Here is a 288,358-nt window from a genome sequence, read left to right on the forward strand (position 1 = left end):
GAGGATATGACCCAAGCCTTGAGGCTGGAAGGCTACAGAGGGAAGGGATGGAGGGATTTGTGAATGAGGATGAGAAGTAGACTAGAATGGAGGTACTGACTGAGCAGAGCATAGCATGGTATAGTTTACAGGCAAAAGAGTTCTAGATGAGTTTGAATTTGGGTTACTTGAAGCTGGGAGGTAAAATTCATCAGAGAAGTCAAACCTGGAGGTTGGTCAAGGCAAGACACAGGCTTATTATGGAGGTGAACACAGGTCTTGGTGATGGATAGGATGTAAGGTTTGAAGCTCAGCTCCAGACCATAAAGATTGCACACAGGTGGGTGTGGACTAAATCAGTAGCAGGAAAGGGAAGATGGGATTAGATGCAAAGTTTCGGGAGGGAACTGAGCATGAAGACTGGTCTTGTCAGTGTTCAACTGGAGGAAGTTCTAGCTCTGCAAGATTTGAGGTCTTGCAGACCTCATCAGAAAGCACAGTAATGGTTAAAGGATTGACAGTAGGGGTGGAGAGATAAAACCGGGTTTCATCAGCATTCGTATGGATACTGGTCCCCTGCATTACAGATAATATTGCGAAGGAGCAGAGTTTAGGCAATAAATAGGACGGGAGGGCAAGAATGGAACCTTGGAGATCATGAGAGTGACTGCAGGCATAGGGAAGATGTACTGGTTGCATGGCATAGATAGGATTGGGACCATTCAAGGGTGGTGTCATGGAGGAGAGGCAGTAGAGGAGGAGAGATAGAGAAATACAACCTGCAGCATCACATCCGGTTTTCTCCGAATTGATCTATAATGTCCACTTCAATGGCCGTCCCTCATAACGTTTCGCAATTCTATTACCCATAAGGTTCACCTGACTTTGCTTCTTATTCCCAGTGTGTCCCCTGTTTGGACTCGTCATAGTCGTGAACAATTTGCTTGGGTCAGTTTGTCAATTACATTCATTATCATAAAAACTTTAACTCAAAAAGCCTGGAATTTCCATGTGTGCTTTTTTTTTAAATAACAAACTTGTTAACTCATTTTAAAATGAAACTGAATTTTAACCCCCAAAGTTTCCTTTTTCTCCAACAAGCCCAACTTCCTTAACCTTTCCAGTATATTAAAAATCTTAAGTCTATGCACGTTTCCGGTCAACTTTTCCCATTATAAATCCCTATGTCTACATTTATAATGGAAACTGCCTGTGTAAACTTGTCACGCTGTAATTACACTCTCCCATCAGTAGAGGTGCTGCAGCAGCATCACTGGCAGGAAGTACAACCTGATTAGTTTGCATTGGAAGTTCCATTATAAATGTAGACATAGGAATTTATAATAGGAAATATTTAAAAATAAGAGCAGAATTTTTGACTTTAAAATGAGGACTGAATTCTGTCCTTTGCCCTTTAACTGCCTCACCTGAAGACAGCACAGCTTTAATTCCCCATGTACAACACCACAAAAGATTGATTGGTACAATTTAAATTTTTTGCACCCAGAATTTGGGTGAATACATTTGTTTAAATCTACAGAATTAATTGGGGAAAAACAAAACAATGGCTCTTTAGCAACCTACTAATTCATTCAGAAGACATTGTGCCATCTAGTCAGTGAATGACACAGTTACATACTGTAAGTACAATACATATACCCTGAATGTGTCAGCAATGTGATTGTTTAAAACATACTGAATTAATGATTGAATGAACAGTCTGTGGTGTGAAACCTGCAGTTATTATTCTGAGGAAAGAACATGGTTCTCAGCTGCCAGTTGAATGTGAAGAAATGTTTGGCTAAAAGCAAATTGCTTCCTGTAAAGGGCAGATCAACTGTGGCTCAAAGCTCATCTACTTCCAGGCCCCACCAGTGCACTAGTGACCGAATTCAGGCCCCACCAGTGCACTAGTGACCGAATTCAGGCCCCACCATTGCACTAGTGACCGAATTCAGGCCCCACCAGTGCACTAGTGACTGACTGAATTCAGGCCCCACCAGTGCACTAGTGACTGACCGAATTCAGGCCCCACCAGTGCACTAGTGACTGACCGAATTCAGGCCCCACCAGTGCACTAGTGACTGACCGAATTCAGGCCCCACCAGTGCACTAGTGACTGACCGAATTCAGGCCCCACCAGTGCACTAGTGACTGACCGAATTCAGGCCCCACCAGTGCACTAGTGACCGAATTCAGGCCCCACAGTGCACTAGTGACCGAATTCAGGCCCCACAAGTGCACTAGTGACTGACTGAATTCAGGCCCCACCATTGCACTAGTGACTGAATTCAGGCCCCACCAGTGCACTAGTGACTGAATTCAGGCCCCACCAGTGCACTAGTGACTGACTGAATTCAGGCCCCACAGTGCACTAGTGACTGAATTCAGGCCCCACAAGTGCACTAGTGACTGACTGAATTCAGGCCCCACAGTGCACTAGTGACCGAATTCAGGCCCCACAAGTGCACTAGTGACTGACTGAATTCAGGCCCCACCATTGCACTAGTGACTGAATTCAGGCCCCACAAGTGCACTAGTGACTGACTGAATTCAGGCCCCACCATTGCACTAGTGACTGAATTCAGGCCCCACCAGTGCACTAGTGACTGAATTCAGGCCCCACCAGTGCACTAGTGACTGAATTTAGGCCCCACCAGTGCACTAGTGACCGAATTCAGGCCCCACCATTGCACTAGTGACTGAATTCAGGCCCCACAGTGCACTAGTGACTGAATTCAGGCCCCACCAGTGCACTAGTGACTATTTCCAGGCCCCACCAGTGCACTAGTTACATTTATACATTGGCCCGGAATTTGCTGTAGTCAGTGAATGAACGGCCCCTATTGTTAGTTAAACTTGCCCTTTCCGGTTTAATCTCCATGATATTTTGCACCGCAAGTTGCTGGAAGTGGGAGATGGAAACGGTGCGGTGCCCCCTTCAGGGCATCTGGGATCTGTGTGAACAGGGCAAGTAACTGGGTATCTTCTTAAATAATCAGATTAAAGGATTGTGAAATTACCAGCGCAAGGACTGAGAAGGAAGTGTGAATTAGAGTGGGTGAATTCAATGTCAAATCAGGTACAGAAAGAGAAATAAAGAGAGGGAAAGAAAGATTGGATTAAGTGAGAGAAAAAAGAGGCAGAAAGAAAAAGCAAAAAAGAAACTTTATTTAACTTTTTAAAAAAAATCTCCCAACAACAATTAAAGCCTAAAGGAATGAGACTCCACGCATGTAATAGGTGGACTGGCAGTAATTAACACTTATGAAGTTGTTAAAAGGATACTTAGACTTGAAATGATGATTTAACTTTCTGTGGTGAGTTTAGTTTTTATCTACTGCACAAATACAGCAACTTCACACCATCATTCAGTTCATTTCAGTGGTGAGGCAGACAGCGCGATGCCGTTTTCACAAAGCTAATGGTGGCGCGGCACATCTCGGACAACAACTTCCGGATATCCGCGTTTAACTGCGCATTTAACTCTGCATTTGCCCCTCGCCTGAAGTTGCCCGTAAATAACGGCCAGTGCCATTAGCCACACCATTACTTTGACAGCAAATTCTGGGCCAATGTCTTTCACGTCAGGGCGTCCCAAAGTCCTTTACAGCCAATGATGTGTAGTCACTGTTGTAATGTAGGAAACACGGCAGCTAATTTGTGCACAGCAAGATCCCACAAACAGCAAAGTGATAATTACCAGATCATGTTTTAGTGATGTTGGTTGAGGGATAAATATTGGCCAGGAAACTGGGGAGAACTCTCCTGCTCTTCTTCGAATAGTGGCCGTGGGATCTTTTACATTCACCCGAGAGGGCAGACGGGGCCTCGGTTTAACGTCTCATCTGGAAGATTCCCTCAGTACTACACTGGGAGTGTCAGCCTAGATTATACGCTGAAGTCTCTGGAGTGCGGCTTGACTTAAAGGCGAGAGTGCTACCCACTGAGCCATGGCTGACTGACGTAAAGGGTGGAACTCCAGGGTAGACTAGTAACTCTTCCAGACATTTGCCCTTGATTCATGACAAAGGCAGAAGATCCATATATGACAAACCCCCCCCCCCCCTGGAAATTAAAAGGGGGCAGAATCCCACTGTAACTAGATCTGATCTCCCAAATGGAAATGGGGTTTTGGGGTCTGAGATCATAGTCAAGTGCAGGATAGAACCAGCTTTCACATTGCACTCTGGCACCTATGTTCTAAAGTGGTACCACACTATACTTGGAGCACTGTGCACAGTTCTGGGCTCCATATTACAAAAAGGATATCGAGGCACTGGAAAAGGTGCAAAAAAGATTTACAATGAGGATAACAGAAATGAGAGGTTATACCTATCAGGAAAGGCTGAACCGGCTAAGGCTATTTTCTCTAGAAAGGAGAAGGCTGAGGGATGACTTAATAGATATCTTTAAAATTATGAAGGGGTTTGATACGGTAAATGCAGAGAAGATGTTTCCACTTGTGGGGGAATCCAAACGTAGGGGCCATAAATATAAGATAGTCACCAATAAATCTAATAAGGAATTCAGGAGAAACTTCTTTACCCAGAGAGTGGTTAGAATGTGGAACTCGCAACCACAAGGAGTAGATGAGGCGAATAGCATAGATGCATTTAAGGGGCAGCTAGATAAACACATGAGGGAGAAAGAAATAGAAGGATATGCTGATAGGTTGAGATGAAGTAGGGAGGGAGGAGGGTCATGTGGAACATAAACACCAGCATAGACCAGTTGGGCCGAATGGCCTGTTTCTGTGCTGTAAATTCCATGTAATCCCATGTTACAGGTGCAGAGCCAGGGAAGGAAGGGAGAGCAACTTACTCATGGTCCCATATTTGAACCAATGACATAGAAGTATGTTTGAGGCCTTGCAGAGTGAATTTAAGGAGTTAAACACTAGATTGTAAAACAAGAGCTCAAAGCTGGGACACTCTGGATTGCTTCCTGTGCTGCACACTCGGACAGAAAGATTCAAAAGGTCAACACATGGCAGGAGGGATGAGTTCACATTCTTGGGCACTGGTGTGAAGTCTGGAACAAGAGATGTTCCAAATTTGGGGTTCAGCATCACTGGTCATTCCTGCAAGTGAACCCCACATTCTGTGTGATCTAGAATGTATCTTTACTGCCCAATATCTAAATCAAACTATAGCATGTCCCAGAGGCTGTAACAATGACCCCTTGTTTAAGGGATTAAGAAGCAGGACTTCAAAGGTGGTAATCTGCGGATTACTCCCGATGCCACGTGCTAGTGAGCATAGAAATAGGAGGAGAGAACAGATGAATGGTTGTCTGGAGAGATGGTGCAGGAGGGAGGGCTTTAGATTCTTGGGGCATTGGCACCGGTTCTGGGGGAAGTGGGATGTGTACAGGCCAGACGGGTTGCACCTCAATGGAGCTGGGACCAATGTCCTTGCAGGGAGGTTCGCTAGTCTGTTGGGGGGAGGGCGAGGTTTAAACTAATTTGACAGGGGGATGGGCACGAGGATGTAGCAATGGGAAGGAGAAACAAGGGGCACAAAAGATCGTGGGAGAAAGATAGCACTAGAGCAAGTAATAGTACAGTATTAGGTGGGATCAGACTAAGAGAGAATACGAGAAAGTCGAAGATAGGTTTAGAGTGCATGTGGTAAATAAGGTTGGTGAGCTGTAGGCGCAAATAGCCACGTGGGAATATGATGTCACTGCGTTAACAGAGACCTGGCTCAAAAAAGGGCAGGATTGGGGACTAAATATTCCTGGATGCAAGGTGTTCAGGAAAGATAGGGAAGGAAAGATAGGGGGCGTGGCAGTATTGATTAAGGAGAATATTGCAGTGCTGGAGAGAGAGAATGTCCTGGAGGGGTCAAGGACAGAATCTATTTGATTAGCGTTAAAAAGCAATAGAGGTGTCATTATACCACTGGGTATATTCTATAGGCCACCAATTAGTGGGAAGGATATAGAGGAGCAAATTTGCAGGGAAATTACAGAGAGGTGCGAAAGCTATAGAGTAGTGATAACGGGGGACTTCAACTATCCTAATATAGACTGGGATAGTAATAATAATATACGGGGCAAAGAGGGGGAGAAAGTTTTGAAATGTGTTCAGGATAACTTTCTTAACCAGTACGTTTCCGGCCCAACGAGGAAGGAGGCATTGCTGGACTTGGTTCTAGGGAATGAGGCGGGACAAGTGGAGCAAGTGTCAGTGGGGGAACATTTAGGGAACAGCGATCATAGTATTGGAAGGTTTAGAATAGCTATGGAAAACTCTAAAGTAAAAATACTCAATAGGAGGAGGGCCAATTTCCATGGGATGAGAAAAGATCTGACCCGGGTAAATTGGAATCAAAGATTGGCAGGCAAAACTGTAATTGAATAATGGCCGGCCTTTAAGGAGGAGATGGTTCGGGTACAGTCTAGGTACATTCCCACGAGGCAGAAAGGTAGGGCAATTAAAGCCAGAGCTCCCTGGATGACAAAAGAGATAGTGAGTAAGATGAAACGGAAAAAAGGGGGCGTATGACAGATGTCAGGTAGATAACACAAGTGAGAACCAGACAAAATATAGAAAGTTCAGAAGGGAAGTGAAAAAGGAAATAAGAGGGGCAAAGAGAGAGTATGAGAATAGACTGGCGGCCAACATAAAAGGGAATCCAAAAGTCTTCGACAGGCATGTAAACAGTAAACGGGTAGTAAGAGGAGGGGTGGGGCCGATTAGGGACTATAAAGGAGATCTACTCATGGAGGCAGAGGGGATGGCCGAGGTACTAAATGAGTACTTTGCATTTGTCTTTACCAAGGAAGAAGATGCTGGCAGAGTCTCAGAAAAGGAAAATATAGTTGAGATACTGGATGGGCTAAAAATTGGTAAAGAAGAGGCACTTGAAAGGCTAGCTGTACTTAAAGTAGATAAGTCACCCGGTCCGGATGGGATGCATCCTAAGTTGCTGAGGGAAGTAAGGGTGGAAATCGCGGAGGTACTGGCCATAATCTTCCAAACATCCTTAGATACGGGTGTGGTGCCAGAGGACTGGAGAATTGCAAATGTTACACCCTTGTTCAAAAAAGGGTGTAAGGATAAACCCAGCAACTACAGGCCAGTCAGTTTAACCTCAGTGGTGGGGAAATTTTTAGAAACGATAATCCGGGACAGAATTAACAGTCACTTGGACGAGTGTGGATTGATTAGGGAAAGCCAGCACAAATTTGTTAAAGGCAAATAGTGTTTAACTAACCTGATAGAGTTTTTTGATGAGGTAACAGAGAGGGTAGATGAGGGCAATGCGGTTGATGTGGTTTACATGGACTTTCAAAGGCATTTGATAAAGTGCCGCACGGTAGGCTTATCATCAAGGTGGAATAAAGGGGGCAGTAGCAACATGGATACAGAATTGGCTAAGGGACAGGAAACAGAGAGTAGTGGTGAACGGTTGTTTTTCGGACTGGAGGGAGGTGTACAGTGGTGTTCCCCAGGGGTCGGTGCTGGGACCACTGCTTATGTTGATATATATTAATGACTTGGGCTTGGGTGTACAGGGCACAATTTTAAAATTTGCAGATGACACAAAACTTGGAAGGATAGTAAACAGTGAGGAGGATAGTGATAGACTTCAAGAGGATATAAACAGGCTGGTGGCTTGGGCAGACACGTGGCAGATGAAATTTAACACAGGAAGATGCAAAGTGATACATTTCGGTTGGCAGAACGAGGAGAGGCAATATAAACTAGAGGGCACAACTGTAAAAGGGGTTAAGGAACAGAGAGATCTGAGGGTATATGTGCACATGCATGGACTACATGCATGCAAAACACCAGAAGCAACATGCTATAGACAGAGCTAAGCGATTCCACAACCAACGGATCAGATCAAAGCTCTGCAGTCCTGCCACATCCAGTCGTGAATGGTGGTGGACAATTAAACAACTAACGGGAGGAGGAGACTCTGTGAACATCCCCATCCTCAATGATGGTGGAGTCCAGCACGTAAGTGCAAAAGACAAGGCTGAAGCGTTTGCAACCATCTTCAGCCAGGAGTGCCGAGTGGATGATCCGTCTTAGCCTCCTCCCGATATCCCCACCATCACAGTCTTCAGCCAATTCGATTCACTCCACGTGATATCAAGAAACGGCTGAGTGCACTGGATACAGCAAAGGCTATGGGCCCCGACAACATCCCAGCTGTAGTGCTGAAGACTTGTGCTCCAGAACTAGCTGCGCCTCTAGCCAAGCTGTTCCAGTACAGCTACAACACTGGCATCCACCTGACAATGTGGAAAATTGCCCAGGTATGTCCTGTCCACAAAAAGCAGGACAAATCCAATCCGGCCAATTACCGTCCCGTCAGCCTCTCAATCATCAGCACAGACAGTGCTATCAAGCGGCACTTATTCATCAATAACCTGCTCACCGATGCTCAGTTTGGGTTCCGCCAAGATCACTCGGCTCCAGACCTCATTACAGCCTTGGACCAAACATGGACAAAAGAGCTGAATTCCAGAGGTGTGGTGAGAGTGACTGCCCTTGACATCAAGGCAGCATTTGACCGAGTGTGGCACCAAGGAGCCCTAGTAAAATTGAAGTCAATGGAAATCAGGAGCAAAACTCTCTAGTGGCTGGAGTCATACCTAGCACAAAGGAAGATGGTAGTGGTTGTTGGAGGCCAATCATCTCAGCGCCAGGACATTGCTGCAGGAGTTCCTCAGGGCAGTGTCCTAGGCCCAACCATCTTCTGTTGCTTCATCAATGACCTTCCCTCCATCATAAGGTCAGAAATGGGGATGTTCGCTGATGATTGCACAGTGTTCTGTTCCATTCGCAACCCCTCAGATAATGAAGCAGTCCGTGCCGGCATGCAGCAAGACCTGAACAACATCCAGGTCTGGGCTCATAAGTGGCAAGTAACATTCGCGCCAGATAAATGCCAGGCAATGACCATCTCCAACAAGAGAGAGTCTAACCACCTCCCCTTGACATTCAACGGTATTACCATCGCCGAATCCCCCACCATCAACATCCTGGGGGTCACCATTGACTAGAAACTTAATTGGACCAGCCAATAAATACTGTGGCTACAAGAGCAGGTCAGAGGCTGGGTATTCTGTGGCGAGTGACTCACCTCCTGACTCCCCAAAGCCTTTCCACCATCTACAAGGCACAAGTCAGGAGTGTGATGGAATACTCTCCACTTTCCTGGATGAGTGCAGCTCCAACAACACTCAAGAAGTTCAACACCATCTAGGATAAAGCAGCCCGCTTGATTGGCACCCCTTCCACCACCCTAAACATTCACTCCCTTCACCACCGGTGCACAGTGGCTGCAGTGTGTACCATCCACAGGATGCACTGCAGCAACTCGCCAAGGCTTCTTCAACAGCACCTCCCAAACCTTCAACCTCTACCACCTAGAAGGACAAGGGCAGCAGGCGCATGGGAACAACACCACCTGCACGTTCCACTCCAAGTCACACACCATCCCGACTTGGAAATATATCGCCGTTCCTTCATCGTCGCTGGGTCAAAATCTTGGAACTCCCTTTCTAACAGCACTGTGGGAGAACCTTCACCACACGGACTGCAGCGGTTCAAGAAGGCGGCTCACCACCACCTTCTCAAGGGCAATTAGGGATGGGCAATAAATGCCGGCCTTGCCAGCGACGCCCACATCCCATGGACGAATAAAAAAAAATCGTTGAAGGTGGCAGGGCAGGTTGAGAAAGCTGTTAAAAAAGCATACGGGATCCTGGGCTTTATAAATAGAGACACAGAGTACAAAAGTATGGAAGTCATGATGAACCTTTATAAAACATTGGTTTGGCCACAACTGGAGTATTGTGTCCAGTTCTGGGCACCGCACTTTAGGAAAGATGTGAAGGCCTTAGAGAGGGTGCAGAACAGATTTACTAGAATGATTGCAGGGATGAGGGAGTTTAGTTACGTGGATAGACTGGAGAAGCTGGGGTTGGAACAGAGAAGGTTGCGAGGAGATTTGATCGAGGTATTCAAAATCATGAAGGGTCTAGACAGAGTAGATAGAGAGAAACTGTTCCCATTGGCAGAAGGGTCAAGAACCAGAGGACATAGATTTAAGCTGACTGGCAAAAGAACCAAAGGAGACTTGAGGAAAAACTTTTTTATACAGCGAGTGATTAGGATCTGGAATGCACTGCCTGAGGGGGTGGTGGAGGCAGATTCAAAAAAATTTGCAGGGCTACAGGGCTAGGGCGGGGGAGTGGGACTGGATGGATTGCTCTTGCATCGAGCTGGTGCGGACTCGATGGGCCGAATGGCCTCCTTCCATGCTGTAACCTTTCTATGATTGTATGATTGTTGTGTATGTACTGGAGGCTGATCTTATGTGTTATCACGTACGTTTCTCTTATCTTTTGTAAGGTACTTTAGTGAAATTAGGCTGATCGTGAACCAACAAACTGGTTTATTTTGCATGTAATATATGAATGAACAGAATACCATTTTCTCAGTGAGATTCAGCTATTTCCTGTAGCTCATTGTAACAGTAAAGTAACAGAATCCACAAGTTTGCCCTGTGTTGTGCCTAAACTCACATTACCACTCACAATCCCTAAACTCATCTTAAAAAATGACACCTTGTTATCCCACGAGAACTGTTCCAAATTCAAACCTACAGACTGACCCTTCCAGAGAGAGAGAGAGAGAGAGAGAGAAAGAGATAGATAGAGAGATAGAGGTAGACAAGAGCTTGATCTCTAACCCCTCTATCTGAGCTGTGAATCAAACTGACCATTGAAATCTGGAACTCTCTCCCCCAAAAGACTGTCAAGGCTGGGGGTCAATTGAAAGTTTTACAAAGTTGAGATTGATGGATATTTGTTAGGTAAGGGTATTAAGAGTTCGACAACTAAGACAGGTAAATGGAGTTAAGATACAGATCAGCCCAGGATGTAATTGAATGGCAGAACAGGCTCGAGGGGCTGAATGGCCTCCTCCTGTCCCTATTTTTTAATTATTCGTTCACAGGATGTGGGCATCACTGGCGAGGCCAGCATTTATTGCCCATCCCTAATTGCCCTTGAGAAGGTGGTGGTGAGCCGCCTTCTTGAACCGCTGCAGTCCGTGTGGTGAAGGTTCTCCCACAGTGCTGTTAGGAAGGGAGTTCCAGGATTTTGACCCAGCGACGATGAAGGAACGGCGATATATTTCCAAGTCGGGATGAGAAATCTTCTCCTCTTGGTACAGGAGCTATGGTAACCACATTGTTTAATTAAGGACCAGCTGAGCTATCTTGGATGAAGCTCATTTCAATGTAAAAGGCGCGACTTTCTCTGGAAAGTGCTGTTTGACCGCCATTGTCTCAAATCGCAATCTGATTGGTGAGAATGCGCATTGTGTCCTAAACAATATGTCAGATTTGGGAGTTTGTGAACTGAATCTAACATCTTAATATAAATTAAACCAAATATCTATTCCAGGCCAAATAGGTAAAAATGAAAACATATAATTGGCTATATTAAAGGGATGGACTTTACCTGAAATGAAATGGGTTAAATAGAGCAGTGGGAGAGGATATAAACTAACAGGAAAGAAAGTTAGAACTTGCATTTATACAACAACAATAGCAACTTGCATTTATATAGCACCTTTAATATAGTAAAATGTCCCAAGGTGCTTCACAGGAGTGATTATCAAACAAAATTTGACTCTGAGCCACATAAGGAGATATTAGGACAGGTGACCAAAAGCTTGGTCAAAGTGGTAGGTTTTAGGGAGCGTCTTAAAGGAGGAGAGAGAGGCGGAGAGGCGGAGAGGTTTAGGGACGGAATTCCAGAGCTTAGAGCTTAGGCAGCCAAAGGCACGGCCGTCAATGGTGGAGCGTTGAAAATTGGGGATGCGCAAGAGGCAAGAATTGGAGATGGAAGAAAAAACATCAGAAAGTTAAATGTGAAAGTCTGGGAAAACGAATAAGGATTCCAAAAATTCAGGCAGTATAGAGTTGCATGTACATGAATGCACAAAGCAACCAAGTGAAAATTGGTGAGTTAGAGGCATTAATAACCATGGTGGGTATGATATAGCAGCTATTGCAATAGGACTAGGAAATTAATATTCCTGGTTATAAATTTTTTGGACAGATAGGGAGGGATAAAGGGCAGTGTTAGTGAAGGATTCTATCACAGCCCTGGAATGTAAGGATGCCACAGGCTTTGCATTAAGACAGATTCCATATGGATAGAGTTACGAAATATGAAGGGAAATAGTACAATTCTTGGTGTGTTTTACAGGCCACTGAACAGTGGAGATCGGCAGACAGTTCAGAGAGAGTAAAAGCAACAAGACAATAATATTGGGAAATTTTAACTATCGCAAGATAGACTGGAATAAAGGTAATGTAACGTAAGTGGGAACTCTTGTTAGAAAGAATCCAGGACTGCTTTCTGGATCAATATATTTCTAGTCCAGCCAGGAAAGAAATAAAAACAGAAAGTGCTGGAGAAACTCATCCAGTGAGGCGGCGTCTGTAGAGAAAGAAACAGAGTTAACGTTTCAGGTCAAAGACCTTTTGGAAAGAAATATTGCTCGATTTAGTTCTGGGAAATGAAGTGGAGCAAATAACTAATGTGAGAGTAGGAGAACAATTGGGAAATAGCGACCACAACAGTTAGATTCAAAGTAAAAATAGAAAAAGATAATGAAGAGTCAAAGATAAAGGCATCGGACTGGAAAAGGCAAAATTCAGTGAGATAAGATTGGATCTGGCTAAAATTAATGAATGGAAAAGAAACAGTTAGAGTGAATGACTGTTGCTGAGATTGGAACCGTTGTACCGCAGGGGTCAGTGCTGGGTCCCATTTCGTTCTCGATATATAAAGACGAATTGGACTTGGGTGTAAGGAGCACAATATTGAAATTTGAAGACAAATGCAGATGATGTGCTCGAGGGCTTGAAACCAAATCCTTTTGACCCAAACAACAACAATTTGCATTTATATAGCGCCTTTAACATAGTAAAACATCCCAAGGCGCTTCACAGGAGCGATTATCAAACAAAATTGACACCGAGCCACACAACGAGATATTAGGACAGGGGACCAAAAGCTAGGTCAAAGAGATAGGTTTTAAGGAGCGTCTTAGAGGACGAGAGAGGTAGAGAGGCAGAAAGGTTTAGCGAGGGAATTCCAGAGCTTAGGGCCCAGGCAGCTGAAAGCACGGCCGCCAATGGTGGAGCAAAGAAAATCGGGGATGCACAAGAGGCAAGAATTGGAGAAGCCGGATATCTCGGAGGGTTGTAGGGCTGGAGGAGATTACAGAGATAGGGAGGGACGAGGCCATGGAGGGATTTGAAAACAAGGATGAGAATTTTAAAATCGCGGAGTTCCAGGACCGGGAGCCAATGTAGGTCAGCGAGCACAGGGGGTAATGGGACAATGGGACTTGGTGCAAGTTAGCATACGGGCAGCAGAGTTTTGGATGAACTCAAGTTTATGGAGGGTGGAAGCTGGGAGGTTGGCCAGGAGAGCATTGGAACAGTCAGGTCTAGAGGTAACAAAGGCATGGATGAGGGTTTCAGCAGCAAATGAGCTGAGGCAGAGGTGGAGACAGGCAATGTTACGGAGGTGGAGGTAGGCGGTCTTGGTGATGGAGCAGATATGTGGTCAGAAGCTCATCTCAGGGTTAAATAGGACGCCAAGGTTGCGAACGGTTTGATTCAGCCTCAGACAGTGACCAGGGAGAGGGATGGAGTTGGTGGCTAGGGAACGGAGTTTGTGGCCGGGGCCGGAGATAATGGATTCAGATTTCCCAATATTTAGTTGGAGGAAATTTTTGCTTATCCAGCCCTGGATGTCGGACAAGCAGTGTGAGAAATCAGAGGCAGTGGAGCAGTTGAGGGAGGCGGTGGTGAGGTAGAGCAGGGTGTTGTCAGCACACATGTGGAACCTGACATTGTGTTTTCAGATGATGTCACCGAGGGGTAGCATGTAGATGAGAAATAGGAGGGGGCCAAGGATAGATCCTTGGGGGATTCCAGAGGTGCGGGAGCGGGAAGAGAAGCCATTGCAGGAGATTCTCTGGCTACGACTGGATAGATAAGAATGGAACCAGGCGAGTGCAGTCCCACCCAGCTGGACGACAGAGGAGAGGCACTGGAGGAGGATGGCGTGGTCAACCGTGTCAAAGGCTGCAGACAGGTCGCGAAGGATGAGGAGAGATAGTTTACCACAGTCACCGTCACACAGGATGTCATTTGTGACTTTGATAAGGGCCGTTTTCAGTGTGGCAGGGGCAGAAACCTAATTGGAAGGATTCAAACATGGAGTTGCGGGAAAGATGGGCACGGATTTGGGAGGCGACAACACGTTCAAGGAGAGTGTTACAAACTGAGCCAAACTATCACTCGGGCATAAGAGGAATATTCCTAATGTAATGAAAGGAGAAAGGCAGGTTTGACTTTGACTGATAATTTATTGTATCCAGTCTGTTTAAAGTTTTCCATGGGTACAAAGTTGCTATGATGGGTCTATAAAAGGGTCTGGCTGAAGTTTCATGTCTCGGCATTGGGGCTGGGTGACAGTCAGCTTATCCATACGCTCTTGTGCCAATCCTGCCTTGTCTTGTGCTGGTGCAGTCAATTAGTGTCTTTCTGTAGCCTCATTCGTCATTCACTTTCAAGTGAAGCCCCTTTTTCGTGGCATGTTAATATGGGATGCAGTAGATCACACTCTGCACAAACTGTCTGTACTGCACTGTAGGGTCTCCCTCTACCCAGAGATGTCAAATCACTGGACTGAAGTGGATAGATTTTCTTGACTTCTGCCCCCGGAGAACGCCCAGTTTCCTGAGCAGGCGGGGGGGGGGGGGAGGGGGAGGGGAGATATAGAGTGGACAGTGGCCCACACTGCCGTAGATTCAGGCCAGTCGGAGGCATATTAAAGAGATGGGAGGGGAATTGTACAGTGGAGTCAAGAGCCATAGTGTAAATCCTCAACCAACCAATTTTGCAGCTGGTCATCACATTCAAATGCTTCCAGCACAGGATGAGGATGAAGGAGTCATGTGTTGCCCCCAGTTATTGTACATTCACAGGTAAAATCCTTTGTGCACTGCAGACGATATGCTCATCGAATAGAAGCATTCATGGTTGATATTGGCCACAGCATTGACCGTAAACAGCATTTCCGCTTATAGAATCATACAGCACAGGAGGCTATTCGGCCCATCGTACCCATACCGGCTCTTTAAAAGAGCTATCCAATTAGTCCCACTCTCCACCTCTTTCCCCACAGCCCTGCAATTTTTTCCTTTTCAAGTATTTATCCAATTCCCTTCTGAAAGTTATTATTGTATCTGCTTCCACCACCCTTTCAGGCAGTGCATTCCAGATCATAACAACTCGCTGCATAAAATAAATTCTCCTTATTTCCCCTTAGTTCTTTTGCCAATTGTCTTAAATCTGTGTCCTCTGGTTACCGACTCTTCTGTCACCGGAAATAGTTTCTCCTTATTCACTCTATCAAAACCCCTCATAACTTTGAACATCTGTGTACAGCCAATGACAACAACACTGGGGAAGGCTGGCAAGGCAAGAATTGTTGCTGTCCCTCCAACTGTTTCTCTGCACTTCTATTTAGAATATAAGGGTAATCTATGAGTCCAGTGGGGAGTCACACCTACTGGCAGTGCATATTGGAAATCCAGTTCTAACCATTAATTCAAATAGTCGTAAATCATGCAACAAATTTCTGATATGTGCTCCCGCTGGGTGAGGCTCCCTATTGGGACATCCTGGTAAGGGAGACAAAGCAGCATCTTCAGTCTTGCTGTAGCAGTGACAATCAGCACAATCCTACTGGGAGCCTGTAACCTACAATTTTGAGCACCTGGCTCACAGGTTTATGATGTTATGGACAAGGTTTAGGTTAGTGTGACAAGGACTTAAGACTCTTAATTTTAAAAACAGCTCAGTTCTATTAGTCTTTTCATAACTTGTTATTGTAGAAAAGACAATTGTAAAATTGTAAAACAATGATTGATGAGGTTATTATACAAATAACTCGAGCAATGATTATAGAACTCAAGGACAAGCATAAAATTAACAAGTCTCAATAAGATTAGAGATTCCAATCAATGATTCCCCCCAACGTGCATAGTGATGGGTCTGGCAGTAGAAAGCCGTTAATTTTGTGTAGTGTAATTTCTTTAAAAACGTGGCTGAGTAAGAACGGATGCGAAGGTTATAAGAACAAAGATGATCAGATGCTGTGTGCAACATCAGTCACACGAAGAAGGTGAATGGTGTTGGTTGAACGTAAAGTAGGGGCAATGTTAAGTTGAACGTAAAATAAAATGTAAAATAGTCCATCAAGCTCATTTTGGTTGTAAAGCTGGTGAGGGGTTCTTTCCCAATTTCTATCCGTTCATTGCTTTACAGGAAATTGCGCTGGGGTGGGGGAGGGGGGCAGTTATTTTGTTCACACCCATAACCCTGCTGACAAACTCGGGCACACGGGGGATGGGGGGAGGGGACATTCCCTGGCTATCACAAGAATTCCACCCAAAGCAGCCCCACTGGGCCCAGCAGGACTTATAGCTGCTGAAAGGCTCCAGTGTAAAACCAACACAAGTCACTTCCGCACAAATTTCCTTGGAAAAACCCAACGCAAAGCCACTGTTGCACCGAAAAATGCTGAGAAAGTTCTAGCCCAAAATGTCAGGCCTGGATTATGGGCTCAAGTGAAGGTGTTGGGTTTGAACCCATGACCTTCTGACTCAAGACGAGTGTTACAGGCTGTGATTATATAGAATGTACAGCACAGAAACAGGCCATTTGGCCCAACAGGTCTATGCCAGTGGACTCCACACGAGCCTCCTCCCTCCCTACTTCATCTTACCCTATCAGCATATCTTTCTATTCCTTTCTCCCTCACATGTTTATCTAGCATCCCCTTCCCCTATGCTATTCACCTCAACCACTCCTTGTGATAGCGAGTTCCACATTCTAGCCACTCTCTGGGTAAAGAAGTTTGTCCTGAATTCCCTATTGGTTTTATTAGTGACTTTCTTATACTTATGGCCCTTAGTTCTGGTCTCCCCCACAAGTGGAAACATCTTTTCCACGTCTCCCCTATCAAACCCTTTCATAACCTTAAAGATCAGGTCACCCCTCAGTCTTCTCTTTTCTAGAGAAAAGTCCCAGCTTGTTCAGTCTTTCCTGATAGGTATAACCTCTGAGTTCTGGTATCATCCCAGTAAATCTTTTTTGCACCTTCCCTCATGGGATTGGGGATAATATATTAGTGTGGTTTGAGGATTGGTTATTAAAGGACAGAAAACAGAGAGTAGGGATAAACGGGTCATTTTCGGGTTTGGCAGGCTGTAACTAGTGGGGTGCCGCAAGGATCGGTGCTTGGGCCTCAGCAGTTTACAATCTATATTAATGACTTGGATGAAGGGACCGAGTGTAATGTATCCAAGTTTGCTGACAATACAAAGCTAGGTGGAAAAGCAAGCTGTGAGGAGGACACAATGAGACTGCAAAGGGATATAGACAGGTTAAGTGAGTGGGCGAGAAGGTGGCAGATGGAGCAAAATGTGGGGAAATGTGAAATTATCCACTTTGGTAGGAAGAATAGAAAAGCAGAATATTTTTTAAAAGATGAGAGACTAAGAAATAGTGGTAGTCCATGGGATTTGGGTGTCCTTGTACATGAATCACAGAAAGTTAACATGCAGTTACAGCAAGCAATTAGGAAGGCAAATGGTACATTAGCCTTTATTGCAAGGGGGTTGGAGTTTAAGAGTAAGGAGATCTTACTGCAATTATATAGGGGTCTGGTGAGACCACACCTGGAATACTGTGTACAGTTTTGGTCTCCTTACTCAAGGAAGGATATACTTGCCTTAGAGGGGGTGCAACGAAGGTTCACTAGATTGATTCCTGGGATGAGAGGGTTGTCCCATGAGGAGAGGGATTGAATAAAATGGGCCTATATTCTCTGGAGTTTAGAAGAATGAGCAGTGATCTCATTGAAACATGTAGGATTCTGAGAGGGCTTAACAGCGTAGATACTGAGAGGCTGTTTCCCCTGCCTGGAGGGCTTAGCCTCAAGATAAGGGGTCGGCCATTTAGGACCGAGATGAGAAAAAAAACATCTTTCCGCAGAGGGTTGTGAATCTTTGGAATTCTCTACCCGAGGGCTGTGGATGCTGAGTCGTTGAGTATATTCAAGACTGAGATCGATGGATAGTTGGACACCAGGGGAATCAAGGGATATGGGGATGGGTGGGAAAGTGGAGTTGAGGTCGATGAACAGCCATGATCTTATCGAATGGCGGAGCAGGCTCGAGGGGCCATATGACCTACTCCTGCTCCTATTTTGTATGTTCTTCGCCAGGACCTCTATATCCTTTTTATAATATGGAGACCAGAACTGTTCACAGTACTCAAGTGTGGTCTAACCAAAGTTCTATACAAGTTTAACATAACTTCTTTGGTTTTCAATTCCATCCCTCTAGAAATGAACCCCAGTGCTTGTTTTTTTTAAATGGCCTTATTAACCTGCATCGCTACTTCACTCACTTAGGTGATTTGTGTATCTATACCCCCAGCTCCCTCTGCTCCTCTACCCCCTTAAGACTCTTATTATCCAAGCAGTATGTGGCCCCTTATTCTTCCCACCAAAATGTAATACCTCACACTTATCTATATTGAAATTCATTTGCCAATTACACGCCCATTCTGCAAGTTTATTAATGTCTTCCTCAGTATTAACTACACCCCCTCAATTTGCTGTTGTCTGCAAATTTTGAAATTGTTCTTCCAATTCCAAATCGTTTATGTAAATGGTGAACAGCGGTCCCAGCACCGATCCTTGTGGAACACCACTTCCCATCTTTTGCTTGTCTGAGTAACTACCCTTAACTCCTACTCTCTGTTTCTGCTTTGTAGCCAGCTTGCTATCCATTCCGCTACTTGTCCCCCGACTCCACGTGCCCTGATCTTAGCCACGAGTCTACAATGCGGTACCTTAGCTGCAAAGGCCTTTTGAAAATCCAACTGCAAGTTTTACTTTTAAAGACAAAAAGCTTGACCATTTTGTAAAATAAAAGGGAATTTCAATCCTTCACTCTGCCCCAAAACTTCGGAATTTACTCTGAAGTTCAGAGCGTGATTGTTGGTTTGGATATAATTTAAATAAAATTAACATAAAAACCCACACAGACAATCTATAAAAATCTTTTTATTAGATTGGTCAAATCCATCTCTTCCAGTTGCAGTGATTGGTGCTGTTTTGTTGTTGAATGTTTTTTCTGCCCATCGTGCTTTGCTCGAAGAGCCTTGGTAAATCAGCACAGCAAAGGAAAATGTACTTTTTATTGTCTAACGGTTACTGCGTCTGATATCCTGCAGAAAAAGCATGACCGGCCACATTGCCCTGGTGAACCCCAAAACACTACAGACAAGATGGCAGCTCATCTCCATTCACAGTGGCGCTGGAGCGAGCTCCTTGTCACGCCGGGGGTGAGAGGAGTTTCTGCTGCCGTCCTCCTTGTATCCGACAAGGACCTACAGCACGAAAAGGGGGATAGAAAGGGAGAGGGACAGAGAGAGAGAGAAAGAGAGGCGCACCAGGAACTGACCAATGGCTCCTCCGTTTGGTCAATGTGTGGAATAGACTCCAGGGCAAAAATAAAGTTAATGCTCCATCAATTAGCAGCTGGAAAAACACCTGGACAGTAATAGGCTGAAGGTTAGATAGATTTTTGGACACTAAAGGAATCAAGGGACATGGGGATCGGGCAGGAAAATGCAGTTGAGGTAGAAGATCAGCCATGATCTTACTGAATGGCGGAGCAGGCCACTCCTGTTCCTGTTTCTCATGTTCTTAAATTCGGTGTGCAGGTTCACACAGGGCCTTGGAATGATGGGAGGGACTCACTGGCTCCAGCTGCTGACAGTATCGGGAATATCACACCAAAGACGAGGATGAATAACGAGGATGTAAGGTTACAGAAGACTTTCAGGAGTTTGCCTCCATTTACCTTTGGAGCTGCGTTAGAATTTCCACTGGGCCTTCCTTCAGTAGATTAAAGGGAGGAGTTCGAGTCCACGATTGAGAAGATTATACATGATTTGTGAGAGGTCCTGATGAGCCAAATGGCTGTTTCTTTTCCATATTTTCTCGTGTTCCTCTGGAATTTAAATTGGATGGAGGAGAAACCATAAATAGCTCGAGCCTGTGGTTCCCAGTCAGTGAGGTGGCTGGCCTCTACTGACTGGCTGCAGGGGAAAGTTACAAATTCCATAAAATCTTATTAAAACACCCACAGGAAATTTATCCAGCTCAGGAAATGTGGTCGACTATGTTCGAATTTTAGTAGGGAACGTACTATACGTGTCATTCGAAGGGACCTCCAGTTGCTATGGATGTATCTGTGTCCAGGACAATCGAAGGGACCCCCCAGTTGCTATGGATGTATCTGTGTCCAGGACAATCGAAGGGACCCCCCAGTTGCTATGGATGTATCTGTGTCCAGGACAATCGAAGGGACCCCCCAGTTGCTATGAACGTATCTGTGTCCAGGACAATCGAAGGGACCCCCCAGTTGCTATGGATGTATCTGTGTCCAGGACAATCGAAGGGACCCCCCAGTTGCTATGGATGTATCTGTGTCCAGGACAATCGAAGGGACCCCCCAGTTGCTATGAATGTATCTGTGTCCAGGACAATAGAAGGGACCCCCCAGTTGCTATGAACGTATCTGTGTCCAGGACAATCGAAGGGACCCCCCAGTTGCTATGAACGTATCTGTGTCCAGGACAATCGAAGGGACCCCCCAGTTGCTATGAACGTATCTGTGTCCAGGACGCTACAGCTCAGTTCGTCTGTGCTTGGCAAGGATCTGGTTGTAGTTCTTCTGTTTCTTTGGTTTGTATAGCAGTAGCTTGGAATATTCCACCAGCAGCAATCTCCAGTAGCAGGAAACGTCCTCCATCTGCAAGTGATCAAGGATGAACTGCCGGCCCCTGTGGGGGAGGGGTAAAGGTGCCCGTCAGGAACCGAGTTACATCTTTAAAAAGGACGAGAAATCTGACTCGGGCAACTATAGGCCCATTATCCCAGTGTTAATAACAGATAAAATAATGGAAACTATTCTACAGCGTAGGCTGGAGTATATCTTTAGTACAAAGCCTCCACAGATCCACTGTACAAGATTGGCAATATCATTTAGGTGGCTGTTGTGGAAAATAGAACGTTGTCACGGCACAGTCGGAGTTACTGTTGTGAGGTTGGGGTATGGTGCATTGTTGGGCACTGCAGAGGAAGCTTTAACTCTGCATCTCATCCAGCTTTTATCTGATGTCAGAGTACTGACACTGGATGCCTGAAATGAGAAGGTGGTCCATTCCCTCAAGTTAATGAGCACAAGATGTTATTCTAAGGTGTGACCAACAGTCACAAAACTGCAGCGGGATCACATGGCCAAAACTTAAACGAGAAACAAATACAGAATAACTACAAACACAAAGAATAATAAGCCAGAAAACTAGTAAAAAGGGAACAGATTTAAGAGAGTATGGTCTTAGTATTCGTGCCAGGTTCCACTGGTGATTTTTTTATTATACAGCTGCAGGATTTATACTCACCGCTCTGCGATCTCTTGGGCAATGCTGTCATTTTCCTTAAGGAACTGTAACAATTCCCTACAGGAACAGAGAAACAAATAAACACGTATTTCATTTCAGCCAGTAAATTTAGGAAAAGCGCCGCGGCTGCACGGTCGCCGGCCCCTGCGCACGCCGCGGCTGCACGGTCGCCGGCCCCTGCGCACACCGGGGCTGCACGATCGCCGGCCCCTGCGCACGCCGCGGCTGCACGATCGCCGGCCCCTGCACGATCGCCGGCCCCTGCGCACGCTGGCAGCTGCACGATCGCCGGCCCCTGCGCACGCCGCGGCTGCACGATCGCCGGCCCCTGCACGATCGCCGGCCCCTGCGCACGCTGGCAGCTGCACGATCGCCGGCCCCTGCGCACGCCGCGGCTGCACGGTCGCCGGCCCCTGCGCACGCCGCGGCTGCACGGTCGCCGGCCCCTGCGCACGCCGCGGCTGCACGGTCGCCGGCCCCTGCGCACGCCGCGGCTGCACGGTCGCCGGCCCCTGCGCACGCCGCGGCTGCACGGTCGCCGGCCCCTGCGCACGCCGCGGCTGCACGGTCGCCGGCCCCTGCGCACGCCGCGGCTGCACGGTCGCCGGCCCCTGCGCACGCCGCGGCTGCACGGTCGCCGGCCCCTGCGCACGCCGCGGCTGCACGGTCGCCGGCCCCTGCACGATCGCCGGCCCCTGCGCACGCTGGCAGCTGCACGATCGCCGGCCCCTGCGCGATCGCCGGCCCCTGCGCACGCTGGCAGCTGCACAATCGCCGGCCCCTGCGCACACCGGGGCTGCACGATCGCCGGCCCCTGCGCACACCGGGGCTGCACGATCGCCGGCCCCTGCGCACACTGGGGCTGCACGATCGCCGGCCCCTGCGCACGCTGGCAGCTGCACGATCGCCGGCCCCTGCGCACGCCGCGGCTGCACGGTCGCCGGCCCCTGCGCACGCCGCGGCTGCACGGTCGCCGGCCCCTGCGCACGCCGCGGCTGCACGATCGCCGGCCCCTGCACGATCGCCGGCCCCTGCGCACGCCGCGGCTGCACGATCGCCGGCCCCTGCACGATCGCCGGCCCCTGCGCACGCTGGCAGCTGCACGGTCGCCGGCCCCTGCGCACGCCGCGGCTGCACGGTCGCCGGCCCCTGCGCACGCCGCGGCTGCACGGTCGCCGGCCCCTGCGCCAAGACAAATTCCTCTCCCTTCCACAGAAGACAGAATCAGTGCTGTGAAATGCACTTGGGGAAGTCCAAACGTGACTGACAGCCAATTAAGACTCAGGCCTGCGTTTCCTGCAGGAGACGATCCAGTGATCTGCCACTGAAGCTGCTGTCCAAGCTCGAGTCTTACCGTACGTCAGAGAGGTCCTGATCGACAGGGACGTAATGCACCCATGGCTTCAGCTGCGGGTAAAAGAATTCCAGCCATTCACTTCCGACATGGAAAACCAGCGATCCGCACAGAAAGAGGTGCTTGAATCGAAAACTGGCCGCAACGCCTCGGAAATTAAATAAATACCTGGGAAAAAATAGAAATAGAAATCATAGACTCTCATTTTTTTAATTGAAAGCAGTAAGTTTAATTATTTCTCAATGTGTGAGGCAACAGGTGTAGCTAAATTAAAGATCACAGGCTGGCAGATCTCCTGGACTCAGCCAGGTCACTGAAGTTTCCCTCATTAACAAAGAGCATTTCTGTGATGTTGGTCTGGAGGTTTGCGAGGGGAGATTTGAAAGCCACAACCAAGCATTTCACAGGCAGCGCAGCAGCCCCACCACCCTCCATGTGGACTGGAGCTCGGAGCTTCAATGATGCCGGCTGCAGTAAGTCCTCGACCAGCAGATAGGGAAGGTTTCCCCTCCCAGGGGCTTGACCAGTCCTGATCGCAGAGGCACCCGGGAACGCTCCCGGATACGAGAGTCTGTTTGGAAGACGATCCTCACTTTGCAAGACTCCTTGGGCAAACATGTCATGGCTGTAGGAATCCAGGCTCTTCACTCCTCCTTGGGAAGTACAAGAGTTTTACTGCTGGAGAGGTGCCCTGTGCTTCGTCTCAGTCAGAAATACCAACTTTATATAGCATCTTTAACATAGTAAAACGTCCCAAGGCACTTCACAGGAGTGTAATCTTGACAAAAAACTTTGACAGCGAACCACAAAGAAATATTAGGACAGGTGACCAAAAGCTTGGTCAAAGAGGTAGGTTTTAAGGAGCGTCTTAAAGGAGTAGAGAGAGGCGAGAGGTGGAGAGGTTTAGGGAGGGAATCCAGAGCTTAGGGCCTGGCCGCCAACGGTGGGGCGAAGGAACGGGGGATGCGCACGAGGCCAGAATAGGAGGAGCGCAGAGATCTCGGAGGGTTGTAGGGCAGCAGGAGATTACAGAGATAGGGAGGGGTGAGGCCATGAAGAGATTTGAACATGAGGATGAGAGTTTTAAAACTGAGGCGTTCGGGAGCCAGTGTAGGTCAGCGAGCACAGGGGTGATGGGTGAACGGAACTTCACTCAACTGAACATCTGGAAAATGGGAAGAATGAAGCATTAAAAAAAAATCTATGCAATGTATCTTGTAGAAGCAGTGCATCGTGACAATCACAACTGGCCTTCACCGTGATACACTTGTTCACCGTGACACACTCCTTGTGCTAGTTCACAAGGATGGTGGGGAACTAAATCCACGAAGAACGAAGATGGTCCACAGCAAATTTGTGACAGAAGCTGAACATACGTGGGTCTGTGGTTTTAGGGTAAATACCACTGTCATGTACCCATTAGTCACTTCATCATTGCCTTTAATTCAACAGTCCAAAATCCACGCTAACAGTCGTCCTGATGATTGCATCTATTGAGCGAGGATTTCTTGCATGAAGTGCCATGTTGTATTAAACACTGAAAATGCCAGTCACTCAGCTGCATTTCAGCATGTGTGAATATAAACTACAGTGACAATAGGGAGAGTTCTGAGCTCAGGGGAGGCACCTTGATATGATATGGAACTGCTTAATGTTGCTTCAGTATCACATACGTCTTTGATTGTCTCTCCTCTTCCCTCCGCCCCACCCCCGTTGACAATCTGAGCTTGCTTCTACAGCAAAGTGGGCTGCTGAATTAAAGATAGAAACTGCTGAAAGTACGCAACAGGTCCATTACCGTCTGAAAGAGAAAAGACGGGATAATGTTTCATGCTCACTGACTTTTGATGAGTGGACCTGCCCGAAATGTTAACCTGACTTTTCTCTTTCAGGTGCTGACTGACCTGCTGCGTACTCCTGGGTTTTAATTATTATCCCAATTCTGCGGTGGGGGTCGGGGGGTCGGAGGGGGACTCTGCACGGGACGTGCTCAGCTGGCAGCGATAAGGTTTCGAACAACATACTTGTACTTGCAATGCTCCACCAACGGAATTTCTTTCGCAGGAGGTTTTCCCAGGGTATCCTGCAAATAAACCAAAGTAATACATCATCAGGCCAACAATTCATGGTCAAGATATAGGTGCAAAAACACCTTGCTTGGGCGTTCCCTTTGCGCTGGGAATTATGAATAAATCCGTCAGTAATGCTGGAGGTTGCATTTTTCTTTCCGGCGAAACTTTGATGTTTTTTCAGGTGAGGATTGTTGCTGCTGGAAAGTGCAACACTTCTTTTGTCACCCATCAAATCGGCATCAATCACTCCCGGCCGAGGAGGGTCAGATGGAAAAAAAAAGCCTCGCATTTATATAGTATTTATCATACCTCAGAAATAAAAAGAAAGGGAGACTTGCATTTATATGGCGCCTTTCGTGATGTCCCAAAGCGCTTTGCAGCCAATGAAGTACTTTTGAAGTGTAGTCACTGTTGTAATGTAGGAAACACGGCAGCCAATTTGCGCACAGCAAGATCCCACAAACAGCAACAAGAGTGTGACCAGATAATCTGTTTTAGTGACGTTGGTTGAGGGATAAATATTGGCCAGGACACCGGGGAGAACTCCCCTGCACTTCTTCGAATGGTGACATGGGATCTTTTACGTCCACCTGGGAGGGCAGACAGGGACTCAAGTTTATCGTCTCATCCATATACAGCAAAGCTTGTCACGTCCAATCAATGTGAATGCAGTGGCTGTTGTTATGAAGGCAAACATGGCACTCTTTCACACAGATCATCCCACAAACAGCAACCTAGTGAACGATCAGTTAATCTGCTTTTGGTGGCGCTGGTCAATGGAGAATTGCTGGCCCCAGGACATCGGGAGAACATCCTTCTCTCCTTCGAGCTGTGCCATGAGATCTTTAACATCCATTTGAAGTGGCAGATGAGATCTCTACAGTGAAGGTGCCGAGTAAATGTTCCATCCATCCACGCTGTCCCGTTAAGAGCTCCCCAGTCAGGGACAGCTGTACAGAAAAGGCTCCCTCTACTCTGCACCAACCATGTGACTTCATCCCATCCTCAGGAGAGTGGGCCCCTGCTGCACCACTGATTATTTCATTATCCCACACCAGCTACCCTACTTGTGGCCTCATTGCAACAACAACAACTTGCATTTATATAGCGCCTGCACCGTCATAAAATATCCCAAGGTTCTTCACAGGAACGTAATCAGACAAAAGAATTGACGGAGCCAAAGAAGGAGATATTAGAACAGGTCTCCGAAAGCTTGGTCAAAGAGGTAGGTTTTAAGGAGGAGATGGAGGCGCTGAGAGATTTAGGGAGGGAATTCCAAAGCTTAGGGCCCAGACGGCTGAAGGCACGGCTGCCAATGGTGGAGGGATAAAAATCGGGGATGCGGAAGATGCACATTAAATAAGGTTCCTCGCGTAATTCCGGTTTATACCAATAAGGAGCAGTCTTATACAGTGACTTTATGTACGCTATCAACTGGGTAGAGACTGCACTTCATGTAGGACTTCTTACACTAGACAAGAGACTATCATTCATCAACTAACTCCTGGACTTTACCTTTTCAGATTTCCAGGCTTGGTTTTTGGTGTACTCCGCATCTACCAGCAAGGGCTCCTTCCGAGACAGCAGAACAAGATGGTCTCGTTCAGAACTTGTCCTGAAATGGGAACAAACCAATTTCATCCTGTCAGCATAGCATGGCAGCAGAGTGTGTGTGTGTGTGTGTGTGTGTGTGTGTGTGTGTGCGCGTCATAGAGACACACACATGTACATACACCCGCGCACAGATCACAGTCCTCTGCGGTTATGTATGAACACGCGTGTGAGAGACTGATAGGAGGCTGTAATTACAGGGTGACAAGTTTATTTAGCTTCTATTATAAATGCGGAACTATGAATTTATAATGGGAATAGTGAACAGGAAGTGCACATATTATATATTAAATAAATATATGATTTTAAAATGGGGTGACCGATTATATCTATGCACCCTGGTCCAATTATCTCCCGCCCCTTAATCCCACTCCATCTGAACACTACACTCAGTCTAGACTCATTCTGTGCGGTGCCACTGGAGATTGACTGGTATACGAAATATTAATAATACCTAGACACACGCAGGTGAAGGTGATTAGATCTACAACAGATGGACTTCCACAATAGGACACTATCAACAGCAAAAATAGAAAAGCCACAAAAGATGGAAATCTGAAATAGAAAACAGAAAATGCTGGAAACATAACAAAATCTACCAAGACACTTTATTAGGGCCTGGGAGCCCCAGGAAGAAAGAAGGAGCGATTGAGAGGGTGGCCAGAAGCATGGCCAAAGAGGAAGCTTTTCAGGAGGCTTTCTGAAGATGGGAAGAGAGAGACGGCAAGACGAAGTGCTGGGATGTGATGGCTGAAAGGTCTGCCACCAATGGTGGATTGGAGGCAGGGAAGACGGGAATTGGAAGCGTGCAGCGTGCATGCTGGAACTTGGGGCCGGAGAGGATTGCCGGAGGAGCAAGGCCGTGGAAGAATCTGAAAATGATACTGAGGATTTTAAAGTCAATGCACTGGGGGAGGGGAAACTAACAGAGGCTGACAGAGTGGGGGCAATAAAGTTCAGGCTCAACTGAGATGGGATACAAACAGTCGAAATCTGGACACGGTGGAGCTTATGCAGATTAGAGCTCCAGAGGGCGGCAAGGACAGCGGTGGAGAAATCAAGTCAGGAAGTGACAAAGATATGCTTGATGATTTTGGTGAGCAGAGGACATGGATGGACAATGTTGTGAAAGTGAGCCGAGTCTAAAACCCCATATATAGTCCATGATTGAGCAGGACATTAAGAATGCACTGTTGGGCTCTTTTGGAGTGAGCAGTTGTGAAGTAGGATGGAATTGGAAATGGAGATGCAGTTTCTGATGGAAGCTGAACTGATGGCCTCAGTCATAGGAACATAGGAATTGCTAGATGAAAATGGACCAAGGTCCATCTAGTGCGCCTTCTCCCATCCTGGTAGTTGCATGATACAACAATAATGGAGTTGTTGACTAATCATAGCAATCAATCTCTCTACCAGTCTTGCCGAAGTTAAGGTTGGAAAAAGTTCAGGCTCATCCTTGACTATTTGTAGGACAAGCAGTTGGGCTGTATAACTTAGTCATGAGGTCAAGGATGGTGATGGAGGTCAAGGTCGGCATACATTAGGAAGTTGACCCGTGCTTCAGGATATTATCAAGGGGCATTATTTAAATGGAAGGTGATCTAAGGACTGAGCCTTGAGGCACAATGGAGATCTACTGGCTGCACTGGGACAGATAGAAGTGGAGCCATGATAGATTGGTACCACAGAGGAAAACCATAGTGGAGAAGTAATGGAAGAGTAAGGAGCAACCAAGGTCTGTGGAGAGGCAGAGGACAACGAGGAGCTACTGTGTGCCTCAGTAATTGAGGATATCATTGGTGACCGTCTCCGGTGATTCTAGTGCTGTGGGTGGGACAGAAAGATTACGGAATGGCTTAAGATGTGGATGCAGAGTTAGGAAATGATGAGAGGATCAGAGAATAAGAGATACTAATGGGTGAGATTGGTAGATCAGTAATGGAGAACTGCCGTATAACTCAATTTCTTTTTGGTTACGTGTTTTTGTGAATAATGTGCTCTTCAAGCCAAGAAACATTGGTGCTAGAGAACGGAACACTTTCCCATTTCTGTCAGTATTGCTCACTTTCGGCTCAGGTACAGCACGGATTAGATGCAGAGTTGAGCTCCCTCTGCTTTCCTCCAACAGTGTGCCTCGGCCCAAGCCTCAGAACATGCCCCCAACTGCACCAGTGCCACATCAGTCATTCTGTGGGTCTCTTGTGTTGATCTAACCTATTTTCACTGCAGTTTTTACAAAGGTAGACTATGGGATCAGCATTCATGCTGTGAATAGCAAGAGAAGCGTACACCAGTTTCAGGGAGACCAGGATTAGTAATCTAGTTTTACAGTGATTCCCAGCTACCATACGCTGTTAGGGGCTGCACTATAACTGATATAATTATTAACCTTACCGTGATCCTCTAAAGAAACCTTTTGAGACTTTCTTCTCCCAAGACCACTTTTCAGCAGATCTAGCGAAGGTGGAAAAAGGGTGATTAAGCTTTAAGTTGTAGGTGCTGTTCACTGTAAATACTTACCCCATATGTTATGTTCCACAAGATCAGGATTACATTACCACTGTACACTTCTTTTTGCTGCTTATTTGCAGTAGAACCCATTTAAAAGGGTAAAAGAAGAAGAAATGCCCATTGGGCCCACTGAGCCCGTTCTCTCTACATGCGCACTGTACGCTGACAGAGATTCTGCCTCATCCATTCAATCTGCTGAGAGAGGCAATCACAAGTACACCAGACAGAAAGACAAAGAAAGACAGACAGACAGAAAGAACTTGCATTTACACAGTGCCTTTCATGATCTCAGGATGTCCCAAAGTGCTTCACAGCCAATGGAGTACTTTTAAAGTGTGATCACTGTTGTAATGTAAGGAAACATGGCAGCCAATGTGCGCACAGCAAGACAATAAAAGACCAGATAATCTGTTTTTTTTTTAGTGATGTTGGTTGAGAGATAAATATTGGCCAGGACGCCGGGGAGAACTCCCCTGCTCTTCTTCGAAATAGTGCCATTGGATCTTTTACATCCACCTTAGGGGGCAGATGGAGCCTCGGTTTAGCACCTCATCCAAAAGACGGCACCTCCAACAGTGCAGCATTCCATCAGTACTGCACAGGGAGTGTCCGCCTAGATTATGGGGCTCAAGTGGGGCTTCTGACTCAGAGGTGAAAGTGTTACCACTGGACCCAGACTGACACCAAGAAGAAAAAGCTTCATGATCCCCAAGGTATTAATTAACAACATTTAAGAGGGGATTAAACATAGGAAAATATTAAATGGGGCAGGGAAATGGGATTAGAGCAGATAGCTCTGTTGTGGAGCTAATGTAGGCATGATGGCCAAATGGTGTCCCTGCTGAAATGGCAATAGACCAAAAGAACTCCTGGTCCTTCTATACTGTCAGTTCAGTACACATCAAAAATTTCTCAGGAACTTCTATAACATTCTTTGGGGAGGAAAATTATGGTAACTGTATTTGTAGGAGAGCAGCGGTGGAATTAGGGGAAAGAGGAACGATACTTTTGGTGGAGTAGCGTGTCTCAGGGTCATAGTGGTGGCATTATGCAGGGAAGCAGTGACTTTGGAATCAAAAGTGTCAGTGCTGGGAACCGAAGCAGCCCCAGAATAGGTGGCAGCCGGCCTACAACGGGGAAAGTGGCAATGGTTTTAGGAAGCTTGTGACGTGTGGCTTTACAGTTGCGTTTTAGGGGGAAAAAAAGCCTGAAAATACAATAGTCCAGTCTACTTAGGGTCAGTTATCTTTCAATCTGCAAATACAATAACCTGTGGAATCTGCAATATAGGAATCATCAAATTGCAATGGAATATTACATTCCTTAGAGAAGCTCCTTGCTGGATTGGAATTTAGTGGCAATATTGTCTGCACACATTACGTCCCAAAGCACTTCACAGCCAATGAAGCACTTCTGAAGTGTAGTCACTGATGTGATGTAGGAACAGTGACTACCCTTCAAAGGTACTTCATTGGCTGCAAAGCACTTTGGGACGTCCTGAGATCATGAAAGGCGCTATATAAATGCAAGTCTTTCTTTCTAGTGGAAGAGTGTGGTGTGGTTTGTAAGCATCAAGAATAAGAGGAAACTAAATCAGAGTCTACATTTCCTTTTAGTTCAGTTTGTGTGTGCTCTGTGATTATTGAAGCATCTAATCGTATCATAGACCGCCATGAGCATGTTGGGCCACAGACAGTATGACTGGCCTGCAGGGATGTGATTCAGTGAGGCTGGTCTGCCTGCCTTCCTTGGGCCCTCCATGCACCATCCCAACCACCAGATCCCACAGGCATAACCCAGATAAATGAACCAGAGTGAATGGCAGAGCCAGGGATAGAACTGAGAGTCTTTGGGCTGTGAGTCAAACACACCCACCACTTGTTCGGTCAGTCTCTATAAAGAGAGAGTTCTTTTAGCTCTGAGTCTGTACAGCAAATCTGACTCACGTTTTCAATTCCTTCCTCATTAGATCCCAACGTCCAAGGCCTGTGGGATAAATGGGCCACACTGCTGGACCTCCCTCCCAGAAGGTCCACGCGGGGTACATGATGTCATAGTATTCTGACGTCTGCAAGAGAGAAATAAGTTACAATTTTTAAACAAATGCACTGTAAAGGCAGAGTTATGGATTGTTTTGAATGTTTATCTTCCACCTACCTCACTCCGAACCTACTGCTCCACTCTAATGTAGAGAGTCTGGACTTTACGTAATCTTACTAACTTTCGCCCACAAATTCTGCTTCAATTTCGGTGTGAGCTCAAATCACTGCGTTGCTTCAGTCATAAAAAAGGAAGAAGTTCCCAACCTGAAGACTCTAAAGCTGGACACAGGCATCCAGTTTGAAAAACAACCCTCGACAACCACCCTCTGTCTTCTGTCGTCAAGCCAATTTTGTATCCAATTGGCTACCTCACCTTGGATCCCATGAGATTTAACCTTATGTAACAACCTACCATGCGGTACCTTGTCAAATGCTTTGCTGAAGTCCATGTAGACCACGTCTACTGCACAGCCCTCATCTATCTTCTTGGTTACCCCTTCAAAAAACTCAATCAAATTCGTGAGACATGATTTTCCTCTCACAAAACCATGCTGACTGTTCCTAATTAGTCCCTGCCTCTCCAAATGCCTGCTCTCCATGCCCTGGTCTCATGTTCCCCCTAGTTACCTCGTTCCCCATCCCCCTAGACTCACATTCCCTCACAGCTCCCCTTCCGCCTCTCAACTCATTTGTTGCCAGCTCTTGCCCAAAGGAAACAAAAAGACAAAATGGAATGATTCTGGTGGTGGACAGATAACATCTTCAGTTGTTAGCACCACCAAATATAACATTAGATTATGAAATAACTCTTCTATAAAATAGTTGCTATAGATACTGCAGGCCGCAAAACAGGGTGAGAATATATAAGCAAGTAAAAATGTTATATTACATAGAATTTACAGTGCCAATTAATTAGTCTTGGATGGTGTCGAGCTTCAAGTGTTGTTGTGGCTGTACACATCCAGGTGAGTGGTGAGAATTTCATCTCACTTCTAACTTGAGCCTTGTAAATGCTTGAGAGACCAGAAGGGTCAGGGTGAGCCACTTGTGGCACAGTATCTGGTCTTGTAGCCACAGTGTGATGTGGCTGATCAGGTTAAACCATATCTGGTGCTATTGAAGGTCAGGAGAGATGGCTGGGCATTCTCTGGTTCAAGGTGGTCATTGCTGGGACTTTCGTGATGCGAATGTTACCAGCCCAATCCTGGATGTTATCCTGGTCCTGCTGTAGGCTGGCAAGGGCTGCTTCATTATTGGAGGACTTGTGAATGAAGCTAACTGGAAAGTCAGCGAACAGCCCCCACTCCTGACCTTATGATGGGGGGAAGGTCAGTGATGAAGTAGCTAAAGTTGGTTGGTCCTAGGACACTTTCCTGAAGAACTCCTGCAGTGATGTCCTGGGGCTGTGACGATTGGCCACCGACATCTTCCTTTGTGTCAGGTATGACTCCTGCTACTGGAGCGTTTCCCCTTTGACTTGAGTTTTGCCGGGGCACCTGATGTCTTACTCATTCGAATGCTGCCTTGATGTCGAGGGCAGCTACTCTAACCTGTCCTCTGGCATTCAGCTCTTGCGTCCATGTCTGGATCAAGGCCATGGCAAGGTCTGAAACCAGGTGGCTCTGGCGGAACCCGAACTGAGCGTTGGTGAACAGGTTGTTGGTGATCAGGTGTCGCTTGATGGCAATATTGATGATTCCTTCCATACTTTACTGATAATTAGGAGGAAGCTGATAGGGTGCCAATTGGCCTGGTTAGATTAAATCAGGTTTTTTGTGGATAGGAAACACCTGGGTAATTTTCCACATTGTTGGGTAGATGCCAATGTCATAGCTGTAGTGAAACAGCTTGGCTAGGGGAGTGGCTAGCTCTGCCGCACAGGTCTTCAGTGCTAGTCAGGATGTTGTCAGGACTCAGCCTTTGCTGCAATCAACTATTCCAATGCTCTCCTGGCCAGCCTCCCATCTTCCATCCTCCATAAACTCGAACTCATCCAAAACTCTGCTGCCTGTATCCTAACTCGCACCAAGTCCCGTTCACTCATCACCCCCTGTGCTTGCTGACCTACATTGGCTCCCGGTCCAGCAACACCTTGATTTAAAAATTCTCATCCTTGTTTTCAAATCCCTCCATGGCCTCGCCCCTCCCTATCTCTGTAACCTCCTCCAGCCCTACAACCCTCTGCACTCCTCCAATTCTGACCTCTTGCACAACCCCAATTTTCATTGCACCATCGTTGTCGGCCGTGCCTTCAGCTACCTAGGCCCTAAATTCTGGAATTCCCTCCCTAAACCTCCTCTCTATTCTCCTTTAAGGCGCTTTTTAAAACATGTCCTTGACCAAGCTTTTGGTCACCTGTCTTACTATCTCCTTCTTTGACTCGGTGTCAAATTTTGTTTCATTATCGCTCCTGTGAAGCGCCTTGGGACGTTTTACTACATTAAAGGTGCTATATAAATGCAAGTAGTTGTTGTTGTTCTGTGTTTTCAGCCACTTCTTAATGTCACCATGGAGTGAACCATTTGGCTGGATGCTGGCATCTATGATGGTGATATTTGCAGATTGAATAACACTCAAGCCCTGCACAAAGATTAGCTCACGCCATCACTGCTTGAGCACTGTGCATGCAGAGGTGCTGTCTTTCGGATGAGATGTTAAATCGGGGCCCCATCTGCCCTCTCAGGTGGACGTAAAAGTTCCCATGGCACTGTTGGAAGAGGAGTGGGGCGGGTGGGGGGAACTCCTGGTGTTTTGGCCAACCTTTATCAATCAACATCACTAATATAGCGTGTCTAGTCATTTAGTTTATTGGTGTTTGTGGGTGTGCGCAAATTGGCTAATGCGTTTCCCTACATTACATGTGACTACACTTCAAAGAGTACTTCAATGCCTGCAGCATCCTGAAAGGTACTGTATAAATGCAAGTTCTTTTTTTTTGTGAACTCTATGAGAGGGAGAAACTCTATAGGCAGAACTTCAGTGTCACCCAGAAACTGGAGATGTGCGATTTGTATAAACTCCAGGTTTGAAAGCTGGTCGATGTTCATCGCTTCCTTCTCCACTTACCTTGCTGAAGGATAAAACAGGCCTGATGGGCTTCATCCACTTTGCAACCTGAGGGTAGTCTCTGACGTTGAGCACAAATTCCATGTCAGGGAGTTCGTTGATTAGTTCCAGTATAAAATGCTCTACCCCACTGCATCTAAACTCCAAACAGAAAGAGGTTAAAGTCAATCAGCTGACTTAGTGCCTTATCAAAGATCAACAGTGTTTGAGCTACAAATGGAGAGAGATAGAGAGAGAAAAATATATAAAAACGTAAAATGCTGTACATTAGCGCTCCAAGGCATGTCGCCAGAGCGGGGAGATAGATCAGTGTGTCTTTAGCTTCATGTTTTTATTATAGATTCTCCTGTTAGTTTTGGCTTGCTAGATTTTAGTTTTCCAGTTTTTCTTTCCCAACAGCATTTTTTTCATTTCAGTTTTCCTGAATGAAAACCACTCTGGGCAAAATGCAGATTCAAACTCGAAATGCACAGGGCCCCATCTCAAGCACTTTGCCGCAGGGAGCGGCACCAAACGACTGGTGAGCTTCTCCCAGTGATGGGGTTAAGGACAATTAGATAGACTAGCTCCACCAGATGTGCTTCTTGGATGCGAGGGCTGCATAGGGGAAACAGATAGAGGAAAAGCAAAGATTTGAAATGCCAGACACGTGCTTTAGAAAGGGAAAAGCTAAACTGGAGATGAAACAGAGAAAACTGGTTCTGCTGAAGGATCTATCTTCATTCTTACACTCACATGGCCTTGTGTTTGAAACTATAGCCTTGTTTGTACAGAAAGCTTTAAGTTTGTAAAGAGAGCTTTAATATTATCTACTAGATGCTCATACTCCTACCCAATAACTTCCACAAATTTTACTGAAAATCTAATCCAATGAATATTTTAACTGGATACAGATACTTTAAAAAAAAAGTGGAGTTAATTGCCTTTATCATGGGGTATATACCCCCATTCACTAATGTTCGTGGATAAACTCACAATGTACTTCTTCACTAACATTGGTAAACAGAGGGAAATGTACCCCAATGCTAGCAATATATACCTGCTCTTCTATCCAGAAGACTGCAGTACAAATTAATTCCCTGTTGGAAAAGTGTGCAGAGGGGAAAAGGACTTTAAAATCTAGCTGCTCCGGGGAAAAGAACAAGGTTTGAAAGTATACCCTTAACAGTAAAATTCTCAATGAAATAAAGGAACAGAGATCTAGGGGTGCAGACACACTGATCCAGGGGTGCAGTCACACAGATCTGCAAAAGCAGGATCGCAAGTGGAAAAAGCCACAGAAAAGGCAATTGGGATTTATGTAAAGGAGCATTCAATAGAAAAGTAAGGCAGTGATGATATCTGTAGAAAACTGGTTAGATCACAGTTGGAGTACTGTATGAAGTTCTGGGCACATTATTTTAGGAAGAATATTGCATTCATGAAAAAGGTACAATGTAGATTCCCTAGGATGTTACTGGGGCTTAAAGGATTACTGCAGAAGAGGCTTAAGTGGCTGAATGGCCTACTCCTGTTCCTATGATATTGTTATGATGAGACTTGGAAAGCCTAGGATTGTATTCATGGTAGAGAAAGTTAAAGGGAGATCTACTAGCAGTTTAAAGTTTGACAAGGACTTGTGAGGGTATGTAAAAAGTGCAATATTATTCCCAGTGGTCAGTGAATTGATAACAAGGGGGCACAAACTCAGTGTTAGTACTGAAAGATAAAGGGGAGGTTAGAAGAATTTTTCACACAAAGGTTCTTGGAATTATGCAATACATTACTGCAAGTGGCTGCTGGAGTTTCTCAATCACAGCATTTAACAGAAAATTGTACAAACACTTGAAGAGGAAAAATATTAAAGAGCAGGGGATAGCTCCAATGTGGAGATAATGCTGGCACAGGCACAATGGACCAAATGACCAACTTCTGTCCTGGAATTTCTGAATTTATAATTCAAATTGTTCACAATAGTAAAGGAGTCGAGTACCAGGGACACAAAAATGAGTAAGTTACATAGAATTTACAGCACAGAAACGGGCCATTCGGCCTGACTGGTCTGTGCCGGTGTTTATGCTCCACATGAGCCTCCTCCCTCCCTACTGTATCTCACCCTATCAGCAAATCCTTCTATTCCTTTCTCCTTCATGTACTTATCTATCTTCCCCTTAAAGTTAGGTGTAATTTTTTCACCCAAAGGGCATTACAGCTGTGGAATAAGTGGTGGTGTAAATGGGTTTGAGAGGCAAATAGGCCTCCTTCTGAAAAGAGAAGGGATTATGGCAAGATGGTGGGTAGGATGGGGTTGAGATCGATCAAGAAGAGAAGGGCTTGTTTGGGAAATTGGCCTTTACCTGTTTCTAAAAATTATTTTCCTTACTTGTACATTTCCTGAAAATTAGCTCCTTGAAAAGTAACCTGGTTTTGTATATTATTGAACAATACACACAACTATCAACATCCAACTAATATCATATTTTAAATGTCCAACTAATATATTTTAATATATGCTGAATGTAGGATTTCCCATTAATCAAAAACTGGCCAAAAGCATAAATAGTCCAACTAATCACACACAAAATTGAAACCGTATGCATGTACTATAAACAAGAGATATTTATATAGCGCTCATGTAAAAGGATACCTCAGAATGCTTGCACGACCTGGGAGGTGGGCAAGAGGGATTAAGAGAGACACATTCGAATAGGTGAGCTTTTCGGAGGCTTTTGAAGACAGGGAGAGGGGTAGTTAGGCAAACTGGTTTTGGAACTGAGAGAGTGCCAGAGGGCCAGGGTAAAATGACGGAAGGATTAACCTCCAGTCGTGGAGCATCGACCAAACTGTAACCCAGAGTTTGAGGATTGCAGGGTGCGGGCTTGGGACATATGACTCGAAGACAGAGTGCAGCAAAGCCATTTAAAAGGGGATGAGGATATTGAAGTCAATTCACTGGGACAAAGGGGTGAATTGTGTGGACGAGTTTGTGTCACAGAGTTCTGAATTACCCAATGTTTCGGGAGAATAGAGGCGGGGAAACCAGCAAGGAAGCCATTGGAGAAATCAATCCTTGAGATGAACACATGGATTAGCGTTACAGCAGCAGAGTGGGAGAGGTGAGGTGTCAGGGCTAATGTTCCAGAAATGGAAAGAGGCAGAACCGGCAACAGACTGGATATCAGGTTAAAAAGTTCAGCTCAAGGCCAAAGACCAGGGATTAAGTTCAGAACCATTGTCTGATCTCCAACTTCAATCTTTCCTTATCCTATTGCGCAACTCACTTCTAGTATATGCTACTGAAGGTTTTACCCATTCTTCACTGCATGTTAGGATGTCTGTCTGAACAAGCAGCATTACAGATGGTGGAGTCAGGTCTCCGGTGGTTAGCAGATGTTGGAGAATTTCATGGTCAAAAATCTCTCAAGGAAAAGACTCTACGCTGTGGTTCATTTCAGTCCTAGAATAAATGCACCAAATCCCAGCAGGCTAGGCCGCTCTCCCACCTGGCAGGGAACATGCAGTCGTCTTGGCGATACAGCTTGCCCTTTATTATCTGGTAGTGAGTCCCCACGTCTTGACTGACAGTCTCCGCCATCATGTCACTGGAGATCCCTTGCTGGAAGGGTGAAAGGTCATCCTTTAGGACACTGGGTAAAAATATGTATATTAAAAAAAAAGGGTCATTAAAAAAAAGGCTCACTGTTCAAAGATTTTCATTTATATTTTTCCAGTCTATATTACCATCTTCACAGCAAACACCAATAGTCTATTGACGCATTTGTACCCTTTGGGGTCTGAGTTAACAGTGAGGCTGTGCACCCACTTTTGAGGAGTATGACCGACATACAAATCACAAGCATCGCACATCTGACAGCATTTTTACAAGCAAAGGTGCACCGGTAACTCTGTGAACTGAGGTAAAACATTCAAACCATTGCACAGATGAAGTTAGGGTGGATGTAATTCATTCAGGGGAACAGTGAGAGAATGCAACAATACTTCAGACACGTCATAAATTTTTTTTAAGGGTAGATCCTCTGAGTCTCTCGCACGCCTCGAGCGAGCATCGGGAAATTGTGGGGGGTTCTCTGCCTGCCGTTTGCCATCTATGATTTGCTCAGGTCTTGCATGTATGAGGGCCCTGAAACTTTACCCTTAAATCTTCACTGGTGTTAAAAACTACCACCAGGAACTAAGCACTCATGTTTTCTGTGGGGAGGGTTGCAGTTCATCACCTGAGGTGGTGGTGGTGAGAATTCATCTTCTTACATTTTTTCTCAGCAATGTGGGTAACACTAGCAAGGCCGCATTTATTGCCCCTGAGAAAGTGATGGTGGTGAGCCACCTTCTTGAGAAATTGTTTTTACAACTGAGTAGTCTGTTAGGCCACTTCAGGGAACATTAATAATCAACCACATGGTGTGGTATTGGAGTCACATGCTGGCCAGACCAGGTAGGGGTGGCAGAGTCTGTTCCCTTAAGAACATCAGTGAATCAGATGGGTTTTTAATGGCATCTTTGGTACTCATTCTCCCAGTGCCAGCCCACAGGTTAACAGACTTATTGAATTTAATTTCACAACTTGGCCCGGTGGGATTTGAACTCCCAACCTCTGGCTTGCTGGCCCAGTAGCAGGTAAAAAGTTGCAGCTAGCAGCAGCAGGAGATGCGGTAGTTTGCGTGTTGCAGAGAAGGTCGTTTCCCCAGTGAGTTGGGCAAAGTGCAATCTGTCTGCCTGCTATGGGAAGGAGATCATCTGGCCCCTGTTGAGGAGTTGCAGCAATATGAGATATTGTGTTTGGCTCCTCCTGCCCCGACTCCATGGATGTGTTGGCCTCAATCTGATACCTGCCACCAGAGGCTTCATCAAGAGGACAAAGAGGAGAAGGGGTAGGGCAGAACCTCATCTGATCCCCGACTGGAGGGTGAAATGCGAGGGAGCTGAAGCCATTGGCGGCCACAGTTGGGAGGGAAGTGATAATCTTAAGACATAATTCAAAAACTATAATACACATTAAAAAGACTAGACAGACTATTCTAGAATGTGAGATGCACCGTTGGTGACAGCTGCAGTTGCGCTGGGTACAGGGTTGGTAAGATCCCACAGCTGCTGATATCCGGTCTGTGTATTTTTGCCAATTTTCATCTAAAAAAAATAAAGACGACAGTGTTGTAGTTAAGAAATGCCGAGTGAATTCAACAGCATGATTCTGGCTGAATTAAGAGCGATGCCAGTAATTCCAACCCGTCCCCTCATTGCCTTGTTACAGCATGTGGGCCTGATTCCCATGGAGTCCAATACATCAAATATGTGAACCCACCAATACAAAAAGGTTACTAGTAAATATGTTAATTTTTAAAAAAAAGCAAACTTGTGGATCTTTTGGAAATTCCATATTCCACCAGCAAAGACACTTCTGTTGCAATAAGACCTGAAAAGGATGTTCACCCGAGAACCTTATTCAGTCAGACCGTAAGGATGGCTGTTTGGGAAATGGAATTCGCACTGATGAGGTTTGGATCGGTGTAAGTGTAGAAGGAGTTTTACTCTTTACTCTGCGTTAGGTGTGCTGCACCTCACTTGGAAGCGGTTGGTGTTAACACTGGGTGGAAAAATGTTCTATTTCCTACCGACATCCCTAACTTGACGAGCACAAACATTAACAGGTGAAGCGAGGTATCGCCTACGCAAAGACTCTACGGGGAAAGGCCACCTGTGTAAGGCCATCCCACTTTGTATTGTACAGAATGTATCAGAAGATATGTATTGTGTTTTGAATTGTAATAATGGGATCAGAGTGTGTATGATCTGTATTGTATTGTTTGAATTGTAATTGTGTATTTACATTGAACTGTGTGTATCCTTAAATTTTATGAAATATTTTGAAATATATATAAAAAACACCTTGGGGTGTGTAGCAGGAAGAATTTAAAAGTTCAGATAGTTACATATTCAACACCGTCAGCAGTGAGTCACTTTCACCAGTGGTTACTGGGTAACTCTCCAGACTGATACATGTGTTTGCAGCTTTCCCAAAATTACCAGTGTAGTGCAGATTCACCAGAATAATACCGAGGCTTAAATTACAAGGACAGGTTGCATAAATTTGGCTTGTATTCCCTTGAGTATAGGAGATTGAGGGGTGATCTGATTGAGGTGTTTAAAATGTTAAAAGGATTCGATAGGGTAGATACGGAGAAACTATTTCCTCTGGTGGGGGAATCAAGGACAAGGGGGCACAATCTTAAAATTAGAGCTCGGCCAGTTAGGAGTGAAATCAGGAAGCACTTTTTCCACACAAAGGGTAGTGGAAATCTGGAACTCTCTCCCCAAAAGGAGGTGGATGCTGGGGGTTAAATGGAGCTTTCAAGACTGAGATTGATAGATTTTTGTTGGATAAGGGTATCGAGGGATGTGGAGCAAAGTCAGGTAAATGGAGTTGAGGTACAGATCAGCCATGATCTGATTGAATGGCAGAGCAGGCTTGAGGGGCTGAATGGCCTATTCCTGTTCCTAATGTTCCCACTATAGAAATTACAGCTGCATGGAATGAATGCAATGAATTAATACAGTGTTTCTCACTGCCTGTTTACTACAGCTTGCTCGCTCTGTAGTGCAGCAGTGCCACCATCAGGCAATTCCGATACTCCAGTTGTATCTGGCTCGGCCAGTTCTACTGAGAATTGAGTTTCCTCGCGTCAACCAGCCTTGTACCAGCATGTGCAGTACTGTTTAGTACGGAGGTGACACAAAGTTTGAACTCTTGGCGACCAATCAGGCACCAGTCCCCGTCTCACTTTTTAGAATTTCCTGCGAGTAATCTTTGCAATCGTACATTCTTATTCATGATTACGTTTCCAAATGCGTCCTCTATATCCCAATTCTTATTCTTCCAAAGCATTAAATGCAACACATAACTTTGTACAAAAAAAAACATGTAATTACACCAGCTGAGTAGGTTAACTTGCAATGTATCTCTTTGGTTCTGACTGTTGCTGGACAGTCGTTCATCATGTTGGGGCTGCTTCACTGTACAAGGATTAACTCTACAAATGTTTTTGTTACAGACTTACTCTGTCTTGCTAAGAATACAAATGAAAACAGAAGCACTGGTTCTCCTTACAAAGACTGCTTAGAACTAAATCTGCTTCAAACCTTTCCATGCAGGTTTCAAATATAGGGACTGATGCAGATCTTGTTAGAGACAGACACATACATGCAAGCACAACAAACCTCCGAAGAATGTTTTAAATGTTTAGGTTTGGAATGGTCTAAGTAACTGCCCACCGCTACAATCTCAATGATAGATTTATCTGTTAATAGTACAAGAGCTTTTATTTTCTATGATGTCGGGGAAATTGCTGATACCACCAACTAATATGAAAATTAACTAAAAAGCAAAAAACCATAAATCTGAAAGAAAATTAGTAAAAGCTGGGAATACACATCAGTCAGCATCTGTTCTTTCCACAGATGTTTACTGACCTGCTGTACGTTTCCAGCTTTTACTGTTTTTGTGAAAATCAACTATTTGCACTAACAGTTCCTACTATTAGATTTCCATTTTAATGCAGTTTCTAATAAGAGAATGCATCACTCTGCTGGGAATCCACAGATACAGTGTGTTAACTTAGCTAGTAAGGTTTTTGGCTTTTGCCCAAAGTATTGCAGCTTCAAACCACAGCTAAAGAAAGAACTTGCATTTATATAGTGCTTTTCACACCCTCAGGACATCTCACAGTTAATTAATTACTTATGAAGTGAAATCCCTGTTGTTTTGTAGTCAAATGCAGCATCAAGTTTGTGCATCAGATCCCACAAATATAAACGAGACAAATGAGCAGTTAATCTGGGTTTTTTAAAAATTGTGTTGGTTGAGGCATAAATGTTTGCCAGGATGCCAATAGAAATGTCAAATGGTGGCAGGACCTTTTACGTCCACCTGAACAGGCAGATAGGGCCTCGGTTTAACGTCTCATCTGAAAGATGGCACCTCTGACAATGCAGCACTCCCTCAGTAATGAAGCGTCAGCACCTCCAGGGTCAAAAGTGAATCATGCCCAGTCCCCACATTAATTTCTAGTACTGTACCTTGCATTGCCTACCTCCCTCTCCCTATGATAACTCTGCATCAGTCCCGATGATGTCCTGGGAGCCCTGTGTTCACATCTGGTTGAACGCCTTCTACCCTGCACTGGCCCCCAAGTACTCTGCCCAGTGCTATTGACTGGATCCCCCCAGCATTGTGCCGAGTGCCCACCACTGCCTCTCCCCCAGGTGTTTCCCACCCCCCACAACCATGTCTCTGAACTCTCACTAAGCCCTCCAACAATTACAGCCAAAAAACTGGTAGGTGACTAGTTCTCATAGCACTATTCAGAGAATAGGGGAGTTCTCTTGAACAGTATAGAATCATAGAAAATTTACAGCACAGAAGGTGGCTTTTCAGACCATGCCGGCCGAAAATGAGCCACCCAGCCTAATCCCACTTTCCAGCACTTGGTCCGTAGCCCTGTAGGTCACAGCACCACAGGTGCACAACCAGGTACTTTTTAAAATGAGTTTGAGGGTTTCTGCCTTTACTTGTTTACCCCTCAACTAACATCACTAAAACAGATTATTTGGTCATTCATTGCTAATTGTGGGACCTTGACTACACTTCAAAAGTACTTCATTAGTTCTGGAGCATTTGGGATGTCCTGAGGTCATGAAAGGCTGTATATAAATGCAAGTTAGTTCTTTCTTTCCTCCTGTGCCCTGCCCCATGCCCAGCACTCCCCACCCCCCACTTCGGAGCAGTGCTCCTGGTTCCTCCCCCAGGTGCTCTACCCCCAAGTTCTCCACCTCTGGTGATGCACTCCCTGGTCTCCCCCTCCACAGTGCTGTGCTATCCCGGGCACTGTATCCCCTGTTCTCCCCCCCCCGCCCCCCCAGGCACTGTATCCCCTGTTCTCCCCCCCCCGCCCCCCCAGGCGCTGTATCCCCTGTTCTCCCCCCCGCCCCCCCCCCAGGCGCTGTATCCCCTGTTCTCCCCCCCGCCCCCCCCAGGCGCTGTATCCCCTGTTCTCCCCCCCCCGCCCCCCCCAGGCGCTGTATCCCCTGTTCTCCCCCCCCCGCCCCCCCCAGGCGCTGTATCCCCTGTTCTCCCCCCCCCGCCCCCCCCAGGCGCTGTATCCCCTGTTCTCCCCCCCCCCCGCCCCCCCCAGGCGCTGTATCCCCTGTTCTCCCCCCCCCCGCCCCCCCCAGGCGCTGTATCCCCTGTTCTCCCCCCCCCCCGCCCCCCCCAGGCGCTGTATCCCCTGTTCTCCCCCCCCCCCGCCCCCCCCAGGCGCTGTATCCCCTGTTCTCCCCCCCCCCGCCCCCCCCAGGCGCTGTATCCCCTGTTCTCCCCCCCCAGGCGCTGTACCCCCTGTTCTCCCCCCCCCAGGCGCTGTACCCCCTGTTCTCCCCCCCCAGGCGCTGTACCCCCTGTTCTCCCCCCCCAGGCGCTGTACCCCCTGTTCGCCCCCCCCAGGCGCTGTACCCCTGTTCTCTCCTCCCCCACCCTGTGCTGTACCTCCTGTTCTCTTCTCCCCCCCCCCCAGTGCTGTACCTCCTGTTCTCTTCTCCCCCCCCCCCCCCCAGTGCTGTATCCCCTGTTCTCTCCTCCCCCACCCTGTGCTGTACCCCCTGTTCTCACCCCCCCTCCCCTATCCACCATTCTGCCCGGTCTCCTTTATCATTCTAGCCCGAATGCCCGAGTTCGAGGAGCCGCTACCCGGACCCATCTCCCGTCGTGGTTGGAGTGACCGGCCCGGCCGTGAGCCGCTTCACCTGCTCCATCGCTGCTGCCGGCCGCCCACAAACTCCGACACCACAGAAGCGCCGCCAGCAGTCGCCATCTTGCCGCCATCGCACATTGCGCCTGCGCACATCTATCGCTCCGTGATCCATTGATCAGGCTCGTTACCATAGAGACGAAGCAGAGGCCTAGATTTTCCAAGTTGGAAACCAGCAGATAAATGGGGATCCCACAGTACCTTACTCTACTGGAAATAAATAATCACTCATTTCTTTTACCTCTTAAAATACAAGTGTAGCAAATGCAAAGTTATAAATAAAGTACCCCGTTTTGCCAAATCCAAAACCTATGGTGTGGGGGTTGCTTCATGGTTTGAGGTCTGATAATTCCTTGGTTGCTGATGAAAATGACTGAAAACCATAACCAATAAAATAACAAGGGGCATACGTTTAGAGTCAGTATTAGACTCAAAGGAGCAGGTTAATTTTTTTTCACAATTATTAACGTAAAGAATGCATTAGCAGGAGTAGCTACCCAAGTTGAGTCAATTACAACATTGAATTGGAAATCAGGGGGTTGCCAACCCTCTGGGATTGTCCTGGAATGTCCAGGAATTAAAGATTCATCTCCTAGATAGTGATATGATAAATCATGGGCCATTTAAAAAGTGTTTTTTAAAATTTCCTTTTAACACTTTGTTAATTAGCTATAAAAATATTGGAGTTGGGGAAAAAAGCTGTTTAACTTGGCAGGACAGTTGAAGGCAGGAGACCATGTGTCAAAACTTCCAGGAATACATCCAACCAGAGTTGGCAACCCTGAGCACTAGAAGAAGAAGAAATATATTAAGGGGTATAGGGAAAAGAACAGGGAAATGGGATCCACGTAGATCTGACTCCACAATAGCAATTGTAAACAATTTTACAACACCAAGTTATAGTCCAGCAATTTTATTTTAAATTCACAAGCTTTCGGAGGCTTCCTCCTTCGTCAGGTGAACGATGTGAAAAAAAAATGCAATAGCAATGAGAGGTTGAATGTTGTCCTTCTGTATAGAAATTTCTGTAACAGTACAATACTTCTTTATGTTGAGACAAAGAAATAGCAAGGGGAAAATTGACTTGTCTTTGAGGAATTAACCTTTTGGGTCCGAAAATTACTGGGCCTGGGAGGGCAGAATAAGTGCGCAAGTTGGGCAAAGTGGCTGGAATGGGGTGGGACCCAGTTTTGCTGGGTCTCCTCTTTTTAACATTCCGAAATTGCAACAGGTGGGGGGGGGGGTGCAGGAAGGGTGTTCATCCCTCTTCCCTTGTGATATCATTCATAGAGGTAGGTCTCTATCCCCTTGGTCATGGATCCTCCTAACATCTGACTCCTACACTCACTGACCTCCTCGATAGCAATATGCACCATGGGACCATGATCCACATAGCCTCTACCAAAACTCTTAATTGCTTTAGAAACAGCTACTAATTCATCGTCAACCAACTCCTCACATTCCAGGCCACAGGAGTTGGCTAGTTTCAGCCCTGGTGAGCTCTCACTCGGACTGCCTGCCTCCTGACCACACGTTCTGGCTCAGTTTCTTTCTCCTGTCACCTTCTTCCAGCCTTTCCCTTCCTGTCCAGGCTCACCCATGCTACAAGTGTCTATTCCAAAACTGTCTCCCCAGCCTGCGTACCGAGTAATGCACAAGGGTGCTTCTCAAATTTAACAATCCACCAGTCGAGTGTAACGACTCGAATGACAATTAGTTTTTCATCATCTGCCCTGCTCAGGTATGCATAATTTTGTCTTTCATTAGTCTCACCATGGTACAAATCCTTTTTTGTATAACCTGCTCCATTCTCTTTAAAAAGATTTATCCAAACTTTTCCCTCTTTGCTTTCTACAAATTAACTGCAAGCAGTTTTTTTGTGAAAAAAAGTCACGCAGTAAAATTGACTTCAATTTGAGTAACTGTTCCACCTCCCAAGATGGTTTATTATTCAAAACACTGGTTAGGCCCCAGCTGGAGTATTGTGTTCAATTCTGGGCATCACACTTTAAGAAGGATGTTAAGGCCTTAGAGAGGGTGCAGAGGAGATTTACTAGAATGGTACTGGGGATGAAAGACTTCAGTTACATGGAGAAAGACTAGTGAAACTGGGATTGTTCTCCTTAGAGCAGAGAAGGTTAAGGGGAGATTTGATAGAGATGTTCAAAATCATGAAGGGTTTTGATAGATTAAATGTGAAAAAGTGTTTTCAGTGGTAGAAGGGTCAGTAACCAGAGGACACAAGTTTAAGCTGATTGGCAAAACAAAAAGGCAACATGAGGGAAAAAATTATGCAGCGAGTTGTTATGATCTGGAATGCGCTGCCTGAAAGGGCGGTGGAAGCAGATTCAATAATAACTTTCAAAAGGGAATTGGATAAATACTTGAGGGGGGGAAATTTGCAGAGCTATTGGGAAGTGTGTCCAGCTGCAGCTATTGTTTGACCGCTTGACGGCTCTGGAGCTGCGGATGGACTCACTTTGGAGCATCCGCGATGCTGAGAAAGTCGTGGATAGCACGTTCAGTGAGTTGGTCACACCGCAGATAAAAATTACTGAGGGAGATAGTGAATGGGTGACCAACAGACAGAGGAAGAGTAGGAAGGCAGTGCAGGGGTCCCCTGCGGTCATCTCCCTCCAAAACAGGTATACCGTTTTGGATACTGTTGGCGGAGATGGCTCACCAGGGGAAGGTGGCAGTGGCCAGGTTCATGGCACCGTGGCTGGCTCTGCTGCACAGGAGGGCAGGAAAAAGAGTGGCAGAGCTATAGTGATAGGGGACTCGATTGTAAGGGGAATAGACAGGCGTTTCTGCGGACGCAACCGAGACTCCAGGATGGTATGTTGCCTCCCTGGTGCAAGGGTCAAGGATGTCTCGGAGCGGCTGCAGGACATTCTGGAGGGGGAGGGTGAACAGCCAGTTGTCGTGGTGCATATAGGCACCAACGATATAGGTAAAAAACAGGATGAGGTCCTACAAGCTGAATTTAGGGAGTTAGGAGTTAAACTAAAGAGTAGGACCTCAAAGGTAGTAATCTCAGGATTGCTACCAGTGCCACGGGTTAGTCAGAGTAGGAATGACAGGATAGCTAAGATGAATACGTGGCTTGAGAGATGGTGCAAGCTGGAGGGATTCAAATTCCTGGGCCATTGGAACCGGTTCTGGGGGAGGTGGGACCAGTACAAATTGGACGGTCTGCATCTGGGCAGGACTGGAACCAATGTCCTAGGGGGAGTGTTTGCCAGTGCTGTTGGGGAGGGTTTAAACTAATGTGGCAGGGGGATGGGAACCGATGCAGGAAGTCAGTGGGAAATAAAGTGGTGACAGAAACAAAAGGCAGTAAGGGAGAGTGTACAGAACATGACCGGACAGATGGTCTGAGAAAGCAGGGCAAAGACCAAGGGAAGTCTAGATTAAACTGCATTTATTTCAATGCAAGAAGTCTGATGGGCAAGGCAGATGAACTCAGGGCATGGATGGGTACATGGGACTGGGATGTTATAGCTATTACTGAAACATGGCTAAGGGAGGGGCAGGACTGGCAGCTCAATGTTCCAGGGTACAGATGCTATAGGAAAGATAGAGCAGGAGGTAAGAGAGGAGGGGGAGTTGCGTTCTTGATTAGGGAGAACATCACGGCAGTAGTGAGAGGGGATATATCCGAGGGTTCGCCCACTGAGTCCATATGGGTAGAACTGAAAAATAAGAAGGGAGAGATCACTTTGATAGGATTGTACTACAGACCCCCAAATAGTCAACGGGAAATTGAGGAGCAAATATGTAAGGAGATTACAGACAGCTGCAAGAAAAATAGGGTGGTAATAGTAGGGGACTTTAACTTTCCCAACATTGACTGGGACAGCCATAGCATTAGGGGCTTGGATGGAGAGAAATTTGTTGAGTGTATTCAGGAGGAATTTCTCATTCAGTATGTGGATGGCCCGACTAGAGAGGGGGCAAAACTTGACCTCCTCTTGGGAAATAAGGAAGGGCAGGTGACAGAAGTGTTAGTGAGGGATCACTTTGGGACCAGTGATCATAATTCCATTAGTTTTAAGATAGCTATGGAGAAGGATAGGTCTGGCCCAAAAGTTAAAATTCTAAATTGGGGAAAGGCCAATTTTGATGGTATTAGACAGGAACTTTCAGAAGTTGATTGGGAGAGTCTGTTGGCAGGCAAAGGGACGTCTGGTAAGTGGGAGGCTTTCAAAAGTGTGTTAACCAGGGTTCAGGGTAAGCACATTCCTTATAAAGTGAAGGGCAAGGCTGGTAGAAGTGGGGAACCTTGGATGACTCGGGAGATTGAGGCCCTAGTCAAAAAGAAGAAGGAGGCATATGACATGCATAGGCAGCTGGGATCAAGTGGATCCCTTGAAGAGTATAGAGATTGCCGGAGTAGAGTTAAGAGAGAAATCAGGAGGGCAAAAAGGGGATATGAGATTGCTTTGGCAGATCAGGCAAAGGTGAATCCAAAGAGCTTCTACAAATACATAAAGGGCAAAAGGGTAACTAGGGAGAGAGTAGGGCCTCTTAAGGATCAACAAGGTCATCTATGTGCGGAACCACAAGAGATGGGTGAGATCCTGAATGAATATTTCACATCGGTATTTACGGTTGAGAAAGGCATGGATGTTAGGGAACTTGGGGAAATAAATAGTGATGTCTTGAGGAGTGTACATATTACAGAGAGGGAGGTGCTGGAAGTCTTAACGCGCATCAAGGTAGATAAATCTCCGGGACCTGATGAAATGTATCCCAGGACGTTATGGGAGGTTAGGGAGGAAATTGCGGGTCCCCTAGCAGAGATATTTGAATCATCCACCGCTACAGGTGAGGTGCCTGAAGATTGGAGGGTAGCAAATGTTGTGCCTTTGTTTAAGAAGGGCGGCAGGGAAAAGCCTGGGAACTACAGACCAGTGAGCCTGACATCTGTAGTGGGTAAGTTGTTAGAGGGTATTCTGAGGGACAGAATCTACAGGCATTTGGAGAGGCAGGGACTAATTAGGAACAGTCAGCATGGTTTTGAGAGGAAAATCATGTCTCACGAATTTGATTGAGTTTTTTGAAGGGGTAACCAAGAAGATAGATGAGGGCTGTGCAGTAGACGTGGTCTACATGGACTTCAGCAAAGCATTTGACAAGGTACCGCATGGTAGGTTGTTACATAAGGTTAAATCTCATGGGATCCAAGGTGAGGTAGCCAATTGGATACAAAATTGGCTTGACGACAGAAGACAGAGGGTGGTTGTCGAGGGTTGTTTTTCAAACTGGATGCCTGTGTCCAGCGGTGTGCCTCAGGGATCGGTGCTGGGTCCGCTGTTATTTGTTATTTATATTAATGATTTGGATGAGAATTTAGGAGGCATGGTTAGTAAGTTTGCAGATGACACCAAGATTGGTGGCATTGTGGACAGTGAAGAAGGTTATCTAGGATTGCAACGGGATCTTGATAAATTGGGCCAGTGGGCCGATGAATGGCAGATGGAGTTTTAATTTAGATAAATGTGAGGTGATGCATTTTGGTAGATCGAATCGGGCCAGGACCTACTCCGTTAATGGTAGGGCGTTGGGGAGAGTTATAGAACAAAGAGATCTAGGAGTACAGATTCATAGCTCCTTGAAAGTGGAGTCACAGGTGGATAGGGTGGTGAAGAAGGCATTCAGCATGCTTGGTTTCATTGGTCAGAACATTGAATGCAGGAGTTGGGATGTCTTGTTGAAGTTGTACAGGGCATTGGTGAGGCCACACTTGGAGTACTGTGTACAGTTCTGGTCACCCTATTATAGAAAGGATATTATTAAACTAGAAAGAGTGCAGAAAAGATTTACTAGGATGCTACCGGGACTTGATGGTTTGACTTACAGGGAGAGGTTAGACAGACTGGGACTTTATTCCCTGGAGAGTAGGAGGTTAAGGGGTGATCTTATAGAAGTCTATAAAATAATGAGGGGTATAGATAAGGTCGATAGCCAAAATCTTTTCCCAAAGGTAGGGGAGTCTATAACGAGGGGGCACAGATTTAAGGTGAGAGGGGAGAGATACAAAAGGATCCAGAGGGGCAATTTTTTCACTCAAAGGGTGGTGAGTGTCTGGAACGAGCTGCCAGAGGCAGTAGTAGAGGCGGGTACAATTTTGTCTTTTAAAAAGCATTTGGACAGTTACATGGGGAAGATGGGTATCGAGGGATATGGGCCAAGTGCAGGCAATTGGGACTAGCTTAGTGGTATAAACTGGGCGACATGGACATGTTGGGCCGAAGGGCCTGTTTCCATGTTGTAACTTCTATGATTCTATGATTCTATGAAAGAGCAGGGGAGTGGGACTAATTGGATGGCTCTTTCAAAGAGCTAGCACAGGCACGATGGGCCAAATGGCCTCCTTCTGTGCTGCATCATTCTGTGATTTTATGAAAACCATTTTCTAATCTGGTTTGTAGAACTTTGTTTGCTTCAATATGGTACAAATTCTCACATCTTTATTGTGATCACAAACCACATCGTCTTTTGACAGAACTCATTCAGTACAGTAAGCAGAATTTACCTTTCATTGATCTGGTTTCAAGAAACCACATTTTATCATTTCAATTTATATAGATACACTCTTTTCCAGTATAATTATAGCATTTTGTGATAAGATCAGAGTGTGTTTTCAACACCATTTTTAAAAATACATGCTTTTGTGACCCAGCCTAAATGCCTGTGGTTTTCATTTATGCTGCATGCTATTTCAGCACACTGGTTTAATGTGTTTGCACAAATTCCTCTCTAGCTATTTTTAACCCGTAATGATTGCGTTAAAATGGCGCAGGCAAGAATTCATGTCAAGACTTTAACCAGCGCAATAAAAATATCGCAAAGAAAACTAAACTCAAGTAGATAACGAAATATGGGATAAGCAGCTGGGCGGTACATGGGAGTTTCAGTGCACTGGGTTACAGAGAATCACCAGGTGAGATTCCAATCTTAGCCATGCTGCCGCGGTGAGGCCCTGAGAGACGGCCTGCTGCTTCCTCGTGGAAGGGAAAGGACAGTCACTCTCAGCTACTGTCATCCACCGAGCAACCAGTTGCGAATGAGTACTGAACAGGGTACAGCTTCCTGTCCATTTTCCGGGCCAGCGAGGCTACATGGCAACTGAGCAGAGTAGAGACAGATTAGAGGCAACTAAGGTGTGATCTTCATAGAGAGATTCACTATTTACAAAGATAATACCTTCAAAATGTCACGGTGGTAGAGATTATTGCAAACAAAGATTCCACTGCACATCTCATATGCAAATGAACCCATATATTCACAATTATGTCTGAAATTACAAGACAGAAATTCCCGCTATCATAGTCCCTTTACTTTGGCTGCACTGTCCTCCAGTAACAGGATGCTAATTATATAACTGGCTCAGACGCATTCGATATTTTCTCAAGAAATTTGGTTCAATCTGATACAAACTCCCTTTCTTCTCAATTCTCCAATTCAGTCAGATTTTCTCTTCATCCGACGACCCTGAGTTTCTGGGCTGATTCAATAGCTCTTCTAATTTCTCCAAATCATTTTCCATTGAATCTTCTCCGACAATTTCATGAACTAGACCTTCTGTCACCTGGAGTCTGGCTCTCCTGGAGAGAAGATACAGAACAAACGTCAGAACGCACAGAAAAAACAAACTTAATGCCGTTAAGAAACTGGTGAAAAACAGATTTACAAGCGAACAGTGTATGATTTGTGTGGGTTTGAAATGTATAATAAAAACTAAAATGCTGGAAACGCATACCAGTCTGGTGAGCACTTGAAAAAGAGGTTAATGATTCAGGTGGGACCTTTTTACTCAAAAGCCTAAAATACTATATGCCTATATGGGGAGAGGGGAAATACATTTTCAAAAATACATATTTTGTAAGATACATTTCAAAAATTTCTCCTCCTATTCTAATTTCTGTGATCACAAAGTTACAGCTCCATACCATTCTTCCAATTTAAGTTCATAAAGCTCTCGTCGTTCCCTACGATTCCGTTCCCGGACAGTCTCTCCGCCAGCTTTCTGCATTGCCAGGATCAGCGCCCCAGCTGGAACCCTGAAAGACAAACCAACAGTCAGATTCATATACAGCTGTCAGCACAAGTTACTCACAGCCCACAGTCCAAATCATTAACAATCTACAGTGCATGCTTGCTCTAAAAGTAGTCTTTAAATCTGTCATGGCTTGATGGCTTTCTCTTGTCCTTGGGCGGCTTGATCTTCAAGCTCTTTGGGGGGGAAAAGAAAAGGATGAATCACGCATTTGGCAAAAGCAGACCTCTACTCTCAGCAGCCTCCAAATCCTTCTCTTAGGGAGATATCTGTACAGTGACAGTAGTCCCAGACAATGGGGGAGGAGAATGGTCAGAGACAAATGGAAGGGAACAAGATTTGTAGTCAAAATAGGCAAACAAGAAAAAGCCCCTCAGGCTAGTGCCTTCAACCACTTACTATGTAGATGCTGATATTGCTCATTAATACAGAGTCCAGTCTGGAAGGCAGGAGTCGTTTTTATATTTCGGTGTTAACTTCAGGAGTGCAGTGCCGTACCACTCACAGTGCCAAGCTCACCAGCCTACACCTCTACCCAGCGGGTCTCACTGCTTCCAGAACAAGGCAAGTCAACAAAACTGCACTCGACAGCAAACCACCTGTTTGCTGGCGTTTGCAGTTTGTATATTAGAAGAAAAGACTTGCGTTCATAGAACACCTTTAACGACCCAAAGAGCTTCATAACCTATGAAGTACTTTTGAAGTGTAGCCGCTGTTGTAATGTAGGAAACACGGCAGCCAATTTGCGCACAGCGCAGTCCCACAAACAGGAATGAGACACACGACCAGATAATCTGTTTAAGTGATGTTGGTTGAGGTATAAATATTGGCCAGGACACCGGGAGAACTTTCCTACTCTTCTTCGAAATACTGCCATGGGATCTTTTACGTCCACCTGAAAGGGCAGACAGGGAACTGGTGTCTCATGTTTAACGTCTCATCCGAAAGGCGGCACCTCTGACAGTTCAGCATTCCCTCAGAACTGCGCTTGAATGTCAGCCTAGATTTTGTGCTCAAGTCTCTGGAGTAGGACTTGAACCCACAACCTTCTGACTCAGAGGCGAGAGTGCTACCCACTGAGCCCCAGCTGACACCCATGTAAAAGCCCCTTCAGCAAACAATTTTTAAAAATGTTTATTGAAACCTAAATTATGCCTTTTTCTTCAAGAGGACAGAATCTTAAAATTAGGCCGTTCAGGAGTGAAATCAGGAAGCACTTTTTCACACAAAAGGTAGTGGAAATCTGGAACTTTCTCCATGCAAAAGGCTGTGGATACTAGGTCAATTGAAATTTTCAAGACTGAGATTGACAGATTTTTATTAGTTAAGGATATTAAGAGATATTGATCAAAGGCGGGCAAATGGAGTTGAGGTACAGATCAGATCAAATGATCTAACTGAATGGCGGAACAGGCTCGAGGGGCTGAATGGCCTACTCCTGTTCCTAAACACGAGGCTTACAATGAGGGCCTATGTATGTTATGTATCTTTTAAATAACACATAAATATAACATGACATTACATAGTAATTAACCTCCATTCACCTCGATGAAACATTTATGAACTCACCCCATTACTGCACCAATGATTGTGCCTGCTATGAATCCACCTAGTCCAAGATTCATCCGGAATATTCCTCCTGTGATCGCTAAAAATGCAAGAATCTTTCACATTAGCTCACTGTGACAAAAGCAGCATGCAGATAGATTCAATAGATAAAATATAACTTAAATCTGTGATTTTAGGTGAACAAACACTGGTTTTCATGACTGTGTTTGTTCTGCTCTGCCTGCTGGATCCACTAACACTATCTGCTGTCTCTTTCCTCTCACTGTGCAAGAACCCAGGTCTCAACACCAAACAGGGCATTTCGAGTGGACTCCCTGGTGGATGAATTTATAACTGTGCCTGGAGTACTGCGCACAGTTTTGGTCTCCTTAACTAAGGAAGGATATGCTTGCCCTAGAGGGGGTGCAACAAAGGTTCACTAGATTGATTCCTGGGATGAGAAGGTTCTCCTACGAGGAGAGATTGAGTAGAATGGGCCTATATTCTCTGGAGTTTAGAAGAATTTTACAACACCAGGTTATATAGTCCAACAGACTCACCTGACGAAGGAGGTAAGCTCCGAAAGCTTGTGATTTTCAAATAAAACTGTTGGACTATAACCTGGTGTTGCAAGATTCCTTACATTTGTCCACCCCAGTCCATCACTGGCATCTCCACATCGAGTTTAGAAGAATGAGAGGTGATCTCATTGAAACATAAGATTCTGAGGGGGCTTGACAGGGTAGATGCTGAGAGGTTATTTCCCCTGGCTGGAGAGTCTAGAACCAGGGGGCATAGTCTCAGGATAAGGATTTAGGACTGAGATGAGGAATTTCTTCACTCAGAGGGTTGTGATTCTTTGGAATTCTCTAACCCAAAGGGCTGTGGATGCCGAGTCATTGAGTACATTCAAGGCTGAGATCGATAGATTTTTGGACTCTACGGGAATCAAGGGATATGGGGATCGGTCAGGAAAGTGGCGTGAGGTCGAAGATCAGCCATGATCTTATTGAATGGTGGAGCAGGCTCGAGGGGCCATATGGCCTACTCCTGTTCCTATTTCTTATGTTCTTAAGACAGCGTACAGCTGAGCCACATAGACCAAGAGGTTCTAGGTTCAATTCCCAATCTGTACAGTGAGCGAGCTGATCAGTGCCAGTGGTACGGGGATAGAAAAGTGTGCTACAACTGGCCTCCACACCCCGAGGATTTTAAAAAAACAAAACAATTTAGCCAAGATTCCTGTTCCTGGTCCCTTTTGGAAGGTGCACATATGTGGGTATCTGAGGAGGAGCAGATCAGGTTTGGCTGTGATACTCCCACGATTGAATACTCAGTTAACATTCACTGTCTAACCTCACACATGAAGAATTGCCACTTGAACCGTAGCTTCAGGGAGTGGGAAAAAAACTGATAGATCAAGAGAGCAAGAAAAATATATATGCGGTTCCAATAACACAACTTATAAGCAGGATCTCACCTCCAGCTGCAGAGTAGTATCTCAGGAGATTCTGATCACGATACACAGACAGACCTGTGCTAACTGTACTGTTTGGAAAAACAAGTGAATTAAGAATAAATAATAAATAATCACAACATCTACGCACCCTATCAAGAGCTAGAAAGCAAAGGGCTGCTCCAATCACATACTGTACTAACTGTAATAACTGTACTACGGAAGCACTAATACTATCTAGGCCTTGTTGACTTTCCAGGTTACTGTTAGTTGTATGGAAACCAACAATTTAGTTCTCAGATCCCCACACTCATCCACTCTGATGACACAGGTTACGTGAGACGACCACGTGCATTTTGGAGCTGCACCATTAACTCTATAAGAATTAGCACTTCGGACTGGCCTGGAATCACCTGACTCAAAAAAACTACTGGCTACCACTGCATTTTCCGCAATCAGTAGCTATTTTTCCCTCGACTGGTCCAGAGACCAGTCCAAAGTGCTGTTTTGCATTAAAGTCAATGGACCCCACCTGATCTGCCAGTAGCATCCACATCATTGGAAGCAGTTGAGGTGGAATGCAAAGACCAGCAATGACACCTCCCTACAAATGAAGATATTTCCTGGAAGGCTGTTAGACGGAGGCAGAGAGAGAGAGAGAGAGAGAGAGAGAGAAATGAATGAATGAATGAATGACATAGAATGTACAGCACAGAAACAGGCCATCTGTCCAGTGTTTATGCTCCTCACGAGCCTCCTCTCCTATCTACTTCCTCTAATCCTTGAGAGACAGAGACATTAGGAAGTGAGGCAATGTGGGGCAAAGCACACTTAACAGAAAGTGCGGCCCCAATTGTTTCTTCTGTTTAAAACACATTTTCACATTGAATATTACAGCCAAGCGAGGACACTGCAATTGCTCTTTTCTACACATATATAGTAACATTAAGTCTCAGCCTGGGCTCAGTATTAGCTCAATAGTAGCATTCTTGTCTGAGTCAGAGGTCGTGGGTTCAAGCCCCACTTCAAAGACTTGAGCACATAATCAAGGCTGACACTTCAGTGCAGTGGTGAGGGAGTACTGCACTGTCGGAGGTGCCGTCTTTCAGATGAGACGTTACACCAAGGCCCTGTCTGCCATCTCAGGTAGATATAAAATGGCACTACTCAAAGAAGAAGAGGGGCATTCTCCCTGGTGTCCTGGCCAATATTTATCCCTCAACCAACAACACTAAGAAAAAGCAGATTATCTGGTCACATATATCATTGCTGTTTGTGGGATCTTGCTGTGTGCAAATTGTCTGCCATGTTTTCTATATTACAACAGTGACTACACTTCAAAAAAAGTACTTCACAAAAGTAAAGAGCTTTGGAACGTCCTGAGGTCGTGAAAGGCGCGATATAAATGCAAGTCCTTTACTTTCCTTATTAGCCATGCTTTGTTTGCAGATAAGAAACACAAAAGCAGTTCTAACCCACCAAAGACTGCCCGCACTGTACCTGCATATAGATTAAACACTAATATTTTCTTAATATTTCACTTACTTAAAGATCACCACAAATGCAGTCACTCTCCAGCTCCACCGCCAGCCATAACGGACAAAGCCACGGACTGCTGCGTTTTGTGCCGACCTCTATTAGATGGAAAAACAGCACTGATGCAGGGATCAGAGAAGGTGCTCAGTCACATAGGTTACACACACCGGTCACTGACACACACAACACACACACACAACACACACACAACACACAACACACAACACACAACACACAACACACAACACACAACACACACACAACACACACACGTTCCCATAGAGGGACTGTATTCTAAATTTGTTTGCTACACACTACATGAGACCACTTGCTGTAGCTACTTTGCCCAGTGGTAATGTCAATTCTATCTGGTGTCTTTCTGAAACCCAGGGCCGTATTGGGACCAATGCCACAGATAGGACTAGCATGACGGCAAGTGTGACTAACAGTTATTCTTTTGCAAATCGATCTTAATCAAAGGAAAATCTTTGCATCCTGTTATTTAGTGTGGCATTACAAAACAGCTGCATTCCCCTCACACTCATGAAGATTGCTGGATGCCAGGTTTACCATGAGTGGCTCGATGAAAAGCAATCACAGTGCCCGCGCTGGTAGAACCCAGCGATGGGAAGGACACAAATCACAAGGGAAAAGGCCTTTCAGCCAATACACTCCTTCCAACAGACTAGGTCTGATTCAAGCTGCTGTGGGCTCTCCCAAACTGTGGGAAATAAATAACCACATGGAAAACTTCGAGATTAAACAATAATTATGTTGCTCCTTGAATTGAGTGAAAATTACAGAATCTCAGTCTAAGATTATTCTGTACATTATTACTGCTCTGTAAGTCAGCAGTATTGAACCCATGATATTCTCATGATCCCAACAAGCCTGAAATAGCAGCTTTCAGTGGTGTATTTGAGCAATATATATATATATATACACACACATTCCATAATTTTCATAAATGGATCTCCGTGCCAGGTTTGTAATCTACCAGTAGTGACTGCATCAATGTATTTAAAGGGGATATAACCGTAGATAGGGAGAGAGAGTTAGGGGAAAGAAAGCAGAGAAAGTTGATGTTTTTTTTTTGGATTGGGGAGATGCAAGTAGTGGTGTGCCATAGTGACCTGTGCTGCGACCCCTTTTGTTTTTCATTTATATAAATGATTTGATTGCAGGCAAAAAAGGATGGATATCAAAAATTGCTGGTGATACCAAATTATGGGACATGGTAAACTGTGTGGAAGAATATAGGACATCTGGCAGGTTAGCAGACTGGTCAGATAGGTAGCAGATGCAGATCAATGTGGAATCGTAAATTTTGGGGGAAAAACAATGAAAGGAAGTGTACCTTAAATGACAAGGCTCAACCGAGTGGAAGAGCAGATACTAAGATCTTAAAAGGTGAGAGTGCAGGGAGAAAAGGCTTTAAAAATGCAACTGGGTTTCTGTGTTAGGGACAATGAATATAGGATGGAGATGGGAATACATTCATCTTTAAGGTGCTTGCCCTCCCCAGGAGCGAAACAGGCAGGTTGTTCCATCTGCTTGTATGCTTGCCAGGCTGGGCAGAGGGTGTTTGGGGGGAGAAATTTCTTCTGTACAGGTCAATGAGTTTGGGGTTACAAATCCCCCTATGAATTTGAAGCCCAAGTGTGCCCCACAAAAGGGTTGAACTCACTCATGTGTGGGGACATCCTTAGTGAGAAAAATTCCCTCCGTTGGGAGTAGTTAAGCCTGCATCCCGAGAGTTGGCCTGACTCCTTGATTGTTGTTGAGGAATGATGTGGTGATTTTTTTTCCCCCCTAGAGTAGGATCTAATCTGATATTTTCTGCTCAGGGCCCCATCAGCTCCAACTCCTCGAATGACTACATTTGCACTGTGCTTCCTGCCAAGGGTTATTTCACTAAGGCAAAGAGGAAAAGAGATAAGGGGCATTCTTGCCTAGTGCCTTCATTGGAGGGGGAATGGTAGGGAATGGAGACCATTGGTGCACAGTGGATGAGGCGTTCAAGGATAGGATTTAATCCATTTCCTGAACATTACACAATATGCACAAGTACAATGAACAGGAATTCCCACTCCACCTGGTTAAATGCCTTCCAACAGCATTTGTACGTACATGATAGTTTCCGCTGCTCTGCCAGGTGGTAACTACATCCACTGTGTGTGTGCAGCACAATAATCACAAAAAAAAATTAAAGGCGAGGTTAGAAAAAAATGTAATTACAGAGGACGATTACAATGTGAAATTGTCCATTACTGAGGCAAGGTACATCAATTCTATTGAAAGGGAACTGATTGCGTAAGAAAGAGGAATATTAATGGGTATATGTCAGTGGGCAGGAGAGTGGAAAAAAACACAAGTGCAAATTTGCAGGCTGAATGCTCTGTTTCTACATTGTAACACACTGATTTTATTATGTAATAATGGTGCAGGGTAGATTTTAAACAGAGGGGTTTTAGGAGAATTCTTTTTTTTACAAAAAAAAAAGGGTTCTTAGGACATGGAATGTCCTATCCATTACAGTGGTAGATACAGAATCCATAATACCTATAAATGGGAAATAGATAAATATTTGGGGCGGGGTGGGGGGGGGGGGGCGGAGAAAGGATATGGGAAAAGGGCAAGGAAGGGACTAAGCAGACAGGTTTTTCAGCGAGCCGCCACAGGCCTAATGGACCTCATGTATGTTTCCCTGCCATTCACTATTCCTCAACTGAGAGGAGCAAGCCTGCATCTTCTTCCCAAGCCTGTGCAATTCCACTAAGTTGACTGCTCGTAATGCAGGAGTGCAGCCTGTGACTGACTGATTTCTCTACTTCCATTTACTCTGTGCCTGATCTCCACCTAATAGCATAGCAGAAAGTAAGACTCAAGTAAGGTGCATTGAAGCTATTTTCTGCTGTTATCACTATGCCTCCTCTCCTCACCAGGACAACACTCTTAAAAAAAAAGTCACTTCCCGAGTTCATACACCAAAAAAGTCACTTCCCGAGTTCATACACCACTGTGAAGTTTCAAACCCAACGAACTCACCACAGCCTCCAAGCGATTTCTGTACACCTCAGCTTGGCTCTGCTCAATGTAGCGAATTTTAGCATGTCGGGCAGCGGGAATGCCACCGTACACCATCCCAACACATGCGGCAACAAGGGCACTCTTCCAGATGTTGATTATTTCCTCGGGATACTTCTTCGTCTCACTATGTGCAGAGTACACATATTCAATTATGTAGTTATTTCAAAACATCTACCCATTGTTCTGTCAACTGCATTTCTATTTTAAAAAAGAAACTATTTGTTGTGAACTTTATGCTCATCAAAGTGAAGGACATTATTGTTGGGGAATGAAACACTTTATATTTCAGGGGAATATTTGCAGGGCTATGGGGAAAGAGCAGAGGAGTGGGACTAATTGGATAGCTCTTTCAAAGAGCCGGCACAGGCATGAGGGGCCTTCTTCTCTGCTGTATCATTCTATGATTCAGGCACTCAATCACAACATCAAGCACTAGGCCAGGTATAGCATGATTAGATACCAAATAAAACTCCCTCTAAACTGTCCAGACAATGTACTTTAGAAAAACATCCCTAATGCACCAACGTGGCACTTTCTCATTCCCCACTCCAGCCATCCTGTGATCTCTGTACAACCATTCAAAACAAGAACTAGATCGGAGTGAGAAGGGCAGTTTTTAAAAAATTCATTCATGGGATGTGGGCATTGCTGGCAAGGCCAGCATTTATTGCCCATCCCTAACTGCTGCCTTCTTGAACCGCTGCAGTCCGTGTGGTGAAGGTTCTCCCACAGTGCTGTTAGGTAGGGAGTTCCAGGATTTTGACCCAGCGATGACGAAGGAATGGCAATATATTTCAAAGTCAGGATGGTGTGTGACTTGGAGGGGAACGTGCAGGTGGTATTGTTCCCATGTGCCTGCTGCCCTTGTCCTTCTAGGTGGTAGAGGTTGCGGGTTTGGGAAGTGCTGTCGAAAAAGCCTTGGCGAGTTGCTGCAGTGCATCCTGTAGATGGTGCTCACTGCAGCCACTGTGCGCCGGTGGTGGAGGGAGTGAATGTTTAGGGTGGTGGACGGGGTGCCAATCAAGTGGGCTGCTTTGTCCTGGATGGCATCAAGCTTCTTGAGTGTTGTTGGAGCTGCACTCATCCAGGCAAGTGGAAAGTATTCCATCACACTCCTGACTTGTGCCTTGTAGATGGTGGAAAGGCTTTGGGGAGTCAGGTGGTGAGTCATTCGCCGCAGAATACCCAGCCTCTGACCTGCTCTTGTAGCCACAGTATTTATGTGGCTGGTCCAGTTTAGTTTCTGGTCAATGGTGACCCCCAGGATGTTGATGGTGGGGGATTCGGCGATGGTAATGCCGTTGAATGTCAAGGGGAGGTGGTTGAAACATTATCCTTGCAATCTTGTTCAAAGGCGTATTTTCCAGAACAAAGACTGCTGTACAATACGGCCAGAGGCAATCTACAGATGCAGAGAACAGGCAATGAAAAAGGGCACAAAAATAGTACGAGGCTTTGAGGTGTGGGGATATGGAAAAACCCTCAGAGGCTCAAGGACCGAAACAGCAGTAAAGAATGGGCGATTGGAAGGATAACAATAACTTAAAAAAAAGAACTGCAACACTGTGGACACGAGCCAGAGTGGAATGAGAGCACGTGGCAGGACACTCGTACTGGGAGAAATTAAAGACCACAGACCAAGAGGACGCGTAAGGAAATGGCAACTGCACCATACAAGGCACAGAAAATCCAATCCGACTGGCACTGTGAACAGCACGAGGCAAGCAATACTTATGCAGGACAATGCACAAGGGCATAAAACCTCAAGGACTACACTGGAAGAGAGAATGTCAAATGAGGGAACATTTTGTGCAATGCCCAAAAAAGGTTGAGACTCCCCGCCTATTTTCATACTATCCTTGTGCCACTCTCACCACCCAGTGCCTTGCTCTCTCTCTCTCTCTCTCTTCTACAATTCTCACCTCCTTGCCACATTTCTTTGCAAGGAGAATTTTTAAAAACATTTTTAAATCACACAGGTTGAATTCATACTCACTCTCGATCAAATAGCTCCCGGATTCTGTCCCAGCCTGTTTCTGGGATCTGGGGATTGCCGATATATTTAGGCAGCTTCTCAGCCTGAATTCCCTCGTCTTCTGCTGCAAATACTCGAGGAAAGTGAAACATTTTTCTGAAATAGCAGTTCTGATAGATCGGTGGAATGCTCGTCACCTGACAATTCCATAACATAGGTGCAAGTTTGAGGTATGATACATTATTAGTCCTTCCCGTTCCTCTTTCTTCACCTTTCATCCCAGTGTGCAATGGCTCACTGGAAATCAATACAGGAATTAGCAAAATGTTATTACAGAACAACCTATTAATAACCACCGCCACCCCCCTTCACTCCCACACACCACCCCACAACTAAGTTCCACAGGTGACACCACCCCTACCTTCTTTAGAGGGGACGCTGGATAAAATTACAGGAGCAGGTCACCCACTCATCCTTCAATCGACGATTGGTACATGGTGGGGAGATAATAACTACAAAAATAGATTGGGAGATATCAGAAGCAATGATCACAAATGTAAACACTCTTCGGAATGATCTGCTGCATAGGCCTGCCCCAGAAGAGCAGGGGTGCTCCAATACACTGCACCATAGACTGTAAGGTTGCTAATACACTGTTGCAGTTCCTCATCCTCAGAGATTTCAATTGGAGCCCCGCAATATCAGGATGAGCTGCCATTCTCTGCTATAATCACCTCTTTTCCTGAATGGGGCCGAGATGGGGGGGGGTTGGGGTGAAATAAGCAGTCAAGTCACTCTAGAACACTTTTGACCACTTCCAATAAATTGACAAGAGCAACAGCAGTAACAGTTAGGGAGTTGATCACCTGCTTGGGGGGGGGTCTCAGTCCATGCGTGTTGTTGTGGGACCAAAAGTAGGGAGGGGGAAAATAAGAAGGACTATATATATTGCTCATCATCCAGCCTCTAAATCCATGTCAAATTGGCAAAAGGAAAACATTTAAACCTTGGATTTAGACAACTTAGGAGGGTAACAAAAAAAGCACAGCATTGACAAATAAATTTACAAGAGTAGTCCACTACTTCAGTATTCCAGATATAGGTGTTCTATGATTGATCAGTCACATGTAGCATTCAGATCTTTTAACAGGCAAGAAACCATTACAATCATCTCTCTTTCTGTGTAGCAATCACACACCAGTATGTCAGTTATGTAAAAATCTGCTCCAGCCTGTCACTGGAGACAGTTGCTGTGGGACAGAACACAGCAGCCATGCAAAGGTAAAAAGAGATAAATTCAAAAAGTGCAGCCTATAAATTAGAGTTCATGATATTAATGATATTCCTCTTTCTGCTACTTTAAACAGACATTAACCCCTTTGCAGACTAACACCTGTTAAAATAGCAGACAAGGGAATATCACATGAACACATTAGTCTGCTAATATTAAGTTCAAAATCAAAATCAAAAATAGTTCTTCACACAGTGCCGTACAATGCCATTAGAAGATGTTTGTCCTTATCGCCTCGCCCTTGTATAATTTGCTATCGTGCGCCATGATCTGTTGTAGCGCATATATGATAATGGGCATCAGGTATGAACATAGGAAATTAAACATGATAACCACATATGGAAGGTATGTTGCACATCATTTAATCCTCAGTCATACCTTCGCCTCCAAAAATAAAAAGTAGGTACACTTGGTATACCTTTGTAAACAATTTTACAACACCAAGTTATAGTCCAGCAATTTTATTTTAAATTCACAAGCTTTCGGAGACTTCCTCCTTCCTCAGGTAAATGTTCAGGAGCTCCTTGAAGCCTACGCATTTATACATATAGAACAATACATGGTGTTTACAGACTGCCATGTATTGTTCTATATGTATAAATGCGTAGGCTTCAAGGAGCTCCTGAACATTTACCTGAGGAAGGAGGAAGTCTCCGAAAGCTTGTGAATTTAAAATAAAATTGCTGGACTATAACTTGGTGTTGTAAAATTGTTTACAATTGTCAACCCCAGTCCATCACCGGCATCTCCACATCATTGGTATACCTTCAATAAGATGCTGCCAAAAAGTGGGTGCCCTCATCCGCAGAGGTAAAAAGTGGTAACTGGGTAATAACAAGCCACAATCTGTTTGAATATCCCTATGATTTTTTTTCTCCCGGGGTGTTTGCCGGCAGCAGTGTCCTGGAGACTAATCTTTAATTCCGGGAGACTCCAGGCCAATCCCCGAGGTACAGGCGGTGCCCTCCCTCTCTCCTCTCCCCCCTCCCCTCTCTCTCCCCTCGGGCCTCTGACACCGGTGACATTGTCAGCTCAGCGCTCGCCGGTGGGTCCGGGGCTCCAGCGTTCCACACCCGACCGGCAATCACCTCAGACCCGGTTGAGGTAGGAAGAGGGGGCGGGAGGTGTTGGAGAGCAGACGAGACGGCGCCACCGTCGCCCTCTCACCGGGTCCAGGGACCGACACCGACTTACCTCAGGAGGAAGGCCCGCGGACTGACGGAGGCACTGCGCAAGCGCGGCGGAATGTGGCATCATGGGAACTGTAGTCTTTCCTGGCGGGACGGTGCGCGGCGCATGCGCACTGCTGCCGGTATTTGCACATGCCTTTTCAGCCGCGCCTCCTGAGCGGCTTGTCGCTGATTGGATGGATAAGGGGGGGGGGGGGGCGGGGCACGTGAGAGGGAGGGATAGGGAGGGGGGAGTGACAGGGAATAAGAGGGGGTAACAGGGGGGAGCGAGGGGGTAACAGGCGGGGAGCGAGGGGGCAACAGGCGGGGAGCAAGGGGGTAACGGGGGGAGCGAGGGGGCAACAGGCGGGGAGCGAGGGGGTAACGGGGGGAGCGAGGGGGTAACAGGGGGGAGCGAGGGGGTAACAGGCGGGGAGCGAGGGGGCAACAGGCGGGGAGCAAGGGGGTAACAGGGGGAGCGAGGGGGCAACAGGCGGGGAGCGAGGGGGTAACGGGGGGAGCGAGGGGGTAACGGGGGGAGCGAGGGGGTAACGGGGGGAGCGAGGGGGCAACAGGTGGGGAGCGAGGGGGTAACAGGTGGGGAGCGAGGGGGGAGCGAGGGGGCAACAGGCGGGGAGCGAGGGGGAAACGGGGAGCGAGGGGGCAACAGGTAGGGAGCGAGGGGGTAACAGGGGGGAGCGAGGGGGTAACGGGGGGAGCGAGGGGGAAACGGGGGGGAGCGAGGGGGCAACAGGCGGGGAGCGAGGGGGTAATGGGGGGGAGCGAGGGGGCAACAGGCGGGGAGCGAGGGGGCAACAGGCGGGGAGCGAGGGGGCAACAGGCGGGGAGCGACGGGGAAACAGGTGGGGAGGGGGGAAACATTGTAAGGGGAACAGGCGGACAGAGAGAATGAAGGGATAAGAGATGAGAGTCAGAAACATTGAGAGGAAAACAGGAGGGGAGTGAGTGTAGGGGGTGGTGGTGTGTGTCAGCTTCACGTCTGACTTTTGAGCGGTCCGAATCGCTCCCACTCCCTGGGTTCTAGACCTTGGACTTATTTGGGGGTTGTGACAAAGTGCAGCAGACAACTGGTTTTGGTGCAAGAAACTTTGACCTTTATTCAAGAGAGGAAATACAACACAACAATCTGAACACTCTAATAAAATGGGGAACACTACAGTACACGCGAGGGAAAATACAGTAGAAGGATACCTCACCCCTCCCAATCCCACTGTACTAGCTAGGTTGGACTCTAAAGGACCAGGGATAATGCTCACCAAACGAAACCTTGACAATAATTCACCCAGAGGTAAGTCAGAAATAGATTGTAGAGTGGAAACTTTGCGGATCTTCGGTTTTCTCCTGAGTTGGTTTTCTTTGGTCGCGGTGGCTCAATATTACCCGGTTGGTTGGTGGTAATATTCGGTTGGTTGTTTCGTAAGGCCCTTGTTGCCGCGAGGTGTCTGACGGTCACTGGGGCTGTTGCTCTGGTTTCTTCTTGTGTGTCGGCCTGCTTCTAGAGCTGCTGACCTTCCCTGTCGAACCCCTTGCCTTGTTGTTTGCTGGAAACTGCTCTTCTTTCCAGACACAGGCAGAACCAAGACAAGCAGCCCACCAGAGCCAGCAAGCCAGAGAGAGAGAGAGAGAGAGCAGTTTCAAGTTTCCCCTTGTGGATGTCTCTCTTACAAATGGTCTTCGTCACTTTAAACAAAACACTTCATGTCTGTTTAAACAGTTCTTACAAAGTCCTTAAGAATCTTTGATGGCTTTTTGATGGTCCCTCATCATGTTGCCATTGCTTCTCCCGATGGGTCATTGTTAATTCCCATTTGCTATCACCTGGTATACAGGCTTCCTTTTGTATCCAACGTCCTAGGTGTTGATTGGTTTTGCATTAAAACAAAAGCATGGCCCCACCAGGTCTGGAGCAGTTGCCTCTTTCGAATTTGTGCTGAGTTTCGACCACCTGCTGTCGGTTTTTGCATTAAAACGGAGACATGTCTGAAGCATTCATTCTCCGAAGTTCCACGGTGTGTGTGTTGTTGATTTCGTCTGGTGACCTCTCACCTATCCTTCCATTTTAGGATTATAGTCAATGGCCAAAGTTTTCCCATACTCAGGGTTTTTTTTAGGGTTTTTGAGTCAGAAACATTGAGAGGAAAACAGGAGGGGAGTGAGGGACGGTTGGGAAAGATGTAAGTGAGAAGCATTGAAAGGGGAATAGGAGGGGAGTGAGGGGGTAGGAGAGGGGCGAACAGGAGGGGAAAGGTGAGTGGGAAACAATTAGGAGAGGGACAGGAGTGAGTGAAGGGACAGGAAAGAGGGGACAAGAGGTGAGAGGGAGAAATGTTGAGGGGGAAACAGGAGGGGAATGAGGGGCAGGAAGGGAAAGGTGGGAAGGGGAGACAATGAGATGGCGCAGGAGGGGTAGAAGAGTGAAAGTGGCAGAGGAGAAAAAGCCACAACCTTGTAGTCAATAGTCTGTCATGTTTGAAATTGATCTGTTTCCTCTCTTTCACATGCACACACATATATATATAATGTATGTATGTCTGTATATATGTATATAATGTATCTGTGTTTAAAAAAAACACTCAATACAAATGTTATCTGAAAAAAGCTGTTGGATACATCCTGGGCTCATAAAATTTACCCCATAGTGTTTCACTCTTCCAATTTCCCCTCCCCTCCTCCTCCTCCTTCACCTCCTAAAGATAGTCACCCTTGCTGAGGTAGATTCCATGGTATCAATACCCCTTCACGGTCTCACCCAAGTGGGCAAGAGGGGTGAGGGGGGAAAGGAATGGGAGGGAGTAGAGCAAGATTGAGAGGAGCCAGGGGGAGGAGTGAGGATTTGGAAAGGAGGGGAGGAGGAGAAGAAGAATGGGGCAAATGGAGGATGGAGAAGAGTGGCTTTATTACAATCAAGTGTGCTGATTTTATGAGCATGAAGAACCTAGAACTGATTCCAAGCAATTCTTTGTACTATTTGACTGTGGGGGGCTCATAACTGGTCCTATCCTCACCCAAATCCAGCAGGATTCGCTAGTGAGCCAGAGTTACAGAATCATAGAATGATGCAGCACAGAAGGAGGCCATTCGGCCCATCGTGCCTGTGGCAGTCCTAGCAGATTGTCCCTTCCCTAGCCCAGGATCACCTTCCCTTCTCTACTGCCACTCTGGTGGAGAACAGCTAACTCAGTGCAGCCTAGGGATGAAGACCTTCTAGTTTTGCGTTTAAATGCTGCTTTACCAACAGAGCCATTGCTGGATCTAAATAGTATTAATGATCCGAGACCTTCTGTCTATGGCGCTGGTAGATTTCTAAATGCTCCCATGCCTGACCTCAAGCCTTCTCCCTGGTTCCCATTGCCTGCCCATGTTTTCCCAGAGATGAGTATTCTGTTTCCAGTCCCTGTGGCCAGCTTTAGGGATAGAATGTGGAGGCTGAGATGTGAATGGAGATGCTGGAATTAGGGCCTGTAGTTGTCAGCCGTGGCTCACTGGGAAGCACTCTCACCTCTGAGTCAGAAGGTTGTGGGTTCAAGCCCCACTCCAGACTTGAGCACAGAAGGGCAGTGTCCTAGGCCCAACCATCTTCAGCTGCTTCATCAATGACCTTCCCTCCATCATAAGGTCAGAAATGGGGATGTTCGCTGATGATTGCACAGAGTTCAGTTCCACTCGTAACCCCTCAAAAAACGAAGCTGTCCGTGCCCGCATGCAGCAAGACCTGGACAACATCCAGGCTTGGGCTGATAAGTGGCAAGTAACATTTGCGCCAGACAATGACCATCTCCAACAAGAGGAAGTCTAACCACCTCCCCTTGACATTCAATGACATTACCATCACCAAATCCCCCACCATCAACATCCAGAAACTTAACACACCATCCTGTCTTGGAAATATATCGCCGTTCCTTCATCCTTGATGGGTCAAAATTCTGGAACTCCCTACCTAACAGCACTGTGGGAGAACCTTCACCACGCGGACTGCAGCGGTTCAAGAAGGTGGCTCACCACCACCTTCTCAACGGCAATTAGGGATGGGCAATAAATGCTGGCCTTGCCAGCGATGCCCACGTCCCATGAATGAGTAAAAGAAAATCCAGGCTGACACTCTCAGTGCAGTACTGGGGGAGTGCTGCACTGTTGGAGGTGCTGTCTTTCGGATGAGACGTTAAACCCATGCCCCATCTGCCCTCTCAGGTGGACGTAAAAGATCTCACGGCACTATTTTGAAGAAGAGCAGGAGAGTTCTCCTTGGTGTCTCGACCAACATTTAACCATTAACCAACACCACTAAAACAGATTATCTGGTCATTATCACACTGCTGTTTGTGGGATGTTGCTGTGCGCAAATTGGCTACATTACAACAGTGAAAACTCTTCAAAAAAGATCTTCATTGGCTGTAAAGCGCTTTGGGATGTCCTGAGGTCCTGAGGTCCTGAAAGGCGCTATATAAATGCAAGTTCTTTCTTTCTGTTGGTCTACTTTCTTCTCATGGGCGACAGCATTCAGCCACCGTTCACAGTAATGGCAACGCAAGAGACCTGTGTGAAAGGTGTAATCCTATACAAAATAAGAAGTGCATCAATCTGGAGGAAAATTAATTTTAATCGACTTGTGGAAAAATAGTTTGTGATGTTTATTCCGATTAGTGGTTTTATAGGACCTGTATCGAAGTTCACTGAACTCTATTCACATGCATTGACTAGATTGTTCCTGCCTTGTGTGGGACTCGCTCCCCAATCCATGCCTATCTCGGACCCAGCAACTTCCAAATATCGCATAAGGCGACTCTTCTCCTTTCTGGTGGGAGAGGGAGGGGATGTTTTTGTACTGTTTAATATGTTTGAAGGAACTCGGAGGTCCTTAAAGCGCCTTGAGACGTTTTACTACGTTAAAGGCGCTATATAAATGCAAGTTGTTGTAAATATAGAAACATGAAATCAGGCAATGGTCACCGCGCTTGGGAGTAATTCACTTGTGAGACGCGATGGACAGTTACATCAAAACTACAGCACAGAAACAGGCCATTCGGCCCGACTGGTTTATGCTGGTGTATATGCTCCACACGAATCTCCTCCCACCCTACTTCATCTCACCCTATCAGCATATCCTTCTATTCCTTTCTCCCTCATGTGTTTATCTAGCTTCCCCTTAAATGCATCTATGCTATTCGCCTCATCTACTCCTTGTGATAGTGTGTTCCATATTCTAACCACTCTTTGGGTAAAGAAGTTTTTCCTGAATTCACTATTGGATTTATTAGTGACTATTTTATATTTATGACCCCTAGTTTTGGACTCCCCCACAAGTGGAAACATTTTCTCTACGTCTACCCTATCAAACCCTTTCATTACCTTTTCTAGAGAAAAGAGTCCCAGCCTGCTCAATCTTTCCTTATAGGAATCTTACAACACCAGGTTATAGTCCAACAGTTTTATTTTAAAATCACAAGCTTTTGGAGATTATCTCCTTCGTCAGGTGAGTGACGAAGGAGATAATCTCCAAAAGCTTGTGATTTTAAAATAAAACTGTTGGACTATAACCTGGTGTTGTAAGATTCCTTACATTTGTCCACCCCAGTCCATCACCGGCATCTCCACATCTTTCCTTATAGGCATAACCTCTCAGTTCTGGCATCATCCTAGTAAAATTTTTTGGCACCTTCTCCAGCGCCTCTATATCCTTTTTATAATATGCAGACCAAAACTGTGCACAATACTCCAAGTGTGGTCTAACCAAGGTTCTATACAAGTTTAACATAACTCCTCTGCTTTTCAATTCTATCCCTCCCAGTGCTTAATTTGGCTTTTTTATGGCCTTATTAACCTGCGTTGCTACTTTTAGCGATTTGTGAATCTATACCCTAGATCCCTCTGCTGCTCGACCCCATTTGGACTCTTATTATCCAAGCAGTATGTGGCCTCCTTATTCTTCCTACGAAAATGCACCACCTCACACTTATCTATACTGAAATTCATTTGCCAATTACACGCCCATTCTGCAAGTTTATTAATCTCCTCTTGCATTTTGACACATTCTTCCTTTGTATTAACTGCACCCCCCAATTTTGTGTCGTCCGCAAATTTTGAAATTGTAATTCTGATTCCCAATCCAAATCATTAATGTAAATTGTGAACATCAGTGGTCCCAGCACTGATCCCCGTGAAACACCACTTCCCACCTTTCGCCAGTCTGATTAACTACCCTTAACCCCTACTCTCTGCTTTCTGTTTTGTAGCCAGCTTGCTATCCATTCTGCTATGGGTCCCCTGACTCCACATGCTCTGACCTTAATCATAAGTCTACTGTGCGGTACCTTATTGAAGGCCTTTTGAAAATCCAAATATATTACACCTACTGCATTAACCTTCTCTACTCTTTCTGTTACTTCTTAAAAGAATTCAAGAAGGTTGGTCAAGCATGACCTTCCCTTTCTGAAATCCGTGCTGACTTTCTTTATCATATTTTCAGTTTCTAAATGTTTTCTATTATATCTTTGAGTAAGGATTCCATTATCTTTCCTACCAGCGATGTTAAGCTAATTGGTCTGTAGTTCCCTGGACTTGTGCTATCTCCCTTTTTAAATATAGGAATCACATTAGCTGTCTGCCAATCCTCTGGCACTATTCCCTTTTCTAATGAATTTTTATATATATGTAACAGTGCCTCTGCTATCTCATCCCTAATTTCTTTTAATATTCGTGGATGCAATCCATCCGGTCCAGGGGTTTTATCCCCTTAAGTTTGATTAGTTTATCAATTATCTCCCCCCTTTCTATCTTAAATGTCTTTATACCTTTTTTGAGCTCCTCTTCTAATGTCATGCCCACCATGTTAGTCTCTCTGATAAATACTGAGGCAAATTAATGATTTAATATTTCTGTCATTTCGCTGTCATTACCTGTGAGTTTATCCTGTGTATCCCTTAGTGGCCCTATCCCTATCCCGAGTTTTCTTTTGTTATTGATGTGTCTGTAGAATTCTTTACTATTTCTTTTTATATTCCTTGATAATTTAATTTTGTAGTTTCTCTTTGCTTTCCTAATTGTTTTTTTTTACTTCTTTCCTAACCTCTTTGTATTCAGTTTTGTCATCCTCTCTTTTATTGTCTATGTATTTAGTGTATGCTTTTTTCTTTAGTTTCAATTTTACCCATATCTCTTTATTCATCCATGGTGTTTCATTATTGGCTAATTTGTTCTTGTTTTTTTTAGAGAAATATATTTCTCCTGAACTCTACTGATTGCTGGTTTAATATTTCCCACTGCTGTTCTATCTCTTTGTTCCCCGTTTACCTCTCCTAGTTCCATTCTCATCCATATAAAATTCATTCAAATCTGTTGACACAACTCATTTTTATTTCAATCAAAACAACTGACACAGGGAATTCAGAAATGCAAACACTGAGAGAAAAAAAAAGTACAAAATAGTCTCCGTATAAGGAGCCTCAAACCAAATCAATCTAACCCAAGGGAATAAACGCTCTTTCATTTTGAAAGAAATTGAATAAGAACCAAACCATCTGCCGCATTTCATTAAAAGTGCAACACATTTGATTCTAAAACTCGGGGTCATCGTTAAGCAGTAAGAGTAATAAGGACGTCATCATGCTCTCCCTTCCATAACATTTCACCCTGGAAATCCACCAGTCTATGCTTCCTAGCCCTCATCAAAATCCCAACTACTTTATCCGAAACCGTGACATATCTGTCAAACAGTTTGCCAAATGTAACGCTGGTCTTCCCATCCCTTCCCTTTACCCCCATGCCCTCGATGATGAAGCACATCTCGTCCATTTCTTTGCGAATGTGTTGCTGAGCTCTCTCGCCTCTCTCTGCTGATTTGGTGCCCTCCTTCGGCCGCCCATAGCCCTGATCCCCCTTCTTTAAGCGGAGGCCCATGGCGTAGTCATAGTCAAAGTTGTCGCTGAAAGGGTTGACCCTCTGCTTCTCGACGTGATCATCAGCCCATCTCAGCCAGGCCTTCCTCAGGTCTCCCATCGCTCTCACCTGGACGCTTGGGACGAGCCTCTTCCTCTTCCCTCTGTCGGCCACCTCATCCTTCTCCTTGGACTCTTCCTCGTTCCCCTCTTTCCTTTTCTCTCCTCCACTGCTGCCGCCTTCGCTGGCCGTGCTACTGTTGAAAATGAAGGGATCTTCCTCTACCTTCTCCGCCAACTCCCATGATTGTGCGAGCTCTGACGCTTTGTTCTGACACAACCGCCTTCTGGTGGGCGACCTGTTGCCCAAAAATGGTTTAGGTGCCACTTCTGGAACCTTCTGATTGAACCGGTCAGTCATCAAACTCACCAGCTCGTTACCTCTTGAAGTTGTTCTGCTGTCGAGAGTTTTAGTGACCGGAATGGTCCTGATGGTCGATTCAGTTCCTCGCGATCCATTCAGCTCCTCGCTGGAAGCCACATTTCCACCGTTGAAGGTACTTTTTGATTGGCATTGGGGGCCTTCTACCGACGCCTGCTGCTTGATGGCCCCGCTTGGCTGGAGTTCAGCCTCACTTGGGTTCTGCATCTCCGCATGTTCATCTCCTAAACTGGTGGGCTGCCACCCAGAGGGCTCTGCTTTCTGTTTGAGTGAATGCTCGTTTGCCCATTTCTGCCAGTTCTTGGTCAAACTGTTCACCATGGAGACGCATCTGAACTTCCTGATGGCCTTGCTGACTGACCTTGCAGACCTGAGCTCGGTGCTCATCGTTGAAGGGGGAACCTTTGAGGAGCACGGAGAGTGAGTGACTGGAAGCTCAGCCTCATCGACCACTTGACCCTGCGCTGCCCGAGAGTGATTTTGGTCGCTTTATATAGAGCATTGGCTGGAAGGTATTTCCAAAAGCATGAGCGGTATTTCAGTTTCAAGACAAGTCCCTCGTCCAGTCTGGCTCCCACACATGGAAATGTAAGCTTCATATACACAGATGGGCTTTCACTCTCCAGCCTTGGCCGCCTTCCAGACTTTGCACAAAGTTGCCAAGCTACCGTCTTAGATTCTGTATTGAAGTGACAGGTGGAGGGGTGCCTGAATAGTGCAGACTATCCGATCTAATGAATTCAAGGCCTGCTAAAGTCTATCTCAAGATGAAAGGGCCTTTATCTGTGGTAAAACGACACCAAAACAGTGGAATAAAATGTGTGGGGCTAATACTATACGGTGGTCTAGTGGTTATGTTACCTTGACTAGTAATTCTGAGAATGTGAGTTCAAATCCCACCAGGGCAGCTTGAAGATTCAAGTTCAGCTTTTAAAAAAACAATCTGGAAATAAAAAACTGAGATCGGTAAAAGTGACCACGAAGCTGTCGGGATTGTTGTAAAAACCCGACTGGTTCACTCATGTCCTTTAACTGCCGCCCTTACCCGGTCTGGGCCTATATGTGACTCCAGTCCCACACCAACGTAGTTGGCTCTTAGCTGCCCTCTGAAGTGGCCTAGCAAACCCCTCAGTTCAGGGCAACTAGGGACGGGCAATAAATGCCGGCCTTGCCATCCCAGGAACGAATTAAAAAGAATAACGTGGCTCTTACTCGCACCCTTGGTAGTGGAGAGGTATCCAGCTTGAACCAGCCTCGGGATTTTGGGCTGTCCGGGTTAGTCACTGAATTCCTGCCCAGCCTCATCTTCCCATTCTGATCTTGCAGACACTTAAAGTGACAGCGGTGACGTTGTGACGTGCAATGATAGACTTTTGTTTTTAACTTTCTGTCTATTTTTCTTCCTCTTCTACTTGTTTCTTTTACTATCGTAACTATTCCTTCGATCTTTGCTAACACCGAGGTTGTATTTTAATCAATATTTTATCAGATGCTCACCGACACAGTTAATGGACATCTTATTGGGTCGTGTCAGCTTTCAATGTACTGCCATCTGTACGTGGAGTCGCATTTAGGTACACAGCAGGAAAGCACATGGCCCAGTGACCTCGGATGCTTAAACCATTAATTTGGAGAGGTGCTGGCGATCATCAGGTTAATCAGTCCTTGCCCGACAGACTCGGAAAGCTCACAGTTCTGGTGAAACGTTAACTCTGTTTCTCTCTCCGCAGATGCTGCCTGACCTGCTGAGTGCCTCCCAGCTTTTTCTGTTTTTGTCATGGTTCTGTGTTGTCTTAATACAGCTGCATTAGGTGAAGGTGTTAAATGAAACAGATAACACGGGAAGTAAGGGGACCATTGGCAGTGCAGGTACTAGGTGTGAAACACACCCCTGACTGTAGAAGGGAAAAGCAAGGTACTGTAGATGGCGGAAATCTGAAGCAAGGACAGAAAATGCTGGAAGCGCTCAGCAGGTCAATCAGCATCTGTGGAGAGAACAGACAAGTTAACGTTTCGAGTGCTAATCTTAAGGGGGCTCCGTTTTAATTTTATCTGCTTGAGAAGGCATTTTTGGTTTGCAAACACCAAATGCAATACCGCAATTCCGTGAGGCGTGTCTTGACTCTGCTAATGTCTAAGGTCACAGTGGCAAAAATGACACTTGACTGTTCATCTCTTCCTCCGCCCCCCCCTCCTCGCCCCCCCCCCGCCCCCCCTCGCTTCCAGCAACAGGCGACCCCTATATAAAATGCTAAAAAAAATGATAAGGATCAAACTGCACATTCAGTTTAAGAACTGGAAAAATAGACTCAGGGCATTGATGATTCCCACAGTAGGTGGGTATTATTTGAGAGGGATGAAAGTTGACTGGGGCTATGGGAATATTTCTTGCTCCTCTTCGTAAAGTGGATTGGTATCTTTAACTTGCACCTGAAGCACTGGAAAAGACAGGCAGGAGGACCCTGGATTACCGAACAAAAGTCTATCGAGCCCAGTTTTTAAAGGTCAATTGACTCCCAGCATCCACAGCCATTTGGGGGAGAGAGTTCCAGATTTCCACTCACCCTCGGTCTGTAAAAGTGGGACTCAAACCCACAGTTTTCTGAACCAGAGGCAAAAGTCGTATCGACCGAGCCAAGCTGAGGGCAACAGCTGTTTCTTGTGTCCTATTATCCTGTGTGCAAACCTGAATACTGTCCCCACCGCCTATAGTGGGAGCATTGGTGTCAGCGCAATTCGCCCGCCTGGAGAAGCAGACGGTAAAACTGTATCTTTGCTACTGGTTATTACAGTGACTGGAGTGATGCACTGAGTGCAGGGCATGTTTTGGGATACAAAAAGATTATCAGTGCCTGCTGAAACCCTCATCCATGCCTTTGCTACCTCCAAGCTTGTCTATTCCATGCTCTCCTGGCCGACCACCCATCATCCACCATCCATAAACTTGAGCAGATCCAAAACCCTGCTGCCCGTACCCTAACTCACACCAAGTCCCGCTCCCCCATCACCCCTGTGCTCGCTGACCTACATTGGCTCCTGGTCCGGAAATGCCTTGATTTTAAAATTCTCATCCTTGTTTTCAAATCCCTCCATGGCCTCGCCTCTCCCGAGCTCCGTAACCTCCTCCAGCCCTCCGAGTTCTCTGCGCTTCTCCAAATCTGGCCTCTTGTGCATCCCCGATTTTAATCGCTCCACAATTGGCGGCCGTGCCTTGAGCTGCCCAGGCCCTAAGCTCTGGAATTCCCTCCTTAAATCTCTCTTTCAGACGCTCCTTAAAACCTACCTCTTTGACCAAGCTTTTGGTCACCTGTCCTAATATTTCCTTATGTGGCTCGGTGTCAAGTTTCGTTTGATAATCGCTCCTGTGAAGAGCCTTGGCGCATTTTGCTGCGTTAAAGGCGCTATATAAATGCAAATTGTTGTTGTTGTTGTTGAGAACAGTCTCCTCCGAGGCGAAGTGTCTCGGGGGACGGTAAGGCTCGACTCAGTCGAGGGGCTCAAACGGTGTCACAAGCATTAGGGTGTCGTCCGAAGCCTTTATCGGGATGTCTATTCTCAGACTCATGGTCTATATTCTTTGGCGTACATACATAAGACGACAAGTCTGATCCGTCGCTGCCCGAAATAGTCGGCGCCATTAATGCGTCATAAGTGGTATCTTCGCAATTGGCTTCAGTGGAAGTGGCAGATGGTTAGCGCCTTTTTGCCCGATACAGGTGGCTGCCCGTGATAAGCGCAGACAGTGTAAGTGCTGGGGGGCTGCGACGACCTCAGCAATCGTACAAAATGCTCAATGGGAATACTTCTGTGATGAGCCAGTGGGGCACAATAGATAGGAAAATAACTTCAGAGTGACCTGTGTGATATTCCTGTGCGGACACAGTCTGCGTGCAGTCTCCCGTGTTATGCTGCACTAATCCATGGCAGTTGTACGTACACTGCTCTCTCATGTTAGTCAGAAGCTTCATTCAGCTCGTTCCATGTAAACAGTGTCATATTTGCTGACATCATGTCTAACCTTAAAGGGGCACCGTCTTCCTTAGATTTTGCTGCCAAAATAACGACACTCGCCGTTATTAATGAGTAAATCGTCCAGCAACCTGTGGCGAGGAAGAGATTCCCCGTGAGTTGCGAATCGCCCCAAGTTGCGGGACGATTTGCGCCGCTCCGCCATTAGCCTCGCGAAAACGGCAGCTCGCCCTCAACCTCCCCGTGAGTTTCAAGAAATTGCTGCATTAATTGCCCATTAAACTCGCTGCAGAAAGTTAGGGCCGGTACTTAACGACGTAAGTACCTTTTTAATAAGCAGATTTATGTTCCTGCAATGCCACTCAACCTCTCTGGCCCAGAAAGGGAACAATTGAAACCCTGGAGTCTCATTCCTACAGGTCGTAAATTGTTGTTACAGAGTTAACCGTTTTTAAAATTTATTCCTCTGTTTCTTTCTCAATCCTTAAATCTGATTGGTTAAGGAGATAGACTGTTGGTCCCGTCGTTCACTAAAGTCCCAGATGTCGTTATCAGCTCACACTTCCAGCAAGTTACGGGGCACAAACATTTTCAAGCTGAAGCATGAGGGAAAATGGTCTAACATTTTCACATTGCGAGATGGAAAATCTGGGCCTTTATGTGGCACAAAAAGTTGTAGGAAATAAGGGGGGAGGGGGGATTTCATTTGAAAAGACAATCAGACGGTTATTATAATGTCGCCTGACCAACAGCACCAGTTTTACACTCCAGAGGTAAGTTGAATATTACCCCCAAAGTGTGCAAGTGGGAATATCTCTTTCATATCTCACGAACCTAGCAATCTCACCACTGCGATACCATCAGCGATAATCAAAAACAACAACTATAGCACCTTTAACGTAGTAAAACGTCTCAAGGTGCTTCACAGGAGCGATTATCAAACAAAATTTGACGCCGAGAGACATAAGGAGATATTACGACAGATGACCAAAAGCTTGGTTAAAGGAGAAGAGAGAGAGGCGGAGAGGTTTAGGGAGAGAATTCCAGAGCTCAGGGCCTAGGCAGCTAAAGGCACGGCCGCCAATGGTGGAGCCAAGAAAATTGGGGACGCGCAAGAGGCCAGAATTGGAGGAGCGCGAAGATCTCGGAGAGGTCTAGGGCTGGAGGAGGTTACAGAGATAGGGAGGGGGCGAGGTCACGGAGGGATTTGAACACGAGGATGAGAATGGAATAACAGGCTACGAGTTTATTTCACATGATGTAAGTGATCGGTTTAAAATTTGTACAAACAGGTGGGAAGTGCAACACTATTAATCTCACCCATTGACTGAAAACATAGTTTCACCTTCCTTCATGGAGGCATTTGGCTACAGGCACTGTTTGTTTTAAAAATAGCAAAATAAGTCAGCTGCAGCTCCTGGTTGAAAAAGCCCTGGGCAGCTGGTTACCATTTATCACTTGTGAAAATTGCACCGGTCGATTGCGCAGGGACTCACACTGACACACGGGAAGGATATCAGGCCCTGTGTAGCGCAACTGACCCCAAATCTTCTGGGGAATAAAAAAAAAACAACAAGCAAACATTCTCGGTTTCACCCAATAAATTAGACTTCAGAGCCATACAGAGAGGAACAAACAAAATCAGCCAGAGTTCTTGCTCCTGATCGCTGTCCGGTGATTCCAGCTGGAATGTACTGGTGTGTGGACATCAGGTGAGGAGAGATCGGGTCGGGCTGTGACGCTCCTACAGTTGATTAGCCAAGGGTCATGTGTGAACAATAAGTTTTTGAGTGAGGTAGCGGAGGATAGCAAATGTTGTGCCTTTGTTTAAGAAGGGCGGCAGGGAAAAGCCTGGGAACTACAGACCGGTGAGCCTGACATCTGTAGTGGGTAAGTTGTTAGAGGGTATTCTGAGGGGCAGGATCTACAGGCATTTGGAGAGGCAGGGACTGATTAGGAACAGTCAGCATGGTTTTGTGAGAGGAAAATCATGTCTCACGAATTTGATTGAGTTTTTTGAAGGGGTAACCAAGAAGATAGATGAGGGCTGTGCAGTAGACGTGGTCTACATGGACTTCAGCAAAGCATTTGACAAGGTACCGCATGGTAGGTTGTTACATAAGGTTAAATCTCACGGGATCCAAGGTGAGGTAGCCAATTGGATACAAAATTGGCTTGACGACAGAAGACAGAGGGTGGTTGTAGAGGGTTGTTTTTCAAACTGGATGCCTGTGTCCAGCGGTGTGCCTCAGGGATCGGTGCTGGGTCCGCTGTTATTTGTTATTTATATTAATGATTTGGATGAGAATTTAGGAGGCATGGTTAGTAAGTTTGCAGATGACACCAAGATTGGTGGCATTGTGGACAGTGAAGAAGGTTATCTAGAATTGCAACGGGATCTTGATAAATTGGGCCAGTGGGCCGATGAATGGCAGATGGAGTTTAATTTAGATAAATGTGAGGTGATGCATTTTGGTAGATCAAATCGGGCCAGGACCTACTCCGTTAATGGTAGGGCGTTGGGGAGAGTTATAGAACAAAGAGATCTAGGAGTACAGATTCATAGCTCCTTGAAAGTGGAGTCACAGGTGGATAGGGTGGTGAAGAAGGCATTCGGCATGCTTGGTTTCATTGGTCAGAACATTGAATGCAGGAGTTGGGATGTCTTGTTGAAGTTGTACAAGACATTAGTAAGGCCACACTTGGAATACTGTGTACAGTTCTGGTCACCCTATTATAGAAAGGATATTATTAAACTAGAAAGAGTGCAGAAAAGATTTACTAGGATGCTACCGGGACTTGATGGTTTGACTTACAGGGAGAGGTTAGACAGACTGGGACTTTTTTCCCTGGAGAGTAGGAGGTTTAGGGGTGATCTTATCGAAGTCTATAAAATAATTTACCTGAGGAAGGAGGAATTCTCCGAAAGCTTGTGAATTTAAAATAAAATTGCTGGACTATAACTTGGTGTTGTAAAATTGTTTACAATTGTCAACCCCAGTCCATCACCGGCATCTCCACATTATAAAATAATGAGGGGCATAGATAAGGTCGATAGTCAAAATCTTTTCCCAAAGGTAGGGGAGTCTATAACGAGGGGGCATAGATTTAAGGTGAGAGGGGAGAGATACAAAAGGGTCCAGAGGGGCAATTTTTTCACTCAAAGGGTGGTGAGTGTCTGGAACGAGCTGCCAGAGGCAGTAGTAGAGGCGGGTACAATTTTGTCTTTTAAAAAGCATTTGGACAGTTACATGGGTAAGATGGGTATAGAGGGATATGGGCCAAGTGCAGGCAATTGGGACTAGCTTAGTGGTATAAACTGGGCGACATGGACATGTTGGGCCGAAGGGCCTGTTTCCATGTTGTAACTTCTATGATTCTATGATTCTAGGATGCATCTGTACTCAAGCAAGAGTCAGAGCTTTCAGGAAGGAAGATAAAATCGCAGGATTTGCAGTCCACCCTTTTCTACATTTAAAAGAAAGAAAGGCTTGCATTTATATAGAGCCTTTCATGACCTCAGGATGTCCCAAAGCGCTTCACAGACAATAAAGTACTTCTTGAAGTATAGTCACTGTTGTAATGTACACTCTCAGACAGTTGTGAATCTTTGGAATTTACTTCCAGAGTCAGTGGTTGAGGCAGAAACTATGTCAACATTCAAGATTAGATGGGAGAGGGGGAGGAAGGAAAAGGGGGTGAAGGGATAAGGGTGACAGGGCGGGGAAGTGTGATTCAGACTATTTGCTCGTGTGGAGGGTAAACGCTAGCACGGACTGGATGGGACAAATGGCCTGGTTCCATGTTATAACTTCTATGTATTTCTATATGTGTGTGTATATATATATATATATATATATATTATTCCTAATCAAGTCTTGAGGACTTTTTCTCCAAAAATGGCAGGGTTGCCAACGACAGCAGAAACCTAACGACTGCAGGGCCAAATGTCCATGCCTGTTTCCGGCACACAGCTAACGTAACTTCAGTGGGATTCCGCCACGAACGGCCGAAAACTAGGCTGGGACCTGGATACACCTGGTGTGGGGCCCAACCGTCGGTCCAGGCCGGGATTATGGCCTGGAGCCCTGGAGGTCCGACCTGGTAAAGGGGCACTCTGGGGGCAAGAGACCATCTCCCGGCTCCAGGCACATACCGTGGACTTTCCAACCTCTTCGGGGGCAGGGCCGGGCATCCCAGACGTGGCCCCAGCCTGCCCTGGTCATGCAAATTGCGCGACCTCTCCCTGACCCTGTGACCTGTTGCCAGGGTGAAACGGACATATCTCAGCACCAACTCCAGGATGTGACACCCGCTAGATTATCAGGGCCTGTAAAACTTGGCAGTGCAGTCACTAAATTGCAATCTCCAAACCCAATCAGAAACAGCTAGAGTGACCGTCACTGTCCGGCCAAGGGTATTATTGGCTCCTCTTCAAATACCAGATCGGCATCTTTAACACCTACCTGAACCACCGGAAAAGGCAGGCAGGACCCAGGTTTAAAGACTGTCAAGGATGTCTTAGAGAAGGTGCAGAGGAGATTTATTAGAATGGTACCAGGGATGAACGATTTCAGTTATGTGGAGAGACTGGAGAAGCTGGGATTGTTCTCCTTGGAGCAGAGAAGGTTAAGGGGAGATTTAAAAGAGGTGTTCAAAATTACCTGGGGTTTTGATAGAGTAGATAGGGAGAAACTGTTTCCAGTGGCAGGAGGGTCGGTAACCAGAGGACACAGATTTGAGATAATTGGTAAAAGAATCAAAGGAGAGATGAGGGGACTTTTTTTTACACAGCGAGTTGTTATGATCTGGAATGCGCTGCCTGAAAGGGCGGTGGAAGCAGACTCAATAATAACTTTCAAAAGGCAATTGCATAAACACTTGAAGGGGAAAAATTTGCAGGGCTGTGGGGAAAGAGCAGGAGAATGGGACTAATTGGATGGTGTAAAACTGGTGATATCAGATCGACCGCCTGTTATAAGCCTCACTTGATTTCCCTTTCCGTTGACTTCCATGGCTGACCCGATATCACTGGTTTCACGCTATCGCCAAAGGCTAAAATTACCCCCCCGTGCTGTTCAAACGACACCTAACTGCGTTGGCGGCTGATTACGAGGATATTTGATTCGATCATGTGGCAGATATAACCCACTTCTTTAGCCCACGTTCTGCAAACAGGAAAACCGTGCGTTAAGCTGCTTTCATTGTTTTTAAAAGAATTTATTCTTGGGATGTGGGTGTCGCTGGCAAGGCCGGCATTTATTGCCCATCCCAAATTGCCCTCGAGAAAGCAGTGGTGATGGGCCTTCTACTTGAACCGCTGCAGTCCGTGTGGTGAAGGTTCTCCCACAGTGCTGTTAGGGAGGGAGTTCCAGGATTTCGGTCTAGCGACGATGAAGGAACGGCCGATATAGGTCCAAGTTGAGATCGAAAAGCAATAGTAACTCTCAGCCAACATCTCAATATTGGGTCAACAGCAATTTCCAAGCTCATTGCTGCACTTATCTATAAATAGAAGGTTGTAAATTACTTAATACATTCTGATGAAGAAAGTACAGACAGCATGACTGTGATGTTATCTAGAAGCTTAAATTTCACATGCAGCGTGATTTCGGTGTAAATATAGATAGCCTTTTCTTTTAAACGTCACAGATTTATTTGAGCCAAGGGAAGTGGAGTTAATTCTCCTCGTACATCTGTCGTTAGCAATTAGTAAACAGCATAATCTTTGAACAAGTTATTTCCATTTGGTAATGATTGAGCATTGAGTTATGGACACTGGGTGCCTGGTTCACCCATTGCCCCCCTGTGCTCGCTGACCTATATTAACTCCCGGTCCGGCAACGCCTCGATTTTAACATTCTCATCCTTGTTTTCAAATCCCTCTGTGGCCTCGCACCCCCTCCCTATCTCTGTAACCTCCTCCAGCCCTACAATCCTCCGAGATCTCTGCACTCCTCCAATTCTGGCTTCTTGCGCATCCCTGATTTTAATCGCCCCACCATTGGCGGCCGTGCCTTCAGCTGCCTAGGCCCTAAGTTCTGGAATTCCCTCCCTAAACCTCTCCACCTCTCTCTCTCCACCTCTCCACCTCTCTCTCCTCCTTTAAGACGTTCCTTTAAAACCTATCTCTTTGATCAAACTTTTGGTCACCTGTCCTAATATCTCCTTATGTGGCTCGGTGTCAAATTTTGTTTGATAATCGCTCCTGTGAAACCCCTTGAGACGTTTTATTACGTTAAAGGCTCTATATAAATGGGAGTTGTTGATATAAAAACAGAAAATGCTGAAAATACTCAGCAAGTCAGGCAGCATCTGTGGAGAAAGAAACAGAGTTGACGTTTCAGGTCGATGACCGAAATGCTAACCAGAACGGTGTTTCTTTCTCCACAGATGCTGCCTGACTTGTTGAGTATTTCCAGCATTTTTGGTTTTTATTTCAGATTTCCAGAATCCGCAGGATTCTGCTTTTGCAATTTGTTGTTCTTTCCTCTCCTGGCAAACGTTCCCCGATGTGTTCCTCCATGGATTCGCTTTAACAAATCTGTAGACATATTGAAGGGTGGGGGTGGGATTTTAACCGGGAGCAGGTCATGAGCGGGCAGAGTTGGGGGGAGTGGTGTTGGGGCGAGCGTCTGACACCCACTTCCCTCCAAATCACCCCCTCCCCCCCATGATGTCATTAATTTGAGGTCCAGGCTATTTCAACTCCTGGGCCTCGTCCACATCCCGTCGGCCGGCTGCCTGCCTGAATCTGGCGGAGAGAGGCAGCTGGTTAAAATAGCGTGGCCCGGAGGCTGGAAGGTTTGTGGTGGGGAAGGGGGTTTTGGCAGGGTCTCCCGGGTGGGAAGTGGGGGGAGGGGAGAGGAGCGCGGAGCAGCAGAGGCCAAGATCTTGGTTGTGGGGCCCAAAGGATCACTCCTGCTCCTCCTGGCCCCAAAAAAGGAAAGTTCGACACTCACTGTTAGTGGATTTTTCCTTTATTGTTGCAACAAAAGGGTTGTTAATCCCTCAACAATAACTTTCACTTGATTCTGGCCCAGGTGGTTATTAAACAACAAGCTTTAATACATTGACTCACAATAATATTGTAGTTATAGTACAACTGTCTTCGGATTACATTAAATGACAAGCAATTAATACAACCTGGTTTGCCTGCGGACTCAGATTGATCTGATCTGAGCTCTGGGGCAGCCTGGGGCAGTGGACTTCCGACTGTCCTCTCGAGAGCTCTAACTTTTGGCGGGGAGCACACCCTATCTGTATACTATTCGACCGTGTTGTTCTGCACGTAAGCATCTCTGTCCTTATCTCCCGGTTGTAAATCGTCCCGTCCCAAGCTGACTGTGTCAAAACAGCCAGAGATGGGCCGCACCATGTTGGCGTGAGTAACTCATCCCTTATCGCTGCTGCATAAACATCTGGTAGTGGTTAGTGTGGATCCACTCACTCACGGCCGTGCATGGCTCCACCAGGTCTACTGTTTATGTAGCCTTTCACTGTTATCAGGTCTTAGGATATCTGATTTCTTAACAACTATTTCTCGTATCTGGTACGGACCGTCTCCTGACTTTGGTTCTTTTCAACATTCTAATGCCTCAGCATTCCTTCAGTGGCCTCTTGGGTTTCTGTAAGTTATCTTTCTCACAGAGATGCTGAACTGCGTCCTCCTTTTAACATCCGCCCTCTTGCTCAGATGTTTTGGCGCTCTGTGAGCCGGTATACTTGACTATTCCTAGTTTTAAACCATATTCTTACACTTACCTTTTGTGGCCTCTTCAGTCTTTGGGGCAGCACTCGGAGCGGAGGGAGGGGAGTTAAACTCCACCCCCCCCCCCACCACCACCATTGGCCCTGGTATTCCAGGTAAGAGATCATTGCACTTACACTGGGAATGCACCCGCTGGTGGTCTCCATTACGGATGGATGTCAGGGTCCCGCCTATCCTAAGCTGCTGGGAATTCCAGCAACAGGCTGAGCAAATGTCAGGCCTCTGACAGGCCGGGGCCGAGGAAACTCCTGGCCTGGGAGTCCCCGCTCCGGGGCCGAGGAAACTCCTGGCCTGGGAGTCCCCGCTCCGGGGCCGAGGAAACTCCTGGCCTGGGAGTCCCCGCTCCGGGGCCGAGGAAACTCCTGGCCTGGGAGTCCCCGCTCCGGGGCCGAGGAAACTCCTGGCCTGGGAGTCCCCGCTCCGGGGCCGAGGAAACTCCTGGCCTGGGAGTCCCCGCTCCGGGGCCGAGGAAACTCCTGGCCTGGGAGTCCCCGCTCCGGGGCCGAGGAAACTCCTGGCCTGGGAGTCCCCGCTCCGGGGCCGAGGAAACTCCTGGCCTGGGAGTCCCCGCTCTGGGGCCATGGAAACTCCTGGCCTGCAATGTAGGGAAACGCAGCAGTCAATTTGCGCACAGCAAGATCCCACAAACAGCAATGAGATAAGTGACCAGCTGATATGCGTTAATGGTGTTGGTTAAGGGGTAAATGTTGGCCAGGACACCGGGGAGAACTCCCCTGCTTCAAATAGTGCCGTGGGATCTTTTACATCCACCTTGGGCAAAACTGTGGCAAATGGATTTCAATATTGGCAAGTGTGAGGTCATCCACTTTGGACCTAAAAAGGATCGATCAGAGTACTTTCTAAATGGTGAAATGCTCAAAACAGTGGAGGTTCAAAGAGACTTAGGGGTCCAAATACATAGATCATTAAAATGTCATGCACAGGTACAGAAAATAATCAAAAAGGCTATTGGAATGCTGGCCTTTATATCTAGAGGACTAGAATATAAAGGGGGCAGAAGTTATGCTACAGCTATACAAAACCCTGGTTAGACCGCACCTGGAGTACAGTGAGCAGTTCTGGGCACCGCACCTTAGGAAGGACATATTGGCCTTGGAGGGAGTGCAGTGTAGGTTTACTGGAATGGTACCCGGACTTCAAGGGTTAAATTACGAGGCGAGATTACACAAACTAGGGTTGTATTCCCTGGAATTTAGAAGATTAAGGGATGTTTTGATTGAAGTTTTCAAGATATTAGGGGGAACTGATAGGGGAGATAGAGAGAAACTATTTCCGCTGGTTGGGGATTCTGGGACTAGGGGACACAATCTAAAAATTAGAGCCAGGACTTTCAGGAGTGAAGTTAGGAAACACTTCTACACGCAAAGGGTGGCAGAAGTTTGGAACTCTCTTCCGCAAACGGCAGTTGATGCTAGCTCAATTGTTAATTTTGAATCTGAGATTGATAGATTTTTGTTAACCAAAGATATTAAGGGATATGGGGCTAAGGCGGGTATATGGAGTTAGGTCACAGGTCAGCCATGATCTCACTGATGTGGAGATGCCGGTGATGGACTGGGGTTGACAATTGTAAACAATTTTACAACACCAAGTTATAGTCCAACAAATTTATTTTAAATTAAATTCCACAAGCTTTCGGAGGCTTCCTCCTTCGTCATTTCCACCCTCCGCCCGACGAAGGAGGAAGCCTCCGAAAGCTTGTGGAATTTAATTTAAAATAAATTTGTTGGACTATAACTTGGTGTTGTAAAATTGTTTACAATGATCTCACTGAATGGCGGAACAGGCTCGAGGGGCTAAATGGTCTCCTCCTGTTCCTATGTTGGGATGTTTTTCAACATCAAAGTTTCGATATAAATGCAAGTTGTTGTTACCTCTCTGGGTTGGTCTGTGCTTTTTTAACTGTATCGATTTCCCCTTGCCTTTTACTGTTTATATTAATAAACCCGTCCACCTCTTATGTTCCAGTTTTGATGAAGGATCCACACTCGAAACATCAACTTGCCTCTTCTCTCCACAGATGCAGACTGACCCGCTGAGTGTTTTCAGAATTTTCCATCAATGTGTCCGTGCTGGTTGTCCGTGAGGACAGAAACTATCCATGAAAAGTGAACTGTGGGTTTAGAGCTAGCCTGTCCAGATCTATCAAAGTGATCAACGCGTGGGTGAATAGGTCAGTGAATGAAACGGTAACTGTTTAAATACAGGCTGCACACTCTCGACACACACTCGCCCTGTGCTGCAAGTGTTTATCCAAATAAGGCAAATATGTGTTAACATCAGAACTAAACGAGGGGGTGAAAGGGGAGGGGTGACTGACTTCTGAGAACAGGTGGACGATTTATATTGTGAGTATACAGACCCAAGTATTTGAGTCTATGTCATAGGGACACGATCCTGGGCCAACTTGTGTCATCTGTGCGGTTTATTTATGAGACCCCCCTTACTGCCAACGATCCACTCTGTAAATCAAAAACAACATTTGGACACCTATGGATAGTTGCATCATGGTAAATCCTTCATAAATTCAGGCACCAGTGTTTACTATGTATAGTATAACTGCAGTTAAAGATATCTGACTGTGGGGACCGGGTGGTGCAGTTAGTTAGATATTGGGTGTGATTCTGTGAGGCTCCCGTCCAATCATGGAGCCTCACGAGTGCACGAGCGCAGGCTGGGAAATCAGGCTACGGTGTTGTAGACCCAACTCCTCCACCGCACTCTCCGTGAACAAGGGAGAGCTCGGCAGTGGGACCCTCTGCTTCTGATAAGAGCTGCAGCTGTCCTTTCCTCTCCAGGACCAGTGTTTGATTCTAGCTAAGCCCGATGAAGCAACGGCCTCCCCTCTCTGCCTGCTATACGCATCACATATTATATAATGAGGGGCAGCTCGTACCGTAAAATAGGCAAACGCAAAGCAACGAACCTGCTGATTATTCTATACCAACATACCCTGAAATGATAATCTCATCTCAAGATTCTACAAGCATGTGATCGGGTTAATTCTAAATTGCAAAAGAAAGAAAGACTTGCATTTATAGAGAGCCTTTCCCTACTTTAGGACGTTCCAAAGCACTTTACAGCCAATGAAGTATTTTTGGAGTGTAGTCGCTGTTGTAATGTAGCAAACATGGCAGCCAATTTGTGCACAGCAAGATCCCGCAAACAGCAATGTGATAATGAGTGATGTTAGTTGAGGGATAAATAATGGCCCCAGGACAGCGCGGAGAACTCCCCTGCTCTTCTTTGAAATAGTGCCATGGGATCTTTTACCTCCGCCTGAGAGGGGCAGACGGGGCCTCGGCTTAACGTCTTACCCGAAAGACGGCACCTCCGTCAGTGCAGCGCTCCCTCAGTACTGACCCACCGTCAGTGCAGCACTCCCCCAGGACTGACCCACCGTCAGTGCAGCACTCCCCCAGGACTGACCCACCGTCAGTGCAGCGCTCCCTCAGTACTGCACCGAAGTGTCAGTCTGGATTATGTGCTCAAGTCTCTGGGATGGGGACTAAAAGGTAAGTGGGAGCAGGGATAAGGATTGGCTGTAAGGGCTGGGTCAGTTGGGCTGGGGTGTGAAGTGGGCACAAGCCGGAAAAAGTGGTTCAAGAAGAAGGCCCATTACCACCCTCCCAGGGCAACTAGGAATGGGCAATAAATGCCGGCTTTGCCAGCAAACCCCAAGAATGAATAAAAGAAAATGCACAGCTTAGTTAGAGTTGCCAACCCTCCAGGATTGTCCTGGAGTCTCCTGCGAGCAACAACTGAGATGAAAATCATAGGGGCATGAATAGAATTATGTGTTTTTTTCATTTTCTTCAAACATTTTTGTTTATTAGTTATAAAAATATTGGAGATTGCGAGAAAAGGCTGTTTGACTGGACGGGAGGTCATGTGATGAAACCTCCAGGAATACGTTCAACCAGAGTTGGCAACCCTAAGTCCCGTGCACACGAACACACAGGGTCACCCTCCTTTAACAGTAGAAAACCCCACAGCACGAGAGAACTGGGGCTGACACACAAGCTCCAGGAAGTGTCTCCGATTGGGGAGGTTGAGGGGAAATCGATACCAAATCAAAACACAGCTGCAGTGCTGGGTGTAGCATTTCATTCCAACAAATCCCCCAGTATCAGCAAATGTCAAAACAGTGTCAGGAGCTGAAGGCCAGTTTCAGCATTCAGTTGTGGCTTTGCATCACTCTTCGTAATCGGTTTATAAACACATTGACCACCAGATGGCGACAGAGTCTCAGCCACGAGCAACATACGACCAACATACGGCTTGTACATTGTGAGGTTTTCTTCGGGGGGAAATGTTAAAAAAAATAAGGCAGCCGTAACAGCGATTGTCCTCTTCTCCGGAAGGTCCGACTCAGATCGGCCATGATCTAATTGAATGATGGAACAGGCTCGAGGGGCTGAATGGCCTACCCCTGTGCTTGGCCGGCCTACATTGGCTCCCAGTCCGGGAACGCCTTGATTTTAAAATTCACATCCTTGTGTTCAAAACCCTCCATGGCCTCGCCCCCATCTTTGTAACCTCCTTCAGCCCTACAACCCTCCGAGATCTCTGCATTCCTCCAATTATATCCTCTTGTGCATCCCCGATTTTCATCGCTCCACCATTGGCGGCTGTGCCTTCAGCTGCCTAGGCCCTAAGATCTGGAATTCCCTCCCCAAACCTCTCCGCCTCTCTACCTCTCTCTCCTCCTTTAAGATGCTCCTTAAAACCTATCTCTTTGACCAAGCCTTTGGTCACCTGTCCTAATATCTCCTTATGTGGCTCGGTGTCAAATATTGTTCAATAATTGTTCCTGTGAAGCCCTTGGGACGTTTTACTACATTAAAGGCGCTATATAAATGCAAGATGTTGTTGTTGTCATGCGTCACTAAATAATAAGGAGTTAATAGAACAAACCTGGTGGATTATTTCTCATTCAGTGCAGTTCCCATCCATTATATAACACAGACACATGAAAGGAAATTAGCCACCACAAGGGGACAAGAGGAATTTGTTATCTTAGCTGAAAGCTCTGCCTACTTCAGAATCCAAGCTGATGGCTGTTCATAAGAACATAAGAAATAGGAGCAGGAGGAGACCATCCGGCCCGTCGAGCCTGCTCCGCCATTCATTCAACAAGATCATGGCTGATCTTCTACCTCAACGCCATTTTTCTGCACTATCCCCATATCTAGAAATCTATCGATCTCTGTTTTGAATGTACTCAATGACTGAGCCTCCATTGCCCATAGTTCATTTATTTTACTTTGGTTTGTTGATGTATATCTGAAGTATTATCTCGGAGTAGGTGTTTTCAGACTCGAGGAAGAGCTGGGAGTTCTCCTGGTGTCCTGGCCAACATTCCTTCCTCAACCAAGACTTCCATCTCACCCCCTCCAAAATAAACCCCAGATTAACTGGCCATTCATTTCATTTATTGGTTGTTGGCTCTTGCTGTGCACAAATTGGCCGTAATCTTTACCGACAAAACAGTGTTTACACTTCGTATAAAGTCATTTATTGATTGTGAAGTGCTTTGGAATGTTTGGAGGGTTTGATAAGGTGTTCTATAAATGCATGGTCTTTCTTTCATTTACACTGGGACCGCAGCCCATATCCCTCCTTCAAAGATGATCTGAAACCTTATATTTAGCTGACAATGTGCCCTGTGGGACCTGCAGGTCTAACCAATGATCCTGGGGTTGCCAACCCTCCAAAGTTGTCCTGGAGTCTCCATAGGAATTAAAGATTAATCTCCCGGACACTGCTTCCAGCAAAACCCGGGAGAAAATACAAAGGGGCATTAAAAAAAAGATTTTTAAAAATTTGTTCATGGGATGTGGGCATCACTGGCAAGGCCAGCATTTATTGCCCATCCCTAATTGCCCTTGAGAAGGTGGTGGTGAGCCGCCTTCTTGAACCGCTGCAGTCCGTGTGGTGAAGGTTCTCCCACAGTGCTGTTAGGAAGGGAGTTCCAGGATTTTGACCCAGCGACAATGAAGGAACAGCGATATATTTCCAAGTCGGGATGGTGTGTGACTTGGAGGGGAACGTGCAGGTGGTGTTGTTCCCATGTACCTGCTGCCTTTGTCCTTCTAGGTGGTAGAGGTTGCGGGTTTGGGAGGTGCTGCTGAAGAAGCCTTGGCGAGTTGCTGCAGTGCATCCTGTGGATGGTACACACTGCAGCCACAGTGTGCCGGTGGTGAAGGGATTGAATGTTTAGGGTGGTGGATGGGGTGCCAATCAAGCGGGCTGCTTTGTCCTGGATGGTATCGAGCTTCTTGAGTGTTGTTGGAGCTGCACTCATCCAGGCAAGTGGAGAGTATTCCATCACACTCCTGACTTGTGCTTTGTTGATGGTGGAAAGGCTTTGGGGAGTCAGGAGGTGAGTCACTCGCCGCAGAATACCCAGCCTCTGACCTGCTCTTGTAGCCACAGTATTTATGTGACTGGTCCAGTTAAGTTTCTGGTTAATGGTGACCCCCAGGATGTTGATGGTGGGGGATTCGGCGATGGTAATGCCGTTGAATGTCAAGGGGAGGTGGTTAGACTCTCTCTTGTTGGAGATGGTCATTGCCTGACACTTGAAGATGTTTTCTTCAATCTCTTTTTGAACACTTTAGTTTATTAGTTAGAAAAATATTGGCGATGGGAAAAAAAGGCTGGTCGACCGGTGGGGCATTATGGGGCAGGAGGTCATGTGACAAAACCTCCAGGAATACGTCCAATCAGAGTTGGCAACCCTAAATGATCCCCATTTACTGTAAACCGCTGCTGGGTTATATGTCTCTTCATACTATACCGCCATGCAATTAAGGGGAAGCTAGATAAACACATGAGGGAGAAAGGAATAGGATATGCTGATAGGGTGAGATGAAGTAGGGAGGGAGGAGGCTCGTGTGGAGCATAAACACCAGCATAAACCTGTTGGGCCGAATGGCCTGTTTCTGTTCTGTACATTCCATGTAATTCTCGGAATATCAAATCCAGAGCTGAAGTTTTCACTGGCTAAAGTAACTGAAACACTTGCATGGGAAAGAATGAGGCACAAATGAGTGTGGTAAATACTGAAACTGTACAAATCTTCAGTGTAGAGGTAACGAGCAGTGTCTATCAATGATTAATGACCCATCTCACTATCTTCTCCAGGGGTAACAAGCAAGGGATTTGATAATAGCGGTCTCTAGACGGGTAAATCCTGCGGACCTCATCAACTCCTTGACGTCTCGGGGGTCGATTTTAACCCCGGGCGGGGCAAACTGCACTCACTGGCCTATGTTTCCGGGCCTGTGGTATGTTAAGTGCTGGGCCACATTTAAATGCCACTGGTCCATTTCCGGGAGCAAGGAACAGAGCGGGTGCAGGCTGGGATAGATCGAGTGGCCCTTGTCGAGTAAGTGGTGGAGAAGGGGGTTTCTGGGAGGGTCTTGCAGGAGACGAAAAGCGGGGAGGCTGCGACTTGCCTCGTGGAGCCTTCCTGCTCCTCCTGGCCCCACAAAGAAAAGTTTTTCACTTAATTGGCTCTGAATTCTGGATTGACATCCAGTCGGAGAACTCGCGTCCGGTGATGTCAATCCAGAATTCGTATGGGTTGTAGGAGCCCATAATATCTCCTATGTCCTAATATCTCCTTATGTGGCTCGGTGTCAAATTTTGTTTGATAATCGCTCTTGTGAAGCGCCTTGGGGCGTTTTACTATGTTAAAGGCGCTATATAAATGCAAGGTGTTGTTGTTGTTGTTGTTGTGCACTTACCCGCTGAGCCACCAGGGGGAGCTCCTTGGGTCAATGTTGCATGGTGACATTGAGGGTCCAATTTTCCTGACCTTTGCCCTGCCCCGTTCCCTGGGTGCAGGCCCCATGTACCCTTGTAATTGAGGTGGGGGGAGGAGGGAGAGGGTGGCCATGCTGGCCTCTCACCTTAATTTCCTGCCCGTGGACCCAGGGTCGCCCAGTTGCGGGTGAAAGTTGGCTGGCTTGGGGCTTGAACCCAGTGGCAAGCCAGAAACAGGCCCTAAAATAGGTGGGCTTATCTTTTTAATTTACAGGTCGATACCCAGGCCTGCAGGCCTACTGTTCTCCAACAGGAAGTCCCAGGCTGGTGGGCAGGCCCACTACTCTTTCTGCTGCCGTTTCCTAGTGCAAACCCCTGCCAAGGTGGGCCTACGCTGGTGGCGTAACTGAGCCGTGTTAGTGAATTGAGCCCACTGAAAACTGACACAGCCCGGCCTGGACAGGGACAACGCGCCAGGTGTGCTGCACCTGTCCAGTGCTGGGTAGTGCAGGAATGGTGGGGTGGGTGGGAGGGAGAGAGTGGGTCAGGAAAATTGGAGCATCTTTGTCTGTAAACATTGCCAAGTCACATCTTCTTGTGTTTCATTCCTAACCGTTTCCCAGCCTTGTTTTTGCACCCAGCCTTTTACCGGAGACTCTGAATCGCACTGTATTTATAAACAAACAATTGCCAGCCGCAGCCAAACAAATCGGACCGATCTTTAGTGCTGATAAATCACCGTGAACCCAGAGTAAACGCCGTAAATCAGCCCTGGATAGATCAGATCATCTCAGTAGGGAGCAGCCTCGCAAATCTCCACTGAGGGGACATGAGGGAGACTTCAGTGACATGAGTCTGTGAAACAACTTCAGCTATGTGAGGTAGTCAGGCAGTTCTTGAAACAGACGGGCTTTGTCCATCACCCACACGGACAGGCTGTTCACTTTTAAGGGTTGGGAAAAATGATTGTTGTCCGCTTGCTTTGGTAAACACGCAGTGATAGAACTGAGTCGAACCTGACTCAGCTGCACCTGTGATGAGGTGTTGGGATTTTATTTTCTATGTGAGCCGGAGACTGGGATGGAGAGAGAGAGAGAGGCTGGGAGCGGGCATGAAATTCTTAACTAAATCTAGCACTCGACCAAATCTATCTGTCGCATTCCCACAGCCGTGCCCCCTTTCAGCACCCTCCATTGATGATTCATGTGTGTTAGTGATCGCTCGAGCTCCTGTTTGAAGATGACACTTGTGAGAGATGAGTTTCCCAATCATTGGTCTTGCGTTAATAAACCCCAGACCTCTCTGCCAGACCCTGCATCGCTGCGTCCTGGTGCTCCCTTGTTCCTGTACGTCCATTATCCATCAGAAGTGAGAAGAAAGAACTTGCATCTTTGACAGTCCCAGGATGTCCCAAAGTGCTTCACAGCCACTGAAATGCTTTTGAAGTGTAGTCACTGTTATTTTGTAGCCACATCATTTCTGAAATCATTGGGTCAAGTCTTCCTGGAAAAATAACGGCATGTTAACGATGCACACCGTTATTATTCTGCAAAATCGGCCGGCAAGTTCAGGGGATGAAGAGATACGCCCTGAGTTGGGACTCTCCAGAACTTGCTGGTCGATTTACGCTGTTCCACAATTTGTTTTGCACAAATGGCATCGCGCCCTCAACCTCCCCGTTATTTATATAAAGTTGCTGGATTTGCACATTAATTGCCCATTAAACTCACAACAGAAAGTTAGGGCTCATAATCAATAGTGTAAATACCCTTTTAATGACGTGATAATTGTTAATGCAATGCCAATCAATCTCTCCAGCTCAGAAAGGGAACAAATTAAACTGTTGAGTCTCATTCCTGCATGTAGTGAATTGTTGTTAATGGCAGATGGAATATAATGTGGGAAAATGTGAAGTCATCCACTTTGGGAGGAAAAATAAAAAATCAAAATATTATTTGAATGGAGAAATACTACAGAATGCTGCAGTACAGAGGGATCTGGGTGTCCTCGTACATGAAACACAAAAAGTCAACATACAGGTACAGCAGGTAATCCGGAAGGCAAACGGAATATTGGCCTTTATTTCTAGGGGGATGGAGTATAAAAGCAGGGAAGTCATGCTGCAACTGTACAGGGTGCTGGTGAGACCACACCTGGAGTACTGCGTACAGTTCAGGTGCACTTATTTAAGGAAGGATATACTTGCATTGGAGGCAGTTCAGAGAAGGTTCACTAGGTTGATTCCGGGTATGGAAGGGTTCTCTTATGAGGAAAGATTGAACAGGTTGGGTCTATACTCATTGGAGTTTAGAAGAATGAGAGGAGATCTTATTGAAACATACAAGATTCTGAGGGGACTCGATAGGGTGGATGCTGAGAGGATGTTACCCCTCATGGGGGAATCTAAAACTAGGGGGCATGGTCTCAGAATAAGGGGTCGCCCGTTTAAGACGGGAATGAGGAGGAATTTCTTCTCCCAGAGGGTCGTGAATCTTTGGAATTCTTTACCCCAAAAAGCGGTGGAGGCTGAGTCATCGAATACACTCAAGGCTGAGTTAGACAAATTTTTGATCAACAAGGGAGTCAAAGGATATGGAGAAAGGGCGGGAAAGTGGAGTTGAGGTAAAAATCAGATCAGCCATAATCTCATTAAATGGCGGAGCAGGCTCGAGGGGCCGAATGGCCTACTCCTGCTCCTATCTCTTATGGTCTTATGGTCTTACAAATCTCACTAGTTAAGGAGATAGACTGTTGGTCCTGTCGTTCACTCAGGTCCCAGATACCCCATTGCCCTCTAACTAACGGGGCACGTCGTGAGACTCCAGAAAAATCCGGCCCGTTGTGCCCTGCAAGAACTCTCAAAGACCAGTTACTGAAAAAATAAACGTCATGAATACTCCAGGGGCAATGAACTGTTTTATGCATAATACGCTCTTAATTAATATTAACGTGTAGAGGGACTGGGTGACAGGGTACGTTAGATCAGCGTCCCTTCACCCTGGGACTCAGGTTCGAATCCTGCTCACACTGATGGGAGGATATAGTTAAATGAACTGTCTCAATCCAGGTTTTAGTGCGTCTGAGTTTACAGCATAAAACCGCTTGTAATTTAGCAAAAAGTCAGCAGTCAAATTGAAATCTCGCTCCAAGAGTGGCAACGGAGTTGGCAGTTGTGAGAAATGGATATGTCAGCCTGGCACAGCAGGGAGTGCTCTTGGGAACCATGATCATGGCTCCCGCTGGGACAGAGTAGAGGGGGCTTTTTGTAACATCTGGTTATGGAGAGGGTAGATGCTGAGTGTTAAAACATTCCATCCCCCCAGTAATAGAAGGGTCGGTAACCAGAGGACACGGATTTAAGGTAATTGGCAAAAGAGCCAGAGGTGGGACGAGGAGAAATTGTTTTACGCAGCGAGTTGTTCTGATCTGGAATGCGCTGCCTGAAAGGGCGGTGGAAGCAGATTCAATAATAACTTTCAAAAGGGAAATGGATAAATACTTGAAGGGGAAAAATTTGCAGGGGTTATGGGGAAAGAGCAGGGGGAGTGGGACTAATTAGATCGCTCTTTCAAAAAGAGCTGACACAGGCATGATGGGCTGAATGGCCTCCTTCTGTGCTGTATCATTCTATGATTCTATAATTCTACAATAGCATCTGTACTTTGAGTGCAATAATTCCCCCAAAAATATAACTTGATGCCCTACTTGAAGCATGACCCCTGCAGAAAAAACTTGAAGGATCATTATCTTTTAAAAAAAAATTGTCAGTGTGATCCAGAGATGTAATGAAGCTCACATTAGGAGGAATTTCTGGACACTGAGCATCAGGAAGGATATTTTGGCCTTGAAGAGGGTGCAGCGCAGATTCACCAGAATGATACCGGGGCTAAAAGGGTTAAATTATGAGGACAGGTTACACAGACGAGGCTAGTATTCCCTCGAGTATAGAAAATTAAGGGCTGATCTAATTGAGGTGTTTAAGATGATTAAAGGAGTTGATGAGGTAGATAGAGAGAAACTGTTCCCTCTGGTGGGGGGAGTCCAGAACAAGGGGGCATAACCTTAAAATTAGAGCTCGGCCGTTCAGGGGTGATGTCAGGAAGCACTTCCTCACACAAAGGGGAGTGGAAATCTGGAACTCTCTCCCCCAAAAAGGCTGTTGAGGCATTTAGATTAAAGGAAACTGTAGGCTCTTGTGGTTTAAATCTGCCATTTCACACAAGTTAATTTAATAAGATTTTTGGAATTGGGTGGGATTTTTGTTGGGCAAGGGTATTAAGGCATATGTAACCCCCATAAGGCAGGTAAATGGAGTTGAGGTACAGATCAGCCATGATCTAATTGAATGGCGGAACAGGCTCGAGGGGCTGAATGTTCCTGTGTTCCTGTGTAATTTCCTCAATCCCTCGCCTTACTCTGGGGTCATTCTGGAGTGCACTTCACACTGTGCATCTGTACTGTACAGGATTGTCACCTCTTGGCGAGGGCTATCGATCGGACTGAAGGACTCTGGCATCAGGTCTTGTTGGAGTGTTCCCAGGTCCTAAGATTCCTAAACAGAGCTGATGGATAATCTTTGGTGTTCAGGTGTTGTGTACACCCTTTGATCTCACTGAAATGTATAAAATTCTTAGAAGGCTTTGCAGGGTAGATACTGAGAGGCTGTTTCTCATGGCTGGAGAGTCTAGAACTGGGGGTCATAGTCTCAAGAGAAGGGGTCGGCCATTTAGGACCGAGATAAGGAAAAATTTCTTCACTCATAGGGTTGTGAATCTTTGGAATTCGCTATGCCAGTGGGCTGTGGATGCTCAGTCGTTGAGTATATTCAAGGCTGAGATCGATAGGTTTTTGGACTCTAGGGGAATCAAGGGATATGGGGTTCGGGCGGGAAAGTGGAGTTGAGGTCGATGATCAGCCATGATCTTATTGAATGGCGGAGCAGGCTCGAGGGGCCGTATGGCCGACTCCTGCTCCTATTTCTTATGTTCTTCCCCTCCCCTCTCCCCCACATCTCACCACTCCACCACTTGCAGCCATGTAATCTCCTGAGAGAGACAAAAAGACAGAGAAAAAACCCAGGACCAATAAGAGAAAAAAATACCCTGGAAAATTCCTCTCCGACCCCCCCCCCCCCCACCACCCCAGGCGATCGAAACCTGTCCAGGAGATCATGTGGACCAAGTGAAATCTATAAAGACACTTACCTTCTATATGACGCGATCTGTGCTCCAGTCAGTAACTGGTCCAGCTCCCTCTCGAAGGCAGGCAGAGTGATGCTCTGAATAGGGAATTCAATCAAAGTTGACATCATAGATTTGGCCATTCTATCGCATTGCCCTTGGATTGAAGTGTATTTTTTTTTTAAACAAAATTTTAAGTAGGCCAGTGCCCCCAAGCTTCTTGAGATGAAATTCAACAGTCAATTCCCTCGGGGGAAGCTATTGTTTTTGTGGCTTGGAATGTAAAGCCAGACCAGCGGGTTCGAAACCCCAGCGGCCCTCTGAGCTAATCCAATTATTGGCCCTTTGACGAGGAATGCAAACAGTATCCTGTAACGCCTATCGAGTGTCGGAGGGCCCAACGTCAATCCAGGTGTCAAAAGGTTTGGGTGTCCATGTTGGATCCACCATAATTGATTATCAACTTGTTTAGCTTTTATTGAGGATCTGGGAACTTTTAAAAAAAAAACTTGTTTAACGAGGAAGAGATTCTTTTGTTCTGAGATGTGAGCTGACTGCTTGGACCAGATGGATCAGCCTTCAGTCTGCTTGGAAACTGTGATGTGGAGATGCCGGTGATGGACTGGGGTTGACAATTGTAAACAATTTTACAACACCAAGTTATAGTCCAGCAATTTTATTTTAAATTCACAAGCTTTCGGAGGCTTCCTCCTTCGTCAGGTTTTCACATCGTTCACCTGACGAAGGAGGAAGCCTCCGAAAGCTTGTGAATTTAAAATAAAATTGCTGGACTATAACTTGGTGTTGTAAAATTGTTTACAATTGGAAACTGTGGTGAGCAAGAACATCATGGTTCGGTTTCAAGCACATTAAAAATCTTAAAATGATTGATTGTAAAAAAAACCCAGTTTAATAGATTGATGACAATGAAATACTGTACTTGTTATCAAAAGCAAAATACTGCAGATGCTGGAAATCTGAAATAAATACAGAAAATGCTGGAGAAGCTCAGCAAGTGAGGCAGCATCTGTGGAGAAAGAAACAGAGTTAACATTTCAGGTCAAAGGTGCTGCCTGACTTGCTAAGCTTTTCCAGCATTTTCTGTTTTTATTACTTGTTACTCTCAGCTGTTGGTTTATCTTTTTTTTTGTGCTTCTGCATAACTTTACTTCTAATACTAAATTCCGATTAATAGTTTGGACTGAGCTACATGGTCTGTCAGCATGGTGTTTTCCACAGGTCTTTCGGTTGAGACGTTAAACCGAGGTCCCGTCTGCCCTCTCAGGTGGACAGAAAAGATCCCACTGCACTATTTTGAAGAAGAGCAGGGGAGTTCTCCCTGGTGTCCTGGCCAATATCTATCCCTCAACCAACATCACTAAAACAGATTATCTGGTTATTATCACATTGCTGATTGTGGGATCTTGCTGTGCACAAATTGGCTGTCACGTTTCCCTACATTACAACGGAAACTACACTTCAAAAGTTCTTAATTGGCTGTAAAGTGCTTTGGGACGTCCTGAGGCCATGAAACGCTCTATATAAATGCAAGATCTTTCTTTTTTGGAGAGTGCAGGTGTATTTAGTGGCATTCTGAATTATTTTCAGTGCACATCCCAACAGTATAAGAGTGACCCATTAGCCCCAATATTTTAGACACCAGGTCAAATTTCATTTCATAATATTTTGGGATACAGTAAATGAGTAATTTGAGACATGACATTTGGTGAGTGTAACAATCTCGGGAGGAAGAGGTGACTTTGGACCTATGGTTCCCAAAGCGCTGGGGGTTTTCCTCGCCTCATGTCTGGGTCTGTTGGAGACTAATTGATGGAGATTGATTGCTGTGATTGGTCAACAACTCCATTATTGTCGTATCCACCAGGATGGTAGAAGGCGAACTAGATGGACCTGGGTCTTTTCTCATCTCGCAATTCCTATGTTCCTATGGGCTTGCCTTTGGAAGTTGACTCTAGTGGAGAGGGTGAATAAAGAGTATCGGGAAGTAGGCTGAATTGTAAAAGGGACTTTGTCATCAAGAAAAAGTGACAGGCAAACCTTTCATCCTTTGGGAAGGAGGAGAACCAGCAGTTCACACATATCTCATGGCACAGTGATGTCACACACCTGCCGTTGTGATAATGCTCATTTGCTGGTCAACTAATTTTTCACAAAGAGGTGCCCCTTTAATATTTGAGATGTTCCAAAGACATGATAAGGTGCTACGTAAGTGCGAGTACTCCCTTACGCTAGTTCGTTGAGTTTGTCCAACTTGTTCATATTGCTGCTGGGGAAAATAAAGTAAAATGTAAAGAGTAGCCTCCCAGCGCACTGAGCTATTGGCTTGTTCAGAATATAAACAACCGGAGGAACTAACAGCAACTTTCCTTAAAGCCTTTTGACCCAGATTCAATTCGATACTCCAGTCTCTGGTTAACCTGAAGCTGACTGGACTGTGTCTGTGAAATTTTGTCTGATTACGCACCTGTGAAGCGCCTTGGGTCGTTTTACTACGTTAAAGGCGCTATATAAATGCAAGTTGTTGTTGTTGTTGTTGCTGCATCAGCAGACTAACTGCACTGTCCCCACTGGTCCCTGCACAGTGTAGGTTCATTCTCCTCTCTTCCTCTTCCTTTTCCTCTCTCACCGTCCCTTCAGGATGCAGCTCCTTCAGCAGTTACAGTTACAAGTGTCTCTGCCTGGATCCCCTGGTGTGGGACTCCCAATGGCAGTTGCCATGTATCTCTGGTGTAACATCATCAGGTCCCGTGTATCTCTGGTGTAACATCAGGTCCCGTGTATCTCTGGTGTAACATCATCAGGTCCCGTGTATCTCTGGTGTAACATCATCAGGTCCCGTGTATCTCTGGTGTAACATCATCAGGTCCCGTGTATCTCTGGTGTAACATCATCAGGTCCCGTGTATCTCTGGTGTAACATCAGGTCCCGTGTATCTCTGGTGTAACATCAGGTCCCGTGTATCTCTGGTGTAACATCAGGTCCCGTGTATCTCTGATGTAACATCAGGTCCCGTGTATCTCTGATGTAACATCAGGTCCCGTGTATCTCTGGTGTAACATCAGGTCCCGTGTATCTCTGGTGTAACATCAGGTCCCGTGTATCTCTGATGTAACATCATCAGGTCCCGTGTATCTCTGATGTAACATCATCAGGTCCCGTGTATCTCTGGTGTAACATCAGGTCCCGTGTATCTCTGGTGTAACATCAGGTCCCGTGTATCTCTGGTGTAACATCAGGTCCCGTGTATCTCTGGTGTTGCCTTGGGTGCCATACATTTTCAGTGTAGCCTCACCAGCCTGGCCTCCCTCGGTTCCTCCTCTCTCTCAATGTGCCTCAATATGCCCTGATTGAAGGGTGGTTGGGGGAGGAGGCAGTCCCAGAGCAAAAGTCAGGAAGGCAGAGAGTAAAGCTGCTTCTCCGCTAGCGCCGAGCACCCCCAGAGGGCCGTTGTATATGGGGATCATTACTGAGGCGGCAATGACGGGAAACAGGACATCAGACCTCACCGCACCGTGCATCTATTTTAGGGCATCTGTTAGGTTGGTTCAACCAACCACGGGAAACAATGGTGGAAATTTGGGTGAGGGCTAAACAGAACGGGAATATGGCATAATGGATTCCAATCTCTGCTTGCCCGTATTCTAAAATTTGGGGGGTGGTAAGAAGAGCAAAGTCCAGGTTTCCATGTCCAGTGTCAGATGCCCAGTATCGATGGAATTGAAATCAGTTCCTTGGCTGCTTGATTCATCTTGGTAATACTCTGTTAACATGTTGATGTGAAACTCTTTTGTCCCTTACTTTAACTCGGTCATTAATCAGTTTAAGATACACAGATCAACGACTGTGATAAATTAACGCACCAAGGAGTGAGGACGCTAACTATTGTGCCACCTGAGGGAGTGAAACCCCTGAGCCTTCATCACCCTCATGACCTGAGCGTTCATTATGGGCTGCTAAGGAACATAAGAACATAAGGAACAGGAGGAAACCATTCAGCCCCTGAGCCTGTTATAGAATAATAGAATCATAGAAATTTATGGCACAGAAGGAGGCCATTCGGCCCGTCGTGTCTGTTCTGGCCGAAAAAGAGCTATCCAGCATAATCCCACTTTCCAGCTCTTGGTCCGTGGCCTTGTAGGTTATGGCACTTCAGGTGCATATCCAAGTACTTTTTAAATGCGATGGGGGTTTCTGCCTCTACCACCCTTTCAGGCAGTGAGTTCCAGACCCCCACCACCCTCTGGGTGAAAAAAATTCTTCTCAACTCCCCTCTACCCTTCTACCACTTCATTTAAATCTATGCCCCCCCTGGTCACTGTCTCCCCTGCTAAAGGAAATAGGTCCTTCCTGTCCACTCTATCTAGGCCCCTAAGAACTTTATTAGATATTATGGGGGAAAAATTTGATAGGGCCTATTATTGGGTGTAGGTAGCGTGATCCGCTATTAACCCGCACCCAATGGCCCCTGCCCAGGCAGGACGAGAACTTCGTCCGGCCTCAGTACTCACCGTCAATCTGCGTTGAAATCCAGGCCTTGCACATTCATTCAATGCAATTCACACTTTCCACTAGCAGGGGGAGCCTCAATCTCTTAAAGGGAGGATATCTCATCAAATCTCTTAAAGGTAGCTGGTACCTGTTATTTGCTGAAAGTAACAGTCTGCTGTCTGCACGGAATCTGAACGGAGATCAGACATCGCACACGTGAAACACAGATGCAGGTCCCGTCTCTATGTTTACACACTGATGAGTTATGTTAAAACATTAAATAAAGGTTGCGCACTACTAAATCCCACATCCTCGAATCTGCATGCCACACCTCACCAATCTGCTGATCTGAGTTGGTACCAGGCCTGTGAGAGTGGGTGCACCAAGGTTCTCTGTTGATGCACTAGAGGCCTTGGTGCAAGAGGTGGACAGAAGGAGGGACATCCTATATCGGTTGTTGGGCGGGGGGGGAATGAGGCCCTCCAGACATATGGCCAAAAGGCAGTTGGAGGCAGCGGGGGACGAAGTCAATGCCAGGCGCACAGCATCATGAACATGGATGCAGTGCAGGAAGAAGTTCAATGCTTTCACATGAGTGGTCATGGTGAGTGAGGTCAACTGTCAAGTGGTGTCTCCGACCAACTGCACCACGCACTACACCCCCCATCACCCATATACCAACAAACTCTTTCCATCAATACTCAACTCTTCCAATCAGATGCTTCCTCTCACCCTTACACATTACCGCTGCTGCAAGCCGCCCACCCACAACTCACAGGCCACACACTGGCAGCTATTCAACCATAACAGGCACTTCACCCAGACACACATCCCGCTTTCTTGCAGAAGAAGGTGGCGCATAACAGGAGGCAGCAAGTGGCAGTGACATTTAGTCCTTCGAGCCTGTTCTGCCATTCAATGAGATAATGGTGGACCTGTGACCTCACTCCATATACCCGCCTTAGCCCCATATCCCTTAATACCCTTGGTTCACAGAAATCGATCAATCTCAGATTTAGAATTCACAATTGAACGAGCATTAACTGCCGTTTGCATTCGAGAGCATCCCAAACATCTCCCACCCTTTGCGTGTAGAAGCTTTTCCTAACTTCACTCCTGCACGTCCTGGCTCTAAATGTTAGTCTATGTCCCCACGTCCTAGTATTCAAATCTAGGAGACCTCCAAAAACAGTTACAAATGTATCAGCAGCCAGAAGCAATAATCCAGCCACTAACCTGTAAATCCTGCATGGTCCCTTTAAATCGTGGGGCTAAGGGGTCCTCCAGGCACTCTAAGACACATTCAGATGGTCGTGGTTAAGACTGTGCATTGAGTTGAGCGTTAAGTCCCAAAATGGTGTCTATCACTTTAAATCAGCGTTGCACACTGATTGTATCCATTTTCTCCTCACTTTACACGCTGCCGGCGTTCGGTATTTGCGCCTGTGCTAGCTCCTATACCAAGATGGAAACCTGCGTGCGCAACCAAGAAGCCATCTTGGTTGTTCACGAGGCTGCGTAGCGCTGTAACAACAGGCGCTACACGGCCCAATTTAGTGCCCTATGTATCTTAACTCCATCTACCTGCCTTGGTTCCATATCCCTTAATACCCTTACCTAACAAAAATCTATCAATCTCAGTTTTGACATTTTCAATTGACCCCCAGCCTCTACAGCTTTTTGGGTGAGAGAGTTCCAGATTTCCACTCCCCTTTGTGTGAAGAAGTGCTTCCTGACATCACCTCTGAACGGCCGAGCTCTAATTTTAAGATTATGCCCCCTTGTTCTGGACTCTCCCACCAGAGGAAATAGTTTCTCTCTATCTACCCAATCAACTCCTTTAATCATCTAAAACACCTCAATTAGATCAGCCCTTAATCTCCTATACCCAAGGGAATACAAGCCTCGTCTATGCAACCTGTCCTCATAATTTAACCCTTTTAGCCCGGTCGGTAATTGTTGTTTGTCAATTACCTACAGCACATCGTTATGCACTGAGTCTCACGACTGCCAGCTTTCTGCATCTGTCCTGTGTACTTGGTCCTAGGAAGTGATTGGTAAATATCGGGGAGGAAGGTGGCAGGAAGGACGTGGACCAATACTCAGCGAGAAAAGTGGAGTTCTACATTCTACAAGAATAAATCCTGTGACGATTGCCTGACCAACTCTGTCCAGGTTAAACTAACATTCTTCCCTACACTCTCTTGCTAGTTTGTCTCAGTGGGTAGCACGCTCATCCTCCTTGAGCTATAAAGGTTGTGGGTTCAAACCCTGCACCAGAGACTTGAGTACAAAATTTAGGCTGACACTCCAGTGCAGTACTGAGGGCGTGCTGCACCGTCGGAGGGGCCCCCTTTTGGATGCGATGTTAAACCGAGGCTCCGTCTGCCTGTTTAGGTGGATGTCGAAGATCCCACGGCACTATTTCAAAGAAGAGCAGGGGAGTTCTCCCTGGTGTCCTGGCCATTTATCCCTCAAGCAACACCACTAAAACAGATTAACAGGTCATTTATCTCAGTACCTGTTTGTGGGATCTTGCTGTGCACAAATTTGGCTGCCGCGTTTCCTACATTACAACAGTGACTACACTTCAAAAGTACTTAATTGGCTGTAAAGTGCTTTGGAACATCCTAAGACTGTGCAAGGTGCTATATAAATGCAAGTCATTCTTTCTTTTATCTTTGCCAGTGTGCCTTGTCCTAGAACTTCCTGCCTGTTTTGTTCCTTTAATTAAATATCCCCCCTTCCCTCCTCGCCCTGTCCCTCTGTCTCGGCAGGTATGTGATGCTGGATTGGTCGATTATCCTCCAATCTGCACTGCTCTGTCCTGTGTTTGTGTAGGTTTGCCAGGACTGCAGGCTCCTTTATGGAGCGGGGAAGTTCCCAGATGATAGGGTTTGACTGTATCGTGTTTAGGGTCGGTCAGTACCGTGTTTAGGGTTTGACTGTACCATGTTTTAGGTTTGACTGTACCATGTTTAGGGTCAGTCAGTACCGTGTTTAGGTTTTGACTGTACCGTGTTTTAGGTTTGACTGTACCGTGTTTTAGGTTTGACTGTACCGTGTTTAGGGTTTGACTGTACCGTGTTTAGGGTCGGTCAGTACCGTGTTTAGGGTTTGACTGTATCGTGTTTAGGGTCGGTCAGTACCGTGTTTAGGGTTTGACTGTACCATGTTTTAGGTTTGACTGTACCATGTTTAGGGTCAGTCAGTACCGTGTTTAGGTTTTGACTGTACCGTGTTTTAGGTTTGACTGTACCGTGTTTTAGGTTTGACTGTACCGTGTTTAGGGTTTGACTGTACCGTGTTTTGGGTCAGTCGGTACTGTGTTTAGGGTTGTTCTGGGGTTCTGGGGCAGGTGGGACCTGTTCAAGATGGGCGGGTTGCACCTCAACAGAGCTGGGACCAATGTCCTCGCAGGGAGGTTCACCAGTGCTGGGGGTGGGGGGAGGGGATGGGGGTTAAGCTAATTTAGCAGGGGGTTGGGCAGCAAGATGTAGCATTAGAAAGGAGAAACAAGGTGCACAAAGGATTGGAAGAGACAGATAGCACTAGAGTAAGAAATAGAGTATTAAGTGGGATCAGACTAAGAGAATACGAGAAGGTTGAAGATAGGTTTAGAGTGCATGTGTGTAAATGCACAAAGCGTGATAAATAAGGTTGGTGAGCTGATGGCACAAATAGCCACATGGGAATATGATGTAGTGGCGATAACGGAGACCTGGCTCCAAAGAGGGCAGGATTGGGCACTAAATATACCTGGATACAAGGTGTTCAGGAAAGATAGGGAAGGAACAAAAGGAGGGAGGATGGCAGTATTGATTAAGGAGAATATTGCAGTGCTGGAGAGAGAGGATGTCCTTGAGGGGGTCAAGGACAGAATCTATTTGGTTAGAGTTAAGGAACACTAGAGGTGCCATCGCACTACTGGGTGTATTCTATAGATGACCAATTAGTGGAAAGGATATAGAGGAGCAAATTTCCAGGGAAAGTACAGAGGGGTGCAAGAACTATAGAGTAGTGATAATGGGGGACTTCAACTATCCTATTATAGACTGGGATAGTAATAGTGTAAAGGGCAAAGAAGGGGAGGAATTTCTGAAGTGTGTTCAGGAGAACTTTCTTGATCAGTACGTTTCTGGCCCAATGAGGAAGGAGGCATTGCTGGATCTGATTCTGGGGAATGAGGTGGGTCAAGTGGAGCAAGTGTCAGTGGGGGATCATTTAGGGAACAGCGATCATAGTGTCATAAGGTTTAGAATAGTTATGGAAAAGGACAAGGAGCAATCTAGAGTAAAAATACTTAATTGGAGGAGGGCCAATTTCAGTGGGTTGAGAACGGATCTGGCCCGGGTAAATCAGAATCAAAGATTGGCAGGCAAAACTGTAATCGAACAATGGGCAGCCTTTAAAGAGGAGATGGTTCGGGTACAGTCTAGGTACATTCCTACGAGGGAGAAAGGTAGGGCAACTAAAGCCAGAGCTCCCTGGATGACAAAAGAGAAAGAGAGTAAGATGAAGCAGGAAAAGGGGCCGTATGACAGATGTCAGGTTGATAATACAAGTGAGAACCAGGCTGAATATAGAAAGTACAGAGGAGAAGTGAAAAAGGAAATAAGAGGGGCAAAGAGAGTATGAAATAGACTGGCGGTTAACATAAAAGGGAATCCAAAAGTCTTCTATAGGCATATAAATAATAAACGGGTAGTAAGAGGAGGGGTGGGGCCGATTAGGGACCAAGAAGGAGATCTACGCATGGAGACAGAGGGGATGGCTGAGGTTTTTTTTTATTCGTTCACGGGATGTGGGTGTCACTGGCAAGCCCGGCATTTATTGCCCATCCCTAATTGCCCTTGAGAAGGTGGTGGTGAGCCGCCTTCTTGAACCGCTGCAGTCCGTGTGGTGACGGTTCTCCCACAGTGCTGTTAGGAAGGGAGTTCCAGGATTTTGACCCAGCGACAATGAAGGAACGGCGATATATTTCCAAGTCGGGATGGTGTGTGGCTTGGAGGGGAACGTGCAGGTGGTGTTGTTCCCATGCGCCTGCTGCCCTTGTCCTTCTAGGTGGTAGAGGTCACGGGTTTGGGAGGTGCTGTCGAAGAAGCCTTGGCGAGTTGCTGCAGTGCATCCTGTGGATGGTGCACACTGCAGCCACTGTGCGCCGGTGGTGAAGGGAGTGAATGTTTAGGGTGGTGGATGGGGTGCCAATCAAGCGGGCTGCTTTATCTTGGATGGTGTCGAGCTTCTTGAGTGTTGTTGGAGCTGCACTCATCCAGGCAAGTGGAGAGTATTCCATCACACTCCTGACTTGTGCCTTGTAGATGGTGGAAAGGCTTTGGGGAGTCAGGAGGTGAGTCACTCGCCGCAGAATACCCAGCCTCTGACCTGCTCTCGTAGCCACAGTATTTATATGGCTGGTCCAGTTAAGTTTCTGGTCAATGGTGACCCCCAGGATGTTGATGGTGGGGGATTCGGCGATGGTAATGCCGTTGAATGTCAAGGGGAGGTGGTTAGACTCTCTCTTGTTGGAGATGGTCATTGCCTGGCACTTATCTGGCACGAATGTTACTTGCCACTTATCAGCCCAAGCCTGGATGTTGTCCAGGTCTTGCTGCATGCGGGCTCGGACTGCTTCATTATCTGAGGGGTTGCGAATGGAACTGAACACTGTGCAGTCATCAGCGAACATTCCCATTTCTGACCTTATGATGGAGGGAAGGTCATTGATGAAGCAGCTGAAGATGGTTGGGCCTAAATGAATACTTTGCATCTGTCTTTACCAAGGAAGAAGATGCTGCTAAAGTCACAGTAAAAGAGGAAGTAGTTGAGATACTGGATGGGCTAAAAATTGATAAAGTGGAGGTACTAGAAAGGCTGGCTGTACTTAAAGTAGATAAGTCACCAGGTCCGGATGGGATGCATCCTAGGTTGCTGAGGGAAGTAAGGGTGGAAATTGCAGAGGTGCTGGCCATAATCTTCCAATATGGAGGTGGTGCCAGAGGACTGGAGAATTGCAAATGTTACACCCTTGTTCAAAAAAGGGTGTAAGGATAAACCCAGCAACTACAGGCCAGTCAGTTTAACCTTGATGGTGGGAAAGCTTTTAGAAACGATAATACGGGACAGAATTAATAGCCACTTGGACAAGTGTGGATTAAAAAAGGAAAGCCAGCCATTTATTAAAGGCAAATTGTGTTTAACTAACTTGATTGTGTTCTTTGATGAGGTAACAGAGAGGGTAGATGAGGGCAATGCAGTTGAGGTTATGTATATATGGACATTCAAAAGGCGTTTGATAAAGTGCCACATAATCGGCTTGTCAGCAAAATTGAAGCCCATGGAATAAAAGGGACAGCGGCAGCATAGATACAAAATTGGCTAAGTTACAGGAAACAGAGAGTACTGGTGAACGGTTGCTTTTCGGACTGGAGGGAGGTGTACAGTGGTGTTCCCCAGGGGTCGGTACTAGGACCGCTGCTTTTTTTGATACATATTAATGACTTGGAGTTGGGTGTACAGGGCACAATTTCAAAATCTGCAGATGAAACAAAACTTGGAAGTGTAGTAAACAGTGAGGAGGATAGTGATAGACTTCAAGACAGGCTGGTGGAATGGGTGGACACATGGCAGATGAAATTTAACACAAAGAAGTGTGAAGTGATACATGAGGAGAGGCAATATAAACTAAATGGTACAATGTTAAAGGGGGTGCAGGAACAGAGAGACCTGGGGGTATATGTGCACAAATCTTTGAAGGTGTCAGGACAGGTTGGGAAAGCGATTAAAAAAGCATATGGGATCCTGGGCTTTATAAACAGAGGCATAGAGTACAAAAGCAAGGAAGTTATGTTGAACCTTTATAAAACACTGGTTCAGCCACAACTGGAGTATTGTGTTCAATTCTGGACACCGCACTTTAGAAAGGATGTGAAGGCCTTAGAGAGAGTGCAAAAAAGATTTACTAGAATGGTACCAGGGATGAGGGACTTCAGTTATGTGGAGAGACTGGAGAAGCTGGGATTGTTCTCCTTAGAGCAGATGAGGTTAAGAGGAGATTTGATAGAAGTGTTCAAAATCATGATGGGTTTAGATAAAGTAAATAAAGAGAAACTGTTCCCATTGGCGGAAGAGTCGAGAACCAGAGGACACAGATTTAAAGTGATTGGTAAAAGAACTAAAAGCGACATGAGGAAAAACTTTTTTTCCGCAGTGAGTAGTTGTGATCTGGAATGTGCTGCCTGAAAGGGCGGTGGAAGCAGATTCAATCATGGCTTTCAAAAGGGAATGAGATAAATATTTGAAGGGAAAAAATCTGCAGGGCTATGGGGAAAGAGGGGGGGAATGGGACCTACTGGATTGCTCTTACAAAGAGCTGGCACAGGCTCAATGGGCCAAATGGCCTCCTTCTGTGCTGTAACGATTCTATGATTCTATGGTCAATACCGTGTCTAGGGTTTGACTGTAATGTGTTTAGGGTTTGACTGTAATGTGTTTAGGGTTTGACTGTAATGTGTCTCGGGTTTGACTGTAATGTGTTTAGGGTTAGACTGTAATGTGTCTAGGGTTTGACTGTAATGTGTTTAGGGTTAGACTGTACCTTATTGGTCTTCTATAAAAATTGCCATCAAATCTTCAGAATTGAGATTTGATCATTTTAAGGTTACCTGAAACAATATATTGCGTGATTAATATATGAGCTTGTCTCACTCCAGGCTTTTAATTAGTGTTGCTCTTTGTTTACAGCACATTGCAATGTCACTTTAATAGTATGCAGTTTGCCTAGTAGAGTATACAGTGTGCATGGTATAGTACACATAGTACATCATATAGTACATATGGCACATGGTATAGTATATACGGCGTACTGTGCACAGTGTGTGTACATGGCAGAGTATACAGTGTGCATGGTATAGTACATAGCGTGCAATAGTATAATACAGTGCGCATGGTATAGTATGCTGTGTGCATGGAATAATTTATAGCGTGTATGGTACAGTATACAGTGTGCACAGTATAGTATACATTGTGTATGGTACAGTATACAGTGTGCACGGTATAGTATACATCGTGCATGGTATAGTATGCTGTGTGCATGGAATAATTTATAGCGTGTATGGTACAGTATACAGTGTGCACAGTATAGTATACATTGTGTACGGTACAGTACACAGTGTGCACGGTATAGTATACATTGTGTATGGTACAGTATACAGTGTGCACGGTATAGTATACATTGTGTATGGTACAGTATACAGTGTGCACGGTATAGTATACATTGTGTATGGTACAGTATACAGTGTGCACGGTATAGTATACATTGTGTATGGTACAGTATACAGTGTGCAAGGTATGGTATACAGTGTGCACGGTACAGTGTACATTGTGCACGGTATAGTATATAGTGTGCACGGTATAGTATATAGTGTGCATGGTACAGTATACATTGTGCAAGGTTTAGGATACAGTGTGCATGGTATAGTATACATTGTGCATGGTACAGTATACATTGTGCGTGGTACAGTATAGTGTGCACAGTATAGTATACATTGTGCAGGGTATAGTATACAGTGTACATGGTACAGTATATGTTGTGCACAGTATAGGATACAGTGTGCACGGTACAGTGTGCATGGTATAGTATACATTGTGCATGGTACAGTATACAGTGTGCATGGTATAGTATACATTGTGCACGGTATATGATACAGTGTGCATGGTATAGTATACATTGTGCATGGTACAGTATACAGTGTGCATGGTATAGTATACATTGTGCACGGTATATGATACAGTGTGCATGGTATAGTATACATTATGCATGGTATAGGATATGGTGTGCATTGTATAGTATACAGTGTGCATGGTATAGTATACATTGTGCATGGTACAGGATACAGTGTGCATGGTATAGTATACATTGTGCATGGTACAGTATACAGTGTGCATGGTATAGTATACATTGTGCATGGTACAGTATAGCGTGCATGGTATAATATACATTATGCAGGGTATAGTATACAGTGTGCATGGTACAGTATACGTTGTGCACGGTATAGGATACAGTGTGCATGGTACAGTGTGCATGGTATAGTATACATTGTGCATGGTATAGTATACGTTGTGAACAGTATAGGATACAGTGTGCACGGTACAGTGTGCATGGTATAGTATACATTGTGCATGGTACAGTATAAAGTGTGTATGGTATAGTATACATTGTGCACGGTATATGATACAGTGTGCATGGTATAGTATACATTGTGCATGGTATAGGATACAGTGTGCATGGTATAGTATACAGTGTGCACGGTACAGTATACAGTGTGCATGGTGTAGTATACATTGTGCATGGTACAGTATAGTGTGCACGGTATAGTATACATTGTGCAGGGTATAGTATACAGTGTGCATGGTATAGTATACATTGTGCACGGTATAGGATACAGTGTGCACGGTACAGTGTGCATGGTATAGTATACATTGTGCATGGTACAGTATACGTTGTGCACGGTATAGTATACATTGTGCACGGTATATGATACAGTGTGCTTGGTATAGTATACATTGTGCACAGTATATGATACAGTGTGCATGGTACAGTATACATTGTGCATGGTACAGTAGTGTGCAGGGTATAGTATACATTGTGCACGGTACAGTATACAGTGTGCACGGTATAGTATACATTGTGCACGGTACAGTACAGTGTGCACAGTATAGTATACAGTGTGCATGGTATAGTATACATTGTGCACGGTACAGTACAGTGTGCACGGTATAGTATACAGTGTGCATGGTATAGGATATAGTGTGCACGGTACAGTATACAGTGTGCACGGTATAGTATACATTGTGCACGGTACAGTACAGTGTGCACGGTATAGTATACAGTGTGCATGGTATCGGATACATTGTGCACGGTACAGTATACAGTGTGCAGGGTACAGTATACAGTGTGCATGGTATCGGATACATTGTGCACGGTACAGGATACAGTGTGCACGGTACAGTATACAGTGTGCACGGTATAGTATACATTGTGCCGGTACAGTACAGTGTGCACGGTATAGTATACAGTGTGCATGGTATCGAATACATTGTGCACGGTACAGTATACAGTATGCAGGGTACAGTATACAGTGTGCAGGGTACAGTATACATTGTGTATGGTACAGTATACAGTGTGCAGGGTACAGTATACATTGTGCACGGTACAGTATACAGTGTGCATGGTATCGGATACATTGTGCACGGTACAGTATACAGTGTGCACAGTACAGGATACAGTGTGCACGATACAGTATACATTGTGCATGGTACAGTATACATTGTGCACGATACAGGATACAGTGTGCACGGTACAGTATACATTGTGCACGGTACAGTATACATTGTGCACGGTATAGTATACATTGTGCACGGTACAGTATACAGTGTGCACAGTACAGTATACATTGTGCACGGTACAGTATACAGTGTGCACGGTACAGTACGGTGTGCACGGTATAGTATACAGTGTGCATGGTATCAGATACATTGTGCACGGTACAGTATACAGTGTGCAGGGTACAGTATACAGTGTGCATGGTATCGGATACATTGTGCACGGTACAGGATACAGTGTGCACGGTACAGTATACAGTGTGCACGGTATAGTATACATTGTGCACGGTACAGTACAGTGTGCACGGTATCGGATACATTGTGCACGGTACAGTATACAGTGTGCATGGAATCGGATACATTGTGCACGGTACAGTATACAGTGTGCACGGTATCGGATACATTGTGCACGGTACAGTATACAGTGTGCACAGTACAGGATACAGTGTGCACGATACAGTATACATTGTGCATGGTACAGTATACATTGTGCACGATACAGGATACAGTGTGCACAGTACAGTATACATTGTGCACGATACAGTATACATTGTGCACGGTATAGTATACATTGTGCACGGTACAGTATACAGTGTGCACAGTACAGTATACATTGTGCACGGTACAGTATACAGTGTGCACGGTACAGTACGGTGTGCACGGTATAGTATACAGTGTGCATGGTATCAGATACATTGTGCACGGTACAGTATACAGTGTGCAGGGTACAGTATACAGTGTGCATGGTATCGGATACATTGTGCACGGTACAGGATACAGTGTGCACGGTACAGTATACAGTGTGCACGGTATAGTATACATTGTGCACGGTACAGTACAGTGTGCACGGTATCGGATACATTGTGCACGGTACAGTATACAGTGTGCATGGAATCGGATACATTGTGCACGGTACAGTATACAGTGTGCACGGTACAGTATACAGTGTGCACGGTACAGGATACAGTGTGCACGATACATTATACATTGTGCACGATACAGTATACATTGTTAACGGTACAGTATACATTGTGCACGGTACAGTATACATTGTGCACGGTACAGTATACATTGTGCACGATACAGTATACATTGTGCATGGTATCGGATACATTGTGCACGGTACAGTATACAGTGTGCACGGAACAGGATACAGTTTGCACGATACAGTATACATTGTGCACGGTACAGTATACAGTGTGCATGGTATCGGATACATTGTGCACGGTACAGTATACATTGTGCACGATACAGTATACATTGTGCACGGTACAGTATACAGTGTGCACGGTGCAGTATACAGTGTGCACGGTACAGTATACATTGTGCACGATACAGTATACAGTGTGCACGGTATAGTATGCAGTGTGCACGGTATAGTATGCAGTGTGCACGGTACAGTATACAGTGTGCACGGTACAGTATACAGTGTGCACGGTACAGTATACATTGTGCACGGTATAGTATACAGTGTGCACGGTACAGTATACATTGTGCACGATACAGTATACATTGTGCACGGTACGGTATACAGTGTGCACGATACAGTATACAGTGTGCGCGGTACAGTATACAGTGTGCACGGTACAGTATACATTGTGCACGGTACAGTATACAGTGTGCACGATACAGTATACAGTGTGCACGGTACAGTATACATTGTGCACGGTACAGTATACAGTGTGCACGATACAGTATACAGTGTGCACGGTACAGTATACAGTGTGCACGGTACAGTATACATTGTGCACGGTACAGTATACAGTGTGCACGGTACAGTATACATTGTGCACGGTACAGTATACAGTGTGCACGGTATAGTGTACATTGTGCATGGTACAGTATACAGTGTGCACGGTACAGTATACAGTGTGCACGGTACAGTATACAGTGTGCACGGTATAGTGTACATTGTGCATGGTACAGTATACAGTGTGCATGGTACAGTATACAGTGTGCACGGTACAGTATACAGTGTGCACGGTACAGTATACAGTGTGCACGGTATAGTATGCAGTGTGCACGGTATAGTATACAGTGTGCACGGTACAGTATACATTGTGCACGATACAGTATACAGTGTGCATGGTATAGTATACAGTGTGCATGGTACAGTATACAGTGTGCACGGTACAGTATACAGTGTGCACGGTACAGTATACCAGGTACACTGCGGTGGGGAGTGGGCTGAGCTTTCCCTGACCCTGACCCTGATCCCACCCTATCCCCGGGGTGTATCCGTTTCTCCGGACAGTAACCACTCGGATCCTGAACCTCAGCCGTTCCTCGCGGTCGGAACCAGGACCGGCAGATTGACCATCTGAGCGACATATTAATATACAATTTGCATACGGGGGAGAAAATTGAGGCACGAGTTGCAGCAAAGGTCAAATCTTCAATCCAATCCAGTTTAATCCTTGTGTCGGAATGAAGTTTGTAAACAACGGGGGCCCTTCGTGTTCCTTAAATCCCCTTTTTGTAATCGGCTGGAGTCCGGCTCTCACATGGTTACAGTTGAAGAATGTGGGGTTTTTTTTGTTTGATTGGAAAATACTTTTGATTTACATCCGCTTTAAATGTTGGCAGAGTGCGGGCCAGACAAAGAGCGATATTTATATCAGAACAGCATCGCAGACTGAATCAAACCCTCGCTCCACAGGAGCGCTGCTCACATCCTCCAGCAACTCCTCCCAAAGGAGCGGCAGGACGCAGCTTCCCCAGAACAACCTCTGTAAGAGAGAGAGAGAGAGGTCCTGATCCTAAGAGAGAGGTCCCAGTCCTAAGAGAGGGAGAGGGAGAGCCTGGTCCTAAGAGAGAGAGAGAGAGGTCCCGGTCCTAAGTGAGAGAGGTCCCAGTCTTAAGAGGGAGAGAGAGAGGTCCCGGACCTAAGAGAGAGAGAGAGAGGTCCTGTTCCTAAGAGAGAGGTCCCAGTCCTAAGAGAGGGAGAGGGAGAGCCTGGTCCTAAGTGAGAGAGAGAGAGGTCCCGGTCCTAAGTGAGAGAGGTCCCAGTCTTAAGAGGGAGAGAGAGAGGTCCCGGACCTAAGAGAGAGAGGTCCCAGTCCTAAGAGAGAGAGAGAGAAGTCCTGGTCCTAAGAGAGAGAGAGAGAAAGGTCCTGGTCCTAAGAGAGAGAGGTCCCAGTCCTAAGAGAGAGAGAGAGAGGTCCTGTTCCTAAGAGAGAGGCCCCAGTCCTAAGAGAGAGAGAGAGAGGTCCTGTTCCTAAGAGAGAGAGAGAGAGAGGTCCCAATCCTAAGATAGAGAGAGAGAGGTCCCGGTCCTAAGTGAGAGAGGTCCCAGTCCTAAGTGAGAGAGAGAGAGGTCCCAGTCCTAGGAGAGAGAGAAAGGTCCTGGTCCTAAGAGAGAGGCCCCAGTCCTAAGAGAGAGAGAGAGAGGTCCTGGTCCTAAGAGAGAGAGAGAGAGAGAGGTCTTGGTCCTAAGAGAGAGAGAGAGAGAGAGGTCCTGGTCCTAAGAGAGAGAGGCCCCAGTCCTAAGAGAGAGAGAGAGAGAGAGGTCTTGGTCCTAAGAGAGAGAGAGAGAGAGAGGTCTTGGTCCTAAGAGAGAGAGAGAGAGAGAGGTCCTGGTCCTAAGAGAGAGAGGCCCCAGTCCTAAGAGAGAGAGAGAGAGAGGTCCTGGTCCTAAGAGAGAGAGAGAGAGGTCCTGGTCCTAAGAGAGAGAGGCCCCAGTCCTAAGAGAGAGAGAGAGAGAGAGGTCCAAGTCCTAAGAGAGAGAGAGAGAGGTCCCGGCCCTAAGAGAGAGAGAGAGAGAGAGGTCTCCAGCCTTGAAATATGACGTTGATTGAAATGATTAAAGCAATGTGTTTTCAGACGAATGGATCATTTTTCTCTGGTCTGCGGGTAAAATTAAGCCATAAATTAAGCACAAGGAGTTGAATTTACTCACTGGGACTCTCAATGCGATGCAGTGAAATAAGAAATTAAAGACTGAGGCCATAATATGGGGCATAACATTAAGGGCGTCTGTCTGAGATCGGCCTGAGTCCGGTCACTGCAGATAGAACCCTGTTCACACCAGGCAGGGCCCAAGCAATGTGTTAAGTCCAACTGTCCTTTTTCAGACACAGGCCCAAAACACCTAGGGACAGATTTGTACACAGGTATAACACACCTAGGGACAGAGCTGTACACAGGTATAACACATCTAGGGACAGAGCTGTACACAGGTATAACACATCTAGGGACAGAGCTGTACACAGGTATAACACATCTAGGGACAGAGCTGTACACAGGTATAACACGTCTAGGGACAGAGCTGTACACAGGTATAACACATCTAGGGACAGAGCTGTACACAGGCCCAAAACACCTAGGGACAGATTTGTACACAGGTATAACACACCTAGGGACAGAGATGTACACAGGTATAACACATCTAGGGACAGAGCTGTACACAGGTATAACACATCTAGGGACAGAGCTGTACACAGGTATAACACATCTAGGGACAGAGTTGTACACAGGTATAACACGTCTAGGGACAGAGCTGTACACAGGTATAACACATCTAGGGACAGAGCTGTACACAGGTATAACACATCTAGGGACAGAGATGTACACAGGTATAACACATCTAGGGACAGAGTTGTACACAGGTATAACACATCTAGGGACAGAGTTGTACACAGGTATAACACATCTAGGGACAGAGCTGTACACAGGTATAACACATCTAGGGACAGAGCTGTACACAGGTATAACACATCTAGGGACAGAGCTGTACACAGGTATAACACATCTAGGGACAGAGCTGTACACAGGTATAACACATCTAGGGACAGAGCTGTACACAGGTATAACACATCTAGGGACAGAGCTGTACACAGGTATAACACACCTAGGGACAGTTGTACACAGGTATAACACATCTAGGGACAGAGCTGTACACAGGTATAACACATCTAGGGACAGAGCTGTACACAGGTATAACACATCTAGGGACAGAGCTGTACACAGGTATAACACATCTAGGGACAGAGCTGTACACAGGTATAACACACCTAGGGACAGAGTTGTCTCCCAAAAGTTAGAAATTGAAGGGGGTGGAATTGGTCGAGTGGTAATGAATGACACCGGGGCTAAAGGGGTTAAATTATGAGGACAGGTTGCATAAAATTGGAATGTATTCCCTTGAGTACAGGAGATTAACGGGTGATCTGATCGAGGTGTTTAAAATAACAAAAGGATCGATCAGTAGATGAGGAGAAACTAGTTCCTCCAAGGGGGAGTCTAGAACAAGGGGGCATAATCTTAAAACTAGAGCCAGGCCGTTTAGAAGTGAAATCAGGAAGCATTTCATCACACAACAACTACTTGCATTTATATAGCGCCTTTAACATAGTAAAACGTCCCAAGGCGCTTCACAGGAGTGTAATCAGACAAAAGTTGACACCAAGCCACATAAGGAGATATTGGGACAGGTGACCAAAAGCTTGGCCAAAGAGGTAGGTTTTAAGGAGCATCTTAAAGGAGGAGAGAGAGGAGGAGAGGTTTAGGGAGGGAATTCCAGAGCTCAGGGCCTAGGCAGCTGAAGGCACGGCCGCCAATGATGGAGTGAAGGAAATTGGGGATGCACAAGAGGTCAGAATTGGAGGAGCGCAGAGATCTCGGAGGGCTGTAAGGCTGGAGCAGGTTACAGAGATAGGGAGGGGCGAGGGCCATGGAGGGATTTGAACACAAGGATGAGAATTTTAAATTTGAGGCATTGCTCAACCGGGAGCCAATGTTGGTCACAAAGGGTAGTGGGAATGTGGAACACTCTCCCCCAAAAGGCTGTGGACCATTGAGAATCAGTATATCCCAGTAGATCACTCCTTTCGATGGTCAGTAGATCAGTACTTCTCGGGTTGGTAGATCATCTTTTTTGTGCTTTCGGTAGTTCAGTGCTTCTTATAGGTCAGTCGACCACCCCTTTAGTGACTCAGTAGATCATCCTATTGGTGCTTCAGTAGATCACCCCTTTGGCAGTTCAGTAGATCACCCCTTTAGTAGTTCAGTAGATCACCCTTTGGCAGTTCAGTAGATCATCCCTTTGGTGGTTCAGTAGATCCCCATTAGTGGTTTAGTACATCACCCATTTGGCAGTTCAGTAGATCACCTCTTTAGTGGTTCAGTAGATCCCCTTTGGTGGTTCAGTAGATCACCCATTTGGCAGTTCAGTGAATCACCTTTTTAGTGGTTCAGTAGATCACCTCTTTAGTGGTTCAGTAGATCACCCCTTTGGCAGTTCAGTAGATCCCCTTTGGCGGTTCAGTAGATCACCCCTTTAGTGGTTCAGTAGATCCTCTTTAGTGGTTCAGTAGATCACCCATTTGGCAGTTCAGTAGATCTCCGTCTAGTGGTTCTGTACAGCACAAGTCGGTGCAGAGTAAAGCTCCCTCTAATCTACCTTGCGATCAAGAATGTGCCTCAGCCTCTGCTTCAGAAAGATGTCCCCTACTGCACCAGCATTGACATTTTTGCCATTTCCCAGCCTGCCAAAGTGATACTGCCAATTCTGGACAGATTTATAATATCAGCTAATAACCGACAGGAACTGGCTGGAAATTACCCAAACTACCCACACTAGTTTCACCCTCACACCCAGCAGAAGGAGGAGACTTTCATCCAATCAGCCCGGGTTACATTTGAACCCAGATCCCAGAGGTGAAAGGCAGGTGTCTGACTGCTGGGACGTGGGTGATGCAGTGACTCACCTTCCTTCATTCAGGACGTTTACCCAGACTTAGCCAGCTGTTATTCGGTATTTATTTCACTGGATGTGATGTTCCACACACACTCCATAGGAGTTGCCAACTCTGGTTGGACGTATTCCTGGAGGTTTCATCACATGACCTCCTGCCTCCAACTGCCCCGCCCCCATGCTCCCGCCATTGGACGCCCAATACTCCCATCCTCCTGACACCCCCCTCCTACGATCCTGCCACTGGTCGCCCAACACCCCCATCCTCATGATACCCTGCCCACATTCTCCCACCATTGGTTGCCCAACTCGCCCATCCTCCCGATGCCCCACCCCATTCTCCCACCATTGATTGCCCAACACGCCGATCTTCATGATGCCCCACCCCACTCTCCCACCATTGATCGCTCAACACACCCACCCTCCTGATGTCCTGCCTTCCCACGGCCAGTTGAGACACAAACAGACTCTTCGTTACCCAATTGGATGATTCTTGACTCTCAGTCAAACAGCCTTTTTTCCCATCTCCATTATTTTTATAACTAATAAGCAAAAGTGTTCAGAGAAAATGAAAAACAATTTTTTTTTAATGCTCCTGTCTATGATTTTTCTCCCGGGTATTTGCTCGCAGGAGTATCCTGGAGATTAATCTTCAATTGCTGGGAGACTCCAGGACAATCCTGGAGGTTTGGCAACTCTACACATATATTAGGGTTTTATTGCTGAGTGGCTTATATTCTCATATTGTTCCCTCGTCCTCGACAAAAAAACCCAGTTAAAGGAGACGTAAAGCTTTCGGCCTGGCCAAACAATCTCCGCACCAGGATAGGACTTTATTTGTGTTTTACTGAAGCCAGATGTGGTGATGCCTGTCACGCAGCAGTGGAGTGATCCAGGGGTTGGCTTTATTTTGCTTTCTTTTTCCCAAGGTTTTGAGTCCATGAAGTTACCATCTGGTCTCGGAGAAACAATTCTGGTCTCACTTCCTTATATATCAGAAATATAAGAATGCAGATCTGACTTTCAACAATTAGGAATTAGGTTAGGGAAATGAATATCTAGGGAATGTAACTTGAGAGACATATAAATGACATCCTTTTATCACCCTGAGATACTGTTACAACAATACGATTAAAATTAAACTCACACTCGTGCAGACTTCAAAATCATAGAATCGTAGAGCACAGAAGGAGGCCATTCGGCCCATCATGCCTGTGCCGGCTCTTTGAATGAGCCATCCAATTAGTCCCACTCCCCCTACTCTTTCTCCATCGCCCTGCAATTTTTCTCCTTCAAGTATATATCAAAAAATGTGATGCATTGTTTCATACAAATCTATATATTGAAATCCTGTTACTATAATTCACTTCAAAACCAGAAAGTGTTCAGTTCTGATGATGTCTTTGTCCTGGTATTGTTTTTGGTCAGTTTGACTCAGGGGGCAATGCTTTTGGTTCTGGGTCAGAACTGCAACTCATGCGTATCTCTGCGGGTCAGTTACACGGGTTGAGCGCAGGGCGGTTCTTCCCACAGCTGTTTGTTAAACCTCAGGGTCTCCTGGGGAGCTGAAAACAAAGACATTCCTTAAATGTTTTCAAAAGGAACTTGCTTCATCACGTGAGAGCGCTGAAGATTGACATTATGCTCAAACCCAGGCACATTGTCAGTGAAGGGAAAGAATATCCCACTTAGTAACAGTATAATCCCAAATGGTGTAAAGGGAGAGCTAGGAGCTGACTGGTGTCTCGCAGCTATCTCTTGTGCAGAACCTTATGCTTCGTAAAGGCTCGGTGGGAGCAGCTTGGGAGCAGCCATTTTGTATAGAACTCTTCCCCCACCGATTTAATATGATGACATTGAATGAGGTCATGAATGGAGATCACTGCTCCTTGTGTAAACCTCACTCAGAGTGACCCGATGGAGATCACTGCTCCCTGTGTAAACCTTACTCAGAGTGACCCGATGGAGATCACTGCTCCCTGTGTAAACCTCACTCAGAGTGACCCGATGGAGATCACTGCTCCCTGTGTAAACCTCACTCAGAGTGACCCGATGGAGATCACTGCTCCCTGTGTAAACCTCACTCAGAGTGACCCGATGGAGATCACTGCTCCCTGTGTAAACCTCACTCAGAGTGACCCGATGGAGATCACTGCTCCCTGTGTAAACCTCACTCAGAGTGACCCGATGGAGATCACTGCTCCCTGTGTAAACCTCACTCAGAGTGACCCGATGGAGATCACTGCTCCCTGTGTAAACCTCACTCAGAGTGACCCGATGGAGATCACTGCTCCCTGTGTAAACCTCACTCAGAGTGACCCGATGGCGATCACTGCTCCCTGTGTAAACCTTACTCAGAGTGACCCGATGGACATCACTGCTCCCTGTGTAAACCTCACTCAGAGTGACCCGATGGAGATCACTGCTCCCTGTGTAAACCTCACTCCGAGTGACCCTATGGCGATCACTGCTCCCATTGAGATTGCTTCATAAAATGAGATTCAGTGCCCAAAACTGAATGCAGCCTCCAGATGGGGCCTGACCAAAGCTCTGTAGAACTGAAGCATCACTTCCTTCACTTTGTATTCCAGCCCCCTTGAGATATGAAGGCCAACTTTCCTTCAGTCATTTTGATTACTTTGCGTACCTGGGCACTAGGTTTTAGTGATTTGTGTACCTGGACACCCAAATCCCTTTCCTCCTCCACGGTTCCTAATCACTCACCTTTAAGAAAATATTCTGATTTATCTTTCTTGGAGCCAAAGTGGATGACCTCACATTGAACTCCATCTGCCACAGTTTTGCCCATTCATTTAATCTGTCTATATCCCTTTGTAACTTCTTGCTTCCATCTGCACAACTTACTGTGCCTCCTAACTTAGTGTCATCTGCAAAGTTGGAACTACAACTCTCTATTCCTTCATCCAAGTCATTGATAACTATGGTGAAAAGCTGAGGCCCCCGTACAGACCCCTGGGGAACACCACTTGTCACATTCTGCCAATCAGAGTACATTCCTTTTATCTCTACTCTCTGTCACCTACCTCCCAACCAATTATCAGCCCACGTCATAAAGTTACTTCCAATTCCGTGCGTTTTTGTTTTTGATAATAATCTCTTGTGTGGAATCTTATCAAATACCTTCTGGAAGTCCATGATGGATAACGTCCATAGACTCCCCCTGCTGACCATGTTAGTGATCTCCTCAAAAAATTCAATTAGATTAGCCAGACATTACCCACCCTTCAGGTTACTGTCAGATTATGTCAAATTACCGCCAGATTATTCCCAAATTACTGCCAGGTTACTCCGCGTTTACCCCCAAGTTACCTCCAGGTTACCTCCAGTTTACCCCCAGTTAACCCCCAGGTTACCTCCAGTTTACCCCCAGTTAACTCACAGGTGACCCCTAGTTTACCCCCAGGTGACCCCCAGTTTACCCCCAGTTAACCCCCAGTTTACCCCCAGTTAACCCCCAGGTGACCCCCCCAGTTTACCCCCAGCTGCAGCAGACAAAATTTATCCCATAAATTTAAATAACTGATCAGTTCATAGCATTAAAACAGAAAGAGAAAAGAGACTGGAGGCAGTGAGATTTCTGCCTGTGTGTGAAGTATGTTGAGTTTTTATAGGTGCCCACAGTTATTGTCTCTGTGGGACACCCTTGTTATTTATTAGCCCCCTGTGTCCGGTAGATTTTATTCTGGGAATATTTGAATTGCTTTTTCTCAAGGACAAGTTTTATGAACTGAAAAATTTATATTTCAATGAAAGTTTACTTTAATGACTTTTCCAAATACATTATATTGATGCAAAGCTTTACCTGCTGGACTTTTGGAGCCAACATGTACATTTTAAACCCACAGTTTCCTCTCCTAAATTAAAAGAAAAACTAAATTAAATCTAAATGTCAAACTGTCTTGTGAGGGGCTGGTCCTTTAACTGATTCTGTTCTCTTTGTGCTCCAGACTTGCTACCTCACAGTGTTTGTTTTTCGAGGGTTTATTGCTTATCATTTCCCCCATTGTTTCTCTCTCTCTCTGGTCTTGCCAGGTCCCGAGCGGGTGGGCCTTGACCAATGTTACTCTTGATCTAACCGTCCAGGGAGTGCCCAGGGGTCAATTTCCCCTCGGATTTCTGCCTCTCTCTCTCTCTCTCTCTGGGGTGAAGTTCCTGGCCACCGATCCACCCCCTAGTCAACGGAAATTTGGAGGTCAACGGAGCAGAGGTCAAACAACAACAATTTGCATTTATATAGCACCTTTAACGTAGTAAAAGGTTCCAAGGTGCTTCACAGAAGTGATTATCAGATAAAATTTGACACTGAGCCACATAAGGAGATATTAGGACAGGTTGGTCAAAGGTTTTAAGGAGTGATTTAAAAGGAGAAGAGAGAGGTAAAGAAAAACTTGCATTTATATAGCACCTCTCACGACCTCAGGACATCTCAAAGTGCTTTACAGCCAATGAAGTACTTTTGAAGTGTAGTCACTGTTGTAATGTGGGAAACGTAGAGAGGTTTAGGGAGGGAATTCCAGAGTTTAGGGCCTAGGCAGCTGAAGGCACGGCCGCCAATGGTGGAGAGATGAAAATCGGTGATGCGCAAGAGGCCAGAATTAGAAGAGCGCAGAGATCTCGGAGGGTTGTAGGGCTGGAGGAGGTTACAGAGATAGGGAGGGGCGAGGCCATCGAGAGATTTGGAAACAAGGATGAGAATTTTAAAATCAAGGTGTTGCCGGTCTGGGAGCCAATGTAGGTCAGCGAGCACAGGGGTGATGGGTGAACGGGACCTGTGAGCACTGCTCCTCATGTGGTGCCTCTCCAATATCCACATCCAACAGCATTTGTAAACAGATGGGCTTTCGGTATATCTTCAGTAAACCCGTAGAGCAGGGTTTGATGTTAAACGTCACTTAAAAAAAAATAATCACGAACTCACTGTGAACTCCGGACGTAGAAGTGTTTGTGCAGTTGGGCAGTGTCTTGAACATCTTCACATTCATTCCACCACGGAAACATATATTACCAGGGGCCCCATATTGGACTGGGGCCCTTCGGCCTGTGTGTTAATCCATCCCTGGGTGTGGAGTTGCAATCTCAGTACAGTGTAAACCTCTGCTCTTCAGAAACATCCAAACCAACTGCATTTGGCATGGGCAGTCAGCCTTCTGGGGGTTGTTTACATGTGTCCATGTTCATCGACACGGACCTGGTCCCTCCTTCACGCAAAACGGCCAAGCTCATACTTGGCGTTCTTGGAGTTCTTAATATAGCTTTTTTTTTTAACTGAAGTAACAAGGCATTGATTGAGTTCTCTTGCAGTTCTGTCCCACTCAGTTATTTATCTAAAATGGCCCTGGTCAGCGCTGTATACACAGACTCTGATGGGCTTGAGACCACTACTTATACTGGTAACTGTACATAGCCAGTCTCCAAACATATTCTTTCACTTTCTAGTTTCTACTTCATTGCACTTTTTCATTTTATTCTTTACACCTGGCTGATTATTAGCTTGGCTATTGAATTCACAATCCATACATGACAAACTAGGAACGAAGAAAGAACTTGCATTTATATAGCTCTTATCATATCCTCTGGTCGTTCCAAAGCGCTTTACAATCAATTAATTACTTTTGAAGTGTAGTCATTGTCGTTATGTAGGCAAACACGGCAGCCAATTTGCGCACAGCAAGGTCCCACAAACAGCACTGAAATGAATGACCAGATAGTCTGTTTTTTGTGGGTGTTGTTGAAGGATAAATCTTGACTAGGACATCTCCCCTGCCCTTCCTGGAATAATACCATGGGATCTTTTATATCCACCTGAGAGGGCAGACAGGATCTCAGTTTAATGTCTCATCCAAAAGGCAGCACCTCCAACAGTGCAGCACTTCCGCAGTACTGCGCTGGGAGTGTCGGCCTGGATCATGTGTTCAAGTCTTTGGAGTGGGACTTGAACCCATGACTTTCTGACTCAGAGGCAAGAGTGCTACCAATAAGCCAAGGCTGACGCTACAAACAAAATATAACAAAGGCATTTGGGTTTTCCATAGACCCAGATTTCCATCCACCCTCTCCCTCACCCCCCTCTCACCCCTGGCGAGTATGAGCGTGGCCGTTTTGCATGAAGGAGGGACCAGGTCCGTGTCGATGAACATGGACACATGTAAACAACCCCCAGAAGGCTGACTGCCCATGCCAAATGCAGATGGTTGGGATGTTTCTGAAGATCAGAGGTTTACACTGTACTGAGATTACAACTCCAAACCCAGGAGTGGATTAACGCTCAGGCCGAAGGACCCCAGCCCAATGTGGGGCCCCCGGTAATACACGTTTGTGTTTTAATGGATTGTATGGTGTGGGGGGCTGGGGGATGTTTGTGCTGAGCCTTTGAAGGGACCCTCAATGTTCTTGGTCCCCAGGAGCCCGCTAATTATTAATCTGCCTCTGGCCACATCACCTCAGATCTGGAGTCAACGAACAGAAAAGAAGGACAGAACCTCTCAAATTGTACCGGGAACGCAGCCACCGTAAATGTAAGCAAATATTGTTTATTTTTCGACAATTATTATAAACACTGTAGAAACAATTCAAATTATCATTCTATTTTCCACCAGAATCACAGTTCAATAAAAGAAATACTTGCATTTATACAACACCTTTCACAATCTCAGAATGTCCCAAAGCGCTTTACAGCCAATGAAATACTCTTCAAGTGTAGTCACTATTGTAGGGAAATGTGACAGCCAATCTACGCACAGCAAGCTCCCACAAACAGCAATGAGATAATGACCAGATAATCTGTTTTAGTGGTGTTGTTTGAGGGATAAATGTTGGCCCCAGGACACCGAGGAGAACCCCCCCTGCTCTTCTTCAAATAATTTACATTCACCTGAGAGGGCAGATGAGGCCTTGATTTAATGTCTCACCCAAAAAGGACACCATCTCTAATAGCACAGCACTGACGTGTCAGACCAGATTATGTGCTCAAGTCTCTGGAAGGGGTTTGAAGCCAAAACCGTCTGTCTTAAGCGGCAAGAGTGCTACCCACTGAGCCAAGGTTGACACCAATGAATACAAGCTAATATTTTTCTTTCCCTTTATTTTGTTTTGTGCTTATTGAGGTGAGGGATGTTAATGTGGAGGAATGGAACGCTGGGGGCCAATAACACAAGGCTAAATGGTGAAACACTTAAGGTGCTGACCCCCCCCCCCCCCCTTCCAAAATCAGGCGTGCAGGCCTGAGGCCTACTCCACTTGCAGTGTCCTGGCAACTTGGAAATGCTGGTGGGAATGGCCTAGTATGATAGGAACCTGAACAAGAACTGTGCACAAGGCCCACCAAGGCCCCACACTTCACGTCAGTTAGGGGGCCGCCCCATAATGCAGATCTGGAGCGCCTGAGCAACACTCCAGATGTTGAGCACCCATTTCCAATGGCCGTTTCTGGATAGGCTAGGGGACGCCAACTCTCGTTGGACGTATTGCTGGAGGTTTCATGCCTCCAACTGCCCCGCCCCCACACTGCTGCCATTGGTTGCCCATCATGTCCATCCTCGCAGTGTCCCCCCTTCCCATGGCCAATTGGAAAGCGAACAGACTCTTCATTACCCGATTGGATGATTCTTGACTGTCAGTCAAACAGCCATTTTCTCCCCATGTCCAATATTTTTATAACAAAAGTGTTCAAAGAAAATGTAAAAAATACACCATTTTTTAAAATGATTTTTTCTCTCGGGGTGTTGCTGGCAGCAGTGTCTTGGGGATTAGTTTTTAATTCCTGGAGACTCCAGGGTAATCCTGGAGGGTTGGCAACCCTACTCCCAGGTCAGGTACAGTATGGGGTAGCTGCGGAGTGCAGCTCCCTCCACGCCATCTCAGACAATGTGCCTTAGCCTCATCCTGCTGAACCATTGCATCTTGTTTCATTTCCCAGACCAGCCATCCAGCGTTCTCTCTGGCTGATATTGTCAAATTCAATGGCCAATTTAAACCAATATTGTGTTGCGACCCCACTGAAAATCAGGCGGCTTCTATAAAGGCCGTGCGATCTGTCCCACCATGTTACTGGCCAGGCCCTGAAGACTACCCCAGTGTCAATGGATCAAGGAGGAGGCCATTCAGCCCCTCGAGCCTATTCCACCATTCAATTAGATCATGGCTGATCTGTTTCTTAACTCCATTTACCTGCCTTTGCTTCATATCTCTTAATACCCTCACCCAACAAAAATCCATCAATCTCAGTTTAGAAATTTTCAATTGACCCCCAGCATCCACAGCCTATTTGAGGGGAGAGGGTTCCAGTGTCTCTATGAAATGTTTCATGTGAGGGGGGGGAAGTGATTGTTGAGGCAACTCTTCACAAAGTGAAAATCCAAATGTCGCTTTGTTTCTCTTTTTTTAAAAAGATTAAAAATCGACCGACCGTGAAGTACAAAAGCACTTAAAAACATAACTAGAATGCATCATCCTAAATGTAAAAAGTCCATCTGAAGGACAGGTCTCCCTAGAATTTTGTGCCTTCAATATTTGCATTTCCTCTTGCAGGTTTTCACTTTTTATATTTTTATTTTCTGCACCTCCTCCAGTTTGAGTTACAAAGCTTCTTTTCACATGTGACAGGGTTACAATCAGGGCCGTGCTGGAGTTGTCGGCTTCTAACGGTTCTCTAGGTTGGCAAGTTAGCCAGGCCCAGGGGCTATCAGCTCATCTGGGGACGTCTGCCCGCAAACAAAGGCTCAAAACAGGAACAAGCCCCTAGACTTTGGCAACGACTTTGAGACTCAGTCAGGACGCAGTGTGGGAAACAGAACCCAGACAGGATCGCACAGCAGTCGTACAGAGTATCACCAGGACGATTGATCCTCCACTCAATAAAAGAAAGAACTTGCATTTATACGGCGTCTTTCATGACCTGAGGGCGTCCCAAAGTGCTTTACAGCCAATGAAGTACTTTTTGAAGTGTAGTCACTGTTGTAACGTAGGAAAAGGAGCAGCCGATGTGCGTATAGCAAGATCCCACAAACAGCAATGAGATAATGACTTGATAATCTGTTTTGGTGATGTTGATTGAAGGATAAATATTGGCCAGGACATCGGGGAGATCTCCCCTATTCTTCTTCAAGCTAGTGCCATGGAACCTTTTACGTCCACCTGAGAGGGCAGACGGGGCCTCGGTTTTAATATCTCATCTGAATGACGGCACCTCCGACAGCACAGCGTTCCCTCAGTACTGCGCTGGGAACGTCAGCCCAGATTATGTGCTCAAGTCTCGGGAGTGGGACTTAAAGCCACGACCTTCTGACTCAGAAGCAAGAGTGCTACCGACTGAGCCACAGCTGACAACTAAAACAAAATGTCTTCACTATTTTCTATAAATGCCCTGATCCCTTTCCAATGTCAGCACACAGGATGAAAGGAGTCAGAGAGAAGACAAAATAAATTGAGAAATAACGATGTCAAAGCATATCCACATTAAGTCCCACTCATCCATCACCCTCGTGCTCGTCGACCTCTGATGGTTCTCTGTCCCACAGCAAATTAATTTTAAACTCCTTGTCCTTGTCTTCCAAACTCTCCATGGACTTGTCCCAAGCTTTTCTCTGCAACCTTCTCCAGCCTTAAATCCCATCCCTCTACGTACACTTTGGCCCTCTGACCCCGGCCCCTGGTGTGTCCCTCCTTCCCTTCGCCCCAAATACTACTGGCAGAACCTTCAGCTGTCTCACCCCTCTCTTCGATATCTCCCCCCCAACCCCCCAAACCCCCTTCTCTCTCTTCCTTTAAAAGCTTTCTCTACCTATTGAACCAGGCTGCCCCTCATCTCTGCTAATCTTTCCCTTTCTGGTTCTACGTCCATTTCCCTGTTTATTTCCATTTTTTAAAGTCCCTTGGCATTTTTTTTTACATTAAAGGCACTATAAAAATGCAAGTTAGAAGCTTACAACACAGAAGGGGCCATTCATCCCATCATGTCTGTGCTGGTTCTTTGCCAGAGCAATTCAAAATGAATCCTACTGTCCCACTCGCTCTCCCATAGCTCCGTACACAACATTTCCTCGGTTTCAAATATTTATCCAATTTTTCCTTAAAGGATGCAATGGTCTCTGCCTCACCCACTCCTTGTGGCAAAGCTTTCCATGTTCCAACAACCCACGGTGTAAAGAAATTTCTCCTAACCTCTCTCCTCACTCTCTCAGTGACAATTTTGAATTGACTCCCCAACCAGAGGAAATAATCTTTCCATATTCGCTCTATTTAAAAACCTCTAATAAATCTCCTCTTAGCATTCTCTGCTTCAGAGGAAACGGTCCCAGTATCTCAAGTCTCTCCTCATAACTATGGATTCCCATAATTCTGGTGAACCCACACTGAACACTCCCAATGGCTTTAATGTCCTTTCTATAATGGGACGCTCAAAACAGTGCTCTAACTGTGGCCTAACCATTGCCTTGTATAAATGTATCATTACCTCTTTACTCTCTGCTCCCGCTTATAAAACCTATAATGTTATTGGCCTTTTTATGGCTTTATCTACTTGCTTACACTTTCAGGGAATGATGTAACTGAACCCCTGGGTATCTCTGTTCCCCCACACCCTTCACTGTCTTTCCGCTGAATTTACATTCCCATTCCTTGTTTTCCTTTCACAATGTACTACCATACTTCTGTTCACGTTAAATCCCACCTGCCATCCGTCTGCCCATTCTGCTAACCTGCCTGTATCTTCCACGGTCCTCTCTGTTGGCCAAACTCCCTCCTTTTGCGTTCTCAGCAGATTTCAATATTCTGCTCTCTACGACAAAGTCCAAATCATCTGGATACACTGAGATCAAAAATGGACCCAGCAGTGAGTCCTGGGAAACACCGTTTCCAACCCTTCTCCAATCCGTGCAATGCCAGTTAACCCTTTGTTTCCTGTCCACCAACCAACGACCGATCCTTGCTGCTACAACTTCTTATAACACACAGCCGAATTTTGGTAACAAGACTCCCCTATGAGAGACCCTCTTCGCTCAGTGTTGGAGCAGTAAAGCTGAGGGCAGTGGAAGGACCGGATGTGTTTTATTCGATAAATAAATTGGAACATTCATAGCAATATAGAAACTTCCAGTACAGAAGGAGGCCGTTCGGCCCTGTGCTGGCTCTCTGAAAGAGGAGTTCCACCTCCCTGTTCTTTCTCTGTATCAATGTGGGACTAATTGTGATAGTTCTTTCAAAGAGCTGGCACTGGCATGATGGACCGAATGGCCTCCTTCTGTGCTGTAAGATTGTCTGATAACTAAAGCCTCCCATCCCTGGTATATCTTTGTGAATCTCTTCTGTACCCTTTCCCTGGGCCTCCACATCCTTCCTAAAGTAAGGCATCCAAAACTGGACACAATATTCTAACTTGGGTCTATCCAATGGTTCAGTGGCCTGTCTACTCCATTAGAAACAGAACTGGACTTTGTTCTCGCTCCGTTAAGAGCGTAACGGAAGCAGCAGGTTAATGGCACGTTCTTTCCTGATTCACAGCCGGCATTTAATGATTCGGCACTGACAGGTCGATCATCTCAAGCAGAACCCCATTCTGCAGTCCACACACTGGGGAGTGAGTCTGCTATTTTTACAGAAGGAATCCCGAAAGCATTCAGCGAATAAAAAAACTAAAGTAAAGACGGAACAGATGGTGAAGTGCTCCAGTAGTACAGGAGCTCGAAGGGAGATTAAGCTTTTTCCCACAACCGATGACAAGTGGACAAGTGTGAGCTGATCAATCCCAGCACCATTGGCCTCTCTCGACTGTACCTCGCACAGAGTGTTCTCCCTGGATATTGATGCATTCTTGTAGCTGATCTGAGATTTAAAATAAAATGTTCTCCTCTAATTTCCCCCCCTTTCACTCTCGGGGGTTTTGGTTTGTTCTCAGTGTCCTGATTCAGCATTCAATGAGAATTAGGCCCTGAACTTCCCCCTGGGTCCCGAACGACTGTCGGAGGTCCTGGGTCCCTGGTCAGCCTTGTAAAGGGGAAGAAGCCTCTGCCCACTCCTTACAAGGCCAATGATACAGAAGGGAGCGAAGCCCGAGACAGAACCCGGGGATGGAAGCTCCCCCACAGCCCGGAGACCCAGTTTTCCTGGCACAGAGGGGACCTGGCATCAGACTGAAAGCCAGAAAGTGGAGAGGGATGAGGTGTAACAGACTTAAGAGGGTACAAAAGGGGTTACCCCCACTCCAGGTGGGGGTTCAGGTGAGAGGAGTGGCCCCTTTACACATGGGGGTGGAGTGAGGAACACCATGGGGTCTCTGGGGGAGGGGTCCGGGCAGGTGCCTCATTTCCTGGCAGCTCGGGACAGTGGAGATGAGCCCCCCACTACCCCATTGGACTCCATCCTACTTAGTTGACCTCCCACTGACCCCACCATCTCCATGGATTTTCAGGCCTTTAAACGTTTTTTCATCCATTTCCTTTAAACGCACGCACAAGGACGCAACTCACTGCAAACAGGGCAAACAGTCAGGACTTCATACCCAGAGGTTACGACATAGGAAACAGGCCATTCGGCCCATTCAGTCCGTGCCAGCGAACAACATCCACATGAGCAAATAGACCCAATCACATTTACCCACCCTTGTTTCCATATCCCTTCATCCGCCTATCCAATCTAATTTAATCAACGGGAAATGCAACCAGGTTGAGATCCAATCAATAACTGTTCAAAATCAGCACAAGAGTGCACGGTATGTGAGGGGGGGAGGGAGAGAGAGAGAGACCTGTTTACACTCAACGCACATATAAACAGCAGCAGATCCGCACAGTTTTACATGTGACCTTTTGGGAGGGAGAAGCAAAGGGTCACAAACAGGACCATAGTGGGGGATATCAGAATGAGGGATTACAAACGATCACAAACCAGCTTCTGTCCGCTGTATGGACTTTTTGTGACACTGTGTACTTTAAGACACAATCAATGACAGGTACCGACCGAGCCAGCGGGAGGTGCTTGCCTGATTAGAGAGGGTGAGACCAGTGCTACGAGTGAACACGAGAGGAGTGTCTGTCGGCTCGTATTCCCTTGAGTATTGAAGATTGGGGGGTGATCTAATTGAGGTGTTTAAGATGATTAAAGGATTTGATAGGGTAGATAGAGAGAAACTATTTCCTCTGGTGGGAGAGTCCAGAACAAGGAGGCATAACTTTAAAATTAGAGCCAGGCTGTTCAGGGGTGATGTCAGGAAGCACTTCTTCACACAAAGGGGAGTGGGAATCTGGAACTCTCTCCCCCAAAAAGCTGTTGAGGCCGGGGGTCAATTGAAAATGTTAAAACTGAGATGGATAGGTTTCTGTTGGGTGAGGGTATTAAGGGTTACTGAACCAAAGCGGGCAGATAGAGTTAAGATACAGATCAGCCATGATCTAATTGAATGGTGGAACAGGCACGAGGGGCTGAATGGCCTCCTCCTGTTCCTAATGTTCCTGGAATCGGGGCTATCGTTTTGTAGCCCACTCTCCCTTCAGTCACGGCCTTCACTCTGGGCCCCAAGGGATCGTTGAATTTAACCCGGTGTGCTTCTGGAGAGAGAAGGGGCTGAGGGAGATGGTGAGAATCGGGTGGGTGGAGTTGAACTCGAAAGAAAGGGGCAGATTTGTTATTCAACTGGCCATCTCAAAAATTCTTATATCCCTTATTTGGCTCTCCGAATAAACCCGTTTGCAAAGATGTTTGGGCTGGGAGTCTGATTTTGCAGGAGTCCGCTATTATCTCAAACCTTTCCATGTTGCTGATACAAATCAGAGTTGACATCTTAAATTAGAAAGGGCTGCGTCTGTTGCTAATATCTCATATACATTTACACTGCTAAATGTATTTTAAAAAACATGTCCATTAGTATTCAGAACTAGTCATTAATAATCCTCGCTTTCCGGATCCTTCCAGAAGAAGTTCTGAATTAAATTAGTTCCACAGCAGGGGTTCCTCTGGAGTTAATTTTGAAAATCTTTTAAGCCCTCATATTTTTTTGGCCAACCCATGTAAATTCCTTACTGCAAAGAGTCCAACATCGTCCTTCCAGTCCTCCTCCTCGATACAACAATACCACGATCTTTGTCCGGCCGACTCTTTTGGGCCTTGTCAGTGCCGTGTTTTCCGTTGCTGCTCCCCCCGAGCTCACTGACTGGGCCTAGTCCGCTTCCGCTGGGCTCCGGTCAGAAGTCCAGGGGCCTGATCATCATGGTGGTGGCTCGCAGCGAGTAACTGGGGCCCCTGAAGTAGTGCCACTTGATGCCGTTGAGCTTCCGTATGTTGTTGCCGGCCGTGTAGTACATCCCGTTCAAGTTGGACAGCCCGCAGGCATCAAACCACCAGCCTGCAAGCAGGGAGGGAAAGGATTAGTGCCGGCCCCAGCTACCCGCGCATTTCCACGCTGTATAAAGACAACGGAGCTGATTTAACAAGAACCGAACATTTTATGAGTTAATTTCCGCACGTTTTAGGAACAACAACAACTTGCATTTATATAGCGCCTTTAACGTAGTAAAACGTCCCATGGCGCTTCACTGGAGCGATTATCAAACAAAATTTGACACCGAGACACGTAAGGAGATATTAGGAAAGCTTGGTCAAAGAAATAAATTTTAAGGAGCATTTTTAAGGAGAGGAGGGAGGTAGAGAGGCGGAGAGGTTTACTAGAATTTACAGCACAGAAACAGGCCATTCGGCCCAACTGGTCTACGCCGGTGTTTATGCTCCACGCGAGCCTCCTCCCTCCCTACTTCATCTCAGCCTATCAACATAACCTTCTATTCCTTTCTCCCTCATGTGCTTATCTAGCTTCCCCTTAAATGAATCTACACTATTCACCTCATCTACTCCTTGTGGTAGCGAGTTCCACATTCTCACCACTCTCTGGGTAAAGAAGTTTCCCTGAATTATATTTTGGATTTACTACTGACTATCTTATATTTATGGCCCGTAGTTCTGGTCTCCCCAACAAGTCTACACATGTTCTCCATATCTATCCTATTGAACCCCTTCATAATCTTAAAGACCTCTATTAGGTCACCCATCATACTTCACTTTTCTAGAGAAAGGAGCCCCAGCCTGTTCAATCTTCCCTGATAAGTATATCCTCTCACTTCTGGTAGCATCCCAGTAAATCGTGTTTTGCACCTCCTCCAGGTTTAGGGAGGGAATTCCAGAGCTTTGGGCCCAGGCAACAGAAGGCACGGCCGCCAATGGTGGAGCGACGAAGGCCAGAGTTGGAGGAGCGCAGAGATGTCGGAGGGTTGTAAGACTGGAGGAGGTTACAGAGATAGGGAGGGGCGAGGCCATGGAGGGATTTGATAAGAAGGATGAGAACTTTAAGATCGAGGCGTTGCCGGATCGGGAGCCAATGAAGGTCAGCGAGCAAATCTGTTAATTTGTGGGTTGGCACCAGAGAGATGGGAATGAAAGCTGCCCGGATTGTTGTAAAAACCCAAAGGGTTCACTAATGCCCTTTAAGGAAAGGAACCCCTCGCCCCCTACTCAATCTGGCCTACATCTGACTCCAGCCCCACACTACATGGTGGACTCTCAATTCCCTCTGAAGTGGTGTCTCAGTTATAAAAACCACTGAGGTGGCAGCATTGCTTCCAGGACAGCAGCAGTTCAAGACAAAGACCCACCACAACCCTTCTCAGGGTAATTAGGGGTCAGTCTTGCCCACGTCCTAAGAACAGAAGTGAAGAGAAGCAGGTCAGTGCTCCCTTTAAATGCATGCAGCCAGGAGTCACGACAGAGTAAACATAAACCCGCAACCTCCACCACCTAGAAGGACAAGGGCAGTACGAGCAAGGCAACACCGTCACCTCCAAGTTCCCCTCCAAGTCACACACCATCACGTCTTGGATATATATTGGCCGTCCCTTCATTGTTGCCAAGTCGAAATCCCTACCTAACAGCACTGTGGGAGCACCTTCGCAACACGGACTGCAGCGGTTCAAAACGGCGGCTCACTTGAGCACATAATCTAGGCTGACACTCCCAGTGCCAGTACTGAGGGAGTGCTGCACTGTCGGAGGTGCCGTCTTTCGGATGAGATGTTAAACCAAGGCCCCATCTGCCCTCTCAGGTGGATGTAAAAGAACGCATGGTACTATTCGAAGAAGAGCAGGGGAGTTCTCCCCGGTGTACTGACTAATATTTATCCCTCAACCAAGATCACTAAAAACAGATTATCAGGTCATTTATCACATTGCTGTTTGTGGGATCTTGCTGTGTGCAAATTGGCTGCCGCGTTTCCTACATTGCAACAGTGACTACACTTTAAAAAGTACCTCATTGACTGTAGAGCACTTTGGGACATCCTGAGGTTGTGAAAGGCGCTATATAAATGCAAATCCTTCCTTCTTTCTCAAGGGCAACTAGGGATGGGTAATAAATGGCGGCCTCGCAGGGATGCCCACGTCCCCAGAACGACTGAAACAAAAAGCAGCTCAGGGCAGGACACCAACCTGAGACACAAGGGCCCGTTTACCCTCTGCACTACGTAGGGGAAGATTTGAAGCAACATAACAGACAGATGCTAAATGATCAAGATTTCGACACAGCTGCAAGGAATTCTTTACAAGGACGAATGTTCCAAATGTTCAGCCTGTAGGTCTGGCCTGTGAAAGCTGTCAAGCTGACTAACTCTGCCGTCCGCATTCATTAAACGCTGCAAGCGCTGTGAAATATTAGCTCTCCTGTGGTGAGATTGGCCGGTTTATTCCCCTTGCGCATGACCTTTGGTCCCCACTCATCTATTTTCAGGAAATCTTTCCCGCATTTCAAATAACATTCCCTTCCCTGTGAAGTTCACAGCCTCCTACAAAGAACCTGGCGCTTTATTTATTCGGTGCGAGGAGCCGGATGGACCTCAGATTGTGAGGGAGCAGCTAAGGTCTCAGTGTAGGCATAGAAAATAAGAAAAAGGACTTGCATTTATATAGCGCCTTTCACGACCTCAGGACGCCCCAAAGCGCTTCACAACCAATTAATTATTTTTGAAGCGTAGTCACTGTTGTAATGTAGGAAACGCAGCAGCCACTTTGCGCACAGCAAGATCCCACAAACAGCAATGTGGTAATGACCAGATAATCTGTTTTAGTGATGTTAGTTCAGGGATAAATACTGGCCCCTGGACACCGGGGGGAGAACTTCCCCTGCTCTTCTTCGAATCGTGCCGTAGGATCTTTTCATAGAATGGTTACAGCACAGAAAGAGGCCATTTGGCCCATCGAGCCCGTGCTGGTTCTTTTGTAAGAGCAATCCAATTAGTCCCATTGGCCCGTTCTTTCCCTGTAGCCCTGCAAATTTTTTCCCTTCAAGTGTTTACCTAATTCCGTTTTGAAAGTTATTATTGAATCTGCTTCCATCGTCCTTTCAGGCAGAACATTCCAGATCAGAACAACTCGCCACGAAAAAATTTTTTTTTTTCCTCATGTCGCCTCTGGTTCTTTTGCCAATTATCTTAAATCTGCGTCCTCTAGTTACCGACACTCCTGCCACTGGAAATAAGGGCGCTACTAAGGAACTCATGATTTAAGGAATCTGTAGGGATCTCTGGATGTGACGAGCAATAGGGATTGGAGGATGCGAGGGAGTTATCGGGATCTCAGAGCGTGAGGAATCTGACGGGATCTGAGGATACGAGGGGGCTGTTGGGGAATTCAGCATACAAGGAACGTGCTGTGATTTCAGGAGGTGAAGGGTCTAGGGATTTCTGGGTGTGAGAAGATTTTTTTTTGATAAAGTGGGCATTATCCAGACTCTCCACCCCTCCCCGGTCACTAAAGCAGCAGAAATTCGGGCCTCGAGATCGGGACTGTTTCCTTTCCTCCGTTTCTCTGTGACGTGCGGAGACCAAACAGAAGCGATATTGTCCTCAAGGGACCTCAAAACTTTATCACCCCAGGAATTTCCTGGGGGATTCTCCCGATTGGTCGCTGCAGCTTCGGCAGAAGGTTGACGGAACGCCTGTTTACGTGCGGAGACGGGATTACACAGGAACACAGGAACAGGAGCAGGCCATTCAGCCCCTCGAGCCTGTTCCGCCATTCAATGAGATCATGGCTGATCAGTATCCTGACTCCATCCACCACCCCCACTTGGCTCCATATCCCTTAATACCCTTGGCTAGCAAAAATCTATCGATCTCAGATTTGAAATGATTAATTGAGCTAGCATCTACTGCCTTTTGTGGGAGAGAGTTCCACATTTCTACCACCCTTTGTGTGAAGAAGTATTTCCTAACTTCTCTCCTGAATGGCCTGGCTCTGATTTTAAGTGGGAAAATTTTCTCTCTATCTACAAGTTCTGCTCCCAAGTTATGACAGAGAACCCCACTCGCCCCCCCACTCAAAGAAACTTCCGGCGATAACTAAATATATAAATAAGACGGACCCCGGGTACAATCATCTTGTTAATCTCAGAGGAATACAGAGGACAGACTTTAAATAATAATATCCCGGTAGTCACATGATCTCGCTAACGAAAACATAGAACGCACGTGACGTATTCTAGGGTCAGCCAGGTGGATGAATTCAACCAGATCATGGCTGATCTGCACCTTTGCTCCCTATCCCTTTAATTCAGAGCCAAGGACTTCCATAAGAAAGGCTTAATCCAGGTGGCTCGCTGGTTCGCTTGGTGCGGGGCCGACTATTGTTGGGTTTCTCCTTGGGATGGGGGGAGGGGGGGGCAGGGGGAGGGGTTCTCCCGATCGGGCACCTTGGCTTTGGTGAGAAACCCTGTTTATGTGGTTTATCTGGAGGGGAGGGGAGGGGGGTGGGGGTTTCTCCGTAGTGACGAAGGCCAATCAGGAGAACGTTCCCCACCCCTCCCCTCCCACCCCGGACCCCCCAAGGAAATTCCCGCCATGTGTATGTAAGAAAGAAAGACTTCCCGTTCCCAAGCCCTTTCTACTCCCGACATTAAAGGCGCATCGTAACCAGGCAGAAAAGCACACCCGAGCAGAGGGTGTGAGCGGGTGTGAGCGAGTGTGACGCAGGCCCCTCCTCGTACCTCCGGTTAACATCAGCGCGCACTTGCAGTGACAGTTGTCGTTGTCCGCGTCCCTCGTGCTGAAGCTGGCTCCTTGCACAGCCAGGCTGCTCTGGTGCCCCGCAGTCCCGCTGTATCCCTTTAGGGAAAGCCTGCGGGGGGAAACAAGGGAGAAATGTAACCGGCTGTGGCCTGAGGGAGGGAACGTAGTCAAGGTGCAACGCTGCAGGAGTGAACTCTTCCGGCCCAGAATTTCCCCTCGGAGCCGCTCCCGAAGCCGCCGTAACTCCGCCGTAAATCCCGGTTTCCACGCCCACGGCAGCGGGGCGGGAGCAGCTCCGAGGGAATTCGCTGGCTTATTGTTCCCCGCTTTTTCCCCTCAGGGCCCTGATCGTTGCCGGGGTACAATTTCCACACGGCCGCTGGCACCTCGCCCGCGTGGGCGTTCTCCGTGTGCGGGGCCGGGCTGTCGCGTGTTGGTAAGCTACTCGGGCAAGGGGAGCATCACAGCTGAGCCCTCTCCCATCCTCACCCGACTCCGACGCACGTGTTTTCCAGCCGGGACCACTGGGGAACGTTCAGCAGTGCGATCCTGGCCTGGTGTTAAGAGCCAGTAGATGCAGAGGACAATTGAGGTTCTTGGTGACTTCCCCTTTAAATAATATTTTGTGACGTGACCTGAATTTGTGTCTGCAGCTTTTAAATGTCACATTTCCACCCCCTGCTCCCTTCACCGCCTCCCCCGACCCAATCCGAAAACTTGGGATCCGAGCTATTTCTTGTTTTTGAATTTTCACTCTCTTCCCGAACAGTGGGAGGATTCACGGGCTGAGTAACAGTCTGACAGGCCGTGAAGTGAACACTCCTTCCATGGCCGTAACCATCTTTACACCAGCCGATTGGGAGGGTTTTATGGGCTCCCACAACCCATAGGATGAGGGGGAAGGGGCCGCCCACACCCACCGGACACGAGAATCCCACTGGATGTCAACCCGGAATTCAGAGCCGGAGCTCCGGTCTCCGCTCCCCGGGACTGTCTGGAGCTCCGGTCTCCGCTCCCCGGGACCGTCTGGAGCTCCGGTCTCCGCTCCCCGGGACCGTCTGGAGCTCCGGTCTCCGCTCCCCGGGACCGTCTGGAGCTCCGGTCTCCGCTCCCCGGGACCGTCTGGAGCTCCGGTCTCCACTCCCCGGGACCATCTGGAGCTCCGGTCTCCACTCCCCGGGACTGTCTGGAGCTCCGGTCTCCACTCCCTGGGACTGTCTGGAGCTCCGGTCTCCACTCCCCGGGACTGTCTAGAGCTCCGGTCTCCACTCCCCAGGTCTGTCTGGAGCTCCGGTCTCCACTCCCTGGGACTGTCTGGAGCTCCGGTCTCCGCTCCCCGGGACTGTCTAGAGCTCCGGTCTCCACTCCCCGGGACTGTCTAGAGCTCCGGTCTCCACTCCCCAGGTCTGTCTGGAGCTCCGGTCTCCGCTCCCCGGGACCGTCTGGAGCTCCGGTCTCCACTCCCTGGGACTGTCTGGAGCTCCGGTCTCCGCTCCCCGGGACTGTCTGGAGCTCCGGTCTCCGCTCCCCGGGACTGTCTGGAGCTCCGGTCTCCGCTCCCCGGGACTGTCTGGAGCTCCGGTCTCCGCTCCCCGGGACTGTCTGGAGCTCCGGTCTCCGCTCCCCGGGACTGTCTGGAGCTCCGGTCTCCACTCCACGGGACTGTCTGGAGCTCCGGTCTCCACTCCCTGGGACTGTCTGGAGCTCCAGTCTCCACTCCCCGGGACCGTCTGGAGCTCCAGTCTCCACTCCCTGGGACCGTCTGGAGCTCCAGTCTCCACTCCCTGGGACTGTCTGGAGCTCCGGTCTCCACTCCCCGGGACCGTCTGGAGCTCCGGTCTCCGCTCCCCGGGACTGTCTGGAGCTCCGCTCCCCGCTCCCCGGGTCTGTCTGGAGCTCCGCTCCCCACTCCCCGGGACTGTCTGGAGCTCTGGTCTCCACTCCCTGGGACTGTCTGGAGCTCCGGTCTCCACTCCCCGGGACTGTCTAGAGCTCCGGTCTCCACTCCCCAGGTCTGTCTGGAGCTCCGGTCTCCACTCCCTGGGACTGTCTGGAGCTCCGGTCTCCGCTCCCCGGGACTGTCTAGAGCTCCGGTCTCCACTCCCCGGGACTGTCTAGAGCTCCGGTCTCCACTCCCCAGGTCTGTCTGGAGCTCCGGTCTCCGCTCCCCGGGACCGTCTGGAGCTCCGGTCTCCACTCCCTGGGACTGTCTGGAGCTCCGGTCTCCGCTCCCCGGGACTGTCTGGAGCTCCGGTCTCCGCTCCCCGGGACTGTCTGGAGCTCCGGTCTCCGCTCCCCGGGACTGTCTGGAGCTCCGGTCTCCGCTCCCCGGGACTGTCTGGAGCTCCGGTCTCCGCTCCCCGGGACTGTCTGGAGCTCCGGTCTCCACTCCCCGGGACTGTCTGGAGCTCCGGTCTCCACTCCCTGGGACTGTCTGGAGCTCCAGTCTCCACTCCCCGGGACCGTCTGGAGCTCCAGTCTCCACTCCCTGGGACCGTCTGGAGCTCCAGTCTCCACTCCCTGGGACTGTCTGGAGCTCCGGTCTCCACTCCCCGGGACCGTCTGGAGCTCCGGTCTCCGCTCCCCGGGACTGTCTGGAGCTCCGCTCCCCGCTCCCCGGGTCTGTCTGGAGCTCCGCTCCCCACTCCCCGGGACTGTCTGGAGCTCTGGTCTCCACTCCCTGGGACTGTCTGGAGCTCCAGTCTCCACTCCCCGGGACCGTCTGGAGCTCCAGTCTCCACTCCCTGGGACCGTCTGGAGCTCCAGTCTCCACTCCCTGGGACTGTCTGGAGCTCCGGTCTCCACTCCCCGGGACCGTCTGGAGCTCCGGTCTCCACTCCCTGGGACTGTCTGGAGCTCCGGTCTCCACTCCCTGGGACTGTCTGGAGCTCCGGTCTCCACTCCCTGGGACTGTCTGGAGCTCCGGTCTCCACTCCCTGGGACCGTCTGGAGCTCCGGTCTCCGCTCCCTGGGACCGTCTGGAGCTCCGGTCTCCGCTCCCCGGGACTGTCTGGAGCTCCGGTCTCCGCTCCCCGGGACTGTCTGGAGCTCCGGTCTCCGCTCCCCGGGACTGTCTGGAGCTCCGGTCTCCGCTCCCCGGGACTGTCTGGAGCTCCGGTCTCCGCTCCCCGGGACTGTCTGGAGCTCCGGTCTCCGCTCCCCGGGACTGTCTGGAGCTCCGGTCTCCGCTCCCCGGGACTGTCTGGAGCTCCGGTCTCCGCTCCCCGGGACTGTCTGGAGCTCCGGTCTCCACTCCCTGGGACTGTCTGGAGCTCCGGTCTCCGCTCCCCGGGACTGTCTGGAGCTCCGGTCTCCACTCCCTGGGACTGTCTGGAGCTCCGGTCTCCGCTCCCTGGGACCGTCTGGAGCTCCGGTCTCTGCTCCCTGGGACTGTCTGGAGCTCCGGTCTCCGCTCCCCGGGACTGTCTGGAGCTCCGGTCTCCGCTCCCCGGGACTGTCTGGAGCTCCGGTCTCCGCTCCCCGGGACTGTCTGGAGCTCCGGTCTCCGCTCCCCGGGACTGTCTGGAGCTCCGGTCTCCGCTCCCCGGGACTGTCTGGAGCTCCGGTCTCCGCTCCCCGGGACTGTCTGGAGCTCCGGTCTCCACTCCCCGGGACTGTCTGGAGTGAGGTTTGAACCCTGCACCTTCTGACTCGGTGGTGGGAACGCTACCACTGAGCTCCATGTGAGTTACCAATCACTTGGAAAACCGCACATTAAATGAACCCTCAATTCCCCGACACATTGAAAGCTCTGTTCCAGCATCGAGACACATTTGTCCCCATCCTGATAGAATGTTGGACACAATGCACTTGTTTTTATAAAAGGAGAGTCAATCTATAATTCTACAGGAGGTTTCATTCATTAACATAACAAGAAACTGCTACAAACACAATCTTTATAAACTAGCACTGATTTTACTAACGAGGACGAGCTGGGGCTCAGGTCCCTGCTCCCACTCCCTGGGTTGTGCACTTGATGCTTTGCCAGTGAGCTGAGGGGAGGGGCACTGTACCTAGGCTCGTTCTATTGCTTCTCTGGAGGATGGCGCAGGGAAAGATTCCGACAGATTTTAAGGAACGTCAAGCTGCCAGGAAGTGACCGTGGTGACGCTGTCCCTCTGGGATGCTTTAGTGAATGGAAGAGTCGGCAGCTTGTGCTGTTTTAAGCAAAGCCTTGCACTGGAGGGAGTTCGACTGCCCTGCAATGGCAGCTAAACTCCTCTCACAAAACATCACGCAACAGAAGGGAACACACACGGGCTCTCGCTATATTTATCTTTCTCCGCACCCAACCTGGTCATTGATTAAAGAAACGGTGGCCCCCCAAATCCCTCAAACCCCATTCCATCATTGGGGGGGGGGGGGAGCAGGGTGGAATGGTGTCTGGCACTGACCCCCCCTTCCAAATATCGGGGGTGGAGTCATTTGGGGAGGTGGAATATCCGAGTGGCTGCATTCCACTCCCCCGGGTGGTGGGGGGGGGGCACATTCCTAACGACAGGCAACTGCTTTGTGACTTTACCCCCTCCCTCCCCACTCCCACCCCCCCTCCCCCTCCCTCCCCACTCCCACCCCCCTCCCCACTCCCACCTCCTCCCTCCTCACTCCCCCCCCTCCCTCCCCACTCCCACCCCCCTCCCCACTCCCACCCCCTCCCCACTCCCACCTCCTCCCTCCTCACTCCCCCCCCTCCCTCCCCACTCCCACCCCCCCTCCCCACTCCCACCCCCTCCCCACTCCCACCTCCTCCCTCCTCACTCCCCCCCCTCCCTCCCCACTCCCACCCCCCTCCCCACTCCCACCCACCCTCCCTCCCCACTCCCACCCCCCTTCCCTCCCCACTCCCACCCCCACTCCCACCGACCCTCTCTCCCCACTCCCATCCCCCCACCCCCTCTCCCTCCCCACTCCCATCCATCTCCCTCCCACAATCCCACCCCCCTCCCTCCCCAATCCCATCCCCCTCCCTCCACTCCATTCCACTTTCCCCCCCCCCCCCCCCCGATTCCCACCCCTTCATGGGGGCTGGTGGCAGGAAAGATAGGATGGCTGGGATTCCTTCATCGTCACTGGGTCAGAATCCTGGAACTCCCAACCTAACAGCACTGTGGGAGAACCTTCACCACATGGACTGCAGCGGTTCAAGAAGGCGGCTCACCACCACCTTCTCAAGGGCAATTAGGGATGGGCAATAAATGCCGGCCTCGCCAGCGATGCCGAGAATGAATAAAAAAATAACTTCCGTGTTGCCGGTCCTGCCTCTTTCAATGTGGGTGCGAGAGGCCACATCTCTCCGATTGGACCATGGGCAGTAATGATCTGGTGGGGCTGGGTCACATGTTAAATTCCACCTCCCCTCTTGGCTGCTCCCCCCCCCCCCCCCCCCCAAAATTCGCATCTTCGCGCTGCTCTTCCAGGCCGAGGGATCGTGAGGCCCGTTTCTGTCTCAATTTTCCACTCTTGACGGCGCCGTCTGTCACCCGTGAGCCCAGGCAGTGACCGTCGGCGGGCTACTCAACCGCGGGAGACTTCACGCCTGAGCCTGATCCTGTCTTCACCTTCGACATCCGCACTTTCCAGCAGGAGCGGCTGGACAGTGATTGGGAATGGGAATCTTGGCTGATGGCTCCCTTCCTCCATCCTGAGGCACTGAGGAGAATTGTAGCAGCTCCCCCAACGCCAACGCCCGGAATCAGAGAACTCAGCAAAAGAGTGGCGACCAAAGCAGGGATCTGCTTGTTTGCATAGCTCGGCACCAGATCGGCCAGCGTTTTTACTTATTAAACTGCCGAGGATATTGTAAAATAGTAATCTTCTCCCTTTAACCCATGTTGCTTCTGATCCTCTGTTACTCTGCTTTAAAGGGAGTGGCCGATTCCAGTTTACGGAGCTGCTGCACTGAAGATTAGTATGGGGGGGGGGGGGGGGGTGGGGGGGCTGGAATTCTGCGGGGACTCTGGGACTCTCCGTAATTCCAGAGAGCGGCCGGCGGAACCCCAGGAAAAGGAACGGAAAAGAAAAGAACTTTCATTTCTATAGCGTCTTTCACGACCTCAGGACGTCCCAAAGTGCTTTGCAACCAATGAGGTACTTTTGAAGTGTAGTCACTGTTGTAATCTAGGAAACGCGGCAGCCAATTTGCGCACAGCAAGATCCCACAAACAGCAAAGGACCAGATTATCTGTTCGCTAGCCATGTTGGCTGAGGGATAAATACTGTATCGTAGGATCATTGTAAATACAGCACAGGAGGCGGCCATTCAGCCCATCGTGCCTGTGCCGGCTCTTTGAAAGAGCTATCCAATTAGTCCCATTCCCCTACTCTTTCCCCATAGCCCTGTAAACTTTTTCCCTCTTGACACTTACTATTGAATCTGCTTCCACCACCCTTTCAGGCAGCGCATTCCAGATCATCTTAAATCTGTGTCCTCTGGTTACCGACCCTTCTGCCAGTGGAAACAGTTTCTCCTTATTTGCTCCATCAAAACCGTTCATGATCTTGAACACCTCTATCAAATCTCCTCTTAACCTTTTCTGTTCCAACCCCAGCTTCTCCAGTCTCTCCAAGTAACTGAAGTCCCTCATCCCTGGAACCATTCTAGTAAATCTCCTCTGCACCCTCTCCAAGGCCTTGACATCCTTCCTAAAGTGCGGTGCCCAGAATTGGACACAATACTCCAGCTGAGGCCTAACCAGTGTTTTATAAAGGTTTAGCATAACTTCCTTACTTTTGTACTCTAGGCCTTAATAAAGCCCAGGATCCCATGTGCTTTTTTAACAGCCTTCTCAACTTGTCCTGCCACCTTCAAAGATTTGTGTACGTACACCCCCAGGTCTCTCTGTTCCTGCACCCCCTTTTAGAATTGTACCATTTAGTTTATATTGCCTCTCCTCGTTCTTCCTGCCAAAATGTATCACTTCACACTTCTCTGAGTTAAATTTCATCTGCCACGTGTCCGCCCATTCCACCAGTCTGTCTATGTCCTCTTGAAGTCTGTTACTATCCTCCTCACTGTTTACTATATTTCTGAGTTTCGTGTCATCTGCAAACTTTGAAATTATACGCTCTGTACCCAAGTCCAGGTCATTAATATATATCAGAAAGAGCAGTGGTCCTAATACTGACCCCTGGGGAACACCACTGTATACTTCCCTCCGGTCTGAAAAAAAACATTCACCACTACTCTCTGCTTTCTGTCCCTTGGCCAATTTTGTACCCAGGCTGCCACTGTCCCTTTAATCCCATGAGCTTTAATTTTGCTAACAAGTCTATAATGTGATACTTTATCAAATGCCTTTTGAAAGTCCATATACACAACTTCAACTGCATTACCCTCATTAACCCTCTCCGTTACTTCATCAAAGAACTCAATCAAGTTAGTCAAACACGATTTTCCTTTAACAAATCCGTGCTGACTTTCATTTATTAGCCTGTACTTTTCCAAGTGCCAATTAATTTTGTCCTGGATTATTGTCTCTGAAAGTTTCCCCATCACCGACGTTAAGCTGACTGGCCTGTAATTGCCAGGTTTATCTCTCTCCTCTTTTTTGAACAGGGGTGTAACATTTGCAATTCTACAGGTCACCAGGGAGAACTCCCCTGTTCTTCTTCGAAATAGTGCCATAGAATCTTTTACGTCCACCTGAGAAGGCAGACCGGGCCTCGGTTTAACGTCTCATCTGAAAGACTGCACCTCCGACAGTGCAGCACTCCCCTCAGAGGTGAGAGTGGTACCACTGAGCAGGAAGAAAAATGTGCAATGAGGGTCTCACAGCCCTGCTCTTGCAGGCGGGCTCTGCATCTGGGCCGTATTATGTTATATTGAACACACATGCAGTGAAGGAACTATGCTTTCCTTTCCTTGTCGCAGAGACATGCATGGTTGTTATTAGGGGTTACCAACCCTCCAGGATTGTCCTGGAGTCTCCAGGAATTAAAGATTAATCTCCAGGACACAGCTGCGAGCAAAACACCTGGGAGAAAAATCGTAGGGGCATTAAAAATAAAATGTGTTTTTCTTTCACAATTGTTTGAATGTTTTCGTTTATTAGTTATGAAAATATAGGAGATTGAGAAAAGGCGGTTTGACTGACATTCAAGAATCATCCAATCGTGTAATGAATCCAACCGTTCACCTTCCGATTGGTGGGGGAAGGCGCTAAACTGTGAGGATGGACGTGTCGGGCGACCAATGGCGGGTGAGGGGTGCGGGGCCGTGGGCGGTAGGAGGTCACGTGATGAAACCTCCAGGTGTATGTCCAACCAGGGTTGGCAACCCGCGTTTTTTGGGCTTACTGGATGGGCCTGGAAAAGAGGCTTGCTGGGGTTTGGAAAGCTGGTGGGTGGGGTTTGGAGAGCTGGTGGGTGGGGTTTGGAGAGCTGGTGGGTGGGGTTTGGAGAGCTGGTGGGTGGGGTTTGGAGAGCTAGTGGGTGGGGTTTGGAAAGCTGGTGGGTGGGGTTTGGAAAGTGGGTGGGTGGGGTTTGGAGAGCTGGTGGGTGGGGTTTGGAAAGCTGGTGGGTGGGGTTTGGAAAGTGGGTGGGTGGAGTTTGGAGAGCTGGTGGGTGGGGTTTGGAGAGCTGGTGGGTGGGGTTTGGAAAGCTGGTGGGTGGGGTTTGGAAAGTGGGTGGGTGGGGTTTGGAGAGCTGGTGGGTGGGGTTTGGAGAGCTGGTGGGTGGGGTTTGGAGAGCTGGTGGGTGGGGGTTGTAGAGCTAGTGGGTGGGGTTTGGAGAACTAGTGGGTGGGGTTTGGAAAGTGGGTGGGTGGGGTTTGGAGAGCTGGTGGGTGGGGTTTGGAAAGCTGGTGGGTGGGGTTTGGAAAGTGGGTGGGTGGGGTTTGGAGAGCTGGTGGGTGGGGTTTGGAGAGCTGGTGGGTGGGGTTTGGAGAGCTGGTGGGTGGGGGTTGTAGAGCTAGTGGGTGGGGTTTGGAGAACTAGTGGGTGGGGTTTGGAAAGTGGGTGGGTGGGGTTTGGAGAGCTGGTGGGTGGGGTTTGGAGAGCTGGTGGGTGGGGTTTGGAAAGCTGGTGGGTGGGGTTTGGAAAGTGGGTGGGTGGGGTTTGGAGAGCTGGTGGGTGGGGTTTGGAAAGTGGGTGGGTGGGGTTTGGAGAGCTGGTGGGTGGGGTTTGGAAAGCTGGTGGGTGGGGTTTGGAAAGCTGGTGGGTGGGGTTTGGAAAGTGGGTGGGTGGGGTTTGGAGAGCTGGTGGGTGGGGTTTGGAGAGCTGGTGGGTGGGGTTTGGAGAGCTGGTGGGTGGGGTTTGGAGAGCTGGTGGGTGGGGTTTGGAAAGTGGGTGGGTGGGGTTTGGAAAGTGGGTGGGTGGGGTTTGGAGAGCTGGTGGGTGGGGTTTGGAAAGCTGGTGGGTGGGGTTTGGAAAGTGGGTGGGTGGGGTGTGGAAAGTGGGTGGGTGGGGTTTGGAGAGCTGGTGGGTGGGGTTTGGAAAGTGGGTGGGTGGGGTTTGGAGAGCTGGTGGGTGGGGTTTGGAGAGCTGGTGGGTGGGGTTTGGAGAGCTGGTGGGTGGGGTTTGGAAAGCTGGTGGGTGGGGTTTGGAAAGTGGGTGGGTGGGGTTTGGAAAGCTGGTGGGTGGGGTTTGGAAAGCTGGTGGGTGGGGTTTGGAGAGCTGGTGGGTGGGGTTTGGAAAGTGGGTGGGTGGGGTTTGGAAAGCTGGTGGGTGGGGTTTGGAAAGCTGGTGGGTGGGGTTTGGAAAGCTGGTGGGTGGGGTTTTGAAAGTGGGTGGGTGGGGTTTGGAGAGCTGGTGGGTGGGGTTTGGAGAGCTGGTGGGTGGGGTTTGGAAAGCTGGTGGGTGGGGTTTGGAGAGCTGGTGGGTGGGGTTTGGAGACTGGTGGGTGGGGTTTGGAAAGTGGGTGGGTGGGGTTTGGAAAGTGGGTGGGTGGGGTTTGGAGAGCTGGTGGGTGGGGTTTGGAAAGCTGGTGGGTGGGGTTTGGAAAGCTGGTGGGTGGGGTTTGGAAAGCTGGTGGGTGGGGTTTGGAAAGTGGGTGGGTGGGGTTTGGAAAGCTGGTGGGTGGGGTTTTGAGAGCTGGTGGGTGGGGTTTGGAGAGCTGGTGGGTGGGGTTTGGAGAGCTGGTGGGTGGGGTTTGGAAAGCTGGTGGGTGGGGTTTGGAAAGTGGGTGGGTGGGGTTTGGAGAGCTGGTGGGTGGGGTTTGGAAAGTGGGTGGGTGGGGTTTGGAGAGCTGGTGGGTGGGGTTTGGAAAGTGGGTGGGTGGGGTTTGGAAAGCTTGTGGGTGGGGTTTGGAAAGTGGGTGGGTGGGGTTTGGAAAGCTGGTGGGTGGGGTTTGGATGGGGAGGGGGCGGGCGGTTTTTGATGCAGACACCCCACCCAGCAGCTTCCACAGTCTCCTCCAACACTTGTGGACATCACATTGTGATGTTTGACGTTTGGGGGAGAGACAGAGAACACCCAGAGAGAGAGAGAGTTTTGCTTTTCGAGACTTTGCCAAAACTAACTACAAAAAGGCTGTTAGGATGAATTATGAGGTGACGGAGAGAGTGACATGACTGAGGGTGAACTGGTGAAAAGCCTTTTATCTGGAGAGTTTTGACTGCGTTGGATAAACAGTCACTTTGACAAGAGTGCGATACAGTTACATTCTTGGAGGTACCACACTGAGTGAAGTGCAGAACTTGGAGCAAAGACTCGGTCCTCTTAGAAACCATCTTAGAAAAACACATCACTGTTTGCTTTGGCTGCAGGGGGCAAGATTTGTTCCATCTTACTTGAGAAATATAAATCCCTGTTTTTTGATATCTTCTGGTGTGTCTTTGTGCTTCTGTACGGGTCTCTGTTTCTCTTGTCCCTGTATCGCTCTCACTTTCACAGTCTCTGCCTTTGTATGTGTCTCTTTCTCTTGGTATCTCTCTCTCTCTCTACCTTTTTTGCCCCTCTCTGTCTCACTCTCTCTGTCTCTCGACCTCTATGTGTCTCTCTGTCTCTGGATCTCTGTGCGTGTCCCTTTCAGTCTCTGTATCTGTCTTTTCTTTTGTGCATGCCTCTATCTCCACCCCTATCTCCTACAATGAGATAACATGGACGACCCCATCTGATGTAAGCTTCCTTCGAGCTGTATAGTGGTCATGAGGTAGATTAACTCCAGGACTCCTGTGTGCAATATCTCTAACCTGTGATAGAAAGTTTATTGTGTCCTATGATCATTGTCAGAACAAGTTACAGGCTCTCTGAGACCAATGACGTTGAAGTTCAAAGCTGTTTACATAGAATTTACCGCACAGAAGCAGGCCATTCGGCCCAACTGGTCTATGCTGGTGTTTATGCTCCACACGAGCCTCCTCCCACCCTACTTCATCTCACCCTGTCAACATATCCTTCTATCCTTTCTCCCTCATGTGTTTATCCAGCTTCCCCTTCCCCATGTTGATTTAATGCCTCACGTGCACACAGGACAAGGGGCATTTTGAAACAATGAGGGGAGGGGATGGGGATTTTAATCCTTACCCCCACGGCAGAAAGCGGGCAGATGGGCATTTTTAAACTCACCCCGGGTCACTTACCTACCCTGGAGCTGACCTTCCGTGATTTTCACCTGCTCAACCGAGCAAGAGTCAAGGAGACCCAACAGAGGCCAGAACAGACCCTGCGTGATTTTCAGTCCATTACTTTCGACGGATGGAAAGATCGGGTGGGTTCCATTAAGGACGGGTCGTCCTCCAGGGTCGATTTTCCTCCATCAGCTCACGCAGAGGATCGCCAACCCTCCAGGACTGCCCTGGAATCTCTAGGAATCGAAGATTAATCCCCAGGACACTGCTGCCAGCAACAACAGGGGAGAAAAAATTACTGGGGAATTAAAAAAAATGTGTGTTTTTCTCATTTTCTTTGAATACTTTTGTTTATTGGTTGGGGGCGAAGCTGTTCGACTGGGAGGAGCAGTTGGAGGTGACAGGAGGTCATGTGATGAAACCTCCAGGATTACGTGCAAACAGACTTGATGATTCCTAACTCCACCCAGACGGTCAGACTGGAAAATCAGACCTCAAGAAGTGAGAAAGTTGGGAGATGGAACAATCTGGAAGGAATTTAATGGTTTCTCTTCTCACCGTTAAGAACGCTGGTATCCCCAGTTTCTGGACTGCAAACACATATCAACTGACCGGGCAAACAGGTCAGCCAATGAAAAAAACAGATCATCTGGTCATTTACCTCATCGCTGTCTGCGGGAGCTTGCTGTGCGCACATTGGCTGCCGCCATTCCCTGCATCACAACAGTGACTGTTCATCAGAAAACAGAATCAGAAGGAATGTATAGAAGGATAATTAAAGTAATGGGAGCAGGAACACAGGAGAGCTCTATCTGAAATGTTTCAAAGCCCATTAAACACTAGGGCAGCAGCAGAGATCAGGTAATGACGAGGATTGTGTGTGAGCTCTGTGGGGTCTCGACTGTCCTTGAACGACTCACCTGCCAATTTTCACATGCACCATGTGACATTCCAGGAGGTTATTTCAAAGTCAGTCAGTGGAGGGAAGTGCTGGCCACTTACTACCTATCCATTTTTATAGGGTTTCCTTTTCATTATTAATAAATTCATCTGCGTATTGCCTTTTCTGTTCCTGTGTTATATTGGCCACACTTGCAAAAATAATCTGGCACGCCAAGTTCGATGATATCATGAGGTGGGAACAATGGGAGCACTGGAAAGTTTGCAGTGAGCTACCTTCCTCCTGGGAATCGTTCATTTTTCCTTCTGATGACTTTTATTAGTCTCCCAGCAACCGTTTTAAAACCCCCAAAAAAAACCTCCCCAATTACCTGTAATTCTGCTTCTCGCTGCTCAAGTGGAACTTCTCGAATAAGGAGTAGACCTGGTTACCGTCCCAGTCCCTCAGCTCAATCCGTAACGAATAGGGCCTTTGGCTCGTCAGCAGGTATATGGCTTCATTCCCCAGCCAGTACTCACCCGACCCATCGCCGAAACCCTGCAAGAGAAACACGAGAGAGAGAGAGAGTGGCATTGGCTGCCGGAGGGTAACACTTTACTGGAAGCCAGAAGAAGAAAGAACCTGCATTTCTATGCAACCTCAGGACGTCCCAAATCGCTTTTCTGCCAATAAAGTACTTTTAAGGTATAGGAAAATAGTAGAAAGTCATAATTTAAATTTGTGACTTGCAAACATTTAAATAAACAAAAAAAAACCTGCCATGTAAATAGAGAGAAACAGCGCGAGGATCGAGAACCAGAGGACACAGATTTAAGGTGATCGGCAAAAGAACCAAAGGTGACATGAGGAAAAACTTTTTTTGTAGCGAGTAATGATCTGGAATGTGCTGCCTGAAGGGGTGGTCGATGCAGATTCAATCATGACTTTCAAAGAGGAATTGAATAAATATTTGAAGGGAAAAAATTTGCAGGGCTGCGGGGAAAGAACGGGGAATGGGACTAACTGGATTGCTCTTACAAAGAGCCGGCACAGGGTCGATGGGCCGGATGGCCTCCTTCTATGCTATAACCATCCTATGATTCTATGTCTTGCAAACTGAATCAAAGTTCTGTCTATGTGACATTCATTGCTAACGCAGTGATCACACCTCTTACTCTACGTTGCACAGATCTTCACCTATACAGCCCAGAAATTAATACAACTTAACAATAAAACTTTCATACCTAACTACCTCAGGACACCACTCCCCCTTCACCTGCCGAAAGTGAAACATGACTCGCTGCTAAAGAAATTGTCAAATAATCTTCCAAGGTTCAGGGTTTAGGGGCTGATTGAGGAAGAAGCGGAGCAGAGCAGTGAACAACTACAGTCCTCCTCTTGGATTCACAGAGACGTTGGCCAGAGACAGGCGGGCAGGAGGGAGAGGAAGCAATTGGGGAGGTGTGGGGGAGGCCTATAGAGGCAGCAGCAGGTGATAGATTTGAATATTAAATGAAATAACACTTCAGTAAAAGTTGCAGGTGGTGGCAGAAATAAAATTACACGAATTAAAAACAAAACAAACCCCAACTTACCTGCGACGTCACCGAAAGGAACAGAGCTGGGAGACGGAGGTTGGGAAAGCTGCAGTGCCACCTAATGTCGGGAGGACTGAAAGATCAGTATAATGGTACCACACATATCTTACAGTTACAAGCAACACCGAGGGAACCATGTGTGACACCGAGACGTGACAAAATAATGATACAGGAAGTAAATGAGACAACAGAAAGTGCATGCCAGTTACAAGTCTTTTGGTATATTTTTTATTCGTTCACGGGATGTGGGCGTCGATGGCAAGGCCAGCATTTATTGCGAATGGAACTGAACACTGTGCAATCATCAGCGAACATCCCCATTTCTGACCTTATGATGAAGGGAAGGTCATTGATGAAGCAGCTGAAGATGGTTGGGCCTAGGACACTGCCCTGAGGAACTCCTGCAGCAATGTCCTGGGGCTGAGATGATTGGCCTCCAACAACCACTACCATCTTCCTTTGTGCTAGGTATGACTCCAGCCAATGGAGAGCTTTCCCCCTGATTCCCATTGACTTCAATTTTACGAGGGCTCCTTGGTGTCACACTCGGTCAAATGCTGCCTTGATGTCAAGGGCAGTCACTCTCACCTCACCTCTGGAATTCAGCTCTTTTGTCCATGTTTGGACCAAGGCTGTAATGAGGTCTGGAGCCGAGTGGTCCTGGCGGAACCCAAACTGAGCATCAGTGAGCAGGTTATTGGTGAGTAAGTGCCGCTTGACAGCACTGTTGATGACATTATAGAGAGGGATCTACTAGCGGTTCCCCTGGTGCTCCTGCGGTAATTCTTCCGTCCCCCTCGTTAACCATCTCTGCCATTCCTTTCTTCTTTACTATTAGGTTGACTACTTCATTCCTTCATTCATGGTGCCAGCCCTTGCTCAGTGGGTAGCGCTCTCGCCTTGGAGTCAGACGGTAGTGGGTTCATGCTCCTCCCTCCCCCCCCCCCACCCCATAAGGCTTGAGCACATAATCCAGGCTGACACTCCCGGTGCAGTACTGAGGGAGGCTGCAAAGATGGAGGTGCCGACTTTCGGATGAGACCTTAAACCGGGGCCCTGTCTGCCCTCTCCGGTGGACCATAAACGATCCCATGGCCATTATTCGAAGAAGAGCGAGGAGTTCCCCCCAGCATTCTGGGCAATATTTATCCCTCAACCAACATCATTAAAACAGCTTATTTGGTCATTATCACATTGCTGTTTGTGGGAGCTTGCTGTGCACAAATTGGCTGCCGCGTTTCCTACATTACAACATTCCTTCCCCACCTTCCCTGGCAGGAAGCCCCAGCATCTGAGGTTTCAATAATCCACAACACAAAATGAACAATATAATTAGAGTGAACTAACACAGGACTATAAATATGGATCTGAGAGGGAGGGAGAAAAGGAGGATGACATAGAGTGTGGAACATAAAGAGAGGGAGATAGAAAGAATTAGAGAGTGGGTGACAGGCAGAGACACAGTTACAAGCAGACAGACAGATTTACTTTATCCGTGAGCAATGCCACGGGAGACTAACTGTGTCCTGAATCCGCGAATCCAGGTCGATGCAGATTAGGTCAGGCTCAGAGCACTTCAGAAATGGATTTACAGACGCCTGTAAGAAGACTTAGTGCTGTGTTTGGAGACTGTTTTCCCAGCTTGTTACTTGTTTTTGCTCTCCATCCAGAAGGCTTTGTGCCAAATGCATTTTTTGTTTTGGAATGTTAACAATATTGCTACAATGGGCTGTCCCATGGGAATCCCCTTGGAAGGAGGAAGATTTGGAGCACTGCGCACAGTCCTGGTCTCCATATTACAAAATGGATATCGAGGCACTGGAGAAACTGCAAAAAAGATTTAGAAGGATGATACCAGAACCGAGAGGTTATACCTATCAGGAAAGATTGAACAGACTGGGGACTCTTTTCTCCAGAAAAGAGAAGACTGAGGGGTGACCAAGTAGAGGTCTTTAAAATTATGAAAGGGTTTGATCGGGTGGATGTAGAGAAGATGTTTCCGCTTGTGGGGGACTTCAAAACTAGAGGCCATAAATATGAAAGAGTCACTAATAAATCTAATAAGGAATTCAGGAGAAACTTCTTTACTCAGAGGGAGGTTAGACTGTGGAACTGGCTACCACATGGAGTGATTGAGGCGAATAGCATAGATGCATTTAAGGGGAAGCTAGATAAGTAGATGAGGGAGAAAGGAATAAAAGGATATGCTGATAGGGTGAGATGAAGTAGGGTGGGGGGAGGCTCGTGTGGAGCATAAACACCGGCATAGACCTGTTGGGCCGAATGGCCTATTTTTTGTGCTGTAAAATTCTATGCAAAATTAAAAGCAGCAGATCGATTAATGCCAACCAAGTCAGGCTGTACCAAAGGCTGATGATGCCTTCACATCCGTGTGGACATGGATGGAGGCAGCGACAGAGACAGATAGCAGCAGCTGACATGCACCAGTGGCATCGACGGCCAGCTGTGCCCTTAGGCTGCCACCCACTACCCACCATGTGGTGATGCTATCCCTGGATTGGCAAACAGGCCAGGACTTGGATTTGGGTGTACAGGGCACAATTTCAAAATTTGTAGTTGACACAAAACTTGGAAGTGTAGCAAACAGTGAGGAGGATGGAGATAGACTTCAAGAGGACATAGACAGGCTGGTGGAATGGGCGGACACGTGGCAGATGAAATTTAATGCAGAGAAGTGCGAAGTGATATATTTCGGCAGGAAGAACGAGGGGAGGAATTATAAACTAAATGGTACAATTCTAAAGGGGGTGCAGGAACAGAGAGTCCTAGGGGTATATGTGCACAAATCTTTGAAGGCAGCTGGACAGGTTGAGAAAACGGTTAAAAAAGCATCCTGGGCTTTATAAATAGAGGCATAGAGTACAAAAGCAAGGAAGTTATGTTGAATCTTTATAAAACACTGGTTCGGCCACAACTGGAGTATTGTGTTCAATTCTGGGCACCGCACTTTAGGAAGGATGTGAAGGCCTTAGAGAGGGTGCAGAAAAGATTTACTAGAATGGTTCCAGGGATGAGGGACTTCAGTTACGTGGCTAGACTGGAGAAGCTGGGGCTGTTCTCCTTACAGCAAAGGTTGCGAGGAGATTTGGTAAAAGTGTTCAAAATCATGACGGGTTTAGATAGAGTAGATAGAGAGAAACTGTTCCCATTGGCAGAAGGGTCGAAAATCAGAGGACAAAGATTTAAGATGATTGGCAAAAGAACCAAAGGCGACATGAAGAAAAACTTTTTACGCAGCGAGTGGTTATGATCTGGAATGCGCTGCCTGAAAGGACGGTGGAAGCAGATTCAATCACGGCTTTCAAAAGGGAATTGGATGAATATATGAAGGGAAAAATTTGCAGGACTGCGGGGAAAGAGCGGGGGAATGGGACCAACTGGATTGCTCTTACAAAGAGCCGGCACAGGCTCGATGGGCCGAATGAACTCCTTCTGTGTTGTAATGATTCTTTGATTAATGAGCTGTCGCTCTTTGGTTCTGTCAGCACTCACTGCATTCAATAAAGCTCTGAGCTCATTTCTATATTTAACTCGATCTGATTTGTGTGGGCTTGAAGCTTTGTGCGTAATCTGAGATCTTTCCCACACAATCAGCATTTTTAATAATATCACGCTGGTTACTCTAGGACAGCATGACAGAGTGTTCCAGGTCTACGAAGGGAAACCTGCAATTTAAAGACACATTGAATTAAGTCATCACATCTCGCTGTGCAAGTTGTCTGGCACCAACCCTAGTTCTTGAATGGCTCAACGCCAAAGCAATCGCAGGCTTCAAACTCTGGGAAAGGCAAAAAAAACCCAAATCCTTGTCTCGTTTTATGGTTGGGGATCTACTTTCTCCCAATTTTCTCTGCTCCTCTCCTGAAGGGATCAACTTGTACAGGAATATTGTGGCATGGGAGCCAATCATTCTTCAGTACCTCAGCCCACTGGGCGTTGCTCATCAGCGGGCCTAGACAGCGAGGACTAGATTTTCCCCTGACGAAATTGGGTGGGTTGGCAGTGGGAGAGGGGGCAAATTTCTTTACACAGAGAGTGGTTGGAGCATGGAACTGAGGCAATGCTGCACTGTCGGAGGCGCCGTCTATTGGATGACACGTTAAAACCAAGGCCCCGTCTGCCCCTTCGGGTGGATGTAAAAGATCCTGTGGCACTATTCGAAGATGAGCAGGGGAGTTCTCCCCGGTGTCCTGGGCCAATATTTATCCCTCAACCAACATCACTAAAAAACAGATTATCGGGCCATTATCACATTGCTGTTTGTGGGATCTTGCTGTGTGTAAATTGGCTGCCGCGTTTCCTACATTACAACAGTGACTACACTTCAAAAAGGACTTCGTTGGCTGAAAAGCTCTTTGGAACGTCCTCAGGTCATGGAAGGTGCTATATAAATGCAAGCCCTTTCCTTTTTTTCTTTTACTCACCATTTTATATTCCCTCCAATTTCTTTGGAAGTCGGTGCTGCCATTTACTCTCTTCTGTATCACAGTCCAACCCCCACCACTGGTCTCCATGTCACAGTAAACCTGCAGACAAGAGAAGGAAACACAAAGCCTAATGGGTCCACGATGGTGCAAAGCACAATGGGATCAGAATAGCTGCCATCAAAATGGAGGCCTTGCAAAGTTGTCTACTGTTATGACCAATAAACACTCAAGTTGGTGTGATAATGTAATGGCTGCTTTCACTTCAGACTCTCTGGAATATTCTTTTTTTTTAGATATAACAAAGAGTATAAGAGGAGACCCCGGAGGGTAATTGCTGCAATAAACTTGCTTCCAACAGAGGGTCCTCTAGTGTTCAATTAACAACATGCAAGTACCAGACATATCACTTTCTTGGGCCTATTGTTGGCCAAAGTTCTATCATAGAAATTTTATGGCACAGAAGGAGGCCATTCGGCCCATCGTGTCTGTGCCGACCGAAAAAGAGCTATCCAGCCTCATCCCACTCTCCAGCTCTTGGTCCATAGCCCTGTAGGTTACGGCACTTCAAGTGCACATCCAAGTACTTTCTAAATACGATGAGGGTTTCTGCCTCTCCCACCCCTTCAGGCAGTGAGTTCTAGACTCCCACCACCCTCTGGATGAAAACATTTCTCCTCAGCTTCCCCTCTAATCCTTCTATCCTTCTGGGCAGATACATAAAATAAAACAATTACAACAGGAGGCAGACGGGTGCAGTTGATCCAGACATTAGGAGATTCATAGAGTGCTTCACTGTCAATCTTACAGAATAATTGTGTTCTACCTCTGTCAGAGGGAAACACAGAAAGTTTAATTTCTCACCTCGATTTTGTGAAGAAATTTAAAGCAGAAATTTAAAAGCCTTTTCTGATGACCCATTAGTTGTTTATGGTATTTCTTTCAAAGTCTGGTTTACAGCCCCGTGCCAGATTTTGAAAAGAACACTGGCTGCAAACTAAGAAACACAGTCAAGTATCTGAAAGAAAATAAATGTATTTTTGCCGAGTTTGACCCCAAAACGGACACATTCCAAATACACAGAGTCAATGCTGAGCTGAGCAAACCTCACATCACCTCTAGGGGAGACGGTGATATTATTTAATTATTATCAGGGGTTGTGTGCAACATAGTACCATCGTATCATAGAATGGTACAGCACAGACGGGGGCCATTCGGCCCATTGTGCCTGTGCCGGCTACTTGATAGAGCTATCCAATTAGTCCCACTCCCCTGCTCTTTCCCAATAGCCCTGCAAATGTTTCCTTTTCAAGTATTTATCCAATTCCCTTTTGAAAGTTATTATTGAATCTGCTTCCACCGCCCTTTCAGGCAGCGCATTCCAGATCATAACAACTCGCTGCGTAAAAAAATGTTCCTTCATGTCGCCTCTGACGGAGACGGTGAGCGCTCTGGTGACTGGGTCTTCAACTTGGCAGCAACCAAGAGAAAGTAAAACCGGCAAGTGATGGAAAACAGAACTAAAAACCCAGAAACTACTGGAAAGGGACAGCAGGTCAGTCTGCACTCGAAGACCAAGGACAGGTTATGGGGCTCAGGAACGCACCTTCAGGGACTCTCTTTCCTTTCCTGCTGTGAGTGTCAGTGGTAGATCTCCATCTTCACCATCTGGTGGGAGCGAATCGTTCGCCCTCTGTGGAACTCACCTAACTTTCATTCCATCAGCTTCAGCCTGTCTGCCCTGGTACACCGGCCCAATAGGGTTGCCAACTCTGGTTGGACATATTCCAGGAGGTTTCATCACATGACCTCCTGCCTTCAACTGTCCCGCCCCTCTCCCACACTCCCGCCATTGGTTGGCGGACATGTCCATCCTCGCGACACCCCACCTTCTCACGTCCAATCAGAAAGTGAATAGACTCTTCATGCCATATGCAGGTCAAGGCTGGATGCGGCCCATAGGGGTCGGTCACTCTGACTGAAGGCCTCTCTTCTGCAGCAGTCTCCGCGCCCGGGTGACCCTGGAGAGGGAGCACACGGTGTCTGCCGGTACGCTTGAGGCTTTCCGCGAACGGTGGGCACCGCAGGGACTGGAGGGCATCATCAATCAGAACAATAACATTCTTATTTGAGACTGGTTTCGTTTTTTAAAAATAAAAGTGACGCCCTATCTCCCCCCAACTTTTTTTTAAGGTGCCGCATAGAACAAGTGTTTAGAGGCTCCCAGAGGAGGGAAGAAGAAAAAATAGACTCTTCATTACCCAATTGGGTGATTCTTGACTGTCAAACAGCCTGTTTCCCCATGTCTGATATTTTTATAACTATTAGACAAAACCTTCAAAGAAATTTTTTTTAAAACACTATTTTTTTATTACTCATTTAATTTTTCACCCAAGTTGCTGGCAGCAGTATCCTGGAGATTAGCCTTTGATTCCTGGAGACTCCAGGGCAATCCTGGAGGGTTGGCAACGCTACGGCCCATGCACTTAATGACCATTGAAGTAACTAAAACATAAGAGTGAGGTTTCCATAAGAGTGATAGCTGGAAACGTTTAAAAGGTTAAAGCAAGTGTAATATGTCCTCATTGTTTGTAACTACCTACCATTACATGAATGACACCCATTGGAACGGGATAGGGAGTAATCTGTCAGTCTGCTATGGAGTGGCCTGAATTACTGGTCAATGCCGGCACGCGTAGTAATTCAGAGGGACACGTGCAGTTGGTTACCTTGCGAGGCTCTGTCATGTTCTCGACACGGATCATGTAGATTCCACTCACGTTGGCTCCAGACTGCAAGGCCTCCGCGCAATCCCTGAAGATCTTCTCTTCTTTCTTAACCACCGCTGTTTGACAAAGAAACCAACAAAGAGCTCAATCAACTGGCAAAACAAAACAAAAAAAAAGAAAAGGAAAGTTACAAGTGCTAAAAATCTGGAATTAAGGCCGGAAAAGTTTTGGAAATACACAGCCTGTCAGTAACGGGAAGGCAGGTTATTAACTAGATTGATTCCTGGGATGAGAGTTTGGTCCTTTGGTGAGAGATTTAGTAGAATGGGCCTATATTCTCTGGAGCTTAGAAGAATGAGAGGTGATCGCATTGAAACATATAAGATCCTGAGGGGGCTTGACAGGGTAGATGCTGAGAGGCTGTTTCCCCTGGCTGGAGAGTCTAGAACTAGGGGGCATAGTCTCAGGATAAGGGGTCGGCCATTTAAGACTGAGATGAGGAGGAATTTCTTCGCTCAGAGGGTTGTGAATCTTTGGAATTCTCTACCCCAGAGGGTTGTGGATGCTGAGTCGTTGAGAATATTCAATTGTAAACAATTTTACAACACCAAGTTATAGTCCAGCAATTTTATTTTAAATTCACAAGCTTTCGGAGATTTCCTCCTTCCTCAGGCAAATGTTTCAAGAGCTCCTTGAAGCCTACGCATTTATACATATAGAACAATACATGGTGTTTACAGACTGCCCCTGCAACTGCCCGTTGCCAAGGCAATCACCGTGTTCAGACAGAGAGGTGTCACCTGCAGAACCCCCGAATACACATTCAACAAAAAAACAAACAGGGAAAAAAAACAGAGAAAAAAAACAGAGAGAGGCAGAAACATCCGGAAGGCAGAGAGAGCCAGCAAATGACCCATTATATTAAAAACAGATAACATTTGTTCACTGGTGGGGTAACGTGTAGCGTGACATGAACCCAAGATCCCGGTTGAGGCCGTCCTCATGGGTGCGGAACTTGGCTATCAATTTCTGCTCGACGATTTTGCGTTGTCGTGTGTCTCGAAGGCCGCCTTGGAGTACGCTTACCCGAAGGTCGGTGGATGAATGTCCATGACTGCTGAAGTGTTCCCCGACTGGGAGGGAACCCTCCTGTTTGGCGATTGTTGCGCGGTGTCCGTTCATCCGTTGTCGCAGCGTCTGCATGGTCTCGCCAATGTACCATGCTCTGGGGCATCCTTTCCTGCAACGTATGAGGTAGACAACGTTGGCCGAGTCACAGGAGTATGAACCATGCACCTGGTGGGTGGTGTCCTCTCGTGTGATGGTGGTATCTGTGTCGATGATCGTCGACACAGATACCACCATCACACGAGAGGACACCACCCACCAGGTGCATGGTTCATACTCCTGTGACTCGGCCAACGTTGTCTACCTCATACGTTGCAGGAAAGGATGCCCCAGAGCATGGTACATTGGCGAGACCATGCAGACGCTGCGACAACGGATGAACGGACACCGCGCAACAATCGCCAAACAGGAGGGTTCCCTCCCAGTCGGGGAACACTTCAGCAGTCATGGACATTCATCCACCGACCTTCGGGTAAGCGTACTCCAAGGCGGCCTTCGAGACACACGACAACGCAAAATCGTCGAGCAGAAATTGATAGCCAAGTTCCGCACCCATGAGGACGGCCTCAACCGGGATCTTGGGTTCATGTCACGCTACACGTTACCCCACCAGCGAACAAATGTTATCTGTTTTTAATATAATGGGTCATTTGCTGGCTCTCTCTGCCTTCCGGATGTTTCTGCCTCTCTCTGTTTTTTTTCTCTGTTTTTTTTCCCTGTTTGTTTTTTTGTTGAATGTGTATTCGGGGGTTCTGCAGGTGACACCTCTCTGTCTGAACACGGTGATTGCCTTGGCAACGGGCAGTTGCAGGGGCAGTCTGTAAACACCATGTATTGTTCTATATGTATAAATGCGTAGGCTTCAAGGAGCTCTTGAAACATTTGCCTGAGGAAGGAGGAAATCTCCGAAAGCTTGTGAATTTAAAATAAAATTGCTGGACTATAACTTGGTGTTGTAAAATTGTTTACAATTGTCAACCCCAGTCCATCACCGGCATCTCCACATCGAGAATATTCAAGGCTGAGACAGATAGATTTTTGGACTCTAGGGGAATCAAGGGATATGGGGATCGGGCGGGAAAGTGGAGTTGAGGTCGAAGATCGGCCATGATCTGATTCAATGGCGGAGCAGGCTCGAGGGGCCCTTATGGCCGACTCCTGCTCCTATTTCTTATGTTCTTATGTTATTATTGATTTTCCCGGGTGTGTGACCCTCTTTATCAGATCAACTCTGGTGACGGGGACACCCCTGAAACATTGGCTGGGGATTTCCTCGGAGCTGCTCCCGCTCCAGGGCTGTTTCCACCCCAATTCTGCCAAAGGTACTGACAGAGCTGGATTAAAAATTCTTGGGGCTTTGGGCAAGATCCTGGGGTAATGCATTCAGTTCTGGGGACTGAACCTCAGGAAGGATATATTGGCCTTGGAGGGGGTGCAGTGCAGATTCACCAGAATGATACCGGGGCTTAAAGGGTTAAATTATGAGGACAGGTTGCATAAAGTTGGCTTGTATTCCCTTGAGTGTAGGAGATTGAGGAAATGATCAAGTCAAAGTGTTTAAAATGTTAAAAGGATTTGATAGGGTAGATACAGCAAAACTATTTCCTCTGATGGGGCACAATCTTAAAATTAGAGCTCGGCCATTTAGGAGTGAAATCAGGAAGCACTTTTTCACACAAAGGGGAGTGGAAATCTGGAACTCTCTCCCCCAAAAGGCTGTGGATGCTGGGGGACAATTGGAGCTTTCAAGACTGAGATTGATAGATTTTTCTTGGGTAAGGGTATCGAGGGATACGGAGCAAAGGCGGGTAAATGGAGTTGAGATGTTGATCAGCCATGATCTGATTGAATGGTGGACCAGGCTCGAGGGGCTGAATGGCCTCCTCCTGCTCCTATGTCCCTATGTAACACGGATGCATTTAAGAAACAAGCAGATGGTACAATGGGGGAACTGCAGTGTGCTTCAGCATGGATGAACTAATACGCTTTGAATACTCTTCTGTATCCGTAATTATCTTGTGATTTAACGTTACTTCAATTTTGAAAAAGAACTTTGCTCTGGATTAATGAAGGGGGCGGGGTGGGGGGAACAGATACAGTCGACCCATGATCTCCTGGTAGGTTCACCCAAGAAATAATTGGATTTCCTGTTTTGCAGAAGATTTCGGCCCCTTCAGATTTTCATCTCTCAAAAGCACAGATCTGGGGGAGAGATATTGGGGTCTTTTCAGCCATGCCTAGAAATTTGAACCATTAATAAATCTCTGAGCGTGTATCAGAAATCTCTGAACAAGCGGCTGGAAACAGAGAAATCTACAAGAGTCCTAGGACCTCTTACCCTCTACTTAACTCATGCCTTAAACCACTTTCCCAATTTAACACATGCCAAGTTGGCCCATGGGAGAGCTCAAATCCAAAATATTTTGACAGTAAAACTAAACTGGGAATCCAATTTCATTGCCGTTCACCCTACGACAGTGCTAAATATTTGGACACATTTTACATTTGATTCTTTCTTTCCTCTTTACCCCTCCCTGTTGTCTCGAACTTTTGTGTGTCAGGAATGAGCATGAAGCACGAGAGGCCATTTTATTGGTGAGCAATGAGTTCCCACAATTGTTTGAAGGTCGAGTTATAAACCTCCAGATTTTTTTTTTCGGTGATCAATACGAATAAGTGGAATGCTGAAATAATTTTTTAAGGAATTGCACTTTTGAATCAAGTTTTTTAAAAAAATAATTGGCAGATAACATTGATAACACAGAATCATAAATCGTTTAGCCAGTGATTCAATCCAGACTAAAATAGAAAACTCCTCTTATCGTACAGACAATAGATTTCTCAGGGTTGCTCTCGTCACTGGGGAATCTGATTTTACCGGTGTGGGAATTCATCTGGGCAGGCCCAATCGAGAGGCCCGAGGCCAGCCCAAAATTGGACCCTGGGCCTCATCTAAATATTCCGGGCCCTGTGCAGAAACACATTTTAGGCTGCCTGCCTCGCCCGTAGCGGCCCTCGGGTAGGTGCCGAGGAGAGGGGAGGGAGGACAGCAGGGGGCGGGGGTGCTGATGGCAGCCAGCAGAGGCCAGGAGGAGCATTCCTGCTGACAGCCGCCAACCCTCCAGCATTGTCCCGGAGGAATTAAAGGTTAATCTCTTGGACACTGCTGGGTTCAAAAACCCGGGAGGAAAACCATAGGCGCTTTAATAAAAATGGTGTTTTATTTTTCATTTTCTTTTAACACTCGTTTGTTAGTTACAAACATACTGGAGGTGGAGTGAGGGGGAGGAGGGTCGGCCATTTGACTGACAGTCAGGCCTTGTCCAATCAGGTAATGAAGAGACTGCTCACTTACCAATTGGCTGTAGGAAGGCGGGTCCACTGCGAGGATGGACATGTCGGGTGACCAATGGTGGGAGTGTGTGGGCGGGGCCTTTGGAGGCAGGAGGTCATCATAAAATCATAGAATGATACAGCACAGAAGGAGGCCATTCGGCCCATCGTGCCTGTCCTGTCATATGATAAAACCTCCAGGAATACGTCCAACCAGAGTTAGCAACTCTATTCCTGCCCCTCCTGGCCCCACATGAATTAAGATAAAAGCTAAAAACTTCACCTTTTCAGCGGGGGCTGGTTGCTAGGCTGCATCAACACCTGGAAAGCCTGAGGGGAGTTGGCCCGACACCTGCTCCCCTCAAGACAGCCCGATTTCTTAGAGGGGCTGTAAAACAGGCATCAGTCCCCTCATCAGCATATAAAATATCCGCTCCATCACCAAGACCACCTATTTCCACCTCCGTATCATCGCCCGTCTCCGCCCCTGCATCAGCTCATCTGCTGCTGAAACCCTCATCCAGGCCTTTGTTACCTCCAGACTTGACTATTCCAGTGCTCTCCTGGCCGGCCTCCCACCTTCCACCCTCCGTAACCTTGAGTTCATCCAAAATTCTGCTGCCCGTATCCTAACTCGCACCAAGTCCTGTTCACCCATCACCCCTGCGCTCCCTGACCTACATTGGCAACACCTCGATTTTAAAATTCCAATCCTTGTTTTTAAATCCCTCCATGGTCTCACCCCTCCCTATCTCTGTAACCTCCTCCAGCCCTACAACCCTTCGAGATTTCTGCGCTCCTCCAATTCTGGCCTCTTGCGCACCCCCGATTTAATCGCCCCACCATTGGCGGCCGTGCCTTCAGCTGCCAAAGCCCGAAGTTCTGGGATTCCCTCCCTAAACCTCTCCGCCTCGTTACCTCGCTCTCCTCTAAGACACTCCTTAAAACCTACCTCTTTAACCAGACTATCGGGTGCGGTAGCATGGTGGTTATGTTACTGGACTAATAATCCAGAGTCATGAGTTCAAATCCTGTCATGGCAGCTAACAAATTTAATTAAATTAAATTTATTAAATAAAAATCTGGAATTAAAATACCAGTATCAGTAATGGTGGCCAATGCCTGCTCGTAAAAACCCATCTGGTTCACTAATGTCCTTTAGGGAAGGAAACCTGCCGTCCTTACCTGGTCTGGCCAAGATGTGACTCCAGACCCACAGCAATGTGGTCGATTCTTAATTGCCCTCTGAAATGGCCCAGCAAGCCACTCAGTTGTAAAATCTCACTACGAAAAGTCAGAATAAGAATAAAACCGGACGGACCACTAGGCAACGGACACGACAATGGCAAACCAAGCCCAGTCGACCCTGCAAAGTCCTCCTCACGAACATCTGGGGGACTTGTGCCAAAATTGGGAGAGCTGTCCCACAGACTAGTCAAGCAACAGCCTGACATAGCCATACTCACAGAATCATACCTTTCAGCTAATGTCCCAGACTATTCCATCACCATCCCTGGGTATGTCCTGTCCCACCGGCAGGACAGACCCACCAGAGGTGGCGGTACAGTGATATACAATCAGGAGGGAGTGGCCCTGGGAGTCCTCAACATTGACTCTGGACCCCATGAAATCTCATGGCATCAGGTCAAACATGGGCAAGGAAACCTCCTGCTGATTACCACCTACCGTCCTCCCTCAGCTGATGAATCAGTCCTCCTCCATGTTGAACACCACTTGGAGGAAGCACTGAGAGTAGCAAGGGCACAGAATGTACTCTGGGTGGGGAACTTCATTGTCCATCACCAAGAGTGGCTCAGTAGCACCACTACTGACTGAGCTGGCCGAGTCCTGAAGGACATAGCTGCCAGACTGGGCCTGCGGCAGGTGGTGAGCGAACCAACACGAGGGAAAAACTTACTTGACCTCATCCTCACCAATCTACCTGTCGCAAATGCATCTGTCCATGACAGTATTGGTAGGAGTGACCACCGCACAGTCCTCGTGGAGACGAAGTCCTGTCTTTGCACTGAGGGCACCATCCAACGTGTTGTGTGGCACTACCACCGTGCTAAATGGGATAGATTCAGAACAGATCTAGCAGCTCAAAACTGGGCATCCATGAGGCACTGTGGGCCATCAGCAGCAGCAGAATTGTATTCCAGCACAATCTGTAACCTCATGGCCCGGCATATTCCTCACTCTACCGTTACCAACAAGCCAGGGGATCAACCCTGGTTCAATGAGGAGTGTAGAAGCGCATGCCAGGAGCAGCATCAGGCGTACCTAAAAATGAGGTGCCAACCTGGTGAAGCTACAACTCAGGACTACATGCATGCTAAACAGCTGAAGCAACATGCTATAGACAGAGCTAAGCGATTCCACAACCAACGGATCAGATCAAAGCTCTGCAGTCCTGCCACATCCAGTCGTGAATGGAGGTGGACAATTAAACAACTAACCGGAGGAGGAGGCTCTGCAAACATCCCCATCCTCAATGATGGCAGAGTCCAGCACGTGAGTGCAAAAGACAAGGCTGAAGCGTTTGCAACCATCTTCAGCCAGAAGTGCCGAGTGGATGATCCATCTTGGCCTCCTCCCGATATCCCCACCATCACAGAAGCCAGTCTTCAACCAATTCGATTCACTCCACGTGATATCAAGAAATGGCTGAGTGCACTGGATTCAGCAAAGGCTATGGGCCCCGACAACATCCCGGCTGTAGTGCTGAAGACCTGTGCTCCAGAACTAGCTGCACCTCTAGCCAAGCTGTTCCAGTACAGCTACAACACTGGCATCTATCCGACAATGTGGAAAGTTGCCCAGGTACGTCCAGTCCACAAAAGGCCGAAAAATCCAATCCGGCCAATTAATGCCCCATCAGTCTATTCTCAATCATCAGCAAAGTGATGGAAGGTGTCGTCGACAGTGCTATCAAGTGGCACTTACTCACCAATAACCTGCTCACTGATGCTCAGTTTGGGTTCCGCCAGGACCACTCGGCTCCAGACCTCATTACAGCCTTGGTCCAAACATGGACCAAAGAGCTGATTTCCAGAGGTGAGGTGAAAGTGACTGACCTTGACATCAAGGCAGCATTTGACCGAGTGTGGCACCAAGGAGCCCTAGTAAAACTGAAGTCAATGGGAATCAGGGAGAAAACTCTCCAGTGGCTGGAGACATACCTAGCACAAAGGAAGATGGTAGTGGTTGTTGGAGGCCAATCATCTCAGCCCCAGGACATTGCTGCAGGAGTTCCTCAGGGCAGTGTCCTAGGCCCAACCACCTTCAGCTGCTTCATCAGTGGTGAGTGTCACATGAAATGGCATCTTGTCTCATCCATTTCCAAATTTGCAGCCGCCAAACAGTAGCTTAGGAGATAATTGGGGTCTGGGGAAAGGTTGCGTCCTACCTGATTTTGACTCCCACATCTGTGGTTCAGTGAGTAGCATTCTTGCCTCTGACTCAGAAGGTCACGGATTCAAGTCCCCGCTCCAAAGACTTGAGTGCAAAACCCAGGCTGACGCTCCCAGTGCAGTACTGAGGGAGTGCTGCACTGTTGGAGGTGCCGTGTATCAGATGAGACTTTAAACCAAGGCCCCGTCTGCCCTCTCAGATGGACGTAAGAGATCCCAGGACACTATTTTGAAGAAGAGCAGTGGGGAGTTCCCCGCACGTGTCCTGGGCCAATATTTATCCCTCAAGCAACATCACTAAATCAGATGATCTGGTCATTGTTTAATTGCTGTTCGTGGGATCTTGCTGTGCGTAAATTTAGCTGCCACGTTTCCTACATTACAACAGCGACTACGCTTTAAAAAGTACTTCATTGGCTGTGAAGCGCTTTGGGACGTCCTGAGGTTGTGAAAGGCGCTATAGAAATGAAAGTTCTTTCTTTCTCTAAATCCACTGGTGGTGTGTTTTTTAATATCCTCCCAAAGTTTCCAATTCATCCTGTTGCCCACGAGGCCTCTCATTTCTGTCCGTTGGTAGAATACCACCACCTTAACCGTTGGTATCTCTTCGTCACCTGAAGCTCACTTTTGACGAGGAAACTCACTACCTCAGCTTTCCCCCCCGTCCCCGGTCGATCTCCAAGAGAATACTTCTGCTGTTACCAAGTTCATCATCAGCTCAGACCTGGAAAAACACGCCAGCCTACAGACCCGGGTATGGGGCCAACTTGTTTGAGGAGCCTGTACTGCAACGGCTGAACTACAAGAATGGCTTTAGCGATGACTTTGATAAGATAAAGCGTGACCTTATCCATCATGTCAGGAATCTGAGGGGTGAGGGCGAACAGTCACTTCTTGGTAATAAGTGCAAGCTGTTGAAGTGTATATGTTCTGACCCATTGCTATTTATCTTGCAATTGTGGCTTAGGAATTCTTCCTAATGAAATTTCTTTCTTGAGCCAAACCCTAAGATACACACTAACTGCATCTTGGGACTTGACCTCAGACTAGATTGAACATTCTTGCTCATAAAAAAATAACAAACATTTCAGCTCCATTTTTGGTAGGGCACAATGTTGAATTTTTTTTGCACAAAACATTTACACTCTGTGCTCTTTAAATAGAAGGTAAGAGATGGTGCCAGCCTAGAATGTCTACAGTATCACGTAGCACACCAAACATTGACCTTTGAAGGAGGTAGACCATGCAAGACTATGAGCTGTGCTAAGCAGCTAGCTATGAAGAAATCTGGATCATTTTTGCCCTCAAATTTCTGCTCTTCTCTCCTGAAGATGACTCACGATGGGATACGACTCCATGGGACCCTGGTAGCTCTCCAATATCTCATCTCCAATTGGCCATTTTTCATATGTCAACCTAGACAAATGAAAGCCAGCAGGTCACTTGGCCAAAGAAGGCATTGTATTGGAACCAGATCCTATCCATACCTCATTTTTTTAATTAATTCTTGGATTGTGGGTGTCATTGACAAGACCCGCATTTATTACCCATCTCTAGTTGCCCTAAGAAGATGGTAGTAGACCTACTGTTTGATACAACTGAATGACTTGCTAGGCCACTTCAGAGTGCAGTTAAGTGTCAACCACGTTGGTGTGGGACTGGAGTCACATGTAAGGCCAGACCGGGTAAGGACGGCAGGTTCCTTCCCTAAAGGACGTTAGTGAACCAGTTGGGTTTTTTACGACAATCTGACACCTCCAGGGTCACTTTTACTGATCCCAGCTTTATATTTCCAGATTTTTAAAACTGAATTCAAGTTCTCAACTGCCATGGTGGGGATTTGAGCTAGCGTTCTCTGAATTATTAGTCCAGGTCTCTGGGTTACTAGTCCAGTAACATCATCACTACACCACTCGTACCCCACCAATAGCCACCTAAGGGCATCATCTAGCAGAGATCGTTGGATAGTGGAACCCTGGGTGAATTTTTTTGTGGCGGGCATTATAAAGCCTGTCCTGACTAGATACCCAAAAATCTCCTCCTTCCGGCTTGGATCTCCTCCCTTGTCCAGGGGAATTCGAGCCAACTCTAATGTCCCAACAGCTGAGCGCAAACCAAGGGCCATAGTTTGGAATATACCAACTGGTAACATTTGAGGGAGATAATGGTAGAATACATTTAGCCAGTTCATAGCTGAGCCTCCATTCTATCAAACAAAGGATCGCTGGCTGAGGCTGTAGGGTCGATGCCCATCCTCGATATCTCTTAACGATAAGAGTCATGCAGGAGTTTCCCCTTGCTCGCTCTCTCACTGGGAGGCCAAAAGCAGTGAGAAGTAAGAGAGTTAAGAAGGGTTAGAAAAAGTCGAAACACAGGAACTGGCTCTAAACATTCAACAAGAGAAATTCTCCGACAAAGGATTCCATTGTTTGCTCGATTCTTGTTGGGAACAAAATCAGGCGGGCAGCTGTATCCAGGCTTCAGCCTGGGAAATCACAGAGTATTGGGACAATTCTGGGATATTGAACCAGAGTCTTGCCCAAGCCTTGTTCTATGATACTGGGTTACTGGCAATTGACTATACCCACTAGCCCATCCGACCCCTTGTTGTGCTTTTTTCCTGAATACGGCTCAATTCCACCTTTAATGTTAAACCGAGGTCCCGTCTGCCCTTTGAGGTGGATGTTAAAGATCCCACGGCCACTATTTCAAAGAAATGCAGGGGAGTTCTCCCCGGTGTCCTGGCCAATTTTTATCCCTCGACCGACATCACTGAAAAACAGATGACCTGGTCATTTATCTCATTGCTGTTTGTGGGACCTTCGCTGTGCGCAAATTGACTGCTGTGTTTCCCTACATTACAAGTGACTACACTTCAAAAAGTGCTTCATTGGCCGTAAAGTGCTTTGGGACATCCTGAGGTTGTGAAAGACGCTGTATAAATGCACGTCTTTCTTTTATTATAAATTCCAATAATGACACCATCTCATAGAAAGAAACATAGGAACAGGAGGAGACCATTCAGCCCCTCAAGCCTGTTCCGCTGATCTGTATCTTAACTCTATCTAACCACCTTAGTTCTGTAACCCTTAATACCCTCGCCTAACAAAAATCTATCAATTTCAGTTTTGAAATTTTCAATTGACCCCCAGCCTCAACAGCTTTTTGGGGGAGCGAGTTCCAGATTTCCACTCCCCTTTGTGTGAAGAAGTGCTTCCTGACATCACCCCTGAACGGCCTAGTTCTAATTTTAAGGTTATGTCCCCTTGTTCTGGACTCTCCCACCAGAGGAAATAGTTTCTCTCTATCTACCCAATCAAATCCTTTAATCATCATAAACAAATCATTAAATCATCCCATAATCTTTTATATTCAAGGGAATACAAGCCTCCTTTATGCAACCTGTCCTCATAATTTAATCCTTTTAGCCCCGGTATCATTCTGGTGAATCTGCGCCGCACCCCCTCCAAGGCCAATATATCCTTCCTGAGGTGCGGTGCCCAGAACTGAACGCAATATCTCCAGATGGGATCTGACCAGAACTTTATATAAACTGTAACATAACTTCCACCCCTATTCCAGCCCCCTTGAGATAAAAGCCAACATTCCATTCGCCTTTTAAATTATTTTTTGTACCTGTCCACTGGCTTTTAGTGATTTCTGTACTTGGACCCCTAAATCTCTCTGCCCCTCACCAATAAATCCAATAAGGAATTCAGGAGGAACATTACAAAAAGTGACTACACTTCAAAAAGTACTTCATTGGCTGTAAAGCGCTTTGGGACATCCTGAGGTGGTGAAAGGTGCTATAGAAATGCAAGTTCTTTCTTTGAAGTTAGTTAACAAAGCATCGTCATACTATTGCGAGAAAGCGCCTCCCCCACACACCCAAAAAAATCGCAACCGCACGTCATCATTTGCATCTCAGGTACACAAGGAGCGGAAGATTTGCAGTCGCACAGTGTCTCTCACATCCTGAGGTGGTGAAAGGCGCTGTAAAAATTCAAGTCCCTCCTTTTATTACAAATTCCAATAATGACACCACCTCATGTTCCGCCCTGGTCACATGCCCTTCCGCCCTTACCTTTGCCCTGTGACACCAGGTTGATGAGTCTGCGGACCGTGTCGACCAGCTGCAGCTGCTGGAGCTGCAGGCCAGTGTTGTTGCTGCTGGCCATGTGCAGCCGTTTCTCCAGCTCCCTGATGGTGTTGATCTGGTGGGTCACCAGCTGCTGGAGCAGCTCCTTCTCCTTCCTGATGGACCCCAGCTCCGCCCGGTGCTTGGCCTCGATGTCGGAGACCTTCCTCTCTAAAAGGCTGAAGCAGGCGTCGCAGTTAAATCATCCGTTTAAAACCAACCCAAGGCTTCTCAGATTCAAACCCAACCAAAGATTTTACTACTACTACTACTACTACTACAACAACAACAAACAAACAATTTGCATTTATATAGCGCCTTTAACGTAGTAAAACGACCCCAGGCTCTTCACAGGAGCGATTATCAAACAAAATTTGACACCGAGCCCAATTTGGAGATATTAGGACAGGTGACCAAAAGCTTGGTCAAAGAGGTAGGTTTTTAAGGGAGGAGAAAGAGGCGGAGAGCGGAGAGGTTTAGGGAGGGAATTCCAGAGCTTAGGGCCCAGGCAACTGAAGGCACGGCCACCAATGGTGGAGCGATGAAAATCGGGGATGCGCAAGAGGCCAGAATTGGAGGAGCGCAGAGATCTCGGAGGGTTGTAGGGCTGGAGGAGGTTATAGAGATAGGGGGAGGGGGGCGAGGCCATGGAGGGATTTGAAAACAAGGATGAGAATTTTAAAATCGAGGCGTTGCTGGACCGGGAGCCAATGTAGGTCAGCGAGCACAGGGGTGATGGGTGAACGGAACTTGGTGCAAGTTAGGATACAGGCAGCAGAGTTTTGGATGAGCTCAAGTTTACAGGCGGTGGAAGGTGGGAAACCGGGCAGGAGAACATTGGAATAATTCAGTCTGGAGGTAACGAAGACACGGATGAGGGTTTGTGCAGCAGATGAGCTGAGGCAGGGGCGGAGACTGGTGACGTTACAGATTTGGAACTAGGAGGTCTTGGTGATGGAGTGGGTATGTGGTCAGACGCTCAACTCAGAGTCAAATAGGACGCCAAGGTTGCAAACGGTTTGGTTCAGCCTGAGAATAAGCCAAATGCTGAGTTAACTTTAATGACGCGGGAAGAGGCAGTGGAATAAATAATAAAACTGCCGTTAGATTATGTTTTATTGATTAAAACTGGGGCATTCTCAGTAAGTGTTGAAACTGTTTGTGCCTCTTCATAATTTATAGCACAAGTTAGGTTCTGAGTAAAGCTCCCTCTACACTGCCCCATTAACAGGTCAGATATAGCACAGGTTAGGTGCTGAGTAAAGCTCCCTCTACACTGCCTATTAAGAGAAGCTTGAAACCATGACTTAAGAAGAACCAACATGTTTGTTAAATGTTAAAGTGCTTGGTGCCATTACAAGGCCTTGAGTGGTGTCCACATCCGTCTCAGTAAGATAGAAAAGCAGGAACTAACACAGGTGAGATGACAGCTAATTTTCAGTTCTTGTTTGATTTTCTACTGGAGTTAGAGACAAGAAAAAATATCAGAATGAACCTGTGGTCAGCAATTGGTGAGACTTTACACTTAGAATTTATGTACTTTTTTAATGCATTCTCAGAAGGTTAAAGGGAGATTTCATAGAGGCATTCAAAGTTATGGGGAGTAAATAGGGAGAAACTGTTTCCACTGGCAGGAGGGTCGGTAACCAGAGTACACAGATTTAAGATAATTGGCAAAAGAACCAGAGGCGACATGAGGAGACATTTTTTTACGCAGCGAGTTGTGATGATCTGGAATGCGCTGCCTGAAAGGGCGGTGGAAGCAGATTCAATAATAACTTTCGAAAAGGATAAAAAGGAAAAATTTGCAAGGCTATGGGGAAAGCGAGGGGGAGTGGGACTAATTGGATAGCTCTTTCGAAGAACCAGCACAGGCACAATGGGTCGAATGGCCTCCTTCAGTGCTGTAAGATTCTATGGGCCCGATGTTAGCAGGGCTGCGGGTTCTCGGCGGGGGGGCTATCGGGCGCGTGGGTAACGTGTCCGGTGAAATTAGTCAGTTTCCCGCGCGATTGTGGGATCCAATCCACTAATTGGATCCACTTACCTTCTCCTCCGGGTTCCCCGCTGCTGATCTGCGTGTCGGGCGGGCTGCGCATGCGCAGTAAGATCTGTCAGCTGGAGGCGCTCTATTTAAAGGGGCAGTCCTCCACTGACAAATGCTGCAACAAATAGCAAAAATTACAGCATGGAGCAGCCCAGGGGGAAGGCTGCTCCCAGTTTAATGATGCCTCACTCCAGGTATCAATACACGGGGTGAGGAGGAGGGGGAGGACAGAGATCTTCCTCCCGGCGTGCGGGAGGAAGCGGCCTGTCTCTGCCACCAGGAAGGCCTGGCTCGAGGTGGCAGAGGAGGTCACCAGCGCAACCAACATATCGCCCACCTCAATACAGTGCAGGAGGCGCTCCAATGACCTCAGTAGGTCAGCCAAAGTGAGTACGCGTAGTCTTTCCCCTACACTCCGTCTGCCACATCACTGCCCCCACCCCACATCTCCTTCGGCACTGCCAACACAACTCTGTCACATCACCCCTCATACCCACTCAAACCTCATCCTCATCTTACCTGCACCTACTCACCTCGCCAGTACTCATCCCGCCACTACCACTCAACCCAATCCTCATACAATCTCATGGCTCTATCTCATACCCACCCTCTCGTGCATCTCTTTCACGGTCAGCCTCACTCAACCTGCCACCACCTGTGCTGCAGCCACAGGGCATGCATCACATATGTGCAGTAGGCAGCGTAAGGCAAACGTGTCGTGCGCATGAAGGGGATGCACAAGGGTGTTTGAGGGTTTGTCATGGTGTTTACCTATATTGAATTTCTGACCAACTCACATTACATATTATATTGGCACCACTACTGCCATGTCTTCGCGAATCCTGTCTGGTTTGTGCAATAATGCCCGCTCCTGAGGATCACTATGAGGACCCACAACTGATGCCACCCATTGTGTCACTGCAGAGTGTGTGTAGGTGTATTTGCAGGGCTCTTTTGTGCAGACGACTGGGAGACGTCGGCAATGTCCCCGGTTGCACCCTGGAAGGATGCGGAGGAGAAGTTGTTGAGGGCAGTGGTGACTTTGACAGCGACAGGTAAGAAGATGGTGCTCGGGCCAGCCAGGAGCACCTCGGCATGAAGGAGGCTGCAGATGTCCACGACTACATGTCGAGTGCCTCTGAGCCTCCGTGTGCACGGATGCTCAGAGAGGTCCAGGAAGCTGAGCCTCGGTCTGTAGACCCTGTGGCGAGGGTAGTGCCCTCTGCGACGCATCTCTCTCTGCGGTAGCCCTCCCTCCTGCTGTACAGGTGGATGTGTCACAGCACTCTGTTGTGGAGCTCCACGTGTCAGAGGTGGATGGCGTGGATGGCGAGGCTGGTGAGGCTGGTGATGCTGTTCGCCCTCCGAGGAGGTCATGACTGCAGCTACGGCAGCCCCCATCCGCAAGATGTACATCTGAAGGGGTCCGCAAGGTAGGTACATGTCTCTGGACCCCGGGGTAAGTGTGCAGGTTGGTGACTTTGACTGTCAGGAGGAGGGTGGTGGAGGCCAAACTTTGTCCCAAGTGACAGAGTGGCCTCCTGCAATGGGTGAGGGTCTCCCCCCGCCACCTGTCAAATGGACCTTTGCAGCTGCCACAGGCTGACAGCTGCAACACGTCCATTTGACCTGGGAGTGTTTCCCCCAGTGTGGGAAACAGTCCCAGTTTGCTCTAAAATACCACATAATCCTTTAATCACGTCAGTTAATGACCTGAAATACCTAAATAAATACCTTTAAGTGGAACCCCGCTGGCTTTAATTGCCTGCGGGATTCCCACCAGCGGGGGCTGCGCGCGCACGCCGGCGCGTCAGCGGGGAACCCGGAAGTGCGCGGGTTCGGGGCGGGCTCCGGTACCGCGCCGGGATTCTCCGATTTTCGGAGCCCCCCCGCCAGGAACGCACCCGATAGCGGGTGCTAAAATAGAGCCCAATGATTCCATGATGTGACTTGCTTGATATTGTCTATTCTATTGTGCACACTCACCCCACCCTCACTGTGAGCCACTGGGTCTGATTTTATCTACAGATGATAACAGATTGCACTAACTGATTCAAATATTGACAAATGGAATATGTTTCAGCCTCGTTGCAGTTCAGCGATACAAATCGTGACCTTCAGGAATGTGCAACTCCCAGTGATAATTTGGCTCTGAATCTGGATAATGGGGTCTGACAGCTTGTCCGAGATCATTTACTCATGTAGCTCTCTCATTAATCAAATTCGTTCCTCCATCCACTCCTCAGATTGATCTTCACAGCTCTGGCAGCGTTTTAAGAGCATTAAAATGTTAAGAGGGTTCGTGTCTGTCAGGATGACGGATGGGGTTCTCACTTTCACTCTGTGTGCCCAGAGCTTCACTGACTGAAATGAGGAGTTTTCATAAGATCTTATCAGATGAAGAACAAATTGAATCATTTTGGCCTCTGTTTGCTATAATCCTCACTGTAGTCAGAGGTTTTTGCACCAAACAAGGCATAAAGGATTGTGTGAGTACTAAAGACAGGGACAGAAAGCTTTGCAGATGTAGAATTCAGGTCATAGTGACCAAAAATGGCCAGCTGGTCCAGACCGGGGGGGGGCAAAATGGTAAGGACAAACACACACTCACATAGACACACACACACACAACCTCCCCAACACACACTCACATACACACACGCACACACACACTCACATAGACATACACACTCATGTACACACACGCACACAACCTCCCCAACACACACTCACATAGACATAAACACTCACGTACACACACGCACACACTCTCCCCAGTTAGGATACGGGCAGGATAGGATATGGATGAGCTCAAGTTTATGGAGGGTGGAAGATGGGAGGCCGGCCAGGTAACAAAGGCACGGATGAGGGTTTCAGCAGCAGATGAGCTGAGGCAGGGGCGGAGACACATGATGTTACAGAGGTAGAAGTAGGCGATCTTGGTGACGGAGCTGATATGTGCTCGGAAGCTCATCTTAGGGTCAAATAGGTTGCCAAGGTTGCAAACGGTTTGGTTCAGCCTCAGATAGTGAGAGAGATGGAATTGGTGGCTAGGGAACGGAGTTTGTGGTGGGGACCGAAGACAATGGCTTCGGTCTTCTTAATATTTAGGTGGAGGAAATTTTTGCTCATCGAGTACTGGATGTCGGACAAGCAGTGTGAGAAATCAGAAACAATAGAGGGGTCGAGGGAGGTGGCGGTGAGGTAGAGCCGGGTGTCGTCAGCGTACGTGTGGAACCTGATGTGTTTTCGGATGATGTCGCCGAGGGGCAGCATGTAGATGAGAAATAGGAGGGGCCAAGGATAGATCCTCGAGGGACTCCAGAGGTGTGGGAGTGGGAAGAGAAGCCATTGCAGGTGATTTTCTGGCTACGACTGGATAGATAAGAATGGAACCAGGCGAGCGCAGTCCCACCCATCTGGACGACAGAGGAGAGGCGTTGGAGAAGATGGTGTGGTCAACCGTGTCAAAGGCTGCAGACAGGTGGAAGAGGATGAGGAGGGATAGTTTACCACGGTCACCATCACATAGGATGTCATTTGTGACTTGATAAGGGCCGATTCAGTACAGTGGCAGGGGTGGAAACCTATTGGAGGGATTCAAACATGGAGTTGCGGGTAAGATGGGCACAGATTTGGGAGGCGACAACACGTTCAGGGACTTGAGAGGAAAGGAAGGTTGGAGAAGGAGCGGTAGTTTGCGAGGACACACACGCAGACACACACGCACTCTGATGGAAGGTATCGTTGACAGTACCATCAAGTGGCACTTACTCACCAATAACCTGCTCACCGATGTTCAGTTTGGGTTCCGCCAGGACCACTCGGCTCCAGACCTCATTACAGCCTTGGTCCAAATATGGACAAAAGAGCTGAATTCCAGAGGTGAGGTGAGAGTGACTGCCCTTGACATCAAGGCAGCATTTGACCGAGTGTGGCACCAAGGAGCCCTAGTAAAATTGAAGTCAATGGGAATCAGGAGGAAAACTCTCCAGTGGCTGGAGTCATATCTAGCACAAAGGAAGATGGTAGTGGTTGTTGGAGGCCAATCATCTCAGCCCCAGGACATTGCTGCAGGAGTTCCTCAGGGCAGTGTCCTAGGCCCAACCATCTTCAGCTGCTTCATCAATGACCTTCCCTCCATCATAAAGTCAGAAATGGGGATGTTCACTGATGATTGCACAGTGTTCAGTTCCATTCGCAACCCCTCAGATAATGAAGCAGTCCGTGCCTGCATGCAGCAAGACCTGGACAACATCCAGGCTTGGGCTGATATGTGGCAAGTAACATTCGCGCCAGACAAGTGCCAGGCAATGACCATCTCCAACAAGTGAGAGTCCATCCACCTCCCCTTGACATTCAACGGCATTACCATCACCGAATCCCCCACCATCAACATCCTGGGGGTCATCATTGACCAGAAACTTAACTGGACCAGCCACATAAATACTGTGGCTACAAAAGCAGGTCAGAGGCTGGGTATTCTGCAGCGAGTGACTCACCTCCTGACTCCCCAAAGCCTTTCCACCATCTACAAGGCACAAGTCAGGAGTGTGATGGAATACTCTCCACTTGCCTGGATGAGTGCAGCTCCAACAACACTCAAGAAGCTCGACACCATCCAAGATAAAGCAGCCCGCTTGATTGGCACCCCATCCACCACCCTAAACATTCACTCCCTTCACCACCGGCGCACTGTGTCTGCAGTGTGTACCATCTACAGGATACACTGCAGCATCTCGCCAAGGCTTCCTCAACAGCACCTCCCAAACCTGCGACCTCTACCACCTATAAGGACAAGGGCAGCAGGCACATGGGAACAACACCACCTGCACGTTCCCCTCCAAGTCACACACCATCCCGACTTGGAAATATATCGCCGTTCCTTCATTGTCGCTGGGTCAAAATCCTGGAACTCCCTTCCTAACAGCACTGTGGGAGAACCTTCACCACACGGACTGCAGCGGTTCAAGAAGGCGGCTCACCACCACCTTCTCAAGGGTAATAGACACTGACACACACACACACACACACAGAACTCAGTGAATAGTCAAGTTGAGAAATGGCATCTTTACAGCTCCCCAACACAGGGAGAGGATGTGTCATTCTTAATACAAGGGACCTCAGAAAAACCTCAATCACACCAAGGCACAAGACTTTTTAAGATTGGAGCTACTTTGAATCTGAATATGAGAACTCCATCCTTTCAGTGGAGAACTTGCTTCCTGTTCTATTAAGTCAGAATCATAAGACATTGTGTGCGGTGCAGGTGCGGCCTAGTCCAGACTGCCTGCTGGAGGAGTCGATCATGTTTCCAGTCAAGAATTTCCTGCCTGAAGGTGTCGGCAGGAAAAGTTTCGGAAACGGAAACAAGGACAATGTTCGGCCTAAGTGCTCGCACGCAGCCTCCCTCTTTCGTTCCACTTCCCTCCCCATCTGTTCCTTTCTCTTCCCCCTGAGCACGGCCGGCCTGGGATTTTTCTTGGGAGTTCTTCCCATCTCCCGCTGCAGCTTTGGCTGAGGACTCAGGAGAAACGGCCATTTCCCTGGAGATTGTGGAAACCCTCCCTCCCTCTCTCCTGTGGAAATTCTACACTCGTGAATCTTCCATCGGAACAGGAGGAGGCCATTCAGCCCCTCGAGCCTGTTCCACCATTGAATTAGACCATGGCTGATCGGTATCTTAACTCCATCTACCTGCCTTGGTTCCATATCCCTTAATACCCTTACCCAACAAAAATCTATCAATCTACATTTTGAAATTTTGAATTGACCCCCAGCCTCATCACCCCTGAACGGCCTAGCTCTAATTTTAAGGTTATGCCCCCTTGTTCTGGACTCCCCCCACCAGAGGAAATAATTTCTCTCTATCTACCCTATCAAATCCTTTAATCATCTGAAACACATCAATTAGATCACCCCTTAATTTTCTATACTCGAGGGAATACAAGCCTAGTCTGTGCAACCTGTCCTCATAACTTAACCCTTTTAGCCCCGGTATCATTCTGGTGAATCTGGGCTGCACCCCCTCCAAGGCCAGTGTATCCTTCCTGAGGTGCGGTGCCCAGAACTGAACCCAATCTCCAGATGGGGTCTGACCAGAGCTTGATATAACTGTAACATAGCTTGCGCCGGGGTATGACGGGCAGTGTGGAAGTGGACCCCAGCGAGTCCGCAGGCTTTTCATGAAGGGGGAGGGGGGAGCAGCCCGATCCTATCCTCACCCTCTACGATGTGATCGTTCCAGCAGGGTGTCAATGGATTGCAATCAGGAATGGGAACTCAGACTTAATTTTTCCCCTCTCTGACCCAGGGGGTGCTGAGATCAATTGTACCCTCACCCCCCCAAACCACTGCCCCCTTGGCTGAGATCAGTTGACTCAGTGTAGACAGGGAATCAATCCTGAGGCCTGCAGTTAGGCTGTGGCTCAGTGGGTAGCCCTCTCACCTTGGCGTCCGAAGGCCGTGAGTTCAAGTCCCACTCCAGAGACTTGAGCACAAAATCTAGGCTGACAGTCCCAGTGTCGTCCTGAGGGAGTGCTGCACTGTTGGAGGTGCTGTCTTTTGGATGAGATGTTAAACCGAGACCCTATCGGCCCTCTCGGGTGGATGTAAACAATCTCTCGGCCGCTATTCGAAGACGAGGAGGGGAGTTCTCCCCGGTGTCCTGCTCAATATTTATCCCTCAACCAAAATCACTAAAAAAAACGATTATCTGGTCATTATCTCAGTGCTGTTTGTGGGACCTTGCTGTGCGAAAATTGAACGCAGGAAATCCAGTCCAGTGCCTTTAGTAGAGGAGAGAGAGAAAATCGGGGCAATTTATTATGAAAGATATTTGAGAGATTAGCTAGAACAAATCAAAGTAATCTCATTTTATCTGCAGTGTGTGGGGGACTTTGCTGTTTCACATCACTTAACACACAGCAGTCTTCATTCAACAAATAAAAGCTGTCACTGACTCGGTGTCTTGGTGCTGGTGCTTTGTATTCTGGTCTGGGCCCTTGCACTATATGTTTGAGCTTGTTTTTTTGTTTGTTTAACTAATGGTTATTTTCATTCAGTGAACTCCGAGTGATATTTTCACTCCCTGACTGACTGATGATTTACAGGACTGTTAGAACAAAGTAATACAGACGTGAACTATCACCTAGTTGCTGGCAGCGCGGTTGAGTATAATTTTAAAGCTGTGCTAATATTTGAAAGACGCTTTCTGCACACCGCAGTCTAAACAGGATACCTGACCGGTGACAAGGGCTTGGGTTGCCCTGTGCTTGCTAATGGACCATAGCCATCCAGTTTCCCCGGTAATGTTAACAACGCGGGGCACACATTGAATGGCCAATCTCCAGGATTGCCCCGGAGTCTCCAGGAATTAAAGATTAATCACCGGGACTCTGCTGCCAGCAAAACCTACATTACAACAGTGACTACACTTCAAAAAGTCCTTCACTGGCTGTAAAGCGCGTGGGGACGTCCTGAGGTGGTGAAAGACGCTATATAAATGCAAGTTCTTTCTTTCTAGATAGGGTAACGGATACAAAAACTCTGGCATAATTTCAAGGGGCAGTTTGATTGAACTATGGATGAGTTTTATGGGCTGAATGGACGACCTCATTTGCACATCTCTTCTGCTCTGCGCTGCAAAATACTTCGGACTTAAAGAACGCGGCTGTAAGTTTCGACATTCTTGCACACAGCTTGCCTGCCCGGGGTTGATAATTCTAACAAACCGCCCGGCTTGTAGACTTGCATCGCGGTGTAGCCGATAAACACCAATACAGTCGACACTCTGCGGGTTACAGGACATCACAAACTATGTCACGGGACCGGAGCAGTGAGCTTACCGATTCTTCTCGTGTATTTTGCTGATTTCGTTGGTTTGCAGCATCAGCTGTTTCTCCAGCTTGTTGGTGGAGAGGGAATTCTCCAACAGTTGAATTTCAATTCTTGATGTCTGGTTTAAAACCTGTTAAACAAATGAAACAGCTCGTGATTTAATTTCCTGGGGGGACAGGTTCTCACTCATTATTGCGTTGTATTGTTTCAACTAACGATTGGTTCAGCTGTTCCCCCTCCCCCCTCATGCTGCTCCCAACTTTGATTCTCTCCTGCCCAATTGGAAGGATGGTGGAGTTAAGTTCACATATGCTGCGAATGCTGTTCCTTGGAGCAGTTTCATCTGTTTGGCCAGCCTTGGCACTGTTTGGCCAGCCTTGGCACAGTTTGATTTGTTTGGCCAGCCTTGGCACAGTTTGGCCAGCCTTGGCACAGTTTGATTTGTTTGGCCAGCATGGGCACAGTTTGGCCACTCTTGGCACAGTTTGGCCACCCTTGGCACTGTTTGGCCACCCATGATGGCGCAGTTTGGCCAGCATTGGCACTACTTGGCCACCCTTGGCACAGTTTGGCCAGCCTTGGCACAGTTTGGTCACCCTTGGCACTGTTTGGCCACCCTTGGCACAGTTTGGTCACCCTTGGCACTGTTTGGCCGCCCTTGGCACTGTTTGGCCGCCCTTGGCACTGTTTGGCCAGCCTTGGCTCAGTCTGCCCCCTTAGGTGAATGTAAAAGATCCCATGGCACTATTCAAAGAAGAGCTGGGAGTTCTCCAGTGGCCTGACCAATATTCGTACCTCAGCCAACACCACTGAAAACAGATTAGCTATCTGTTTAACTCATTTTCTATTTGTGGGATCTCGCTATGGCCAAATTAGCTGCCACATTTGCCTACATAACAACAGTAACTACGCTGCAAAAGTATTTCATTGGTTGTGAAGCACTTTGGGACGTCCTGAGGCCATGGATGGCGTTATATAAATGCAAGTTTTTTATTTTCTTGGTTGACCGGCAGGAAGTGTGCTTGAGAACTTTGGGAATAAGCCTTCCTCTGCTCAATAGTCCTGATTCCTTGTTTACTAGTCCCTCCCTCAGATGATATATTTGAGATGACCCTCTCCACTCCATATTGGAAGTCTGACTGTCTCCACTGGAGGTCCAGTGATCTGGTGTTGACTGCACAGGTTTAGAAACGCAGGCCTGGGCTGACCCCTCAGGCATGGCGCTGGCGAAGGTCAGGTGGGCTGGAGATGCCCTCTTGACTTCGGCCCTGGGGTCATTACCATACAGGAGATGGGCTCCTTGATCTCCGATGGAGAGTCCTGACAGTCGGGGGATCAGAAAGAGGCAGCAAGTGTATTGGTTGTACCTTGGGACGTTTTACTACGTTAAAGGTGCTATATAAATGCAAGTTGTTGTTATGCAAAAACATTTTATTTTCTTAACGGGCCCTCTGCGATGTGCTTGCACAGATCCCTCCCCTGTGTCCGGCCTGCGACCTACCCATATCTGAATGGGGGATTCCTCAGTCCTAACAGGCAACGCCAGCATTGGAATAGATTAAATGGTGGTTAATATGGCAGAGGCCCGGGCGTGATGGGGGGAGGGGGATGGAGATTGTCCCTCTGAGGGAGGCCTTTCGGATTACACGGCTTTGATGCGAATCAGTGGTTCGACTTTCCCACACACACCCTGGCGTCCGGCCATCTGCTCTCCCTGTAGCTAATGCCAGCCTGCTCCCGCCCACCCTCTCCGCAGTCCGCTGTTCAAATCGGTTCCCAAGTGCTGCAAATTAAAGTTAACCAGCAGGACACATCCTGCTGTCCGGATATTCCCGGAGAAACTCAGGATCTGAGGAGCACTTTCCCTGTAGCTGCGGTCACCTCTTTGCAGGAGGTTTCAATCTGCGTAGGAGGGAGCCTGGGTCACAAAAGGGCTGCATGGGAAGGCAGAGTGCGGCATCGTGGGTGGAATTCATAGAATTTTGACTCGGCACTGCCGTGATAACCTTTGCTAGACATCCAACTTAGAACAAATAAGAAAAACCAGTAAAAGAGGTTAACAGATGATAATGTGCGGCGAATTTTGCTTACGATAAAAGTGGTATCTTCACTCCCTTGATGACTCAGTTGTTAAAGGCTCTTCCAGGCGTGGTATAGACCAGGAATATTCCAACTTCCATCCCCGATCGTATTGAGTTAGCTGATCTCAGCTGGGCATTGGGGACCGGAAGGAGGCCATTCAGCCCCTCGAGCCTGCCTCGCCATTCAATTAGATCATGGCTGACCTGTACCTCAACTCCATTCACCCGTCTTTGCTCCGTATCCCTTGATACCCTTACCCAACAAAAATCTATCGATCTCAGTCTTGAAAGCTCCTTTACAGTTGGTCTCATCACCTCAGGGCAATGGAATGGGATAAACTCAGCCAGGATTCCTGCTCCTGGTCATGGTCCAGTGACCCCCTCCCTCCTGGGGATATTGAGTGAGGACAGAACCTATCTCAACTCTGATTCCTTTCTCTGTTTTATAACCTGCCAACGCTCACTGTTCACACATTGAACCGTAGAGGTTTGCAGCAAAGGAGGAGGCCAATCGGCCCTTCGTCTCAGTGCCAGCTCTTTGCTACAGCAATCCAAAATTGCCTTGCTCTCTCCCCATCGTCCTGTATCATCTTCTGCTTCAAATATTTATCTACTCTCCCCATAAAAGTTTTAAATTGACAACCCTCATCACTGACCCCCCACCTAGAGGAAAGAGGCTTCCCCTATTCACACTATCACACCCGTCACCATTTGAAAAAGCTCCATGAAATCTCCTCTTAGCTTTCTCTTGTCCAGTCAAAAAAGTCCTCAAGTCTCTCCTGAAAAATATAGGGGATGAAATTCAATTTTGATGGGGATGCAAAATGGGGCGATAGCGAATTGGCCGCCCATTGTACCCCCCCTTCCCATTGAAATTAATGAGCAGGGGCGTCGAATGGGCAGCTGAAGTTTCCCATCCATGGAACCATTCTGGTGAATCAACCCTGTACACTCTCAATGGCTTTAATGTCCTTTCTGTAATCAAGTGCCCAAAATTACACACTGTGCTCTAACAGTGGCCTTAACCATTGCCTTGTGCAAACCTATCATTACATTATGCCACTATTTATAAGACCCAAGATACAGAATGAAGAACGCAGACCACTTGGGCTGGTTACATCAGCCATGCAACCATACCTCATTGCTGAGACACGCAGATTGCTGTGTTATTTGTACCCTGTACTGACTGCTACTTCCCAGTTGCTGCCTGTCACCATTATCAGCCAGGGTTTGTGCTGATTGTAATGTGATTGTTAATTCTTCGATATTGGATCATCACGCATCACCCTTGCCACATCCGCTACAAGCCAACTAGTGCTGACCCATCCCCATGAACCTCTGCCCTGCACTAGAAGCCTTGTCAGTGGAATAAAACAGATCAAAGGGATTCAGAATAGATTCAAAATAATGCACAACCTGGAACACAGTCAAGACTGCGGTCTGGTCCCTGGCAACACATTGCACTTAAAAATATTTTGAGTTCAGTTCTCGCATGGTTTACGACGAGCGATTTGGAGCACTGATGGGATTTGTCCCTTGAAATGGCTCCCAGATATCCATTACCCTCCGCATAATGAGCCTTTAAGATTCAATTTATACTCATGCGATACAAAGATATTTGGTGCCATCTAATAATTTGACTGTTGGATTTTGGTGCCATTTCTAATTGATCCCAGATCTCTCCCGTGGGATTGCAGTCAGCAGTTATTCCAATCTACTGTTGGATTTTGGTGCCATTTCTAATTGATCCCAGATCTCTCCCGTGGGATTGCAGTCAGCAGTTATTCCAATCTACTCCTGGAGTCACACTTGCTCACACCTTCCTGTATCTACAGAGGATCCTATATATCAGCCAGAGGAGGAGGGGATGGGGGAGGCATTTGTCGAGGTATTACTGTAGTTTCTATGGTGGTTCTGACTTCAAACGTCTCCGATGGGCTCTTTCGACGTACCCTCTATGATTGGGCTCCCATCTTTGTCTCAGTTTACTCCAATAGGTTTCCTTCCTGATCAGACTTTGCACGTTTATTTTAAAATGGAAACATTGCCGCTTTATAAAACATTTTCTTCCTCTCCTGAAGGCCCTGGCCTTTCATAAGAACATAAGAACATAAGAAATAGGAGCAGGAGTAGGCCAATCGGCCCCTCGAGCCTGCTCAGCCATTCAATAAGATCATGGCTGATCTGATCCTAACCTCAAATCTAAATTCATGTCCAATTTCCTGCCCGCTCCCCGTAACCCCTAATTCCCTTCACTTCTAGGAAACTGTCTATTTCTGTTTTAAATTTATTTAATGATGTAGCTTCCACAGCTTCCTGGGGCAGCAAATTCCACAGACCTACCACCCTCTGAGCGAAGAAGTTTCTCCTCATCTCAGTTTTGAAAGAGCAGCCCCTTATTCTAAGATTATGCCCCCTAGTTCTAGTTTCACCCATCCTTGGGAACATCCTCACCGCATCCACCCGATCAAGCCCCTTCACAATCTTATATGTTTCAATAAGATCGCCTCTCATTCTTCTGAACTCCAATGAGTAGAGTCCCAATCTACTCAACCTCTCCTCATATGTCCACCCCCTCATCCCCGGGATTAACCGAGTGAACCTTCTTTGTACTGCCTCGAGAGCAAGTATGTCTTTTCTTAAGTATGGAGACCAAAACTGTATGCAGTATTCCAGGTGCGGTCTCACCAATACCTTATATAACTGCAGCAATACCTCCCTGTTTTTATATTCTATCCCCCTAGCAATAAACACCAACATTCCGTTGGCCTTCTTGATCACCTGCTGCACCTGCATACTAACCTTTTGATTTTCTTGCACTAGGACCCCCAGATCCCTTTGTACTGCAGTACTTTCCAGTTTCTCGCCATTAAGATAATAACTTGCTCTCTGATTTCCTGGGATACATGTCAACAACCAGTCTCACCAAAACAGAAGACATATTTCTTCCACGCCTATCAACCAGCCATCCATGAAAGGGTGATGGATGCAGATTCAATAGTAACTTTCAAAGGGGAATTGGATAAATAACTTGAAAAGGAAAGATTTGCAGGGCTTTGGGGAAAGAGCGGGGAGAATAGTATTAATTGGTAAACTCTTCAACAGCTCTTCAACTGAATCAAGTTCAGCTGTGGAAGAGACTGAAAGAAGTCCTGGAGATTTCATCAACAATAACAACTCGCATTTATATGGACAAAAGCAAAACCAGTTCTGATGAAAGGTCATCGACCTGAAATGTTAACCCTGTTTCTCTCTCCACAGATGCTGCCTGAGTGTTTCCAGCATTTTCTGTTTTTATTTTGCATTGAAATAGCGCCTTTAACATAGCCACATAAGGAGATATTAGGACAGGTGACCAAAAGCTTGGTCAAAGAGGTAGGTTTTAAGGAGTGTCTTAAAGGAGGAGAGAGAGGCTGAGAGGTTTAGGGTGGGAATTCCAGAGCTTAGGGCCCAGGCAGCTGAAGGCACAGCCGCCAATGGTGGAGCGATTAAAATCGGGGATGCACAAGAGGCCAGAATTGGAGGAACGCAGAGATCCCAGGGAGTTGTAGGGCTGGAGGAGGTTACAGAGATAGGGAGGGGGTGAGGCCATGGAGAGATTTGAAAACAAGGATGAGAATTTTAAATTTGAGGCGTTGCTGGACAGGGAGCCAATGTAGATCAAAAGGGGAGTGGAAATCTGGAACTCGCTCACTCAAAAGGCTGAGGATGCTGGGGGTCAATTGAAATTTTCAAGACTGATTTCGATATGTTTTTGTTGGGTCAGGGTATCGAGGGAAATGGAGCAAAGGCGGGTAAATGGAGTTGAGGTACAGATCAGCCATGATCTAATTGAATGGTGGAAGATGTTCGGGTGGTTGAATGAATGGCCTACCCTTGTTCCTAATGTTTAGCTGAAGGAGGTTACAGAGGGCGAGGCCATGGAGGGATTTGAACACAAGGATGAGAATTTTAACATCGAGGCGTTCCCAGACCAGGAGCCAGTGTAGGTCAGCGAGCACAGGGGGTGATGGGTGAACGGGACTTGGTGCGAGTTAGGGTACGGGCAGCAGAGTTTTCGAATGCAGTGGTGAAAGTGCAGACTCCTCCCCCTCCCCCCTCCCCCTTCTTACCTGTGCTTCAACATCTGTGAGCTTGCGGGTCTGCTCAGCTGTCTGGCTCAGCAGGCTGGTGCCTATCTCCAGCATGGTCACCGTGTGATTCTGCACTGCGCTCTGCTGTATCTGAGCCATCTCAGATTTGATGTTATCCTGGATGTAACTTTCAAGCTGTAAAACAAAAAGAAAAGGACATCGAAGTAATCTTTAAGGAGATTTGAACTCGCTCTTGGGTCAGGCCGCACAGGGAACGACACCGAGAGTGTCAGTCGTTGTTCAGTGGGTTGCACTCTTCGCCTCAGAGTCAGAAGGTCATGGGTTCAAGCCCCATTCTATGAGACTTGAGTACATAATCTAGCCAATGCAGTACTGTCGGAGGTGCCGTCCTTCAGATGAGTCATTGAACTGAGGCCCCGTCTGCCATCTCAGGCGGATGTAAAGACCCCAAGGCGTTATTTTGAAGAAGAGCCGGGGAGTTCTCCCGGGGTCCTGTCTAATATTTATTTGTCTACCAACATCACTAAAAACAGATTACCTGGTCATTTATCACATTGCTGTTTGTGGGATCTTGCTGTGTGCAAATTGGCTGCTGCGTTTCCTACATTGCAACAGTGACTACATTTTGAAAGTATTTAACTAGCTGTGAAGCATTTTGGGACGTCCCGAGGACATAAATGTCGCCATGTTTACCTGCGAGTTGTTTCTTTAAGGCCATTTTATGGATCTGGAGGGTGTCGTCTCAATGTTTCTCCGTGCTATTGCCCTGTGAGCGTGTGTCGAAACGTGTGTCTAAGCTCACAAAAGAACTCAAGGACGACTTGTATTTTTGTTAATTGAGTCTGACCAAGCGTTAAGTGACACAGAGAGCTGCGGAGACAGGAAGCAGTAGAAACAGGGCCCATGGGGAAATTAACCAGCATTCCACAGAATGGGAATACTGGAGTTAAATAATTCAAAATGGTGCAGGCACTAAAGGAGCCCGACAGCACAATTAAAATCATGAGCTTAGATATAAATGTGGACAAAATTAAGGTCCATGAAATCCCTCGATCCATTATTTTAACAGAGACCTGATTAAAATGAACAATTCAAAAGCTGAAGCTGCTTTGTTGCAAAAAAGGGGTTAATATCTCTGCTAAAATAGCGGATGAAAGACTGTCAGCCGAATATATTAAGGCAATATCACAAACTGACATTTCTAGGCTGTATTCTGCTGACAGGTTTGCATTAAAAATGCCTTTTTTTAAATGGAAGAATTTTTCAGAACAGAAAAAAAATATTTTCCAACAAGGAGTTTCTTTTTAATAGAAAGAAATAGTTCATACAAGAAAGAAAAAAAGAACTTACATTTATACTGCACCTTTCACAACCTCAGGATGTCCCAAAACACTTTATAGACAATAAAGTACTTTTGAAGTGTAGTCACTGTTGTAATGTAGGAAACGCAGCAGCCAATTTGCGCACAGCAAGATCCCACAAACAGCAATGAGATAAATGACCAGATAATCTGTTTTTGGTGGTGTTGGTCGAAGGATAAGTGTTGGCCCCAGTGCAACTTCCCTGCTCAATAATGTCACCGGGTCTTTTACGTCCACCTGAGCAGGCAGACAGTGCCTCAGTCTAACACGGATGGCACCTCCGACAGTGCAGCACTCCCTCAGTATTACACTGATGCGCCAGCCTAGATTAGGTGCTCAAGTCCCCAGAGTGGGGCTTTGAACCCATGATCTTCCGAATTAGAGGCACGCGTGCTACCATAAAGCCAGGCAGAGAGACATTTAAACACCAACTTCACCCCTGCCTTCTCACCCCTTCTCTCTCCAGAAAAACATCTGAATGTCCACTTCAATGGCCTTACTTGGCAAATAATTCCCCAACTCTGTTCCTCTTTGGGTGGAAAAGTTCCCCTTGATGTTCCTGCTTATAGTTCTAAATTGTGTTTCTTGGGAATTGAACTGTCATCAACATAATCAGTCCCCTTCATAACATCAACAAGGTCTCTGACAACAGTCCTTGTCAAACACCTGCTGTGATCTCTACCTACAGGTGCCAGGGGTATTACATAGAAGCAAGGAGTCCAGGTGGTTTGGTAACCCTGACACACATTATCCAGTAACCAATTCAGTAACCTAGACCATTTCTAGTTGCGCCTGAGGGTATTGAGTCAACCATGTAATCTGGAGTCACCCATAGGCCAGGCTCGGTAAGAACAGCAGGTTCTCTTCCTTGAAGGAAGGACATTAGTGAACCAGTTGGGTTTTTACAACAATCCATAGTTATATCACAGTTATTTCATTTGATGCCAGCTGGATTTAGTTAATTCAATTTCCAAACTTGCCCTGTTGGGATTTGAACTCAAAACTTCTTGGATTGCCTAGTCCAGTGCCACAGCCACTAGGCTACCATACCCTTGCTTTAATGACAGGACAGGAATCCCTTGATTTTTGTACAGTTTTTATGACAATTCATACATTTAGATTTTATAATGAGTAGACTGTAAGGCTGGAATTGTTTCAGAAACTCCGTTACTGAGACTGGCAAAAGGTGGGAAGTGGTGTTCCACAAGGATCGGTGCTGGGACCACTGTTGTTCACCATTTATATAAACAAATTGGACTCGGGAATCGGAAATACAATTTCAAAATTTGCAGACGACATCAAATTGGGGGGTATAATTAATACCGAGGAGGACTGTGACAAAGTACAGTAAGATATTAATAAACTCACAGAATGGGCGTGTAATTGGCAAATGAATTTCAACTTAGATAAGTGTGAGGTATTACATTTTGGTAGGAAGAATAAGGAGGCCACATACTGCTTGGATAATAAGAGTCTAAATGGGGTAGAGGAGCAGAGGGATCAGGGGGTACAGACATACAAATCACTAAAAGTAACAACGCAGGTTAATAAGGCCAAAAAAAAGCAAACCAAGTACTGGGATTCATTTCTAGAGGGATAGAATTGAAAAGCAGAGAAGTTATGTTAAACTTGTATAGGACCTTGGTTAGACCACACTTGGAGTAGTGTGAACAATTCTGATCTCCATATTATGAAAAGGATATAGAGGCACTGGAGAAGGTGCAAAAAAGATTTACTAGGATGATACCAGAACTGAGAGGTTATACCTAACGGGAAAGATCGAACAGGCTGGGGCTCTTTTGTCTAGAAAAGGGAAGACCGAGGAGTGACCTGATAGATCTTTAAGATTATGAAAAGGGTTTGATAGGGTAGACGTAGAGAAGATGTTTCCACTTGTGGGGGAGTCCAAAACTAGGGGCCATAAATATAAGTTGGTCACCAATAAATCCAATAGGGAATTCAGGAGAAACCTCTTTACACAGAGAGTGGCACGAACGTGGAACTCACTACCACAAGGAGTAGTTGAGGCGATTTGTATAGATGGGAAGCTAGATAAACACATGAGGGAGAAAGGAATAGAAGGATCTGGTGATTGGGTTAGATGAAGTAGAGTAGGAGGAGGCTCATGTGGAACATAAATACTGGCATAGACCAGTTGGGCTGAATGGCCTGTTTCTGTACTGTACATTCTATGTAATTCTATGTAAAACTCCTATTGAAAATTCAGCAATTGTTTTCAACTTGACAATAACAAAGCCCAACGGGCAAATTCCGGTGCTCAGTGTTTAATATTCAGGTTGGGTTGGGGGAAGGGAGTCACTCGCTCCAAAACGTGACCACTCTTTTAGTGCCACAAATTCTCTTGACAAGAAAATAGAAATGCTTACACTGCTGCTCCAATTACTTGGATGTATCACATCAAGATAAAGGTGGTCTGGAATTGTGCGTTGGCCTCTCAATGTAATTATTTCAGTGTAACTCAACCTCTAAACCCCTGGTTGCAATTTAATAGCCGCAGGTGATTTGGTAAGATGCACAACACGAGGTATTCACTGACTTACTGTGTGAAACACCGTGGAACGTTTGCTATGAGTGCAAAAGTAATGACCACTCACGCTGTCTGGTCAGTCCTTGTTCTGTTAAGCCACACTAGCCTCTCCACTATGGCAGTGATGGATGGCGGCATTGCAGCCAGATAGGAACACAGGAACATTAGAAACAGGAGGAGGCCATTCAGCCCCTCGGGCCTGTTCCGCCATTCAATCAGATCATGGCTGATCTGCACCTCAACTCCACTTACACGCATTTGCTCCCTATCCCCCGATACCCTTACCCAACAAAAATCTATCAATCTCAGTCTTGAAAGGTCCAATTGTCCCCCCAGCATCCACAGCCTTTTGGGGGAGTGAGTTCCAGATTTCCACTCCCCTTTGTGTGAATAAGTTCTTCCTGATTTCACTCCTAAAGGGCCTGGCTCTAATTTGAAGATTGTGCCCCCTCGTTCTGGAATCCCCCACCAGAGGAAATAGTTTTTCTGTATCCACCCAATCGAATACCTTTATCGTTATAAACACGTCAATTAGATCACCCCTCAACCTTCCTAACCAAGGGAAAGAATTAAATATTGCTGGTAACCGGATGCAATTCCATCTTGCGTTTTGATAACCCTGAGTTCCTGCTCATATACAGCATGAAATTAAAAGAAACACAAGCAGATTCTTGCAGGAGATTGAAATCCTTATTCTAACTGGAACCAGATGGTAGGTGAGTCTCGAATCCAAATCTTATCATCATTGGTTCTCCTAAACTAATTCTAAAGACTTATTAAAAGCAGGATTTGTGTAAAAAACAGAGAGAATGGCAATTATGGAGCAATCCAGCAAATCAACAAGTGTAGGGACCTGGCAGGAAGTCCCCAAGTTGCCAAACTGATAAGCTTTCAGAATTCCTTGTGAACCTTTGGAGCCTGTGAGGGAGAGGTCATGTCACACAACACACATCATAGAATTACATAAAATTACATAGAATTTACAGCACAGAAACAGGCCATTCGGCCCAACTGGTCTATGCCGGTGTTTATGTTCCACACGAGCCTCCTCCCTCCCTACTTCATCTCACCCTATCAGCATATCCTTCTATTCCTTTCTCCCTCATTTGCTTATTTGGCTTCCTCTTAAATACATCCATAGTATTCGCCTCATCCACTCCATGTGGTAGCAAGTACCACATTCCAACCACTGTCTGAGTAAAGAAGTTTCTCTTGATTCCTTTATTGAATTTATTAGTGACTATCTTATATTTATGGCCCCTAGTTTTGGTCTCCCCCACAAGTGGAAACATTTTCTCCACGTCTACCCTATCAAAACCCTTCATAATGTTAAAGACCTCTATCAGGTCACCCCTCAGCCTTCGCTTTTCTAGAGAAAAGAGCCCCAGCCTGTTCAATCTTTCCTGGTAGGTATAACCTCTCCGTTCTGGTATCATCCTTGTAAATCTTTTTTACACCTTCTCCGGTGCCTCTATATCCTTTTTGTAATATGGAGACCAGAACTGCGCACAGTTCTCCAAGTGTGGTCTAACCTTGGTTCTATACATCAAACAGGGTGCTCAAGCTTATTGTAAAGTATTTTTCTTCCTTCTTCCAATTCTCTGCCTCTCTCCCTGGAAGGCGCTGACTAGTTCTGGTGATATATAGTTCAATTGCCCTACAGTAACTCAATATTTTGCCATTCTTCATCTGTAGGCCTAGACAGTGAGTATTGATAGGCTATTTTCTTGTGAGGGGCAACGCATCTGATATCCATAAGTGGGGGGTCGATTTTCACTGCAGTTGCCCGGCGTTAACGGGGCATTAACGGCCTCAAGATGGAGTCGGTAGCCTAACCACCCTGGTAATACCGGTGACACTGGCGATGCGGCAGGCTCTATCCAAAAGACGCCACCATCGACGGTGCAGCGCTCCCTCAGCACTGGCACTGGGCGTGTCGGCCTGGACTATGTGCTCCAGGACAGGGAAAAATTTGGTTAATTGTAAATAAGCCCAAAATTGGTCTGACTGGCATTGCTACATCTCTTGTCCTGAGCTCTGTCAGCTGTGCAGAGTCAGGACAGTGTCACAGAGACCTGGAAACAAACTGTATCCTATAATGGACAGTTTTATGTATTGGGTCTGTCAGTGTGGTACAGATTCCCCCTGTTAAGCAGAGACAGTCCAGTGCAAATTGAGATGAATGTTGACAGCTCCTAGCATGTGCATTCCTCACCCTCCTCCTCTCTGTGTGTCCCTCAGAACTGCCTCAGGTCCAATCTACCTTTCCCGCTTCCTAAAGTATCCGCACTAAAATGGATTCAATCAAGCACTAGTAAGTGACCAATATTATATTAAAGTATTAAGAATAAATCCCAAGCTTCCTAATCAAATCCATCTGCTCCATTAAGCCACCCTGTAAATATAAGATTCCTTTCATTGGCAGGGAACCAAAAAACAATATCAAATCATTGCCAATATTACGTCTGCTGTTCTTCCAGATCTATATATATGTGGAGCGGAGCCAGGTAGAACTTATTCCTTCACTAATGTTCAGGGAATTGCTCCTTTGTATAATTATACTTGACGTAACTGCTAAACCACAAGGTTAAAAGTTATTCAAACTTATTCAAATTGAGGAGTGGGGAGCGCCAAGCCCCTGAAATGGGCTTTTGAGGGCAAAGGTTAATTTAGTAATTGGAAGGTGAACAGCTGAGGTTATTGGAAAATATGCAATGATTTATGTTATCATAGAATCATACAGCGCAGAAGGAGGCCATTCGGCCCATCGTGCCTGTGCCGGCTCTCTGAAAGAGCTATCCAATTAGTCCCATACCCCTGTTATAAATTTGGAAATTTGAGGGTTTATTGTGGATTGGGTGGGGAACCTACATGGCTGCTCGAAGAAGTTGGGGGAAATGTTTTCAGAGATTTGATCGATTGCTTTTGTGGTGGATGCTAGATGTTCATTGGCTGCGTTGCAGTGAATGGGAAACTAAAGACAGGAAGAAAATAGTTATGGTTTATTTAGTGAGTGAGAGGCCTGGGCCACTCGGTGTTGGTTGAACTCTGTAGGCACGTCAAACATTTTCTCATGCTATGTTGACATTTTTTAGCCTATAGACAAGCCAGGCCTGAGGTCATGGTCAATTGGTGAATTGAAGTGTTTTTATATACAAGATGGTGACAGAGTTGGGATGTAGACTTCAGAAACTCACTCCATCTAGTGGCCAGAGCCTGCACCTACACTGTGACATTTGACATAGCAAAAGTGAATGGGAAATTTTGACAGACTCTACCCCAGGGGTCTGTGGATGCTCAGTCGTTGAGTATATTCAAGGCTGAGAGCGATAGACTTTTGGACACTGGGGGAATCAAGGGATGTGGGGATAGGGCAGGAAAGTGGAGTTGAGGTTGAAGATCAGCCATGATCTTATTGAATGGCGGAGCAGGCTCGAGGGGACGTATGGCCTACTCCTGCTCCTAGTTCTTATGTTCTTAAGTCCGAAAATTGTGACAATTTGGCCACAACTGGAGTATTGTGTCTAGTTCTGGGGACCACACTTTAGGAAAGATGTGAAGGCCTCACAGAGGGTGCAGAAGAGATTTACTGGAATGATTCAGGGATAAGAGACTTTAGATATGTGGATAGACTGGAGAAGCTGGGGTTGTTCTCCTTGGAACAGTGAAGGTTGCGAGGAGATTTGATAGAGGTATTCAAAATCATGAAGGGTCTAGACAGAGTAGATAGAGAGAAACTGTTCCCATTGGCAGAAGGGTCAAGAACCAAAGGGTATAGAATTAAGGTGATTGGCATAAGAACCAAAGGAGACTTGAGGAAAAACTTTTTACACAGCGAGTGGTTAGGATCTGGAATGCACTGCCCGAGGGGGTGGTGGAGGCAGATTCAATCATGGCCTTCAAAAGGGAACTGGATAAGGACTTGAAAATAAAAAATTTGCAGGGCTTCGGGGATAGGGCGGGGGAGTGGGACTAGCGGGATTGCTCTCGCATAGAGCCGGCACGGACTCGATGGGCCGAATGACCTCCTTCCGTACTGTAACCTTTCTATGATTCTATGATTCTAACAGGAACTAAGGTTTGTGGACAGGAAGTGTGCTTCCTATGAAAGACTTTTAATAATATTCAGCTAAACAGAAGCATTATACCCAGTCCCCAGTTTATTACAGTCCCCGCCACATAAAACGTCCACATTTAAAACAGCCGGTTGTTTATATCGGCCAAACGGCAATAGCCATTAACCATTTGCATTCACGTCAATTTCAAAGTTGTTGGTTTCAGTGTCTAAAGTGCTCCGTTTATTGCGGTTAGAAACAGCTGTTTAAGCACTAGTTTGCAGCTCGTTAAGATGCACCGAATGCAAGAACAAACACACGTAAATAGCACCTCCTTAATGTCCGATTACGTCTTGTGTACTTAAGGCCGTCTAATCCCCTCTAAGTGACGTGGGGGCTACAGTGTGTAATAAGCACCGACTGCCGTTTAAATAAAGCTGCAGGTCAGAGTGGAGCGGGAAACAACTGGGTAAAAGGTCGTTACACAGAGGGGCAGATTCTTGTTGTTCGGTAGAATACGGTAACAGTGCTACCAAGTTATACCGGCCATGGCTTATAGCGGGCAAATCTCGTTCGCATGAACACACCCGCTGGAAGCGGTGGGGACTGTGTGTATATAAGAGCACTATAGAGAGAGAGAGAGAGAGAGAGAGTGTAATTTCTAGTAATACACGATGAGTGTGATCAGTATTGCCAGCCCTCCCACTTTGGGTGGGAATTTCCCGAAACGGGCAATTGGTCTCCTGGGCACTGCTGCTGGCGACCTGAGAGAAACGGTCCTTGTACCCGCGGTTCGCACCGGCGCAGTACCCCGGCTGTCGCGGCTTACAGCCAACCCACGATGTCTGGGCCCCGCTGGTCACCTCTATCGCTGCACTTACGGTGAAGTTACGTTGGCGGTGGAGGGAGTCGCTGAGGACTGCGGAATGCACAAGGGACAAGTTACAACAGTGAAGGTTAGATCTATAAATTAGTTCCATGTGCAAAAGTCCAATGTAAATGATATTAGCTCAGAATTATACAAAGGCAAAGCAGGAAAGCAATGTCCTGATTAACTGTCCCTCATTAACAGACACAATAAAAACAAACTCTCGGCGAGAAATTCTTGAGAATTTAACAAAAAAGAAACTTTCTCGGAAGTAACTTTGTTTGTGATTTGAGTTCAAGTGAGGGAAGTGTGCTTTTACAGAGTCAGGAATTAAATTCAAAGCCATGATTGGGCCAAATGACATAAGCAGGGAATAAATATTATTAAATACAAGAATTCCTGCTCCAAATAAATTCAGGCAGTGTGTTAGTGAGGCAGCTTTTGACTCAACTTTATTCTTCTGCCAACTCTGCTGTCACCAAACTTCACAATTTGACCTTTCCGCTGGGGTCATTTTGGGCACAGCAAGATCCCACAAACAGCAATAGGTGAATGACCAGTTCATTTTTTTATGGAGCTATTAGTTGAGGGGCGGGGATGTGGGGAGGGGAAGGGGGCGTGGGGGGTTTGGGGGAATTTGGCATGGACACTGGGGGAATATCATGGGATCTTTAATAACTCTGACCAACGGAAGAATCAATCTGGAGCTTTGGTTTAAGTGTCATTCAAAGGGTGGCAGTAAATGGTTAATGCTAAGCTGTACAGCTTGTTATACTGAACCTCTGCCTCTTTGCGATGTACTGAGGTATGGGAAATGATATGCACCATTGTGTGCTGGGTTAATAAGGGTGGGAATTCTTACATCACTGACGGTCTCACTGACGGTCTCACTGACGGTCTCACTGACAGTCTCACTGATAGTCTCCCAGTATGTTATTTAGTCTCCACCTTGAATGACATCTCTCTCGTTGACAGGTCTGATCCGATCTTTCCTTCTGGTGGGATCACTGGCTCCAAAGATTACAATCTTTTATGTACAAACTCACAGAGGGTCGGGAGGGGGGGGTCATAGGTCGGGGCACAAGGGAGGGCCCAGATGGCTTGCCTCAAGCCTCACTCCAACGGATTATGATGACATCAATGACATCGTAGTTTTATTCTTCCTGGCTGACTATCGGTGATTAATGTGCACCCCTCTGCGGAACACGGCCCTACTCTGTAAACACCCTGCTCAGTCGCCACAGGGGAGAGGCACTGTTTAAAAGCAGATGGAGCCTCCCAGATAAGAACATAAGAAATAGGAGCAGGGGTTGGCCATACGGCCCCTCGAGCCTGCTCCGCCATTCAATCAGATCATGGCTGATCTTCAACCTCAACTCCACTTTCCTGCCCGATCCCCATATACGTTGATTCCCCTGGAGTCCAAAAATCAATCGATCTCAGTCTAGAATATACTCAACGACTGAGCATCCACAGCCCTCTGGGGTCGAGAATTCCAAAGATTCACAACCCTCTGAGTGAAGAGATTCCTCCTCATCTCAGTCTTAAATGGCCGACCCTTTATCCTGAGACTATGCCCCTCTCAGGATCTACCCTGTCCCAGAGTAAACATTATTCCAGGAACCATTTATACATTTAGTGGCGGTTTCCGCCCTCCTCTCCTGAAGACCCTGACCCATTCGGTTACAGTTCCACTTGGAGGTTGGATATATTCCTTGGAGGTTCCATCACAAGTCATCCTGCCTCCAACCGCTCCGTCCCCACTTTCCCGTCATTGGTCACCTGACGCTTCCATCCTCATGACGCCCCGCCCACCCCCCCCCACACTCCTGCCATTGGGTGCCCAACATGTCCATCTTCCCATGCCCTGCCTTCCCACGACCAATTGGAAAGCAAACAGATTCTCTGTTACCCGATTGGATGATACTTGACTGTCAGTCAAACAGCCTTTTTCCCATGTCCAATATTTTTATAACTAGTAAACAAAAGTGTTCAAAGACATTTTTTTTAAAAACATTTTTTTTATTGCCCCTGTGATTTTTCTCCCCTGTTGTTGCTGGCAGCAGTGTCCTGGAGATTAATCTCTAATTTCTGGAGTCTCCAGGGTAATCCTGGAGGGTTGGCAACCCTACTTGGGATGTTTTGCTATGTTAAAGGCGCTATATAAATGCAAGTAGTTGTTGTTGTTCTCACCCCACCTCTTTAGAAATGTAGGCAGCGCAGTTTTATAGGCAAAAATGCACAGCAAGATCCCACAAAGAGAAAATGGGATAAATGACCCGTTTATCTGCTTTAATGGTGCTGGTTGAGGAACACCAGGACACCGGGAAAATTCTCTGCTCTTCTTCAAATAGCACGGTGGGATTTTTTAATTCCATCTGAACAAACAGGTTTAATGTCTCATCCGAGAAAAAGCAGTACTTCAACAGTGCAGCACTGCCTCCTTACTGACCCTCCGACAGTGCAGCACTGCCTCCTTACTGACCCTCCGACAGTGCAGCACTCCCTCAGTACTGACCCTCCGACAGTGCAGCACTGCCTCCTTACTGACCCTCCGACAGTGCAGCACTCCCTCAGTACTGACCCTCCGACAGTGCAGCACTGCCTCCTTACTGACCCTCCGACAGTGCAGCACTGCCTCCTTACTGACCCTCCGACAGTGCAGCACTGCCTCCTTACTGACCCTCCGACAGTGCAGCACTCCCTCAGTACTGACCCTCCGACAGTGCAGCACTGCCTCCTTACTGACCCTCCGACAGTGCAGCACTCCCTCAGTACTGACCCTCCGACAGTGCAGCACTGCCTCCTTACTGACCCTCCGACAGTGTAGCACTCCCTCAGTACTGATCCTCTGACAGTGCAGCACTGCCTCCTTACTGACCCTCCGACAGTGCAGCACTCACCCTCTGACCAGTGCAGCGCTCCCTCGGTGCAGACCCTCTGACCAGTGCAGCGCTCCCTCAGTACTGACCCTCCGACAGTGCAGCGCTCCCTCAGTACTGACCCTCCGACAGTGCAGCGATCCCTCAGTACTGACCCTCCGACAGTGCAGCGATCCCTCAGTACTGACCCTCCGACAGTGCAGCCCTCCCTCAGTACTGACCTTCCGACAGTGCAGCACTGCCTCCTTACTGACCCTCCGACAGTGCAGCACTCCCTCAGTACTGACCCTCCGACAGTGCAGCACTGCCTCCTTACTGACCCTCCGACAGTGTAGCACTCCCTCAGTACTGATCCTCTGACAGTGCAGCACTGCCTCCTTACTGACCCTCCGACAGTGCAGCACTCACCCTCTGACCAGTGCAGCGCTCCCTCGGTGCAGACCCTCTGACCAGTGCAGCGCTCCCTCAGTACTGACCCTCCGACAGTGCAGCGCTCCCTCAGTACTGACCCTCCGACAGTGCAGCGATCCCTCAGTACTGACCCTCCGACAGTGCAGCGATCCCTCAGTACTGACCCTCCGACAGTGCAGCCCTCCCTCAGTACTGACCTTCCGACAGTGCAGCGCTCCCTCAGTACTGACCCTCCGACAGTGCAGCACTCCCTCAGTACTGACCCTCCGACAGTGCGGCGCTCCCTCAGTACTGACCCTCCGACAGTGCGGCGCTCCCTCAGTACTGACCCTCCGACAGTGCAGCGCTCCCTCAGTACTGACCCTCCGACGGTGCAGCGCTCCCTCAGTACTGACCCTCCGACAGTGCGGCGCTCCCTCAGTACTGACCCTCCGACAGTGCAGCGCTCCCTCAGTACTGACCCTCCGACAGTGCAGCACTCCCTCAGTACTGACCCTCCGACAGTGCAGCGCTCCCTCAGTACTGCACTGAGGTGTTAGCCTAGATTCGGTGTTTAAGTCCCTGGAGTGGGGATTGAACCCACAACGTTCTGACTCAGCGGCAGAAGTGCTATCCATTGAGTCAAGCTGGCAGTTGAGGAACAGTCAGAGAAGCTTAAGCTCTAAGGTCCAGTGTAAAGGTAAATAAGGGCGGTCCACTTTGAGGTACATGAGGTATTAAATAGCACACTACTTCAAAGTAAATAAGGAAGGTAGGATCAGAAGGAATAAATCTAAATTAGTGGACCATACAAGTTTACAGCATGGAGGGGGGCCATTTGGCTCCCATCTTCGTGCTGGCTCTTAACTAGAGCAATTCCAAACTAATCCCACTGCTCCACCCTCTCCCCATATTCCTGTATCTTCCTCTTTTTGATAACCTCATGGTCATCCTTGTTCCAGTTGCTTTTAGCTAATGATATTGTCCGGAGCAGATAGCCGGGGTGCACGGCCAATGGAGGAAGATCGCAAGTCAAGGATTTGGCAACGTTGACAGGTTTGGTTAATCTCACCACAAATAATTCCCAGTTTTTACATCTTGTATAACATGACCTGTTGTATGACAGGAGCAGAAACTAGTAAATTGCCAGAAACTCTTTTCAGATCCCTGAATTGATTCATTTGTTTTTTGCTGCGACACTGGCAAGGCCACATTTATTGCCCAAACTCAGCTGTCCCGAGAAGACCTTGTAGCCACTTCAGAGGGCATTAAGAGTCAGACACTTTAAAAAGACATTGTTCTTGTGTTGTGGGCGTTGCTGGCAAGGTCTCATTTTTATTGTCCATCCCTAGTTGCCTTGAAAAGTTGGTGGTGGGTCTTCTACAAGTTCCCTTCCCCGAAGAACATTAGTGAATCGGCTGGGTTTTTATGAGAAAACAGCAACTTTCACATCAACTGTTTTCCTCGTTTCTAGCCCACTAATTACCACTGTGCCATTTAAACCCTTGGCTTCCAGTTTAGTCCAGTATAACTCACCTTGAAAGCTAGCAGTGCGGATTCAATGTGGCTTCAGAACTAATGTCAGAGCTTGGCTTTAATGTTTCTGGCGCCTTGTTCAGGATAGAAATCCTAAATTTCTCCAGTATTTCAGTGTCAGTTGCCAATTGTGGCTTGTGAATTATGAACAGAAAGAAAATCTGACTCTTGTCTCATATTATCAGAGACAGGCCTGATGAATACCTGAGCCTTGAAGATATAAACCAACAACCCAGATCTCCACACATGGGTAGCACGGAGCCCAGGGCCTCATGTTTGACTAAAGTTCCATTCCAACTTTGTCCCAGATCCCTCTGTTGATAAATCCTTGCTGATTTCAGGAATGCTTGTGTTGGAAGTGATGAACCCCTTCACATCCTGTTTCTGTTTCTCTGGGGCCTTGGTATGTCAATGAGGTGATTGACCTCAGGTCATAGGTTGCCAGAGTTGCCATCGGCCAGGGATTAGGACCAGAAACCCGTGAACCGATGACCTTTATCCAAAATTAAAACAAACAAAACAAGTTGTAAACACTGTAGGAACTTTACAACAAGTCCAAAGCGGAAATCAGATGAAGCATGAAAAGATATTGGCCCAGAATTTGCTGTAGTCGGTGAATGAACGGCCCCCATTGTTAGTTAGAATTACCCTTTCCCATTTTAATCTCCGTGATATTTTGCACCGCAAGTTGCTGGAAGTGGGAGATGGAAACGGTGCGGTGCCCCCTTCAGGGCATCTGGGATCTGTGTGAACAGGGCAAGTAACTGGGTATCTCCTTAACCAATCAGATTAAAGGACTGAGCAAGGAAGTGTGAATTAGAGTGGGTGAATTCAATGTCAAATCAGTTCCGAAAGAGAAATAAAGAGAGGGAAAGAAAGATTGGATTAAGTGAGAGAGAAAAAAGAGACAGAAAGGAAAAGTAAAAAAGAAATTTAATTTTAATTTTAAAAAAAATTTCCAACTACAGTTAAAAGCTGAAGGAATGAGACTCCACACTTGTAATAATTAACTTTCAGTGCCAGAGAGGTGGACTGGCAGTAATTAACATTTATCACATCGTTAAAAGGGTAGTTAGACTGAAATGGACAAGACTTAACTTTCTGTGGCAGGTTTAGTTTGTATCTACTCTGCAAATACAGCGACTTCCCGCTGCTCGATGCATTTCAATGGTGATGCAGACAGCGAGTTGCCGTTTTTGTGAAACTAATGGCGGAGCAGCGCCTCTCGGACAACAACTTTAGGATATCCGCGTTTAACCGCTCATCTGCCCCTCGCCTGAAGTTGCTGTAGCATTTGCACATAAATAGCAGTGACTGCCAATAGTCTCACCGTTACTTTGACAGCAAAATCAAGGCCATAATAGAATACGCAAGGCACTAACCACAATCCCCCTCTCCCTGCACCCCACCCCACCCCCAAAATACAATACTGTCAAACATCACTGAAAACCTGCTGGAAACTCTGCTAGAAATGACTGCCGGTGACATTAACAACCCAATGACCGAGGTATTCAGATAGCATGTGCCTGATTGATATGCTAATGGGGGCATTAACACAAACAGGATAACAGTTCCATCGAAATAGTGGGCAGAGGGAACGTCGCATGAATAAATTAAAGTGTTTGTTCATCAACAGTAATTTCTTAGTCTTAAACTTTCCTTCCCATTCCCCCAGCAATTACAGTTTGAGTGTTGATATAATCTACTGTTATCAACAAGCAGCTGATGAAGATGATTATATTGTCTGCGCTGCACAAAATGATGGAAGTACAAAAGCTCCTTACTGTAACACACCCGACTATAACTTACACTGCCCCCATAACACCCCCCCACCGTAAAACACATTGCCCCCATAACACACCCTCACCATAACACACATTGCCCCAATAATACACACCCCTCCCATAACATGCACCCCCACCATAACACACTCCTCCCACTTTAATTACCTCTACCCACCCTGCCGTATCCCTATAAATCCATAAAATTTGTAGAAGTTTGGAACTCTCTTCCGCAAATGACAATTGATACTAGCTCAATTGCTAAATTTAAATCTGAGATAGATAGCTTTTTGGCAACCAAAGGTATTAAGGGATATGGGCCAAAGGCAGGTATATGGAGTTAGATCACAGATCAGCCATGATCTTATCAAATGGCGGAGCAGGCACGAGGGGCTGAATGGCCTACTCCTGTTCCTATGGTCCTATGTTCCTATTCCCTTCTCCTTCATGTATGCATCAAGCCTCCCCTTAAATATATCAATATATTTGCTATAGAACCTTGGTTAGACCACACTTGGAGTACTGTGTACAGTTCCAGTCTCCATATTACAAAAATAATACTGTAGCACTGGTGAAAGTGCAGAAAAGATTTACCAGGAAATTACCAGAATTGAAAGGATGAAACTATCAGGACAGATTGAACGGGCTGGGTCTCTTTTCTCTGGAAAAAAAGACTAAGAGGAGACCTGATGGAGATGTTTAAAATTAGGAATGGGTTTGATAGGGGGGATCTGCTTCCTCTATGCTCTCTGCTTCAATTACTCCATTCTCACCACTCTCTGTGTAAAGAATTTCCTCCTAAATTCTCTATTTGGTCTGTTAGTGGCTATCTTATATTTATGTTCTGGACACACCTGCAACCATCCTACCGAACCTATTCATAATTTTAAAGATCTCCATCAGGTCTCCTCTAAGTCTTTTTTTCCAGGGTAAAGAGACCCAGCCTGTTCACTCTGTCCTGATAGTTGCATCCTTTCAATTCTGGTAACATCCTGGCAAATCTCTGCATTTTTTTTCCAGTGCTTCAGTCTCTTTTTTGTCGTATGGAGACCAGAACTGCGCACAGTACTCCAAGTATGGTCTAACCAAGCCTTTATATAAATTTAACATTACCTCCCTCCTTTTGTATTCTGTTCCTTTGGAAAAGAACCCCAGTATTTTGTTTGCACTCTGAATGGTCTTACCAGCTTGCGTTGCTACTTTTAGTGATTTATGTAGCTATATTCCCAGATCTCTTTGCTCCTCAACTCCATTTAGTTTCTTACTTTCCAAGGGATAAATGTCCTCCTTATTCCTCCCACCAAAATGAACCACCTCTCACTTTGCCTTATTGAATTCTGTTTGCCAATTAATCCGCCCACTCTGAACGCCTCTTTATGTCGTCCTGTATTTTGGTGCAGACTCCACATTATTAGCTAAGCCCCCCAATTTGGAATCATCTGCAAATTTTGACACCTCCAATTTCTGTATATGGTGAACAACAGTGGTCCCAGCACAATCCCAGTGGGACACCATTCCCTGCTTTCTGCCAGTCTTAACAATCAGCATCGGATAAAGTACCAATTAGGCAGGGCACTCCAGCCATGAGATGGAAGGTGGAGTTTATCGGGGCCTAACTGCTGAATGCTGCTGTATATATTGTTTTAAAACTTAATAAAATTATTCCTATTTTGTTCAATCTTAGATTCAATTTGGATCTGTCCCTCTGGGCCCCTCCCTCTGGATCTGTCCCTCTGGGTCTGCGTCTCTGGATCTTTCCCTCTGGACCCCTCCCTCTGGATCTGTCCCTCTGAGCCCCTCCCTCTGTGTCTGTCCTTCTGGGTCTGCACCCCTGGGTCTGTCCCTCTGGGCCCCTCCCTCTGGATCTGCTTCTCTGGGTCTGTCCCTCTGAGCCCCTCCCTCTGGATCTGTCTCTCTGGGTCTGTCCCTCTGGGCCTCTCCCTCTGGATCTGTCTCTCTGGGTCTGTCCCTCTGGGCCCCTCCCTCTGGATCTGTCTCTCTGGGTCTGTCCCTCTGGGCCCCTCCCTCTGGATCTGTCTCTCTGGGTCTGTCCCTCTGAGCCCCTCCCTCTGCATCTGTCCCTCTGGATCTGTGCCTCTGGGCCCCTCCCTCTGGATCTGTCCCTCTGAGCCCCTCCCTCTGCGTCTGTCCCTCTGGGTCAGTGCCTCTGAGCCCCTCCCTCTGCGTCTGTCCCTCTGGGTCTGTGCCTCTGAGCCCCTCCCTCTGCGTCTGTCCCTCTGGGTCTGTGCCTCTGAGCCCCTCCCTCTGCGTCTGTCCATCTGGGTCTGTCCCTCTGAGCCCCTCCCTCTGGATCTGTCTCTCTGGGTCTGTCCCTCTGAGCCCCTCCCTCTGCGTCTGTCCATCTGGGTCTGTGCCTCTGAGCCCCTCCCTCTGATTACCACCTGTGATTGAATAAAGATTTTGGTGTCAAAACTCAGTCTGAGCTCAATGCTTCGAACCAATCCCATTCCAGTCTGGTGCAGTGTAAGACTCCCCACTCTTCCCAAACTCGGGCAGAAGATTGTGCATTGTTTGCTTTTTCTTAGCTGGATTATTGAAATGACTTTGGATATTATAACGAGAGTTTTGAATGAAATCATCATGTTTTTGAGGAGACAGAATTTCCACAGTTGATATTGGCTGACATCAAAGCTTAGCCCGAGTGTACAAAATGGAGCAAGAATGGAAAGAAAAGGCAGAAAAGGTTAAAGTCGGAACATTAATGATCCCATTTCAAACCAGCTGGGCGATGATTGCAGAAAGGTAAAAATCGCTAATCTTCCTGTCCCAGCGTTCCAAACTCCACAGCCCATTCTGATCAAACTGCAATAACAACGTTAATGAATTCACTATATTGATGTAATAGCTCTAGAATAGTGAGATAGGACTTGTTTGGAGCAAAAACAAAAGGAATTAAAGTTGCCTTTAATTTACGAGATTTATGATTTGCAGCTGGAAAGTTTGTAAAACCGCTGGAGCCCGGTCTGTGATTGGTTATCGATGAGATCAGTGCAGTAGAGGAGAGGAAAGTGAGAGAGAGAGAGAGAGAGAGAGTGTGAGAGAGAGAGAGTGAGAGAGAGAGAGTGTGTGTGTGTGTGTGAGAGAGAGAGTGAGAGTGAGAGAGAGAGAGAGACAGAGACAGAGAGTGTGTGTGAGAGAGAGAGAGTATGTGTGAGAGAGAGCGAGAGAGTGTGAGCACGTGAGAGAGAGTGTGTGTGTGTGAGTGGGAGAGAGGGAGAGAACACCACGCTGCCTCTGCTCAACACAACTATTATAAGGTAATGGGGCTGTTTTTCCTCTACCCCCTCACCCCTCACCCCCTCACCCCCCCTCGGCCCCACCCCAACCTCCACGCCTGGGCACAGACCAGGTGGAGTGCACCCAAAGAGCAAGCTCGGCTCATTACCGTAGGCCCAATGTTCCCCTGGCACAACCCCCACCCTTGGCAGGAGTCTTTGTACTGAAGAGGGGAGGAGACATACACTCTCTCTCTCTCTCTCATACACTCTCTCTCTTTCTCTCACACTCTCTCTCTCTCTCTCATACACTCTCTCTCTCTCTCTCAGGGAATGGTTGCTGCTTGTGGGACCTTCTACCTACTGTCAAAAGATGCTACACTACACCTGGGGAAGAAAGGACAGTCACCTACTTGGGCCCTCCATGTCCTTGCTGTCTGCCCCTCTCAGCTCCTCCGATATGAGGGGGGGGTGGGTGGGTGACAGTGGGAAGGCCTACTAACAGTGGTGCTGCTTTGCAGAGACCCAGTCACATGAGGCAGATGATACCACAAGCCCCCCTCATTTGCATGATCTTTAAATGTTTGTGTCTGTGCCAGACACGGGGTGAGGGAATGTGGAAAACTGGAGGTAGCCGATCGGCCCCATTATACAGCCCGCCCAACGGGAGCGCAAACCGAACAGGCAGCCAATCCGCCAACGATTTTCATCGCTCCACCATTGGCGGCCGTGCCTTCATCTGCCCGGGCCCTAAGCTCTGGAATTCCCTCCCTGAACCTCTCTCCCTCTCTCTCCTCCCTTAAAACCTACCTCTTTGACCAAGCTTTTGGTCACCTGTCCTAATATCTCCTTATGTGGCTCGGTGTCAATTTATGTCTGATGACACTCCTGTGAAGCTCCTTGGGACGTTTTGCTATGTTAAAGGCACTATATAAATGCAAATTGTTGTTGTTGATACCCGGCCTAACAAATCACTGCCCCTTTCTCCCTCAGTTTAGCGCCCAGGAAATTAAGCGTTTCTCCCTTCCCCCCGCCTGCCCCCCACTGTGGTGCAAAGCAGAGGAAACTTGGAATTGCTCTCGCTAAGGGCATGGACTGAAGTAACGTCTGGTGTACAGATCCACCTTATATAGTCGTTTAGTGCTGCTTGTGAGCTCTTGCTCAAACCAGAAGACATGATCTGCGGTCACTTTCTGACACATTCTCTACCACACAAGTAAAATCTCAGCAGAATGGCCCCAGGCAGAAGCATGTTTGTTGTACCATTCGGTTTGTTGAATTGCTGTCAGGAAGTGCTCTGTGGTACATGCTATTTAGTGGGAAACACATCAGTTTGGACCCAGATATTCTTCTTTTATTATATAAAGCTCTGTTTAGACTGCATCTAGAGTACTGTGTTCAGTTCTGGAGTGATACCGGGGCTAAAAGGGGTTAAATTATGAGCTCAGGTTTGCATAGACTAGACTTGTATTCCTTTGAGTCTAAAAGATTAAGGGGTGATCGAATTGAGGTGTTTAAGACGATTAAAGGATTTGATAGGGTAGATAGAGAGAAACTATTTCCTCTGTTGGGGGGAATTCAGAACAAGGGGGCAAAACCTTAAAATTAGAGCCGGGCCGTTCAGGGGTGATGTCAGGAAGCACTTCTTCACACAAAGGGGAGTGGAAATCTGGGACTCTCTCCCCCAAAAAGCTGGGGGTCAATTGAAAACTTCAAAACTGGGATTGGTTGATTTTTGTTAGGCGAGGGTATTAAGGGTTACGGAACCAAGGCGGGCAGATAGAGTTAACACACAGATCAGTCGTGATCTAATTGAATGCCGTAACAGGCTCGAGGGGCTGAATGACCCACTCCTGTTCCTATGTTCCTAAGACCAGGCTAAGTGCCTCTTTCTCATTGATATTTGTGACCCAGTAACAAATGGCGGGGGTAATGGTTTATGAAATATGTCTTAAAATGTGATTGCAACAACAGATAATTTTCTTTTATTTGCTTGTTCTTGGGCTGTGGGCCCTTCCCTAGTTGCCCTGTGAGCATTAAAGAGTCAACAACATAGTGTGTGACTGTAGACCAGACCAGGGAGAGGTGACAGGTTCACTTCCCCGAAGGACACCAATGAACCAGCTGGGCTTTTATGACAATTCATAGGATCGTGGGAATTGCTAGTTGAAAAAAGACCAAAGTCCATCTATTCGCCTGCTCCCATCTGGTAGTCGCCTGATACGACAGTAATGGAGTTGTTGACTGATGACAGCAACCGATCTTCATCGATGAGTCTCCAACAGACCCAGACATGAGGTGAGGAAAACCCCCGGTGGTGGGGAGCTTTGGGAACCATAGGTCCAAAGTCACCTGTTGCTCCCGATCCTGTTACACTCACCACACGTCATATCTCGAATTACTCAGATACTGTATCTCAAAATGTTATTGGAGTGAGTATTGACAGCACTGTGTCAGCCAATGAGTTGGAGCGTGACTTACAGCAAACAGTCTATTTTATGGCAAACAGAGACTATTTAATCAGATTCTCTACGCACCACATCGAACAGAACTTATAACTGAAACTACAGCAGGGTGATTTCTCCAGAAAAATGCAGTGAATGGAGGATAGTTACAGAATACAAATTAAATGCGTAAAATCAACCCGTCACTTACGGCAGTGCGGTCTCCAGACATGATTGACAGGGGAATTACCCAATCTTCTCCATTCTGGCCTGGACTTGTGCTGTCACTATTATGCAGCTAAATGTAATTTTCGGCAACTTTCCTGGTCAATTTCTGGTTCCACCCCACAAATTATCAGGCTTTTTGACTTCAGTTTCACCATGGTGGGATTTGAACTCATGAGCTCTAGTTAACTAGGCCACTCCCATAACCACAAGGGCTACCATTACAACTCAAGTTCAGTAATGAGCCTCTCAAGTCAGGAATGAGCCACTTAACCATCACAAGTGTAGAAAAAGCTTATTAACCCAGCTGTGGAAAGACAAACACGGCGAAGAGCCCGATTGAAGCCCTTGATGGATAAACAGGATGAGACTTTCAATGTGCTGGGATGGCCCTCAAAGCTGAGACTGAGCCAACAAGCATAGCAGCACATTAAACACCACGTAAACAAAGAGGAGCTGGCAGGATGTCCATTAGTAGTTGCATGGCATTCTCTGACTGAGTCTCCACTGACCCAGGAACGTGGCTCGACGTTCCATTGGCCTTCTTCGCTCTTACTCCACGGTGATTTAACATAAGTGTTAAACCTACAAACAGCTCTCCTTTCAACTTCACTCGTAGCTACACCACCCACAGATTGTGGAACTCGCTCCCACACGGAGTGATTGAGGCGAATAGCATAGATTCATTTAAGGGGAAGCTGGATAAACACATGAGGGAGAAAGGAATAGAAAGGATATGCTGATAGGGTGAGATGAAGTAGGGGAGGGAGGAGGCTGGTGTGGAGCATAAACACCGGCACGGACCAGTTGGGCCGAATGGCCTGTTTCTGTGCTGCAGACTCGATGTAACTGTACATATTTATGACACCCACATTTTCCTCCACCACACTGCACACAGTATCTTTCATTTGTTTGTCTCTGTTCTGCCCAGTGAATGAGGCAGTGGGATTAGTTTTGGATAGCAAAGAGCTGGCACAGTCACGATGGGCCAAATGGTCTCCTTTTGCACTATGAACCTATACGGTTCTATTCACAGATTTTTATCTAACCCTGGTTGCTTTGTCCGACTCTACTGCCCTGCGTCCCCAGGTGAGAAACATCGGTGAGTTTGACCAGTGGTGTTGGGTTTCTGAGTTCAAACTCTTGATGTTAATTGGGAAGAGTGAGTACCCCAGCGCTGATAACTGGAGCAGCCCACTCAGTACTCCCCCCACCCTCATATCACCGCCACCCCCACCCCCCCATAACAAGTACCCGCTCCTTCCCTTTCCCCTTATCTGCAGCCACAACACTCCACTGACACACTGATCTTGCACTAACACAATAACGGTGAAATTGGTTTGAGGTAAAATGGTTGATGGTGAGTCGACAGGCCGTTTTATGCCCTGACAGACTTTCTTTTCTGTTGACTTCAATTTTTTTTTGCCTCTCCCTAGCGATTACACGACTGTTGGAGGGTGCTGGGTGCTGGGAATCACAGGCATCCTGACTGTGTGGGGTGGGCTCGATGGACCAGCTGGTCTTTTCCTACCCGTCAATTTGGTATGTTCACAGGACGGGCCTCAGTGAGGGGGTGGAGGCGTCTCTGAGTACCCGATGGGGCAGGTGCCACAGCCAGTGGCAACCCCACCGGAGAAACAGAATGGCCATCCAGGAAGGGCTGATTGAAACGAGACCGCACAGTCACCAAGGAGATGTGACTTATCGGAGAGCAGGGAATGTGATCCCTTCAGCCTCTGGGCACGTCTCTAAGCAATCACGGATGTCCTTACTGTCTCTTTAACTCCTTCACCAGTTGGGAGAATAAACCAAATCTGTCAGCGTGACAGTATCCTCTGGTCACTATAACACTGCAGAATGTAATCTGCGTCTTCAGAACGACAAATAATGGGCGTCATTTTAGCACCCGCTATCGGGTGCGTTCCTGGCGGGGGGGGGCTCCGAAAATCGGAGAATCCCGGCGCGGTACCGGAGCCCGCGCACTTCCGGGTTCCCCGCTGACGCGCCGTGCGTGCGCAGCCCCCGCTGGTGGGAATCCCGCAGGCAATTAAAGCCAGCGGGGTTCCACTTGAGAGTATTTATTTAGGTATTTCAGGTCATTAACTGACCTGATTAAAGGATTATGTGGGATTTTAGAGCAAACTGGGACTGTTTCCCACACTGGGGGAAACACTCCCAGGTCAAATGGACGTGTTGCAGCTGTCAGCCTGTGGCAGCTGCAAAGGTCCATTTGACAGGTTGGGGGGCGGGGAGACCCTCACCCATTGCAGGAGGCCACTCTGTCACTTGGGACAAAGTTTGGCCTCCACCACCCTCCTCCGGACAGTCAAAGTCACCAACCTGCACACTTACCCCGGGGTCCAGAGACATGTACCTACCTTGCGGACCCCCTCAGATGTACATCTTGCGGATGGGGGCTGCCGTAGCTGCAGTCATGACCCCCTCGGAGGGCGAACAGCCTCACCAGCCTCGCCATCCACGCCGTCCACCTCTGACACGTGGAGCTCCACAACAGAGTGCTGTGACACATCCACCTGTACAGCAGGAGGGAGGGCAACTGCAGAGAGAGATGCGTCGCAGAGGGCACTACCCTCGCCACAGGGTCCACAGACCGAGGCTCAGCTTCCTGGACCTCTCTGAGGAGCAGTGCACACGGAGGCTCAGAGTCACTCAACATGTAGTCGTGGTCATCTGCAGCCTCTTTCATGCCGAGCTGCTCCCGGCTGGCCCGAGCACCATCTTCTTACCTGTCGCTGTCAAAGTCACCACTGCCCTCAACAACTTCTCCTCCACATCCTTCCAGGGTGCCACCGGGGACATCACCGAAGTCTCCCAGTCGTCTGCACAAAAGAGCCCTGCAAATACACCTACACCCACTCTGCAGTGACACAATGGGTGGCATCAGTTGTGGGTCCTCATAGTGATCCTCAGGAGAGGGCATTATTGCACAAACCAGACAGGATTCGCAAAGACGTGGCAGTAGTGGTGCCAATATAATATGTAATGTGAGTTGGTCAGAAATTCAATATAAGTAACACCATGACAAACCCTCAAACACCCTTGTGCATCCCCTTCATGCTCACGACACGTTTGCCTTACGCTTCCTACTGCACATATGTGATGCATGCCCTGTGGCTGCAGCACAGGTAGTGGCAGGTTGAGTGAGGCTGGCCGTGAAAGAGATGCACGAGAGGGTGGGTATGAGATAGAGCCATGAGATTGTATGAGGATTGGGTTGAGTGGTAGTGGCAGGAGGAGTACTGGCGAGGTGAGTAGGTGCAGGTAAGATGAGGATGAGGTTTGAGTGGGTATGAGGGGTGATGTGACAGAGTTGTGTTGGCAGTGCTGAAGGAGATGTGGGGTGGGGGCGGTGATGTGGCAGACGGAGTGTAGGGGAAAGACTACGTGTACTCACTTTGGCTGACCTACTGAGGTCATTGGAGCGCCTCCTGCACTGTATGCAGGTGGGCGATATGTTGGTTGCGCTGGTGACCTCCTCTGCCACCTCGAGCCAGGCCTTCCTGGTGGCAGAGGCAGGCCGCTTCCTCCCGCACGCCGGGAGGAAGATCTCTGTCCTCCCCCTCCTCCTCACCCCATGTATTGATACCTGGAGTGAGGCATCATTAAACTGGGAGCAGCCTTCCCCCTGGGCTGCTCCATGCTGTAATTTTTGCTATTTGTTGCAGCATCTGTCAGTGGAGGACTGCCCCTTTAAATAGAGCGCCTCCAGCTGACAGATCTTACTGCGCATGCGCAGCCCGCCCGACACGCAGATCGTCAGTGGGGAACCCGGAGGAGCAGGTAAGTGAATCCAATTAGTGGATTGGAACCTACAATCACGCGGGAAACTGACTAATTTCACCGGGCGCGTTACCCACGCGCCCGATAGCGCCCCCCGCCGAGAACCCGCAGCCCTGCTAACATCGGGCCCATTTACTCTGTAAATTTGGGGTGGAGTCAGTGTTACAATATTAAACAAGATGAGCACACGGCCAGTGAAACCCCCTGGACACCCGAAGCCCCCAGAAAGGCTGAGTGGGCAGCACTCTCGCCTCTGAGTCAGAAGGTGGTGGGTTCAAGTCCCCACTCCAGAGACTTGAGCGCAAAATCTACCGAGGGAGTGCTGCTGTGTCGGAGGTGCCGCCTTTCAGATGAGATGTTTAACCGAGGCCACGTCTGCCCTCAGGTGGAGGTAAAAGATCCCACGGCACTATTTCGAAGAAGAACAGGAGAGTTCTCCCCGGTGTCCTGGCCAATGTCTTTTTTCCAGAAAATATAACAACTTTGTGTAGAAGTTGCAAAACCAAGATTTTCAAACAGATATTTGGCCAAATTAAAAAATCCTCCCATTGGTGTATAAACATCGGGGTAGATTTGGACTCCGTGCGATCGTGTGAAACGGGTGACAGTGGGTCGGCAGCCTGTTTTACATCTCTCCCCACTGAAGTTCAGTGGAAATAACAATGGGGAGAGATGTAAAACGTGTTGCCGACTCACTGTCACCCGTTTCACACGGAGGCACAGAGTCATAGAATTCTACAGCACAGAAGGAGGCCATTCAGCCAATCGTGCCTGTGCCAGCTCTCTGAAAGGACTCTCCATTTAGTCCCATTGCCTTCCCCCGTACCCTTTTAAATTTTTCCTTTTCAAATATTTATCCACTTCCCTTTTAAAATCTGTGGATTCTGCTTCCACTGCTGTTTCTGGTAGGACATTCCAGATACTAACGATTTTCTCCTCTCCTCTCTGAGGACGCTGTTATGGGGCTCTGGTAACCTCCCAGTGCTTTGTCTCGATGGGCATTCTTCATGTGTGAACCCGGACAGAAAACGTTGGGAGCTGATCCGACTGGGTTGGGGTTGGGGTACGGAATCAGAGCTGAGGCCAACCCTGTTCTTACCCATTAATGACACCCCTGCAGTTCCCAGCAGGAGTCACTGCACAGCGATCAGGATCAGGACCCTGACTGATTGGTGCTCCCCCCTGACTGTTGCCCTGGTTGCGATCAGCCATCCTCGTTCTACTGCAGGTGGGGCTGTGCGTCCCTCCAACTCTGGCCTCTTGTCCATCCCCCACTTCCTTCACCCCACCATTGGCGGCCGTGCCTTCAACCGTCTAGGCCCTAAGCTCTGGAATTCCCTCCCTAAACCTCTCCACCACTCTCTCCTCCTTTAAGACTTCCCTTAAAATCTTCAGCTGTGGCTCAGTGGTAGCACTCTGGCCTCTGAGTCAAAAGGTTGGGTTCGAAGTCCCACTCTAGAGACTTGAGCACAAAAGCCAGGCTGACACTCCAGTGCAGTACTGAGGGAAAGCTGCACTGTCGGAGGTGCTGTTTTTCGGATGAGACATTAAACCGAGGCCCCGTTTGCCCTCTCGGGTGGATGTCAAAGATCCCATGGCGCTATTTGAAGAAGAGCAGGGGAGTTCTCCCCAATATCCTGGGGCCAATATTCATCCCTCAACCAACATCAGTAAAAAAAACCCAGCTGATCTGGTCATTATCACTGCTGCTGTGATTGCTGACACTACAGAGGTGAATTATCCTGAAGACAGTGGGAGATGTGAAGCAAACCTTTGTAACGCTGTCACACTGCACTATCGCGTGCGCTTAACAAACCCACTGGTAATGACAGATTCATGATGAATAATTCATCAGGAAGTAACCCTGTTCATGTTTAGTCTGCAGAAGTACAGCAGACCGGACTGGAGCCCGTCTCCCCACCCATCAAACTGATTTGCAAGTCTCCGGGTTTCACTCGTGAAGCAGTTGGAGATGACACAGTGCAGAAACCCGAGGAAAATGAAAAAACAAACCAGGAGGGGAATCTGTGTCCGAAACATGTTTTCCTGGAGTTCTCCTTATGAGAGGAACAGAATCCCGTGCCCCGAGCAAAAACTGAGAGAATTAAGGTTCGACTGATATCTGGGTGAGAGCCTCTGACCTGCTATTTAACTCAAGGATGTCACTTAACTCAAAAATTAGATTTAAATTACCATCCCCACCACTTAAAACACCAATGTTTAAAACAGGCAGTTGCTTATATCGGTCAAAAGGCAATAACCATTAACCATTTGCATTAATGTTGCCGGTTGTAGCGTCTTAAGTGCTCCGTTTATCATGGTATCATAATAGGATACAGCACAGAAAAAGGCCATTCGGCCCATCGTGCCTGTGCCGGCTCTTTGGTAGAGCTATCCAATTAGTCCCACTCCCCTGCTCTTTCCCCACAGCCCTGTCATTGTTTTTTCCTTCAAGTATTTATCCAATTCCCTTTTGAAAGTTACTATTGAATCTGCTTCCACCGCCCTTTCAGGCAGCGCATTCCAGATCATTACAACTCGCTGCGTAAAAAAATGTCTCCTCATCTCCCCTCTGGTTCTTTTGCCGATCACCTTGAATCTGTGTCCTCTGGTTACTGATCCCTCTGCCGCTGGAAACAGTTTTTTCTTATTTACTCTATCAAAACCCTTCATGATTTTGAACACCTCTATCAAATCTCCCCTTAACCTTCTCTGCTATAAGGAGAACAATCCCAGCTTCTCCAGTCTCTCCACATAACTGAAGTCCCTCAGTTTTGGGCAGAAACAGCTGTACTTACTGTGACATTGTATAAGTGAAGTACACATGAAAATATATATGTCAATATTCTCCATTATTTTTATGTATTTATAAATAAAACAGTCAGGGAGCTACACAGAAGGTAGACACTATACTCCCCTCGCAGAACCCTATCTGTATTATGCTAGAAAATTAAATAGTGCAAAAAACCCCCAGAGAAATATCCCTGGTTTCTAATCTGACGTCGTGCCCCGTCGATGTTGTAGTTCAGTTCCACGGCCCTGTCCCGATTCAGATTATGAGGCATCGCTGTTTGGTATCGGTCACTGTTTAGTATTGAGCCATGTGAGGCAACGAAAGGCCAGTGAAAAGGCCGCCTTGGTCCGATTTTGTTTGGGACATTACAAAGACGGGCGCTGGGGATGCTGATGAGCGATAATACAGGGCTGTCACGTTATACCGTCCATCGCGTATAATGGGCGAAGAACTTGCATTTATATAGCACCGTTCACGACCTCAGGGACCTCCCAAAGCACTTCACAGCAAAAAAAAAGTACTTTTGAAGTGTAGTCACTGTTGTGATGTAGGAAACGCAGCAAACAATTTGCGCACAGCAAGATCCCACAAACAGCAATGAGACAAATGACCAGATAATCTGTGACTATAGGTGAAAAGAGCAGGGGGGTGTGGGACTAATTGGATAGCTCTTTCAAAGAGCCGGCACGGGCATGATGGGCCAAATGGCCTCATTCTTGCTGCATGATTCAATGAGATTTCCTACATTACACTTCAAAAGTACTTAATTGGCTGTGAAGTGCTTTGGGATGTCCTGAGGTTGTGAAAGGCGCTATATAAATGCAAGTTCTTTCTTTTTAAAGATCTGCCAACATCTGACAGGAGGAGAGACTGGTTGACATTTTGGATACAGACGCTTTGTCCGCTCTGAAGAAGTGTTATCCCATCTATTTTTGCGTTCTTTTTTCAAAATTTTAAATTTCCAGCATTCACGGTTCTTTCTCTGATCTCCTCAGAAATAAGTCTGCTCGCCATGGTTTCACTGAGGGACCAGGGCCTCTTTGCAGTGCCTCACCAGCCGGGGCCTGAGTGTATTCTGTTCTTACCTGGAATTACATCGAGTCTACAGCACGGAAACTGGCCACTCGGCCCAACTGGTCCATGCCGGCTCCGCACGAGCCTCCTCCCACCCCGTTTCATCTCACCCTATCAGCATAACCTGCTATTCCTTTCTCCCTCATGTGTTTGTCTAGCTTCCCCTTAAATGAATCTGATTGCATGTTTGTTTGCTGCATGGGACATTTTTCACACTGTTACACGTGGCCGATGGCAATCGCCCGTCTCCAAAGGGGATGGTGTTAGCGCCAAAGCAGTTCGGTTACTTGCTGCAACATTGTAAATGGCTAAAGGTTTAATTCTCGAGCCACAGTCCTTGTCCCAGAGGGTTAGATCACAGGGCCAGGTGGTGAATTATTACCTCTCGAAGCCTGATGCGTCTCCTCTTTCCTCTCTCTTCAGCCTCTTCGTCTCCCCGATGCCGTGTGGCCCTCCTGTCGCTAGTCGCACCTTCCCAGCTTGCGCAGTCAATGTCGAACGTCTTCAGGACCCTCTTACAAAACCGTCTTTAAAACCTGAGCCGAAATCGGCCCATCCGTTACACGCACCATGGGGAGAATACAAAGCACGCGGCTGCGAGCTCTCGAAGCTGTTAATATTTCTGCTGCGACCCTCAGCTTCGATGTCGAGCTTGTTTTGTGTCAATAAATATTACAAAATGAAACTCGCAGGGCGTGACACATCACAGGTCAGATCACTTGGACCCTTCACTTCACATCTCATAGTTCAAACCTCTCCATTTAACTCCCCTCCCAGTCTCTTGATGTGACGTCCATCCTTCTCCACAAAGTTGCCCTGCTCCTGGCTGAACGCCCGTCTTGATCACTCAAGGAGCCCAGGATTCCTGGTAAGATCTCCGAGCGGTTTATCTGAGCTAGAAATCCGATGGTCTTTACTGTATCTTTAGATGAACCAAGTCCCCGTCTGCCCCCTCAGGTGGACATAAAAGATCCCATGGCCACTAATCGAAGAAGAGCAGGAGAGTTCTCCCCGGTGTCCTGGCCAATATTCATCCCTCAACCAATATCACTAAAAACAGATGATCTGGTCATTATCGCATTGCTGCTTGTGGGATCTTGCTGTGCGCAAATTGGGTGCCGCGTTTACCGACATTACAACAGTGACTACACTTCAAAAAGTACCTCATTGGGCGTGAAGCGCTTTGCGATGTCCTGAGGCTGTGAAAGGCGCTATATCAATGCAAGTCTTTCTTTACGTATTAATTTCCCCACACTGCCGGCCGAGGTATTATTTCTTATTTCCTTTCTGTGTTTTAAAAAAAATCTACTCTCAATGTGAGTTCGACCTCATCCTCCACTGCCCCCCCTCCCCCCCCACATTCATTTAGAATCATAGAATCTTACAGCACAGAAGGAGGCCATTCGTCCCGTCGTGCCTGTGCCGGCTCTTTGAAAGTTTAGTCCCACACCCCAGCTTTCTCCCCATGACCCTGCAAATTAGTCCCCTTCAAGTACATGTCCAATTGACTTTTGAAAGTTTCTGTGGAATCTGCTTCCGCCACCCTTTCAGGTCGTGCCTTCCAGATCTTAACAACACTCTGTGTGAGAAAAATTTCTCCTCATTTCCCCTCCAGTTCTTTTGGCAATTATTTTAAATCTGTGATCTCTGGTTACCGAGCCACTTGCCGGAGGAAACAGATTCTCTCTATTTGCTCTGTTGAAACCCCTCATAATTTTGAGCCCCTCTATTAAATCTCCCCTTAACCTTCTCTGCTCTAAGGAGAACAATCCCAGCTTCTCCATTCTCTCCACGTAACTGAATTCCCTCATCCCTGGTATCATCCCTGGTAAACCTCCTCTGCACCCTCTCCAAGGCCTTCACATCCTTCCTAAAGTGTAGTGCCCAGAATTGTACGCAATACCCCAGCTGAGGTCTAACCAGTGGTTTGTAAAGGTTTAGCATGACTTTCTTGTTTTTGTATTCAGTGCCCTTATTTTCAAAGCCAAGTATCCCATAGGCTTTCTTAACCACCTTATTAACTTGCCCTGCCACCCTCAAAGATTTGTGACTATGCACCCCCAGGTCCCTCTGCTCTTGCAGCCCCCTTAAAATAATCCCATTTAGATTACACTGCCTCCCAAAGTGCATTATTTCACACTCATCTGCATTAAATTGCCATTCTGCAGCATTGACGCAGCTGGCTGGCGTGAATGGAGGGTGGGTTATGAGAATCAGAACGCCTGACTATTGACTGGTGGAGTTCCTTTATTCATAAATCTCCGTAAACCTGCAGTTCGGTTCCTGTTATTCTACAATTTCTTTTTCTCTCTCTTTGCTTTCTGTTGAAGGATATTGCTGTTCTTAAAAGTTTCTCATTTATATTTAGAACCAGCGAGGCTTTTTTATGTACATTCCAGCTCAGTGCATTGATACCGCTCCACGTCCCACAGTGTCGAGCTGGCTCTGGTTCCCATTAAGCAAACGTGCCTGACCCCCTTCAATAGGCTCTCTCTCTTTCCCCCCTTTAAGTTAGATCGGTATAATTCCTCAAAAAAAAACCTGGGAAGGCCTTGGCGACATTCCCAGGGATCCTGAGCTGGTGCACGGAGAATAACAAAAAAAGAACTCCCGCCCAACCTGCCTTGATGTGAAAGGTGACTCCTAACTGAAAGCTGTCACCATCCTGGCTTTGAGCTCCTCACGGGTGAACACTTGGTTTCACAGGTCAGGACAACACAATTGAAAATCAGTGCCGATGCTCGCAGTCACGAATACTCTTCCGCATTCCACAAGTACTTATTGTGAGAGTTCTGTAACTCAGAAAAAAAACCTGTCTGATCCTGGATCAAAGCCTATCAGCAGGAGCTTCCTGCATCCTGAGCTGGGCTCTTGTACCAATGCTAACATGCCACTGGCCATCTTTTGTCCTCTCTGGGGTTCGGGGCTTGATAACTTCCCACTGTAAAATCGCGGAGTTGTTCCATTGTTCCTGGCGTGAGCTGGGAGTGGCTCGGTGACATTTCTCTCCCCCACCCCCACTCTTCCGTTCCTGGCTAAAAAATAAATGGCACTTTCTCACCTCAAACTCGCGCCAAGTACTGGCCACCATTGGACCCTCTCCTACCGTGTCTATCTATAGGTTGAAGATTTAGTGAAGGACCAGGTGCATTCACTAATCGATTCAGACCCACAGCAACCAGTCTCACTGATCCTGGGTACGGTAATTCAGTGGTTACGTTACTGGACTAATAATCCAGAGAATGGGACTTCAAATCCCCATCCTGGCGATTTGAATTCAGTTTAAAAAAAAGCTGGACATAAGACGCCAAAAGTGACCATGAAGCTGTCGGATTGTCGTTAAAAACCCAACTGGTTCACTGATGTCTTTTAGGGAAGGAAACCTGCCGTCCTTACCCGGTCTGGGTCTATATGTGACTCCAGTCCCACACCAAGATGGTTGACTCTTAACTGCCCCTCTGCCGTCATCTAGTGAGACACTCAGTTGCGTCAAACTGCTACCAGTGGTTCAAGAAAAAGGACCATCACCACCTGCTCATGGGCAACTAGGGAATGGGCAATAAACGCCCAGCGACGCCCACGTCCCGAGAATGAATGCAGCAAGAATGGATGGATGTTAGTCTTACCTTCAGCAGCCACAGGGTATTGTTCTCTGTGGCCGTCTCCAGGTGTCGGAGTTTCTGGAGGGAGGTGTCGGGTTCTCTGGGCGGAGCGTCACGCTGTAGCGCGTTGGCGTCGCGCGGCTCCGCGTTCACTCTGCAATTGTCCGGCTCCGGCAGCACGAAGGTGTAGCTGCACTGCCCGTGCTGGACGCGGTGGTAGTGCCTGCGGGCACCGTCCGAACCTCGCCGCTGGCCACTGACGCCCGTCGGGCTGACTGAAGCGCACAGTAAGCTCAGAGTGAGAGCTGGCGCCCACATTCTGCTTGCTCGCCCGCCCTATTGCCCTGTCAACCCTATCGCCCGCTCGCCCGTCAGCCTGCTCGCCCGCCCGCCCTATTGCCCGCTAGTCCACCTGCCCACTCACTCGCCCGCTCGCCCTATCACCCGCCCGCCCTATTGCCCGCTCACCCTATTGCCCTGTCACCCTATCGCCCGCTCGCCCTGTCGTCTGCTAGCCCGTCTGCCCGCCCACCCTGTCAAACTCCGCCTGACTCCTGTGCCTGTCGCTCCGGTCTACCTTCCACCCGCACTCTCCCAACCGCCCAGGGCCGCTCTCACACGGGATTCCGACCCAGTCCTGGACACTGGAGGACACGGACACCGAGACTCTCTTCCAGGGATACAGATTTGCCGGCCCTTCCAGCTGATTGCCGGGCTCCTTTTAATTCTGCTTGCATTTAAACCCGTTGTATTTAATCTTTCTCTCTCTCTCACTCTCTCTCTCTCTCACTCTCTCTCTCTGTCTCTCTCTCTCTGTCTCTCTCTCTTTCTCTCTCTCTGTCTCTCTTGGTCTCTCTGTCTCTCTCTCTGTCTTTCTCTCTCTCTGTCTCTCCCTCTCGCTCTGTCTCTCTCCCTGTCTCTCTCTCTGTCTTTCTCTCTCTTTCGCTCTGTGTCTGTCTCTGTCTCTCACCCTCCCGCTCTGTCCCTCTCTCTCTCTCTTTCGCTCTCTGTCTGTCTCTCTCTCACTCTCGCTCTGTCTCTCTCTCTCTCTCTGTCTCTGTCTCTCTCTCACTCTCTCGCTCTGTCTCTCTCTCTCTCTGTCCCTCTCTCACTCTCTCGCTCTGTCTCTCTCTCTCTCTCTAGCAGTCTCAGTCGATCCTCGAGTGAAGCTGAGTCAAGTCAGTCTGTGAGCAAAAAAATAAAAGCGCCCCTCTGATTTTTCAAAGCTTGCCTCCCGTCCCCCGTGCAGTGGGAGTCGAGTTACAAGATTGATTGGATGCATGACCGAAAGAATGCACAGTCCCCTATCACATCACAGCCCACAAACAACATTGCCTGCACGGAGGAACAGGCTACACCAAACTCTGCTGCTAATTTGTCAATCAAAAGTTCAACGACAGAAGTGAAAGTTACTTCTTGTAGGCTCCTGAAGGTTCAGCACAAAGAGAAGGCTTTTCTCAAATATAAATCATTCTGATAGAGCACAGAGGCGAGCGCAGTGATCAGGAAAGTGAAATTAATGGCCATTTGACTCCTATGTACAGTTCAATCCCTTTCAGCTGATATTTAACTCCACATTTTTAGTTGTACATGAGCTTTGCCTCCTGCCAACTATTTTTCATTGCTGTTTTTCTCTTAAAGTTTACAAGCACGTTGCCCTGGATTGAAGATCCTTCTCTTGTGGTCAAGGGCAGCTCCTGTCCCATTGGATGGTGTGAGGGAAACGGCGAAGGAATTGGGTTGTGGGACGCAATGGCCAATGAACATCTGTACAGTGGTTTTGGTCGCCAGCTGTTTGTTGGTCATTTCAGGTGGAGTTGTAAAGAAAGAAAGAATTTGTATTTCTACAGCACCTTTCACCACCTCAGAACGTGCTAAAGTGCTTTACAGCCAATTAAGTACTTTTGAAATGTAGTCACTGTTACAATGTGGGAAACGCGGCAGCCAACTTGCACACAGCAAGATCCCACAAATGTGATAATGATCAGATTATCTGTTTTAGTGATGTTGGTTGAGGGATAAATATTGGCCCCAGGACACTGGGGAGAACTCCCCCCTGCTCTTCTTCGAAATAGTGACCGTGGGATCGTTTACATCCACCTGAGAGGGCAGTGCAGCGCTCCCTCAGTACTGCACTGGGGGTGTTGGTACTGGATTATGTGCTCAAGTCTCTGGTGTTGGATTGTAATAGGATGAAAGGCTGTGTGCACACACCCGTCCTGTTTAATGCTCTCCAGCTTTCTCCCTTACTCTCCTGAAGGGCCTGATTCTTGCCCGAGGAGTGGCTCTGTCGGTGCTGACGGTAGAAGCCGGAATTCTTCACGTGTGAGTGGCTTCTGACTGATTGACTGTGGGGGGCATCAAAGACAAGCCTCGGGCGTACTTCCCAGCAGGAGTTACCGGATATTGACCAGGGACAGGGACCCTGGCCGGCCTCCCATCGTCCACCCTCCGTAAACTTGAAATCATCCAAAACTCTGCTGCCCCTATCCTAACTCGCACCAAGTCCCGTTCACCCATCACCCACTGTGCTCGCTGACCTACATTGGCTCCCGGTCCAGCAACGCCTCGATTTTAAAATTCTCATCCTTGTTTTCAAATCCCTCCATGGCCCTCGCCCCTCCCTATATCTGTAACCTCCTCCAGCCCTACAACCCTCCGAGATCTCTGCGCTCCTCCAATTCTGGCCTCTTGCGCATCCCCGATTTTAATCACTCCACCATTGGCGGCCGTGCCTTCAGCTGCCTCGGCCCTAAGCTCTGGAATTCCCTCCCTAAACCTCTCCTCCTCTCTACCTCTCTCTCCTCGTTTCTCACCCTCTTTAAAACCTACCTCTTTGACCAAACTTTTGGCCACCAGTCCTAATATCTCCTTATGGGGCCCGGCGTCAAATGTTTGATAATCGCTCCTGTGAAGTGCCTTGGGAAGTTTTACTACGTTAAAGGTGCTATATAAATGCAAGTTGTTGTTGATGTTAGTTTTGTCCTTTCCCTAGTCTAAGGCCAATTGCATCAACCCATTCAGCCCCTCGTGCCTGCTCCGCCATTTGATAAGATCATGGCTGATCCGTGATCTAACTCCATATACCTGCCTTTGGCCCATATCCCTGAATACCTTTGGTTGCCAAAAAGCTAGCTATCTCAGATTTAAATTTAGCAATTGAGCTAGTATCAATTGCCGTTTGCGGAAGAGAGTTCCAAACTTCTACAACCCTTTGTGTGTAGAAATGTTTTCTAATCTCACCCCTGAAAGGTCTGGCTCTAATTTTTAGACTGTGCCCCCTACTCCTAGAATCCCCAACCAGCGGAAATAGTTTCTCTCTATCCACCCTATCCGTTCCCTTTAATATCTTATAAACTTCGATCAGATCACCCCTTAACCTTCGAAACTCCAGAGAATACAACCCCAATTTGTGTAATCTCTCCTTGTAACTTAACCCTTGAAGTCCGGGTATCATTCTAGTAAACCTACGCTGCACTCCCTCCAAGGCCAATATGTCCTTCCGAAGGTGCGGTGCCCAGAACTGCTCACAGTACTCCAGGTGCGGTCTAACCAGGGTTTTGTATAGCTGCAGCATAACTTCTGCCCCCTTGTACTCCTGTCCTCTAGATATAAAGGCCAACATTCCATTAGCCTTACTGATTATTTTCTGCACCTGTTCATGACACTTCAATGATCAAGTGCTACATTTTATCCTCCGTTTGAAATTAAATTTACTGCTCAGGAAGAGGCCATTCGGCCCAAGCTGCAGAGAGGGGCAGTATTCTCCAGAGAGAGCTGCAGAGGGCGGGGGGGCAACTGATCTTATCAAAGATTTTGCTGCGCTGTGGCTAGGAGTTGAAGGAAATGTCGAAGATGAGGTCAACATGTGCAGATAAGTGAGAGGCACAGAGCAGCCACTGAGTACTTGGCAGGGTAAAGAAAATACCAATCGTACCTTCCTGTGTTTTTATTGAGAAAGAATCTGCATTAATATATCGGCTTTCTCATTCTCCAGGGAGCCCCAACCCGCATTGCAGCCAATGAAGTACTTTTGAAGTGTAGTCACTGTTGTAATGTAGGAAACGTGGCAGCCAGATTGCGCACAGCAAGATCCCACAAACAGAAAATGAGGTAAACGACCAGTTACTCTATATGTAATGGGCTTGGTTAAGTTAGGAGTGTTGTCCAGGACATTTGGGGAACTCCCTTGCTCTTCTCCAATTAGTGACATGGCATTTTTAACAGCAATGTAATAACGACCAGATAATCTGCTTTAGTGATCGTAGAATCATAGAAAATTTATGGCACTGAAGGAGGCCATTCGGCCCATTGTGTCCGTGCCGGCCGAAAATGAGCCACCCAGCCTAATCCCACTTTCCAGCACCTGGTCCGTAGCCCTGTAGGTCACAGCACTTCAGGTGCACATCCAGGTACTTTTTAAATGAGTTGAGGGTTTCTGTCTCTACCACCCTCTCAGGCAGTGAGTTCCAGACCCCCACCACCCTCTGGGTGAAAACATTTTTCCTCAGCTCCCCTCTAATCCTTCTACCAATTACTTTAAATCTGTGCCCCCTGGATATTGACCTCTCTGCTAAGGGAAATAGGTCCTTCCTATTCACTCTATCGAGGCCCCTCATAATTTCGTACACCTCAATTAAATCTCCCCTCAGCCTCCTTTGTTCCAATGAAAACAACCCCAGTCTATCCAATCTTTTCTCATAGCTAAAATTCTCCAGCCCTGGCAACATCCTTGTAAATCTCCTCTGTACCCTCTCTAGTGCAATTACATCCTTCCTGTAATGTGGTGACCAGAACTGTACACAGTACTCAAGCTGTGGCCTAACTAGTGTTTTATACAGTTCCAGCATAACCTCCCCGCTCTTATATTCCATGCCTTGGCTAATAAAGGAAAGTATCCCATATGCCTTCTTAACCACCTTATCTACCTGTCCTGCTACCTTCAGGGATCTGTGGACATGCACTCCAAGGTCCCTCACTTCCTCTACACCTCTCAGTATCCTCCCATTTATTGAGTATTCCCTTGCCTTGTTTGCCCTCCCCAATGCATTATCTCACACTTTTCCAGATTAAATTCCATTTGCCAGGGTAAGGAGAATACCAATCGTACATTCCTGCATTTTTATTGAGAAAGAATCTGCATTTATATAGCAGCTTTCTCATTCTTTTCTGCCCATCTGACCAGTCCATTGATATCTTCCTGCAGTCTACAGCTTTCCTCCTCACTATCAACCACACGGCCAATTTTTGGATCATCTGCAAACTTCTTAATCATGCCCCCTACATTTAAGTCCCAAATCATTAATATATATCACAAAAAGCATGGGACCCAGTACTGAGCCCTGTGGAACCCCAATGGAAACAGCCTTCCAGTCACAAAGGTACCCGATGACCACTACCCTTTGCTTCCTACCACTGAGCCAATTTTGGATTTAACTTGCCACTTTCCCTTCGATCCCATGGGCTTGTACTTTTTTTGACCAGTCTGTCAGTTGGGACCTTGTCAAAAGCCTTGATAAAATCTATGTAGACTACCCTCATCGACCCTCCATATTACCTCCTCAAAAAATTCAATCAAGTTAGTTAGACACGACCTTCCCTTAACAAATCCGTGCTGACTATCTTTGATTACTCCGTGCCTTTCTATGTGACAGTTTATCCTGTTCCTCAGAATTGATTCCAATAATTTGCCCACCACCGAGGTTAGACTGACTGGCCTGTAATTACTCGGTCTATCCCTCACTCCCTTTTTAAACAATGGTAATGTAGGTTGTAGGTTGAGGGATAAATATTGGCCAGGACGCTGGGGAGAACTCCCCTGCTCTTGGTCGAATAGTGGCCGTGTGATCTTTTACATCCACCCGAGAGGGCGGACGGGTCCTCGGTTTAATGTCTCGTCCAAAAGACGACACCTCTGAAGTGCAGCACTCCCTCAGTACCGCATTGGTGAGTGTCAGCCTGGATTATGTGCTTAAGTCAAACAACTGGCAGTGGGGTTTAGCCACATTGGAGGGGAATAAGAGGGGACGGTGTGTGGGTTTAGCTAACGTGGCAGAATAAGGATCAGCATTGATCCTGACCGAGGCCAGTTTAGCCGAGGTTAGGCCGTTCTGTTTAAGGTTACTGTTTTTTTGATCTTGAAGGTCCTGTTTAATCAAACCAAGCCGAAACTACGCTCAGAGTGCAGTCCCTTACAAACTCTCCCCTCTTGCTGTCCTGAAGTGACTGGGACCCCCCTCAGACCCAGCTCGGAAATGGCACCGTCCAGGGCTGTTTGTTTTCATTTCCTCACTCACGCCCCCACCCCCCCCCAGGGCGGTCAGTAATGATGGCAATCTGTAATCTCTCCTAGTCACATAGTAAAGCTCCTCCTTGGGTGTTTTGTGAGGCGATGGGCTGCCTTTTCTCTTCATCTGTTCAGCAACGTAAATAAAATAACAGCAAGGAACACAAAGAAAAGATAAATGAGGACTCGGTTCACGAGTCAGAGCCCTAACCCCTGCTCGAAATGATCCGCCTCATGTCCTGTGAGGTGCCAGTTTGGCTCAGTTGGTGGCACTCTCTTCTCTGTGTCTGTGTGGATAGGCTATATGAGTTATGTAAGCAAAGGACATAGGAACAGGAGGAGGCCATTCAGCCCCTTGAGCCTGTTCCCCCATTCAATTAGATCACGGCTGATCTGTTCCTCAGCCTTTGCTCCATATCTCCTGATACCCTTACACAATGGAAATCAGGTTTGAAAGCTCCAATTGAGCCCCAGCATCCACGGTTTTTTGGGGGAGAGAGTTCCAGATTTCCACTCCCCTTTGTGTGAAGAAGTGCTTCCTGATATCCCCTCTGAATGGCCTGGCTCTACTTTTAAGGTTATGCCCCCTTGTTCTGGACTCCCCCCACCAGAGGAAATAGTTTCTCTCTATCTACCCTCTCAAGTCCTTTAATCATCTTAAACCCAAACGAGGAACTAGGTGGGATGTCGGGCGATTTTCCTTTTGGCAGAGGGTCGTCGACCCGAGGAATAAGTCGCGGGCTCAGTTGGTGAGTGCGGATCCGCTGCAAACGTTTGAAAGGGAGTCGGGCGAATGTCCTGGCCGAGGCTGGTACCAATGTGGACAATGGGTAGGTGGGATGGGATGTCGGCCGATGGACTCAATGGTCACCAGGACCTCCTGGAGCTCGTTTTCATCACCTCCAGAGGTCGGAGAGAAAGTTTCCAGAATTCTTTTCCCCCTGCATTGTCCCTAGGTTTTTCTTAATCTGTTTTTTTTTGCCTCTCCCAGGAGACTACGCGGCTGGCGGGTGGGTGAGTAGGGGAATTGTGGAGTCTTGATGCTTAATTGCAACACGGCTCTGTGGGACAGGCTCGATGGGCCAAATGGCCTTTTCTTGCCCTTCATCTTCAGATGTTCTCATGTTTGAGTCAGAAGGTTGTGGGTCCGAGTCCCACTCCAGGATTTGAGCACATAATCTAGGCCGACACACCCAGTGCAGTACCGAGGGAGTGCTGCATTGTCGTAGGTTTCCGTCTTTTGGATGAGACATTAAACCAAGGCCCCATCTGCCCTCTCTGATGGATGTAAGAGATTCCATGGCACTATTCGACGAAGAGCAGGGGAGTTCTCCCAAGTGTCCTGGCCAATATTCATCCCTCAACCAACATCATTAAAACAGATTACCTGGTCATTATCACTTTGCCATTTGTGACTTTGCCGTAACTTACACAATGGTGTCTACACTTCAAAAGTGATTGCAAAGCACTTTAGGACATCCCAGTGATGTGATCAGATTCTTTTTAAATGCAAGTTCCTAAAGATAATTATTTGTGGACTCCATTAATGGAACTCGCTCCCATGGTCCCTATCAACAACAACAACAACAACAACAACAACAACAACTTGCATTTATATAGCGCCTTTAATGTAGTAAAACATCCCAATGTGCTTCACAGGAGCGATTATCAAACAAAATTTGACACCGAGCCACATAAGGAGATATTAGGACAGGTGACCAAAAGCTTGGTCAAAGAGGTAGGTTTTAAGGAGCGTCTTAAAGGAGGAGAGAGAGGCGGAGAGGTTTAGGGAGGGAATTCCAGAGATTAGGGCCCAGGCAGCTGAAGGCACGGCCGCCAATGGTGGGGCAATGAAAATCGGGGATGGGTAAGAGGCCAGAGTTGGAGGAGCTCTCCTTATGTAGCACAGGGCACCAGATACTAAAACGTGAGGAGTTAACGGATTTCCAGAAATGCTGCAGAACTCTAACGGACCAAATTAAATTTCTTTTCGCTCGTTCCCCCTTGTCTTTCTGTGTCTGGGTATAACCAGAGCAGGATTATACTCTGAGTCTCGATTTTATTTGGGGTTTGATGGTTTGAGCCACTTACGTTCGATGTTTAATATTATTGCAAACCAGAACCTGGATCTTATTGAAGTTTATTTTTACTGAGGCCGGGAGGGAGGGCGACAGAATGAACAACAGAAGTAATTGATGCCGGACAGTGGCCTGTAACTGCTCTCATTATCAATCCAATACCACTGGTACCCTGAAAAACTGAACGGAAAGTTAAATTAAACCAGAAAAAATGTATCAAAACCTTCCACTTACTGAGCTCCCCGTATTGGAACATATTAGTTAATAAAAAAGATTTATTTTTGAATTTATATTGTTTGGGTGATTTTGTTTATAAATGTCATCTTATGTATTACATACAGTCCCGCTTGGGATCTTGTACCTTTGCAGTGTGTCATGTTCTGAGAATGAATATTACATCAGCTCCCGATCCCCCAACACTTCCAATTTAAAATTCTCATCCTTGTTTTCAAATCCCTCCATGGCCTCGCCCCTCCCTTTCTCTGTAACCTCCTCCAGCCCTACAACCCTCCGAGATCTCTGCGTTTCTCCAATTCAGCCTTTTGTGCATCCCCGATTTTAATCGCTCCACCATTGGCGGCCGTGCCTTCAGCTGCCTAGGTCCTGAGCTCTGGAATTCCCTCCCTAAAACTCTTCGCCTCTCTCTCCTCCTTTAAGATGCTCCTTAAAACCCACCTCTTTGACCAAGCTTTAGATCACCTGTCCTAATACCTCCTCCTTTGGCTTATTGGGTGAATGAGTGCAAATGATTATGTGTGAATGAGTGTTTGAGTGAGGGAGTGAATGAGTGTGTGGGGGAATGAGTGAGTGAGAGAGTGAGAGAGAGTGTGTGTGTGTGAGAGTGAGTGAGTGAGATAGAGAGTGAGAGAATGTGTGTGAGAGTGAGTGTGTGTGAGAGTGAGTGAATGAATGACAGTATGAGAGAGTGAGTAGGTGAGAAAGTGAGAGTGAGAGATGCATGAGTGTGTGTTTGTGAATGAGAGAGTGAGTGAGAGTGAGTGAGTGAGAGTGAGTGATGGAGTGAGGGATTGAGGGAGTGAGTGAGGGGTGAGTGTGTGTGAGTGAGGCAGTGAGTGAATGAGAGTGAGTGAGAGAGTGAGAATGTGAGTGAGAATGAGAGAGAGTGAGAGTGAGTGTGAGAGTGAGTGAATGAGGGAATGAGTGAGTGAGTGACTGTGTGAGGAAGTGAGTGAGTGAGGGAGGGAATGAGTGAGTGAGTGAGTGTGTGTGTGTGAGGGAGTGTGTGAGTGAGTGAGGGAATGCGTGAGAGAGTGTGTGGGGAATGAGTGAGTGAGTGAGTGTGTGAGGGAGTGAGTGAGTGAGGGAGGGAATGAGTGAGTGAGTGTGTGAGGGAGTGAGTGAGTGAGGGAGGGAATGAGTGAGTGAGTGTGTGAGAGAGTGAGTAAATGAGGTCTCCAGTTTCACTCTGGCCCAACTCCCGTTATGGCTTCAGCCCCTGGAGGTAGATCCTGACCTGTGGAGTCTAGAATCGGGGCCTAACCCTCACTCACATCTCTCCCTCCAGGCTTGTGTTTGTTTGTCCAGTAATAGTGTGACAACCACCCTGGACTGAATGTGGGCCAATTAACATGCTTCCTTTAGTGAGTTCCAGTCCTTGATTCATTATTAGTTTCCCTGGAATGTCGGGAATATTATCCTCGTCCTCCACTCTGAGGACTGAAATAAAATCATTATTCAACCAGTCTGCCATTTCCTTATTTTCATTTGCAATATTACCCACGTCTGTTTTTAAAGGGCCCACATTACCATTGACCACCCTTTCTCTTCTAATATAATTGTAAAAACTTTTTGTGTTAATCTTGATATCCCTCACAAGTCCGATTCCCTTTTTGCAGCTCTCACTATCTTTTTTTGTCTTCCTTTGCTGTCCTTTATCTCTCTCCCAATCCCCTGGATCGACACCATTCTTTGCACTTTTCAATGCTCGTTCCTTTAGTTTTTATGTTATCTTTCACCTCTTTTGTCGACCGCAGTTGTTTTATTTGGTAATAGGGGTATATACTGGTCCTGTTTTAAGCTAAATTCTTTTTTGAACACCTCCCACTGTTCATCTGTAGTTTTACCCACTAACAGTTTTGACCAGTTTGCTGTCGTCAGTCCCCGTCTCATCCTGTTAAAGTTTACCGTACCAAAATCTAGAATCTCAGTAACTGTGTTATGTTTTTGCTTTTCGAACCTAACATTGAATTCGATCACATAATGATCACTGTTAGATAAATGTTCCCTTACTGTTAGATTATTAACTAAGTCTGGCTCGTTTCTTATTACTAACTCTAATATGGCCTGCCTGCTTGTTAGTTCTCGAGGTCGGCTGTGTTGCCAGGTTGGATTCTGAGCTCCATCTTTCCAAATTGCCGTGAAACTACAGTTCCAGATAAAGTATCGTCACCGTACTGAGAACAGATAACTGGCGTCTGCAAGAGCTGTTGTTAGAATACAAGGTCGGTCAATGTGTAACAGGCTGAGCAGAAACTCTTAGAGACAGGTATAGTTTGCTCATGTACTTGGTACGGTGGAGGACTGGCTAACTTTGCCCAGGCAGGCTTTCTGAGGCTATTAAACTTTTCCTTATTGGCTCCGTGCCCTCTGTATTGCCAGCTCCGTGTAGACGCTGGTTCCACGATCTGGGAGTCTGGAAATGGCGGGGGTGCAGCAGTGATTTTCCCATCTGTATGGAATATTCCCCCCCGCCCCCGGGGTTAAGCAAACTTTGGCTGGGTTGGAATGGAGGAGCAGTCCTGGTACTTTAGATGGAGTTCCACTGCCACCGTGTGGGCATTGCTGGGAATGGGATGGAGTCATTGAACAAACTGGAGGTGGGAGAAGGAGGCAGTCAGGAGAATACACGGAGCTTTCAGAAGATAAAGAGAGGCAAAAAAAACAAGACAGAGTAAGAGAAATAGAAAGAGACGCAGATGGAATTATAGAATCAGAGAATCTTACAGCACAGAAGGAGGCCATTCAGCCCATCGTGCCTGTGCCGGCTCTTTGAGAGAGCTACCAATTAGTCTCAATTCCCCACTCTTTCCCCACAGCCCTGCAAATTTTTCCTTTTCAAGTATTTATCCAATTCCCTTTTGAAAGTTATTATTGAATCTGCTTCCACCGCTCTTTCAGGCACCGCACTCCAGATCATAACAACTCGCTGCGTAAAAAAAATTCTCATCATCTCCCCTCTGCTTCTTTTGCCAATTATCTTAAATCTGTGTCCTCTGGTTACTGACCCTCCTGTCAGTGGAAACAGTTTCTCCATCAGATTTTGAACACCTCTTTAATCTCCCCTTAACCTTCTCTGCTCTAAGGAGAACAACCCCAGCTTCTCCAGTCTCTCCACATAACTGAAGTCCCTCATCCCCGGTACCATTCTAGTAAATCTCCTCTGCACCCTCTCTAAGGCCTTGACATCCTTCCTAAAGTGCGGTGCCCAGAATTGGACACAATTCTCCAGCTGGGGTCTAACCCAGTGATTTAGAAAGGTTTAGCATAACGTCCTTGCTTGTGTTCTCTATGCCTCTGTTTATAAATTGTAAACAATTTTACAACACCAGGTTATAGTCCAACGATTTTTATTTGAAATCTACAAGCTTTCGGAGGCTTCCTCCTTCTTCAGGTAATTGGAGGAAGCCTCCGAAAGCTTGGTGTTGTAAAATTGTTTACAATTGTCAACCCCAGTCCATCACCGGCATCTCCACATCATCTGTTTATAAAGCCCAGGATCCTGTATGTTTTTTTTAACTTCTCCTGTCACCTTCACACTGACGACCGTGAGTTCTTCTGCAGAAGGGCTGCGAGCAAATCTGAAACATTGCACACGGAGTGAGGTTCCACTTTAAAAAAAACCGCGTCGGGCCATTTTGAACACGACAACGTGATGTCACCACAGTGGGCAAACTGCGCCCGAGTACGCCAAATAAATCCATCGCTTCATTCGGCGATGACAGAAGCTGGGTGAGTGAGGGGCTGCAAGCAGCATTTCATAAATATGGGCATATTTCCATCTGTCTCTTCAGGAGTGTTTAGCCGCACACCATGTCTTGCTTTCTCGTTGAGCCAGCTGCCTTCAACAGCACTGAGGCTCACCCAGCGTTTCACAGCTGGATCTGTGTGCTCTAGGTCTGTGTTCACCGCTATACCCGTGTGCTGTAATTCAATGCCCACAGCTGTATCTGTGTACTCTAGTTCAGTGTTCACAGCTGTATCTGTGTGCTCTAATTCAGTGTTCACAGCTGTATCTGTGTGCTCTAATTCAGTGTTGACAGCTGTATCTGTGTGCTCTAATTCAGTGTTCACAGCTGTATCTGTGTGCTCTAATTCAGTGTTGACAGCTGTATCTGTGTGCTCTAATTCAGTGTTGACAGCTGTATCTGTGTGCTCTAATTCAGTGTTCACAGCTGTATCTGTGTGCTCTAATTCAGTGTTGACAGCTGTATCTGTGTGCTCTAATTCAGTGTTCACAGCTGTATCTGTGTGCTCGAATTCAGTGTTCACAGCTGTATCTGTGTGCTCTAATTCAGTGTTCACAGCTGTATCTGTGTGCTCTAATTCAGTGTTCACAGCTGTATCTGTGCTCTAATTCAGTGTTGACAGCTGTATCTGTGTGCTCGAATTCAGTGTTGACAGCTGTATCTGTGTGCTCGAATTCAGTGTTCACAGCTGTATCTGTGTGCTCTAATTCAGTGTTCACAGCTGTATCTGTGTGCTCTAATTCAGTGTTGACAGCTGTATCTGTGTGCTCTAATTCAGTGTTCACAGCTGTATCTGTGTGCTCTAATTCAGTGTTCACAGCTGTATCTGTGTGCTCTAATTCAGTGTTCACAGCTGTATCTGTGTGCTCTAATTCAGTGTTGACAGCTGTATCTGTGTGCTCTAATTCAGTGTTCACAGCTGTATCTGTGTGCTCTAATTCAGTGTTCACAGCTGTATCTGTGTGCTCTAATTCAGTGTTCACAGCTGTATCTGTGTGCTCTAATTCAGTGTTCACAGCTGTATCTGTGTGCTCTAATTCAGTGTTGACAGCTGTATCTGTGTGCTCTAATTCAGTGTTCACAGCTGTATCTGTGTGCTCTAATTCAGTGTTCACAGCTGTATCTGTGTGCTCTAATTCAGTGTTCACAGCTGTATCTGTGTGCTCGAATTCAGTGTTGACAGCTGTATCTGTGTGCTCTAATTCAGTGTTCACAGCTGTATCTGTGTGCTCGAATTCAGTGTTCACAGCTGTATCTGTGTGCTCTAATTCAGTGTTCACAGCTGTATCTGTGTGCTCTAATTCAGTGTTCACAGCTGTATCTGTGTGCTCTAATTCAGTGTTGACAGCTGTATCTGTGTGCTCTAATTCAGTGTTCACAGCTGTATCTGTGTGCTCTAATTCAGTGTTGACAGCTATCGCTGTGTCTAATTCTGTTAACAACAGCAGACTCGGTGGATGGCTGGTTTGAGCAATCTTTATTGTCACACTATTAACGGTTAAATATAAAACAGCAAAACATCAAAGTGTTAAATTTCAGTCCAAAGCTCAGACAGAAGCACATTTTACATTAAATTTTAGCAAATGACCGATGAGAATTGACACAATCAAAGTTTCAAAAGCCGCAAATGTTGTTCATTCGGAACAGAGGAACAGGAGGAGGCCATTCAGCCCCTCGAGCATATTCCGCCATTCAACTAGATCATGGTTGATCTGTAACTTAACTCCATCGACCTGCCTTGGTTCTGTACCCCTTAAATACTCCTTATTGCCTAACAAAAATCTTCAATCTCAGTTTTGAAATTTTCAATTGACCCCCAGGCCTCGACACTCGCGATCACCAGCTCTTACCGGGCACTTGGTGCCGGGGATATGCTGAGTCACCCTAGTTTCTCCCCCCCCCTGCCCAACTATTCCCCCTCTACACCTCACCAACAATTACCAATTTTGAGAAGCCCTGAGGCGTGTACAGAAGCAGGGCCAAACAGAAACACGGTTACCCTGACACACTGCGCAGTCACCCGCAAGGAGGAGGGGAGATGCAAATATTGCAGCCATGTAACGAGTGTTGGCGGGCTATTCGACTGTGCGATGCAGCGCAGCCCAGCCTCGTCCCTCCCTCAACCAGCACATTAACACACTTCCCAGCTGGGGTCACTGGACAGTGATCAGGACTGGTTACTGGGGCTGATGTGTGGACCCCCCTCCACTCCCTCATCCCCCCCCTATCGCTGGCTCACTCAGCACGCACCCGGCATTGAGCCTGTGACCTACCAGGTGTCACCGCCCGCAGATTCATAACGGAGGGAGGGAAGGGAGAGGGGAGCGAGGTCTCTCTGTCTTCTGCAAGTCCCTCTCGGGCAGTCTTTAGCACAGGGGGGGGACACTCAGTGAGGACAGCAGCACAAGACACGGGCTAGTCGCAAGTCTGGAAAAGAGCTGTCGCGTCTGCAGTAGTCGGCGGACGGTCTGGATTACCGGAGCAGGGTAACCGTGTTTCTGCTTGGCCCCGTTTCTGTACTCTCCCTGCCCGAATTTCCTCGACACTCGGAGCATCCAAATGCACCCGGACACGGGGACAGGGATCTCAGCCCACGCTTTATAAATACGGTGCTTTAAATGGACAACAAGGTTTCCTCTTTCATCCGACCACATTATATACACGGGAAAGGCACACTGCAAATACAAAGAAATAATAAAACACCCCACTAAAAAGGGATATCATTTACAACATAAACAAACACTCTCAGGGAAGAATATTCGAGCAGAGATGTACCCAGATAAACAGTTTCTACAGTACCTTAACTGTTAAATATTTCTCTTTAATGCTGTAATCTCTAATTCCACAGGATAGGGGAGGGCCCAGGGGAGTCAGTCTGCTGCCGACCGTGAAAACTGCTCACTGTGCCGAATAGTTTGATATTTTTAAACGTATTTCCAATTGACGGAGGTGTGGAGGTTGCTTTCTCTCAGCATTGGTTACTGGACATGTTCTTTCCCGATGGGAGAGCAAGTTCGAACATCTGCGCCTTCAGTTCTAGAAGTTTCTCCTGCCTCCAGGTAATGTTTCTGGTGAAGCAGCCGTGGGGGGAGTAGTCGCTACCCGATAGGATCCTCAAAGGAAATGAAATTTGTCGCGACTCGCTGTATCAGTGTGTGGTGACTGGCGTCCATCCTTTGGAATTTTCCTGCCCTGTCCTCTCTGAAAGTGCTCGTGTGTTAGTCGGGATGATGGATGAGCAAATGAAGAGGGCAGGTTTTCAAGCTCTGAAGTCTTTTTCCGGTTTGTTACCATCACCTACACCAAAAAACAACTTTCACAACCTCAGGACATCCCTCAGCGCTTTCGGCTTAGGCTGGGATTCTGACGATCAGCCTATTACACTGCGGGGCTGCAGGGGAGATGGAAGGAGAGGCGAATTGTACGCAGCTTTGGTCTCCTCACCTAAGAAAGGACATACTTGCCATGGAGGGAGTGCAGCGAAGGTTCACCAGACTGATTCCTGGGATGGCAGGACTGTCGTACGAGGAGAGATTGGGTCGACTCGGCCTGTATTCACTCGAGTTTAGAAGAATGAGAGGGGATCTGATTGAAACATATAACATTTTGACAGGACTAGACAGACTGGATGAAGGGAGGATGTTTCCCCTGGCTGGGGGGTCCAGAACGAGGGGTCACAGTCTCAGGATACAGGGTGGGACATTTAGGACTGAGATGAGGAGAAATTTCTTCACTCAGAGGGTGGTGAACCTGTGGAATTCTCTACCACAGAAGGCTGTGGAGGCCAAGTCACTGAATATATTGAAGAAGGAGCTGGATAGATTTCTAGACACAAAAGGCATCAAGGGGTATGGGGAGAGAGCGGGAATATGGTATTCAGATATAGGATCAGCCATGATCATTTTGAATGGCAGAGCAGGCTCGAAGGGCCGAATGGCCTACTCCTGCTCCTATTTTCTATGTTTCTATGTTTCAAAGGTGGAGGGAGAAGGGGATGGGGAAGGGGAGGGGGAGATGGAAGGGGCGGGGGAGATGGAAGGGGAGGGGTAAGGGGAGGGAATTAAACTTGCCCAGAGTTAAAATCGGGGCCAAGGTGTCTTGTGTGCAAGTGTCAGTGGGATATTCAACTCTGAGGGGCATCACAACAGAGTCAGATCCTGTCCCCACTCATCGTCCAAAAACACGTGCACTTTACAGAAGGGGGTCACTATATGGCAACAGCCATAAACCAGCCCCTCCCCCACCCCCTAGCCCAGGGGCACTGAGGCCAATTCCAACATTCCTAACCATGGTCCCAGCCTAAGATCAGCGAATTCAGGACCAACCCCAGGGGCAGAGCCTGGGTGAGTGTGGCTCATTCTTGGGCGCGGGACTCGCACTGGACCCCCTGCGATCAACATCCCCTGGCAGGAGGAGGAACTGACCACTGCCAGAGCAGAGTCCGAAATGGAATTCTCCAAATGAAGGAGCCGGGAATTCAGGAAAATGTGAATCAGTTTACGGAGAGAGAACTTGAGTTGTGTTTTTTTTTTAAATGAACCGTGTTTGTTGCCGGGAGGGAAGTCCAGCTTCGCCACTGTGCTGATTTTCAGTACCCATGTCACTTTAACCGTCCTTCTGCCCATCTCCCCTCCTGCTCCTCACCCCTTTCTCCAGAGCACAGGAACAGGAACAGGCCATTCAGCCCCTCGAGCCTGCTCCGCCATTCAATTAGATCATGGCTGATCTGATCAACCCCATTAACCCCTGCCTTTGCTCTGTAGTCCTTGATAGCCTTACCCAACAACAACAACTTGCATTTATATAGCGCCTTTAATGTAGTAAAAACATCCCAAGGTGCTTCACAGCAGCTTTATCAAACATATGGTGATATTAGGACAGTTGATCAAAAGCTAGGTCATAGAGGTAGGTTTTAAGGAGCATCTTAAAGGAGGAGAGAGAGGCGGAGAGGTTTAGGGAGGGAATTCCAGAGCTTAGGGCCTAGGGATAAAAACAGAAGATGCTGGAAATACTCAGCAAGTCAGGCAGCATCTGTGGAGAAAGAAACAGTTAACGTTTCAGGTCGATAACCCTTCATCAGAACTGGAAAAAGTTGCAGATTAAACAGTTTTTAAGCAAGTACAGAATCGGAGAAAGGGGGGGGGGGAGGGAGGGAAGGGGAGGAAAAAACAAAGGGGAGGTCTGTGATAGGGTGGAAGACAAGAGTGATTAAATGAGAAAAGGGATGATGGTGCAAGGCAAGGAGGGTGGTAATGGAACAAGTAAAGAAACAAAAGATGGGTCTAGAGGAGCTGTAAATGGCAACATCAGAACCATTAGCAGCACTTGCTGTCTGAAAGAGGGGGCAGTGGTTATGATCTGAAGTTATTGAAATCAATGTTGAGCCTGGAGGGTTGTAAAGGCACTTTACACTTCAACTTCTTCCAGTTCTGACAAAGGGTCATCGACCTGAAACATTAACTCTGTTTCTTTCTCCACAGATGCCGCCTGACTTGCTGATCATTTCCAGCATTTTCTGGTTTTTATTTCCGATTTCCAGCATCCGCGGTGTTTCGCTTTTGATTTGGGGCCCAGGCAGCCGAAGGTACGGCCACCAACGATGGGGGCGAAGAAAATCGGGGACGGGCGAGAGGGCAGAATTGGTTTTGTTACCAAACAAAAAAAAAAAAATCTATCGATCTCAGTCTTGAAAGCTCCAATTGACCCCCAGCGTTTTTGGGGAGAGAGTTGCAGATTTCCCAGATTGTTGATGTATTCGGGACAATCTCTGCAAAGTAAGAAGTCCACTCCTGACCATAATATATCATTCCTGCTGATTCTCGGTGGGTGTCTGTTGAGCTCCAGGGTCCTCGAGTCTGGGGCACTCCCCTCGCCTCCCCCCCCCATTAACGGACCGTGGACTTTATGAGGAGGAACCCACCTTCCTCCAAACCTGCTCCAGCTGAAAGTGTCTTCTTTTTCCGTTTGATTCCTCTGTTTTTATTCAGTTTCTTTTTCTCTGAAAGACGACAAAATCGATTGAGTTGATTTTGTGGTTAACGGGTGGTGTATTTTTTTTTTTGATAACCTGGAATCAAACATCTTACCGAAAACTCATCACCCTCCGCGTCTCCTGATAAATGAGTTCGGCTCATATTTTAACTCCCCCTCCTGGGGGCGGAGCAGTTAAAACGAAGCAAGGGGGTGAGGGGACTAACCTGACTCCTTTACTTCGAGTTTAAATTGCGGGTAGCATGGACGCCTGCCCCAAGCAGGCGGGGTCCTCTTTAAATATGCAGATCAGGCTCTGATGACATCACAGGGTCCCAATGACATCACAGGGTCCCAATGACATCACAGGGTCCCAATGACATCATTAGGGCCCGATCTGCTATTTTAACCAGAGGCCTCCCCGCCACCACCATACCAAACCTGCTGGAAGCCGGATTGAAGGCCGGAAGAGGCCAAGTAAAATAAGTTTTAAAAATGTTTTAAAGTTTCCTTGTGGAGCAGGAGGAGTAGGAGTGCGGGGTCCTTAAACAGGCGTTCGGCCAATCGCCTGTTTGAGGCGGCCGCTAGCGATGCCCGATTATGGCCCGAGCCAATATGGCAAATTGGAGCTTCTTGCCCCCATTTCGAGCCCGAGAAAGGGTTGAAACGAGGTCCAATTTCTACCCTCCCCCAGTCCCCCGATCAGGAGTTTATGTCTCTCTGGCCCTCAAAAGCACCTGGTGCAGGATTGGCGGATGCACATCAGGCGAGACCAGGCGTACGTCCGTGGATACCTGGCAGTAGTGGGGCTCACCTTGGGGGTACGGGTCAGGATCGCGACGCAGATCTCCAAAATAAAACATTATTTAATACAAAGAAAAATGATTTTAATGTGGCGCCTTTACTAAAGGGGCCTCTGTGGGGGGCAGCAATCTGCAGTTTCCAGGGCAAGGGGGAGCCCCCCCCCCCAATATACCTCCCGGGGCACAGCACTACTTTGGTTGGTGCCCAAGATCTGCCCCGAGAAACACAGGCACTCGCCAGTCAGGTATTAATTAGTGAACCTCTCTGCGACCTTTGGCAGGGTCAGCAGCGGAGGTCAGGGGTTGGCACATGTCGGCACTTCCGCCCACCCCCTCCCCAGCAGGAGGGAGTTGGCCTCCCTCTGCCCAACTAGTTTCAATTGAAGGGTGACTACAGGGGCTAGGTGAGGTCGATAGATCTACAGTTAATCAGAGGCTTTGTTCAAGGTGCAAATCGATTGGTACATTGTCCAGGGGTGAGCAGATGTTTGAGAGTCAGATTTCCTCATTAGCATTCCATGCAATACCAACATACGAAAATGACGGACAGGGAAAGACCAGCTGGCCCATCAAGTCTGCCCCACACCATGATGGCCGGAGCATCAAGGCTACATCCCTCTCCCCACCTCTCACCCCCCCACTCCCCTCTCTTCCCCCGCAGCCACATTATCTCCGGAGAGAGGCAAAAAAAGAGAGAAAAAACCCACGGCCAACAAGGGAAAAAATAGTCTGGAAAATTTATCTCCGACCTCCTCAGGTAATCGAAACCAATCCAGGAGATTACATGGACCGAGCGTTATCTATAAAGACACTTTATAGTCACGACCTGTTACGTAACCGATCAAGGAGGGGATCGACATCACCACAAAAACTGTATAAAAACTCTACCATTTTCCTGCAGTTTTTAGTTCTGGCAAAATATCCGAACTCTGTGAGTGAACTGGAAATTTGCATGGTCCATACACTAGATCACGTCGCGAAGGTCTATAAAGAAACGTTTAATCCAATCTCACTGTTGCTTCATGGACTATTTGAAAAAACACAAGATTATTGGTGGTCTGTTTTGACTTTTGGTCGGCCGCCCATTCTGGAAGCAACGTGCTGTCCCCTCCCTCACCCCTCCTCTAACCACTCTCTGGGTAAAGAGGTTTCTCCTGAATTCCCTATTGGGTTTATTAGTGACCATCTTATATTTATGGCCCCTAGTTCTGGTCTCCCCCACAAGTGGGAACACTTTCTCTTCGTCTACCCTATCAAACCCTTTCATAATCTTAAAGACCTCTATCAGGTCATCGCTCAACTTCTCTTTTCTAGAGAAAAGAGCCCCAGCCTGTTCAGTCTTTCCTGATAGTTATAACCTCTCAGTTCTGGCATCATTCCTCGTGAATCTTTTTTGCACCTTCTCCAGTGCCTCTATATCCTTTTTTATAATATGGAGACCAGAACTCTTCACAGTTCTCCAAGTGTGGTCCAACCAAGGTTCTATACAAGTTTAACATAACTTCCCCAGTTTGACCAGGTACGCCACTGGTTTATTGGTGTGGTATTTTCTGCCACTTGGAAGAGGCAGGAGAAGGTGGCAGGCACCCTACCTGATCCTCAGTGAGCTCTGAGCTGCAAGTGGCATCAAGGGGCCGCCCACTCACTTTCCTGTCACCTGTAAATACATCAGGAACTGACAAGGCAGCGATTCATGTCGACCCAGTGACAGGAACGCATCAAAGGTATCCCCCAACAACGATTAATGAGAGGGCGAAACCAAATATGTACAAAAGGTGATAAATCACATAGAGTTAGTCCCCCCACTATAAAAAAAAAAGACTGCCTGGTCCAAAAGGTCTCTGCACTTCCAAACATACTTAAAAGAACTCTCCCTCCGTTTACTTCTGATTCTCCTTGAAGCACTTTTCCAGTTTAACCAAAGACGCACGGATTAAAGCTGTGGTAGGGTGATCAGCCTGTAAGGTTTTCTCGCACATGTGGGTTTTCCCCGCGTGGCACGTAATTCCACTTTGGTTTCTGTCCCGATTCAGGGTGAAGTGAGCCTCTTCCACACGGTGGCCTCAGAGGGACCACCCATCACAAATCAGGGAGAGCGCCAGTGTCTGATTGAGGGATTTTCATGTGTCGCGTGCAGTGCATTTGCAAACAGTCTGCAGCATATTTCTGGTAATTCTACACGTTCAGGACTTTGTGATGTCGTATTGTTTCACCTGTGGGAGTCAGCACATCAGCACTTACTGCAAACACGCTGCACATTGCTGCATCCAAGCTATACAACTCAAGCAATGGATGGGAATTCAACCAAGGTCCATAATAAAGAACATGGTGTACCAGGACCCTGAGCATGGACACTGCAGGGTGAGACTGTAGCAAGATATACACGCAGGCCCTGAGGGGGGACATTGCAGGGTGAGACTGTCAGGGGGGTGGGGGGCAGTACACTACCCCTGGAGCGCTGGGTTTGGGGGGGGGGGGAACAGTAAACCTAAAGCTCTCAGCGCCAGCATCAATATCAATATTGATTTCCGATGCGCATGTGGTGAAATCCAGCAGTCATTTGTTAAACTCAGAGTGATCATTAATGATTGTTTACCCCAAGTTTGTAAACCTGAGATCATCTTAACTTGCCAGGAACGGGCAATTCAACCCAAGCCCAGTGGTAGCACTCTCACCTCTGAGTCAGAAAGTCATGGGTTAAAGCCCCACTCCAGAGACTTGAGTACCTAATCGGGGCTGGCACTGATTGAGGGGGGGGGCTGCCTTTTGAATGAGGCAATAAACTGACACCCTATCTGCCCTCTCAAGTGAGCCTAAGAGACCCACGTCACTATTTCTAAGAAGAGCAGGGGAGTTCTCCCCAGTGTCCTGGGGCCAATATTCATCTCTCATCCAATATCACTAAATCAGATGATCTGGTCATTATCACCTTGCTGTTTGTGGGATCTTGCTGTGCGCAAATTGGCTGCCAAGTTTCCTACATTACAACAGTGACTACACTTCAAAATGTACTTCATTGGATGCAAAGCGCTTTGGGACGTCCTGAGGTTGTGAAAGGAACTTTTTCAGTATTTTTATCCTGCTTTTTTCCTTCCTTTATAAGATGCCACTGTGGTACAGTCAGAATGAACTCAGATTGTTCGTCACACCAGCTGGACTCCACCTGTGTCAGATCAGGGAAAGCATTAATGCTTGTTCTGCGTCGCACACGACAGTAATGAGGGAATCGCGTTATCGCCCTCCAGTTACAGTAGCCTTGTGTCACCTTAGCCCGGAGTGGTTGTGGTTGACTAGTCTGTAAGGCATTGATGGGGAGGCAACGACCAATTGGCTTTATCCTTCACTTGCTCTTAACTGGCTATTAATTTCTAATTGGACCAATGCTCAGCACTTGTAGAATTCCCAGTGGGTTGGAACTGAACTCATCTGTTTACTGTCACTTTCCAGTCCGTCTCAATTACTTTCAACAAATCCTGGATATCTTTATTTAAACAGATTGTCCTCCATCATTAAAAAGAAAGAACGAATTTGCATTTCTACAGCGCCTTTCACAACCTCAGGATGTCCCAAAGCACTTTACAGTCAATGAAATACTTTTGAAGTGTAGTCACTGTTGTAATGTAGGAAACACGGCAGCCAATTAGCACACAGCAAGATCCCACAAACAGCAATGTGATAATGACCAGACAATTAGTTTTTTTAAAAGTGATGTTGAGGGATAAATATTGGCCAGGACACCGGGAAGAACTCCCCTGCCGTGGGATCCTTTATGTCCACCTGAGAGGGCAAACGGAACCTCGGTTTAACGTCTCATCCAAAAGACGGCACCTCCAACAGTGCAGCACTCCCTCAGTACTGCACCAAGTGTGTCAACTTAGATTTTGTGCTCAAGTCTCTGGAATGGGACTTGAACCCACAACGTTCTGACTCAGAGGTGAGAGGGCTACCCACTGGGCTAAGGCTGTATACTCTTAAGGAGTTTCGAGAGGATCTCTCCTTCATTTCTAGGTCTTCAGATGTGAACTATTTGATCCCAAGTTGGTCAGAAGGACATTCCCACTGGAAGTCCTGAACCATAGCCAGTGCACTGCTTTGTTGTGGACACGTACCAAAGTCAGTGGCATCAGAGAGGCAGAATATAGTCAGGAGGGACTGTCATTGCTGGTGTAGGACTGTTACTCAATGCAACACATGGCTCTCATTATATTGAAGTATTTTGGTAACTGTTGCTGATCATCTTGTTCAAGATTACTACACAGAGAGCTACAGTAGGAAAATATTATGCAAATATTTGCTGGACCATTAGAGCGGAGTTATGTGGCTTTTCACAATGGTGAGACACTTCACTTCAAGATGTTGTGTATATGGACTTTCAAAAGTCGTTTGATAAAGTGCCACAAAATAGGCTTGTCAGCAAAATTGAAGCCCATGGAATAAAAGGGGCAATGGCAGCATGGATACAAAATTGGCAAAGTGAGAGGAAACAGAGAGTAGTGGTGAACTGGACTGGAGGGAGGTGTACAGTGGTGTTCCCCAGGGATCGATACTAGGACCACTGCTTTTTTTGATATATATTAATTACTTGGGCTTGGATCAAGGCACAATTTCAAAATTTACACGTGACACAAATTTAGAAGTGTAGTAAACAGTGAGGAGGGTAGTAATAGACTTCAAGAGGACATAGACAGGCTGGTGGAATGGGCAGACATGTGGCAGATGAAATTTAACACAGAGAAGTGCAAAGTGATACATTTCGGCAGGAAGAATGAGGAGAGGCAAGATAAACTAAATGGTACAATTCTAAAGGGGGTGCAGGAACAGAGAGACCTGGGAGTATATGTTCCACAAATCTTTGAAGGTGACAGGACAGGTTGAGAAAGCGGTTAAAAAAGCATACGGGATCCTGGGCTTTATAAATAGAGACAGAGTACAACCTTTATAAAACACTGGTTCGGCCACAACTGGAGTATTGTGTCCAATTCTGGGCACCGCACTTTAGGAAGGATGTGAAGGCCTTAGAGAGGGTGCAGAAAAGATTTACTAGAATGATTCCAGGGATGAGGGACATCAGTTACATGGATAGACTGGAGAAGCTGGGGTTGTTCTCCTTAGAGCAGAAAAGGTTGTGAGGAGATTTGATGGAGGTTTTCAAAATCATGAGGGGTCAACACAGAGTAGATAGAGAGAAACTGTTCCCATTGGCTGAAAGGTCGAGAACCAGAGGACACAGATTTAAGATGATTGACAAAAGAACCAAAGGCGACATGAGGTAAAGCTTTTTTACGGAGCAAGTGGTTATGATCTGGAATGCGCTGCATGAAAGGGTGGTGGAAGCAGATTCAATCGTGGCTTTTAAAAGGGAATTGGATAAATACTTGAAGGGAAAAAATTTGCAGGGCTGTGGGGAAAGGGCGGGGGAGTGGGACTAGCTGGGTTGCTCTTGGAGAGCAGGCACGGAATCGATGGGCCGAATGGCTTGCTTCTGTGCTGTAACCATTCTATGATTCTATTCTATAATTAGAGAGAGAGAGAGAAACAGAGAAAGAGAGTCAGACAGAAACAGAGACAGAGAGAAAGAGAGACAGAGTGCAACAGCGAGATAGAGAGAGAGAAAGACAGAGAGACTGAGCGAAGCAGAGAGCGAGACAGTGAGAGAGCAACAGAGCGAGAGAGGGACAGACAATGAGCAAGACAGAGAGATAGGGACAGAGAGATAGGGACAGAGAGAGAGGGACAGAGAGAGAGGGACAGAGAGAGAGGGACAGAGAGAGAGGGACAGAGAGAGAGGGACAGAGAGAGAGGGACAGAGAGAGAGGGACAGAGAGAGAGGGACAGAGAGAGAAAGAGACAGAGAGAGACAGTGAAAGAGAGAGCGAGAGAAAGAGACTCAGAGGGTGGCAGAGAGAGGGAGACAGAGAGAGGGACAGACAGAAAGAGAGAGGCAGACAGAGAGAGATAGAGAGAGACGGGGACAAGGCACCAGCCATTCCTTGCAGACCTCATCGCAGAAAAAATTAGACAGAACGGGAATTCAAGCATCCCAAACTCTGACCCACAAGAATTCCACACAATGACCACAAACATGATGTTTACTAAAAACAGACAGAAAACAAAATTAAGACATCTGCACTTTAGAAGTAAATTGCTCCCAACCCCATAAACAATTTATTTAGAAGACACACATTTTTCTAAACTGAGCCCTATTATTCTATAAAATAAACACTTAAATCAAACCACTGAGCCCAGCTTGAGATGGCATGTTCGACAGAAAAATAAAAAACGAGGCTAAAATCCATCGATTGTTACAGGTTCTCTCTGACCTCACTGCCCCAGCGGAAGGGATGGAAAGTCAGGGTCCAGATGGCAGCAACTCGCACACTGACCGAGTCAAACCCTGGACATTAACCTCTTTCTTTCAGATGCTGATGGACGTACTCGCCCCAGCCAACCCCAACCCGCCCCAGCCAACCCCAACTCGCCCTTTGCTTCTCTATCTCAACTAATTTAATCTGCAAATGTGTTCAAGTAATTGCTGCAGCTGAAACAAACAGGTCAATCAATGGTTTTAATGGACTGCTGGTCACAGGTCTCTTGTACCAAAGGGACGGATCAATTGACTGAATTTGAACGCATTTAAACTGAACTTAAAAGTCAATTAAAGTAATTGTGGCATCAGTGTGAGAAACAGAACAGAAATAGAATTGAAAAGCAGAGAAGTTATGTTAAACTTGTATAGAGCCTTGGTTAGACCACACTTGGAGTACCGTGAACAGTTCTGGTCTCCATATTATAAAAAGGATATAGAGGCACTGGAGAAGGTGCAAAAAAGATTTACTGGAATGATACCAGAACTGAGAGGTTCTACCTATCAGGAAAGATTGAACAGGCTAGGGCTTTTTTCTCTGGAAAAGAAAAGACAGTGGGGTGACCTGATAGTGGGCTTTAAGATTATGGAAGGGTTTGATAGGGTAGATGTAGAGATGATGTTTCCAACTGTAGGGGAGATCAGAACTAGGGGCCATAAATATAAGATAGTCACTAATAAATCCAATAGGGAATTCAGGAGAAATTTATTTACCCAGATAGTAGTTACAATGTGGAACTCACTACCACAAGAAGTAGTTGAGGCAAATAGCATAGATGCATTTAAGGGGAAGCTAGATAAACACATGAGGGAGCTTCTTGAGTGTTGTTGGAGCTGCACTTATCCAGGCAAGCGGAGAGTATTCCATCACACTCCTGACTTGTGCCTTGTTGATGGTGGACAGGCTTTGGGGAGTCAGGAGGTGAGTCACTCACAGCAGAATACCCAGCCTCTGACCTGCTCTTGTAGCCACAGTATTTATATGGCTGGTCCAGTTAAGTTTCTGGTCAATGGTGACCCCCTGGATGTTGATGGTGGGGGATTCGGCGATGGTAATGCCATTGAATGTCAAGGGGAGGTGGTTAGACTCTCTTTTGTTGGAGATGGTCATTGCCTGACACTTGTCTGGCACGAATGTTACTTGCCACTTATCAGCCCAAGCCTGGATGTTGTCCAGGTCTTGCTGCATGCGGGCACGGACTGCTTCATTACCTGAGGGGTTGCGAATGGAACTGAACACTGTGCAATTATCAGCAAACACCCCCATTTCTGACCTTATGATGGAGGGAAGGTCAATGATGAAGCAGCTGAAAATGGTTGGGCCTAGGACACTGCCCTGTATATTTCCTGATAGTTCTGGTACCATCCTTGTAAATCTTTTTGCACCTTCCCCAGTGCCTCTATGTGCTGTTTGTAATATGGAGACCAGACCATGCTTAGTACTCCAAGTGTGGGTCTAACCAAGGTTCTCTGCAAGTTTAACATAACTTCTCTGCTTTTCAATTCTATCCCTCTAGAAATGACCCCAGTGCTTGGTTTGCTCGTTAATTGCCCGTGTGAACAAATTGGCTGTGTTTGCCAACAAAACAGAAACTGCACTTTATCAGAATGATACCAGGGCTTAAAGGGTTAAATTACTAGGACAGGTTGATTGAAGTTGTCTTTTATTCCGTTGAGTTTAGAAGGTTGAGGGGTGATCTGATCAAGGTGCTTAAAATGTTACAAGGATTCGATAGGGTGGATATGGAGAAACTATTTCCTCTGGTGAGGGAGTCCAGAACAAGGGGGCATAATCTTAAAATTAGAGCTCGGCCGTTCAGGAGCGAAATCAGGAAGCATTTCTTCACATAAAGGGTGCTGAAAATCTGGAACTCTTTCCCCCCCCCCCCCCAAAAAAAAAAGCTGTGGATGCCTGGGGGTTAATTGGAGCTTTCAAGACTGAGATCGATAGATTTTTGTTGGGTAAGGGTATCGAGGGATGTGGAGCAAAGACGGGAAAATGGAGCTGAGCTACAGATCAGCCATGATCTAATGGAATGGTGGAACAGGCTCGAGGGGCTGAATGGCCTCCTTCTGTTCCTATGTTCCTAAAAGTAACTCATTGGCTTTCGAATTCTGTGGAATCTTCTGAGATCATAAGTACAAGCTCTCTCGAACTGAATGTCACCCGGGTCTTGTAAAAGAGGCTTTGAGCTCGGTGCTCCATGGGTTCTCTTGCTTTGCCATTGATTTGCTTGCAGTGTCCTGTGCCAAAATTCTTCAAGAATTAGATACCAAAACTTCTTATTGAATTGACCAAAAGCAGATGCTTGCATCCTCCGGCTGGCACTAGTTTGTGTTGTAATGTTAAACAGTCACACGAGCAGGACCCGGCTAAGCACAAAAATAAGGCCATTAATGAGAAGTGGGGACAAGCAGCAATGTCGTGGGAACACCGTCATCTCCAAGTCACACACTGTCCCAACGTGGACATATATCGGCCATTCCTTCATCGTCACTGGGTCAAAATCCTACCTAACAGCTCTGTGGGAGAACCTTCACCACATGGACTGCAGCGGTTCAAGAAGAAGGCCCATCACCAACTTCTCAAGGGCAACTAGGAATAGGCAATAAAATGCCGGCCTTGCACCTGCTGCCCTTGCCCTTCTAGGTGGCGGAGGTCGTGGGTTCGGGAGGTGCTGTTGAAGAAGCCTTGGTGAGTTGCTGGTGGTGGAGGAAGTGAATGCTTAAGTTGTTGGATGGGGTACCGGACTCTGCTAACATTGGCCGTGGAGCCTGTAACCCAGTAAGGGTCAAGAGAAGAGCGCCGAAAATCAGAGGGAAAGGAAGATTTTCTCTGCTGGTAGATGTGGAGTTTCAGGCGGACAATAGAACAGAAGGGTTTGGACAGAATCCCGCAGGGATCTGGACTGGATCAATTGGCGTCTTGTTGCCTTCAGACACTGTTATTTTATAACTACAATCCCCTGAGAAAGGTCCTTTAATGAGCTGGGTATATAAGCAAGACAGTGATTTCAAAATTGATCACAGGCTAACCACAGTCCAGTTCTAACACGCAATAATTTCGAAAATGCAGGTCAGAAACTGTGAGTTTATCACAATGAAAACATTCCAAGGAATTTTCCCCACTGAACCACTTGGATAAACTGCCCATTAAAAATAGCCAAGGCCTCGCCTGCATCCAACAATGAGCTAACAGGAAATTACACACAATTTAAATCTGGTGCCTTATCATTAAACGGGGAAAAAAAAAAATCATCTTTCTGGTGCAAGATGAACTAATTTGAAATTTCTCCTGAGTTTGCAAGACCTGAGGGTACTTCACCAGGCCTTTAGGTACAGGCTTCCAAAAATCAATCAAAAAGGCTAACGGAGTATTGGCCTTTATCTCAAGGAGGCTGGAATACAAAGGGGACAAAGTAATGCTTCAGTTGGACAGAGCCTCGGTCAGTTCCTATCTGGAATCCTGCGTTCAGTTCTGGGCACCGCACCTCAGGAAGGATATATTGGCCTTGGAGGGGGTGCGGTGCAGATTCACCAGGATGATACCGGGGCTAAAAGGGTTAAATTATGAAGACAGGTTGCATAAACTCGGCTTGTATTTCCTTGAGTGTAGGAGGTTGAGGGGTGATCTAATCAAGGTATTTAAAGGATTCAATAGGGCAGATACAGAGCAACTATTTCTATGGAGGAAGATGCCCGAGACTCAATGCTACCTGCCAGTGCTTAGCTCCTGAACGCACCACGAAATGTCCCAAAGCACTTTACAACCAATGGAGTCTTTTTGAAGTGAAGCCACTGTTATAATGTAGGCAACGCGGCAGCCGATTTGCGCACAGCAAGATCCCACAAACAGCAATTTGATAATGACCAGGTAATCTGTTTTTTTAGTAAATTATACATTTTAGTGATGTTGGTTGAGGGATACAAATTTAGCAAGACACTGAGAAAAGCTCCCCTGCTCTCCTTCGAAATAGTGCCATGGGATTTTTTTATATCCACCTGAGAGGGCAGACGGGGCCTCGGTTTGACATCTCATCCGAAAGACGGCACCTCCGACAGTGCAGCGCTCCCTCAGTATTGCACTGGGAGTGTCAGCCTAGGTTTTGTGCTCAATTCTCTGGCGTGGGGCCTGAACCCACAATCTGCTAACTCAGAGGTGAGAGTGCTACCCACTGAGGTACGGCTGACACTGTGGAGAAAGCTAACCTGGGATAGTAAACTGCAAAAATGGAACTAGGGGACACAGGTAGCCTTAGGACTGAAATCAGAAAATTCTTCTTAACAAAAAGAGTGTTCGGTGCCGGTAAATAACTTCCAGATAGTGTAGTGGTGGGAAAAACTTTGAGATTGTTTAAGAAACAGTTGGATGTTACAATGGCGAGGGGTGTTAGGATGTGTCTGGATGGATGAACGAAGATGGGCCGAATGGCCTTCCTCTGTAATTATCTTGCGACTGGTGATTTTTCACTGATGAAACCTTCCGTGCAAATCGCTCATGGACCTCGTGAGGGAATCACAGCCCTGTTTGAGCAACTTACCTCCGGGACAGCGTCTTTCCTTCATCCTACACTTCCTTGACATGGAAAGCTCAACACATGGCTCAGAGTCCTTTGGCAAAGGTGTAAGGACTTGCCGCGTCCTGGTCTCAGACCCCCACTTGAAGCCGCAAGTTCGCTGGTTCTTCAGACAGGGACCCCACTCGCCCCACGGGACAACCTCACACCCCTCTGTGGAAAAAGAAACAGAAAGCCGATAAACCATGCCCTGGGACAGTGTAGAGGGAGCTTTACTCTGTATCTAACCCGTGCTGTACCTGCCCTGGCAGTGTTTGATGGGACAGTGTAGAGGGAGCTTTACTCTGTATCTAACCCGTGCTGTACCTGCCCTGGGAGTGTTTGATGGGACAGTGTAGAGGGAGCTTTACTCTGTATCTAACCCGTGCTGTACCTGCCCTGGGAATGTTTGATGGGACAGTGTAGAGGGAGCTTTACCCTGTATCTTACCCGTGCTGTACCTGCCCTGGGAATGTTTGATGGGACAGTGTAGAGGGAGCTTTACTCTGTATCTAAGCCATGCTGTACCTGCCCTGGGAGTTTCTGATGGGACAGTGTAGAGGGAGCTTTACTCAATATCTAACCTGTGCCGTACCTGCCCTGGGAGTGTTTGATGGGATAGTGTAGAGGGAGCTTTACTCAATATCTAACCTGTGCTGTACCTGCCCTAGGAGCGTTTGATGGGACAGTGTAGAGGGAGCTTTACTCTGTATCTAAGCCACGCTGTACCTGCCCTGGGAGTGTTTGATGGGACAGTGTAGAGGGGGCTTTACTCTGTATCTAACCCGTGCTGTACCTGCCCTGGGAGTGTTTGATGGAACAGTGTAGAGGGGGCTTTACTCTTTAATCACATTACCTAATGCAGTAGAACGGTCACAATTTCTAAACAGAAACATCTTTTCCTCTCGCCATTTTCATGATTATATTGTAACTTGGAGTTTGATCTTTCAGGCTGTGAAACATTAAACTTCAATGCAACAATTACATTAAACTAACATTAAAAAGATCAAAAATGAATCACATACCCACACATTCCATCAGTCTGGCATGTGGAGCTGATCCTTTAGGACAGATGTTGTAGCACTTCCCTTTCAGCAAGTAATACTCAGATTTACATTTGATGCAGAATTCCCGGTTGAAGCAACTCTCACAATTCGGGGCTTTACACCCTAGCACAAAGAGAAAATGTACAATTATTACCTCAGTTCAGACCACAGTTCTGGTCTCCATATTACAAAAAGGATACGGAGGCACTGGAGAAGGTGCAAAAAAAGATTCACAAGGATGATACCTGATATGTATAACCTCTCAGTTCTGATAAGATTGAACAGGCAGGGGCACTTTTCTCTAGAAAAGAGAAAACTGAGGGGTGATCTGATAGAGGTCTTTAAAATTAGGAGGAGAAGATGTTTCCACTTGCGAGGGAAAACCAAAACTAGGGGCCATAAATATAATGTTGTGACCAATAATCCACTAGGGGATTCAGGAGAAATGTCTTTATGCAGAGAGTGGTGAGAATGTGGAACTCGCTCCCACATGGAATTGTTGAGGTGAATAGTGTAGATGCATTTAAGGGGAAGCTGGATAAATACATGAGGGAGAAAGGAATAGAAGGATATGCTGACAGGGTGAGATGGAGAGGGGTGGGAGGAGGCTCATGCAGAGCATAAATGCTGGCATAGACCAGTTGGGCCAAACGGCCTGTTTCTGTGCTGTTGGCTCCATGTAACTCGATGTTAATCATTTTCATAATTTGTTTCTGCAGACATCAGTGAAAATTGAGAAGAGTTGAACTGTTGTTCCCCCCAATAGGAACATAGGAACATAGGAACAGGAGTAGGCCATTCAGCCCCTCGTGCCTGCTCCGCCATTTGATAAGATCATGGCTGATCTGTGATCTAACTCCATATACCTGCCTTTGGCCCATATCCCTGAATACCTTTGGTTGCCAAAAAGATATCTATCTCACATTTAAATTTAGCAATTGAGCTAGTATCAATTGCCGTTTGCGGAAGAGAGTTCCAAACTTCTACCACCCTTTGTGTGTAGAAATGTTTTCTAATCTCGCTCCTGAAAGGTCTGGCTCTAATTTTTAGACTGTGCCCCCTACTCCTAGAATCCCCAACCAGCGGAAATAGTTTCTCTCTATCCACCCTATCTGTTCCCCTTAATATCTTATAAACTTCGATCAGATCACCCCTTAACCTTCTAAACTCCAGAGAATACAACCCCAATTTGTGTAATCTCTCCTCGTAACTTAACCCTTGAAGTCCGGGTATCATTCTAGTAAACCTACGCTGCACTCCCTCCAAGGCCAATATGTCCTTCCAAAGGTGCGGAATGAGGGTCCGGCACCAGCTTGGAGGCCAGAATTCCTTTTTTCTTGGAATGGTCCCACTTTTATGATGGTTGGTTGGTTGGGATAAGTTTTTGCTGTAACATCCAGAGAAACACAATCACTTGCCTATGTCAAAATATCACCATAAATGCATTCATAGAATTACACAGAATTTACAGCACAGCAACAGGCCATTCGGCCCAACTGGTCTATGCCGGTGTTTATGCTGCACACGAGTCTCCTCTCTCCCCCTCTTCATCTCACCCTATCAGCATATCCTTCTATTCCTTTCTCCCTCATGTGTTTATCCAGCTTCCCCTTAAATATATCCACGCTATTCACCTCAACCACTCCTTGTGGTAGCGAGTTCCACGTTCTCACCACTCTCTGGGTGAAGAAGTTCCTCCTGATTTCCCTATTGGATTTAATAGTTACTATCTTATATTTATGGCCCATTCAACAAAAGAAAAATAAAATCTATCACTGAGTTTGATGTTGCGCCCAGTTCCGGAAGATTGTGTTGCCAGCGGAATGTTGAGAATTGCCTCGAGAATGCTTTGTCTGCTATCGGAGCACCCTGGAGTGAAGCCTCCTTTTGCTCCGCTGTATATTGGAAAATTAGTTTCCAATGTGAAGGCGAGTCTCGTTGCCAAATAAAATAATTGAGATGGAGGCACGGTCGAAATAAAATCCAAATTGGTCAAATGGTCTGTAAATAGATTCCTGCTCACATACTTTGCTTAGAAGTCAAACTGTTCCGATGGAAATTCTGAACCAAATTCCAAAGCATATTGGGATTTTGCAACTTTTTTTTAAAAAAGAGATCTAAAGTTCAAATGGTTGAGTTCAAGCTTTATACACAGAAACTGTTTACCAGCGATCAAACACATTGAGGTGTTTTCTCTGTAGGGGTTAAGTATTAATGACTAAACATTAATCATTCTTGGAATTATATTTTTTTATGATCATTTAATTATATGAAGCAAATCCAACCTTGAGCATGAGACCTAAAGAAGCCTGAAAACCTACATACTATTCTACTTTTGTTGCCTCTAGACTCGACTATTCCAATACTCTCCTGGCCGGACTCCCATCTTCCAGCCTCGGTAAATTGGAGCTCATCCAATACTCTGCTGCCTGTATCTTAACTCACACCTAGTCCCGTTCACCCCTGTGCTCGCTGACCTATATTAGCCCCCGGTCTGACAATGCCTTGAATTTAAAATTCTCATCCTTGCGTTCAAATTCCTCCATGGCCTCGTGCCCAGCGCCCCCCCTCCCCCCATCTCTGTAACCTCCTTCAGCCCTACAACCCTCCGAGATGTCTGCGCTCCTCCAATTCTGGCCTCTTGCGCATCCCCGATTTTCATCACTCCACCATTGGCGGCCGTGCCTTGAGCTGCCTCGGCCGAGCTCTGGAATTCCCTCCCTAAACCTCTCCGCCTTTCTCTTCTCCTTTAAGTCGCTCCTTAAAACCTACCTCTTTGACCAAGCTATTGGTCACCTGTCCTAATACCTCCTTACGTGGCCCGATGTCAAATTTTGTTTGATAATCGCTCCTGTGACGCGCCTTGGGACGTTTTACCATGTAAAAGGTGCTATATAAATGCAAGTTGTTGTTGTTTCTTCCAATTTAGTATTATCATCTGTGAGTTTGTCCAACTTGCCTGGCGAGTCTGAACCCAAGTCTTGAAATGAGGAAGTAACAGTTGGAAGGAGCAACATGCCAAAGACTGGCCCCTTCAGTGAAGGAGGACTGAAGGTTCGGTTCAGGGGAGTTCTGCAGAGGAGGGTATTCCAACCCATGTTATCTCAAAGGGACTGGGTTACAAAGGTGTCGCAGTGATGCTTCAGTTGTACAGCCCCTTGGTCAGACCCCACCTGGAGTCCTCCGTTCAGTTCTGGTCACCGCACCTCAGGAAGGATATATTGGCCTTGGAGGGGGTGCAAACCAGATTCACCAGAAATGATACCGGGGCTAAAAGGGTTAAATTATGAGGACAGATTGCATAAACTTGGCTTGTATTCCCCTGGGTAGTGCAATCATTGAGGGGTGATCTGATTGAGGTGTTTAAAATGTTAAAAGGATTCGATAGAATAGGTACAGAGAAATTATCTTCTCTCGTGGGGGAAGCATGAACAAGGGGACATAATTAGAGTTAGGACATTCAGGAGTGAAATCAGGAAGCACTTTTTCACACAAAGGATAGTAGAAATCTGGAATTCTCTCCCCACAAAAGGCTGTGAATGCTCGGGGACAATTGGAGCTTTCAGCACTGAGATCGATAGATTTTTATTAGGTAAGGGTATCAAAGGATATGGAGCAATGGTGGGTAAATGGAGTTGAGGTACAGGTCAGCCATGATCTAACTGAATGGCAGAGCAGTCTCGAGGGGCTGAATGGCGGCCTGTCCCTAGTGTTCCTATATAAATAGATTGCACCTGGTCCTGTTCCTTTATGAATATTCAAACACTAGGTTTAATTGCACTTTGTTGCTAACCTCCATGAGCTCTAATCCGCTTCTGATTCCCTCAAAGTACCAGAAAAAAAACAAATCACTTCTTTCTACAATGACACGAGTTGATTCCTCCATTAGACTGCCTCCTCTGCCTCTTCTCTTTAAGGAACCCCGTCGTCCTTTAAGCCTATAAATTGCTGTTAGTGACGTGACACTGGTGGGCCAACAGTGCATCACACCCATGCAGTGCATCACCCATGCAGTGCATCACACCCATGCAGTGCATCACACCCATGCAGTGCATCACACCCATGCAGTGCATCACACCCATGCAGTGCCGCCACCAACCGAAAAATGGCCCAATCCAATATCTGGTCCGACGTCTTTCAGGCGTTCTTGGGATGCAGGACGTTGGTCCCTGAAATTGGCACTCCTTGCCCCCGTTTGATGCCCGTAAAACAGGTATAACAAGGTTCAATTTCTACCCCATTGTATCAACTGGGCAGCTTCCACCTCAGATCTGATATGGACCATCTTTAGTTCTTTGTCTATCGACATGGGGCATAATTCCTGGTGTACTCCAGGAGGGGTGCATTGGAATTTGTACCCCAATGTTGGTTCCTCTGACCCCACATCTCCTCCATTGCTAAAATTGCCTTCAAGCTCCCCTTTTGTGCGAAACATGCACGCCTCAACAACTCTTAACTGTACTATATAAGTGGCTCAGTGGGTAGCACTCTTGCCTTTGAGCCATAAAGGTTGTAGGTTCAAGTCCCACTCCAGTGACTTGAGCAAATAATCCAGGCTGACAATCCAGTGCAATATTGATAGAGTGCTGCACTGTTGAAGGTGCTATCTTTCAGATGAGAGGTTAAACTGAGGCCCTGCCTACTCTCTCAGGTAGATGTAAAAGATCCCATGGCCACTATTGGAAGGAGGGGAGTTCTCTCCAGTGCCCTGGCTGATATTTATCCCTCAACTAACATATTATCTAGTCATTATCACATTGCTGTTTGTGGGAGCTTGCTGTGCACAAATTGGCTGCTGCGTTTCCTACATTACAACAGTGACTACACTTCAAAAAGAACATCGTTGGTTATAATGCACTTTGGGACATCCTGAGATCAAGAAAGGCAAGTTCTTTCTTTATGAAGCCGAAATCCCCCTAAGGCTTGAACAATGCTCTGACATCTGGGGAGGTTTGTCTATCACCGATCTTGCACGCTGGGCAGGATACGATAAAAAGCTTTATTTCTGACAGGTGATCTGTCCTCACTTCGAGTCTCCAATCTGCCTCTGTTGCATCCTGTCTTGTCTTTGATGATATTGATACCACCATCAGTACCACTTCTCCAAATTGTCCTCTCATCCCTTTTCAGCTCCAAATACACCATCTCACTCGGCCTTCCTCCTCCCCACCGCCCAATGTGCTAATTCAAGGCGCATCACTGTCTTCTATTCCAACTCACTTTTTTCTCAAAATGCTAACTCCTCTCCTCCCTCAGTCTCCCCCCTCCTCTCAGTCTCCCCCCCCTCCTCCTCTCAGTCTCACCCCCTCCTCCTCCTCTCAGTCTCCCCCCGCCTCCTCCTCTCAGTCTCCCCCCCTCCTCCTCCTCTTCTCAGTCTCCCCCCCTCCTCCTCCCCCCGTCTCACCCCCTCCTCCTCCTCCTCTCAGTCTCCCCCCCTCCTCCTCCTCTTCTCAGTCTGCCCCCCTGCTCCTCCCCCCGTCTCCCCCCCCTCCTCCTCCCCCCGTCTCCCCCCCTCCTCCTCCCCCCGTCTCCCCCCCTCCTCCTCCCCCCGTCTCCCCCCCTCCTCCCCCTCCCCCCGTCTCCCCCCCTCCTCCCCCTCCCCCCGTCTCCCCCCCTCCTCCCCCTCCCACCGTCTCCCACCTCCTCCTCCTCCCCCCCTCCTCCTCCTCCCCCCGTCTCCCTCCTCCTCCTCCCCCCCTCCTCCTCCTCCCCCCGTCTCCCCCCCTCCTCCTCCTCCCCCCCTCCTCCTCCTCCCCCCGTCTCCCTCCTCCTCCTCCCCTCCTCCTCCTCCTCCCCTCCTCCTCCTCCTCCCCTCCTCCTCCTCCCCCCGTCTCCCCCCCTCCTCCTCCTCCCCCCCGTCTCCCCCCCTCCTCCTCCTCCCCCCGTCTCCCCCCCTCCTCCTCCTCCCCCCGTCTCCCCCCCTCCTCCTCCTCCCCCCGTCTCCCCCCCTCCTCCTCCTCCCCCCGTCTCCCCCCCTCCTCCTCCTCCCCCCGTCTCCCCCCCTCCTCCTCCTCCCCCCGTCTCCCCCCCTCCTCCTCCTCCCCCCGTCTCCCCCCCTCCTCCTCCTCCCCCCGTCTCCCCCCCTCCTCCTCCTCCCCCCGTCTCCCCCCCTCCTCCTCCTCCCCCCGTCTCCCCCCACTCCTCCTCCTCCCCCCGTCTCTCCCCCTCCTCCTCCTCCCCCCGTCTCCCCCCCTCCTCCTCCTCCCCCCGTCTCCCCCCCCTCCTCCTCCTCCCCCCCTCCTCCTCCTCCCCCCCCTCCTCCTCCTCCCCCCCTCCTCCTCCTCCCCCCCCCTCCTCCTCCCCCCCCCCCTCCTCCCCCCCCCTCCTCCTCCTCCCCCCCTCCTCCTCCTCCTCCCCCCGTCTCCCCCCCTCCTCCTCCTCCCCTCCTCCTCCTCCCCCCGTCTCCCCCCCTCCTCCTCCTCCCCTCCTCCCCCTCCTCCTCCTCCCCCCCTCCTCCTCCTCCCCTCCTCCCCCTCCTCCTCCTCCCCCCGTCTCCCCCCCTCCTCTCCTCCCCTCCTCCTCCTCCCCCTCCTCCTCCTCCCCCCGTCTCCTCCCCTCCTCCTCCTCCCCTCCTCCTCCTCCCCCCGTCTCCCCCCCTCCTCCTCCTCCCCTCCTCCTCCTCCCCCCGTCTCCCCCCCTCCTCCTCCTCCCCTCCTCCTCCTCCCCCCGTCTCCCCCCCTCCTCCTCCTCCCCTCCTCCTCCTCCCCCCGTCTCCCCCCCCTCCTCCTCCTCCCCCCTCCTCCTCCTCCCCCCCCCCCGTCTCCCCCCCTCCTCCTCCTCCCCCCCTCCTCCTCCTCCCCCCCCCCGTCTCCCCCCCTCCTCCTCCTCCCCCCCTCCTCCTCCTCCCCCCCCGTCTCCCCCCCTCCTCCTCCTCCCCCCCCGTCTCCCCCCCTCCTCCTCCTCCCCCCCCGTCTCCCCCCCTCCTCCTCCTCCCCCCCCTCCTCCTCCCCCCCCCCTCCTCCTCCCCCCCCTCCTCCTCCCCCCCCGTCTCCCCCCCTCAGTCTCCCCCCCTCCTCCTCCTCCCCCCCCCGTCTCCCCCCCTCCTCCTCCTCCCCCCCCCGTCTCCCCCCCCTCCTCCTCCTTCCCCCCCCCCGTCTCCCCCCCTCCTCCTCCTTCCCCCCCCCCGTCTCCCCCCCTCCTCCTCCTCCCCCCCCCCCGTCTCCCCCCCTCCTCCTCCTCCCCCCCCCCCGTCTCCCCCCCTCCTCCTCCTCCCCCCCCCGTCTCCCCCCCTCCTCCTCCTTCCCCCCCCCCGTCTCCCCCCCTCCTCCTCCTTCCCCCCCCCCGTCTCCCCCCCTCCTCCTCCTCCCCCCCCCCCGTCTCCCCCCCTCCTCCTCCTTCCCCCCCCCCGTCTCCCCCCCTCCTCCTCCTCCCCCCCCCCCCGTCTCCCCCCCTCCTCCTCCTTCCCCCCCCCCGTCTCCCCCCCCCTCCTCCTTCCCCCCCCCCGTCTCCCCCCCTCCTCCTCCTCCCCCCCCCGTCTCCCCCCTCCTCCTCCTCCCCCCCCCGTCTCCCCCCCTCCTCCTCCTCCCCCCCCCGTCTCCCCCCCTCCTCCTCCTCCCCCCCCCGTCTCCCCCCCTCCTCCTCCTCCCCCCCCCGTCTCCCCCCCTCCTCCTCCTCCCCCCGTCTCCCCCCTCCTCCTCCTCCCCCCCGTCTCCCCCCTCCTCCTCCTCCTCCCCCCCGTCTCCCCCCTCCTCCTCCTCCCCCCCGTCTCCCCCCTCCTCCTCCTCCTCCCCCCCGTCTCCCCCCTCCTCCTCCTCCCCCCCGTCTCCCCCCTCCTCCTCCTCCTCCCCCCGTCTCCCCCCCTCCTCCTCCTCCTCCCCCCCCCGTCTCCCCCCCTCCTCCTCCTCCTCCCCCCGTCTCCCCCCCTCCTCCTCCTCCTCACCCCGTCTCCCCCCCTCCTCCTCCTCCTCCTCCCCCTGTCACCCCCTCCTCCTCCTCCTCCCCCTCCTCCTCCTCCCCCCCCTCCCCCCGTCTGCCCTCAGTCTCCCTCCTCTCCTCAGTCTCCCCTCTCCCTCCTCCCCTCAGTCTCCCCCCTCCCTCCTCCCCTCAGTCTCCCCCCTCCCTCCTCCCCTCAGTCTCCCTCCTCCCCTCAGTCTCCCCCCCTCCCCTCAGTCTCCCTCCTCCCTCCTCCCCTCTCCCTCCTCCCCTCTCCCTCCTCCCCTCTCCCTCCTCAGTCCCCCCCCTCCCCCTCAGTCCCCCCCCCCCCTCAGTCCCCCCCCCCTCAGTCCCCCCCCCCTCAGTCCCCCCCCCTCCCCCTCAGTCCCCCCCCTCCCCCTCAGTCCCCCCTCAGTCCCCCCCCACTCAGTCCCCCCCCCTCAGTTTCCTCCCCCCCCCCTCAGTCTCCCTCCTCCCCCCCTCGTCTCCCCCCCCCCTCGTCTCCCCCCCCCCCAGTCTCCCCCCCCCCCAGTCTCCCCCCCCCCAGTCTCCCCCCCCCCCCAGTCTCCCCCCCCCCCCCCCCAGTCTCCCCCCCCCCCCCAGTCTCCTCCCCCCCCAGTCTCCTCCCCCCCCCTCAGTCTCCCCCCCCACCCCGCTACATTCATACAGTTTTTAAAATCAAAGCTTGTCACCACCTAGCCATTATTCCCTGATTCACCTCATCTTCTCATTTGCTCTTTACATCCTTGTGATACCCACCATTGGCGGCCGTGCCTCCAGCTGCCTCGGCCCTAAGCTCTGGAATTCCCTCCCTGAACCTCTCCGCCTCTCTTCCTCTCTCCTCCTTTAAGACGCTCTTTAAAACTAACCTCTTTGATCAAGTTTTTGGTCACCTGTCCTAATATTTCCTTATGTGGCTCTGTGTCAAATTTTGGTTAATAATCGCTCCCGTGAAGCCCCCGGGGACGTTTTACTACGTTAAAGGCGCTATATAAATGCAAGTTGTTGTTGACTCTCCACTTTGCTCTCCTCAATGAAACAAAAATGAAAAAAAAGAGTTGAGATAGTTCCATTGAAAAAAAAAAATCCGACCTTAATTTCTGGCTGCAGTTTAGATGTAAACCAATTTTTAAACAATGCATCCTCTCACCAAAAACCTATTGCCTCACAATCGCTTAAACCACAAGCTAAAGCCACTGATCCTACTGATCATTAGACCATCAGTAACCAGCCAGCACGCGGAGACTCCCGGAGAGCTTTAATTTCACATTTTTATATCTTCCAACCACGCGAACATTCCTTTGGGTTTCTTCCTGAGCCCTCAGATTGCTTGTTGTGTGGTCAGTTCCAGGGTGCTGACTATCGTCACAAGTACATCGAACCAAGTCAAAAAAGCAGAGGTAAAGTTACATGGGTAAGATGGGTATAGAGGGATATGGGCCAAGTGCAGGCAATTGGGACTAGCTTAGTGGTATAAACTGGGCGACATGGACATGTTGGGCCGAAGGGCCTGTTTCCATGTTGTAAACTTCTATGATTCTATGATTCTAAAGGCCATCCTGTTTATAAAGCCAACTTCTTTTAATTACCACAGTTGAGGGCAACCCAGTTCAGCTGATTCAATGAAATCACCGCCCCCCCCGCCCCCAGTTCTGACTCCAAGTACGGAGAAGTCTCAGACAGCAGTTTCACTCAGTGAGTCCAACACTCAAAGGCCAAATTACTTATCAGTAAACATCTTGGGATTTCACGTTTCCAATCGTTAGATCAGCGCAATCGGCCGGACCAGCACAAAAGATTGGGGAATTTTAAACGTTAAGTGAGTTACGCCCGAAGACTCTTCACCACTCGTGTTTTCCGCGATCTTTTACGCGGGTTCAAGATTCAGTTCGCCCGAATCAGGCCCCGCCCGTAAAACTGGCCACGCCCCCAGCTCGACATCGCGAGATTCCACTGGTTGAGGACGTTCGTCAAATTGTGTTCACTTTCTTAGGCACTAATGGACACTTTTTAGAAGTTTCTTCATATCAAAAAATATTTAATTTACTCAGAAACTGACTAGTTTACACCAATGAAACTATTAAATGAATTATAAAATCTTACAGCACAGAAAGAGGCCATTCGGTCCATCGTGCCTGTGCCGGCTCTTTGAAAGAGCTATACAATTTAGTCCCACACCCCGGCTTTTTCCCCATAACCCTGCAAATTAGTCCTCTTCAATACATGTCTGATTGTCTTTTGAAAGTTCCTATGGGATCTGCTTCCACCACCCTTTCAGGTAGTGCCTTCCAGGTCTTAACAACCCTCTGTGTGAAAAAATTTCTCCCCATGTCCTCTCTAGTTCTTTTGCCAATTATTTTAATGTATGACCTCTGGTTGCCAGAGGAAACACTTTCTCCCTATTTGCTCTATCAAAACCTCTCAAATTTTGAATACCTCTATTATGTCCCTCCTTAACTTTCTCTGCTCTAAGGAGAACAATTCCAGCTTCTCCAATCTCTCCATGTAACTGAAGTCCCTCATCCCTGGTATCATCCTGGTAAACCTCCTCTGTACCCTCTCCAAGGCCTTCACATCCTTCCTAAAGTGTGGTGCCCAGAATTGTACACAATACTTCAGCTGAGGCCTAACCAGTGATTTGTAAAGGTTTAGCATAACTTCCTTGTTTTTGTATTCAATGCCCCTATTTTCAAAGCCAATTATCCCACATGCTTTCTTAACCACCTTATCAACTTGCCCTGCCACTCTCAAAGATTTGTGAATATGTACCCACATGTTCCTCTGTTCTTGCACCCCCTCAAAATAGGACCATTTACATTATACTGCCTCTCCATTTGGTCCTCCCAAAGTGTATCACTTCACACTTATCCGCATTAAATTGCATCTGCCGTGTGTCTGCCCATTTCACTAGTCTGTTTATGTCCTCCTGAAGTCTGTTACAATCCTCTTCACTATTTACTACGTTGCCAAGTTTTGTATCATCCCCAAACTTTGAAATTGCCCTCCCTATACCCAAGTCCAGGTCATTTATATATAACAAGAAAAGCAATGGTCCTAATACCGACCCCTGGGTACACCACTACATACTTCTGTGCAGCTAGAAAAACACCCGTTCACCACTACTCTCTTCCTCCTATCCCTTAGCCAATTACGTACTCAAGTTACCACCGTCCCTTTAATCCCATGTGCTTCTATTTTCCAAATAAGTTTGTTATGTGATACTTTATCAAATGCCTTTTGAAAGTCCATATATACAACATCTACTACACTACCCTCATCAACCCTCTCTGTTACGATATCAAAGAACTCAATCAGTTTAGTCAGACGTGAATTGTGTGCAGGCTGTCCCTTATTAACCCAGTGGTTAAATGTTGCAGGATAGTTTTTTAAAGTTATTTTCAGTGATTTTAAATCAGGTTACTCACAGGCAGAGGGCTGGACACTCTTATTAAAAATGCTTATTCTTGCTGATAAACCCATTTTCAGCTGTATTAATGAAATTACGCCAGGTTACCGCATTTAAATACATCAAGAAATACTTTTTAGTGGAAAGGGGGGAAAAAAAAGAAACATTTAGGTTCCATCACGCTGCCCGATTGCCCTGGGTCACGGAAGATTTTACGTTTGCGGTTATGCAAATGAATTTTAGTGGAAACTTGAAACGTAACCTAACCAATGCAATTTCAAGCGCATTTTGGGGGCAATTTCCCGATTGTGCCCAAAGCAGAAACTCTACCCTCTTCTTCTCAACTACAGGACATTAATATCAGCCTCCCGGGCCACTCGTTAACCTGGGGACCTCTGAAAAGATCAGCCAGTTTAGGCTGATGCTGAGTCTCAAGTACAGATATTGAATAAACACTGCCAGTGTGACTAGGTCTATGGCTGGGTTGAAATATCTTTTGCTGATTGAGTAGTAGATTAAGGATCACTTCAATGATTGATCTCATCTTTAACCATCGATAGGAATCTAGTATCTCCTGTCTGCACTGTAAGGAAAGAAACAGCAAGTGGGGGATATGGATTTCACAGGCTAATGTCCAATCACTGAGTCCAAATATTGAGGGAAGGTGATGTCCATTAACTGAGATCAAGTGCTTGCAACAACTTGCATTTATATAGCGCCTTTAACACAGTAAAACGTCCCAAGGCGCTTCACAGGAGCGATTATCAAACAAAAATTGACACCGAGCCACAGGAGGAGATATTAGGACAGGTGACTAAAAGCTTGGTCAAAGTTTTAAGGAGCGTCTTAAAGGAGGAGAGAGAGGTAGAGAGGCAGAGAGGTTTAGGGAAAGAATTCCAGAGCTTAGGCAGCTGAAGGCACGACCACCAATGGTGGAGCGATGAAAATCGGGGATGCGCAAGAGGCCAGAACTGGAGGAGCGCAGAGATCTCGGAGGGTTGTGGGGCTGGAGGAGGTTACAGAGATAGGGAGGGGTGAGGCTCTGGAGGAATTTGAACACAAGGATGAGAATTTTAAATTCGAGGCGTGGCTGGACGGGGAGCCAATGCAGGAAAGTTTTTGCTTTTGCATAAGATTGCCACTTCTCAGTAACTGTCCAAGGAGCATTCACTTACTCAGACATCTGTTTGCGTCTTGCCCACGCAGGCTGTAGTGCCCTACAGGGCAGGCGTGCACACATTCCCCTTGCTGTCGGATCCCCTCTCTCTTAATTAACAGGAACAGCCGTTGCTGGCAGGTCAGGCAGCCATTGTCAGCCGAGCACTCCTGGCAACTTCTGCAGTTCTGGAGTGAGCCCGAGTTACCTGCAGGGAAAAGGTCGACAGAGCAAGTGTTAGGTCAGGAAGACTATCACCTTCAGTCAGACCTTCAGAGCGAAGAGCTGGTCCCGGGAGGCAGAGGTTCAGTACATTCAGTAGCTCTCCCGATTCAAAAATGCTTTGCTTAAATCCCCCAGAGAGAGGGGAGGCTCAGGGAGCAAGTCTCACTTCCCTCTGGGGGCAGAGACCCAACACCCCTCACGGCCTTCCCCCGATGGGCACGCTTCCCACGCACAATGTGGCCTCAGGGAGAAGGTGGGTTACCCGAGACAGGTCCCCAGAGGTACCAACGATGGTATTCCCAAACCAACGCATGGTATTCCCAATCCCACACAGGGAACCCCCAATTAACTGCTCAGAGTGAGCACAACACAGGCTCTGACCAGTTCCGATCTAAAATGGCGATTGAGGTCTTATTTATGTCACAGGACCCTGATTTCCATATTAAAAGGGGCCAATCGCCTGAAACAAGTGGCGTTTGAACACCCAGTGGTAGGCCCCTCTCAAAATGGCGCTGGGGTTGCCGGGGGAGATGAGGCTCCCGACCCCATTCTGAGGCCGTTACCTAACCCCCCCAACCCCGTTAACATGAGGTGAAGGGCAGTGAGAATGGACCCCACATTCTCTCTCCAACTCACTCCGGTTCACAAAGATACAGGGGGTAGAAACTGATCATTGGCGGTATCACATCGAGCCACCAGTTACAGGCCCCGCCGTGACTTCAATGGAACCGAATATATCGGCAGGGTGGGGCATGTAACCGACGGTCCCACGCGATGCTGCCCATTTTGCACTAATTGCCCGAGACAAATTTCTGCCCCAACCATCTCCCATCAGTGGGAATGAAGATTGGCCGAGGACCATGGGATATTCCAGTCCATCACGTTCCGCCTCCGTAGCCTTGCTCAGGGTAAGCAGATGCTCTGTTCCAAATCAAAGCCGCAGGAAACTCCACGAAGATTGGGCGGGTTCTACATTAGACAGCCAATCCTCCCTGTTAGATTACCGCCCTCACTCTAACCCATCTCACTGACCTTTCCCATGGCTCATGGCTCATGTCTCGACCCACCATTCATTCCAGCCTGTGAACGGGTCAGGAATGAACAGCTGCACCCCCCCTCCCCCATACTGGCACATCTGGTAGAAAATTAACTAAACTTATTATCATTGTGCCCGTAAAATGGGGGGAAATGCTGTTGGATTTATGTCCCACAGGGAGCTGGACTTGCCCTGGAGTTTCCTGCGGGCTTTGATTTGAGACAGAGCATCCGCTTACCCTGAGCAAGGCTACTGAGGCGGAACGTGATGGACTCCCCACGCTGGAATATCCCATGGCCCTCGGCCATACAGAAATCCGGTGTAAGTTTGGAGGCTGAGTGAGATCGAGGCCTCCTGATCTCCCATGTAGGGTTCCAGTGGGTAGAGGGGTTCAGCACACCATCATGGCCTGAACCCTCAAAGGGGAGGTAAGGGGGACAATGTTGACATCTTTTTTATATATAAAAAAAGAGTGGCCCCCTAAGACAAGGGGCTGAAGAGCAAAATTCATCTCCCTTGGGGATGGGGGGAGCCCCATTTCCCCTGAACCCCCCTCCAGGATTGACACATTTCCAGCATACTTTGTGGCTTTGGAGGGCAGGTAGATGACCTCCCAATGACCCTACACACTCAGTGGCGGAGATTCCAATGTCAGGATTGCATCCTCCAGCAGTTTTGGTCCAGGGAGAGACCTCCGATAAGCCATGTCTTAATTGGTAAGATACCATAAACATTTGCCCTGATCAGGTGGTTATAAAAGGACCCACGGCCTCTATTTGAAGAAGAACCTGAAGTTCTCCTGGTGTCCAGGCCAACACTCCTCCCTGAGCCAACGCTACCGAGAACAGATCAACTGGCCATTCATTCATTCGTTCATTCCTATTCGTGGGATCTTGCTGTGTGAGAATTGTTTGCTGCATTTGTTCACTTAACAACAGTGACTGAACCTTCATCACACGGTCTGCAGCGATTCAAGGAGAAGGCCCAGCACCATCGCAAGGAGCAACTAGGGATGGGCAATAAATGCCAGCGACACCCACATCCCGCGAATGAATAAAAAAAAGAATCATTAGTCAAGTGCTTTGGGATGTCATGAGGACATAGAAATACAAGTCTTTTCTTTTACAGGCACACAGGAAACAAGGGCACAGTAAAAGGAAGTGGTAACTGGGCACTTAGAAATTCATAACATGATTAGGCAGAGTCAGCACGGTTTTATGAAAGGGAAATCGAGTTTGACAAATCTATTCGAGTTTTCTGAGGGTGTAACTAGCAGGGTAGATAAAGGGGAACCAGTGGATGTCGTATATTTGGATTTTCAAAAGGCATTCGATAAGGTGCTACAAAAAAGGTTGTTACACAAAATAAGGGCTCATGGGGAGTTGTGGGTAATATGGATAGAGGATTGGTTAAAGGACAGAAAAGGGAGTAGGGATAAACGGGTCACTCTCAAGTTGGCAGGCTGTAACTAGAGGGGTGCCGCAAGGATCAGTGCTTGGGCCTCAGCTATTTACAATCTATATTAATGACTTAGATGAAGGGACCGAGTGTAATGTATCCAAGTTTGCTGACGATACAAAGCTAGGTGGGAAAGTAAGCTGTGAGGAGGACACAAAGAGTCTGCAAAGGGATATAGACAGATTAAGTGAGTGGGCAAGAAGGTGGCAGATGGAGTATAATGTGGGGAAATGTGAGATTATTCACATCAGTAGAAAAAATAGAAAAATTGAATATTTTTTAAATGGTGAGAAACCATTAAATGTTGGTGTTCAGAGAGATTAGGTGTCCTTGTACACAAAACACAGAAAGTTAACATGCAGGTACAGAAAGCAATTAGGAAGGCAAATGGTATGTTGGTCTTTATTGCAGTTGAGGCCGTCCTCATGGGTGCGGAACTTGGCTATCAATTTCTGCTCGACGATTTTGCGTTGTCGTGTGTCTCGAAGGCCGCCTTGGAGTACGCTTACCCGAAGGTCAGTGGATGAATGTCCATGACTGCTGAAGTGTTCCCCGACTGGGAGGGAACCCTCCTGTTTGGCGATTGTTGCGCGGTGTCCGTTCATCCGTTGTCGCAGCGTCTGCATGGTCTCGCCAATGTACCATGCTCTGGGGCATCCTTTCCTGCAACGTATGAGGTAGACAACGTTGGCCGAGTCACAGGAGTATGAACCATGCACCTGGTGGGTGGTGTCCTCTCGTGTGATGGTGGTATCTTTGTCGATGATCTGGCATGTCTTGCAGAGGTTACCGTGGCAGGGTTGTGTGGTGTCGTGGACGCTGTTCTCTTGAAAGCTGGGTAATTTGCTGCGAACGATGGTCTGTTTGAGGTTGGGTGGCTGTTTAAAGGCGAGTAGTGGAGGTGTGGGGATGGCCATAGCGAGGTGTTTGTCCTCATTGATGACATGTTGAAGGCTGTGGAGAACATGGCGTAGTTTCTCCGCTCCGGGGAAGTACTGGACGACAAAGGGTACTCTGTTGGTTGCGTCCCGTGTTAGTCTCCTGAGGAGGTCTATGCGATTTTTTGCTGTGGCCCGTCGGAACTGTCGATCGATGAGTCGAGCGTCATATCCCGTTCTTACTAGGGCGTCTTATTAACACGGGCACAGGAAACGGGGGGGCCTAGACATTCAAAAGCACGGTATAATGTGCGTTGTGGGGAGTGGGCTGTTGACCTGCACCAGTTGTTAGGAGTGCAGGCAGCACGCGAAATCTGTGCTTCCTGCTCATTTTCACGACCTGTGTGTGCAGCCAGTGCTACCTGTGCGGTTCATTGGCTGCACACCTCTTGGGGGCCTGATATCGGGGGGAGCTCACGCTACTTAAAGACAGCCAGCACCTTTTAAAGGGGAGGTGGATTATGGCAGCAAGAATCTGTGTCGAACTCCAGTGTAAAACCTGTGATTGAAATGGCTGCGGCTGGGAGAGAATGGGGCACCAAGGTTCTCTGATGCTGCAGTGGAGGTCTTAGTGAAGAGGAGGAGGAGGGGGGACGTGCTTTATCCCTCAGTGAGCAGGAACCCTCCAGGCTGCTAATGAGGAGGCAGTGGGAGGAGATCCCCAATGAGGTCAATGCAAGGAGCATCGCTGCAAGAAGTTCAATGATTTGACTGGAGTTGTTAAGGTAAGACCACTGTTCAAATGCCTTTTCGTCACAGCCGCACCCACATTCATCGCACCAATCACACCAATCTCCTCCCCCGTGCACTCTGCTCCAATCAGCACAATATTCTTTACAGGCTCAGCACTATTACAAGCTTCACACCCGCAGCTCACTTCTCCCACACACAATGGCAGCTATTCACCATGATGGCCAATCAACTTGCAAGGCTCTCACTAACACACCTCCCACTTTCTTGCAGGTGAAGGCGGCACAAGGTGCCAGGCAGCAGACTGGCAGCGGTGGGGCACCAGCGCGTCAACACACCCTGTCCCCCATTGAAGAGACCGGGCTGGCAGCGATGGGAAGGGCAGGGCGGAGGCCGTGGCCACTGGTAATGTTGGAGGAGACGCTGAGCAGGGGTTCTTTATACCTAATCCTCCTCATCTCTTCTGACTTCTCGCTCGACCCCACACACTCTGCATGACAGGCTTCGGACGCTTCCAACGCACAGTTCATCCTCTCCGCTCTTCCTCACACCACAAAAACCCTTGTCTCTTTCTCATTTCAGCTCCTCAGAGCGTGGAAGCCCCTTAGACAACGGAGGAAGAGGAGCAGAGTGATGATGAAGATGCTCCATTACTTGATCTCAGTCTCGCAGCCACCAGCTCAGAGATTGAAACCCCGTGGACCTTAGAGGCTAGGTTAGGGGAGGGATCTACACAAGTGGACAGGATCTAGGGCAAGAGCATAGGACACCACTGGTGCCAGCTCGCCAGAGTGTGAGGTCGCATACTAGCTCTGCTGCAGAGGTCACAGATGCTGACTGCGATGGGCCAGGCTACTGAAGAAGGCTGATAGACATCTACCAGGAGTGTGGAGGAGTCCAGCTCCAACTCAGTGCAGGGTTTTGCGCAGAGCATGGAGTCCATTCTGTCCAACGTGGAACGAGCGGTCACCTTGACCAGCAACGCATTGGAACCCACCACGATGGAGCACCTCACGATGAATCGGACAGCTTCCATTGCTGCTCAAACTGCTGCCGTGGAAGCTCAGGCCGCTGCCATCGTGGCGCTGGGTGCCACTGGTGAAAGAGTCTTCCAGGGTTGTCACACCTCTCCGGCAATCTGTTCTCCAGCAGATCACCAGGATTGCTGAGCCCCAGGAGAGCGGCTTTGGCTCCACGGGAAGAGGAACCTGCTGTCCTCTCTCAGGGTGACAGCATGTCTGCTCCCCAGACAGCCACTCCACCAGTGCCCTTTGCTGCTACCCGTCAGCCAGGCTGCTGCAGCCCAGGCCGAGATGGTGCAGTCTGCAGCCGGGCCCCCCAGGCCCAGAGCTGCTCGAGGTCGTCCTCCAACACCATCTGCAGCGTCCTCAATGGAATCTCAGCAGCCTTCCACCTCCCAAGCTGTAGCCACCGGAGAAGCACCTCGCAGGAGCACCAGGGCTGGCAAAGGAAAACTAAAGACAGGCACGAAGGGTATGCACAATGGTGAATAATCATATTTTGTGTAAAGACTGAGATTATTTATTTGATAAATTTGGTTTTGGTGTCGGTACGTATGTTTGTGCTGAAGTGAGGGTGAGAGCAATAACTGTGGAGTGAAGGAAGGCAACGTGAGGGTGGATTTGATTGTGGAACTTTTGGGGAATGGGGAATGGAAGATCTGACTTAGTTGAATTGTTTCTCGATGAGCTGGCCTCTGAGAGCTCGGGCAGATAGGGACTCTCTTGGTCGCTGCCTCTCCTCCTGCTCTTCTTCCTCCTCCTTCTCCTCCTCCAGCTCTTCCTCCTCCCACTCCTCCTCCTCATTCTGCTCTTCATCCTCCTCCCGCTCTAACTCCTTCTTCTTCTTCTCCTCTTCCTCCTCCTCCTTTTCCTGCTCCTCCTCCTCCTCCTTTTGCTCCTCCTCCTGTTGCTCCTCCTCCTCCTCCTTCTGCTCCTCCTCCTTCTGCTCCTCCAGCAGCTTGTCCAGCTCTGTGGTGTCTTCCTTGGTGATCCCACTCGTGCTCTATATCCAGAGGCAGCCCTACCAGACCAGCCATGTTTGCAGACGGGCAATCTGTGAGGTTAACAACAACAGCAATGCAGAGACAGCCAAGCCTGTCTCTCTGTCGAAAAGGTGAACTCTGAAGAGCGGTAAGACACTGTAAATAAAAAAGGCTAGAACTGAAACAGTAACGAAAAGTAGTGAACCAGTGAACTAACTTGCAAGTACTGCGCGATCCCGTTAAATATCGCTGGCGAGGGGTGGGTTTGGGGGAGGGGGGGCTTCATGCCGGTTAGCGTCCCGACATGCTGAGCAAGGTCAACACGTGTCGTCCAATCAGCCGGGGTGGTCCAAAATAACGAGTGGGTTCTGCAGGCAGCAGACGACCCTCATCTGCATAAATTATTTAGAACTTTAAAAGCAGCCAGTTTGCGATTCTAAGGCAAGCGCTACTGACTACACCAAAAAATAGCAGGCAGCGCACTCCCGGTCAGAAGTGTGCGCGCGCACTGATCCAGCCATTTTGGGTGCCCAGGGGGTCGCCTAGCTACATGGCACAATTTCTACACCATGCACGGTAAACAGGGGGCAAGGTAAACAGGGGCACAGGAACAGGTGTACAGTAAGGAGGGCGCAGTAACAGCTGCATGGTAAATGGGTGTACAGTAAACAGCTGCACGGTAAACAGCTGCACGGTAAACAGCTGCACGGTAAACAGGTTTGAAGCTGAAGCACAGAGTGGGCATCGCAAAGAGAGTGGATCGTGAACCGAGTGGGAACTTGAGAATTTGGTGAGAGTGGGGGTCTGTGGTAAAATAGTGGGTGAATTGAAATTAAAATTTAGTTTAAAATTTAACTTAGAACTTTAAAACTTTAAAAGAAACTGCAAATTAGTTAACAGTTAACAGAAACTGTAAGTCGGTAGCAGTTAACAGTCAGTCAGCTGTAAGTGATTGCCTGAATAGAGGGTAATTACTGTGAGCTGGAAGCTGATTGAACAGTTGTAACTGGTCTTCTCAAAAGGTGTATAAAGTAGGTGGTTATCTGCGAGTGGGTCGTGAACTGAGTGGGAACTTGAGAATTTGGTGAGAGTGGGAAGAAAGTGCTAAATTTAAAAAGAAAAGCAAAAAAACCCAAAACAGACTAAAAAGTAATTATCTATAAATAAATAAATATAGATTAAGATACGGCAGAGCAGATTGTTTGTCTGGACTGCAGTATGTAGGAGTTTGTGGACAGCAAGAATGTCCCAAGAGAAATGTGTAAGAAAAACAACACTGGAGCAGAAGGACAGGTTAGGGTGTGTGGCCCATATGAGCGTTCTTTATACAAACACACAGAGGATAAGGAACAAACTGAATGAATTGCAGGCACAAATTCAACTTCAAGGGTACGACATGGTAGCCATTACTGAGACATGGCTGCAAGACAGTCAGGGCTGGGAACTAAATATACCAGGTTATAAGGTACATAGGAAGGACAGGGAAAGTGGTAGAGGGGGTGAAGAGTAGCCTTAGTGATTAATGATGAAATTACTTCAATGATAAGAGAGACTATAACGAGGGGTAAGCATGCAGTGGAGACTTTATGGGTAGAATTAAGAAATAGAAAAGGATTCAAGGTTGTATTGAGAGTTGTGTATAGGCCCCCTGGCAGCAGCTGTGAAGTGGCAGAATATATAAATGTAGAGATTAGACAAGCATGTAACAATGGCAGTGGTTTTAATGGGGGATTTTAACTTTCATATTGATTGGGATAAGCAGATGAGCTCATGTCAGAAAGGTAGCGAATTTCTTGAGTGCGTTCAGGACAACTTTCTGCAACAATATGTCCAAGAACCAAGGGGGCAGGCCAAATTAGATTTAATAATGAGTAATGAACCAGATTTAGTTAACAGCCTAACGGTGCGTGAATATTTATCTAATAGCGATCATAATATTGATCGAGTTCAACATTGTGTTTGAAAGGGAGAAACTCGTATCAGCTACTAAGATTCTAAATTTAGGTAAGGCCGACTTCAACAGGGTGAGACAGAGACTGTCCGCAGTAAACTGGGCAAATCTGTTAATGGGTAAGACAGACAATCAGTGGGAGGTGTTCAAAAAATAATTTATCATGATACAGAACCAGTTTATACCCCTAAGGGGCAAGAGCTCTACTTGCCAAAAAATAACAGCCATGGACGACAAAAGAGGTAAGGGACAACATAAAACTAAAAGAGAAAGCAAACAAGAATGCATAAACCAGCACAGATCCTGGCAACTGGGAGAGATTCAAAGAACAGCAAAGGGTGACAAAACAGATAGTAAGAGCTACAAAAAGGGAGTATGAAAAGAAACTTGCAAGGGATATCAAAATCAACACAAAAAATGTTTACAATTATATTAGGAAAAAGAGGGTGATCAAGAGCAATGTGGGGCCCTTAAAAACTGATAATGGTTATTTTAGTAAATGGAAATAAGTAAATGGCTGACGTTAAATAATTACTTTGCGTCAATATTTACCGTAGAGGAAGAGGATAGCATGCCGGACACCCCAAGGTAAATAATTTTGAATCAGGGACGGGGACTCACCATAATTAACGTAAGCAAATTAACAGTAATGAATAAAATAATGGCACTAAAGAGTGACAAATCCCCAGGATCAGATGGTTTCCATCCCGGGATTTTAAAGGAAGTAGGTGAGCACATTGTCCTAACTATAATCTTCCAAAGTTCTCTCGATTCAGGAACCGTTCCTTTAGATTGGAAAATTGCACATGTCACTCTGCTATTTAAGAAAGGTGAGAGAGGGAAATCAGGGAATTATAGACCAGTTAGCCTAACATCTGTTGTCAGGAAATTACTAGAGTCTATAATTAAGGATAGAGTGACTGAACACCTTGAAAATATTCAGCTGATCAGAGAGAGCCAGCATGGATTTGTAGAGGGTAGGTCATGCCTGATGAACCTGATTGAATTTTTTGAAGAGGTGACTAAAGTAGTGGACAGGAGAATGTCTATGGATGTTATTTATATGGACTTCCAGAAGGCATTCGATAAAGTCCCTCATAAGAGACTGTTAACTAAAGTTGAAGCTCATGGAATTGAGGGCAAATTATTGACCTGGTTAGGAAATTGGCTGAGCGGCAGGCGACAGAGTAGGGATAATGCGCAGATACTCAAATTGGCAGGATGTGACTAGTGGTGTCCCACAGGCATCTGTGTTGGGGCCTCAGCTATTCACTGTATTTATTAACAACTTAGATGACAGGATAGAGAACCACATATCCAAGTTTGCCGATGATGCAAAGATGGACAGCATTGTATGCAGTGTAGATGGAAGCATAACATTAGAGAGATATTAATAGATTAAATGAATGGGCAAAACTGTGGCAAATGGATTTCAATGTAGGCAAGTGTGAGGTCATCCACTTTGGACCTAAAAAGGATAGATCAGAGTACTTTCTAAATGGTGAAATGCTCAAAACAGTGGAGGTTCAAAGAGACTTAGGGGTCCAAATACATAGATCATTAAATGTCATGCACAGGTACAGAAAATAATCAAAAAGGGTAATGGAATGCTGGCCTTTATATCTAGAGGACTAGAATATAAAGGGGGCAGAAGTTATGCTGCAGCTATACAAAGCCCTGGTTAGACCACACCTGGAGTACTGTATTTAGTTCTGGGCACCGCACCTTAGGAAGGATATATTAGCCTTGGAGGGAGTGCGGTGTAGATTTACTAGAATGATACCTGGACACCAAGGGTTAAATTACGAGGAGAGATTACACAAACTAGGGTATTCCCTGGAATTTAGAAGATTAAGGGGTAATATGATCGAAGTCTTCAATATATTAAGGGGAACTGATAGGGTAGATAGAGAGAAACTATTTCCGCTGATCGGGGATTCTAGGACTAGGGGACATAGTCTAAAAGTTAGAGCCAGAACTTTCAGGAGTGAAGTTAGGAAACACTTCTACACACAAAGGGTGGTAGAAGTTTGGAACTCTCTTCCTCAAACGGCAGTTGATGCTAGCTCAATTGTTAATTTTAAGTCTGAGATTAATAGATTTTTGTTAACCAAAGGTATTAAAGGATATGGGGCTAAGGCGGGTATATGGAGTTAGGTCACAGATCAGCCATGATCTCACTGAATGGCGGAACACGCTTGAGGGGCTAAATGGTCTCCTCCTGTTCCTATGTTCCCAGGGACACAGTAAACAGGGGCACATTGATTATATGCACAGTAAACAGGGGCACATTGATTATATGCACAGTAAACAGGGGCACATTGATTATATGCACAGTAAACAGGGGCACATTGATTATATGCACAGTAAACAGGGGCACATTGATTATATGCACAGTAAACAGGGGCACATTGATTATATGCACAGTAAACAGGGGCACATTGATTATATGCACAGTAAACAGGGGCACATTGATTATATGCACAGTAAACAGGGGCACATTGATTATATGCACAGTAAACAGGGGCACATTGATTATATGCACAGTAAACAGGGGCACATTGATTATATGCACAGTAAACAGGGGCACATTGATTATATGCACAGTAAACAGGGGCACATTGATTATATGCACAGTAAACAGGGGCACATTGATTATATACACAGGAATCAGGTGCACATTGATTATATGCACAGGAATCAGGTGCACATTGATTATATGCACAGGAATCAGGTGCACATTGATTATATGCACAGTAATCAGGTGCACATTGATTATATGCACAGTAATCAGGTGCACGTTGATTATATGCACGGGAAACAGGTGCACGTTGATTATATGCACGGGAAACAGGGGCACGTTGATTATATGCACAGGAATCAGGTGCACATTGATTATATGCACGGGAAACAGGTGCACATTAATTATATGCACAGGAATCAGGGGCACAGTGATTATATGCACAGTAATCAGGTGCACGTTGATTATATGCACAGTAAACAGGGGCACATTGATTATATGCACAGTAAACAGGGGCACATTGATTATATGCACAGGAATCAGGTGCACATTGATTATATGCACAGGAATCAGGTGCACATTGATTATATGCACAGGAATCAGGTGCACATTGATTATATGCACAGTAATCAGGTGCACGTTGATTATATGCACGGGAAACAGGTGCACGTTGATTATATGCACGGTAATCAGGTGCACAGTGATTATATTCACAGTGAACAGGTGCACAGTGCTTATATTCAGTGAACAGGTGCACAGTGCTTATATTCACAGTGAACAGGTGCACAGTGCTTATATTCACAGTGAACAGGTGCACAGTGCTTATATTCACAGTGAACAGGTGCACAGTGCTTATATTCACAGTGAACAGGTGCACAGTGCTTATATTCACAGTGAACAGGTGCACAGTGCTTATATTCACAGTGAACAGGTGCACAGTGCTTATATTCACAGTGAACAGGTGCACAGTGCTTATATTCACAGTGAACAGGTGCACAGTGCTTATATTCACAGTGAACAGGTGCACAGTGCTTATATTCACAGTGAACAGGTGCACAGTGCTTATATTCACAGTGAACAGGTGCACAGTGATTATATTCACAGTGAACAGGTGCACAGTGATTATATTCACAGTGAACAGGTGCACAGTGATTATATTCACAGTGAACAGGTGCACAGTGATTATATTCACAGTGAACAGGTGCACAGTGATTATATTCACAGTGAACAGGTGCACAGTGATTATATTCACAGTGAACAGGTGCACAGTGATTATATTCACAGTGAACAGGTGCACAGTGATTATATTCACAGTGAACAGGTGCACAGTGATTATATTCACAGTGAACAGGTGCACAGTGATTATATTCACAGTGAACAGGTGCACAGTGATTATATTCACAGTGAACAGGTGCACATTGATTATTTGCACAGTAATCAGGTGCACAGTGATTATATTCACAGTGAACAGGTGCACAGTGTTTATATTCACAGTGAACAGGTACACAATGATTATATTCACAGTGGACAGGTGCACAGTGATTATAATCACAGTGGACAGGTGCACATTGATTATATGCACAGTGAACAGGTGCACATTGATTATTTGCACAGTAATCAGGTGCACAGTGATTATATTCACAGTGAACAGGTGCACAGTGATTATATTCACAGTGAACAGGTGCACAGTGATTATATTCACAGTGAACAGGTGCACAGTGATTATATTCACAGTGAACAGGTGCACAGTGATTATATTCACAGTGAACTGGTGCACAGTGATTATATTCACAGTGAACTGGTGCACAGTGATTATATTCACAGTGAACTGGTGCACAGTGATTATATTCACAGTGAACTGGTGCACAGTGATTATATTCACAGTGAACAGGTGCACATTGATTATTTGCACAGTAATCAGGTGCACAGTGATTATATTCACAGTGAACAGGTGCACAGTGATTATATTCACAGTGAACAGGTACACAATGATTATATTCACAGTGGACAGGTGCACAGTGATTATAATCACAGTGGACAGGTGCACAGTGATTATATGCACAGTGAACAGGTGCACATTGATTATTTGCACAGTAATCAGGTGCACAGTGATTATATTCACAGTGAACAGGTGCGCAGTGATTATATTCACAGTGGACAGGTGCACAGTGATTATAATCACAGTGGACAGGTGCACAGTGATTATATGCACGGTAATCAGGTGCACAGTGATTATAATCACAGTGGACAGGTGCACGGTGATTATATTCACAGTGGACAGGTGCACGGTGATTATATTCACAGTGGACAGGTGCACGGTGATTATATTCACAGTGGACAGGTGCACGGTGATTATATTCACAGTGGACAGGTGCACGGTGATTATATTCACAGTGGACAGGTGCACGGTGATTATATTCACAGTGGACAGGTGCACGGTGATTATATTCACAGTGGACAGGTGCACGGTGATTATATTCACAGTGGACAGGTGCACGGTGATTATATTCACAGTGGACAGGTGCACGGTGATTATATTCACAGTGGACAGGTGCACGGTGATTATATTCACAGTGGACAGGTGCACGGTGATTATATTCACAGTGGACAGGTGCACGGTGATTATATTCACAGTGGACAGGTGCACGGTGATTATATTCACAGTGGACAGGTGCACGGTGATTATATTCACAGTGGACAGGTGCACGGTGATTATATTCACAGTGGACAGGTGCACGGTGATTATATTCACAGTGGACAGGTGCACGGTGATTATATTCACAGTGGACAGGTGCACGGTGATTATATTCACAGTGGACAGGTGCACGGTGATTATATTCACAGTGGACAGGTGCACGGTGATTATATTCACAGTGGACAGGTGCACGGTGATTATATTCACAGTGGACAGGTGCACGGTGATTATATTCACAGTGGACAGGTGCACGGTGATTATATTCACAGTGGACAGGTGCACGGTGATTATATTCACAGTGGACAGGTGCACGGTGATTATATTCACAGTGGACAGGTGCACGGTGATTATATTCACAGTGGACAGGTGCACGGTGATTATATTCACAGTGGACAGGTGCACGGTGATTATATTCACAGTGGACAGGTGCACGGTGATTATATTCACAGTGGACAGGTTCACGGTGATTATGTTCACTGTAAAAAGGTGAGTGGTGATCAGATTCAGAATAAACAGGTGCACAGCGATCAGGTGCACAGTAAACAGGTGCACAGTGATTATATTCACAGTGAACAGGTGCACATTGATTATTTGCACAGTAAACAGGTGCACAGTGATTATATTCACAGTGAACAGATGCAAAGTAAAAAGGTACAAAGTGATCAGGTGTACAGTAAACAGGGGCACCCACAGACAGAGATAACCATAGACAGGGGCACCCACGGATACGGACACTTGCAGACAGGGGCACCCACAGACAGGGGCACCTATAGGCAGAGATAACCATAGACAGGGGCACCCACAGACAGGGGCACCCACAGACAGAGACAGGGGTGTGGGAGGTTTGTGAGGAGGCCTGTTATCACCGATATCGTATTTCCACAGTAGCGGGATCACACCGCTTACAGGGACGGGACAGGTTTACAATTCGGATCTGTCTCCGTTGTTCTCATTGATCTCAGTCCCACTCCTGACTAATTACATCCCGTTCCCGATTCTTGTCTTGTTTTAAACTCATCCCGTCTCCTTCTCCACTATAATCCCCTGTTTTAATCCCACCTCAAACCCGCTCCCGATTGAGAACGACCCCCGAGACCCGAACCCTTCCCACACCGAGAATGTGACTCGGGTCCCGCTCTCCCGGGCTGACTCCGGCTTTACTCGGTGTAACGGGCTCCTAGTACATACACCTGCCCCGGACCAGCCGCTCTCCTTCACTGCTGCTTACCCCGCTCCCACCCGGGACAGGTGGACCCCCCCTCAGTCCCTGATCCTCCTAAAACTGCCACCCGCAACCGAGCGGGTCAAAAACCTCCAGAGAAACGGGTCAGAGCTGATCCCGATTCATGATCTGAGACCCAGAGCAGCGCTCACTTCGAACTCATCGGTCTGAGTCTCACTCAATTGGAATCAACAGTCTACTGTCGATGGAGGGGTGGATGGAGAATGGAAGGGAGGGAGGGAGGGAGGAGGGATGGATGGAGGGAGGGAAGGATGGAGAGAAAGATAGACAGACGGCGAGAGAGATAGAAGGATAGGTACAGAGATAAAAGATGGATAGCGATGTATTGATAGGTGGATGTAGAGGGGTAGATCGTTGCAGGTATAGGTGGATAGAGAGAGACAGATATAGAGGTGGACAGACGGATTGAGACAGCAAGATAGTGATACAGAATAAGAGAGACAGATTCATAGATACGCAGAGAAACAGACAGATAGCTGGGCTTGGTTACGAACATATATGTAGAGATAGATAGGTAAAAATAGATAGAGATATAGAGATAGATATAAATAAAGCTAAATAGATGGATAAATAGATATATATATATATAGAGAGAGAGATGGGGAAGAGAGAGAGATAGAGAGATCGATGGGGAGAGAGAGATAGAGAGATCGATGGGGAGAGAGAGAGATAGATGGGGAGAGAGAGAGAGAGATGGGGAGAGAGAGAGAGAGATGGGGAGAGAGAAAGAGATCGAGAGATAGATGGGGAGAGAGAAAGAGATCGAGAGAAAGAGATCGAGAGATAGATGGGGAGAGAGAAAGAGATCGAGAGATAGATGGGAAGAGAGAGAGAGAAAGAGATGGGGAGAGAGAAAGAGATGGGGAGAGAGAAAGAGATGGGGAGAGAGAGAAAGAGATGGGGAGAGAGAGAAAGAGATGGGGAGAGAGAGAAAGAGATGGGGAGAGAGAAAGAGATGGGGAGAGAGAAAGAGATGGGGAGAGAGAAAAAGAGATCGAGAGATAGATGGGGAGAGAGAGATCGAGAGATAGATGGGGAGAGAGAGAGATCGAGAGATAGATGGGGAGAGAGAGAGATCGAGAGATAGATGGGGAGAGAGAGAGATCGAGAGATAGATGGGGAGAGAGAGAGATCGAGAGATAGATGGGGAGAGAGAGAGATCGAGAGATAGATGGGGAGAGAGAGAGATCGAGAGATAGATGGGGAGAGAGAGAGATCGAGAGATAGATGGGGAGAGAGAGAGATCGAGAGATAGATGGGGAGAGAGAGAGATCGAGAGATAGATGGGGAGAGAGAGAGATCGAGAGATAGATGGGGAGAGAGAGAGATCGAGAGATAGATGGGGAGAGAGAGAGATCGAGAGATAGATGGGGAGAGAGAGAGATCGAGAGATAGATGGGGAGAGAGAGAGATCGAGAGATAGATGGGGAGAGAGAGAGATCGAGATAGATGGGGAGAGAGAGAGATCGAGAGATAGATGGGGAGAGAGAGAGATCGAGAGATAGATGGGGAGAGAGAGAGATCGAGAGATAGATGGGGAGAGAGAGAGATCGAGAGATAGATGGGGAGAGAGAGAGATCGAGAGATAGATGGGGAGAGAGAGAGATCGAGAGATAGACGGGGAGAGAGAGAGATCGAGAGATAGACGGGGAGAGAGAGATCGAGAGATAGACGGGGAGAGAGAGATCGAGAGATAGACGGGGAGAGAGAGAGATCGAGAGATAGACGGGGAGAGAGAGAGATCGAGAGATAGACGGGGAGAGAGAGATCGAGAGATAGACGGGGAGAGAGAGAGATAGATAGACGGGGAGAGAGGGAGATAGATAGACGGGGAGAGAGGGAGATAGATAGACGGGGAGAGAGGGAGATAGATAGACGGGGAGAGAGGGAGATAGATAGACGGGGAGAGAGGGAGATAGATAGACGGGGAGAGAGGGAGATAGATAGACGGGGAGAGAGGGAGATAGATAGACGGGGAGAGAGGGAGATAGATAGACGGGGAGAGAGGGAGATAGATAGACGGGGAGAGAGGGAGATAGATAGACGGGGAGAGAGGGAGATAGATAGACGGGGAGAGAGGGAGATAGATAGACGGGGAGAGAGGGAGATAGATAGACGGGGAGAGAGGGAGATAGATAGATGGGGAGAGAGGGAGATAGATGGAGACAGAGATAGATAGATGGAGCTAGAGATAGATAGATAGGTAATGGAGAGAGAGATAGATCGAGAGATAGATAGGTCGAGAGATAGATAGGTCGAGAGATAGATAGGTCGAGAGGTAGATGGAGAGGTAGATGAATAGATAGGTAGATAGATAGAGAGATCGAGATAGATAAAGAGATCGAGATAGATAGGTAGGTAATGGAGAGAGAGATAGGTAGAGATAGATAGTTAGATGGAGATAGATAGATGGGTGATGGAGAGAGAGAGAGAGGAAGATAGATAGAAGATAGATGGAGATAGATAGACAGGCAGACAGACAGAGTTGAGAGCGGAGCTCACCGAATTACATAGAATCGTGGTCTGCCGAATCCAGCAGTGAGTTCCATTTTTCAGGTTCTCGCTGGCGGTCTGTGTGATTGGAGACCCGGGTACCCGTTCTTCCACACTCAGTCCCCGAGGGTCTGATGGGAACCTGGGATGGCTCCACACTGGCCTCCCAGGTATGAAGGTTCAGACGTGAAACAGAGCTTCAGAACAAATATCTACACACAGCAAACACCGGAGTCCCGCAATACTAACAGCAAGTGCTGGGAATACAGAGCAGGTCAGGCAGCATCTGTAAAGAGAAATAGACGGGTTATAGTTTCAGACTCTGGGTTAAACCTCAAACCTCCACCTGCCTTTTCTCTTTACAGAAGCGGGGGGACTTGCTGAGTGTTTTCCTTGTACTGGTTTCTCATTCTGATGCTGATATGTATCTCCAGCATCTTGTGAATTATATATAATATATATATATATATTCCAAACTCACCCCAAGTTAATCCAAACTTACTGACATCAGAGGCAGCTCAAATCAATTTAACCCTGATTGATATCAGCTCGAAATAAGTCACTTGACCAGATGTTTCACAGAGAGCCAGTTGGAAAGGCAGGGTGAGATTGGAGACCGTTATTCACCCTCTGGCCATTTACACCTTATTTTTGTGCAATAAACACATAACTCAGCTCCCGGGTCGGACCGGACTGGACCGGGATGTCCTGCTCCCTCACCCTCTGCTATTTACCTCTCTCCTCCCGGGTGTTCTTCCCACTCGATCGCTCCCAGCAGTACAGGATGAAGAGTCCCACCGTCAGAGCCCTCAGATGCATCTGTGCAGTTAGACAAACCAAGGTGATTCCTGGGCAATATCTCCCTATTTAAGTGACTGCCACCCGGGATAAACCCGGTCCGGACCCCGGGGAGAGATGAGTTGCTGGCCGCTTGGCTGCCGAAGAAACTTAACACATTCCAGGTCGGGTCGGTACAACGAGCCTGGAGCTCAACCTCATGCAGTCAGCGCATCGCATGAAGTGTCCCGTCCCATCGACACAAGACATTCCCCAAACTCTCCTCCACACATCGCCAGGAGCATCACGGGGTTGGGTTAACCCCTTGGGACCCGAGGAGGCTGGGTCCAATATACACACACACTCCCCACCCCCCCACATACTCCCCACCCCCCCAAATATACACACACACTCCCCACCCCCCACATACTCCCCACCCCCCAAATATACACACACACTCCCCACCCCCCACATACTCCCCACCCCCCCAAATATACACACACACTCCCCACCCCCACATACTCCCCACCCCCCCAAATATACACACACACACTCCCCACCCCCCAAATATACACACACGCTCCCCACCCCCCACATACTCCCCACCCCCCAAATATACACACACACTCCCCACCCCCCACACACTCCCCACCCCCCAAATATACACACACACTCCCCACCCCCCACATACTCCCCACCCCCCACATATACACACACACTCCCCACCCCCCCAAATATACACACACACTCCCCACCCCCCACATACTCCCCATCCCCCAAATATACACACACACTCCCCACCGCCACATACTCCCCACCCCCCCAAATATACACACACACACTCCCCACCCCCCAAATATACACACACACTCCCCACCCCCCACATACTCCCCACCCCCCAAATATACACACACACTCCCCACCCCCCACACACTCCCCACCCCCCAAATATACACACACACTCCCCACCCCCCAAATATACACACACACTCCCCACCCCTCCCCACCCCCCAAATATACACACACACTCCCCACCCCCCAAATATACACACACACTCCCCACCCCCCAAATATACACACACACTCCCCACCCCCCACACACTCCCCACCCCCCAAATATACACACACACTCCCCACCCCCCACATACTCCCCACCCCCCAAATATACACACACACTCCCCACCCCCCACACACTCCCCACCCCCCAAATATACACACACACTCCCCACCCCCCACATACTCCCCACCCCCCACATATACACACACACTCCCCACCCCCCCAAATATACACACACACTCCCCACCCCCCACATACTCCCCATCCCCCAAATATACACACACACTCCCCACCCCCACATACTCCCCACCCCCCCAAATATACACACACACACTCCCCACCCCCCAAATATACACACACACTCCCCACCCCCCACATACTCCCCACCCCCCAAATATACACACACACTCCCCACCCCCCACACACTCCCCACCCCCCAAATATACACACACACTCCCCACCCCCCAAATATACACACACACTCCCCACCCCTCCCCACCCCCCAAATATACACACACACTCCCCACCCCCCAAATATACACACACACTCCCCACCCCTCCCCACCCCTCCCCACCCCCCAAATATACACACACACTCCCCACCCCCCAAATATACACACACACTCCCCACCCCTCCCCACCCCCCAAATATACACACACACTCCCCACCCCCCAAATATACACACATACTCCCCACCCCCCAAATATACACACACACTCCCCACCCCCCACATACTCCCCACCCCGCAAATATACACACACACTCCCCACCCCCCAAATATACACACACACTCCCCACCCCCCACATACTCCCCACCCCCCCAAATATACACACACACACTCCCCACCCCTCCCCACCCCCCAAATATACACACACACTCCCCACCCCTCCCCACCCCCCAAATATACACACACACACTCCCCACCCCTCCCCACCCCCCAAATATACACACACACTCCCCACCCCCCCAAATATACACACACTCCCCACCCCCCACATACTCCCCACCCCCCAAATATACACACACACACTCCCCACCCCCCAAATATACACACACTCCCCACCCCCCAAATATACACACACACACACTCCCCACCCCCCACATACTCCCCACCCCCCAAATATACACACACACACTCCCCACCCCCCAAATATACACACACACTCCCCACCCCCCACATACTCCCCACACCTCCCTAACCCCACCCCACACTCCCTACCCCCCATACATACACACACACACTCCCTACCCCCCATACATACACACACACACTCCCTACCCCCCACCCACATACTCCCTACACCCCACACTCCTCCCTACCACCCAATACTTACACACTCCCCACCTCCCCGCCGCCCCCCACCCCCAACACACATTTAAATCAGTTCAGATTGGGTTCAGCTCAGTTTAGAATGGCTCAGCTCAGTACGGATCAGGTTAAACTCAGTTGGGAATGGGTTCAGATCAGTTCGGAATGGGCTCAGCTCGGTATGGATTGAGTTCAGCTTAGTTCGGAGTGAATCCTGCCCACTTCAAAGTGGGTCCAGAACAGGGGCACAGGTACAGAGAGCTAAGGATGGAGATACACTGATCTAGGGGTGGAGATCCACTGATCTAGGGGTGGGGATACACTGATCTAGGGGTGGGGATACACTGATCTAGGGGTGGAGAATCACTGATCTAGGGGTGGGGATCCACTGATCTAGGGGTGGGGATACACTGATCTAGGGGTGGGGATACATTGATCTAGGGGTGGGGATACATTGATCTAGGGGTGGGGATCCACTGATCTAGGGGTGGGGATACACTGATCTAGGGGTGGGGATACATTGATCTAGGGGTGGGGATACATTGATCTAGGGGTGGGGATCCACTGATCTAGGGGTGGGGATCCATTGATCTAGGGGTGGGGTTATACTGATCTAGGGGTGGGGTTACACTGATCTAGGGGTGGGGATACACTGATCTAGGGGTGGGGATACACTGATCTAGGGGTGGGGATACACTGATCTAGGGGTGGGGATACACTGATCTAGGGGTGGGGATACACTGATCTAGGGGTGGGGTTACACTGATCTAGGGGTGGGGATACACTGATCTAGGGGTGGGGTTACACTGATCTAGGGGTGGAGATACACTGATCTAGGGGTGGGGATCCACTGATCTAGGGGTGGGGTTACACTGATCTAGGGGTGGGGATCCACTGATCTAGGGGTGGGGATACACTGATCTAGGGGTGGAGAATCACTGATCTAGGGGTGGGGATCCACTGATCTAGGGGTGGGGATACACTGATCTAGGGGTGGGGATACATTGATCTAGGGGTGGGGATACATTGATCTAGGGGTGGGGATACATTGATCTAGGGGTGGGGATCCACTGATCTAGGGGTGGGGATACACTGATCTAGGGGTGGGGATACATTGATCTAGGGGTGGGGATACATTGATCTAGGGGTGGGGATCCACTGATCTAGGGGTGGGGATCCATTGATCTAGGGGTGGGGTTATACTGATCTAGGGGTGGGGTTATACTGATCTAGGGGTGGGGTTACATTGATCTAGGGGTGGGGTTACACTGATCTAGGGGTGGGGTTACACTGATCTAGGGGTGGGGATACACTGATCTAGGGGTGGGGATACACTGATCTAGGGGTGGGGATACACTGATCTAGGGGTGGGGATACACTGATCTAGGGGTGGGGATACACTGATCTAGGGGTGGGGATACACTGATCTAGGGGTGGGGATACACTGATCTAGGGGTGGGGATACACTGATCTAGGGGTGGGGTTACACTGATCTAGGGATATCGTGCCTAACCATCAATAGTCCATTTATTGTTTATGGATTTGCATACAGGACCTTCCAATACGTGCCCACATCACTTCAGCTGACAATTAATATCAGTCAGCCGGATAACCGACTAAACTACCAGACAGGTCTATTCACAAATAATCATTACCACACTGGTAATAGTGAGTTGTTAATGAATCATAATGACTTGAATCACACTGCAAAAATGTAACACTATACTTACAGTGTCTTTGTGAAAACAATAAAACATCTTGAAATTCTCTCAGATCCCACACTCTTGGTTTGGATTAGTGTCCATGATGACGTTTATATGCACGGAATCAGATATTTCACAGAATGTTCCATTGGACGAAGTTCATTAACTGCCTGGCAAAGCAGAAATTCACTAAAGAGCCCATAGACAGTCAAGAGTAAAATCAACTCTCTGCTTTGAAATCTGGACTGAGACAAAGGCATATCAAAATATATCACAATCAAATAAAGCTATCGATTAAAACTACAGTTCAACTACACAGGAAGTGACTGAAACGGAAAACTCTGGTACAAACAGTGAACTCCACGCCCTGGTGGTCTCACAGCCCAGTTCATGGTAGTTGCCTGTAATACTCGTTAAACACTTCACCTCATCAGAGTGATTCCTTCCCCCTTCAAAGTGACACAAGCTTGAAAATCTGTGATTTTCAACCAGTGCAGGGGCACAGATGGACCTTCCAGAAAGCAAAGGAGATATTTTAAACTTGTCACAATCCTGTCAAGCTACACGTTGCTACAACAATACATTAGAAGCATAACATCTTATTGTGAGTTGAAACAATCCATCAAGAGTTGAAAATTATGAAAGAGTTTGTGAAGGCAATTAGTGAAGGCTTATTTTCACCGGTTGTTGAATTGGTAACAAGGGGTCATAAACATTGGGCTAATTCTAGATGCACAGAGTGGTTGGATGGGATTTTTTTTTTTACACAGCTCAGGACAAATAAATTGCCAGTGGTGCTACCGATGGTCAGTTGGATAGAAGTTATTTTCGGTGCGAGTTGGCCCAGAGTTGGGGGACTTCAGATAAAGAGCTCCACAGGGTCACCTAGTGACCAGAGCCTGCAACGCCATTGTGAGAGTTGACCACTCCCACCGACCCCACTGATCCCCCCTCCCCCCACTGTCGGGGGACACAGTGGTCTCCGCTATGTTCTAGGAAACAATCCTTTTGTAGAGGTAAATGGAACAAAAATTGCAATGGTTAGAAATCAGAAATAAAAACGGAAAATGCTGGAACTACAGGTCAGTCAGCATCGTTATGTTGGTCCCACCTGAAACGTTAACCAGTCTTTTCTCTTTCCAATGCTGATGGATCTGCTGTGTATTTCCATCATTTTATGGCTTTATTTCAGGCGGCTTTCATGTGTGTGTGAGTGTGAGTGTGTGAATGTGTGTGTGAATGAGTGTGGGAATGTGTGTGTGTGGATGTGTGTGAATGAGTGTGGGAATGTGTATGCGTGAATGAGTGTGTGCGTGTGTGTGAATGTGTGTAAATGTGAGTATGTGTGAGTGTGTCAATGTGAATGTGTGTATGTGAGTGTATGTACGTGTGAATGAGTGTGTGTGAATGTGTTTATGAGTGTGTGTCTGTGCTTGTGTGTGTGCATATGTGAGTGTGTATTTGTTTATGTGTATGTGTGAGTGTGTGTGAGTCAGAATGTGTGTTTGCGTCTGTGCGTGTGTCTGGGTGTGTGTGAGTGCGAGATGGTGAGTGTCGGTGATTGTATATGTATGAGTGTATGTTTGTGTGTATATGTTTGGGGGATATATGTTGTATATCGTGGATATCATGGTGCTTCCAGCTGTTTGTATGTTCTAAATATGAATTTTATGGAGGGGTTGCAGCAATGTTGGGGACGAATGGAGCTGAGGGCACGTGTGGGAAAAGGCTGGAGTCGGATCTGAAAACAATCAGCATTTATTAATTTATTGTTTATTATCATAGAGTCATAGAGTCATAGAGTTATACAGCATGGATAGAGGCCCTTCGGCCCATCGTGTCCGCGCCGGCCATCAAGCCCAGTCTAATCTAATCCCATATTCCAGCATTTGGTCCGTAGCCTTGTATGCTATGGCATTTCAAGTGCTCATCCAAATGCTTCTTGAATGTTGTGAGGGTTCCTGCCTCCACAACCCTTTCAGGCAGTGAGTTCCAGACTCCAACCACCCTCTGGGTGAAAAAGTTCTTTCTCAAATCCCCTCTAAACCTCCCGCCTTTTACCTTGAATCTATGTCCCCTTGTTATAGAACCCTCAACGAAGGGAAAAAGCTCCTTAGTATCCATCCTATCTGTGCCCCTCATAATTTTGTACACCTCAATCATGTCCCCCCTCAGCCTCCTCTGCTCCAAGGAAAACAAACCCAATCTTCCCAGTCTCTCTTCATAGCTGAAGCGCTCCAGCCCTGGTAACATCCTGGTGAATCTCCTCTGCACCCTCTCCAAAGCGATCACATCCTTCCTGTAGTGTGGCGACCAGAACTGCACACAGTACTCCAGCTGTGGCCTAACCAGTGTTTTATACAGCTCCATCATAACCTCCTTGCTCTTATATTCTATGCCTCGGCTAATAAAGGCAAGTATCCCATATGCCTTCTTTACCACCTTATCTACCTGTTCCGCCGCCTTCAGGGATCTGTGAACTTGCACACCAAGATCCCTCTGACCCTCTGTCTTGCCTAGGGTCCTCCCATTCATTGTGTATCATTAATAAAATATTCAATAAAAAATAAGGTGTGTTACTATATCCAGCAACTTAGCACGAAGGACAAATATTCTCAGTCTTTATTTCATCGGTTTAATTTTGTTGAGATAGAAAAGCGTTAACCAGAGGTAGCTGGGTCTGTTTTATTTGTAGGGTTTGTAGCTTAAAAGACCTAAAAAAAAATCTGTAACGTTTTACGTTACTCGTTACTACAATCGTCACACTCTTAGAGAAGGGTCTGAACTAGTTAAAATCAGTTCTGGAGTCAAGTCCTGGAGATGCCCAGGTAATGATTGCCCATTCTCATTCGCCAGGCCAAAGCATCGTGGCATTGCCCAGTTTATAAAGAGGGAAGGTGTATTGTGACATAGAAGTGAAATCGTCACATCATCCAGTGTACTTCTCCTTTCATCCGACGTCCCTGTTTTAACTTTTCTCTCTGGCTGTTTTTGTCTCTCTGATGTTGTGTATCTGCTGTCCCCCTGCCCCCCTCTCTGTTACTCATCC

General features: G+C 47.5%; 4 protein-coding genes and 1 long non-coding RNA gene across 5 annotated transcripts; 1 reads left to right on the top strand and 4 right to left on the bottom strand.

The window, feature by feature from the left end:
* Window positions 1–19,159: 19,159 nt before the first annotated feature.
* Window positions 19,160–44,120, bottom strand: poglut1 (protein O-glucosyltransferase 1). The gene is made up of 11 exons (XM_068000202.1): window positions 44,036–44,120; window positions 39,277–39,367; window positions 37,726–37,869; window positions 34,244–34,379; window positions 31,082–31,203; window positions 29,019–29,078; window positions 26,529–26,628; window positions 24,966–25,024; window positions 22,942–23,109; window positions 21,588–21,644; window positions 19,160–20,966 (listed from the first exon to the last, which is right to left on the bottom strand). The coding sequence occupies exons 1-11, from the start codon at window positions 44,112–44,114 to the stop codon at window positions 20,810–20,812; spliced, it is 1,173 nt and encodes a 390-aa protein (XP_067856303.1). The 5' UTR covers window positions 44,115–44,120; the 3' UTR covers window positions 19,160–20,809.
* Window positions 44,121–50,494: 6,374 nt separating this feature from the next.
* On the bottom strand, window positions 50,495–64,280 carry timmdc1 (translocase of inner mitochondrial membrane domain containing 1). Its single transcript, XM_068000205.1, has 8 exons — window positions 64,196–64,280; window positions 61,732–62,007; window positions 59,694–59,859; window positions 56,655–56,743; window positions 55,134–55,201; window positions 53,675–53,753; window positions 51,999–52,109; window positions 50,495–51,653 (listed from the first exon to the last, which is right to left on the bottom strand). The coding sequence occupies exons 2-8, from the start codon at window positions 61,986–61,988 to the stop codon at window positions 51,515–51,517; spliced, it is 909 nt and encodes a 302-aa protein (XP_067856306.1). The 5' UTR covers window positions 61,989–62,007; window positions 64,196–64,280; the 3' UTR covers window positions 50,495–51,514.
* LOC137335098 (uncharacterized) lies at window positions 64,014–130,676 on the top strand. The gene is made up of 4 exons (XR_010966328.1): window positions 64,014–64,105; window positions 86,286–86,438; window positions 125,227–125,340; window positions 127,427–130,676. It is a non-coding gene; the product is annotated as an uncharacterized lncRNA (long non-coding RNA).
* Window positions 71,520–72,984, bottom strand: abraa (actin binding Rho activating protein a). The gene has a single exon (XM_068000203.1). It carries the CDS (start codon window positions 72,889–72,891, stop codon window positions 71,761–71,763), a length of 1,131 nt encoding a protein of 376 aa, XP_067856304.1. The 5' UTR covers window positions 72,892–72,984; the 3' UTR covers window positions 71,520–71,760.
* Window positions 128,576–220,014, bottom strand: angpt4 (angiopoietin 4). Its single transcript, XM_068000204.1, has 9 exons — window positions 219,708–220,014; window positions 187,105–187,260; window positions 180,920–181,041; window positions 170,972–171,204; window positions 159,014–159,129; window positions 156,285–156,386; window positions 150,633–150,799; window positions 137,834–137,964; window positions 128,576–133,154 (listed from the first exon to the last, which is right to left on the bottom strand). Exons 1-9 carry the CDS (start codon window positions 219,999–220,001, stop codon window positions 132,994–132,996), a joined length of 1,482 nt encoding a protein of 493 aa, XP_067856305.1. The 5' UTR covers window positions 220,002–220,014; the 3' UTR covers window positions 128,576–132,993.
* Window positions 220,015–288,358: the final 68,344 nt, after the last annotated feature.

The sequence above is a fragment of the Heptranchias perlo genome, chromosome 19, assembly GCF_035084215.1.
Source record: "Heptranchias perlo isolate sHepPer1 chromosome 19, sHepPer1.hap1, whole genome shotgun sequence".
NCBI lineage: Eukaryota > Metazoa > Chordata > Chondrichthyes > Hexanchiformes > Hexanchidae > Heptranchias > Heptranchias perlo.

What these genes read in the sequence shown, in the direction of transcription:
- poglut1 (XM_068000202.1), bottom strand. Translation starts at nt 44,114, where the DNA reads ATGGCGGCAAGATGGCGACTGCTGGCGGCGCTTCTGTGGTGTCGGAGT. An exon ending in AAGCCTGGAAATCTGAAAAG is followed by an intron (nt 25,025 to 26,528) that starts GTAAAGTCCAGG and finishes GTTTATTTGCAG; the next exon opens with GATACCCTGGGAAAACCTCC. An exon ending in GTGGAGCATTGCAAGTACAA is followed by an intron (nt 23,110 to 24,965) that starts GTATGTTGTTCG and finishes ATTTTTTCCCAG; the next exon opens with GTATTTATTTAATTTCCGAG.
- timmdc1 (XM_068000205.1), bottom strand. Translation starts at nt 61,988, where the DNA reads ATGAAAGGTGAAGAAAGAGGAACGGGAAGGACTAATAATGTATCATAC. An exon ending in GAAATCGCTTGGAGGCTGTG is followed by an intron (nt 56,744 to 59,693) that starts GTGAGTTCGTTG and finishes TCCATCTAATAG; the next exon opens with AGGTCGGCACAAAACGCAGC. An exon ending in ATCATTGGTGCAGTAATGGG is followed by an intron (nt 52,110 to 53,674) that starts GTGAGTTCATAA and finishes TTTGTCTTTCAG; the next exon opens with GGTTCCAGCTGGGGCGCTGA.
- abraa (XM_068000203.1), bottom strand. Translation starts at nt 72,891, where the DNA reads ATGAGCACCGAGCTCAGGTCTGCAAGGTCAGTCAGCAAGGCCATCAGG.
- angpt4 (XM_068000204.1), bottom strand. Translation starts at nt 220,001, where the DNA reads ATGTGGGCGCCAGCTCTCACTCTGAGCTTACTGTGCGCTTCAGTCAGC. An exon ending in ATACCCTGTGGCTGCTGAAG is followed by an intron (nt 187,261 to 219,707) that starts GTAAGACTAACA and finishes TTTGTTTTACAG; the next exon opens with CTTGAAAGTTACATCCAGGA. An exon ending in CGCGCTGATGTTAACCGGAG is followed by an intron (nt 133,155 to 137,833) that starts GTACGAGGAGGG and finishes CCCTGCTTGCAG; the next exon opens with GCTGGTGGTTTGATGCCTGC.